Source organism: Panthera onca, chromosome D1 (assembly GCF_046562875.1).
Source record: "Panthera onca isolate mPanOnc1 chromosome D1, mPanOnc1 haplotype 2, whole genome shotgun sequence".
In the NCBI taxonomy this organism is placed as follows: domain Eukaryota; kingdom Metazoa; phylum Chordata; class Mammalia; order Carnivora; family Felidae; genus Panthera; species Panthera onca.
The window spans coordinates 49768012-50037331 of NC_138348.1; the positions used below are offsets into that span (position 1 = coordinate 49768012).

Sequence of the window (269320 nt, forward strand, 5' to 3'; positions counted from 1 at the left end):
AACCAGCCCTACAAGAGATCCTAAGGGGGATCCTGTGAGACAAAGTACCAGAGACATCACTACAAGCATAAAACATACAGACATCACAATGACTCTAAACCCATATCTTTCTATAATAACACTGAATGTAAATGGATTAAATGCGCCAACTAAAAGACATAGGGTATCAGAATGGATAAAAAAACAAGACCCATCTATTTGCTGTCTACAAGAGACTCATTTTAGATCTGAGGACACCTTTAGATTGAGAGTGAGGGGATGGAGAACTATTTATCATGCTCCTGGAAGCCAAAAGAAAGCTGGAGTAGCCATACTTATATCAGACAAACTAGACTTTAAATTAAAGGCTGTAACAAGAGATGAAGAAGGGCATTATATAATAATCACAGGGTCTATCCACCAGGAAGAGCTAACTATTACAAATGTCTATGCGCCAAATACCCGAGCCCCCAGATATATAAAACAATTACTCATAAACATAAGCAACCTTATTGATAAGAATGTGGTCATTGCAGGGGACTTTAACACCCCACTTACAGAAATGGATAGATCATCTAGACACACAGTCAATAAAGAAACAAGGGCCCTGAATGATACATTGGATCAGATGGACTTGACAGATATATTTAGAACTCTGCATCCCAAAGCAACAGAATATACTTTCTTCTCGAGTGCACATGGAACATTCTCCAAGATAGATCATATACTGGGTCACAAAACAGCCCTTCATAAGTTTACAAGAATTGAAATTATACCATGCATACTTTCAGACCACAATGCTATGAAGCTTGAAATCAACCACAGGAAAAAGTCTGGAAAACCTCCAAAAGCATGGAGGTTAAAGAACACCCTACTAACGAATGAGTGGGTCAACCAGGCAATTAGAGAAGAAATTAAAACATATATGGAAACAAACGAAAATGAAAATACAACAATCCAAACGCTCTGGGATGCAGCGAAGGCAGTCCTGAGAGGAAAATACATTGCAATCCAGGCCTATCTCAAGAAACAAGAAAAATCCCAAATACAAAATCTAACAGCACACCTAAAGGAAATAGAAGCAGAACAGCAAAGGCAGCCTAAACCCAGCAGAAGAAGAGAAATAATAAAGATCAGAGCAGAAATAAACAATATAGAATCTAAAAAAACTGTAGAGCAGATCAACGAAACCAAGAGTTGGTTTTTTGAAAAAATAAACAAAATTGACAAACCTCTAGCCAGGCTTCTCAAAAAGAAAAGGGAGATGACCCAAATAGATAAAATCATGAATGAAAATGGAATGATTACAACCAATCCCTCAGAGATACAAACAATTATCAGGGAATACTATGAAAAATTATATGCCAGCAAATTGGACAACCTGGAAGAAATGGACAAATTTCTAAACACCCACACTCTTCCAAAACTCAATCAGGAGGAAATAGAAAGCTTGAACAGACCCATAACCAGCGAAGAAATTGAATCGGTTATCAAAAATCTCCCAACAAAGAAGAGTCCAGGACCAGATGGCTTCCCAGGGGAGTTCTACCAGACATTTAAAGCAGAGATAATACCTATCCTTCTCAAGCTATTCCAAGAAATAGAAAGGGAAGGAAAACTTCCAGACTCATTCTATGAAGCCAGTATTACTTTGATTCCTAAACCAGACAGAGACCCAGTAAAAAAAGAGAACTACAGGCCAATATCCCTGATGAATATGGATGCAAAAATTCTTAATAAGATACTAGCAAATCGAATTCAACAGCATATAAAAAGAATTATTCACCATGATCAAGTGGGATTCATTCCTGGGATGCAGGGCTGGTTCAACATTCGCAAATCGATCAACGTGATACATCACATTAACAAAAAAAAAGAGAAGAACCATATGATCCTGTCAATCGATGCAGAAAAGGCCTTTGACAAAATCCAGCACCCTTTCTTAATAAAAACCCTTGAGAAAGTCGGGATAGAAGGAACATACTTAAAGATCATAAAGGCCATTTATGAAAAGCCCACAGCTAACATCATCCTCAACGGGGAAAAACTGAGAGCTTTTTCCCTGAGATCAGGAACACGACAGGGATGCCCACTGTCACCGCTGCTGTTTAATATAGTGCTGGAAGTTCTAGCATCAGCAATCAGACAACAAAAGGAAATCAAAGGCATCAAAATTGGCAAAGATGAAGTCAAGCTTTCGCTTTTTGCAGATGACATGATATTATACATGGAAAATCCGATAGACTCCACCAAAAGTCTGCTAGAACTGATACATGAATTCAGCAAAGTTGCAGGATACAAAATCAATGTGCAGAAATCAGTTGCATTCTTATACACTAACAATGAAGCAACAGAAAGACAAATGAAGAAACTGATCCCATTCACAATTGCACCAAGAAGCATAAAATACCTAGGAATAAATCTAACCAAAGATGTAAAAGATCTGTATGCTGAAAACCATAGAAAGCTTATGCAGGTAATTGAAGAAGATATAAAGAGATGGAAAGACATTCCCTGCTCATGGATTGGAAGAATAAATATTGTCAAAATGTCAATACTACCCAAAGCTATCTACACATTCAATGCAATCCCAATCAAAATGGCACCAGCATTCTTCTCGAAACTAGAACAAGCAATCCTAAAATTCATATGGAACCACAAAAGGCCCCGAATAGCCCAAGTAATTTTGAAGAAGAAGACCAAAGCAGGAGGCATCACAATCCCAGACTTTAGCCTCTACTACAAAGCTGTCATCATCAAGACAGCATGGTATTGGCATAAAAACAGACACATAGACCAATGGAATAGAATAGAAACCCCAGAACTAGACCCACAAACGTATGGCCAACTCATCTTTGACAAAGCAGGAAAGAACATCCAATGGAAAAAAGACAGTCTCTTTAACAAATGGTGCTGGGAGAACTGGACAGCAACATGCAGAAGGTTGAAACTAGACCACTTTCTCACACCATTCACAAAAATAAACTCAAAATGGATAAAGGACCTGAATGTGAGACAGGAAACCATCAAAACCTTAGAGGAGAAAGCAGGAAAAGACCTCTCTGACCTCAGCCGTAGCAATCTCTTACTCGGCACATCCCCAAAGGCAAGGGAATTAAAAGCAAAAGTGAATTACTGGGACCTTATGAAGATAAAAAGCTTCTGCACAGCAAAGGAAACAACCAACAAAACGAAAAGGCAACCAACGGAATGGGAAAAGATATTTGCAAATGACACATCGGACAAAGGGCTAGTATCCAAAATCTATAAAGAGCTCATCAAACTCCACACCCGAAAAACAAATAACCCAGTGAAGAAATGGGCAGAAAACATGAATAGACACTTCTCTAAAGAAGACATCCGGATGGCCAACAGGCACATGAAAAGATGTTCAACGTCGCTCCTTATCAGGGAAATACAAATCAAAACCACACTCAGATACCACCTCACGCCAGTCAGAGTGGCCAAAATGAAGAAATCAGGAGACTATAGATGCTGGAGAGGATGTGGAGAAACAGGAACCCTCTTGCACTGTTGGTGGGAATGCAAATTGGTGCAGCCGCTCTGGAAAGCAGTGTGGAGGTTCCTCAGAAAATTAAAAATAGACCTACCCTATGACCCAGCAATAGCACTGCTAGGAATTTATCCAAGGGATACAGGAGTACTGATGCATAGGGGCACCTGTACCCCAATGTTTATAGCGGCACTCTCAACAATAGCCAAATTATGGAAAGAGCCTAAATGTCCATCAACTGATGAATGGATAAAGAAATTGTGGTTTATATACACAATGGAATACTACGTGGCAATGAGAAAAAATGAAATATGGCCTTTTGTAGCAACATGGATGGAACTGGAGAGTGTGATGCTAAGTGAAATAAGCCATACAGAGAAAGACAGATACCATATGGTTTCACTCTTATGTGGATCCTGAGAAACATAACAGAAACCCATGGGGGAGGGGAAGGAAAAAAAAAAAAAAAAAAAAAAAAGAGGTTAGAGTGGGAGAGAGCCAAAGCATAAGAGACTGTTAAAAACTGAGAACAAACTGAGGGTTGATGGGGGGTGGGAGGGAGGGCAGGGTGGGTGATGGGTATTGAGGAGGGCACTTTTTGGGATGAGCACTGGGTGTTGTATGGAAACCAATTTGACAGTAAATTTCATATATTAAAAAATAAAAAAAAAAAAAAAAAAAAGTATTCCAGCTAATAATTGAAGGGTTGGTACTTTGGAATATCACCATTTTCCAACCCCTAATGAATTCATGAATCTGGGTGATGACCACGCATGGCTACCCATATCACCAAAAGAGAGACATCTAGACATTACATGCCTCCTGATTGAAGAACACAATATCACCTATGAAATGCTTCCAAACAGATAGGATCTGAAACTAATCAGGCCTCTAGATCTACCTACCAATTAACAGATGTGGCTCCCACATGACAGAAAATGCAAAGAATAGAGGAACACCTTGAATGACATCACAAGGATACAGTCAGCAAAATTCAGTCTGTGGAACCCATAGGACAAGTGATCTGGTTTTTCAACAAACATATTGCAAGGGGGATAAAAGTGGGATGGACAGGAAACATATGGACTAAAGAGACTTAAAAAGCATATAAATCAATTGTGAAGTATGGAACTTACGTCCTGATTTAAACTAAAAATATCATGAGGCAATTGGGAAAAGCTGAACATTAACAGGATATTTGATGATACCAAAAACTTATTATTTTTCATGTTATTTTTATTTTGTATTTTACATTTTTATTGTTTTAGAGGGTAAGGGTTTGTCTTAGTACAATATTAGAAACAATAAAAAGCCTATAGAAGATGGTTAAATAATTACTAGAACATAATTTTAAATGATATTTAAGGAACTTATAGGACATACTTTAAATGAGACAAAAATTCTCAAAATCTTTGTTTGGACTAAGAATCTGCCCAGAGTAATGAATGCATAAAGGGAGAAGAAAATTCCAAAGTTCTTCTGACTTGAGAAGCCTCTCGAGTATTTCTGGAAGCAGAGACATCAGTTTAAACAATTATCAAAAGAGGAATAAATTATTAATGCAAACAAACAGATTTGCAGATTAGATTACCTTTTATAGAACATCATAACACTCTATGAAGCACAGGATGCTTTTGTATGAATAACATTTCCAAGGCTCACTGAACAACCCTGCTCTGTTTTCTGTTACTATAAATTTTCACGCAGTCTTCACAGTGGATAGGGATGTCTAGAAGATTGTCTAGTCTTTAGTGTTAGTTGGACTAGGTTGATTCTCACTAGCAGCTAGAATGGCCTAAATTTTCAAGTCTGAGCACTAAAATGCTATCATTTTACTTTAAGACAAAATTTCCTGCCTAAGAAGCTTTAAATGTATAATAGAAAAGAGAATAACAACTACATAAAGTGCCTGGTCCTTAGATCAAATACTAGATACCAGATCCAAAAACAAACCAACCAACCCAGTTGTAAAGGACATTATTTGGACAAGTGGGAAAATGTTAATATGGGTTGGTAGCTTGTGTTGATATGAAATTTCCTGAGCATGATAATTTGAACTGTGGTTGTAGGGGAGAATGCTAAAGTATTTAGGGATGAAGTGTCATGGTGCATGCAACTCTTAAAGTTTCATAAAAATGATGTGTTATATTACTAAAGTAAATGTGGCAAAAACTTAACAATTGGCAATTGTAGATGAAGGGTGTTTGGGTGTTCATTACACTGTTCTTGGGAGGAGAAGGGCAAATTTAACAAATAGAATATGAGGCATGCATCTAGAATGGCAACAAGGAAAATACTTATGAGATGATGCCAATCAAAAAAAAAGCAGAACACAGAATTATATGTAAAATCAAAGGAAAAAAGATATAAATAGATTGAAATGTTTTCAGTGGTTATATATTAGGGTGGTAGCATTATGGTATATATTAGGGTGGTAGCGTTATGATTTTCCTGCTTTTTCTCCAAACTTTGCACTAAAAGGTTGTACTACTTTTACACTTATGCAAATATATAAACTTTTATCATGGTGTGTTTCAAATATCATCCTGTGTGTCTTAGCTCAGTCCCCCCTTCTCAGAGAGCTTGTCCTAACCACTCAATCTGAAGTGGACCCCAGGCACTTTCTCTCACAACCTTGTTTTATTGTCATCATAGCACTTACTACTATATCGTTTATCTTTTACTTGTTTTCTTGCTTATCGTCTGAGTCACCCCTCATACGATGTAAGCTTCCTGAGAGCGGAATCTTGCCCAGACCCTAGAACAGTGCCTGTAGCTGCTCAATGGATATATGTTGAATGAATAACTCAGGTCTTTGTCATCCAGACTCCCATTTTACTGGGGACTCTCAAGTCTTGAGAAGGGGAAGAACTTGTCCAACGTTCCTCACAAGTTAGTGGCGATGTCGAACTAGAACTCAAGCTTTGTGACTCAGGTCTCTATACTGTCTTCTTTCAAAATTTCTCAGGCTGAAATAGCTCATGAACACCAGACAAGTGGCAGGAGTAAAAGAGGATGCACAGAGCATTCCCCTTGTTGCAGTGTGCCAGAAGCCCCATAGGTGGCGCCAGCAGCACTTATGTAGCTCTAGGGAAAGTCTGGAAAAAGTGGTAAAGGCAAACTCCAGAGAGACATTTTGATGAGAAGCGGGATATCTGACAGTCTTAAATTGTCTCTCTACCTATTTCTCATTAGTTGTGAGGGAGAAAAAATATACAGTAATTATACAGAGGAGAAATCCACACCTTGACTGTGTGATCAAAATAACATCAGGGATGAGGGACAGATGGACGTATTGTGAGTCCAGAAGTGATACACTGATGACGGCACATCACTTATATAGTAACGAAGCCCGGAATGCACAACCTGAATCTAATGGGAAATACATCAGACAAGCTAAAAATGAGAAATGTTATGTTAGGGTCAGGGGATAGGGGACAAGATTTTTAAAAATTGTCCTTGTCACTAATGACAAAGAAAAATTGTAAAAATGTTCTAGATTAAAAGAGGCTAAAGAGACATGACAGCTAAATGCAATACCTGAGACTAGACTCAGCTATTGAGTCCTGGGTCCTGTACTGGATGGAGGGCAGGAAATGCTATCAAGGACATTATTGGGTCAACTGACAAAATTGGAATGTGGACAGTAGACTGCATTATTGTATCAATTTAAATATACTATAGCTGATAACTGTACTGGGTTATATAATAGAATATCCTTATTTTTAGGGAGTGTGCACTGGAGTGTTTAGGAGCAAAAGGCCAGAGTGTATGACACTTAATTTTAAAGGGTGCAGGAAAAAAAAACTGTGTGTGTGTATAAATATATAAATATATATTTATTTATTTATAATTTAAAGATATAAAGTATATTATATATTTATATATACTTTATATCTTTGAATTATAAAAATATGTATACATGTATATGTATATGTAGATATAAACAAAGCAAATGGGGTAAAATATTAAGAGGTGAATCTGGGTAAAGATTCCTTTTACTATTTTTTCTTTTTACTATTGGATTTTCTTTTTATTATTTTTATTTTTGCCATTTTTCTGTAAGTTTGAAATTATTTCCAAATATAAATTTACGAAGCAAAACCACATTGAAGGATGGTGGTTCCAGGTGCCTCCCCTGCCCACCCTTCTTTCTGTGGCACAATTCAGAGCTGGTGTCCTGCCTCACTTGTGCGTGACTTCTGCTGTCCCTTTGCTTCAGTCATTTCTCTCCTGAAAAGACTGAGTTTGGCTTCCAGCCTGTAAGGCTGAGGCCTAAGCTGGAAGGGGTGGAACTACTCTGTCCATGGCTGGGAAATGTTGCTGAAGCCTCTGTACGGTGAGTTGGAGAAGCAGTGGAGGGCTCTGAGTCCCGTCTTCACCCCCGACTCTGGTCTCTGGGGCCTGAGGCTATCCATGGGGTCAGCTCATTGCAAGCAATCAGGCTCAGGCTAGGTTTCCCCAGTCATTCTGAAGAGGCATCTGGTACCTGGGGGGCTCAGTTGGGCTGGGTGTGGCGTGAGCCTTGGCAGTATTGGGACAAGGAGGGCTTTGCTACCCTTTCCCTCTACCTACAGTTCCTTGGAAGAGACACAATTCATTTTCTCTCCTGAGTCTGGCATGCTGGACACCCCTGAATCATTAGGAATCCTTCCAATCTTCCAATGATTTACTTTGCATTAAATCAGCAAAATTGGAGGTCAGGTGGTAGGAAGAACATTTGCCCCAGGTCTGACCCTGCACTTCTTTCTGGGATGACTTCTGGTGGTGTTTCCCCCGGGTTCCATACCCAACAAGTAAGAGGGAATTCATCCCTCCAACCCCATGCTGGGCCTGCCTCTCACCCAGATCTTCTCATAGGAGAGGGAGGTCAATCTTTGCAGTCAACTGGAGAAAAATGCAGACAGTCTGGATTAAGGCTCCAGTTCCCTTTTACTCACGTTGTAAGCCAAGCAAAAAGAGATTACTCCTTCTTACCTGAGCTCAGTAAATAAAGTTCTAGACATGAAATCCCCTAGGCGTAGCCCAAAAATGTTTGAATGAGCTAATCAAACCACCAAATGACTGGTGTTTTCATCATTAAACCACCAGAAGACTCACTGTTAGCTTTAGTTACCCTTTTGGCCAACTTTGTATTGGAGAACGCTGAAGACTGAGGTAATGGCTGACTTGCACCATAGCATGCCACAGGTAAGAGAGGAAGTGATGCCTAATGGTTAGGAGCACAGAGTCAGGATCACCCAGATGGGACTCACCCTTACTAGCTACGTAGTCTTGGACAGGTCGCTCTAACACACAGTACTTCCGTTTCTTTGTCTATAAAATGGGGATGATGATAGGACCTACCTCGTGAGGTTGTTGTGAGGATTGAATACATTAGAATATATAAAGCATTTGGGACAGTGCCTGGCATAGAGCTGGTGACATTAGGTGAGTTAGTATAACCTGTATTTTATGAAAACCAAGACACAAATAGGCTGGCACTTTCTTGGTCCTTCAGGGAAGAGTCAACAGAATATTTTTCCATAATATATCAGGTTTGCTACCTGGCTGACAGCAATATATAATCAAGTTGTAAGGTACAACCCAACTTCAAAGTTTGAAAAATGAAAAAATGTGGATTTTAAAATCCATGAACTATAAAGCACTATTTAATTATTTTATTTTTAAATTGAGATATAATTCATATACCATAAAATTCACCCTTTTAAAGTGTACAATTCAGTGTTGTTTAGTGTATTCACAAGGTTGTGCAACCATCACCACTAATTTTAGAGCATTTTCATCACCCTAAAAAGAAACCCCACACCTGTTAGCATTCTCCGCCCATTCCCCACCTTTTCACAGTCTCTGGCAACCACTTAATCTACTCTCCCTATATATAGATTTGCCTATTCTGGACATTTCACATACATGGAATCATGCAATATATGGATGTTTGCATCTGTCTTCTTGCACTTAGCATAATATTTTCGAGGTTTATCTATGTTGTACCATGTATATGTTCTTCGTTCCTTTTTATGGCCAAGTAATATTCCATTGTATGGATACACCAGTGCATATGGCATGAAGTACACATGCAAATTCACTTCTTTTCGTGTGCCCATGGTTTGGCCATGCCATTGTTTGTTCAAAAGACCATTCTCACCCCCCCTTCCCCCCATTGAATTATCTTGGCACTCTTGTCAATTGGTCAGTGATGCATGGGTTTATTTCTGGACTCTCAATTCTATTCCATTGATCTATATGTTTATCCTTATGCCAGCCTGGAAGTCTTAATTAACATGGCTTTATAGTAAATTTTGAAATCAGGAACTGTGAGCCCCCTCCCAACTTTGTTTTTTTTTAGGTTGTTTTCCCTGCTCTGGATTTCTTGCATCTCCCTATGAATTTTAGGATCAGATTGTCAATTTCTGCAAAAAAAGCAGCTGAGATTTTGATAAGGATCACATTGAATTTGTAGGTGAATTTGGGGAGTATTGCTATCTTAACAATATCAAGTCTTCCAACCCATTGAAACATTAATTTAGTTTTGGTGTGTACTAACTTGACTTGAATTGGTTTTATTTGACAAGGAGGCTGGGTCAGACATCCACGGATTATCAGAATAACTGAGTTAATTGTCAAATGTTTCATTTTGAACTGTGGGGATAAGGTACATTTTTATTTTTGTCAAGGTAGGAGAAGAGAAAAAATAGAAAGACTTGCATAAATTTGTAGAGCCTACCAGAATCAAAGATAGAGCTCATTAGGAAAAAGTTACATTTTTCAAAGACATGTCCCCATTCAAAAAATTGTAATATAACACATAATTATAGATCAGAAAAATTACAGAGTGGTTTTTTGTGATGTTGAGTGTCTCAGAAATCTTTTGAATGACAGAGATACATTTTAATGAATGCATAAAGCAATTCTTCTTGACTTAAGAAAACTCAAGTCCATTCCTTCCCCCCAAATTTTGGTATTGTTACTGATAGGGTAAACAAACCCTGGAACAAACTGTACTAATTGCTTCTATGTTTTGTTATAGTGACAAACTTTAATTCCCATCTCTCTCCCTTAAATGTCAAGCAACTTGATATTGCACTGTAACAATGACATTACCACATGGGGTGTTTAAATAAACAGCATACAACACTTGTATGCCAGCAGTGACATTAATAATTATGGGAACAGAATGAGAGAAGATTGTTGTATAGTAATGGCCCCTGCAAAAGATTGAGTTTGTCATGTTGGTGGTCATGGTGTTGCAATCTATTACCTCACTGAGATTCAATGACTCCAGCTATGGTAACTACCCATAATATTTAATGTAGCTGCCTTGAGTCACTGGAAAACTTCAAAAAATTTTTTTCTAAGGCATTTACATCAAGTGTTCCCAGGAAAACCCTATGCCCCTAGGTGCATATTTTAGGGAGTTGTGTTTTACTTCTTTGTGTAGTTTCTGATTCCTCTTTACAAATGTTAGTGATATTTGTGTACTAGAAATGAATATTTGTCTATTTGTCAGCCTACCTATCTACCTATTTATTCATCTATATTTCACCATGTTCTACAAAGCCTGTCTTCCTTCCTTCCTTCCTTCCTTCCTTCCTTCCTTCCTTCCTTCCCTCCTTCTTGTTTCCTTTCATTCATTCATTTACTAATGCCATGATTTTTTATTAAATAGCTATTAAGTTCCAGGGACTGTTCCAGGCACTGGGAACAAGCAATGAACAGCGAGGCTGGAGCCTAACTTCTGCTGAGGAAAGAAAGAAAATAAACAGGTTTGTTTTAGGTGGTAAGTGCCCTAAGACAACAAAGCAGGCAAAGTGATAGACTGTGGAGTGGCACTACTTTAGATACAGGGATCAGGGGAGGCTTCTCTGAGGAGGTGGCAAGTGAGCAGAGACCTGAATGATGAAAAAGAACCAGCCTTGGGGAGGTATGGGGGCACAACATTGTAGATAAAGGAAACAGTAAGTGCAAGTTATTTGAAGCAATTTAAAATAATACAGTCCATACAATGAAAGGCTGCAAAAAGATAAAAGTAGAAATGAGGGAAAACGGAAGAGAGAGAACAGGAGAACGTTGTATTGCTGGTGTGCAAGCCATAGAGTTCGGCAAAGTTATGAAAGTTGAGTTGCAACTTTGGTTCCTATCTTCCTGGAAACCAAGGTGAAAAGGGAAACACGATCGGTTTCATGGTATGTCTTCTTCATAAGGAAAAGAAGTGTCAGTTTTTCAAGGGGAAAAAGATGATTTTTTTTTGGCACTTAGGATGGAAATACACTTCTTGTGTGGACCTTTCTATAGTAGGCCATTCTATACGGGGCACAGAATGATTGTATTTGTCATCAGCTTTAGGATAATTTGTTACAACAGCCATAAAACTAGTATAATTAGATCTATTAAGGATGCAGTAACAGAAACTTGGTCACTTAAACTAGCTTAAGCAAAGGAGAGCACTTTATTATAGAGATTTGAAATATTCCATGAAATTCTAGGAATGTAGCTCATTTCAGGAAATACTAGGATTAGGGATAGGAAGCTGTCAGAACTCTTTTGGTCTCTTCTCTTGTCTCTTTGTGGATCTTTTTCATCATTCCTATTCTCTTCACATTTTTCCTGCAGCCTGGTCTTCTGCATTTCTACAGGCCATGTGGTGGGAAGCATGTCTATGGACAGCAACTGATTTTCCATGTTTCTATGTTAGCTACCTAGAGAAAGACTGAAATCTCTCAGTCCTAATTCCAAATTCCTGGGAGAGAGATATGATTGGCTCAGCTTGAGTCAGCTAACTACTATAGGAGCAACTGACTGTAGTCTGGTGGCCTAGTTACCTTGTCTGAGGATCCAAGGCTAGTTTCCAGAAAAAGACATCTGTTCTGCTGTTTTTAAAATACACTCATGTAGGGGTCAAGAAACCGTTTAATGGGTTTAAACCAACATTAAAAAGAGATAAAAATATCGGTGCATAGCATGTGGTATGGGTAATATTTTATAAAATTTGTTTCAGTTATTAAAGGTATAGGTCCATGTGTATTGGGTGATAACACATATTTCTTTGGGTGGATTATGGTCTAAAAAGTTTGCAGAACCCTAAAATTGGCAATCTGGTAGGATTCTGTTACAGAGATGTAATAAACAGCATTCTAAAATAATGTATTTTTTTAATAGCATTTTTCAATATAATCAGATGGCATAAGGATAAAGCATGACTTGGTACAGACAATTTTGCAAGGGTGAAGACAGTGGTCTTTGTCTGTCTTCTTTCAGGCTAAAATATAGCTAGTGGTGTGTCCAACCTGGCTTTGTATCATGGTCACTTGAGGACCTCTTAAAAATGATTTTAATGGGATCTGTCAAATCGGGATTCCTATAAGTGTAACCTGTGAATCTGTATTTAAACACAAAATGAAGCAAAACAAACAGATGTCTCTGATAGGTAGTCAGGTTTGGGACTTGCTAACCCTGAAACTATATAAGCCAGAGACTATATAACCCAGAGGGGTCATCTCCATACCTTTTAAACAATTCTCCCTAACTGCAGTTTCTCTCAACTGGGCTTTTCATAGGCATTAGGAAGTGAACAATTTGAATTTATTTCTTGGTAAGGATCTGGAATGTAAGGCTTCATAGCTGACGATTAAAGGCAAATAAACCCGTACACTTCACAGTTCAGTGAAGCAGATGGCAAAGTTCATCTCCTTTTGTTGGACTTTGTGGCACTAACGCTCATGCTTGGATGGGGCAGTGTTGAGGGGGAGGGGCAAAGGGGAAATTCTTGCAGGCTATTCCACATCCTTTTTGTACAACAGTTCTGTATTTCTCCGGAACAAAGTCTGGCCAAGACCCCAAAATTCTACAGTTCAGGATATGGCAGGGATTGTTTGCGCTTGGAAAATTTGCAAAACTGACGTCATTTTGAGTTTTCTGATGAACCGGACAGCGTGAACCAGTTGCCCAGGGTACCCCCCCCCCCCCTCCAGGTTCTAAGCAATAAAATGAATGGACCTGCTGTACCAAGTTATTGGCTATTAATCAACTGAATTTTAGAGGATATCTGACTGAAATAATTAGGCCAGTATTAGCAGAGTTGCATTTCATCTCCACAGCTGCTCTAGAGCAGGACCCTTGTTCACAGAAGCCATTCCTAAAGCAGGTCAAGAAATACATTAGTACAGCTGGAACCCATTATTTCTAGCCACTATTGCAGGGGGCCTGCTTTCAGATGGTTCCACTGAGGTTTGTGGCTAAAACTTATTTCTGGGAATTATCATCTTGTCTGTGAGCGGCGTTCGCGGCCCCTCTGAGGGGACACACACCCTTCACCCAGGCCTCCGCGCAGCGCTGACAACGGGTTCATGTTTCCGGGTTTGGGGACCAGCTCCGCACACACCGCCGGGCGATGCGTGCGGTTCCGGCCGCCACTGGCTGGCCGCTGCCTCCCGCGCTCTGCCTGGGAATACCCGCTGGGCATCGCCTCGGTACCGCGCTGGCACTGTTAGCGGGCTTTCATTACGTGTGAGGTGCGGCTGCTTCTCTGTCCCCGAGCCAGGGTTCTCTGGCCCGCCTCTGGGAGGGCTGCTCGCGGGGCCCGCTGGCGCCTCCTCGCCCGCCCAGCCGCGGGGCGAAGGGGCTTCGCTGCAGCAGACGTGCCGTGTCCCCGCGCGGCCCCCGTCCACCTCCCCGCGGCCTCGCCGCCGGCCGAAAAGTTTCTCCAGGGGCGGAATTCCGGGCTCGGCGACCCCCAGAGCCGAGGGTGCGCGCCCCCGGGTGGCCGGCCGGCCCGCGAGGCCTGGTGAGTTCCCCACCCCCCAGACGCCGCGCCCCAGGGCCCCGGCCGTTGCTGTGGCAACGCGCAGGCAAACCGGCCGCAGGGCCTCCCGCTGCGGGCGGGCCCGCCTCCCCTCTCAGTGTCTCCGGGGGCCCAGCCGTTGGGACCTCCTATACCCCGGGTCTGGTGTTCGGGGTGATCCCGGTCTGCCCAGTTTCAGCTCCACCTTCTCACCTCCACCCATCCTGAGACCTGACCCCTTTTGGAAGTTTAAAGTGAACTTACTGTAGGGTAAGTGTGATTTGGAAAAAAGAACACATCCTTAAAATTTGAATTTGCGGGCTCCCTACCCCCACCCCCATTTCTCTCTTTTTTAATCTCCTAGCGCTTGGCTCCTAGTAGGGCCTCAATATGGGGGACTTCTTACAGCACTTGATGCAGTCCCTTGCACACAGTGGTTGCAATCCGAGGAGCTTGTATGGCCTTAGAGCAGCCCCTGACTGGCCACGTGGATAGGAAACTTAAGCACTCTTCTCTCTTTCCTCATCTGTCAATGCAGATTGTAATTTCTCACAAAGTTGTGGGCTCGAAGGAGCTTGTGTGTGAAACTGCTTCGTGAACCGTGAATGTAAAGCACTTGGGAATTAGTCGTAAGGGATATTTGCATGCTGCAAGTGGTTTGATACTCCTGGTTCCACAGCACCAGCTAAGACAGACCTTTTTGGTCCGCCCACCAAACAGCTCCAATGTCCAACCAGAAAATAGGGTTGTCATGCATTGGAGGAGGGCTCTGTGAATGGAAAAAGAAACACCAACACATTTTGAACCTAAACTTCCTGCTTGTATTATTATGCACTCCTCCTTCCCCTCCTCCCCCAGCCTTCCCATTACAACCCGTATGCAGATATTTCGTTTCACACATTTAAATCTCTAGCCCAACATTGAAATCTAGAGATTTAAATCTCTAGCGTTTCTATCTCAATGAATCACACCATCATCCCTCCTGTTTGCAAGCCAGAAATGTTGGACTCCTTCTTCACACCTGCCACTCCCTCCCCTTCCATCTCTAAATTATCATCAAACCAATGATTATCTGTTCATTTTATCCTCAAATCAGTGTCAACGCATCCACTTATTTCAGTCCCTACCACTGGTACCCTACACCAGGCTACCATTATCTCTTGCCTGGTCTCCTATAGTAGCCTCTTAACTAGTCCAAAGGTATTCATCCTGCCCTGTTCATGTTCCTATCTGTTCTTTGCACTGCAGCAGGAGTAATCTTTTAAAAGTTAAAATTTGATTATGATACCTCTTTTCTCCTCCATCATCCCCTGCTTAAAATCCATCATGACTTTTGTTCTTAGGATAAAGATCAATTTCTTACTATGGCCCACAAATTGGGTGGCTGTATACTTTAACATCCAGATCAAGATAGTTTTGAGAGTAAAAGACAGTGCTATTATTTACACTGGGACTGTTCCCTAGCATTCCGGGGCAAATGGTTACTCTACCTGTAAGGCCCTGTGGCACCTTCCTCTTCTCCAGCCGGATCTTACAGTAGGCTCTGCTGGTTCTCTGTGTTCCAATTACACTGGTTCTTTTTCAGTCCTTTGTCACCATTTTCCCTCCTACTAAGGGCCTTTTCACGTGATCTTCTCCCTGCCAGGTATGCTCTTCCCTCTTCTCTTTAGTCTGGTTAACTCTTGCTCATCCTTCGCATCTTAGACCAAATAGTTTCCCCTGGGAAAACTGCCTCTGACCACTCCATCTAGGACAGACCCCCTTCGGGTATAGGCTCTTCTGACACCGTCTCTCTCCTTGCATTTATCACAATTGCAATTTTATTTGTCTGTGTGACTGGCACATAGGATGTAGTTAATAAATACTTGAATGTCTGACTTACAAGCATTTTCCAATGTCATTAGTCTCTGAAAACGCCACATTGTGGTTAACAGCACAGACTGCAGAGGTACACAGATGGGATGCTTGGATTTGAATTTCAGCTCCCCCACAATTCCTTATTTGAAACCTGTGGGGCTAGTTGTGTTTTAAAGTTGAGAGTGTGTCTGACTATAGAAAGACAACATGGTGTGTATACTGTTTGACTTTTAAGTGGGGTCTAGGGCAGTACCGTGTAATCAAACACATTACTTTTTCTTTAGTGAGATGACGTCACTCTAAGTGGGATAAAGGCTGTACATAGTTTTGCATCAGTTCAGGTCAAGTTTTGCCAAAAAATCAGTTTGCTACAAATTTATGAGAATCCTTTTTGGATTTTAGGATTTCATGTGAGTCTGTCCCAGCATAACCTTTAGGTAATCACTTAACTTCTCTGTGCCTGAGATTCCTCAACGGTAAAATGAGGAGGCTTATAGCATCTACCTACCTCACAGGTTCTGTTTGTGTTTTTGTGAGGAATACATGTGTTAATACGAGTTGGCTTTTGGACAATGTGGGGTTTAGGGGCACCGATCCCCCAACACAGTTGGAAATCCATATACAGCTTTTGGCTCCCCCAAGTGTAACTACGAATAGCCTACAATTGATCAGAGGCCTTACCGATAACACAAACAGCACATACTTTGTATGTTAGATGTATTAGATACTGTATTCTTACAACAAAGCAAGCTGGAGAAAATGTTATTAATAAAATCATAAGGAGAGAAAATACATCTATAGCATTGTACCATATTGGAAAAGATCCACGTGTAAGTGGATCCGCACAGTTCAAACCTGTGTTGTTCAAAGGTCGGCTGTACATGTTGCTGGCTTAGAACAGTGAATGGTCTTTCATCATTGCTATAGTAGGGTCAGCTCTTATTATATCATTTTATTAGCTTCATTACAATCCACATTGTGTATTAACTGTAATTTATTTGCAATTTACTTATTGTTGGATATTTATATTGCAAGTACAAAAATGAAGAGATGAACGTCTTTATATTTAAATCTTTTGACTAGATTTTTGATAACTGATTAAGATCAGTTCCTAAAAATGCAATTACAATCAAAGCACAGGATCATTGGGACTACTCTTGAAACATATGGCCGCCTTCAGAAAGATTATACCAGTTCACCATCCTACCATCAGTTTTGTGATGCCTGTGTTAGCATTATTATTTTTAAAAAATCTTTGCTAATTTCACAGATAAAAATAGTACCTCCTCATTTTAACTCAGATCTTTCATTATTGAGGTTTTAAGCATTAAAAAATCTCATTGTTAGCTATTAGGTATTTCTTTTCTGTGAATTACCTGCACAGACTCTGATGGCTTTTATATCGGAGCCTCAGTTTTTAAAAATCAATGGTTTGTTTGATTTCTGCTTCCCGCAGTCCAGGCAGGAGCCAGTATGCTGGGCTTTGGCTGGAATTAGTTGGATAGGTATCCATGGAGCCTGGGGCGAGTTGTAACTTGCCCGCAAGCTACAGAGCAAAGTGGAAAGCAGTGTTTCAGAGGCTGCGTCTCGGGGAAAATCTGAAATCAAGACCAGGCTGACCGTGTGTTTATCTGAATCTTCAGTCTAACAGGACTTGGAAGAAAGAGGGCTTGCAGGAGGTAGGAGGCAAAGGACCGAGGCAGAAGGAGTTGGAATGATTCTAAAAGATGGGGGAGAGAGAAACTGTAACCTCTTTTTCATAGGGACAATGTAATTTATTGTATGGATGAAGAGGGGGTATGCTGGGGGTACTGTCTTGGCCAGACACTGATTTGTGGGGACTCTTGATAGAATAAGGACATTAACCCTTCTTTGTCATATGGGACCATCCCTCACAATTGCCATTTCGCTTAATTTATGATGGTTTTTTATTTCTAGAATTGAAATAATTCTATGTTTTCTACCTATTACTCTTTTCCTTTTTGATTCATTACCTTTATGCTTAGAAAGTACTTTCCATGCAGAGACCAAATAACTGTCTGCATTTTCTTTAAAAATGCTAGTTTGTGATGTCAGCCCATCAAGGAAGAGTTAATGGAAGTGAGTAAAAGAGAGTTGAGTAGTGTGATTTCCAACCAAAATCTAAAAGATGCTGATACAAAGGGATGTCCTCGTGTCATCTTCACGTCCCCTTGAAGATAGAGCTTACGTGCTCCAAGCGCGCTCTGAGGAAGACTTTTTCTGATGGCGTCTGTCACGCTTTGTGAACTTGTACAGTGGATCCTTAGACACTTTTGGAAGTGTCCTGAGAGGAGAAGATGTGATCTCTGAAGCTTCTTTCTACTTCTTTTGTCCTATATATGATCCTATTTAGTATTTCAAGCACTCACAGTTGTTAGATACTGCGAGATGATTTCCCTGTTTTTAAAAGAGGCTTAAGAAAAGGAAAATGTAATGTAATATTAATTGCTGACCTTCTGGCACTGGTAAATTAGTACGTTTCAAGATGTGCTTCAAAAAGAATTTTCCTTCCTGCTGAGGTCCAGTATGGATCAATGAGGCAAATTGTGTTTTGCTCGGATCTTAGTGTTCCAGAATGTAAAGAGTGGACAACTTACTGTTAAGCCTTATTGATATATTCTTTCTTAGTTTGTTAACTAAAATGAATTGTGGAGTATGAGAAACTAATCACCTCACAAACTCATGCAGTTTTGTCAACCTGAAGTTTTTGTTTGTTTGTTTGTTTGTTTGTTTGTTTGTTTTTGACCTGAAGTTCTTTTATTTCCAGAAAGGTTTATTTATTTTTAATTTTTTAACTGTTTATTTTTGAGAGAGAGAGAGAGAGACAGAGTGTGAGTGGGGGAGGGGAAGAGAGAGAGGGAGACAGAATTGAAGCAGGCTCCAGGCTCTGAGCTATCAGCACAGAGCCTGATATGGGACTTGAACTCATGAACTGGGAGATCATGACCTGAACCGAAGTGGGATGCTTAACTGACTGAGCCACCCAGGTGCCCCTATTTTAGAAAGATTTATTGAGTGAGGGGCAGTGACTTTTATAATTAATCAGAATATCTTTTCTACTTATAATGGACTAATTATCTTTCTTAATAGCCATTGATGTGTCAGTTTGAATGCCAGTGAGAATGTGCTATTACATTACAAAAAGAAAGAGCTTTCTATTGACTAAGATAAGTTAATTTAGAAATACTGTTACCATTTGCCTTAATTTTTGATCCAAAGTATTTAGTAAACATTATCAACTATTATAAACATTCATCCAACAAATATTTATTGGGTACATATGATGTTCCAGGCACAGTTCTAGAATACTGTGTTGTTTTTCACTTGTACAAAGTTTGCTTGTGATTCAATATTCTTTTTTTAATTAAAACAATTTTTTTAATGTTTATTTTTGAGAGAGAGAGAGAGACAGAGCACAAGCAGGGGAGGTCAGAGACAGAGGGAGACACAGAATCTGAAGGAGGCTCCAGCTCTGGGCTGTCAGCACAGAGCCCAATGCGGGCTTGAACTCAAGAACCGTGAGATCATAACCTGAGCTGAAGTCGGACACTTAAGCAACTGAGCCACCCAGGCGCCCCTGTGATTCAGTATTCTTCACATGAGCTGTACTTATTTGGAAAAAATTGGTCATTTGGACTCACACATATTCATTCAGGGAATCTAAGAAAAGCCTTATGGAAAATGTTCATCCAGTCTCTTAAGGTTGAGATGCTGGTAATTGAAAGTTCTACTCTGTTACTTTGTTGTTATCGTGGTGGAATGCTCACTCGCAGCGACAGAGCTTGCTGGGAGAGAAACCATTTACCATTTACCAAAGGCAGTGCGTCTGAGGCTCAGGTTCTTATACCCGAATTCTTTCAAGTCTGTTTGCGGTTAGCAGATCTAACATAGAGGCTCTTCTATCTGCTCTTGGGAGCTCAGCTTGCAATCAGCTGAGATACCAGGAAGAAAGCAAATATTTATCCTTGGGCGTTTTTTCACGGAAATCAAATTAATTTTTCCTCTCAACCTTCTTTATGTTGGTGTTCAGTTTATGACAATAAAATTCAATGCTTTTCATATTTGTTATTATGAAAGCAAACACCAATGTACAGCGGTGCTTTTCAAGTTAACTTAATTGCTTTTCTGTTATAGCTCTTTGATGGTACATATGTTATGTACACTTAGCTCATTTTTCATAGTTGTGCCTTTTTTATTGAGATATAATTAACATAGTATAAAATTCACCCTTTTAAAGTGTACAGTCAAGTTTTTAGGATATCACTAGGGTTTGCAGTCATCACCACTATCTAATTCCAGAATGTTTTATCACCTTAAAAGAGAAATCCCACATCCATTAGCAGTCAACCTCCAACTCCCCTCCCCCAGCACCTGACAAACACTAATCTACTTCAGTAATCTACCTTCTGTCTCTGTAGATTTGCCTATTATATAAATGGAGCCATACAATATGAGGCCTTTTGCATTTGGTTTCCCTCAGTTAGCACAATGTTTTTCAGAATCGCTTCTATTGTAGTATGTGTTAGTACTTCATTCCTTTTGATGACCAAGTAAAATTCCGTTAAATAGATATACCACCTTTTGTGTATACATCAGTAGGTGGCCATTTGTGGTGTTTCCAGTTTTGGCTATCAGGAATCTAGCTGCTATGAATATTTGCATATGAGTTTTTATGTGAACATATGTTTTCATTTCTCCTGAGTATATACCTGAAAGTGAAAATGCTGGTTGTACAGTAACTGTATGTTTAACTCTTTGAAGAGTGTCAAAGTGTTTTCTAGAGTGGCTGCACCATTTTACATTCCCACCAGAAATGTGTAAGTGCCCTCATGTCTCCATATAATCATCAATGCTTGTTTCTTGTCTTTTTGATTATTGCCATCCTAATAGGTGTGGAGAGGTATGTCATTATATTTCGATTTGCATTGTCCTGATGACTGATGATGTTGAAATCTTTTCATGTGTTTATTGCAATTTGTATATCTTCTTTGAAGAAATATGTATTTAAATCCTTTGCTTTTTTTTATTTGGATTATCTTTAAACATTTTTTTATTACATTTATTTATTTTTGAGATACAGGGTGAGACAGAGCACGAGTGGGGGAGGGGCGGAGAGAGAAGGAGACACAGAATCCAAAGCAAGCTCCAGGTTCCGAGCAAGCATTCAGCACAGAGCCCAATGCGGGGCCCGAACCCACAAACCATGAGATCATGACCTGAGCCTAAGTCGGACACTTAACCTAAGACTGAGCCACCAAGGCGCCCCAGATTATCTTTTTTTAAAATATTTATTTTTGAGAGAGAGAGAGAGAGAGAGGCAGAGAGAGAGGGAGACAAAGAATCTGAAGCAGGCTCCAGGCTCTGAGCTGTCCGCACAGAGCCTGATGCGGGGCTTGGACTCATGAACCATGAGATCAAGACCTGAGCCAAGTCAGTCCCTCAACTGACTGAGCCACCCAGGTGCCCCTGGATTGTCTTTTTATTGTTTAGTTGAAAGAGTTCTTTATATATTCTGATATTCTGAATACTAGACCCTTATCAGATAGATATTTTACAAATATTTTCTCTCATTATGTAGATTGTCTTTTTACTTTCTTGGTAGTGGCCTTTGAGGAACAAAAGCTTTTAATTTTATGAAGTCTAGTTTGTCTATTTTTTCTTTGGTTGTTTGGCTTTAGATGTCCTATCTGAAAAACTGTTGCCTAACTCAAGGTCACAAAGATTTACCTGTATGTTTTCTCTTAGGATTTTTGTAGTTTTAGCTCTTACATTGAAGTCTTTGATCCATTTTGAGTTCATTTTTGTATATGTGTGAGGTAGGTGTCCAGATCCATTTCTTTTGTGTGTGGATATCCACTTGTCCCAGCACCATTTGTTGTACACCTCACTTTGTCAACTGGTGAGTCATATTTTGGGGAAACAGAATTTGGCTGATTTCTTGTCATCTCAATTAGATGCCACCATTCTATACACTGAACATTCCAGGCAAAGGAGCATCTGTACTGCTAGCTAGGAGCTAGGACTTTGGCTCCAGTTTTCTGTGTAGGCTTATAGCTTGGTGAATTGGCATGTAGGTGATAGAAGCTTCAGGCCTGCTTCCCTCTCTAATCTACCTTAAGGCCTCTAAGTGGACCTATGTGGCTGCCTCCTGGCCGTCTTTACTCTGAATTATAGCCTGATTCTCATTTGACCTCTGGGGAAAGGAGAAGAGTCAAGGAGAAGTTGCTTCCTCCTTTCTTTAGAAAGGCCCTAAAATTACCCTTTTAGCCTCATGGGAGGAACAGAAGAGCCCTGTGAACCTTTCCCCAAAGAAAAGGGGGTGATACTCAAACAGAGCTTTTCACCTGTTTGTGCCTCCCCTTGAAAGCTCTTTTCTCTGCAGTTATGACCTAATTGAGACTTGGCTGATTTCAGAACTCCTTTTCCTTGGAATGGAATGATAAGGAAGGGAGCTTTGGGTTCCTCCAAGAGATTCAAGTGGTAATGTGGAAAAAGCTTAGGATTGGGGTCAGGCTCACCCGAGTTCAAATTTTGGTTCTCTACATCTCTGTCTTGGGTTTCTTTATCTATAAAATAGGCTTTGTAATCCAATTTCCAAGGATGGTTTTGAAAAACAAAGTGTCATATGTAAAGTACCTAACAGATTTGGAGCCCCCAAGGAAACACTGGTTTCCTTTCTCCTCTTCCAAATTTTCTGGGAAATTTGTATAAATCTGTAGAAATACATTAAAAAAAAAAACTCCATAGTATCTTAGAGTTAGTTGGAAGGGACCTTCATATTATGACTATAATACTTTGTTGAGGGGCGTCTGGGTGGTTCAGTCGGTTAAGCGTCTGACTTCGGCTCAGGTCATGATCTGATTTGAGTTCATGAGTTCAAGCCCTGCGTTGGGCTCTGTGCTGATAGCTCAGAGCCTGGATCCTGCTTCAGATTCTGTGTCTCCCTCTCTCTGCCCCTCCCCTGGTCATGCTTTATCTCTCTCTCTCTCTCAAAAATAAAGAAACGTTAAAAAAAATTAAAAAAATATTTTGTTGAATCTGTCAGAGAGCCCTTTTCATGTTTATCTACTGGATTTAGTTAGTATTGATCACTTACCATACTTCAGGCACTGTTCTCCACATGTGTGTCATTAGTCAGTGGAGGAGAGATGACAGACATCCATGACAGAAAGCCTGATGCGTGGCTGTCACTTCACGCATCCTCACTTCTCCCGTTTGATTCATTCACTTGGTAAGTTATGAGCCAAACGCTATTGTAGATTCTTGGGATACAGAGATACACTCTTTGAGCTCATGGTCTCTTGTGGAGGGAAGTAAACCAAGAAATTACAAACCAAGAAATTACAAAGCTACAAAGGTGCTCTGGGAGTTGGAAGAAAGCACTCCCCAGTCTGCCTGGGCAAGTCAAGGAAGGATGAGGCAAAGAGGAAAGGAGTCTGAGGCAGGAGGACAGAAGGCCCGCAGGCCTGGAGGTGGGAGACAGTATTCTTTAAGAAAGTTGATACCCAGGGGAATAATCAGGGACAGTAACTAGATAGCATAGTAGCACCAGCTTAAAAAGAGCCTGTTATGCTGGGCTGAATTTAAGGTCCGTTTTGATGGTGAAAACAAACACAATTTGTAGTTAAGAATTAACATCTATCTTGGCTTTATTCTCATTCTAAGCCTAGGTTTAAAAAAATCCTTTCTTTGTTTTTCGTCTTTAGCATTTTTTCCAAGTATCTGCTATTTTAGCCTTTTGCCTTGGTGACTCTCTTCACATAGCATCTGGCCATTTTGATATCATCTAGGTTACTAGCCTCTCTACTTTGGGGTTATAGCTCATGGAGAGCTCCCTCTGTGTCTGTATACTTTCTCTGGAAGAGTCTATTTCCTGTTTTCCCCAGGATTCAGTCAGTAATGGGAAAGACCCACCATGCTGGCTGAGAGCTGGGTAGGGAGAGGGCTGTTGGAGGGGGGCCGGGTACATGGGGAAGGCCCCTGAACTGGAGGTACTGTCAGCCGGCGCTTCTGATGTTGGCATAGCTCTAGCCTCTCTTCTGCTCTTCTCCCGCAGTCACTCACTCACTGACTCTGCTCCGGGGCTATATCTCCCGGCCTCTCTTGCTTTGCCTTATTCAGAGGAACTGAGGGATTGAGAAGTGGCCCTGAAGCTCAGGAATCTTAGCCTCGTTGGTGGCAGCCAGTCTCCACCCATCCAGTCACTTATCCCCTCAAGACACAGTCTAAGCTGGCTTCTCCGACATGAGAGGACACGACTGAATTTCCAGAGGTCAGTCGTGTAGGACTTTGTTCAGAGATCCTCCCTACCTTTTAAATCATTGAAGAAACTGGCCTTGGAAAGAAGATTGGTTAGGGGGTGGGAAGGGAGAAGGGAGGGTGTGACAGCTGTTTTCAAACATCCGAAGGGTTGTTTAAGTAGAGTGGACAAGGTACTAGATTTTGGTCTGGAATTCTGGCCCTACCTTTTACTAGCCTTGTTTTTTTTCTTTTTCTTTTTCTTTTTTTTTTTTTAAATCTGAATTCTTTTAAGCCTAAAATAATTCTGTGATTTAATAAATGTAGCAGGCAGTGCCTCTACTGATTAGATCTGGATTCTTGAGGCAGATTGAGTGGCAGCGTTTTAGCATTTTGAGCTCAGCCACTAGTGAATTGAAGTTGTAATAGCTGTATTTATTATACCCAGAATTGAATGAGTTATTAATAAACCATTCCTTAGTCCCATATTATCTCTGTTTTACAGACTAATTTTTTTCAATAGGATTTCCTTAATTGTATCAAATGTTTCATTCCTAGAATGCTGAACACGTCTGATTGGTATAATCTCCAGGGAAACTAGACAGTCTTAATTACATCTAGTGTTTTGATTTCATTTGATTCTTTAGATGAGATTAAAAGTAATTTATTTTAAAGACTAAGACTACTCTCTGTATACCTATGCTTATTGCAAATTTAGAAAGCTTTGGTCATATTACATTTGCATTACCAGTATATCAGATAATTTAGGTTGTGAACTAATATATAGGGTAGTTAACTTCTTTCAGAACAAAAAGCTTGATGACACTTTTTTTTTCACTACCCTCCCCCCACTTTTCTCATCATTGTCTTTGGATAGCATTGATTTATATTTTCTGTTCATTTAGCCATTTCCATACTATATGTCAAGACTTGCTCCCTAAGAAGTAGAGGGTTCTTGGATTTGACTCTTTCTGAAATATCTGTCTCCTAGTGAATGAATGTTGGTCATAATTTGTAGAGCATGTGACTTTTAGTTCTAGATGCCCTTTTTCATTAGAGATACTGGCAAGCTGAATTTCATCTAGAGGAGAGTGCAGCATCTTTACATGACATGGGGATAGCTCAGGGTACCAGAGATGTAGAAAACATGACTTGCCTACAGGAACAAGCAGACATACTCTTTTTCTTCATATCTAGAAGACTGAGAGCTATTTTTTTTAATTTTTAAAATGTTTATTTTTGAGAGAGAGAGAGAGAGAGAGAGAGAGAGAACAAGCAGGGGAGCAGCAGAGAGAGAGGGGGACAGAGGATCCAAAGTGGGCTCTGCTCTGATAGCAGCAAGCCCAGCACGGGGCTTGAACACATGAACCGTGAGATCACGACCTGACCAAAGTTGGGTGCTCAACTGACTGAGCCACCCTGGTGCCTCACAGAAGACTGAGACCTATTAAAGAGGAACTAGGCAGGAGCAACTGGGTGGCTCAGTCGGTTTAGCATCTGACTTCAGCTCAGGTCATGATCTCATGGTTCGTGGGTTCGAGCCCCGCATCAGGCTCTGTGCTGACAGCTCAGAGCCTGGAGCCTGCTTCAGATTCTGTGTCTCCCTCTGTCTCTGCCCCTCCCCGACTTTTTCCTCTCTCTCTCTCTTTCTTTCTCTCTAAAAAATAAGTAAACATGGGCACCTGGGTGGCTCAGTTGGTTAAGGGTCTGATTTTGGCTCAAGTCATGATCTTGTGGTCGGTGAGTTCAAGCCTTGCATCTGGCTCTGTGCTGACAGCTCAGAGCCTGGAGCTTGCTTTGGATTCTGGGTCTCCCTTTCTCTCTGCCTCTCCTTTGCTCATGTTCTGTCTCTGTCTCTGTCTCTCAAAAATAAACAAGCATTAAAAAAAATTAAAAAATAAGGGGCGCCTGGGTGGCTCAGTCAGTTGGGTGTCAGACTTCAGTTCAGGTCATGATCTCACAGCTCGTGAGTTCGAGTCCCACGTCAGGCTCTGTGCTGACAGCTCAGAGCCTGGAGCCTGCTTTGGATTCGATGTCTCCCTCTCTGTCTGTCCCTTCCCAACTCACACTCTGTCTCTCTCTTTCTCAAAAATAAATAAACATTAAATTTTTTTTAATGAATAAACATTAAAAAATTAAAAAAAAAAATAAAGAGGGACTAGGCATATCCATAGGAAGACAGGCCAAGCATGACCTGTAGGAATATTTATAGGGAAAATACTTTTGGCTCAGTCTGAAGAGAAACATTCTATCATGGTATCCAATGACATGAGCTTTTGGGGGAAAATAAAGAATGGGATCCCTGTTATTGGAAAACTTTTAGCAGTGTCCATGTCAGCATATATCAGATCTTCCATGAAAAAGTCCCAGGTACTAGATGTCCTTTGGTGTTCTTTCCATTTCCTGGATTCTGTGGTTGCCTCCCCACTCTTGGTACTATAATGTGGCTACTTCTCCATTCTAGGTTTTGCTTTAGTGATTCATGTGATTGACTTTATTTTCCTGAAGAACCATAGCACAGAATTCTGTGGCTTGGTAGATAAAAACTGCCTGACATTAAATCTTTGTAGATAATTCACAAAGTGGATATATACCATGTGCACATATATACTCATACACATACATCTGTTTTGTATAATGGAAAGTTGTTATACTTTCATAGTTTTGTCCTCTGTTCCTATTGTTATAAAATATCATATGCTTTAGAGACCTCTGAGTCTTGTAAAAAGAAATTTTAAAATTTTGGCATTTATTTATCAAATTGACTTTAAAGAATTCAGCTCTGTTAAGTTTTCAAAATAGAGCCAACAAAGAGCCTTTGTGGGAGTAGGAATTAAAAACTGGTGAGATTACTTGAGAAAGATCTATAAAATAGTATAGACTTTTAATTAGTATCTTAGATATTTAAGAATAGGAAGTGAGAACACTATAGTCATTTTGGAATATTGTGTTTTCAGACTCACTTTCCAATTGGATTGTTGAGTGCAGTATCAGTGGCTTCAAAGGGCATCACAATTCATTGCAGTTCTGACCTGGGGTAATAGATACAGAGGTAAAATGAAATCCATTTTCCTTAAGAACTACTGGTTTTATGAAATGATTAAATCTGATTTTAGAATAAAGCATTAAGTGCAAACCACTAAGAGTTCAAAAAGTACTTACAGGTCCCATGAAAGAAGATTTAGTGCATTTAGCTTTCAAACAGTTTTCTCATTGTAGATGAAATGCCTTTAAATTGATGCAAGTTATCATGCCGATAAATTAATAAACTATGAGAAGATACATATCTTCTCTTTGGAATGGACTCATTCTCCAGGGACAGACGGTTCTCTTCCAGAGCAGACTTCTGAAGTGGTAAGACGTTAGGGAAGTCTATTTCCTGCATGAACTTAAGCTCAATGTGGGTGCTGTTAAAGCTTTGATTTGGTATTACAAAAAAGAAAGTCATCATACTAGGGGAATTTGCCCATTGATAAAGATTTAAGTTTTATAGGAGTTTTGGAATTCTTTAATACGTTTCATTCTAAGGGCCCAAAGTCTATGATTATATACGAATACATCTCTCTTTCTATGCAGCCCAGGCCATTGGTATTAGAGAATATGGGGAATGTCCTTAAGTTCCTTAGGGAGCAAAAGCCTTGGCAGTCTTGGGGAAGGAACAGATCCTCTGACTGTGCTAAATTCAAATCTGCCAGAGGGTAAACTTTTCTTCTAACTTCAGCCCGAGTACTGTGCAGTGTAAATAGTGATATTTAATGTCAAAGTCATGATTTTTCAAATATTTGGGTATCTGATGCAAATAACGAACAAATGAATTTATCCCTTTGTGTCTGAACATTTTAGAGTTACATAACTAAATGAAAATATGATAATGAATTTCTGTTGAAAATCTCCAATGTTTTTTCTCCCCTTAATAGCAAAATATCCTCATGCATCTTTCTCAAAATATTATTAATAATATTGGCCACAGACAACCGTTTTTGAACTATTTGAATTGATGTGGTTTTTTTAGACACGAAGCTGGGGCACAGAACAGCTTTCTTCTTTCCCTCTTCCCTTTTCTGCCTGCTCCCTTTTTATTGCCTCTGTGCTTCTCCACAGGATATATAAAAAACTCTCTGCGGAGGTCCTTACTTCATAAGCTTATTTGTAGAGTGCCAGTGGGATGGGACTGAGAAGTCATTGTTGCTGTTATTAATTCCTATTAATAACTTTTAAGAAGTTTGCTGAGCTACCTGGATGTTAACGTTCAGCAATTTTCACTTCTTCTGTCCTCTTTCCTTCCATCTATGGGAGTTCTCTACCACTTTCACTGCCGCCTTTTGGCTTATTTGCATAAACAGACTTTTCTCTCTCTTTCTTTCCCTTCCTCCCTCTTTCTCTCCTTTTCACAAACCCTGGATACCTACTGTGTAACCTGAAGGATACGATTATGAGTTAATGATAGGACCAGTGTCCTCAAGAGCGGGCTGGTGGCACAGAGGTATGCACATAATATGATGGAGTGTGATCAAGATAGCACCCTGTGAGAACCAGGGACACAGTGCCAGCAAGAATGGAGGATAGAGAAGCTTATGTATGCTTTGGGGGTCGGGCTGGGGAGAATAAGAGAAATGAACATTGACTTTGAAGGTAGAGGTGTGATTGAGTATTAATTTTTTTGTTTAATCAGTGTCATTTAATCTGCATGGATTTTAGGCATCGATTTCAGGCATTTTCAGTTCAGCGTGGTGGAACTTATAGTTGGCTGGAAGATTGAACCATTATTTTATATCCTTAAAATATCTTCTATGATAGATTTTTTTTTTTTAGCTTCTAGAGGCTTAGCAGGATAACTCTTAGTGTTCATGATTTCTTGCCTCTGCATTACTGAAAACTTTTTCCGCCTATTTCTTCTGAGAAACCCATTTTTCAATTTCTTAAGGATTCTGACCTGGTCACTGGATAGTCATAATGATTCGATTCTGTGTCATACTGACTGTTTTCCTGAGACTTTCAACTTATGTGTTTATTAGTATTTTAGTTACTTGGTTTACTTTGGTTTTAAAAAATCCTTACACTTAGCGTTGTTCATAAAATATGCATAAATCTTATGGAGCCCTAACTGTGATGTTAAGTAATTTATTTAACAAGTATTTGATAGAGCACCTACTCTGTGGCAGATGTTGTGGTGAGCACTAGGATAAAGGAACGATGTGGTCTGTACCTTCACAGAGCTTATAGTGTGATGGGGTTACAGACAGGTAAGTGGGCAACTGCAAGGGTGCTATGATAGGGAAAGTACATGGGACTGCGTGATGCATACAAAAGGCACCTAATCCAGACTTAGGGGCCAGAAGATGTGTTTTTGAAAGGAGTGGCATCTACATTAAGACTGAAGGGTGGATAGAAACCATCCAGGTAAAAGGTAGAGTATAGGGCATGGTGTTTCCAGCAGAGGAAATAACATTTGAGAGTCAGGGTGGACCTGAGAGACACAGGGACTGCAAGAATGTTGACAGGAGCCTAGAGTACAAGGGGAGGGAGTGGACAAGAATGAGGCTGAAGACCATATCTTACATATCGTGCTAGGCTTGGTGAGCCTCATTAAGGAATCCAGACTTCAGTTCAAGCTAAGAGGAGGTAATGGATGGGCTTTGAGTAGGGGGATGGCATGACTCGATATGCGTTTTAGAAAAATCATTTTGGTTGCAGTTTGGTGACTATACTGGAGAGAGCTCTGGATGAAGAGATCAGTTGATTGGAGGCTGGTATAGTGATCCAAGCAGGAGACATTGAAGTTGTAGGTGTTACATGGCTAAAACTTGAGGTGAGATGGAGTTTCAGCTTAACTGAACTTTGGACTAGGTTTTGATTTCCTGTCTTGATGAAAAACTTCTGGATTTTTAAAATGTATTTTTTTATTTTAAGTTTTATTTAAAGTCCAGCTAGTTAACATATGTGTAATATTAGTTTCAGGTGTACAATATAGTGATTGAACAATTCCATGCAGCACCTGCCCTCCTTAATACCCATCACCTGTTCTACTCCCCACCTCTCACCTCTCTTCTGGAAACCATCAGTTTGTTGTTTTAAAAAAAATGTGTTTTTTTTTGCATTTATTTATTTTTGAGAGACAGAGAAAGAGCACAGTGGGGGAGGGGCAGAGAGAGAGGGAGACACAGAATCCAAAGCAGGCTCCAGGCTCTGAGCTGTCAGCACAGAGCCCGACGCGGGGCTTGAACCTACGAGAACTGCAAGATGATGACCTGAGCCAAAGTCAGACGCTTAACCGACTGAGCCACCCAGGCACCCCCAGTTTGTTCTTTTTAGTTAAGAGTCTATTTAGTGTATTTAGTCTGTTTAGTTAAGAGTCTGTTTCTTGGCTTGCCTTTTTCTAATTTTTTTCCTCCTTTGCTTGTTTGAAAAAAAGTCTGGATTTTAAGCTGTGTTAGAACAAATATCTTGTGACATTAAAAAAAAATCATATTTCTGTTGAAAATAGTAGCACATATTATAAAGTGTACAGGCATTATTCTAAGCACTTTACATTATAAATTGACTTATACTTTACAACAATCCAATGGAATGGCTACTAGTTTTATCCCAATCAGACAGATGATAAAACTGCAATGTAGGTTAAGTAATATGCCCAAGGTCAGATAGCTAGTAAGTGTCTAAGCTGGGATTTGAACTATGCCAGTTTGGGGCCAGGGTCAGTTCTCTTAATCATTGCTCCCCGTTCTTGGCAATATGGGGGACCAAGCATGAGCCCTCCTCTCCAACCATCTCCTATTCTATATCCATTCTGAAGAGAAGCAGATTCATTTCAAAAAAAGAAGTAGAAGCAGAATTTGTAGATTTAGAGAGAGGGCAAAGAGAAGAATGACTCTTAGATTTGTGGTTTGGTCTCTTGGGTGACTGTGGGACCATTCACAGAAACAGGGAGAAGAGTGAGTTTAGGCGGAGATTGAGAGTGGAAGAGGAGCAAGGTGAGATAATTATTGATGTTATAAACATGTTGCATTTGAAGTGCTTGGGGGTCATCCTTGTAGATATGCTCAGGGGGGAGTTGGATGGGTCTGGTTATTTGCCACCACAGTAGCTGGAATTCAGAGAGAAACGTGTGGCTACCAGATCCAGGATAGCTTCTGGGAAACAGGTCTTGTTTTAAATAGGTAGGAGCCTTCTAGGTGAGGGAAGCACAGTGCACTTGATGACTTCCTGGTAAGAATGTGGGTGAAAGGAGATGATCTGAAGTCTAGGCATTTTTTTTTTCCTCATGAAGCACGCGGCCTTTGGCAATTCACTCCTCTTCTTTGACTTTCATTTACTTATTATTTATTTTATTATTTTAAAATCATTTACATTCATATTTGATAGATTACCCTTCGATTAAGAATGTTCATCTATAAAAGAATAAAAATATCTTCTCTGCTTGCCTCGCCATTGTTGAAAATGAGAATGTCCTTTAATGGCCCTTCTGTTTCTGAAATTCTTATTTTAGGAATTGAACTCTGGTGTTCAAACATGCTTTGTAAATGGTAAAGTAAGAATACAAATATAAATTAGTGGCATTTGGTATTTGGTAAAGATGTGCATAAGTCTGTAGATAGAGGCAAACACGCAATGGCTCCTGATTGTCTTGCTTGTGAAATTAAAACTCTTTAGCTGATTCTTGGGGTTTAAGCCAATCCCTGGTAGTTATAAAATGAACAGAAATGGTTGGATGTCATTTTTTTTGAAAGAGGAACTAGCAAAATTTGCTCACTGAAAGTAAGAGAAAAAGAGATTGGTGATGACTGTATCTTTGTGATTTCCAAGTCCACAGTATCATTTGAAAGAAAACAAGACATAATAATTTCCAGGAACTGTGCTAAGTGATTTATATACTTGATTTGGTTTAATTCTCACAGTAACTATCATTACTCCCATTTTGTAGGTGAACAAACTGGGGCTTAGAGAACTTGCCTAAGGTCATACTGGTAAATGGCAGAGCTGGGACTCAAGCCCAGGTCTTCTTATCCACAGAGCCTCTGCATGTAACTATCATACTATATAGGCTTTCAGTTTAAAGGTTAATTATTTTTTTGAGTAGATTACATTTATACTTGGTATAATTTAAAAATATAAAGGTCTCTAGTGAAAAAGTCTTTCTTCTGTCCCTGCCCTCTTGATACTAATTTCCCTAAAGTAAGAATCCTTTCAGAGATGTTCTGTATGCATGTGTGTGTAACTGTAACTTAGGTATATAAGAATATACATATATAACATACACACAGTATATTCTATACAAATAAAATTTCACTCATTTTACGCAAACAGTAGGGTACTATAGGCCTGCACCTTGATTTTTTTTTTTTTTTTTTTTTGCCTAACAATATCAAGGAGATTGTTTCGGTTATAAAAAAAAAAGGCTATTTTTTAAATAGCTGCGTAATATTCCACTGTATGCATATACCCCTAGTCTTCTATTGCAGGGCATTTGGATATTTACCAATATTTTGCTATTACAAACAATATCTAATAAGTAACTTTTCATTTGAGTTATTTTGTACATGTGTGAGTCCACCATGTATGCTAAACAAGAACCCAGGGGGTTGCTCTGAGTATGGTGAAATTCACTATAGGAAGAGTTATATTTTATTACTAAGATGTAAGGTGTTTTTTATTCCAAGTATATAAGTGTGTAATAATCAACAGATATGTAACTGCTTTTCTATCAGCAGGGCTCCACATCAAGTACTGTAAACATATATATGCAAAGGCTTGTAGACTCCAAAAATGAGAAAAAAAAAAGGTTATGGCATAGTTGGCTGACTTGGAGTAAAAGATGTCTGCATATGAGCAGACATTTACTCAACAGAGTGAAAATTTCATTCCTAAAGAAAAATGACTCGGTTCTTCATGGAAGAGCTCCCTTGGAGATGCATGAATGCATTTGACCCTTACTAAGATGATGGTACGATTCTTGCTTCAGAAAGTTGCCATTTAAAAATGGCTACACAAAGCATAAGAGACTGTTAAAAACTGAGAACAAATTGAGGGTTGATGGGGGGTGGGAGGGAGGGGAGGGTGGGTGATGGGTATTGAGGAGGGCACCTTTTGGGATGAGCACTGGGTGTTGTATGGAAACCAATTTGACAATAAATTTCATATATTAAAAAAATAAAAAATAAAAATAAAAATGGCTACAATGGCTCTTTTGCCATTGAGTATATTCAGTAAATGGGCAAAAGGGAGTTTTTAAGATCTATATGTAAAGTGAAGAAAACCAAAGCAAGCTTGGATGTAAAGAACTGTAGAGCTGTGAGGTGGAGTGGAGTGCAAGTGGTATAGAGTAGCTTCTGCACTGGTAGAACATGCAGTGAATGTGGAGGTAAACGTGGATACAATTACATAGTACTTTGTATTTTTATGTGTAATCAGTGGGCAGTTACTATTTTCAGGAGTGTTTCTAGATATTCTAAAGTGAACCTGAAGAGTACAAAAAGAAATACATTTATATGTCTAGATAAACTAGCTTCAGGAGAGTGTCATGGCAGAATCAAGGAACAGATTTAAGATTTTTCTGCTTATAGCACATTACATAAGTAATAGATAATAAATGAAGTTTGTGAAAAGTCATGTAGACGTTTTAAATTTGAGTCAAGACTGAATTTGATTTGCTGTTCTAATATTCCAATTTATTAATTATGCATTCTTAGAATATCTTTGTTGGTTTTTATTTCTGGCTGTTTTCTCTTTCATAGTTATTAGCTCTAGAATCTATAGTTAATGAACTCTATAATACCGAAAAAACTCACTTTAATTAATAAAAATTTTAAATCTTTTACCCAGAAATAGAACTTCTTAGTTTGTTCGTGTTGTATTTAGAACATAATCATCACATGTAAAAAAGTGATACTACCATATTTTGGTAGTTGTGTCATATTAGCTATTAAGTACTGTTAGCTCCATACTGGATACATTTGGGGGCTCCTGTCCTCCTGCATTTTCTTCTAAATGAATCCTCCTGTCCCACAACCTATTCTGACACATCAAAGTTCCTGCCATTCCCAACTGCCCTTCCTCAAAGTCTGATTACAGCAAGGTTGACTAATTGCTATGTAGGCTTTTCAGCAGTTAAGACCCATGTTGCTTGCTTGGCTCGTTCTCATGTGTATAACACTTGACTGTCAGTGTTCAAGAGCTCCTGTTTCCGTTTCCCAGCAAACTCACAGTTTACTGCTATTGGTTCTGAGGTCACATGTGCAACTTTCTTTAGCATCTAATCTAGTTCAGCTGGACCCAGAGTGGCTATGTCCTTTTTTGGTCCTACCTTTTTTTTTTTTTTGTCTGCATCTTCACATCTCATTTTGTCTGTTCTGAGCATTCTCTCTGCTGGAGAAGGAAGAAACAAAATAGAAATTAACACATGTTTAAGATGTGGTCATACATATAGCTCATTACTATTTCATCCTTTTATGGGTTGTGATTTTTTTTGGAATGCTTATGTTTATATTAGTTTGATATCACAAATGAATCCATTTATAAAAACTCCATTAAACCAACTATTGTTACAAAGTTATCATGTCTGTGAATTAGGTATTCACTTTTAAATGTTATAGTGATAATATTCTAATGGTATTCCTTGGAACTTCTGGATAATGTTCATCCATGTATTTGGAGAGAAAATGGAAAGCAATAAGAACTTGGAGTTCACTTGGTTCTTTGGGAAGTTTTGCTTGAGTAAGATCCACTGGCATCCATTGGGTTGAGGTCACTTAGATGGAACATCTTACATTATTAAGCTTCAGTATCCCTGTGTACTAGTTAGCAGGTATCATGATTCTTATTTTACAACTCAGAAGATTGAGGTGCAAAGGTTAAATAGCTTGCATGGGAACACTGAATGTTCAACTGGATTGTAGGAGTGGGATCTGAGTATTATTTAACCCATGGGATCTCTGATTAAGGAGTTTCAGATAATACTATGGCAGTCTGTTCTTTGTTCATGGTCATTTATTCTTAATCAAGGAGTGGGAATGGATCACAGTGATGAATAAAAATAGTTGGGGGTGCTTGGGTGGCTCAGTTGGTTAAGCATTCAACTTCAGCTCAGGTCATGATCTCACAGCTCGTGAGTTCCAGACCTGCATTGGGCTTTGTGCTGACAGCTCAGAGCCTGGAACCTGCTTTGGATTCTGTGTCTCCGTCTCTCTCTGCCCCTCCCCTGCTCACATTCTGTCTGTCTGTCTCTCTATCAAAAAATAAATAAACATTAAGAAAATACTTGATTAAAGTTATACTGTATGATACATTCCACTTTGGTTATTTCTCATAAATTTGTCAAAATGGTGTGATAGAATTCTTTTAAAAATAGGAGATTCTATGGGGCGCCTGGGTGGCGCAGTCGGTTAAGCGTCCGACTTCAGCCAGGTCACGATCTCGCGGTCCGTGAGTTCGAGCCCCGCGTCAGGCTCTGGGCTGATGGCTCGGAGCCTGGAGCCTGTTTCCGATTCTGTGTCTCCCTCTCTCTCTCTGCCCCTCCCCCGTTCATGCTCTGTCTCTCTCTGTCCCAAAAATAAATAAAAAACGTTGAAAAAAAAAAATTAAAAAAAAAAAATAGGAGATTCTAGGCTTATTGAATTTCTGTTTTTTCCCTCCAATATTTTTTTTATACCTTAAAAGACTGTAGAGTAATAACTTTTACATTCTGAAACTCAGGAAACATTTCCATTTTAAAATTAAATTAGCATCTTTAAATTCTGGTTTCAAAAATGTATTTTCCCCCAAAAGAAAATGTTTATTAACATTGTTTAATTACAGAATACATACAGAAAAACTGAAATTCTTGTTGCTTATATTTACTTAGTATATTTGACTTGCTTCCTTTTAATACTATAAGTTTATTTCCTGAGTCCTGGCTTGAGAATAATGAATGTCAAAGTACATTTAAGTTATGTCACAGTTTGAGATTACAGGTGCCTCATATGAAAAATGCATATTTTCTAATTTTTCAGTCTATAAGCTTCAAAGTCTGTTTTACTCTTTGATGAGCACTAGTTCTTTTTTTTTTTTTTTTTTTTATTTTTTAATATATGAAATTTACTGTCAAATTGGTTTCCATACAACACCCAGTGCTCATCCCAAAAGGTGCCCTCCTCAATACCCATCACCCACCCTGCCCTCCCTCCCACCCCCCATCAACCCTCAGTTTGTTCTCAGTTTTTAACAGTCTCTTATGCTTTGGCTCTCTCCCACTCTAGCCTCTTTTTTTTTTTTTTTTTTTTTTTTTCCTTCCCCTCCCCCATGGGTTTCTGTTATGTTTCTCAGGATCCACATAAGAGTGAAACCATATGGTATCTGTCTTTCTCTGTATGGCTTATTTCACTTAGCATCACACTCTCCAGTTCCATCCATGTTGCTACAAAAGGCCATATTTCATTTTTTCTCATTACCACGTAGTATTCCATTGTGTATATAAACCACAATTTCTTTATCCATTCATCAGTTGATGGACATTTAGGCTCTTTCCATAATTTGGCTATTGTTGAGAGTGCTGCTATAAACATTGGGGTACAGGTGCCCCTATGCATCAGTACTCCTGTATCCCTTGGGTAAATTCCTAGCAGTGCTATTGCTGGGTCATAGGGTAGGTCTATTTTTAATTTTCTGAGGAACCTCCACACTGCTTTCCAGAGCGGCTGCACCAATTTGCATTCCCACCAACAGTGCAAGAGGGTTCCTGTTTCTCCACATCCTCTCCAGCATCTATAGTCTCCTGATTTCTTCATTTTGGCCACTCTGACTGGCGTGAGGTGATATCTGAGTGTGGTTTTGATTTGTATTTCCCTGATAAGGAGCGACGTTGAACATCTTTTCATGTGCCTGTTGGCCATCCGGATGTCTTCTTTAGAGAAGTGTCTATTCATGTTTTCTGCCCATTTCTTCACTGGGTTATTTGTTTTTCGGGTGTGGAGTTTGATGAGCTCTTTATAGATTTTGGATACTAGCCCTTTGTCCGATGTGTCATTTGCAAATATCTTTTCCCATTCCGTTGGTTGCCTTTTCGTTTTGTTGGTTGTTTCCTTTGCTGTGCAGAAGCTTTTTATCTTCATAAGGTCCCAGTAATTCACTTTTGCTTTTAATTCCCTTGCCTTTGGGGATGTGCCGAGTAAGAGATTGCTACGGCTGAGGTCAGAGAGGTCTTTTCCTGCTTTCTCCTCTAAGGTTTTGATGGTTTCCTGTCTCACATTCAGGTCCTTTATCCATTTTGAGTTTATTTTTGTGAATGGTGTGAGAAAGTGGTCTAGTTTCAACCTTCTGCATGTTGCTGTCCAGTTCTCCCAGCACCATTTGTTAAAGAGACTGTCTTTTTTCCATTGGATGTTCTTTCCTGCTTTGTCAAAGATGAGTTGGCCATACGTTTGTGGGTCTAGTTCTGGGGTTTCTATTCTATTCCATTGGTCTATGTGTCTGTTTTTATGCCAATACCATGCTGACTTGATGATGACAGCTTTGTAGTAGAGGCTAAAGTCTGGGATTGTGATGTGATGAGGACTAGTTCTTAAATTAAAGCAATGGATTAGTGCATGAAATTTGTTGAAAGCTGTTCCTTTGCAATATTCTGATGCTTCCTCAATAAGTATCTGATGTTCACTCTCTCTATCTATCTATCTATCTATATATATAATGTTTATTTATTTACTTTGAGAGGGGGGAGGGGCAGAGAGAGAAGGAGAGAAAGAATCCCTAACCAGGCCCTGCTGTACTGTCAACACAGAGCCTGATGTGGAGCTTGATCTCATGAACTGTGAGATCATGACCAGAACTGAAATCAAGAGTCAGAAGCTTAACCAACTGAACAAACCAGGTGCTCCTCACCTTATGTTTTTAAAATGATTTTTTATTACAAGATAATTATAGAGTCATATGCAGTTGTAAGAGATAATAGAGATCCTGTGGGACTCTTCATCCCGTTTCCCCCACTGGTGACATCTTACATGAAGTATGGTACAATATCACAACCAGGAAATTGACATAAATACAATTTTATTCAGATTTCACCAATTTTAATGTGTGTGTGTGTGTGTGTGTGTGTGCGCGTGTGTTTGTAGGATCCCTCATGCCACAACCACCTCCCTCTCCCCTCACCTAATCCCCGGGAACCACTGGTCTTGTCTCCATCTCTGTATAGTGTTATCATTTCAAGAATGTTATATACATGTACCTTATTTTTTCCCTTCATATGCATTGTATCTGAAAATAAGAACAACTACAGGGAAAAGGGCAAAGGATTTTAATATTTGTGTCTGCTCTGTCAGCAGACCTATGTTATTAGGTGTTCTAAGGTTTTCTTTGAAAGAAAGGCAAGTTATCACCTTAATATTCACTGGGTAAATTATTTTCCCTGGACATAAATAATAGTTTCCATATAGTAAAATGCTGAGTTACTAAATCTGTAGCGTTGACACGTTAAAAAATTCTTGTAATTCAACTTTCCACTTAAAAATCACCTTTTCAGAGAGACTATGTTGATTATTCAAACTAAAGCAGTTTCCAAGTTACCCTCAATCTCTCTGTCCTCTTGTTTTCATGATAGTACTTAGGCACTTTATTCTTTGTCTATCTCTCCCTCCTTACTCTCTTAAGATACAAGCTTGGTGAGAGGAGGGAATTTGTTTGTATTTTTCATTTTATATTTCCGGTGCCTGGGGTGGTGCCTCTACATAAAATGCTCTTATTGCATGAAATGCATGTCATAGGTCTGAAAACATATCTTCTAAACTCATGTTTGTTTGTTTACTTTGACGATAAATTTTAATTTTGAATGGTGCCCTGACTATGCTTGAGTGTTGGTGTATAGTGCTAAAATATTTGAATCATTTTAGTATAATTTAGTCAGCCAGTGAGTTGTTTGGGAACCTTAAATCCCAGGGAAGTAGAACAATTCTTTCGTTCCTTGTTCAGGTCTATTTGAAGTCATCCAGTAGTCTTTTGTGAAATGACAGAACTCTAGAACATCTATCACTTGCTTCCTTTCATAGTATTACTCTTAAGAGTCTGGTCTGATAGTAGATTTCCTGGGTTTGAAGCCTGTCTCTATCATTTATTAGCTGTGTGGCTTTGTGCATATTACCAACCTGTCTGTATCTTGGTTTCATAATCTGTTAGATAAAGATATTAATAGGACCTATTTTATAGAGTTGTTATAAGAATTAAGTGAGACAGTATCCTAAAAGTACTTAGACCACTTCCTGGCACATAAAAGATATTTAATAAATGTAAGCTATTATTATTTAGTGTGAGAAAGTTAGTATCTGCTTTATTCACACATCAAGCAGTTGAAGTAACACAATTTATGCTATACATCTAATCAGATAGTAATGTATCATAAGAGTTTTATCTACAATCAGAAAATGGATTTCAGGTTTATTTATTTCCTCTTATTACATTAGATGGTTTTGAGAACATGAAATAGTTTGGAAAGTGCTGAAAGGAAATGAAATCTGAAAGGCCCGGGAACATATTCTCTTGATTGTTGGTTGTAATTCTTGCTTTGAATGAGAGAGGTCACCTCAGAACATAGACTATTCTTTTATTGTCCATGCAATTTGTGGTCACTAATATGAGTTTCCCAGACATTGGTTAAATGCTGATAGTAAAAGGCAGTCATGAAGAGGATTAGGAAGCTACTGCTGTTTGTTTTTAGCTCCCCTTCACTCCTCCACTTAGAACTCTCTCTTCGTCCTTTCTTCTCGGATGCCTGGTTTCTGCTTGCTGCCCTTCGCACACCATCCCATAAACATTTTCTATACCATCTACAAATGTAAGTTTGTTACTGATTGGCTAACTCCTTATATTGAGTTAGTTGCTATAACATCTCCCTTGCCTGTAACTATAGGTTTACAAGAAGTTGCAAAGAAGTGTACAGGGAGGTTCCATGTACCTTTTACCCATTGTCCCCTAATATTAACATCTCAAGTAACTATAGTATACAGCCAATACTAGAAAACTGACATTGGTACAATCCAAAGAGTTTATTCTGTACATTTATTTGTGTGTGTGGGCGTGTGTGGTTTTTGGAGGTTTTTTTAAAAAAATCATGTGTAGTTTTGTGTAGCCATCACTACAATCAAGACACTGAACTGTACCATCACCATAAGGCTCCCTGTGCTACTCCTTTATAGCCATACCCACCCCTCCTCCTATCTGTAATCCCTGACGACCACTAATTTGTTCTCCTCTTTATATTTTTGTTACTCTAAAAATGGTATATAAATCGAATCATAAAGTATGCTACTTTTTGAGACCGGCTTTTTCCATTCAGCTTAGTTCCCGTGAGGTTCATCTATCAAAGTTTGTAGCATGTATTAATAGTTTGTTTCCTTTTTATTTCTGAGTAGTTTTCCTTGGTATGGATGCATCACAATTTGTTGAACTATTCACCTGTTGGAGGATATTTGGGGCATTTCCAGTTTTTGACTGGTACTAATTAAGCTGCTATGAACATTCATGTGTAGATTTCTATGTGAACACAAATGATCATTTCTTTGGAATAAATGCCCAAGAGTGCAACTGCTAGGTTATATAGTAAGTCTGTTTTTTAGTTTTATTTTATTTATTAAAAATTTTTTTTAATGTTTATTTATTTTTGAGAGAGTGAGAATGAGGGAGGGGCAGAGAGCAAGCGTGACACAGAATCTGAAGCAGGCTCCAGGTTCTGAGCTGTCAGCACAGGGCCTAATGCGGGCCTTGAACTCGTGAACCATGAGACCATGACCTGAGCCGAAGTCAGACGCTTAACTGACTAAGCCACCAGGTGCCCCTATCTTTTAGTTTTAAAAGAAACCGTCAAGCTATTTATCAGAGTGACTGTATCATTTTACACTTCCACCAACACTGTATGAGTGATCTAATTTTTCTTTCTGTTTTTCAAATTTTATTTATTTATTTAAGTAATTTTTATACCCAATGTGGGGCTTGAACTTAAACCCTGAGATCGAGAGTCTTCATCTCTTTGGACTGAGTCAGCCAGGCACCCCAATGAGTGATCTAACTTTTCACGTCCTCACATCATTTGGTAGTGTCATTATTTTTTATTTTAGCCAGTCTGATGGTGATATATCATTGTGATTTTAGTTCACATGTCCCTAATGGCCAGTGATATTGATCATCTTTTTATGTGCTTATTTGTCATTTGTGTAGCTTCTTTAGTGAAATGTCTGTTCATGTGTTTTGCCCATTTTCTAATTGTATTTTTGAATGTTGGATTTTGAGAGTTCTTTGCATATTCTAGATACAAGTCATTTGTCAGATGTATGATTTGCAAATATTTTCTCCAGGTCTATATGTTGCCTTTTTTAGACCCTTACCAAAGTCTTTCACCGAGCATAAATTTTTACTTTTGATGAGGTTAACTTATCAGTGTTTCCTTTTTATCTATATTGTTTTGAAAAACCTGGCATGCCAGTTTGGAGTTTGTTGAAATTCTTGGATCTGTGGATTTGTAGTTGTCATCATATTTATAAAATTTCCAGCCATTATTTCTTTATTTTTTCTGCTCTCCTTTTGATACCATTTATATGTATACTGGATGCTTGATATTGTCCTACAGGTCACTGAAGCCCTGTTTATTCCTATTTAGCCTTTTTATTTTCTCTCTGTGCTTCATTTTGGATAGTTCCTGTTGCTATGCCTTCACACTAACTGATCTTTCCTTTGGAAGTGTCTAATATGCTGTTACTCCTGCCTACTCTATTTTTTATTTCATGTATTATATTTTTCATCTGTGGAGATTCCATTGGGATCATTAAAAAAATCTTCCATTTATCTCTTAATCATGTTCATGTATTTCTCTATCCTTTTAAACATGTAGGGCATATTTATAATAGTTGTTTTAACATTTTTGACTGCTAGATCTATCACCTCTGTCATTTGGGGGCCATAAGCCTGCCAGCTTTTAACTGGATGTCAGACATTGTGACTTCCATGTTGTTGGTTGATAGATTAAATTGACTTCTTTACATAGTGCTGGATTTTGTTCTGGCATGCAGTTAAGTTGCTTGAAGTCATTTGAAGCCTTTTGAGACTTGCTTTTAAGTTTAGGGCAGTTGTTTCCACAGTATCTGTTGAAAAGACTTTTATAATTCATTGAATTACTTTGCCACCTTTGTTGAAAATCAGTTGACCTCAGCTCTATTCCATTGATTTCTTCCATGCCCCAATACCACAGTGTCTCGATTACTGTGCCTTTATATTGAGTCTTGAAACCAGGTAGTGTGAGTCCTCCAACTTTTTCTTTTTTAAGATTGTTTTATCTTTTCTGGGACCTCTGCCTTTATAAATATACTCTGGAATCAGTTTGCCAATTTCTATAAAATGTGCAGCGAAGTTGAGAATTACAGAATAGACCTTGGTAAAATCCATACCTTCTGATGTTTCATAGAAGTCATTTTGTGGGTCTTCTCTAGAAAATACTCCTTAGGAGGATTGGGCTTCATTCTACTTAAGCTTCCATATCTTTTAATTTCTAGAAAGGTGCTGTAATATATATACTGTCATATATCATTATTATATATACACTAATAAATACTTTTCTTTAGGTCTTTGCCTGGGTATATTTGTTGCCTTGTATACTGAATTGTTATTGTTTCAATATTAAAAATATAAGAGTTGATTTAGTACTAGAAAAACAAGAAAGTAACATAGCACATCATTGATTAAATCTGTCAACAAAGGATGTGTAAGAGAATTGAGCTATTTCCTCTGTAGTATCAGAATTGATCTTCCTTTTGCTGTATTATATTTTCTAGGCAGGTATTAGGGAAATATTCAGGGACACAGTTTTTATGGCACTGTACTTAATGAAATATCAGTACTGTAATGAAGAAGCATTATTGCTTTTATATTTATAAATAAGCTTGAGTTTCCCAAAAACTTCAAACAGGCTATATTTTGCTGTTATCTTAAAATATATGCTTAATAGTGTTACATTTCTCGGTTACTTTAAATGATTTTTTCTAGAAATCATTTACCTAACCATATTGCAGTATTCATTTTTGCAATTATTTTTGAGTTGTGGTTTTACGTATATAAAACATTATCCACAATTTATGATTCCAGTTACATAAATTGGTCCTTTTAGTCTCTTGTAGTAAATACATGTAGATGTTATGAATAAGATCTTAGAGGAACTTTTATGTCATTTTAATGGGCTCATGTTTGTATTGAATAACTGAATTGCAACTTTTAATTTCAGTCTGGAATGTTCACAGAATAAAATATTTGAATTAACTGAAATGAATTAGGGCACCTCAGGACAGTGATAGAAAGAACTAAGAACTATATTCATTTTATTAGAGTGATCATATTGTTTTATGAGAAAACAAGCCATTTTGCTCTGGATGGCAATTATTTGCAGTAAAGAAGTACCTTGGAATTATAGATCATTTTTCAGTTTTATGGGCATTTCTGTCAGCTGAAAATAATTGCTGATTTGGGCTTTCCTTGGAGCAAGAGGTGGAAATTATTTTATTAACTTTGTATGGAGGCATCTTTTAGTTATTAATTAGATATATTACTCTGGAAGCAGTGGAATATTGTTTTCTGAAGTTTAGAATTCTGTAATATAAGCCTAATAAAAGAGTAAGTCGGTTGTAGAAAAGTGCTACATATGTGATTCAGAGAATCTGAGGCTGATAATGATTTAGTGTGCAGCAAGGTGCTAATTGTATTTGCTACAGACATTGAGTAAAAAGGAGTTCAAAGCCTGAAAGATCCAGGTGGATTTGGCTGTTGTTTTAAAAGATAGTATGTGCTGTTCTTCATTATGTTCATATTGGGACTATAAAAAGGCTTTCCAGTATTTCCCACAAAATGATAATCAGGTATAGTTCCCTTCCTTCTGATCCCCGCCTTCCCCCCGCCCCCCGCTGTTATATTATATACAGGCATAACTCATGTATTTCTGGAAATGGAGGACTAACTGGATTGGTGCTATATTGGTTTGTTATAGCCTAATCCCTTAAGAAATGTGTACCTGTCAGGACTCTTGGTTTTCTTCATATCCTCTGAAATTATGCTATGACTCCAACCACCTTGTAAGAGCTACAAATCACAATAATGAATAATTTTATGTCACTGAGCTGTGTACCACACAGTGTTGTAGATACTTTCCATATATTGACTCATTTGACCCTCACGTCAATTCTGTGAGGTAGGGTAATATTATTTTTTTTTTCCATTTTACAGATGGAAACTGAGACAAACATTGTCAGCTAGAAAGTGACAGAAGTGAGCTATGAAATAAATTCTCTGCTCTTAATCCCATTCTTTCATGTTTAGCTCAAATTGATTAAGAAATGCCAAGTAACTTTTTATTAACAGCACTTTAAACATCATTAACAGTATCATAAGTTTGACAACTCCGACTTTGTATTAAAGACATCTCCAAAAAGCTTGTTTGGTAATTTCTTTAATTTCCACTAGAGGTCAGTCTGTCATTTGGCAATGTCAATATTGTCTGCTTCCTGTTCTTGGAAGTGCAAAATTTCAAGTATACTAAGTTAAAGAAGTGTGCTCTGAAAGAAACTTGGGTAGCAGGATACATTTTGAATTAGAAACATAATGAAAGAGTCATCTTTATAGTAATAAAGGCATATATGACCATTGTAAGACCCAATATTGGCTCAATACTGTATTTGCAGAATTTAATAAAGATATCCTAGGAGATGATAACTGGCAGAGAAAAGGCTAATGACCTTGACCTTTCTTTATTGCCTCTAAACTAACCACATATTAAATATTTGACCAATTTGGGGTTGCTGGTACTTCAAATCCCATTTAATTCTTTCAAGGATGTAGAATTTACCCTGAGAGTAATGAAATAGTGAAATTATTGAAATTGTTCACTAATAGATACTCTCTGGTGATTTTAATGCAATATGGGTCTAAGAATTTTTTAAAGTAGCCTAGAGACTTTTATTTCTCAGCTTTCAAGTTTTAGAAATAACAAGGTATTGAATTATGATGCAGAAACCAAGAGTCTTCATTTGGAAGCAACATTTTGAGGCAACTTCTGTGGTTGTAAAATAGGAATGCCATATTTTGGCAGATCCCAAATAGTTATTTGGAGACTCTGTCATGGTCCCAAGTACAGAGTAATTTAACCAGCAATGTTAGTTATATGTAAGAAATGGTTTTGGCTACTGCAGGTTAAATAGACTTTTAGGCAGCCTTGAAACTAATGGAAACAATCTGACTTGACTTCAGATTTGTCACACTGGAAATGAATGGCAACATGCAGAAGAGGCCAGGCCAAGGAGGGGATTTACACAGGAAGGTAGGTCAGCAGAGTTTGTAGGTCTGGAAGGGGAAGAAGTTAAATCCAGGGGATTGTTGGAAGAGAGAGGGAAGAGAGGCCTGCACATAGAGAGAGATAGGCAGAAGCAGACAGGATATTGGGCTTTCAAGTATACAAGTTACATCTAAGACCCTAGATTCTTCAGAGGTAGCAGAGAACCACTGAGCCGAAGGTAAGAAAGAGTTGGTGATTCCTAACAGTACCTTTCCCTTGCTGAGTACTTAATACATGTCAGGTACTGTGGGAAGATACTTTGTATATATTATCTTATTTTCTTCTTATCTTATAAGGCAGATTCTAATCCCCTTTTATAGAGAAGATGACTGAGGCCCAGAGAGTTTCAGTAACTTGCCTGAGGTCATACAGCTTGTAAATGGCTGGGCTGAGATTTGAACCCAGGGCTTTGTGATTCCAGCTATGAAGTTGTGCTTCCTGATGCAGAAGATATTTCTTTTCTGCCTCAGTTTTATGCTTCCTGCAGGGTAGGGACAGTCATAGGCTTACATCCAATGGGAAATTAACCCCATGGGTAAACCCCAATTATAGCAAAAGTCGAGGGTTATAGCTTCCAGGGAGGCGGGAGTGGGTATATTTTTGTTAAAAATGTGAAGCTTCTTCACCTCTGCCTATATTCACAGTAAAGACCTATATTCTCCACATAGCAGTGATTAGGTGGTGGTGAATCTATCCCTTGTACTTCTCACTACTTTGTTGTTTTTTTTTTCCTCTCCTAAAATCCACTAATTATCTTACTAGGTGTTCTCTCTGTTGGCTTGGTTTTTCATAAATGACACTACTGGAGGTGCCCTCTCAAGGACTTTCTAGAGTCTTAATAGGAAGAGTAGTGGGCCAGCCTAAAAGGAAGTTTAGGGATCACTAATTTGGTCTGTCAGTATACTTTTGTCACTTTATTTTTACACCTGCAGGCAGCAGTGCTTCTGAGATCTTTTGGTTCTTTAAAGATAGCTTTGATCCTAGATCTCTTTCTGCTTGGGATATGTTTTTGAAGGGCTGAGGACAGAATGTCAGCTTTCTTCTCCCAAAGGCACCCGTTGCTGAATTTCCCCTATAATCTGGGGCTTTCATCATTTCCTCCATGTTGATGGTGGCACTAGACCTGGGGAATAGCATTTATCTTTTGTTTTTTGACCTAAGTGACTGGTTAATGGTGAAAGGGCCATCAGCTAAGAATGCTTTTAATAAGGCCCTCTTTTTTGTGGTCTAGCCAGGGTCTATCTATGGTCAACTGCTAAAAGTATTCCCCAAGTTCTCTTGCTTTTTTCATCTGAAGTTGCTTGAAGGTGATACTTAGGAAGAGTACATCCACATGCTGCACAAGGGCAAGCAAAAGCTGTATTTCTTTATATAGCTTTTAATCTCTTGGTTAAAACTTTGATTTATTTTTGACAAAATAATATAGAATTCTTAACCTAGCAGTATAGCCTAACACTGGATCCACAAGTGCCAGAATTCCCTTCTAAGTCTTTAGCAGAATTCTATGAGGCCAAAGTGCCTACTTTCTTCCAAGAGGCTTTTGGGATTGAATTTACTAATCCCTGTTTTTAATCCATAAATGCCCACAGTAAGCTCTCTCTCCTAATTGCTGTTTCATAGAGAAAGAACACATTTGATGGGACTTTCCCCATCATCCAAATCCATGAACCTGCTTGCACCCATTCACTCTTCCTCAAATAGCTTCCCAACTCCCTTTCCTACTCATTTCCTATATCTTACAACTAAAGTCATATTACAAATTCAAATCAGATAATTCCACTCTTAAGACTTATGTGTTACTTTGCATTGCCCCCAGGATAAAGCCTGAAATCTTTAATGTAGACCTCAAGGCCCTATAGGAGATGGCCCTTGCCTCTCTCACCATCTTTGACAGCGGCATAGCCCTTCTTCACAGTCCAGCCATTCTGGTCCCCTTTGGTTTCCTCAAGTCTGTCACGTTCCTACCTGGATTCTCCTTTTGGAATGTATTCTTTGCTTCCCCTAGCTAACTGCTCATGGGCCTTCAGATCTCTGCTCAGGTATCAGTCTTTAGAAGAAATCCCAATGTAGTCAGATCTCTTAATTATCAATTTAATTGCATTTTCCTACATGTTTTTATTGCCAGAAATTTCACTATCTCTCTGTTGAGGACTCTCCCTTCACTTTATGTGTTGTCTAAGGACTTGGACATTCCGAAGGAGTGTACCAGGTAGAGAGTGAATTGGAAATCTGGTAAGTACAATAGAGCTGTTGCTGATAAAGACTTGTTGTTGAAGACTGGTCCTGCATAGCCCAAGGAATAAATTATCTGTTACGTTGGAATGACCTGTCCAAACCACAGAATGTGTCATTGGTTGATACTCATACACTCAGTCATTGCTCCTCAAAGCATAATCTTGTGTTTATGGTGGTTATAGGTGGGGCCAGAGGCACTTGTCACTCTTTCTTCATGAACACTTGGGTTGAGTTGAACAAGAGTCACCAACTCAGACAGCTCCTGCCTAGCAACTACTCTTTCAGTGACACTTGCATCCCTTCTTGCCAGAAGACTTTGGTCATGGCCATGTCAGGTTTACCCCAGCAGATTTTCCTAACTTGGAATTCCAAGGAATACTCTCAGAAGGCCTATGGGCTTTACATTCCAAGAATCAGGGTAGTTATTTTTAGGTTCTACAGCTAAAAAAAGTTCTATTACATCCAGGGTACTTACTTATCTTGCCGTCTGTCACCAAGGGAGGCAAATCTAAGGGATTCTTTACAAAATGAAGAAAATTAGTCTCAAGGAGACTTTTGCCTCTCCCCATACTGAGAAGCACCACAGAAATTTTTAGCTAAAATAATTTAATCCATACCTCTTGGACACTCTATTTAATCTCTGCTTTAACAACCACCCTTTTACTACTTATTGATCTATTATCCTTGTGATTATTTGTTTAAAACCTGTCTTCCTTGCTATAAGTTCCAAGAAGGTAGGAACTATTTCTGCCTTCTTCACTTCAGTGCCTTTCAAAGTGGTTTGCACATTGTTAACATTCCATGCATATTTGATGAGCGAATGGATTGTAAGTTTTTCAAAATAGATTTTAATAGTAACTATGACTTCTAAAGATTCAGGAGATATTTAGAAAAGTAAAGGCAGTTAAACATATTCCCCAGCATGGAACTAATTAAAACTCAACAAATATAATGAAAATACAAAGAAAAGTTCCGTGAAACTAGGAGATGTTTCAGTTCTAGGCTGTGGACTGATTTCTAAGAGGTAGAGTGAAATAGGGATCAAATCTAGGAAGGAAGCTAAAAGCTGATATACACTTCTCTAGATTGTAAACAGAGTGAAATTAAGTGAATTTCACTGAAAGAAAGTGGAGGGCCTTGAATGCCTATCCTATGAGGTTTAGGAGTTGGAGCAGACTGTATGAAAAATTGGCAAGTCTCTAAGAGAGCTAGTTCCATATTTCAGAATAGAGGGAGAGTTGAGGTTTAGCGAACAGTATTTTTTTTATACTCAGCTTCTAACCTATAGTGAAATGAGGGAGAAGAAAGAGGAAGAAATGAGCTTTGCAGAAGTTGAGCAGAATCAAATGAACAAGCAATAAATTAGCAAACCAAAGTTGGCTAAATTGCTTTACCCTAATTATACAGATGAAGTGCATTTCAGATTAAGAATTATTTCGGGGGAAAAAAAGAATTATTTCAGGAAATAGAAATTCCAGGAAAATACATCTATATTCACTCAAATAATATGAAGGGAACATAGGATTTTTAAAAATTGAAATTAAGGAAAAGAAGGCAATTCTTTTCCAGTGGTGACGGTCATGGGATGTGAGGCTTTGGAGCTGTTGGAAGCCACTCCCTGCCTCAAGGAGGAAGTTGGTCTGTCTGTGATAGTAAGGGCCAGTCAACACTATAGAAGCAGTTAAAATAAAAGATAAGAGAGAAACCACCTTGGTTGAGATAAAAAGGTGTGATGTTGGTGGCGTTGGAGTGTGTGGTTTTAGTTATCCCTGAGGCCCTGATGCTTTGTATGCATTTCCTAGAGACAGATGAGGTACTCCAGTATCCTTACAATACATTTCTTTTATCTGAGCCAGTTCAAGTTAGCCTTCTACCATTTGATAAATGCTTGCAACTAGAAGTTTTATATAATATAATATACATAATAAAGACAGGTAGAGAAGATCCAACATATGAATTATTGGTGTGCCTAACAAAGAGAGCAGAACAAATGAACAGAAAAAAATTAAATATATGATAGACAAAAAACTTTTAGAAATTAAGGAAATTCATAATATGTAGAATCAAAAAGGCCCGTGGTTCTAGGAAAAACTGAAACAGGATAATACCAAATAAGCACGTGATAAGAAAGCTAGCATGCTTCAAGGTTAAGAAGAGAATCTTCTGGGAATCTGGGAATAAAAAGCAAGTCACTCAAAAGGTGGAAAATCAGACTGACCTTAAATGTCATGGTGATAGTCAAAGCCAGGAGGCAGTGATTAAGTGTTGTTTCTAGAGCTTTGGTGGGGCATATGTGGGAAGACTTGATACCTAGTCAAGCTATTGCTTATATAGAAAGGTATTAAACAATATTCTCAAACATTCAAGGACCTAGAACCTGAAAAACTACCTAATGAATAAAATTAGTCATTTATTTGACAAATAAGGAAAATAAGGAATGGAGAAGCATATGATGGTCTTCGAAAGGATTGGCAGGGCAATTCACTTAAATGTTGAATTAAGTCAAATCTGAATAACTGCATTTTGTGAAAACAGAAGAAAATGTAAGGGGTATACAGTTAATAGTGAAAAAGAATTTATAACAAATGTAAGGTGGGGGAAGACAGAAGAGGCAAAGGTATATGTAAGTGTGTGAACTCATTTTTCTTAGTGGAGAGAGAGTGAGTAGATACAGCCTAAAGTTGATGAATTTACTGGTCTGAGGTGAAATCTTGGCTCTGACACATACCAGCTGTGTAACTTCAGATAAGTTTGAACTTCATCTGTAGTCACAGAATCTTCATCTGTATCATGGAGATAATGACACTACCAACCTGCTAAGGTTGTGAGGATTAAATGCAATAATGTATGTGAAGTGCTCAGAACAATGCCTAGCCCAGAGTAAGCATTCGCTAACAATTACTGTTATTTACTATTACTATTTTAAAAAGAAAATATGGGCAGATAGTTTTATAATCTTAGGACAGAGGTAGTCTTTCTAGGCATAACTTTAAGCCCAGAGACCATAAATGAAAAGGTGAATAATTTGATCTCATAAAAAGTAAAACCTTTTGCATGGTAAAATCACTGTGATAAGAGTCAGTGAACAAAGACTCAAGTAGGGAAGAATAATTGCAATATACTTTACAGAAGGATTGATATTGTTAATATTCAGGGATCACTGATAAGTCAACAAGAAAATATGAGCAACCAGGGCAAAAATGGGTGATCTGAATGAACAAACATTTTACAGAAAAATAAAAATTTTTGAAAAAATTCTTAGTCTCTCTTATCATTGAAGAGGTAGAAATTAAAACCAGATGCCATTTTTTTCATTTATGAAATTGACAATGATGAGTTTGAAAATATTTAATGTTAGGGTGTGGTGAAATGGGCATTCTCACATCCTTTCTTGAGGGCAATTTGGCATTTATCAAAATTAGAAATGTTCACACCTTTTATCTCAGCAATGCTACTTCTAAGAATATATTCTGCAAATATATTTTTCTTAGAGTACAAGGATATATGTGAAAGGATATTGTTTATAGCATTGCTTAAAAGAGAAACAACTTGGAAACAATTTACTTGACTACTGATGTGAGTTTGTTAAATAACTTAAGGTGCTTACATACCTTGGAATATCATATAGCCATTAAAACAGAAGCTGTATAAATATATATACTGATAATGGGAAAGTGGCCAGGCTATAATATTTACAGAAAAAAGTTATACGAGACTAGATACAGTGTTACCTTATTTACTAAAAATAATACATAATTTATTCATATAAATGCATAGAAAATTTCTAGAATGTCACACAAGAACCATTAAAAGTAGTTGTGTCTGAAGTAGAGAATGGAGATGTTGTAAACATTTGTTTTCATTTTACACCCTCTGGATTCTTCCAGTCTTCATTATAGCACTCATCTTTTAATTTTATGGTAATTAAAGAAAGATAATCTTCCATTGACTGGTGACTGTATTGGTTTTGAAAGTGGAATTCAATATTTTGGGAATAAAATTATTTGGGGGTAGATAGCAAAACAAATCAACTAAGTTCAACAAATGTTTGTTCAACAAAAATTAAGTAAGCCCCAACTTTGCATGAAGGACAGAACTGACTGTTCTTGATGCTTACAAACCTGGGGAATGTATAATGCTTGATAAATGCTATAAATAGAGATTCAGACATTTCTCCTAGAGGTTGCGGTTTCCTAATTAACACCAGATGAAATGAGATATGTTTGCAAACACTGTGTTCACTACATGACCATTGTTGTGATACCAACCTAGAAACTAGTACCAAGGACAAAAACAGTGCTATTGCTAAGCTTTGTGAATTAGGCTATGCCAGATTGTTGGCTTTGGGTTTGGGTTATCATCATAAAGGCTGCTGGTGGTATAGAGAAGATGTGAGCCGGTATGGTAATGATAATACTGATGCTAGGAAAAGAAGATCCAGCATTCCTGAACAAAAAACTAGATTTGATATCAAATGTTGTATTTACCAGTGATGTTTAGATTTTATGTCACTATATACTTATGACTGTAAAGGCAATGATTTTATGAAGAAGATTGTACTTTCATGGAGCCAAGCAGATCCCAGCATTTCTGAGTTTGGCCATATAATTTACACAAATCATTTAGAAATTGCGACTTTTTTCTACTAGAGAATCTGTGATTTTTCAAAATCTTGTGATTCCATTGAACTCAAGATATTTGAACAATGGGAAATGATTGCAGTATCCAGTTCGCATTGGCTGTTTGATTCTAAATACCCACATAGGTCTGCTATTAACGCTTGTTTTGAAAACCTGAATTTGCTGCAGTGTAATTGATATATTAAGAAACAATTTAAGCATAAATGAATTTTGTATTTGCTTATGCACAATTTTGTCAGTAAGAAATCCCAGGTGAGGGGCGCCTGGGTGGCTTAGTTGGTTAAACGTCCGACTCTTGATTTTGGCTCAGGTCATGATCTCACGGTTTGTGAGTTCGAGCGGTGTGATGGGCTGTGCACTGACAGTGCAGAGCCTGCTTGGGATTCTCTCTCTCTCCCTCTCTCTCTGCCTCTCCCTTGCTCACTCTCTTTCTCTCTCTCTCTCTCAAAATAAATAAATAAACTTAAAAAAAAAAAGAAGAAGCACCAGGTGAACATAAAATACTGCAACTAGTTGAACTGAGCAGTGTAGGAATACAAAAAATGGCATGTGCTCACACCTGGGATATCCACCAGCTACCTCAGTTAGAGTGTCATGAGCCACACCGACCCACAGCTGGTGTCACATCTTTCCCTCTGATTTCAGATAACCTTTCCACAACTTAGCAATTAACTCACAAACTACAGCCTTCCAAGCACTCACATCTGCAAGCAAACTTCAGGTCTTTTTTTTTTTTTTTTTAATTTTTTTTTTTAACGTTTATTTATTTTTGAGACAGAGAGAGACAGAGCATGAACGGGGGGGGGGGGGGGGGGAGGGTCAGAGAGAGGGAGACACAGAATCTGAAACAGGCTCCAGGCCCTGAGCTGTCAGCACAGAGCCTGACGCGGGGCTCGAACTCACGGACCGTGAGATCATGACCTGAGCCGAAGTCGGACGCTTAACTGACTGAGCCACCCAGGCGCCCCTTCAGGTCTTTTTCAAGGTAAGGTACCATATATATGTATTTCTTAACCGTTTAACATGTATAAAGATGTGCTACCTTTTTCCCTAGGTTCCTATCTTTTGTGTGTGTGTCACTGACAAAGTTTTTGAGTATTGTATCCCTAACTGCATTTCCCTCATAAGTCCTGTGTTTTCTGTTGTGTGATTTTTACATAGTGTAGTGATTTTTAGGAACATAGATGACTCTGTATAACAAAAATGACTTCCTCCTCAAACAAATCTATGCTGATCTCTTTTTTTCTTTTCATTTTAAGTTTATATGGTGCACCTGATTTGCAAAACTTACATGCACAAACACTCCCTAATGGGTTATGGAAATTATATTTTTCCTTCTGTTGCGGGTGCTCCATTGTACCAAGTTAGCCCAGCATTTCCAGGGTTAAGCCAACTTCTCTAGTTCCTTACTGACAGTTGGTCAGGGAGTTTACATATACTAATGAATTGGGTGATTTTTCTAAATTAAAATTTTGCAAAGGGCTTCATCTTTATCAGGATCCCAAGCGCACATGTTGAACTCCTTTGGACTTCTCTAGACCTCTGTTCATTACTCTGCTAATTTTCTATACATTTATTATTATATGAAGAAAATATCATAACAAGTTTGTAGCGTGAAACACAAAGGTGCAAGTAGCATGTGATTGAAAACCACATTTATTATTTGGAAATGAAGTACTTGTAGGGAAGCTTAGCCATCTTTCTTTGAGGGTTTTGTCGACTCCAGTGATGATTTAATTTAATATAAAATCTTTCATGTTGAATGTTGAAGTTCTTTTTGAGGTTCCAGCATGATAGCATGGATCAAGGAGTCACAACAAATATATAATCACCTTCTTGACATCTGACTTACAATGCTTACTTACCCTGTACTTAGATTCTGTTCCTTATTCCAGTTGACTCACTAGTTGCCTTATGAATTATTTCTGTAAAAGTATGAGAAGTAAGAGTGTCTGTTTTGGCTTGAATACCTGGTTTAAGATTTACTTTGCTGAAGTATAGACTTCTACTCAAATTTTAGAAGATAGGAATTTGGCCTTAAGTTGAAATTTACGAATTCTTTTAATTTTTTCTCTCTGAAAGAATCTTTGCCATTTTAGCAAAGGGGCATTACAGTCGTGACCTTAAAATATCTTCTCCTCTTTTTCATTCATTCATTCTTCAGAGAACAAATATTTGTTAAGTGCCTACTATGTGTGGTGCTGTTTTATATCTGGAGAATATGATGATGAGTGAAGATAGTCCTGTCCTTCCTCTCATAATCTGATGGGGGAGATAGACGTTAATCAATTACTGACCAAAATGTGTAATTACAGATTGTGATGAGTGCCATGAAGAAAAAAGTACAAGTTCCTTTGGAACAGAGAAAAACCAGCGAGACCTAATTCGGATAAGTGATTAAAAAAGGCCTTTCTGAGGAAGTGACATTTAAACTGAGACCTACAGGATAAGGAGTTTACCGGAAGGGAAGGGGGTGGAAGGATTTCCAGGCAGAGGCAAGAGGTTTTGTGATATCATTTTATAGTACTTATGACCTTTTTAGATGCTTATATAATTAGGTACTAGTCTATGAGCAAGACAGTTTATAGAGCTGTGTTACTGAAAAGATGCATATAAATTACATTTTTATAAATGAATTCCTGAATTCCTGCAGGCTTACATTATACTCACTGTGCTATATCATCTGCATTTGATTGATGTTCAGTTACTTCAATTACTGCTAGATTGATATTTCTAAAGCACAACTTTGATGATGCTTTCTCCTGCTCAGAAATCTTTACCAGCTCCCCAATTACCCAATAAAGTCCAGACTTCTCAGCCTTGTGGTCAAACTTTTCCAAATTGGTCCTAGTGTCAATATCCTCTTTCATCTTTAATCACTCCTCTTTTGGCAGTGCTCCATGTTAGCCAACAGAATTTCTGGATGAGCATGGATGCTTTCTTATATGTCCACCTTCACTTGTGTGGTTTCTCTTTCCTTGCAATCTGTTTACCACCTTCTAAGATGGTGCAAGACCCATGCATATTTCCAGACCCATCTCACATGTTACCATCTAATCTCAGTGTCTTTCTCTGATCACCCTGGCTGGAAGTCACTTCTTTTTCTTCTCACTTCTTATGACATTTTATTTTTACTGCTCTTGAGTCACTTCTTCTTACTTTGTTTTGAAGCTGTTTCTAGGCATGTCTTATCTTCCCCGCTAGACTTGTAAGCTTCTTGAGGCCAAAACCTGTGATGGACAAGTCTTTGCTTTTCTCCCTGTGCCTGATACAGTCCCTTGCAATTGTAGGCTCCAAATAAAACTTTTGGAAGGAATTTATAAGTTAATTGTTGGTTGCTACATTTCCCTTCAAAAGTAGTTAATGATTTCTAAACAGATGCATCAGGGAACTGATATATACAAGAATCCTTTGTAATGTTAGTAATCCTAAATTCAGATTTTCTTACAAAGGGATACTACTTGTTTGGGATGTTTATAGGTCTTTTTGCCCATTTCAGTGACATTGATTCACAGAGATTATTTTAGATTCATAAGTGGTGCTGTCATTTCCATTTTTGCCTCCCTTTTGAAGGTTTGCATGCTCATTTAGCCGTAAAAAAGAATGAAAAGAACAAATCAACACCCTCTCTGGTTGTTGATACCCAGCGGGGAGAAATAGATTTGAAAGCATGTCTAGGTAATGTATTTATTTTGATTGTTTTGGGTTTTCCAAGTGAATGTGGCTTTAAATGAGTTTGGAATAGTCCCATATAGAATTTCGTTATTCATTGGTTCATTTGGACCTATACCTCTGGTAAACAACTTCCTATTTCTAACTTTTTATTGAGAAGTTGTGCCCTTCATTTCTGTCTGAATAAACATTTGAACAGCTTTTAGATTGCTCTTCAATGTATAACTGTAAGACCATGTCATGGCTTTAGTTGATGTAATCCTTAGAGTTTTTTTCTACTGAAATAACATCATCTCAGGCGATATACAGGATGGTGATATATTTCTCATAGAAACATTTGTCTTCAAGAATAATCAAAACAAAGTATAGTTGCAGAATAATGTGGAAATGTTTATAATTGACACAGTATTTGTAATTAACATTACTTTGGCTGGAAGCATGTCTTTGTAAGTCTCAGTTATATTCATTTTTTTCCCTTTTGTAAATGGTAGCTTTTTAAAAGAGAAATTAGGGGCACCTGGGTGGCTCCATCAGTTAAGCGTCCGACTTCAGCTCAGGTCATGATCTCACGGTTCATGAATTTGAGCTCTGCATCAGGCTCTATGCTGACAGCTCAGAGCCTGGAGCCTGCTTTGGATTCTGTGTCTCCCTCTCTCTCTGCCCCTCCCTGCTCATGCTCTGTCTATCTGTCTCTCGAAAATAAATAAAACATTAAAAAAAAAACCCAAATTAAGAGAGAAATAATTTAGGAATTCTTCATCTTTATGATTAGCTCTGTTGTTCTTAAAATTTAACCCTGGAATAGTATATGATTCAGTATAAATTAATGAATATATGTGAATTATCAGAGGGTCTTTTTCCTTGAATATATGATTTACTTTTCATATAAAATTGTAAAAAATTTGAAAAATTTAAAAAAGTTATAAGGAAAAAATAAAATGTATTCATAATTCCTCTTCAGAAACAATCATCATCCTAGGTATTCGTTCATGAAAATCAGTCCCTAGCTATGTAACAGTAAAGACTACATATAAATCTGGGTTAAAAAATATAAAAATCTGGCTTCCTCCCTGGAGACAGTTTTCATATTAGATTAAATTGGGGACTCTAGAATTTTTCTTTTTTTCTTTTTTAAAATTTTTATTTAATTTTTGAGAGAGATAGAAACAGAGCATGAGCTGGGGAGGGGAAGGGAGAGAGGGAGACACAGAATCCAAAGCAGGCTCCAGGCTCTGAACGGTCAGCACAGAGCCCGACGCGGGGCCTCAAAGGCACCAACTGTGAGATCACGACCTGAGCCAAAGTTGGCTGAAGTCGGATGGACGGACACTTAACCGACTGAGACACCAGGTGCCCCTAGGGGGCTCTATAATTAAGAAAATTTCTTTATGATTGTTTTGACTTGGAAATTGTGAATGACTGTTTAGGAAGGTCATGTGACATGAGCCTTTTAAGCTTTTCTAGTTACATCGTTCACATGATGAGTATTTTCTAAAGACTATTTGTTTTAGTTATTTAATCCTGACTTGTGAATTTTAATGTTTTTTTAATGTTTATTTTTGACAGAGAGAAAGACAGAGCGTGAGTGGGGGAGGGGCAGAGAGAGAGAGAGGGAGACACAGGATCTGAAGCAGGCTCTAGGCTCCGAGCTATCAGCACAGAGCACCACGCGGGGCTTGAACTCACAAACTGTGAGATCATGACCTAAGCCGAAGTCAGACGCTTAACCAACTGAGCCACCCAGGTGCCCCCTGACTTGTGAATTTTAACTACTTTGGTTTATCAACAAATGTGGCCAAGTAAAATAATAGTGTTTCAATTCCCATAGTTAAAAACTATGTATTTTTGAGCTGTTAATCACCAAAGGCATTTGAAAATGTATTCATCTGCTAAATTGAGTAACAGTTAAATCGTCAATGTAGTGTCTCTCTTTTGGATTCCTTGGAATCATGGCATAGGTCAAGATCCTTGGTAAACATGTGACTTTCATTTAGTCATATTTGACACTAGGGGGAAATCATGAATGACTAGATAAAGATCTTGAGGCTAGGCATAGAGTCTGTATTAGGCAGCATCAAATTGAGGGAGGTAATAAGAAGCTATAAAAAGTGAAAACTAAATCATTTTGTTTATTAAGGTTCATTCATTCATTCATTCAGAAATTTGATTTCATTTGATTGTGTGCTTGGTATTATTTTATATCAGGGTTTCCCAGCCCTGGAACTATTGACATTTTGGACTGGATGACTTTTGTTGTGGGGTTGTCCTGTGCATTGTAAATGTTTTGCAGCATCCTTGGCTTCTACCCTCAGATGCCAGTAGGGCTCACCCAGTTGTGACGATTAAAAATGTCCCCAGGCATTGCCAAATGTCCCCCAGTGGGCAAAAATCACCTCTGGTTGAGAACCACTGTTTTAGATGAACATTTAAAAAAATTATTTTCAACATTTATTATTGAGAGACAGAGACAGAGCATGAGCATGGGAGAGGCAAAGAGAGGAGGAGACACAGAATCTGAAGGAGGTTCCAGGCTCTGAGCTGTTAGCACAGAGCCCGATGCAGGGCTCAAACTCACAAACCCAGCGAGATCATGACCTGAGCCGAAGTCAGACGCTTAACCGACTGAGCCACCCAGGGGCCCCTTAGATGAACATTTTAAAAGCAAATTTTTTGAAATATATTTTGCATTGTTTCCCAATTTCAAATATGTTCCACGTGATTTGGTCTTTCAGTATTTCCCAGGTAGTGTCCTATCTGAAAAAATGGCTTAGGTGTTATAATGGAATATGGAACTAGCCATTTAGGCTATAGAAATACTGAAAAACCTTACATCTGAAAATTAACAATCGATTTAATCATGATTCTATAGCGTTTGTGACATCTTGAATCAAATAATCTACTATTTCTTGATCTGTTGAAAAGGACTCTGGCACAAATTTTTACAAAGAAACCTAATGCCTGTTATTTTTCCTCCTTTAAGAATGATCCTATTCATCTTTTGTTTTAAAGGCTCTGTAACTTATTGGTACTGCATAGAAATTCCATTATTATAGAGACTGTTCTCTGTGCTTCTCTGCTGCATCCTTTTTTGAAGTTATGAGAGATGTGAAACATATTCTGAAAATTCATTCAAAGCTTTACAACTTATTATATCCAGGAGAGACAGCTTTAGGATGGCTGAGGTTTCTGGTTGAAGTACTTCAAGTTGAAATCCATACTACATTAGACTCTCCAACATTGTGACCTTAATTTTCCAGATATTTTGCCCTTTAAATTGAAAGCAGCATTTTAATACTATTGAAATCTTCTGGAGGGGCTTGTAATATCAAGGCTTAAGTTGTGAAACATTTTAAACAAATGAAAAGTAAAATAGCAAGTGACTTAGGCCTGTATAATTTTATATATTTTTTATTCCAAAATATACAGTAATAGAAAGATGCGCATGGAATGTGCTTAATGCACTGGAGTTGGTGAAAAAAAAAGCTATTTAGTAAGGAATTGCTCCTACTGTACTGGAGCAGAATTTCTTCCATGGTTTTTTTTTTTTTTTTTCTTGGCATTGCCTAAAGAGTTTCTCATTAGGAATAGTTGTTAGTTCTCTGAAGTTAGGAAATTTACTTTGTATAAAACTGAGGTCTGGGTGAAATGAAAATCTGCTTGGACAATAGCTAGTGAGTTATCTTGCTTCAGCAGATAAAGCAGGAAATGTAAAACTGTATTATACCACAGAGTCAAGAAACCGAGAACTATTTAAGAAAAAAAAAAAAAACCTCCATGGAAAAGGAGAGATGAAAAGGCTTTTGTTCTTTCATTAGTAAATTAGGTCAGTTTTTAAATAATACGCTTATTGAAAAATGTACACATTTTTCAAGTAATTGATATAATTTAATCCAACTCATATCTTAAGGTATAAAACTGAATTCTTTAGGGGCCCTTAATTGCTTTGTCTATTTTCCATTGTAAAATGTTGTTTAGAACCTAAATTGATCATATAATCTTTTCTTTAGTTTGTGGCTCACTGAAGGATGATACATCGAATATTCTTTTTTTTTTTAATTTTTTTTTTCAACGTTTTTTTTAAATTTATTTTTGGGACAGAGAGAGACAGAGCATGAACGGGGGAGGGGCAGAGAGAGAGGGAGACACAGAATCGAAAACAGGCTCCAGGCTCTGAGCCATCAGCCCAGAGGCTGACGCGGGGCTCGAACTCACGGACCACGAGATCGTGACCTGGCTGAAGTCGGACGCTTAACCGACTGCGCCACCCAGGCGCCCCTCGAATATTCTTTATTAATCTATAGAAGCTTAAAATTTATATTAGTCTATATTATAGAAGCTTAAAATTTAATATTTATATATTAAAATTTATATATAGTTACATTATATTTATATGTTTGTATAATACTTTAGTTATGAGTTAGCTATTAAGGGGATACTGTAACCTCCCTGAGTTCTTTTTACACATACTCATGTTAGCTAAATGCCAAATACATCACATGATTATGTTAATGTCAAGTCATTATTGCACGAGTTACTTGGGGTATTCTTTAATGTAAGGAAGCAATTGCAGGTAGATTCTCCAAATCTTTTAATGTCCTGTTGCAGTCCAAAATTAGAGTACTTTACTCTTACTGGTATTGATGTTTTTATGGACACTCCCTTGCTTTGGGCTAAAGGTGAAAAGATTCTTGTCTGTTTGTCGGAGGTTTTTTGGCTGAGAGTTTGGTTCACCGAGTCAGTAGGTCAATGTTTAGTCTCCATGTTGACCAGTTGTCCTACTTCTTTATCTTATTCAGATACACTCTCCCAAATGATTACTCATGACCTCATCAGACCAGGAAAAGAGAGATTTATGACCTCCACCGAGAGAACAACTTTTAGGCTGTAGCAGTGTCCCAAGATGGCTCTCAAGCCCCTCTGGAAGACTGGACTCAGTAACAGTATAAAAATGTCTCTTCTGTAAACTTTGCATATCATTCAGTAGTAAAATCCTTCTAGCTAGATCTGACATTTCTTGGATATGGCTGAACATCAAAGGGAGAACAAATTTTGGACAATTATTAAACTTATTCATCCCAGTTTATATCATCACTATATTTGGAAACATTCCTTTTAGCTTTTATGTACTGTCCTCCAGTCCGAATGGTTAATTGGCCAGACAGCAGTAGTTCATTGTTCCATAATTATCACTAGAAACAGTTCCTGACTCCTGACTTTCAGGGACTCTTCTGTTAGGAATTGTAGCTCTAGATTCTTCCCCTTTTTAATACTTTTGAAAGGAGTAGATGTTCTGCTCCTTGTTCAAAGTTTGTAGAGACATGCATATATGTGTGTTTGTTTGTTCATTTGTTCATTCATTCATTCATTCATTCATTCATTTGACATTTGTTGAACACCAGACACTAGTGCAGGACACATCTTGCCTATCCTCTTGAGCAATTCATTTTTCCAGAAAAATTCCTGCGATAGGCTTTTTCCCCTAGTAGCAACAAAGCAATCTATGAAATTATACTTATGATTACTAAAATGACAAGATTCACCCTTAATATTTCCCTTAATAGAACATCTCAGCATAGAAATAAAGGACATAAAGAAAACCAAATGAGATTTGATTTTAGTCCTGAAAAAATACAATGATTGAAAAAAAAATCACTAGTATTTAGATTTAGGCTTAATTAAATTCTAGTTCAATTGTTAAATAATAATACTTCACAGGCAGTGCTGTGTATTTCCTATTATAGCACACAATGAGCCTCACACCGACATCATCAGACACATAGTGTCTGGTTGTCCTGCTTTTGGTGAGGCTAGTACTGATCAGTGGGCTCAGGTGGTATCAGCTTGATTCCCATCCCATTGTGGAGTCCCCTCAACAACCTTTCTTTTCTTTATTCTTGATGTTCTGAAATTTTATGATTATTGATGTGGACCATTTTTCCTTAATTTTGCTGTGAAATCTGTGGATGCTTTCAATTTGGAAATTCATTTTGGAAATTCTTTACTCCTGAGAAGTTTATTTGTATTATTTCTTTGATAATTTCTTCTCTTTTGTTTTCTCTCTTCTTTTTTTGCTTGAACTCATTATTCAAGGGTTGGACCTCCTAAACATGTCATTTAATTTTCTCATCTATTCACTCTCATTTTCCATCTTTGTGTCATTTTGGTCTATTTTCTAAGACATTTCCCAAGTTTATCTTCTAACTCCTTTAACTTTTTTTTTAAGATTGTTTCTGAATGTTCTTTTGTCGTAGCTTCTTATTTCATGGATATGATTATCTTTTAACTCTTGAGGAACATTACAATTTGGCATAATTCTGCTTCTGGCCTTCCCTCTGCTTTACTTTGAGTTCCTTTCCTCCCATTTGTTTTTATTTTCTTTCACTTTTGTGTCTTTAATAAAATGTCTATTTATCTTTGCCTATGTTTTCCTATTTAAGAATGAGGTATCAAAATTGCATGACAAGCTCTGTGTCAGCTGGTCAAGACAACCTGGTAAGGATCTAAGCCTTTTTTTTCTGGGGGCTGCAGGCAAGGAATACTTGTATGTCAGTGTCTGTGCATTGTGTGTGTGTGTGTGTGTGTGTGTGAGAGAGAGAGAGAGAGAGAAAGAGAGAGAGAGAGAGAGAGAGAGACAGAGAGAGAGACAGAGACAGAGACAGCTTCTCCAGTGGGGCAGGCTTCATTCTCCTATGTGGTAGCTATAAGCCTGGCTCCTAGCCCTCTGGGCCATAAGCAAGGGAAGAGGCTGGGAAAACTCAGTATGGCGCTTCACTTTTGATCTAAGAAAAACTTGCCTTCCAAGCCAGAGAAGGCACCCACCTGGGAGGGTAACTTCCCAGTCTTTTGTAGGTTGGGGAGGAATAGTAGCCAGGCTGTGCAGAATCTAGGGGTACTTATGAAATTTTTGCATTGACTGGGACAACTCAAATCTGTAAAGTGTTTTAGTAACATTTTAGACAGTAAGCCAAATAATTCAATGCCTGGATCATTTAAGTTTCTTGTATTGAGGGCTAGGAGAGAATAGAGTACCAGACACTGGTGTCTGGGACTAAAGTGACACCTCCCTCACACCCAGGCAGTCAGGCAAATTTTCCATATTTTTCTGCCTCTTTGGTGTAAAAGAAATAATATTTTTTCTATAACTTATTGCTATACCAGGTTTAGGGGTGAGTTTCCATACTCTTTCTTTCCTGGATATCTTGCTAAGGTGCTTAGAGGATTCTATTCTTCCAGGGAAATATCTGTACTCTTCTCTTTCTCTCTTCCTAAACATTTTATTCAGTATTTTACATTTTTTTCCAAGAGACCCACTGTGCAGGGTCCTTTCAAAGGCAACCACTTCCTAGTCCTTGGTCTTAAGATCAATAGGACCTTACAGAGACATATTTTTATTTCTGAGTATCGCAGATTGCAGTTCTTTAATAATAGCAATTTCATTTTGGTGGATCAGGTGTCACTCAAAACAGTAGAATGCCCAGTGGAACCACAGATCACCTAATTGTTTTCAATGGATGATGATTTAATATGTTACAGAATTGTATATAGCCATTTCTCATGCCTTAGAGCAGTGGCTTTCAAGCATTTAAACCCCAATCTCAGTATGAAAAAATTTACGTTGCTACACACACAGACACACACACATTCATACATATACCTGAAAGCCAGTTTGAAGAAATAATACCTTTATGACAAGTGTTGGACTCTCATATTTTCTATCCTTTTTAATTTTAGAATGTTGTGCTCCACAAATGACTTACAATTTGTAAATCACTGCAGTTGTAGTTCTTAATATTTACGGGGGGATAACAGATTCTGAACCTTTTTGGCACTCTGATGAAAGCAATGGACTCTCTTTTCAGGAAAATGCACATACATACATTTTTGCATACATTTTCAGTCTTTAGGCATAAACATGGACTCCTTAGTTCTAAAAGTTTCTATGCTAGATAACATTTGGAATTATCTTGCTTTCCTGATAGATTTCATCCAACATGCCTGGACAAATATCAACTGCACAGCAGATTTTCTGCCCTTCCTCCCCTCCTCTTTTTAAATATTACTAATATAGTTTTGCAGACCAAAGAAAGTATGTGATAAATAAAACCTCATCTTGCATATCAAGGTTAAAAGTCTCAGATGAGCCTTATTCTTCCTGGGAATAGAGTTGTCTTTATAGTATTTTGAGTCAGGGCACAAGGACAAACACTTGTATCTGATATGTCAGGAGCCATTGTGTCCTTTACAGAGATATTCCTTTGCTAGTAACTTAGCACATCAGTCCCCTAGCAACTGCAGGCTGATTTCTGGCCATCTTCATTTCTGGTGGAGAAACTTATTTATTATCAGTCACCTTCCCCAACTGTTCTTTATAACCACCATCTGGTAATTAGAATGGGGCTACGGCTTTGTGGTGTGAACTTCTGCCTCCCCTCCCTTTCACCTTTCGTGCTTTCTATCCTTCCTTCCACAAATATTTATTGAGTTCTTTCTATGTGCCAGGTTTTGTTAATGTGAGGAATAACACAATGGTTGGAAAAACTCCATGTCTGGGTGTGCCTGGCTGACCCTTGCCTCATTCTTATGTGGTTCATTCTCCTGTGCCACCAATCTTGGACTCTGTGGCAGCCCTGCTCCTTCCTGCTTTACTGGGATTTGGCATTTAACTTTTTCCTACGCACGTTGGACATTTTCATCTGCAATTTTTCTTCTGCCTAGAACAACAAACATATACATATATTTTCTTATGCAATTTTTCTTTTGCCTAGTACAACAAATGCATTTTTGCCTTTTAAATAATAAAGTAAATATGCAAATCTTAAAATATATCTGTTGTTAATATGTTCTGGGTCACTATTTTGGAAATAACATTATGGGAATATGGTGTTAATGTGCACAAATCACTCCCTGAGAGTTGGGATCTGTGAAAGATGTCTTAATAATGGGGGCATTTTCAACTGATAAAATATGGGCTCATAGCGTTTGAAACATTATTAGTATTCTTTCAAGAGCAGACATCAATCTCAGAAATCTTGTGTACAAACATGACAAAATTGGTCTGTATTACACTCTGATAAAATCACAAAATGATTTTATTTTCTTCACTTTCTTATGAATGTGAAACATTTGCATAGTATTACAATAACTTCCACAGCAGTTGGAATGCGATCTGATACATTGTTAATGGTGTGGTTAAAAATGTGTGCAATACATCCATATTTTGTGGCAGTTTTCCAATAGTTTTTTGAAAAAATTCTTAAACCTTGTATGTTTTACAATCAGGCTTGGCAAATAGACACCATCTCCGCTGCAAGTTACTTCTTTCAGTGCTCGTGGTAGACATCTCTAATCGATCACAACATTTTTTCTCACTGAGCTTGGACAGTCTTACATCCCCTTTAACATAGTGATCCAGGTTGTTGCTAAGTTGGTGAAAAGGGCATGTGAGATGAAAGCTATTTGTCCTATCAGTTTTGCACCTGAACCATCACAATCAGCAGAGGATACCAAAATGTCTGCTGAAGGCAAAGGTTGGCAAATTAGGGCCTGGGGGCAAAGGGCCAAAATAGTTAAGTATTTTAGGCTTTGTGGGTCATATAGTCTCTGTTGCACCTACTCAGCTTTGCCACTGTAGTGCCAAAGCAGACGTAGACACTATGTAAATGAATGAGTATGGCTATATTCTAGTAGAACTTTATCGAAATAGGAGGTGGACTAGATTTGCCCAACAAATCATAGCTTGCTAGCCTCTGGTTTAAATCGCTGCTACTCAGGGTATACTTTGTGGCCAAGAGGTGTCAACATGATCTGTACCCTTGTTAGAAATGTGGATCCTTGGGGCGCCTGGGTGGCTCAGTCGGTTGAACGTCTGACTTCGGCCCAGGTCATGATCTCACAGTTTGTGAGTTTGAGCCCCACGTCGGGCTCTGTGCTGACAGCTCAGAGCCCGGAGCCTGCTTCAGATTCTGTGTCTCCCTCTCTCTCTGCCCCATCCCCACTCATGCTCTCTCTCTCTCTGTCTTAAAAATAAATAAAACATTTAAAAAATTAAAAAAAAAAGAAATGCGGATCCTTGTTCTGCACTCTAGACTTATGAAATCAGAATCTGTGGGGATGGGGCCCAGGAATCTGCATGTTTACTAGCTGGCAAGGTGATTCTGCTGCCCACTATAGTTCGAGAGCCCCTGGTTCAAATAACATGGCACTTCTCTTCTTTAAAAGCTTCATAGAATTCAGCTGTGAAAATAACCTTGTGCATTTATTTAGCAGCTCATCTTTAACCACTCTTCCTGTCTCTTCATGACATTTGATCTATTCAAGCTTTCCATTTATTTGGTTATTTTTGGGAGTTCACATTTTGTTAGAAAGTGATGTTTCCTCTAGGCTTCAAATTTTTGCTTTGGTGGTTTTAAAACATTTCTGTAAAACTTTTGACATTCCTATCAAGACCTGGATTTCTGTTCACTCCCCTTGGATCTAGGCAGGCTTATGAATGCTTCGACCAATAGAGTTATGGCAGAAATGATGCTATGTAACTTCCAAGGCTGGTTCAGAAAAGGCCGTGCAGCTTTTACTCAGTTCTCAGAGATGCTCACTGTGGGGGAAGTCTGCTGCATGTAAGAAGTCTGAGTACTCTGACTCCACCATGCTGGAGAGGGCATGTGTAAGCTCCCAGATGTCAGCGAGCACAGAGTGAGCCATCTTGGACACACAATCTAATTGAACCTCCAGGTGACTGCAACCCTGCTGGCATCACAGTGATGTCATGTGAGAAGTTGTTAGCCCAGATGAGCCCTTCCTGACTTCTCAACTGATAAAATCTGTGAGCATAATATTTGTTGTTTTAAGCCACTAAGTTTTGGGGTAGTTTGTTATGCAGCATTTGTAACTGGGGAAGTTACCCTTTTGTTTTATAATTATATTCATGTCTCTCTTATCTGAGCTTATGATTTCTTTCATACTCCTGATCTTAGATATATTTTGCTCTCAATTTTCTTTAATTAGAGTTGAAGAGGTTTTATCTATTTTATTAATCATGTCAAAGAACAAGTTTTTACATTTTGTATTTTATCATTTGAGATATTTCTGTTTCATTAACTGAAGCTTTACCTTTATTCACCTTTTTCTTCTTACTTTCTGTTTATTTAATTGTTCATTTCCTAGTTGCTAAAGGTGAGTACTAGGTTAACTTCCTTTTTCATTTTACTTCTTTTGTAAGAAGTATATTAGAAGCTAGAAGATTTTTTTTCCTGAGTATAATTTTCACTGTGTCCCATAAGTTTGGTAGGAAATACTTACCTCTTCATAGTTTTCTGGAGAGTTTGTAATTTCAATTTTGATTTTTTTTTTTTTGTAACCAACACATTTTGGAAAGTGTTTCCAAATTTCTAAGTAGTTAAGTTTTTCTTCTTTCTGGGGTAGAGGGATGTTCGTCCATTTTCCCCAGCATCTATAGTAAGTACATATTTCTCTACTACAAGAAAACAAAATTCCAACAATTTTCCCTAGCAAGACCTTTTCTTCTTCCCTTACCAGTAAGTTCGTTTTATGCTTTGGAGTGCTTTTACCTCCTGACTCCGCACATGAATGCTTTAAATGCTTTTGCTTCTGCTGTCTCCCTGTGCCTGACCTTCACAAATCTAAGCTGTTTTTTTCCCCAATAGTTTAGTAATATTTGTTTCAGACTGTGATTAGGTTTTTATTCATTAATTACCTCTGATAGTGTATGTTCTTATTTCATTTCAAGGTACTGTGTGATGCTCCCCCCAATTCTCTCCGTATACACAAAGGCTTTCTTCCAACCTAAGGCATAGGCAGTACTTAGCATACCTTTTTGACCCCCACTCCCACCAGCCACAAGACTACTGGAAAATGCCTATTAAGTAATATGCTTATTTGAATTTACCCCTAATTTATTTGGGTATACTTTCACAACCCAAATATTTTGTTTAGAGTGTTGATTTCATTGAAAATTTTGGAAAGAAATACTGCTCAACACATGCAAAGTTGCAGGATGGAAATTGACTATGGAAGATTTTCATTAAAAGTATCTCTTCCTGGATATTTCAAAAAGATAAACATTTAATAACTGAACCCATATCCTTTAAGTGAGAATTATACTTAATGTAGATCAGATTATACCATTTACTCTTTGAATATGTTGTAGTAAGTGGCATTTAGAATTGTTTGGGATTTTGACGGTTATTCATTTTAAGCTCCTATTTAGGGAGAAATCCATTCTCCACATTTCCCAACTCCTGTGTAATAACTTCTGCTCTTTTATGGAATTAAATGGATTTCTTTCCTGCTTCCTTGGGCTAACATGCCTTCCCCTGTCTTATAATATTTTTCCTTAAGTAACCTGTTGAGACATTTTGTTTTCCATTTTCAAAGGTATATCAACTAATTTTTAATTAAACATGATATAAATTTTGATAAACCAAAATTTGGGATTGATAATTTAGCGTTTTTTAATACCAAAGTTGGAAAAGCTTGCTCTTTTCATCTTATACTTTATAACTTTGTTTTTTCTGCCTTGAAGTAAAATTATTTGTATTTACACTATATTATTTCCTTTAAGGTTGAAAGAGTCAAGGACCTTACTACTTGTTTCCTTCATAGGGCCCATAATTCCTTGAACATAGTAGGAGCTTGACAAATATTATTAAATAAATAGCTGAATAAATACTTGTGACTGCTATTGTGATAATAGTAAAGCGATTTTAGTAATGGTCCTACACATTTGCCATGGTAACTTTAGAGCAAAATTATTTTCTGCATATAATCAAAATATAAATATAGTACATAGTATTTATACACAGAAGGATAAATTTTGAGAAACCTATTCATATATCGATCTCAAAGTCTTTAGATACTTTTTTAAACATTTATTTAGATCCAAGTTAGTTAACATATAGTGTAATAATAATTTTAGGAATAGAATTTACTGATTCATCACTTATATATAACACCCAGTACTCATCCCAACAAGTGCCCTTCTTAATGTCCATTGCCCTTTTAGCCCATCCCCCCACCCACCACCCCACCAGCAACCCTCAGTTTGTTCTCTGTATTTAAGAGTCTCTTATGGTTTGTCTCCCTTTCTGTTTTTATCTTATTTTTGCTTTCCTTCCCCTGTGTTCATTTGTTTTGTTTCTTAAATTCCATATATGAGTGAAATCATATATTTGTCGTTCTCTGATTGACTTATTTTGCTTAGCATAATACATTCTAGTTCCATGCATGTTGTTGCAAATGGCAAGATTTCATTCTTTTTGATCACTGAGTAATATTCCAGTGTTAATATGTACCACATCTTCTTTTTTTTTTTTTTTTCAATATATGAAATTTATTGTCAAATTGGTTTCCATACTCTTCTTTATACTTATATCAGTCAATGGACATTTGGGCTCTTTCCATACTTTGGCTATTGTGGATAGTGCTGCTATAAACATTGCATATGTCCCTTTGAAACAGCACACCTGTATCCCTCGGATAAATACCTAGTAGTGCAAGTGCTGGGTCGTAGGGTAGTTCTTTTTTTAATTTTTTGAGGAACCTACATACTGTTTTCCATAGTGGCTGTACCAGCTTGCATTCCCAGCAACAACGCAAAAGAGATCCTCTTTCTCCGCATCCTCGCCAACATCTGTTGTTGCCTGAGTATTTAATGTTAGCCATTCTGACAGGTGTGAGGTGATATCTCATTGTGGTTTTGATTTGTATTTCCCTGATGATGAGTGATGTGGAGCATTTTTTCATGTGTCGGTTGGCCATCTGTATGTCTTCTTTGGAGAAGTGTCTATTCATGTCTTTTGCCCATTTCTTCACTGGATTATTTGTTTTTTGGGTGTTGAGTTTGATAAGTTCTTTATAGATTTTGAATACCAACCCTTTATCTGATAGGTCCTTTGCAAATATCTTCTCCCATTCTGTCAGTTGCTTTTTAGTTTTGCTGATTGTTTCCTTTTCTGTGAAGAAGCTTTTTATTTTCATGATGTTCCAGTAGTTCATTTTTGCTTTTGTTTTCCTTGCCTTCAGAGACATATTGAGTAAGAAGTTGCTGTGGCCAAGATCAAAGAGGTTTTTGCCTGCTTTCTTCTTGAGAATTTTGATGGCTTCCTGTCTTACATTTAGGTCTTTCATCCATTTTGAGGTTATTTTTGGTGTGTGTATGGTGTAAGAAGGTGGTCTAGGTTGATTCTTCTCCCTGTCGCTGTCCAGTTTTCACAGCACCACTTGCTGAAGAGACTCTTAATTCCGTTGGATATTCTTTTTTTTTTTTGGATATTCTTTTCTGTGTTGTCAAAGATTAGTTGGCATACATTTGTGGGTCCATTTCTGGGTTCTCTATTCTGTTTCCTTGTTTCCTTGTTGATCTGAGTGTCTGTTCTTGTGCCAGTACCATACTATCTTGATGATTATAGCTTTGTAATACAGTTTGAAGTCTGAGACTGTGATGCCTCCAGCTTTGGTTTTCTTTTTCAAGATTGCTTTGGCTATTCTGGGTCTTTCTGGTTCCATATAATTTTAGAATTCTTTGTTCTACCTCTGTGAAGAATGCTGGTGTTATTTTGATAGAGATTGCATTGAATATGTAGATTGCTTTGGGTAGTATCAACATTTTAGTATTTGTTCCTCCTATCCAGTAGCATGGAATCTTTTTGTATTTTTTTGTGTCTTCTTCAGTTTCTTTCAGAAGCTTTCTATACTTCTCAGTGTATAGATTTTTCACCTCTTTGGTTAGATTTATTCTTAGGTATTTTATGGTTTGGGGGCAATTGTAAATGGGATCTATTCCTTGATTTCTCTTTCTGTTGCTTCATTGTTGGTGTATGGGAATGCAACTGATTTCTGTGCGTTGATTTTATATCCTGCAACTTGGCTGAATTCATGAATCAGTTCTAGCAATTTTTTGGTGGAATCTTTTGGGTTTTCCATATAGAGTATCATGTCATCAGCAAAGAGTGAAAGTTTGACCTCTGGCTGATTTGGATGCCTTTTATTTCTTTGTGTTGTCTGATTGCAGAGGCTAAGACTTCCAATACTATGTTGAATAACAGTGGCAAGAGTGGACATCCCTGTTTTGTTCCTGACCTTAGGGGGAAAGCTCTCAGTTTTTCCCGATTGAGAATGACATTAGCATTGGGTCTTTCATATATGGCTTCCATGATCTCAAGGTATGATCCTTCTATCCCTGCTTTCTTGAGGGTTTTTATCAAGAAAGGATGCTGTATTTTGTCAAATGCTTTCTCTGCATCTATTTAGAGGATAATATGGCTCTTGTCCTTTCTTTTATTGATGTGATGAATCACAGTGATTGTTTTATGGATATTGAACCAGCCCTGCATCCAAAGTATAAATCCCACTTGGTTGTGGTGAATAATTTTTTTAATGTATTGTTGGATCCAGTTGGCTAATATCTTGTTGAGGATTTTTGCATCCATGTTCATCAGGGAAATTGGTTTATAGTTCTCCTTTTTAGTGTGGTCTGTGTCTGGTTTTGGAATCAAGGTAATGCTGGCTTCATAGAAAGAGTTTGGAAGTTTTCTTTCCATTTCTATTTTTTGGAACATCTTCAAGAGAATAGGTGTTAACTCTTCCTTAAATGTTTGGTAGAATTCCCCTGGAAAGCCATCTGACCCTGGACTCTTGTTTTTTGGGAGACTTTTGTTTACTAATTTGATTTCTTTACTGGTTATGGGTCTGTTCAAATTTTCTATTTCTTCCTGTTTCAGTTTTGGTAGTGTATAGGTTTCTAGGAATTTGTCCATTTCTTCCAGATTGCCCATTTTATTGGCATATAATTGTTCATAATATTCTATTATTATTTTTATTTCTGCTGTGTTGGTTGTGATCTCTCCTCTTTCATTCTTGATTTTATTTACTTGGGTTATTTCTTTTTTGATCAAACTGACTAGTGGTTTATCAATTTTGTTAATTCTTTCAAAGAACCAGCTTCTGGTTTCATTGATGTGTTCTGTTTTTTGTTTTGTTTTGTTTTTGTTTTTTGTTTTTGGTTTCAATAGCATTAATTTTTGCTAATTTCCTGTCTTCTGCTGGTTTTGGGTTTCATTTGCTGTTCTTTTTCCAGTTCTTTAAGGCGTAAGGTTAGGTTGTGTATCTGAGATCTTTCTTCCTTCTTTAGGAAGGTCTGGATTGCTGTATACTTTCCTCTTATGACTGCCTTTCCTGCATCCCAGAGGTTTTGGGTTGTGGTGTTATCATTTTCATTGGCTTCCATGAACTTTTTAATTTCCTCTTTAACTTCTTGGTTAGCCCATTCATTCTTTAGTAGGATGTTCTTTAATATCCAAGTCTTTGTTACCTTACCAAATTTTTTCTTGTTGATTTCGAGTTTCATATCGTTGTGGTCTGAAAATATGCATGGTATGATCTCGATCTTTTTGTACTTATTGAGGGCTGATTTGTGTCCCAGTATGTAGCCTATTCTGGAGAACGTTCCATGTGCACTAGAAAAGAATGTATATTCCCCTGCTTTAGGATGAAATGTTCTGAATATATCTGTTAAGTCCATCTGGTCTGGTGTGTCATTCAAAGGTGTTGTTTCCTTGTTGATGTTTTGATTAGATGATCTGTCCATTGCTGTGAGTGGGGTGTTGAAGCCCCCTAGTATTATGGTATTACTATCAATGAGTTTCTTTATGTTTGTGATTAATTTATTTATATATTTGGTTGCTGTCCACATTTGGCCCATAAATGTTTATAATTGTTAGGTCTTCTTGGTGGATAGACCCTTTAATTATGATATAATGCCCTTATTCATCTCTTGATACAGTCTTTATTTTAAAGTCTAGATTGTCTGATATAAGTATGGCTACTTCGGCTTTCTTTTGTTGACCATTAGCATGATAGATGGTTCTCCATCCCCTTACATTCAATCTGAAGGTGTCTTTAGGTCTAAAGTGGGTCTCTTGTAAACAGTGTATAGATGCATCTTATTTTCTTATCCATTCTGTTACCCTATGTCTTTTGATTGGAGCATTTAGTCCATTGATTTTTAGAGTGAGTACTGAAAGATATGAATTTATTGCCATTATGTTGCTTGTAGAGTTGAAGCTTCTGGTGGTGTTCTCGGGTCCTTTCTAGTCTTTGTTGCTTTTGGTTTTTATTTATTTCTTTATTTTTTTCATCTTTTCTCCCCTCAGAGAGTCCCCCTTAAAATTTCTTGCAGGGCTGGTTTAGTGGTCACAAACTCCTTTAATTTTTGTTTGGGAAACTTTTTATCTCTCTTTCTATTTTGAGTGACAGCCTTGCTGGATAAAGAACTCTTGGCTGCATACTTTTCTGATTCAGCACATTGAATATATCCTGCCACTCTTTTCTGGCCTGCCAAGTTTCTGTGGGTAGGTCTGCTGCAAACCTGATCTGTCTTCCCTTGTAGGTTAAGGACTTTTCCCCCCTTGTTGCTTTCATGATTGTCTCCTTGCCTGAGTACTTTGTGAATTTCACTATGATATGCCTTGTTGATGGTCAGTTTTTGTTGAATCTAATGGGGGTCCTCTGTGCTTCCTGGATTTTGATGTCTGTGTCCTTTCCCAGGTTAGGAAAATTTTCCACTATGATTTGCTCACATAACCCTTCTACCCCTGTTTCTCTTCCTCTTCTGGGACCCCTATAATTCTTATGTTGTTCCTTTTCAAGGAGTCACTGATTTCTCTAATTCTTAAATCATGTTATTTTGCCTTAATCTCTCTTTTTTTTCTGCTTCATTATTCGCCATAAGTTTGTCCTCTATGTCACTGATTCTCTGTTCTGCCTCATCCATTCTTGTTGCCATGGCATCCATTCGAGTTTGCAGCTCAGTTATAGCATTTTTTATTTCATCTGACTAGCTTTTACTTCTTTTATCTCCACAGAAAGGGATTCTAATCTATTTTCTACTCCAGCTAGTATTATCGTGATTCTAAATTCTGGTTCAGACATCTTGCTTGTATCTGTGTTGGTTAAGTCCCTGGCTGTCATTTCTTCCTGCTCTTTCTTTTGGGGTGAATTCCTTCATTTTGCGATTTTGAAGGGAGAAAAGGAATTAATGAGGTAAAAAAAATTAAAATCGAATATTAAAATTAAACAAATATTAAATTAAAAAAATCAAAACAAATACACACACACACAAAATGAAATAAATTATGCTATTTCCTAGGTGTGTTTTGGTCTGGGTGTGGAAGGGGGCTTGATAGATTAAAGAAAAAAGGGGAAAGAGAAAAAAAAGAAAATTCTTTGAAAATTTGAAAAAATGAATACACTGAAGTAGACTAAAATGAAATGATGGAAGTAAAATAAAATTTGAAAAATGTACACAAAATTAAAAAATATAGTAGAAAAAATAAAAATATTTTAATAAAAATTGAAAACAAAAATGAACTTTTTCTGTATTCAAGAAGAAAAAAGAAATGAAAAAGAGAAAAAAAAATGAAGAAAAAAAGAAAGAAAACTAAATAGGTGGACCGGTGAAAAGACTGAAATATGACCGAAATTACTTTGTTTTTCCCTAGAAGTCAAACTATGAAGCACTTTATAGTCCATAAACTAAGTAGATGGAGAGAATTCTTTTCCTGAAGAGCGAGGTTGGCCCAGTTGGGCGGGCCTTAGTGAAACGGCTCCGTTCTCCACTAGATGGCGCTGCTTAGCTTACTGGGGTGGATTGTTGTGGCGCTTGTAGGTGTGTATGTGCATGTGCAGGAGAAATGAAAATGGTGTCACCCAGCTACTTAGTCTCTAGTATCAGAACTCTGTTCTTCCCGATCAGCAATTGCACACCTGTCCTTTGTGTTCAGCTTCCATCCACTCCCTGCTTTTACACAATCCATGACCAAGCCCCAGGCAGTACCTCCCTCCTGAGTTTTGTCTCAGATGCAGCTGTTTTTCCTGACCCCTTACTTCTGAGGGACTGCAGCTTTGACCCATTCTGCCCCTCTGCAGGAGGGTCTCACCAAGCAATGGCCGGGTGCCGGCTGCACTCAGGAATGTTTGCGGGACTGTGCTGCTGCCCGCCCCAGAAAAAGTTTGCGACATAGTGTAACAGCCGTGTTTCAGGGATTATGGAAAATCACAACACACATCTGGCACCAGGCTTCACCCTTAACGACCTTGTTCCAGCACCAGTGAATGTGGTTGTTCTCCAGGGTCCACTGGAGCCTTGCCTTTGGGCGACCCACACAGCCTCTACCAGGTGTCCTCCCAGCAGAAAATGTCTCTCCCCTGTGGCCTGAAGAACCCCAGACTCCACTCTGCTCCTGGAGATTCACCCTTCCCACCAGAGCACTGCCAGATATTGATCTTCGGAGTTTCAGACTCTGTACTCCCCCTGTTTATAGTCTTAATGGAATTTAAACCCTCTCCTTTCTCCTTTCTCCCTTTTTAGTTCAGTCCCTGCAGCTGTTTCCACTTTTCCACTTTCTCTCCAGCTGCTTTTGGTGGGGGGTGCTTTTCCTGTATTCTCCCTCCCCTGTTTCTATCCTCTCTCTGCATGCGAAAGCAACTCCCTGACCTCCGTGGCTTCTCTCTCTCCAAGTTCACCTCTCTGCGCCGGGTACCTGCTGAATTCTGTGGTTCAGGTTGTGCAGATTGTTGTGTTAATCCTCAGATCAGTTTTCTAGGTTTGCAGGATGGATTAGTGTTGGTCTGGCTGTATTTCATGGACACAAGACACACAAAAAACTTCCATGCTATTCCATCATTTTGGCTTCTCCTACAGTCTTTATTTTAAAATCTAGTTTATCTAAGTATGGCCACTCCAGCTTTCTTTTGATGACCATTAACATAATAGATGGTTCTCAATCCCCTTACTTTCAATCTGTAGATGTCTTATGGTCTAAAATGAGTCTCTTGTAGGCAGCATATAGATGGGTCTTCTTGGGGCACCTAGGTGACTCAGTTAGTTAAGCATCCAGTTTTGACTCAGGTCATGATCTTGCAGCTCATGAGTTCGAGCCCCATGTGGGGCTTGTGCTGACAGCTTAGAGCTTGGAGCCTGCTTGGGATTCTGTGTCTCCCTCTTTCTCTGGCCCTCTACAACTCATGCTCTGTTTCTGTCTCTCTCTCAAATATAAATAAAAACGTTAAAAAATATATGAGTCTTGTTTTCTTATCTATTCTGATACCCTGTATCTTTGATTGGACTATTTAGTCTATTTATATTTAGAGTACAGAAAGATATGAATTTAGTGCCATTGTGTTGCCTGTAGAGTTGGTGTTTCTGGTGATGTTCTCTGGTCCTTTCTAGTCTTTGTTGCTTTTCTTTTGTTGTTTTTTTTTTTTCTTTTCTCCACGCAAAGCACCCCCACCCCCCTTAACATTTCTCACAGGGCTGGTTTAGTGTCACGAACTCCTTTAGTTTTTTTGTTTTTTGTTTTTGTCTGGGAAACTCTTTATCTCTCCTTCTATTTTGAATGACAGCCTTGCTGGATAAAGAATTCTTGGCTGCATATTTTCTTTTGATTCAGCGCATTGAATATTTCCTACCACTCCTTTCTGGCCTGCAAAGGTTCAGTGGATAGGTCTCCTATGAATCTGATCTGTCTTCTATATTAGGGTGAGAACTTTTTTTCCCTTGCTGCTTTCATAATTCTTTCCTTGTCTGTGTATGTTGTGAATTTGACTATGATCTGCCTTGTTGATGGTCGGTTTTTGTTCAATCTAATAGGCGTTCTCTGTGCTTCTTGGATTTTGATGTCTGTGTTCTTCCCCAGATTAGGAAAGTTTTCTGTTGTAATTTGCTCACATAAACTTTTTGCCTCTTTTTCTCTCTTCATATTCTGGTACTCCTATTCAGATGTTACTCCCTTTTAATAAGTCATTACATTCTTTAAGTCTTATATCCCTATCTTTTGCCTTTGTTTCCTCTTTTTTTCTGTCTCATTATTCTCCATAATTTTATCTTCTATATCACTGATTCACTGCTTGCTTCATCCACCCTTGCTGTCATGGCAACCATTTGAGATTGCATCTCGCTTATAGCATTTTTAATTTCAGCCTGACTAGATTTTATTTATCTCCACAGAAGGGGATTCTAGGGATTCTCTTGTGCCTTCTATACTTTTTTCAACCCCAGCTAGTATTCCTATTATCATGGTTCTAAATTCTAGTTCAGACATCTTGCTTCTATCTGTGTTAAGTCCCGGGCTGTCATTTCTTCCTATTCTTTCTTTTGGGTGAATTCCTTCATCTTGTCATTTTGGAGGAAAAAAAATTAATAAAATGAAAAATAATTTTAAAAATTAAAAACAAAACAAAAAATCAAATAAAGGAAACTATATCCTAGGTGTGGTTTGGTCCTCTTGTTGAAAGAAGCTTGATAAAATGAGAAAAAAGGGAAAGGAAAGGGAAAAAAAGGAAAAAGGTAAGAAAAAAATTTTAAAATTAAAAAAATATATGTAACAAAGTAGAAAAAAATAAAATGAAATAGAATAAAAAATTTAAGAAAATAAAGTAAAAAAAATAAAAATAAAATTTTCTCTTTCTGTATCCAAGAAAGAGAAAGAAAAGAATGGGGGGAAAAAACCAACTTAAGTAAAAACAGCAGTGAAGAAAAGGAACTAATAAATGAACCAGCCAATAGAATGAAACCCAAATGAAGTTACATCCCGTTTCCCCTAGAACTGAAACTATGAAGCACTCTATAGTCTGTACACTAATCAGGTGGAGGGACTTATGCTGGTCTTCTGGGAGACGTGCTTGGAGGGTGCAGTTGGGCAGAACTTGGTGTAATAGCTCCATTCTCCACTAGGTGGCACTGTGTAGCTTACTGGGGTGGATCAGTGTGATGTGCATGCATGTGCATGCATACCTGCGTGTGCACAGGAGAGGTGAAAATGACTTTAGCCAGCCCCCTAGTCTCTGGTGAAGAAACTTCATGCTCTCACCAACCTGCGATCACCACCCCTCCTTTGTCTCAGCTCTCTGTCCACTCCCTGCCTATTTCCAAGCTGTTCACCTGCCAGGCAGCACCTCCCTCCAGAGTTTTATCTCAGATGGGGCTGTGTTTCAAAATCCCATACTTCAGAGACCCCTGTGGCTTGGGCCCCCACTGACTATCTGGGGGAGGGTCTTGCTGAGCATTGGCCAGGTGCCAACTGGCCCCAGGAAATGTTCGTGCAATCACGGAGTGTCAGAGGTTTAGACATTATGGCAAATCACAACACAGGTGGCACCAGGTTTTGTGGTGTTCTGGTTTGTCCCAACAGCAAACAAAGCTTTTTTCTGGGGTCTGCTGGGATCTTTGCCTGTGGGGAGGCTGTTTGTCATCTACCAAATGCACTCCGAGCAGGGGAACCACTTCTCCCTGTGTGGCACATGGACCTCTCAGACCACACTGCCTGCTCCTAAGGATTCACCCTTTTTCCTTACTGGAGCACTGCCAGGCACTGAGCTCTGAAACTTTAATCAAAGTCTTTAGATACTTGATAGTTCTTTCACTATCTGGATATGGCAAGACCAATGAGTTAAGCAGTAATTTAGCTATTCAGTGCAGATGAAACATGTATATGTGATATACTACTCCTTTTTCCTTTACCTCTCCAAAGCATTTAGAGCAGATTTTGTCCATGTTTTGATGATGGTTACCAATGCCATACAGTATTGGGGAAACTATAAGACAGACATAAGGCAAAATTGGGGACTGGGGAGCACTTGGGCACCTTGGAAATCTGAGCAGAGGCAGAGGCAGGCACGTTGGACAATAAGCAGATTTAGTGACAGGGCACTGGAAGATTCCCTGGGGTTGGTTGCTCATTCCAGAGGAGGAGAGCCAACAAGGGCAAGAGAAACAATAGTATCTAAGCAACAAACCAGATAACTTTCAAGTTTATGTCTAAGTGTTGCTGTTAGTTGGTGTATCAAATATTTTAGTAGTTTGTCTTCCACTCAGACTGGGTAAATAGGAGTAAGAAGGAAACCAACTATGACTAATTCTTTTCTTTTTTTGTGTGTAGTTTTATGGTTTTATTAATACAAATACCATGTGCACATAAGCCGTCTATTCATTTCCTTCATTGTGAAGCCTGGCATTAGGATTGGTGACTCTGATGGCCAGCTGGGTTGCTCTTTCCCACAACAGCTTTGCAATTCTTGGAGGAGACATTGTGAGTAACCTCTGCACAGTAAGATTAGTTGCACATCAGCAGGACTTCAGGCTCCTTGATGTTGTGGACTAGGAACTTCTGGAAGCCACTGGGAAGCATGTGCTTTGTTTTCTTATTGCTCCCATAACCAATGTTGGGCATCAAAATCTGGCCCTTGAATCTTCGGTACACCCTATTGTCTATACCTCTGGGTTTCTACCAGTTGCACTTAATTTTGACATATCATTCTGATTGGTTTTGGATGAACTTCTTGGTCCTCTTTTAACAATTTTGGGCTTCACCAGAGGTCTGAGGGCAGTCATGATGTTGAATAGGAGATGGCTATCACCTCTGCAGGAAGTTCTAAGGAAAAGAACTATGACCAGTTCTTAGTTCCTATAGTTTGAATTTTCATTTATGTCTATAGTTGTATGTAGTGGTACCTGGATACCTAGTCAAAATTATTAACTTTTTCCTGTGTTCCCATGGTATCAACCTCTATTGAGCACTTAATTATTCTTCCTTGTGTTAAAGTTACTTGATCACATATCTAGATTGGCATTTTTCAGTACCAATTTGGTCAAATTTGGGAACATGACCATTACTGGGTAGTGAAATCAATTTAGTGGAGTGGTGGTAGGGTGTTGTGACAAGAATATTTTTTAAATGGGAATAGAATAGATAAGAATAGCAAATACAGTATATTAGAAATACTAAGAATATTTTTATTAAATACATATTTCAGTATATATACATATATACACAAATATTTATATATATGCCCATATATATGTACAAATACATTTATATATAATAAATATAAATAAATATATATAATAAATGTATAAATGTATTTGTAATTGTGGATAAGGTAAAGCCCATTTGAGAAATACTTGATTACACTGAAAAATTCTTATAAAAAGAGTGTGATTGATCTTTGCATTCTTCAGTTAATTTTATATTATAAGTACTCTCTAAATGCTCCTGGAATGATTATGGTATTTGTCTCAGTAGTCACTGTGTTAACAAAAAAAGACTTGTTTACCCAATCAGTTTCTGATTTGGCTTATGTGGATGTAGAGATTTTTTATCAGCGGTGCCTTTAAGTCTATCTACCACCCATTATTTAGTCTTCTTTAGTTAGATGGATTTGACAAGGGTATACACTCTCTTTCCTCCTTTACCTTTACCTTTATCACAAGTTTCATGAAAGAATCTTTGCTGGGGCATAATGTGAGGAGTGTGGTCATGATTTAGATTCATTTCCCCTTCCATTATCCCACAACACATACTGAGTGCTTACAGTTTATTACTAATACTGGCCTCAGGCTAGTCACTTCATTTTTGAAGGATAGTTTTTACTGGATTTAGAAACATTGGTTGACAGTTTTTTTTTCTTTTAGAACTTTGAATGTGTCATCTCTCTTCCTTCTGATTTCATGATTTCTGATGAGAATTCAGCTGTTAATTGTACTGAACATTCCTTGAATGTAATAAATCACTCCTCTGTTACTGCTTTTAGATTCTCCTTGTCTTTTTCTTTTGATAGTTTGATTAATATGTGTTCAGGTGTGGATCTTTTTGAAGTTATCCTACTTAGAAATTTTTGAACTTGTTGGATATGGTGATTAATGTTTTTTATTAAATTTGAATCAAATTATCAAATTTGGAAGTTCTGGGCCATTATTTCTTCAAATATTCTTTTTGCCCCTTTTTATTTCTCCTCTTTTTCTGAGACTCCCATTATTCATATATTGGTACTTTTGATGGTGTCTTCACAGATATAAAGGCTATGTTAATTTTTCTTCATTCTTTTTGTTTATTTTGTTCCTCAAACTAGATAATCTCTGTTAATTTATCTTCATTTCACTCTTTCTTTCTTCTGTCTGCTCATATCTGCTATTGAGCATCTATAATGAAATATTCATTTTAATTATTATACTTTTCAACTTCAGAATTGTATTTAAACAAATAGGTTATGCATATTTATAGATAATTTCTGTTTGGTGTGATATCCTCAAACTTTAGTTCCTTAGGCATGGTTTCCTTCATTTCTTAGAACATATTTAAAATTGCTTATATAAAGTCTTTGTCCAACATTCTGACCTCAAGGTCAGCCAGAGATGAATGCTTAGGAGCTTCTCAAATCTTTCCTGTGGATGGATGGTGCAGCCCTATGTGTATGTGTGGCCTCCTAGGTGCCCAAGAATATGTTGGAGCTTTTCAAGACACCTATGGACATCTTAATTTTCAGCTTTGTCTCTTAAGCTTTTTAGTTAGATTTTTGGCTACTATTGCGCTAAGTATTAACCACTGCTTCAGGCAGCTATGAAGTTATAAACTTGATTGTAATTGTTTTCAGAAAATGCCCCCTGGAAGAAGATGCTATACAAGTTGAGCCCTGATTCAGGTCAAGTACAGACTAACTTCTAAGTGGGTCTCCCAGAGAACTATCACAAAGGTCAAGAAATGAGTATTCTTTGGGGATCAGAATTGAAAAAAACTCTAGCCACATCCTATCCACTCCCTTCCACTGCTCTCCCCAGCAACTACTAGGCTATTTTTTTTGGGGGGGGGGCTATTGCAAAAATAGTGTGGGAGATGGGACTAAGGGAAGTGAAAATGTGACAAAGCTTCCTGTTCTTGCTGATAGACAACTATTTATTCAAAAAAAAAAAAAAAGTGCTTCCTGGGCACCTGGGTGGCTCAGTCAGTTAAGCATCTGATTCTTGCTTCTGGCTCAGGTCATGCTCTCACAGTTAATCAAGCCCTATGTCAGGCTCACACTGGGTGTGGAGCCTGCTTCAGATTCTGTGTCTCCTTCTCCTTCTATACCTCCCCTGCTTATGCTTGCTCTCTCTGTCTCTCAAAAAAAAATCCTTCCTGTGTCACTGCAAGCCTTTGGTTAATTTCCATCTCTCTGAAAAGGTTTATTCTAATAATTTTTGTCAGCTTTTTCATTGCCTTTATGCAAGAACAATTTTGGAAGTCCCTAATCTGTCATTTTTGCCAACAATACCCCATAGCTTACTTTTTAAATATAATTTTTCAGTCCTCATCTCTCTTGAAATGTTGAGCCATTTGGCTTTTGACAAACCTTTCCATCATTAAATATCCTCCTTCCTGCCTCTATGGACAATCCTTTCCATTGATCAGTGGACTCTCTTCCTCAGATTATCCTTTAGGAGTTGGTATTCCTGAAAGTCCTGTCGTTGGCTCTCTCTTTTAAAAATTTTAATTCCAGCATAATTAACATACGGTGTTATATTAGCTTCAGGTGTACAACATAGTGATTCAGCAGCTCCGTATTACTCAGTGTTCATCCAAGATAAGCGTACTCTTAATCCTCTTCACTTATTTCACCTCCCACCTACATCCCCTCTGTTTGTTCTCTTTAGTTAGGAGTCTGTCTTCTTTCCCCTCTGTTTGTATGTTTTGTTTCTTAAATTCCACATATGAGTGAAATCATATGGTATTTGTCTTTCTCTGACTGGCTTATTTTGCTTAGCATCATACTCTTCAGATCTGTCTATGTTGTTGCAGATGGTAAGATTTCATACTTTTAATGGCTAAGTAATATTACATCATACACACACACACACACACACACACACACATATATATATATACCATATCTTTTCTTTTAAGTTTTTATTTAAATTCTAGTTAGTTAACATAGTGTAATACTCATTTTGGGTATACAGCATAGTGATTCAACACTTCCACACATCCCTTGATGCTCAGCACAAGTGCACTGCTTAATTCACATCACCTATTTAACCCATCCCACACCCACATCCCTTTTGGTAACCCATCAGTTTGTTCTCCATAGTTAAGAGTCTGTTTCTTGGTTTGCCTCTGTCTCTTTTTTCCCCCTTTGCTCATTTATTTTGTTTCTTAGATTTTATTTATTTATTTATTTATTTATTTATTTATTTATTTATTTTTTTAAAAATTTATTTGTAAGTAATCTCTGCACCCAACATGGGGCTTGAATTCACAACCTCAAGATCAACAGTTGCGTGCTCTACTGACTGAGCCAGCCAACCACCCTTGTTTTGTTTCTTAAGCCACATATGAGTGAAATCATATGGTATTTGTCTTTCTCTGATTTATTTTGCATAGCATGATGCTTTCTAGCTCCTTTCATGTTGTTGCAAGTGGAAAGATTTTATTCTTTTTTGTCACTGAGTTATATTCATATATATTTGAATATATAAGCTTTTTAAACTTTTGTCCAGTTTCTATAAGCCTTTTTAAATTAAAATTTTTTAATGTTTATTTTATTTTTGAGAGAAAAAGAGAGAGCGAGAGAGGGTGCTAGTGGGGGAGGGAAGAGAGAGGAAATACAGAGTCTAAAGCAGGCTCCAGGCTCCAAGCTGTCAGCACAGCGCCCGATGTGGGGCTTGAACCTGCGAACCGTGAAATCATGACTTGAGCCAAAGTCAGATGCTTAACTGACTAAACCACCTGGGCACCCCAATAAGCCTTTTATAAAAATGTTTATTTATTTTTGAGAGAGAGGGAAAGAGCAAGAGAGAGAGAGAGGCAGAGAGAGAGAGAAGAAGTGGGGGGAGGGGCAGAGAGAGAGGAGGACAGAGGATCCAAAGCAGGCTCTGTGCTGACAGCAGAGTACCTGATGTGGCTCAAACTCACAATCCATGAGATCATGACCTGAGCTGAAGTCAGGCATTTAACCATTGGAGCCACCCAGGTGCCCCTACTGCGTCTTCTTTTTCTAGTAGTGCATTGGATCATAGGGTAGTTCTATTTTTGACTTTTTAAGGAATCTCCATACTGTTTTCCAGAGTGGCTACACTAGTTTGCATTCCCACCAGCAGTGTAAGAGGGTCCCCTTTTCTCCATATCCTGGCCAACCCCTGTTGTTTCTTGTGTTGCTGATTTTAGCCATTCTGATTGGTGTGAGGTGATAGCTCATTGTAGTTTTGATTTGTATTTTCCTGATGATAAGTAATGTTGAGCATCTTTTCATGTGTCTTCTTCCATTTTTAATTGGATTATTTGGTATTTGGGTGTTGAGTATTATAAGTTCTTTATATATTTTGCATACTAACCCTTTATTGGATATGTCATTTGTAATATCAGTAGGTTGCCTTTAATTTTGTTGACTGTTTCCTTTGCTGTGCAGAAGCTTTTTGATGTAGTCCCAATAATTTATTTTTGCCTTTGTTTTCCTTACCTTAGGAGATGTATCTAGAAAGGTGTTGTTATGGCCAGTGTCAGAGAAATTACTGTCTCTGTTCTCTTCTAGGATTTTTATGGCTTAAAGTCTCACATTTAGGTCCTCAATCTATCTTGATTGTATTTTTGTGTATGGTGTAAAAAACTGGTCCATTTTCATTCTTTTGCATGTAGCTGTCCAGTTTTCCCAACACCATTAGTTGAAGATACTGCCTTTTTCTCATTGCATATTCTTGCCTACTTTGTGGAAGATTAATTTACCATATAATTGTGGGTTTATTTTTGGGCTTTCTATTCTGTTCCATTGATCTATGTGTCTATTTTGTGCCAGCACCATATTGTTTTTATTACTATAGTTTTGCAATATAACTTGAAGTCTGGAATTATGATACCTCCAGTTTTGTTTTTCTCAATTTCTCTTTCTTCTGCTTCATTATTGATGTACAGAAATGTGGGGCACCAGGGTGACTCAGTTGAGCGTCTGATTTTTGCTCAGGTCATGATCTCATGGTTCATGAGTTTGTGCCCCACATCAGGCTTGCTACTGTCAGTGGGGAGCCTGCCTCAGATCCTCTGTCCCCCTCTCTCTCTAACCCTCCCCCGCTGGTACTCTCTCTCAAAAATAAATAAACATCAGAAATTCAATGGATTTCTGTACATGGATTTTGTATTCTTTGATCTTACTGAGTTCATTTATCAGTTATAGTAGTTTTTTGGTCAACTCTTTAGGGTTTTTTATATATAGTATCATGTCATCTGCAAATAGTGAAAGTTTTATTGCTTCCTTACCATTTTGGATGCCTTTTATTTCTTTTTGTTGTCTGATTGCAGTGGCTAGAACTTCCAGTACTCTGTTGAATGGAAGTGGTGAGAATGGATATTCTTGTCTTGTTCCTGATGTTAGGGGGAAAACTCTCATTGAGTATGATGTTAGCTGTGGGTTTTTCATGTAAGGCCTTTATTATATTGAGGTATGACCCTGCAAACCTACTTTGTTGAGGGTTCTTATCATGAATGGATGTTGTACTTTGTCGGATGCTTTTTGTGCATCTGTTGAAATGATCATATGGTTTTTATCCTTTCTCTTATAGTTGTGATATATTATGTTGACTGATTTGTAAATATTGAACCACCCTTGCATCCTGGGAATAAATCCCACTTGATCATGGTGATTGATTTTTTTAATGTATTATTGGATTCAGTTTGCTAATACTTTATTGAGGATTTTTGCATCTATGTTCATCAGAGATTTAGTGGTGTCTTTATCTGCTTTTGTTATCAAGGTAATGCTGGCATTATAGAATGCATTTTCACGTTTTCCTTCCTGTTCTATTTTTCAGAAAAGTTGGAGAAGCCTAGGTATTAACTCTTCTTCAAATGTTTGATACAATAACCTGTGAAAACTGTCAGGTCCTGGACTTTTGTTTGTTGGAAGTTTTAAAATTACTGATTTAATTTCATTGCTGGTGATCAGTCTGTTCAAATTTTCTATTTCTTCCAGCTTAAGTTTTGATACGTTATGTATCGCTAGGAATTTACCCATTTCTTTTAAGTTGTCTTATATGTTGGCATATAATTTTAAAATTTTTTTTTAATGTTTTTTTTTTAATTTATTTTTGAGACAGAAAGAGACAGAACATGAGCAGGGGAGAGGCAGAGAGAAAAGGAGACACAGAATCTGAAGCAGGCTCCAGGCTCTGAGATTTCAGCACAGAGCCTGACGTGGGGCTCAAACTCATGAACCGTGAGATCATGACCTGAGCCAAAGTCGGTTGCTTAACTGACTGAGCCACCCAGCTGCCCCTGGTATATAATTTTTTATAATACGCCCTTACAGTCTTTTGTGTTTCTGTGATGTTGGTTGTTATTTCTCCTCTTTCATATCTGATTTTATTTGAGTTCTCTCTCTCTCTCTCTCTCTTTAAGCTTATTTATTTATTTTGAGAGGGAGAGCAAGAGAGAGTGGGGGAGGGGCAGAGAGACAGGGAGAGAGAATCCCAAGCAGGCTTTGTGCTGTCAACCCAGTCTGATGTGGGGCTTAAACTCACAAACTGTGAGATCATGACCTGAGCCAAAATCAAGAATCAGATGCTTAACTGACAGAGAGCCACCCAGGTGCCACCCCCCACCTTTTTTTTAAGTGTATTTATCTCTCTTTTTAAAGAATCTGGCTAGAGGTTGTTGATCTTTTGAAAGAACCAGCTCCTGGTTTCATTGTTCTGTTTATTGTTTTTTAGTTTCTATATCATTTATTTCTGCTCTAATATTTATTATTTTCTTCCTTATGCTGGTTTTGGGTTTTGTTTGTTTTTTTCTAGCTCCTTTAGGTGTAAGTTTAGGTTGTTTATGTGAAATTTTTCTTTCTTCTTGAGGTATGACTGTATTGTTGTAAACCTCCCTCTTAGAACTGATTTTGTTGCATCCCCAAATTTTGAACCATTGTGTTTTCATTTTCATTTGTCTCCATGTAATTTTTAATTTCTTTGTTTTCTTGGTTGACCCATTGATTATTTAGTAGCATGTTATTTAAACTCCATGTATTTGTGCTCTTTCCAGATTTTTTCTTGTGGTTGATTTCTAGTTTCATAGTGTTATGGTCAGAAAAGATACATGGTATGACTTAGATCTTTCTGAATTTGTTGAGACTTGTTTTGTGGCATAATAGGTGATCTGTTCCGAAGAATTTTCCACGTGTACTTGAAAAGAATGTGTATTCTGCTGATTTAGGATGGAATGTTCTGAATATGTTTGTTAAATTCATTAAAAGCCACTGTTTCCTTGTTGATTTTCTGTTTGGAAGATCTGTTCATTGATGTAAGTGGGATGTCAAAGTCCTCTACTATTATTATATTACTATTGATTAGTTCCTTTATATTTGTTATTAACTATTTTATGTATTTGGGTGCGCCTTCTTTGTTCCTTGTTACAGTCTTTGTTTTAAAGTCTGTTTTGTTTGATATAAGTATTTCTACCCTGGCTTTCTTTTGACAGCTATTTGCATGATAAATGTTTCTCCATCCCCTCACTTTCAATCTATAGGTGTCTTTAGGTCTGAAATGAATCTCTTGTAGATAGCAATATATAGGTCTTGTCTTTTAATCCATTTTGTCACCTTACGTTTTTTGATTGGAACATTTAGACCATTTACATTTAAAGTAATTATTGATAGATATGTATTTCTAGCCATTTTGTTACTTGTTTTGTGGTTGTTTTTGTAGTTCTCTTATCTTGTTCTCTTCTCTCACGGTTTGCAGGCTTTCTTTAATGATATACTTGGATTTCTTTCTCTATTTTTTACATACCTATTATTGTTTTTTGATTTGTGGTTACCATTGGTTTGTGATATAACACCTTCTGCATATAGGAGTCTATATTAAGTTGATGGTTGCTTAAGTTTGAATGCCTTCTTACTTCTCTCCCCCCATGTTTTAGGTACGTGGTGTCATACTTCACATCCTTTTATTTTGTGAGTTCCTTGATTGATTTCTACAGATATACTTATTTTTACTGCTTTTGCGCTTCCTGCTTTTCTTACTCTTATTTATGGTCTTTCCTTCCCACTCAGAGAATCCCCTTTAATATTTCTTGTAGTTCTTTTAGTTTTTGTTTGTCTGGGAAACTCTTTATATCTCCTTCTGTTCTGAAGGATAGCCTTGCTGGATAGAGTATCTTGCCTGCAGATTTTTTCCTTTCAGCACTTTGAATATATCATGCCACTCCCTTCTGGCTTGCAACATTTCTGCTGAAAAAAATCTGATAGCCTTATGGGGTTTCCCTTGTATATAACTGTCTTTTCTCTTGATGCTTGAAAAATTTTTTCTTTATCAGTACTTTTTTCCATTTTAATCGCTGTGTGTCTTGGTGTGGACCTCCTTGAGTTGATTTGGGCAAGGGGCTTATCTTTGTGCTTTCTGGTTCTATATATCTGTTTCTTTCCCCAGATGAGGGAAGTTTTCATCTATTAGGTCTTCACATGAATTTTCTGCCCCCTTTTGTCTCTCCTCTTCTGGGATCCCTATAATACAAATGTTATTAGGCTTGATCGAATCACTGAGTTTCCTAAGTCTATTCTCATTTTGCATGATTTTTTTCCTCCTATCTGCTCAGCTTGATTACTTTCTATTACTCTGTCCTTCAGGTCACTAATTCATTCTTCTGCTTTAACTTGCTGTTTATTCCATCTAATGTATTTTTTATTTCATTTGTTGTGTTCTTCATTTCTGATTACTTCATTTTTATCTCTTTGTTAAGGGTCTCACTGATGTCCTCCACTCTTTTCTCAAGTTCAGTGAGTGTCTTTATGATCATCACTTAAAATTCTCTATCAGGCATATTACTTACATCTGTTTTGCTTAGGTCTTTTACTGTGGCTATGTCCTGTTCTTTCATTTGGGACATATTCCTCTGTCTCCTCATTTTGTCTTACTCTGTGTCTGTTTCTCCATGTTAGGAAAGTCAGCTATGTTTTCTGTTCTTGAAAGCAGTGGCTATATGAAGAAGAGGTCCTATAGTGCCCTTCAGTACAGTGTCCCCTGTCCACCAGAATCTGGTACTTAAGGAATATTTTCTATGTGTGTTTTGTGCACCCTGCTGTTGTGTCCTGGCCACTTTCCTTCAGTCCAGTCATCTGTAGTGGCTCTGTTTGCCTGTTGTGGGCAGTATTTGGTCCTCAGCTGAGGTGGGGTGTGCAGTTTTAACAAAGTTTGCCTTGATCTTCTGTGGGACCACTGTCTTCACTGGGACTGAGGTCCCCTAAGTGCACAAGTCAGGAGATGTGGTGTTGGCAAGTTTTGTGGTAGTATTATCAGGGAGGGTGTGCACAGAACCTGGACTGAAGCAAGAGTGACTGGAAAGGGTGGATCTTGGTATAAGCAAATTAGGTCATGAATGTCATGCTGCACTGGTTCCTGCAAATGATCACGTGTTTGTACTGGTCGGGGGAGTGGGGGGGAGATGGCACCTTCTGCTTTGTTCCTAGAGGGGTCTCCCTGTGAACCTGCCCTTCCAAGACATGCTCTGAGATGAGTAAATAACTTTCCCTCATAAATGCCTCAGGCAGTTTTCAAACTGCAGCTTCAATGTTATGTCTCCATAGGCTATTTGTTGTGCTGTCTCTTTAAGGGTGGAGACTCAGCTTCCTATCACCCTTTGAGCTCTCTCAGAACCAAACCTGCTGATTTATTTTTAAAATTCCAGGCCATAAGTCCTGTTGGTTGTACAAATTCCTAAAATTTGGGCCCTGTTGCTTTCAAAGCCAAATGGTATGAGGATTCAAGGATTCCTCTTCCTTATCTGGGCTCCAGTTTGGGACAGTTTGTTTCTCTCCTTTCTTCACACCCATGGCTCCCTGCCTCCTGTAGGCAGCCATAGTCTTGTGTTAGCTCCCCACCATGTCTCCACCCTTCTTAACCTCTGTGATATGGCCTTTTCTGTACCTTTAGTTGTTGAGTTTGTTCTGACAGTCTTTGGGCCATTTTCTGGGTTATTTACACTGAGGTGTGTGTTATCTAGTTGTATCTGGGGAACAAGATGAGCTTAGAGTCCTCTTTTTCTGCCATTCTGCCATCTTCCCAGTGTTTTCTGTCCTCAGGTCTCTTATGTTTTCATTCCATACATCCTTCTTGGGTGATTTCACCTACATCAATGATTTCAGTTGCCTCTGCTATGATGTAAGTCTTAAATCCAACTTTCTAACCTAGATTTCCCTTTATCTCTGGACTTACATATCCACAACCCTCTTAGGCATCTCCCTTTTAGTGCCCTAAAGGCAAAACTAACTTAGTGTATCCCAAACTGAACTGATTATCTTACTTCAAACCTATTCTTCCTCCTCCCCTTACTCTCTCAGTAATTTGGCCCTCATCCACCTCAGTACTCAAGGTATTCTTGACTTTTCTCTTTCTCTCACCATGGTCATAGCCAATCATTTACCAAGTTTTATTACTCTATTTCCTATATATTTCCAGAATCTGACTATTTTCCCCATCCCTGATGCTGCTTTTCTGATTAAGGCCACATTTATGTCTTTGCTTGGACTATTCTAATACTCTCTTGTCTTTCCATCTCCAGTCTTGTCTCACTTTTTATACATTTTCTGTACTGAAAGAAGAATATGTGCTTCTACAAAGCACATTTCCTTTTGTCATTCTTTCACCCTGTAAACAATAGGTAGGAATATAGATACCATCCCTGCATCTAGGGAACTTGGGTATAGTGAGGGATACAGACAAATAAGTGCCAAGTACAATTCAGAGCATGATACGGCAAGTATAGTGCACTAAAGAGATTGGCAGACCCTCAACTGAATTCGATTCAAGATATCAAGAAAATTTGAGAAGAGATGATGTATAAGCTGAGATGGGCAGTAAGAGTAGGAATTATAATGATGAAGGGAAGAATGAAAAAGAGTGTTCCAGGCTGAGAGTGCATGAAGGAAGATGTAAAGAAGGCATGGGATTGTAGGAAATGAAAGAAGTTCTGTAGGTTGGAAAACTTCATGTTGAGGAAGTAGTATGAGGTAAGACTGAAGAGATAAACCAGGGCCACATCCCATAGTCTCCTGTATGTCATGTTAAGGACTCTGTGCTATTGGGGACCAGTGAAGTGATTTTTATTGGGAAGAAACATGATGCGGATTTGCATATTAGAAAGAACACCCTGACTATAATGAGGGGAATGTTTTCATTGAGAGGGCTGACTTGGAATCAGTGTAACTGGTTAGGAAGCTCTTGCATTAATCCAAGTAAGAGATGATATTGATGCGAACATTTGGAATGGAGAAAATCAGATGGATTTGAGAATTGTTTTGGAAGTAAAATGGACTTGTAATTGTTGGACATGGATATTGAGGGAGAAGAAAGAACTAAGGAAAATTCTGTATTATTCAGTTAATTAAGGTATCTATTTCAATAGTTATCTATTTAGAATATAAAACTGTTTTGTATTTATGTAAGTATGTATGCACATTAGTGACAAGAAAGTGTATGGTGTTTGTAGATTTTTTTCAAATGATCTACATCTGATGTTGGTCTAAAGATCTAAACTCCCCTGAATTGACTTTACTATATACTTGGTAAAAGCTAGCAAATGTAGGCCTAATGCCTGGGTCAATTTATTTCTTTCTGTGAACCTAGCTTCTCATTTCCTATTGGGATTCATGATTAAAATCATCTCATCTCTTCTTCTAGTCAACATTTTTTTCTATCCTAGGCATAAAACTATAATGGTCGATTCCATCAGCTATATGGAATGTTTCTGCTGTGGAATTTGCACTACAAAGCAATTAAAAACTTTTGTTTGTAGTGTAGGAGAAGATCTCACTAGGGTAAAAGGTTTTGCTGATTTTAGGTTCAGTTTTATTTAGTCACTTTTTATCAAGTGAATGTATGACTACAGGACTAAATTTGCTATCTGATTAAAAAGCATACTGTGAAATATAGTGTTCTTTGAATTTGAAGATCTCTTTAAAAGTTTGTCATTTCATCAGTAAGACATGAAAAGAGAATCATTACTTATTTGTGCAGAAGAGGTTTGGAAACTCATATATTTGGACTTTCATATTCTTTTGCAAGGACTGTGCAAAAATAATGGTCTTACAATCATTATTCCCTGAATTATTTCTAGTATTTGTTAAATTAATGTGTGGTTGTATATAGTATTGTTAAACAAAAGAGGCTTTATTTTTATTTTATGAAACAACAAAATTTTTCATATTATTTTTTAGATGTTATAGAGGGCATTTTAAATCTTTATCATAAAAAAATTCTTTTTAATTGAAAAGAAAAATTTTTTCTCCCCCAAAAAGCAATCCTCTCTGTTCTCAGTTGCTTTTAAAAATCTTGAAACTGTCAGTGAAATTGTGTAATCTAGTAATAACATGCCTAAGGCTTATTGCCTTTTCTTGGGTAACAGTATCAGCAAATGATGTGCTCTATCGATTTTAATCACATTGTTTTTACAGTTCCATTGCAAGATTTTGAAAACTCACCAAGTAAATAAATCTGTGGATGCAGACGCCTCCTTTCTCTGAAAATCTAACCATTTACATATTATTCCTTTTTGATCACTTGTTAAGATATTGTATAAACTAATGATATTTTGAAGGAATGTTTGGCCTTTGTTAGTCTAAAACATTTTGCTTGATACATCAGCATTATATACTTAAAAATATATAGAAAGGTGATATTTGAGTCCTTGTAGCATTCAGAATTTAACATATAATAAGTTGCTTATGGGCTACTCTAGCAAGCCATTCCCTCAACAGTTCAGCTGCATACATCTAGAGCAAGCTCTCATAATTGTATTCTAAGTTAGCTATGAGCTAATTAGATGGCAATTTGTATCTTGAAACCCATGTAGAACAATATTTGGAACATTAGATTGAGAGGTTATTCCTGACTGATAAAATAATTTTCTGATGTTACTATCCATTAGATTTTGACAGAGTTTCATAATAATAACAATAACTTCCATTTATTAAGAGCTTACATTGTATCAGTACTTTACATACATCTTATCCTATCCTTATAACAATTCTGTCATGTAGGTAGATAGACATCATCTATGTATATACTTTGCCTATGAGGAATCTGAGACCAGATAGGTTAAGTCACTGGTGAGTAGTTTGGACTTTGGTCTAACAGTAAAGCTTGGGTTCTTTCTGATTACCAAGGGCAAACACATTTCATCTGAAATTTTCTGTACATGTAAAATGGAATCATTCGGAGAAGACTTGTGAGGTTTTAATGCTCATAAATTGTTTAGGAATCTGGGGTCTTTAGACCCTAAATGGTAGAATACCGGTATTCAATTTCTTGGGACTGATAAAGCTTTGTTTGTAATAGTGCTACATTTGGAGTAGGGATGTGTGTGTGTGTGTGTGTGTGTGTGTGTGTGTGTGTGTGTATAAAATAAATAACTTAATATTTTATGTGGAATTATAGTGGGAAGTTTTCTTTGAAATTTTTTTTGTTATTTTGGAGCTAATTAGAACTATGCCATTTACATTGCAACATTTACTCTAGTGAATTTGTCACTAAATTGTAATTTGTTCATATGGTAGTAGATTTTGATTGATTATACTGGCTGGAGCCTATTCTTCATACTTTTGAGCTTTATAGTTTATGTTTTCAGCATCCACTGATGCTCTGTGTCCCCTCCACTGCCGAGCCTCCTATGCTTGCCGGAGGAGGTAGTGTTGGCATTTTGGTGGCCACTCTCTATTCACTCCAAATCTGTGGTTGGTTATTGTCAGGGTTGGAAGTGCTCACCTAACATGATTCCACTGCAGCAGTGGTATCTTTTCTCTTTCTTTTTGGTTTTCTCAGAATGAGAACCTTGTGTCCCACTCTACCCCATCTGTCTTTTGTGCCTGGTGGAGCCACTATTCTTCACTGAAAACACTCTTGTTTAACCTTGATCTTTTCTGGAAGTGCTTCTCTCTTCTTGTCTTAACCAAACCTGGTTTGCTCACTCCTATTGTTCTTGCCTTCAAATGGAAATCACCTTTTTCTACTCCTCACCTTTTCTATGTTTTCTACTCCTCTGGAACCATAGGCTCTGGGCCCTTGCCTGTACTGGTGTCTCTGCCTGGAGAGCCTTTCCTTGACTTGTTCACCAACTGAACTCCAATTCATTCTTTAAGACTTAATTTGACTATCACCTGTCCCATGAAACCCTTAGCAAGTCAGTAATAATGATTTTTAAGGCAGTAATATCTACCAGGCAAAGTACTAGACATTTTATAAGTGTTATCTAGTTAGTCCTCACAACAGTCATATAAAATAGTTAACTACCATTATTTCCACTTTACATATGGAGGAACTGAGCTAGTAAGTGTGGAAGTAGAGTTTGAATTCTGGTCTCTCTCATTCTAAAATTTTTTTGTTTCCTAGTAGATTATCTTATTTCCTTGATCGCTCCCCCTTTTGTATCACTTCTGTACTTTGTACGTACCTATTATTATCTTTATCATAATCATTATTAGGCCCATGTCTTGATAATGTCTCATCCCCAACACCCACGACTATCCTTGGTATATAACAAGTCTTAAAAAAATATTTGTTGGATATGTAAGTATACTGTTAGAGACTAGATTCTCAGTTGACCTGTTCTCCTATTTGGACCTCTGGTGCTCTTTGCTTATTGGACACTCTTTTTGGCCAGATTTACAGAACCCTGGCAATTAAGTGCATTTTAGGTCTTATTTCCCCCAAATTTTCCTTTCTTGCTGAAATTAACAGCCATGACACATTGATTCCTGAGATATGACATTCTAAATGCTTTTATCTGGCTATGAATCTGGGGTTTATGTGCTACAGATAAGTGGCTTATCACTAGGAGTGAAGAAAACAGATTTCCAGAAAATCAGGAACCTTAATTGAGGTCACTTGGCTAGGGATCCTGAGAAGGTTAAGTTTCTAGCAGAAACTCTTTGAGTTTGACAATATGATTCATTCCCCCAAATAAATGTGTATGTGTTTATCCTTTCAGACTCCTGGAAACCATAGTCTTGAGTAGAAAATAAATATGAGGGTACAATAATAACCTGTTGTCTGATAGGGAATCTTTCAGAAGTGGGTGGAAATTTAGAAGATTGGGGTCAAGCCTGGTGTCAGGGCCTGGCTCTAGAAAGAGAGCTTCAAGATAGAGTGAGGATTTGGTTGTAGTGCATTTTTTTTTTTTTTGGCCAGGAGACTTCCATAAGGATTTTCTGATTTTGTTTACATGACAGGCCACTGGCTCTCTTACACTACTTGACTACATTGGATTTTCTATTTGTAAGCTCTAAGACATTGTTTCCAGCAATTAGTAAATGACTTGCAATCAATAATCCTTATTTAAAGGAGACCTTCTACTGGACACAAGATGACAAGGTGAATAGAACATAGTTCCTGCCCTGGAGGGGGGCACACAGTTAAGAGAAGTAGTCTTTGTTGTTGTTTTCTGTCATTAAATTATTTCTGTAGATACTTAAAAATAAGGATCATGGAATCTGTTGTTGGTGTTTTGTTGTAGACTGTTTGGAGTTGCTGAGTTTGCAGAGATTTGGCCACAGGAGGAAAGGTGCCTGGATACATCTAAATTGTGCTTCCAATATTTGAACATGATCTTGAGAGTCAGAATGCCTTTTCTAATATGGTATGAAACATCAGGGTTGGAGCATTATATCACACATTTTCTTAGCTAACTAAATAGTTTCATGGAAAGTTGCTGACTTTGTAAAGTTCCTCTCTTTTAATACTTCTGGGAATGTTTGGCATACAGGAAAGGCACTCTGACCACACAATTTTATATTAATATATTTTATTAGTGCAAAATTATTAATCAGTACTTGATAAACAAAGCTAGCAAACCTTTCAACTTTACCATCAAATTCTTAATGTTATTGATCCATTGCTAATTGGATTAAGATTGCTGAATACATATTTACTTTTTTTTTGAAGCTCTACTGTCTTAGAAAATTTCAATTATATAATACAATGTTATCAACTATAGTCATCATATTATACATTAGATTCTCAGAACTTATTCATCTTCTCACTGAAAGTTTGTATCCAATATGTAAGGTGATGGATGTGTTTATTAACTTGATGGGAGAATCCTTTCACAATGTATAGGTATATCAAATTATCCCATTGTGTACTTTAATTATCTTATAATTTTATTTGTTATTTGTACCACAGTAAAGCTAGGAAAAAAAACATTCCTGAGTACAAAGAACACTATTTTTCTTTTAAGCATCCTTGATAGAGCACAACTGAGTGTTCATGCCACAATTCTCAGTGTTCTACTTCTCTTCTAGAATTTATTAGCAATGTTGTATATTTTGGCTGCCTTAGCTACATTTGGGCCCATTTGCTTACTCTTCACCTGTTATTCTCTGATTTTGTGAGTGGGAATGAAGTGTTATTTCCTTTCTCTTACAGTACCTTTTATTCTGTACTTAACTTAGCCTTTTCTTTTCTAGCCAGGGCCACTACTCCTTAGCACATCCAGCTTTCCAGCTCATCCCCTTCCTCTTCATTATCACCCTCCCCCCATGGTAAATTCTTACAATGCTATTCTATTACAGGTGAAATTCAGATTGGCTGAGGTGAATTTGAGGGCTGTAACTAGTTTGGCCCGGTCTGTGGTAGGAAAACAGAAACCCCATTATAATACTGAACCTCCATAATGGAGGTGAGGTTAGCTACCACTTTGGTTCCTTTAAATGTCTGCTTCACCAAAGATAAATGAGAAGTAGGGGGACCCTGGGCTTTCCTTGTCCCTCACACACAGCTGTATTGAAATCAGATCACTTGGAACACCCAGGAAATTGTTCTGTGGAGTGGCAGAAGGATCTCCAAGGTTGGAGGAAGAAAGTGTGGCAGGTGCAAGGTGCGTGGAAGTGAATTGGGGGAGAGAAAAATGGAGGTACTGTGGAGGGGAGGGAACTCTTTCAATGGAGAGACAAAAGGGAGAGAAAGAGAAAGGGGATACTGAGTTCAGTGTCAGGTTCACATAAGAGACAAATCTCCCTAGACCATGGACTGGGGAGCAAGAAGTACTGAGTGATGCAGGTTTTTGTTTTTTCTTTTTTGGGTTTTTTTTTGCGAACAATGTATGGAGCTAAAACTGGGAGGTTTGGAAGTGTGCAACTTTTCTCCAGAGCAGAGCAGTGGAGTGTACTCCTGGGGAGAAGGAGGGAGCTGCCCCTGGAGTGCATAGCGTGGTGTAGGAATCTCCAGGGTGCATTGGAAGAGAACATTCCCCTTGCCGGAATACATTTGGAAGAGGGTATATTGCCTCTCCAAGGACAAAAGCCCCTGTAGGTGCCAGCAAGAGGCTTTTCATCAGCAGGAGACAGAGGCACACCCAGAGGGAATATAACATTTGCTGCTTTTAGTGGTATTACACCATAGATTCTGAGTGCTGCACAGGTGTGGTACTTTTTTCTGGGACAAAGGACATCAGCACAGTGTGGAGAGGCTCTGCTCTGAAGGAGGGGGATGGCTCCACATGGTGCCTGGTTCTTTAAGACTTCCAGTTTTGAAGCCCAGCCTTGTGCCCAACCCCCCCCCCAAAAATGCAGGAGAGTTGTGGTGCAGGGCAAGCTGACTGCCCTCACTGTTCTGTGAGGGCTACCTGAACAGTGAGGGGGTGTGAGATCTCCTCGAGATGGGAGATTGGGGTGGCACCATTTTCCCCAATACCAATACTGTGGGACTTCAGAGAGCAGCACAGTGGCCCCCAGTGGAGGTGGGACCAGTTTATGCCAAATTCTGCACCCAACCCCCGGCTCTCCAGTGCCTGGCAACAGCTTATTTGCTGGGGCGAGACTGACTCGCTGTCATAGAAGGCCTCTCCTCCAAAAGACCAGCACAGCCAGCAGCCCCATGCACCAAGTTCACTGAAAATCAAGTGCTTCAAAACAATACCCGCAGTTCTGAGTGGAACCAGGACCAGACTTACTTTTTTTTCTTTCTTCATTTCTTTTGGAATTAGCCTCATAATTTCTTTTTGTTTGTTTGTTTGTTTCATTTCCTTCTCTCTCTCTCTCTCTCTCTCTCTCTCTCTCTCTCTCTCTCTTTCGGATCAGGCTTCAATTTTTCTTTCTTTTCTTTTTTTTCCTTTCTTTTTCTTTGGAATCAGCCTTATAGTTTTTTGATTCTCTATTTGTTTTTTTTTCATTCCCTTTCCTTTTTTCTTTTGGGATCAGGCTTTTCCCCTCTTTTTTTCCCCAGACTTATTCTAGCAAACAAATCAAAGCACACCTAGTTAAAGATCCAAACACTTCCCACTGCAAGCAAGGAAGAGCTCTGCAGAGGACTGACCAGGGGGAAAGAGTAACAAAAACACAACAGTGAGTGCACACAGCATGTACCAGAAGCACTTTCTGAAGTTTCAGGCCCTGGACAGTGTATGACCCCTTTTTAATATAGTAGTACTCTCAGGTGCAGGAAATATAACAAGCTTTTAAAAGACGCAAAAGACAGAAACTTAGCCAAAATGACAAGACAGAGGAATTCTCCCCAAAATAAAGGTAAAGAAGAAATCACAGCAAGGGACTTGCTCAAAATAGAAAAAAGCAATATATCTAAACAGGAATTTAGAACAACACTCATACTAGCTTGAAAAAGCACAGGAGACACCAGAGAAACCCTTGCTGCAGATACCAAAGACCTAAAACCTAGTCAGACTGAAATAAAAAATGATATAACTGAGATGCAAAACTGACTGGATAGAGTCACATTGAGGAATGAAGAAGCAGAGGAGAGAATAGGTGATATAGAAGATAAAATTATGGAAAATAATGAAGCTGAAAACAAGAGGGAAAGGAAACTATTAGATCACTAGGGGAGACTTAAGGAACTTAGTGATTCATAAAATGAAATAATATGCATATCATAGGAGTCTTAGAAGAAGAAGTGTGAGGAAAAAGGGGTAGAAGGTTTATTTGTACAAATTATAGCTGAGAACTTCCCTAATCTGGCAAAGGAAACAGATATTCAAGTTCAAGAGGCACAGAGAACTCCCCTCAAATCAATAAAAACAGGTCGACACCATGACATATCATAATGAAACTTGAAAAATACAAAGAGAATTCTGAAAGGAGTTAGGGACAAAAGGTCCTTAACCTACAAGGGTACACACATAAGGTTACCAGCAGACCTGTCCACTGAAACTTGGCAGGGCAAAAGGGAGTGACAGGAAATACTCAGTGTGCTGAATGGGAAAAATATGTAGCCAAGAATTCTTTATCCAGCGAAGTTGTCATTCAGAATAGGAGAGGTAATGAGTTTTCCAGACAACAAAAACTAAAGCAGTTCATGACGACTAAACCAGCCCTGCAAGAAATTTTAAGGGGGACTTTCTGAGTGGAGAGAAAAAAAAGAAGGCCAAAAGCAACAAAGACTCCAAAGGACCAGAAAATATCACCAGAAATACCAACTCTACAGGTAACACAATGGCCCTAAATTCATATCTTTTAATAATCACTCTGAATGTAAATGGACTAAGTGCTCCAATCAAAAGATAATAGGGTATCAGAATGGATGAAAAAAACAAGATCATCTGTATGCTGCCTACAAGAGACTCATTTTAGATCTAAAGACACCTGCAGATTGAAAGTGATAGAGAACCATCTATCATGCTAATGGATGTCAAAAGAAGACCAGAGTAGCCATACTTATATCAGACAAACTAGATTTTAAAACAAAATCTGTAACAAGAGATGAAAAGGAAATTATATCGTAATTAAGGGATCTATCCATCAAGAAGATCTAATAATTGTGAATATTTATGCTTCCAATGTGGAAGCACCCAAATATATAAATCAATTAATAACAAACATGACAAGACTCATTGATAATAATACAATAATAGTAGGGGGCCTTTAATACCCCACTTACAACAATGGACAGATGATCTAAGCAGAAAATCAATAAGGAAACAATGGCTTTGAATGACACACTGGACCAGATGGACTTAACAGATATATTCAGAATATTTTACCCTAAAACAGCAGAATATATATTATTCTCGAGTGCACATGGAACATTCTCCAGAATAGATCAAATACTTGGTCACAAATTAGCCCTCAACAGGTACAAAAAGACTGAGATCATATCATGCATATTTTCAGATCACAACACTATGAAACTTGAGGTCAACCACAAGAAAAACTTTGGAAAGCGCTCAAATACGTGGAGGTTAAAGTACATCCTACTAAAGAATGAATGGGTTAACCAGAAAATTAAATAAATAAAAAAATACATGAAAACCAATGAAAATGAAAACACAACAGTCCAAACCCTTCGGGATGCAGCAAAGGCAGTCCTAAGAGGAAAGTATATTGCAATTCAGGCCTATCTCAAGAAGCAAGAAAGGTCCCAAATATACACCCAAACCTTACACCTAAAGGAGCTAGAAAAGGAGCAGCAAATAAAACCTAAAGCAGCAGAAGAAGGGAAATAATAAAGATTAATGCAGAAATAAATGATGTAGGAACAAAAAGACCCAGTAGAACAGATAAATGAAACTAAGAATTTGAAAGAATTAATAAAATTTATAAACATAGCCAGACTTATCAAAAAGAAAAGAGATAAAGACCCAAATAGATAAAAATCACGAAAGAGATCACAACAAACACCACAGAAATACAATTATAAGAGAATACTGTGAAAATTTATATGCCAACAAACTGGGAAATCTGGAAGAAATGGACGAATTCCTAGAAACATATAACTACCAAAACTGGAAAAGGAAGAAATAGAAAATTTGAACAGACCTGTAAGCAGCAAAGAAATTGAATCAGTAATCAAAAATCTCCCAACAAACAAGAGTCCTGGGCCAGATTGTGTCCCAGGGGAATTCTATCAGACATGTAAAGCAGAGTTAATACCTATTCTCAAACTGTTCCAAAAAATAGAAATGGGAGGAAAGCATTGAAACTCATTCTATGAAGCCAGCATTACCTTGATTCCAAAACCAGACAAAGACCCCACTAAAAAGAATTACAGGCCAATGTCTCTGATGAGCCTAGATGCAGAAATTCTCAATAAGATACTAGCAAATCGAATTCAACAGTACCTGAAACGAACTATTCACCATGATCAAGTGGGATTCATTCCTGGGCTGCAGGGCTGGTTCAGGATTTGCAAATCAATCACCAGGATATATACCACATTAATAAAAGAAAGGATGAGAACCATATGATCCTCTCAATAGATGCAGAAAAAGCATTTGGCAAAATACAGCATCCTTTCTTGATAAAAACCCTCAAGAAAGTAGGGAGGGGTGCCTGAGTGGCTCAATTGGTTGAACTTCCAACTTCAGCTCAGGTCATGATCTCACAGTTCGTGGGTTCGAGCCTCGCATTGGGCTCTGTACTGACAGCTCAGAGCATGGAGCCTGCTTCAGATTCTGTCTCTCTCTCTGCCCCTCCCCACTCCTGCTCTGTGTCTGTCTCTCTCTTTTTCTCAAAAAGTAAATAAACATTAAAAGAATAAAAAATAAAAGCAAGTAGGGATAGAAGGAACATACCTCAAGATCATAAAGGCCATATATTAAATAAAGACCCACTGCTAATATCCTCAATGGGGAAAAACTGAGAGCTTTCCCCCTAAGGTCAGGAACATGACAGGGATGTCTATTCTCACCACTGTATTCAACATAGTACTGGAAGTCCTAGCCTCAGCAGTCAGACAACAAAAAGAAATTAAAAGCATCCAAATAGTCAAGGAAGAAGTCAAACTTTCACTCTTTGCAGATGTCATGATACTCTGTGGGGAAAACCTGAAAGACTCCACCAAATACTGTTAGAACAGATCCATGAATTCAGCAATGTTGCAGGATATAAAATCAATGTACAGAACCCAGTTACATTTCTATACACCGATAGTGAAGCAGAAGAAAGAGAAATCAAAGAATTGATCCCATGTACAATTTCACCAAAAGCTGTAAGATACCTAGGAATAAACCTAACCAAAGAGGTAAAAGAGCTGTATGCTGAAAACTAGAGAAAGCTAATGAAAGAAATTGTAGAAGACACAAAGAAATGGAAAAACATTCCATGTTCATGGATTGGAAGAACAAATATTGTTAAAATGTCTATACTACCAAAAGCAATCTACACATTCAATACAATCCTTATCCAAATAATACAAGAATTCTTCACAGAGCTACAACAAAGAATTCTAAAATTTGTATGGAACCAGAAAAGACCTCGAATATCTAAAGTAATTTTGGGGAAAAAAACCCACCAAAGCTGGAGGCATCATAATTCCAACTTCAAGCTGTATTACAAAGTTGTAATCATCAAAACAGTATGGTACTGGCACAAAAACAGACACATAGATCAATGGAACAGAATAGAGAACCCAGAAACAGACCCATAAATGTATGGCCAACTAATCTTTGACAAAGCAGGAAAGACTACCCAATGGAAAAAAGACAGTCTCTTCAGCAAATGGTGCTGGGAAAACTGGACAGCAACATGCAGAAGAATGAAACTAGACCACTTTCTTACACCGTACTGAAAAATAAAATTGGATGAAAAACTTAAGCGTAAGACAGGGAACCTAGAGGAGAAAACAGGCAACAATGTCTTTGGCCTCAGCCACAGCAACTTCTTACTTGACATGTCTCCTGGGGCAAGGGAAAGAAAAGCAAAAATGAACTGTTGGGACCTCATCAAGATAAAAAGCTGCACAGTGAAGAAAACAATCAACAAAACTAAAAGGCAAGTGATGGAATGGGAGAAGATATTTGCAGATGACGTATCACATAAAAGAGTTAGTATCCAAAGTCTATGAAGAACTTATCATACTTAACACCCAGCAAACAAATAATCCAGTGAAGAAATGGGCAGAAGATACGAATAGACACTTTTCTGAACAAGACATCCCAATTCCAAAGAAGTCATCCCGATGACTAACAGACACATGAAAAGATGCTCAACATCACTCATCATCAGGGAGATACAAATCCAAACCACGATGAGATACCACCTCACACCCATCAGAATGGCTAACATTAACAACTCAGGCAAAAACAGATGTTGGCAAGGATGCAGAGAAAGAAGAACACTTTTGTACTGCTGGTGGGATTGCAAACTGGTAGAGCCACTCTGGAAAACAGTGTGGAAGTTCCTCAAAAAATTAAAAATAGAACTACTCTATGACCCAGCAATTGCACTACTACATTTATCCAAAGGATACAAAAAAATGCTGATTTGAAGAGGTACATGCACCCCAATGCTTATAGCAGTGTATCAACAATAGGCAAATTATGGAAAGTGCCCAAATGTCCATTGACTGACGAATGGATAAAGAAGATGTGGTATATATATACAATGGAACATTACTCAGTGATCAAAAAGAATGAAATCTTGCCATTTGCAACAACATGGATGAACGTGGAGGGTATTATGCTAAGAAAAATAAGTCAGTCAGAGAAAGACAGATATATGATTTCACTCATGTGGAATTTGAAAAACGCAATGTTGTTGGCAGAGTGTTGGGCAGGGTATGGGCTAAATGGGCGATGGTATTAAGGAGGGCACTTGTTAGGATGAGCGCTGGGTGTTATATGTAAGTCAGGAATCACTAAATTCTACTCCTGAAACCATTATTACACTATATGTTACCTAACTTGGATTTAAATTTCAAAAAATAAATAAATGTCTGCTTCACCTCAGTTAATCATTAGGAGTGATTCATCTTTGTAGATTGTTAGGCCTAGAAGGAACCTCAAGACATCCTAGTCTGTACTTAGAGACCTATGGTTTCCTGCCAATTGACTTTCCATCCTCTGCTTGGACATTTCTAGTGACAGAGATAGTCTTTCCTTTTATCTTTGATAGTTGTAAATGTTTGGAAGCCCTTTATATTAGATTGGCTTGCACTCTTGTTTTGAATCACATAGAAGTCTAATTCCTTATGCCTAATCCTTTTCATATTTATGAAGAGATCCTTCACATTCTCTTTGAGATATCCCTCCTTCATATGACCTATCTCTTTACTTTGCTGACTCTTCCTATATACCTGCCTATTTTTCTGCCTAAGTGATTTGTGATTCTGGCTCTTTCCCAGAAAACGAACACTCAGAAATTTTCTTTTTGCATAAGGACAGGCCTGTGCTGGCAGAAAAGGTACCTGATTTCAGGTTGCTTATAACGTACAGGGAGAAGACACTGGACAGCAACAGGAAAGAAATCAGGGAGAGGTTTCTTAGTTTTCTCCAATCTCTTTAAGCCAAACTTTCTTAGCGAAATCTCTGTTTGAATCTTAAACTGCCTGTATGGGGACCACATTTAAGACTGTCCCTCCAGATTACAGCCCAATCAGTGGAGAATATTATGCAAATTAAAATAGGAAAAAAACATAATAGCACATATCAGCTATTGAACATTCTAAACATATCTGTAATGACATAAATTTTAAACACAGTGTAAATTGTCTTTAAGACAACACACACTCATTTCCCTAATCATGCCCTTAATGAAAATAGTGAACAACTGCTGGTCTCCTTGAAAATATAACACTGTGATCTAGGAAGCTCATCTGGCCCCTCTTTCGGCTCTGTGAGCATGTTGGGAAAACAAGTAGGTGAATAGTGAAGATACAGTCATTCAGCTTGGTCTGCATAATGTCAGACAATCCAGAAGGTTTTTTTCTTCCCTTGAATAGAACACATTTTTGACTGAATTGACTGACTGTTTAGGTTCCTTGTAGACACAGTCTTAGCAAAGAAAACTAAAAATTGCTTTTGGGGAAGAAAATTGTAGCTAGTTATATCTCATAAAACCATTCTTGTGTTCATTTTCTGGAGGAAATTGCTGCGAGTGTATCTTCTAGGGCCAATATGTAAGAGACCTTTTTATGCTTAAATAAAAGCTCAGAGATTTTCTGTCTCAGAGTTGTTCCATTGACTTGTCTTAGTTCTGAAAATAAAATGAAAACCTTTAGTCAAAATAAAGCTCACACTTTAGTTAAATACTGACATAATTTGAACTTACTTTATTTGTTTACATTATGTCTAACACCTATGTTGTCCAGTCTTTGGAGATACAAAGAAACGCTATTATTATAGCAGAAGCTTCTTTGGTTTTCTGATACATTTTTTGGTACCTAAAGTCCTATTTAAACATAATTCCATGATTCCATAGAAAAATAGCTATTCATCTTTGTGTTTACATAAAGATATGTTAGGTTTGCAATGCTTGATTAAGTTTATGCCTCTAAAATATGAATGACATCATTTGACCTGCTGGATAGTAGATTTATTTTAGTAAGAAATCTTTCAGATCAATTCATAAATGAGAAAGAAATAAATGTGAGTAAACATTTGTTCTATTTTGGTTTTTAAGCTATAATGATTAGAATTCAGTCAGCCAAAAAGAAATTAAATTTGAAATCTAGTTCTTGTTAAGAAACTTTGCATGCAGCTCTTCAACCCATTGTTTTAGAATCTCTGTGGTATGAAAGTAGAACATTACTTTGGTAGATGTAATGGTTGGTAGGTTGGAGAGCAGAAAGAAACTCAGTGCGTAACAGGAACTCCTGTGCCTTCTGAGTATAGCTCCTAAATGCAGCCAGGGCAGTGGATAAATCAGAAACTGGAGCTAGAAGTTACTCAGAAGTCGACATCAGTGTCAGTGATGTGATGAAAATGTGATTTATTTCGAGAAATTGATGGAAAAATTAAAGGAAGTGCTTTCTGAGCAGAGCAAAGAAAAAGATAATTGTTTTAAGATACACACACACACACACAAAACCCCATCTTGAACATGGGAAATTTATTATGTACAGATTCTGTTGAAAGTTTGTGGATAGATATACAGTAAATCTTGAAGGGTATGGAAAGCATGCTTTTAGGAGTACTGTTTATAATGAAATAAACCTTTACATTATGAACTCTTCTTTCAGTTTCTTATAAAAAGCACTATAAAGTCAGTATTCTTAATGCATGCATAAAACAATGCCTTACACATCTTACATGCAACTTTTCTACACCTGCAGAGAGAAAACAGTAGTTTCCCTACACAGAAAGTCTGTTATTTGCAGATCTACTCGGCTGCTCTGAGTCATTGATGGTTACAGGCTTTATATTTAACTTGAAATGCAAAACAGTTTCTTCCAAGGCCTGAAGTTAAATCATTTCGCAAAGTGTATACAGGTATATTCTGGGTTTTCTTTGTCTTGCTAAATACACTTGAAAAACAAGGTCTAACATTTTTAAGACTGTGTGTGTGTGTTTGTTTAGTGGCATCAGTTGCATTCTTTTTTCCCTCCACATGCCAGGAGGGTCCTTTTATGTATCTTTTCCAGTGCTTGCCATTATGAGTTTTAATCACAGCAGGAGAATGCTTTTCACACAACTTTGATGGGGTCATACTTATTGGGATGGCTTGCCCATTATTTCTAGCTAAAATCTTGGACTATGCTGTACACATTATCTGGGGTTAATGTAAGTATAGCATTCAGGATTTTTGCATCTATTTGCAAATGAGATTGGCTTATAAGAATGCCTTTTTCTTTTTTGAGAACTGCTGTGGTCAGGTTTTGGTTATTCTTACTAAGTGAAATGAACTGGATGGCTTTTCATTACCCTGAAATAGTTTATAGGGGAATCATCTGGTCCCTAAAAGTAGGCAAGAACTTTGTAGAGAACTTCTTGAATGAAATGATAAGTGCTGTGAATAAAAATAAAGCAAGGTAAGAGGACAGAGTGAATGGGTCTGCTGTTTCAGATGAGGTGGTTAGAAAAGTTCTCTCAAGTGAGCAGAAACCACCATGAAAAGAGGGATCAAGCCATGCAATTATCTGTGGAAGTGCATCTTAGGCAAAGGAAATAGAAGGGCCAAAGCCATAAGAACAGAATTTGGTTGACATATTCGAGGAACAGTGAGGATGCTAGCGTATCTAGAGCAAGGGAGGTAATGATAAGATATGAACTCTGAGTGATAGTGAGAAGTCTTTGTTTGGAGCCCTATAGGCAAAAATCAACAAAAGTATATTTCTTTGTCTTTTCTGTTCATCTGAAATTTTATTCTTTAATCATGTTTTTCTTTATTTTTGATTTGATTTGCTCATGTATAGTTTTATCTTTTTTCTGTTTTTTAATAAAGGTTTAAGAATACAAGTTTTCTTTTAAGTACAGCATTGCTTGCACTGTATAAGGTTCATGGTCATAAGTCACATGGACATCTCTAAGCTACAAAAAAGGCTGGGAAATGGAAGATTTTTATTTTGTTATTATTTAAAATTTTTTTTAATGTTTATTTTTGAGAGAGAGAGAAAGCGCACAAGCAGGGGAGGGGCACAGACAGAAGAGGACACAGAATCTGAGGCAGGCTTCAGGCTCTGAGCTGTCAGCACAGAGCCCAACGTGGGGCTCGAACTCACAAGCTGTGAGATCATGACCTGAGCCAAAGTCAGATGCTTAACCGACTGAGCCACCCAGGCACCCCAGAAATGGAAGATTTTTAAATGAATGTACATGGCAGCCCTGGTCAAAATCAGGATTCTGATAGTAAGGAATAATGGGAGAATCAATATTGGATAAACTACTAGCAATATCATTCATGGGGTGCCTGGGTAGCTCAGTCAGTTAAGTGTCTGACTCTTGATTTCAGCTCAGGTCATGATCTCATGGCGGTGAGATAGAGCCTTGCATTGGGCTCCTCTCTAGGTGTGCAATGTGCTTTATATTCTCTCTCTCTGTCTCTCTCTCTCTCTCTTCCTCTGCCCCTCCCCAGCTCATGCTCTTGTGCGCTCTTTCTCTCTTTCTCTCTCTCAACAAAAAAAAATCTTTCATAGAATCCTGTCATTTTCTGGGAGATTTTTCCTGTAGATTCTATGCTATACAAATTGTTACCAAACGTTGTGAAATGGAAGATACCCAACTTATTTTATGAAACTAGCCAGAAGCTTGTATCAAAACTAACAAAGATGGCTGAAAGGAAAATTATAGACCAGTTTAACTTATGAATGGAATTTTTAAAATTAATTAATTAATTAATTTATATCCAAGTTATTCATACAGTGTGGCAATGATTTCAGGAGTAGATTCCTTAATGCCCCTTATCCATTTAGCCCATCCCCCCCGACAACCCCTCCACAACCAACCCTCTGCTTATTCTCTATATTTAAGAGTCTCTTATATGTTGTCCCCCTCCTTGTTTATATATATATAAACATTGTATATATGTTTGTATATATATACATATAAATATATATATATATTTATATATATATTACATATATATTTATATATATTTATATATATTATATATTATATATTATAAATATATATATTATATATATTATATATATATTTTAAATATTTATATATTTTATATTTTTATATTTTTATATATATATTTATATATATTTATATATATATTTATATAATATATATATATATTTTATATATATATAAAATATATAGTGTATATATATATATATTTATATATATGTATATTTATATATATATATATATATATATATATATTTATTTATTTATTTTTTTTTTTTTTAGCTTCCCTTCCCTATGTTCATCTGTTTGGTCTCTTAAAGTCCTCATATGAGTGAAGTCATATGATATTCGTCTTTCTCTGACTAATATCACTTAGCATAATACCCTCTAGTTCCATCCACGTAGTTGCAAATGGCAAGATTTTATTCTGTTTGCTGAGTAATACTCCATTGTATATATATACCACATCTTCTTTATCCATTCATCTGTCAGTGGACATTTGGGCTCTTTCCATACTTTGGCTATCGTTGATAGTGCTGCTATAAACATTGCATGTGTACCTTCGAAACAGCACACCTATATCCCTTGGATAAATACCTAATAGTGCAAGTGCTGGGTTGTAGAGTAGTTCTTTTTTTAATTTTTTGAGGAACCTGCATACAGCTTTCCATAGTGGCTGCACCAGCTTGCATTCCCACCAACAACACAAAAGAGATCCTCTTTCTCTGCATCCTCGCCAACATCTGTTTTTGCCTGAGTTGTTAATGTTAGCCATTCTGACAGGTGTGAGGTGGTATCTCATTGTAGTTTTGATTTGTATTTCCCTGATGATGAGTGATGTGGAGCATTTTTTCATGTGTCGGTTAGCCATCTGGATGTCTTCTTTGGAAAATTGTCTATTCATGTCTTTTGCCCATTTCTTCACTGGATTATTTGTTTTTTGGGTGTTGAGTTTGGTAAGTTCTTTATAGATTTTGGATACTAACCCTTTATCTGATATGTCCTTTGCAAATATCTTCTCCCATTCTGTCAGTTGCTTTTTAGTTTTGCTGATTGTTTCCTTTTCTGTGCAGAAGCTTTTTATTTTCATGAGGTCCTAATAGTTCATTTTTGCTTTTGTTTTCCTTGCCTCCAGAGACATGTTGAGTAAGAAGTTGTTGCAGACAAGATCAAAGAGGTTTTTGCCTGCTTTCTCCTCGAGGATTTTGATGGCTTCCTGTCTTACATTTAGGTCTTTCATACATTTTGAGGGTTTTTTTTGTGTATGGTGTAAGAAAGTGGTCTAGTTTCATTCTTCTGCATGTTGCTGTCCAGTTTTCCCAGCACCATTTGCTGACAAGACTGTCTTTATTCCATTGGATATTCTTTCCTGCTTTGTCAAAGATTAGTTGTCCATACATTTGTGGGTCCATTTCTGGATTCTCTATTCTGTTCCATTGATCTGAGTGTCTGTTCTTGTGCCAATACCATACTGTCTTGATGATTATAGCTTTGTAATACAGCTTGAAGTCCGGGATTGTGATGACTCCAGCTTTGGTTTTCTTTTTCAAGATTGCTTTGGCTATTCGGGATCTTTTCTGGTTCCATACAAGTTTTAGGATTGTTTGTTGTAGCTCTGTGAAGAATGCTGTTGTTATTTTGATAGGGATTGCATGAATGTAATTGAAAGCCCCAAATACAAATGTATCAGTTTTTTAGCATCAGAAGAATCATCCATCATGATCATGTAGGGTTCATACTATTAAGTGTAAGAATGCCTTAATATTAGGAAATCTTTTTAAAGAACACAACATATCAAAAGATCCAATGAGAAAAAATATAATCACAATAGATAAGAATTGATAAAAGGTAGCACTTGTTTCTGATTAGAAAACTAGTCCTAGACAACTAAAACCAGAAAGATATTTCTTCACTGAAATAAAGGTATCTAACTTTTTCTCCTGGTCAAGCTTATTCCAGTTCAAAGGATAAAAGTATATTCCATATATCCCTAGCCTTATCAATCTGTGACTACAAAATATACTTTTATGTAATATAGGAAATAGTATGGTAAAAAACCATAATAATGTACTCCCAGTTACTTCTGGAAGTTTCTCAAGGTATTCTCTTATATGTACTGCAGAGCACATTTCTCCTTCCTCACATCTTTCCAACTCACATCTTTCCAACTTGCACCGTATAGCTGCCAATAACTCTAGTTAGGTAGAACTAACTCACACCTTTCCAACTTGCCACCATATAGCTGCCATCTTTCCAACTTGCTCACATCTTTCCAACTTGCCACCATATAGCTGCCAATAACTCTAGTTAGGTAGAACTAACTCACACCTTTCCAACTTGCCACCATATAGCTGCCATCTTTCCAACTTGCTCACATCTTTCCAACTTGCCACCATATAGCTGCCAATAACTCTAGTTAGGTAGAGTATGTCCAGTATGCTTGGCATACCTGTTTCTATGCTCAGGAAAAAATTGCACCCAGTAGTTCTTTTTTTCTTTCTTTTTTTTTTTTTTTTGCTATTTGAGTATAAAAATGAAAATACTTCTAATATTGCCTTAGAGCTTTAGTAATAAGTAGTTTTATAAAATCAAATTGTCTACTCCATTGTGAAGGTGTTAATATGAATTTGCCCTAATACTAAGCTGAGTAAGGTTTAAATTTTGAAACCACAGTAAATGAATGTTTTACATCACTATTTTTAAGCCTTTATTTATTTATTTTTTTTAATTTTTTTTTTTTCAACGTTTATTTTATTTTTGGGACAGAGAGAGACAGAGCATGAACGGGGGAGGGACAGAGAGAGAGGGAGACACAGAATCGGAAACAGGCTCCAGGCTCCGAGCCATCAGCCCAGAGCCCGACGCGGGGCTCGAACTCACGGACCGTGAGATCGTGACCTGGCTGAAGTCGGACGCTTAACCGACTGCGCCACCCAGGCGCCCCTTTTAAGCCTTTATTTTAAATTATTTTTTCTTTTTTTACCACAGCCCACATTAAGAAGAGGGAGTGGATGGGTGAGCTAGGTGAAGGGGATTAAAAGATACAAACTTCCAGTTATAAGTCACAGTGATGTAAAAAGTACAGCATAGGAAATAGAGTCAATAATATTATAATAACTTTTTATGGTGACAGATGGTAACTAGACTTATGGTGATAATTTTGTAATGTATATAAATGTTGAATCATTATGTTGTATACCTAAAACTAATATACTATTATATGTCAATTATACTTCAATAAAAAGTATCTCTTATATTGTGACTCAGTACATACTCATACACAAACATTCTCTATATGTGTATTTACATAATTAGAAGTTTCATAGAAGTTACCAAGGATCTATGCAAAATACTCATATCCTCTTAGAATTAAAAAAAATTGATGTCAACCCACCAAATTGATTTCCCTAGACGATGCTTTTCAGCAATTTATGGTTATTAAATTTTGAAAGATGAAAATCCATTGGTTTTTAGAAATATGTCCTAATTTTGTTGTAAATATTAACTTTTCATGTATAGGCAGGATGCTTTCGGTGCTAACTCCAAGTTTTTCTCTAACTTATAGGAGGGTGACAGAATCAGAAAGAACCTTCTAAATTATTGTTTATTTTCTTTCTGCAGCTCTCATGTGTGAATATAAGTATAGTGCATCAGTACTGTAAAGACCTCACCAACTAGAAGTTACAGTTTTCACCATCAGCTTACCTTATCCCTTTTGGTCTGGTTCTTTTCCTCAAGGAGTGGAAACTTCTTTCCTTCAAGTTGCTTTAGTTGCAGAGTTAAGCAAATGGCCAATAGTGGGTTTGGTAAACAATGCGCAAAATGCTCCAACTGTTCATCTACTTCTAAGCAAGATGTACTGTATGTATGTGCCTGTAGAAGAAGGCTTTCTCCAATCTCTGTGCTGGAAATGTCCCAAGAATCAAGCATGGGCAGCTCAGAATATGAAGTTTCAGCAGACAGAAAAAAAGAAAACCAACCCATCACAGATAGTGCCTCTGGGAAAGTTATGGTAAATATTGAAGTTTCTATATCCCAACACAAGTTGACATCCTATTTCCTAATCCCATCCTTAGCTTGATCCATATCCCTTGGTCCCTTGTCAGCTAAATCATTGCCTTCTTAACTATTAAAGGAACATTTATTGCTTATGTGAGAGGTGAGAAAAATTGGTTAGTAATTTCTTTTATGATAATTCCATCCACTGTTGAGTTATTTTCCATGATCACAAATAATTTGGAATGTTATTCCAGCTTCTTTAGTTTTTAATGGTTTATACAGAAATGAATTGGCTTTCAAATTGGATTAAATCTGAATTTGGCCCATTGTTATAGTGAAATATAGGGTGGTTATTATTTATGACAATTTCTGGTTATCTAGATGGAATATCAAATATACTTTGCAAAGCTGATGTATGTTAGTTACAATCTATGACTACCTGGTAGGATTGGTTTGCGGGGTATTTTACCTTTATGGAGAAGAGGCAGTATGGAAGATTGTAGTTGATACAGCACAACTTTGGAGACTGAGAGCAGTAAGTTTTATTTTTATGTATGTATGTATGTATGTATGTATGTATTTATTTATTTATTCATTTATTTATTTAAATATGAAATTTATTGTCCAGTGGTTTCCATACAACACACAGTGCTCATCCCAACAGGTGCCCTCCTACCCCCCATCAACCCTCAGTTTATTCTCAGTTTTTAAGAGTCTCTTACGGTTTGGCTCCCTCCCTCTCTAACTTTTTTTTTCTTCCCCTCCCCCATGGTTTTCTGTTAAGTTTCTCAGGATCCACATAAGAGTGAAAACATATGGTATCTGTCTTTCTTTGTATGACTTATTTCACTTAGCATAACACTCTCCAGTTCCATCCATGTTGCTACAAAAGGCCATATTTCATTCTTTCTCATTGCCAAGTAGTATTCCATTGTGTATATAAACCACAATTTCTTTATCCATAATCATCAGGTAGGTTCTAATGGATTTGTGATGCAGGTTATCATGTAGACTTGCCTGGATTCAGGTGACTAGATTGAATGGCTGGCTTCTTATAGTCTCTTCTAGCGTAATAAGCCAATGAATCATATAGGACTTAGAATTTTAAAAAAGACAATAAAAAACACAATATTTCTTTTATACAGTAAATATCATAGCACACATTTAAAAACAAAAAAAGACAATATTTCTTTTACACAATAAATATAGCACACATTAAAGATTTGTCATATTATTTAAATTAGGGTTCTTATTTTGTCAAGATACAAGTGTACTGTATTTGTACTACAAATATATCTTAATTTTTTTATTCCTTTTGGTGTAAGCCCTCAAAAACCTCCAATGTGGAGAGAAAAACGTCTCAACAACAATGGAGTCGGGGAAACATTACAGAAGGAAAAGTTCCTCACATAAGGATGGACAACGGAGCTGCTATTCAGGTATATAGAAAGCAAACTGAAACTTCTAGGAACTTGTAACTCAATAGTTAGTGGCAAAAATGATTTAAAAATTAGTTTCTAAGGAAAGGAAGGAAAGAAAAGAGAAAATTAATCAGTTTCAAGTATGCCAAAGTCTTTACCAAAGAAAATGCAGACTAATTATTTTTTCTGCTTATAGTGAACCAAATAGACTTTAATTAAAGCAGAGGACATTTTTAGTAGCAAAATGAGAACATTTTGGTCATTATGTCTTGCCTGTTGCTGAGAACAATCTTGGGGTCTTTGTGTAGACCTCTTGAAGACAGAGAAAGACCAGATGACTTGAAATGGTTTGGCTGTTCATTTCCTTGATGAATGGTACTGAGGCCAGAATTTTCCTCATGGACCCCTCCATTTTTTCTAGACTGTGATGGGATGGGTACCAATATTACTCTTCTAAGGATTCTAATTATTATGGTTTGAATATTATTACCATTTTAGAAATTAACATGTGTTCCTTTAACATCACATTAAAAGAACCACAATAAGAACAACTAGAAGAAGAAAATTGAATTAACATTAAATAACTTTTTTTTGACATTTATTTATTTTTGAGAGAGAGAGAGAGAGAGAGAGAGAGAGAGAGAGAGAGAGAGGTGGAAGGGCAGAGAAAGAGGGAGACACGGAATCTGAAGCAGGCTCCAGGCTCTGAACTGTCAGCACAGAACCGTATGCAGGGCTTGAAGTCATGAACTGTGAGATCATGACTTGAGCCAAAATTGGTTGCTTAACTGACTGAGGCACCCAGGCTCCCCAACATTAAATAACTTTAAAAAGTGTGTTAAGAGATGTTTGACAATTTACTTGAAGTGATCAGAAAAACTTCCTGAGAATTCTAACTTGAAAAATTTAATTCTCCCACTTTAAATAAAAGGCCTGTATTTTTTGGGGGGGATGCCTGAGTGGCTTAGTAGGTTAAGTGGCCGAGTCTTGGTTTTGGCTCAGGTCATGATCTTATGGTTCATGGGTTCTAGCCCTGCGCCCGGCTCTACAGTGATGGCACGGAGCCTGTTTGGGATTCTCTCTTCCTCTCTCTCTGCCTCTCCCCCACTCACTCTCTCTGTCTCTCTTTCAAAGTGGATAAATAATTTTAAAAAAATAGATAAATAACCTGTATTTTTCAAAAATCCACAACTTTACTGAATTTTAAATTTAGCCCTAAGAGCTTATAAAAGCAAAATATGTTCATTGTAAAATATTAGGAAAATATAGATAGAAAAGTGAAGAAAATAAAAATTATGAGCCAGATGTAACCGAATTTAAAATTTATTACTTTTATTTTTTCTATACATGTATGTCTTACTCTATTTTTTCTTTCCATTTTTTTTCCTGTTTTAAATTATGAAACATTTCAAATATATACATATTTTTAAGGAAATAGTCTTTACTAGCATAATTGAAGTTTTTCTTGTCCTATTAAATGGACAGGATCATTTTAAAGTTTTTAAACATTTTGGAAGAGTATAAAAAAGTAATTAAAGTCATCCAAAATTCTACTATCCAGTGATAGCTACTCTTAATGTTTAGATGACCATCTTTCCAGATATCAATGTCAGCACCTTCACATACCCACATTTTCATAATGGGATCATATCATACATGCATTCATACTCTACACTATATCATTCTATGTCAATAAAAATAGATCTACATTACCATTTTTATAGCATCCTCTTAAGATTATTACAAACAAGAAGTAATTTTCTCCTTATTTTCACCACTATGTAATTATGTCAAAGCAGTTAGTTGAAGAAAAAGATTAGTTTATAAAACTAGTTGGGCAATAGAGCTATTTCTATATCCATTCCTCATTTAAAATATCCTATTTAAACAGTGTTAAAATACTGTGTCCAAGTTGTGGTTCTATATGTTAAAAAAGCAAATGAGAGTTTTCTCATTTAAAGAACAAGAAAAATTGGAGAAATAGTTATATAGTTTATATCATTTTGTTCTGTGGAAAACAAAAGGGATAAATGACCATTTAAATTGAGATTTTACTCATTTTTCATAATACATAATTGGGAGTTACATATAAATATAATAAAAATAAAATATTTGTCTTTTTTTAGTCATAGTTTTTCTGATTTTGATTCTCACCATTAAGTGGTTGTAGGAAGAAGGAAGGGAAAAAGTAATTATAAATCACTGAAAGTCCCATCGTGGGAACCATCACCTGGGCAGGATGTACCCTATGTGAGTCCAGGAGTTGCCATTTGCATCATTCAAGACCATAAATCCAACATTCTTACCCCAGGGTTCAACTCCACATAACTGGTCTGTCACTTCTCACAGGTGTATATATGTAGAAGGTTCCTGGCTGGCTGGCTTGCTGACTGAATTTGTTGATTGATTCATTCATTTACTGATTCGTTCATTCATTCATTCCATATTTGCACTGCTGTTCCTGTGGAATGCCTTCCTTGCTTTGTTTGCTTGGATGATAGAAAAAAGATTCTCGATTATTTGCTTTTGTTCCCTCACATACTGATCTCAGAAGCCATCTCTTTTGTAATGTTTTCCCCTATTCTCCCAGTATTTTAGCTGTGGTCTCTGGCCCCAATGTTGTTTTGTATTTTTTTTTTTAACTTAAGACTTTATAACTTAAGTGATAATCTTGTCTCTTGAGTAGCTTACAAATTCTGAGAAAACAGAAATTGTGTTTTATCCATTTTTGTATAAAATATGTACACAAGGAACTATCTAAGGAAAGTCTAACATGTTGAAGCCAAACATTTCTTCTTTCTTCCTTCCTTCTTTCCTTCCTCCCTCCCTCCGTGTCTCCCTCCCTCCCTCCCTCCCTTCCTTCTTTTCCCCACTATGTGCTAAGCATGAATGTTTTACCTACAAAGTTTCAGGGTAGGCTTTTTAAAGGATACAGAAGAAACAGCTTCTTAAGCTTCTAGACCATCTTGGAAGAAAAACATGAACCAAAGTATTTGTAAGAAAGAGAGTAACAATAATACGTGAGGACCAATGCATACATTCTGAGGGAAGTCAAAATAATGGAACAATTACCAAGGTGCAAAGTTGGGGAACTCCTTCGTGAAGGAGATAAGTAATTAGTTGGGCATTAAATCTTTTTTTATGAAAGTAAGACAGGAACGTAAGCAGCAGAAGATATGAAGATTAGCAGCTAATTTATCTCTTGCACGGCAAAGGCGAAAGTGGTTGCAGAGAAATAGAGTAGCATCTCCAGGGAAGGCTTTGCTGACCCAGCAGAGGCTTCACCTAGTGGCATTACTTTAGATGTTTTGTCGTATTATAGTCCCCAGGCATCATGTGTCCAGAAAGTCTTATTAATACCCTGATAGTGATTTGGATCAAGGAGACTGACTTCCCCAACCAAACAGGAAAAGAAAGTGTAAATGAGTTACATGTTTGTTATTTTACAATGAGAACCAGGATGCTGGTGTTGGCAAAAATAGTGCATTATTATTTTTTAAATAATCTTAACTTCTATTGAGTGCTTACTATGTTCTAGGTGCTATGCTTTTTTAAAAAAGTTGAAGTGTAGTTCACATACACTGTTACATTAGTTTCAGTTTCAGGTGTACAACTTAGTGATTCAACAATTCTACTCATTATGCTATGCTCATCATGGGAAGTGCAGTTACCATCAGAAGTTAAATAATATGTGGAAGAATTCTTGGTCTGGATAGCGTTACTATGGATGGTTTTTATTTTCTTCTCAGTGCTGACTTACATTAAAATTTCTGTCAGATACTGCTTTTTCTAAAACAAAAGAAATGAAACCACTAAAGTGCTTTTTAATAGAAATAATGAAGTAAAGAAAAAGTGTTACTTGGTAAACAGCAAAGCAGGTATTCAGTGGTTAATAGGTGTTGATTTTATAATACAGCTCTAGGAATTTGGGGATAATTTCTTCGGTAAATGTATTTTATACACACAAACACACATTCATGTATGCATTAATATTCCATTCCTCCTCTTTCTTATGAAGACATTTCATTCATTGTAGTTTGTAAGAGATTCATCTTGATACTTTTGAGGTTTTCTGTATGTCTCCATTGGGATGTTCATGGTTTTTCCTCCAAAGGGCAATTAATGAGATTTGCCAAAACTCATTTTTGGTTAATTAATATCAAATAGTTGGCATCTTCTATTTGATTTTACCCTGGAGCAGAAACTCTCTTCCCTTGGTTGGGTATCTATCAGTATTCTGTGTTCATTTTTTTTTTTTTTTTTAATTTTTTTTTTTTCAACGTTTTTTATTTATTTTTGGGACAGAGAGAGACAGAGCATGAACAGGGGAGGGGCAGAGAGAGAGGGAGACACAGAATCGGAAACAGGCTCCAGGCTCCGAGCCATCAGCCCAGAGCCCGACGCAGGGCTCGAACTCACGGACCGCGAGATCGTGACCTGGCTGAAGTCGGACGCTTAACCGACTGCGCCACCCAGGCGCCCCTGTGTTCATTTTTAATACCTGATGAATACCTGATGAAAGAGACAAAGGAGCTCTTATTTTTTACCCAGGAAATCTATACCTTTGGAAGAATATTGGGACAAGGGAGCTTTGGAATGGTCTTTGAAGCTACAGACAAGGAAACAGAAACTAAGTGGGCAATTAAAAAAGTGAACAAAGACAAGGTAAGACTTATTAGCAGCATCACACTGAGGGCATGGTGCCAGGGCAGGGTGGGGTAGGCGGTATAGTTTTCACACTAACAACTGACTCTGAGGGCAGGACCTGGGCTGTTCCCCTGGATAAGTGTGGCCATTTCCCTAGCCTTCAAGAATAGGGACCTATTCTTGAACTCATGTATCTGGGAAAAGCAAATGAAGGATCAGCTAATGTAACCAGTATGACCAAATAAGGGTAAAGTTCTTCGGAATGAGTTGAAAGTAAGGGCTGATTCTATGTCTGTGTAGCTGTAGGGCTAAGGGCTAGATATGGCTTAGCTAGACTGAAGTCTCAGTGCTCTCTCCCAGTGTAGTTCCAACGGCTTTCCTCCTATCCTTTCCTCTCCTTTGATTCCCTATATCCTCATTGTTAGCTAAGTCTCTGATTATTCATCCCACCTGCTCTTCCCATTTGAACCACTTTTTCAGCAACTGTCAACTGTGCTGTTTACTTGTAGCCACTGTTTTTCTCACTGGATTTCTCCTGGAGTGGACAATGACTGGGCTTGTCTTTAAGAGATCATCTAGCTTCTCAGGCTTTACACCTGATCATTTCATCAGCTTTTAAAAAACCTCTGTGCCTGGGAAAAGACAAAAGACGGTGTTTTTTTTTTTTTCCTTGGGTTTGTGATGATTAATATTACATTTACAAAGTGAAATAGTAAGTTTTATGTATTCTTTAAAACAGACTATAGAAAATTACATACCATTTTTCTCTAAAGTTTAATAAAATAACATACAAATCCTAATAAAGGGAGATCTAGAGACTTTCTGGAAATCTTTAGAATTCTAGAACCATCGTGCTACATGGGATGTTGTTTCCTTTGCCCCTTTGGTGTCAGGGAGGGCTAGAGGTTAGATTTTAGGGTTATATAGTAGGGTACCTGCTTGCAACTTTAGGATTTCAAAATCTTGCATACACATACTGATGATGAGCATTTATAGGCACTAATATAGTAAAATAAATTTATATCCTCAATTTATGAATTGGACAATATATTTTACTGTATTATATGCAGGTTAGGCCATTTGGGGAGGGAGGTAGGAATGGAATTGAGACTTGTATTAGGAGAAATTGTGGTAACTTTCCATGTCTAGTCTAGATAAGAATTCACTCCTCACAATTACTGTTTCTCCTGACCCTCTAGGATAACCTTTAATTGTTGACTTTCACCCTAGGGCGTAGTGGTAGGCAGTTTCCTACTCATTCTGAGATGGTAATGGTTGAAGGGTAAAGGTAATTGGATGCAGGGATGACTCTAGGTAAAATTTTAACTAGGTAAAATTTGCCATGTGATCCATCTTTTTGCAGTCCTTGAAGAACTATTACGCATTTTCTAACCTTGGTGGTGGCATGGGGGTGGGGCAGAGGGATAAGACCTTTGTCGTCCCTTTCAGGGATGTTTTTATGTGAATAAGGGCAATGCTGGTAATTTAGATATCAATAAGGGGGGATGATTGGGGTGGTCGTAATGGTGGTGAGGGTAGAAAAGGCCCTTCTAGAATTTCTGAGATGACTGTAGAAAATCAATTGTACCCTGATTTGCACTCCCTGGGATGTGCCTGCCTTTGCCTTTTGCCATCAGGTATGGTTAAAGGTTACATGTAAGGAGATAAAGCTGGAGTTAGGTTGGTCTGAAGGTAAGATCTCTCTGGGCTCTGTGCTGAAAGCTCAGAGCCTGGATCCTGCTTCGGATTCTGTGTCTCCCTCTCTCTGCCCCTTCCCTGCTCGTGCTCTGTCTCTCTGTCTCTCAAAAATGAATAAACGTTAAAAAAATTTTTTTGAAGGTAAGATCTCTCTCTCTGTCTCTCTCTTAGAAGCTGGGGGTATCAGGAAGTGACATATTGCAGGGCTAGGTGTAGAATCTCACTGCCTATTTTGTATATAAATACAAATATATAAATATGTAAATAAAAGCATATATATATATATATATATATATGCACACATATATCTTCAAAACAAAACAACAAAAGAAAAACATTTTGTTTTTAGCTTCTCCAAATGATGTCACTGGAAAGTAGATTTTGGTTTTATTATGCTAACATCACAGGATTAACATGATTTTGAAGGAAATACCAAAAGGCATTTTAAAAACTGGAACAATTCTCTCAGGGGACAGAGACCATGTTGTGGTTAATTTATAGAAACAGTCCAAGAAACAGATGTGGCTCGAGGCCAAATTATATATAACTTAAAATTGGACAAAGGAAAGAAGGGCCATAATTTAATGTTATCGTGGAAATAAGTTGCATATTATCGTTTGAAAAGGGAACTTCTCCAGAAAATGTAGGAAAAGATATAAAAATGACTGTAACTTTTATATTGAGGTTTGTATTAGTGACATTCATATGTGAAATCTATGCGTCCTCATTGTGAAAGGCTGGAAGCTCTGCTGTGAAGCTACTTGAACGGGAGGTGAATATCCTGAAAAGTGTGAAACACGAACATATCATACATCTGGAACAAGTGTTTGAGACGCCTAAGGTAAGGCTTGTTCAGGTGCTGCACTTTGAAAGTTGTTACTATTACAGATGAACATCACTCCCTTCTGCAGTCACCCCTGTAGGGCACAGGTGTTCCTGTCCGTGGCATGTGTCTGTCACTGGAGATTGATGAGGGCATTCTGGAGGACTTTTATTATTGATTATATAATTAGGTGTCTGATGATTAGATTGATGTCTTTAGTGATATTTCTGGGTGGCTTGTTGAAAACAAATGTTTACAATTGAAGCAACTTCATACACAAACAGATAGTAATTAGAGCTTCCTTAGAGATGGCTTTCCTTTTGTTTTGGGCTTTGGTGTCTCCATTAGAATCTCTTAGAATATTGTTGTAATTTTGCAAGGTTAGCTTTATAAGAAAGTTGGCATAGGTATATTTGGCACTGTGTAGAAGATATTTTACCATCTGTGTTTTACCAATGTGTTTAATCTTCTTTCTTCCCTAGATGTTATCAATCTTCTCTTTAAATGCCTGTAATTTTTATTTACAGTTGTTCTGAAGCCTGAGTTATTTGCCATCCTGCCTCCAGATTGTTTAGTGCCTGTGGGTTTGGGCATTTCTCTGCTTGGAGGCGGTATAATGTAGTGGTTAGGCATGTGGACTCTGGGCTCAGATTGCCTGTGCATTCGAATCCTGGCTCCACCACTTATTAGCCGGGAGACCATGTTGTTATCCAACCTCTCTATACTTTAGTTTCCTCATTTGTAAAATGGGTTTAATAATAGTATCGACCTCATTTGGTTGTGTGAGAAGGGAGACGATTCATTCTCAGAAATACCAAATAAAAGCTGTGCTGTCTAGTAACAGTAGGTTTACAACCTATTGGAAATATGTACAAATCTTCCCCACCCCCGCCCCCACACACAATGGAGTCCCAAACCCTTAGACACTTCGCTTCCCGGTTCTTCTTCCCCTCTCTGTTTCTGGGGCTTATTTTCGCGGGCTTTGCAATGAGCATGAGCCAAAGAACAAAGGGAGGAGGGGCTGAAAGTCTCTGCGTCACCTCAGGGAATGTACATTTGTTCCAATCAGATTACTTTTTGCCTTACGTGAGGTAAGGCTGTAACCTCTGTAGTACTCAGCCAGTGAGGAACCAGGGGAGGGACTCTTGTGCTAGGAAATAAATTATCTGCTGTAAATGCCCTGAGGGTGCCTGTCTGTCAGACACCCACTTGCAAGAATGTTGTTTAATTAAAGCCTCACTTCACTGTGCTCTGAGTCTCTGCATCCTTTGATTGGGCCGGTGGGTTTATTCTTACAGTTGTTGAAGGATTAAATGGGAAAATGGATATAAGGCATCTGTCTCTTTAATTGTTAGCTATTGTTCTTTGTTGCCTTTGTCAGTTTCTGAGGCAGAATTAGTCAGTTTGGGTTATGTATTATGCTTGATTCATTAGGAGTGCTTGATAACTATGAAAGGCCACAGTCATCCTTTATGGGAGCAGTATACGGCAATGATGCCAAGAGTCTGTTCTTTTTAGTCTTCGAGTTGTTATTTTTTAATCCCCAAATCATGTGAAAATAGTTTTGCTCTTTGTCATCAGTTTTAATCAATTTGATTATATTATGCCTTGCTGTAGTTTTCTTTATGTTTCTTGTGCTTGGGGTTCATGGAGCCTCTTAGATCTGTGAGTTTATGGTTTTTATCAAATTTAAGCAAATCATTGGCCATTATTTGTTCAAATGCTTTTTCTGCCTTCTACTCCAAGTATCCATGTTAGAGTGTTAGGTTGCTTGATATTGTCCACAGCTTACTTTTTCCTTTGTTTTCTTTGGTATACTTTTCCTTGCGATGTCTTCAGATTCAGTAATCTCTTTTTCTGTAACATCATGTGTGCTACTTATCTTTTCCAATGGAAATTTGATTTGATTCTTTTCTGTATCTTCCATGTTTCTATTTAACATGCTCTATATTTACTCCTCCTTAAATATAGTTATAATAACTTATAGCATTCTTTTCTACTAATTTTATCATATATGTCATTTCTAGGTCAATTTCAATTGACTGATTTTTTTTTCCATTATGGGTTATATTTTCCTGCTTCTTTGTATGCCTGTTAGTTTTTGGTAGGTTGCTAGATATTTTTATATTCTTATAACTACTCTTGAGCTTTATTGCAAGACATAGTTAGTTGGAAACAGTTTGATACTTCTGAAGCTTGTTTAAGCTTTGTTAGATGATACCAGAGCAGTCTTTGATCTAGGGCTAATTTTTTCTTACTACAGAAGTAAGACCCTTTGAGAGTACTTTACCTGATGTCCTGTGAATTATGAGATTTTCCACTTTGGCTAATGGGAATACAGGCTCTTTCTGGCCATGTGTAAGCTCCAGTTATTGTTCCCTCTGCTTCTCTTGCATGGTTCTTTACCCAGCTTTGGGTAGTTCCCTCATACACATAAACTGAACAGGACTCTGCTGAAGACTTGACGGGGAGCCTCTGCAAATCTATGGAGCTTTCTCTGTGTACAGCTTTCTCCTCTTTTGGTACTCTGCCCTGTGAAATTTAGTTGTCTTGGCCTTCCTGGGCTCCCTATTCAATTTCCTCAATTCATGGAGACTGTTAGGCTCTCTTTGTATTCCTTCTCACTGCCTCATGGCCTACAGATCCTCTCTGGACAGTTAGGTAGGATGATCATGGGGCTTGGCTCATGTGTTTCCCCTCTTTCAGGAGTCATCACCCTATGCTACCTAATGTCTAATGTCTGAAAATTGCTGTTTTATATATTTTGTCCATTTCTTAAGTTGTTTCAGGAGAGAGGGTCAGTCTAGTCTCTGTTACTCCATCTTGGGCACAGGTGGGAGTCCAAATCTAGAATAGTTTGAAGGCAGAGGAAATTATCATCTGTGATTGGTTTGTTGTGGTGGGTTTTTTTGTTTGTTTGTTTTTTAATGTACTGCTGGCCCTTGATTCACATAGGTCAGATCTGCCCCCTCTCCTTCCCTCCCCAACTCAAATACTTAGACCTTCTAGGTCATCTTAAAGATGAATGGAAATTGTTACCTGATTGGGTAGACCATGGTATTAGAACTGTCATTAAGGCAGACTATGTTATGGTTTTTTTGTGAATCCAAATGTTCTCCAGATCTACACAATGATTTCTAATAATTATAAAAAGACTTATAAAAAACTTTTATTGATTGATATACCTTTTATCAACTTTCATATTTAAACTTGACATCAGTTTATGTTGTAAGCGTGGCTAAAGTAACTCTTCTTTCCAAATAGTTCACATACCACTTATGATCCCTACAGTGCTATCAGTGGAAATACGATGGCATAGTTCAAAAGCTTATTTATGTGTTAGACTTTGCACAATTCTTTAGTTACTTTTGAAATTCCAAAGCATCCTGAGGTTTAGTGGATTTGAATTTTGACTGTTGGAAGAAAGGGTGTTAATCTTCTATTCCTGTTTTCATGCTTGCTGATTGAATACAGATGCTGCATTAGTAGCGGCTATAGAATATAATCAGACCCCCAAATTAAAAAAGAAATTACAAAAATTTAGCTGTGGAGGGTGGAATGGGGGCCATGGAGGGTAGTCTACGACTGAATAGCAACAGATATGAAAAAGGCTTGCATTTTAGTTGACTGTGAATCTTTTTGACTGAAGAAATGACTTCTAGAAAACCCAAAGTGGTCTTAATATGCATCAACATAAACAGCAAATATGGAAGAGGCATTTTACCCCTGGCTTTTTCCTGTATATAACCAGTTAGTTACAAAGTCCCGCTATTTCTTCCTCCTAGGTAATTTTCATGTATTTTTCTTCTTCCCCTTCTTGTGTCCATTCTGTGCCTTGCATCTACCCCCCGTAAACAAAGGTCAGCACACTATAGCATGCAAGCCCAATCTGGCATGCTGCCGATTTTTTTTTATGGTCTGTAAGCTACGTTTTTTTACATTTTTAAATGGCTGAAAAAAATTTAAAGAGTAAATATTTGATGGCATATGAAAAGCATATGAAACTAAAATTTCAAAGTCCATAGATAAAGTTTTGTTGTGTTGTTTATGGCTGCTGTTATGCTATAACAGCAGAGCTGAGTAGTTGCAAAAGAGATTGTACAACCTACAAAGGCAAAAATATTTACTATCTGGATCAGGCCTCTAGAGAAAAAGTTTGCTGAGCCCTGCTCTACATTGCTGTTAGAGTGTTCTTTTAGAAAGGCAGACTTAACAATAGCACACACCTTTCCCCCCACTCCAGACACCAGCTTAAAAGACTTCAGTGACTCCTTACTGCATATGGGGGAAAAATTGCAAACTCCTCTGTGTGACATCCAAGAATCTTTACAACCTGGCACTAACCTGTTTTTCCTAGCCTCGCCCCTCTCCACTCCACTGTTCTCCACCCTACCAAACTCCCAGTACTAGTAACACTGAGGTATCTGTTCTTCTTTCAACAGTCAGTGCTGTTTCAATCTTTGGAGTTTTTGCAAATACCATGTGTTAATCCTGTTCTTACCCCCATTCTCTAAGCATAAGTCCCGATTCAGGTATAAAAACCTGCGTTTAGTGTTACCTCCTCAGTGAGCATTCTTTAAACAGAGGCTCCTTTCCTCTGTAACCTCATGGCATTTTGGCTATACTTCTTTGATTAACACGTACCATACGATATTGTATTTCTGACTATACTGTGAACTCCTTCAGGGTTAAGATCTATGCCTTATGCCTCGTTGTTCCTCTGGCATCCTGCAGAGTATCTTGTGCATGATAGGTAATAAATAATTTTGAATGAGTAGATTGATGATTTAGATTATGATAATATTTCTACTATGTATGTGCAATATATAACATTTTAAAAATTCTCAACTGTATAATTTGCCCTCTCTCTCTCTTTTCAAAAATACAATGTCAGAAAATGTACCTGGTGATGGAGCTTTGTGAGGATGGAGAACTCAAAGAAATTCTGGATAGGAAAGGGCATTTCTCAGAGAATGAGACAAGGTGGATCATTCAAAGTCTCGCATCAGCTATAGCATATCTTCACAATAAGGGTAAGAAGAGGGTCATTCAGCTCGTTGACTCCATGAATGCAGACAGCACTTTTGTTTAAGAGTGATTGTATTCAGGATTCATAGTCACAGAAATAATCCCCACTAAAACAGAAAATTTTATTTTAAAAAACTTTCTAAAGTTTTTTTCTTTTTAAAACTTTAATTAAATATAATAAATATATTTTAATTAGAAACAAGGCAAGTATACATTACATTGTACACGGACAAGGATGAATATTTCTATTCAACACTTTGAAAAGCTGCTCATCTTATCAAAACAAAAGTAGACAAGTCAATAATAAAAGTGAAATTTCAAAACACTTACATTGTATGGAAGTGTTGAATCACTAGACGCCTGGAACTTATATTACACTAAATGCTTATGTACACTACACGCTAACTGGAATTTAAATAAAAATCTATATATTCTGTGTGTGTATATATATATATATATATTCTATATATTAAAATCTATATATTCTAGGCTTTTTGGTTGTTGTTTTTTGTTTTTTAGATTTAATTTTTACAGCAGTTTTAGGTTTGTAGCAAAACTGAGCAGAAGGTATAGGGATATCCCGTCTACCCCTGTCCATACATGCACAGCCTCCTCCAGTTAGCAAGATCCCCACCAGAATGGTACACATGTTACAACTGATGAGCCTACACTGACACACTGTTATCACCCAAAGCCCATAGTTCACATCAGGGTTCACTCTCGGTGGTGTACATTCTGTCGGTTTTGAGAAACATACAATGACATGTATCTACCATTCTAGTATCATACAGAATAGGTTCACTACCTTAAAAGCCACATGTAAAAATTATTCTAATTGCTTTACTGTTCTTTGATGTTACTGCCACTGCTTTTCCTCAGGCACCTCCTTTTTCTCTTCAAGGTTAATTTGGCTCTCACGTGACTTTAACACCTTCTCATTATACAGATGAGAGAAAAGTTTGTTCCAGAGAGGTGAAGTGACATGGTGAGGTGTGGCAGAGCTAGTATTAGAATGGACCCAGGGGTCCATTCCGCAGATATTTCCTGAGGGAGTTCTACATGTGGTTGGATCCAGAGTTAGAAAGATTAAAAGACAAGGCCCCGCCCCTTAAGGCACTCAGCCTAGTGGGAGATTGAGTATAGAAAGCAAACTGTAATTCAATGTGATAATTTCTCTAATGGAGAGCCATATACAGCGCAAGGAGCATAGGAATGTAAGTGCCTCAGTTGACCTGAAAAGCCAGAGAAGGATTCACAGAGGAAACAAATTTGAGCTGAGGAATACAAATTCAGACAAAAAAGAGGGGAGGGCTTTCCAGGCAGGGGCAACAGTTTTGCAAGGGCAGGAAATCAAGGGCTTAATATTATATGAATGTCAATCCTCCCACATTGAGCTATAAATTCATTGAGCTAAAAACCAAAATTTCCACAGGATTTTTCATGGAACTTGATAAAATTATTCCGAAGTGGGCAAGAATAGCAAAGAAAACAATTAAAAAGAATGATGGAGGCAGTAGGGAGACTTATTGGGTGGTATTTATGTCAGAAGAGATAAGTAAGCAAAGTAACGGAAACATAAAAATTCCAAAAACACAGGTTGGGAACTGTGTAAGGGAACTATAAGTGATTAGGTAGAATTGCCATTCCAGGGCTCTTCAGCTACATTTTTCCAGCAATTGTACGTGTAACTTTTTTAAGTCTGGGGAAATGATTGCTATGGATATGAAGTGAATTAGTCACTTGCAGAGGAAATGTTTTGGCACATGATTATTTGCATGTACATAAAATCTTACCTGATGTCTGACATGTTCAACTGGAGATTTTGTGTCTCGGGGTTTTCGTTTGTTTGCTTTGTATTTTAACATATAAAGAGTTAGGAAAGTTTGTGCTTATGTTGTAGAAAAATATACTGAAATGAGTGCAGTTTGTATACATGTAGTTAAGTTGCAGTATGTTAAATGTTTATATTGGCAATAACATATGCATGGAAGTAAAGAAGTAATCCTCTATTTGAAGACCTAAGGATATGGGAAACCTTACTGGGTTTGTAACTACAATGGTCTCCCTCCTCTGGGAATGCCGGACTTTGGGCAGGATCCTCTGTCCCACTCATGAGGCCACCAGTCATGAAGAGCATCTGCTAGAGCAGTAGGGGGATGGGGGAGAAGACAGAGTTAAAGAAAAGGGCTGCTTAAAGTTAAACACGTGGAGAAAAGGGATTTGAATAGAAGGAAATAGAACAGGACAGAATTGTGCTTGGCCCTCCCCAAAGTTTTGTATGTATGTATGTTTTATTTATTTATTTATTTTTCCAAAGTTTTTAACAGTGGGCATTAACTTGTCAGCTATATATATTTGTTATATTTGTATCCCCTCTATTCTCCTGTCATTCACTATTCATTTGATTTGTTGTTTCTTTTCTTGGTAGATATAGTACACAGAGATCTAAAACTGGAAAACATAATGGTCAAAAGCAGCTTTACTGATGATAACAATGAAATGAACTTAAATATAAAGGTAAGATAAGGTATTAGAAATCATGGTAAATATTTGCCTGTAAACAGTTTGATAGCAAAGTGGCAAAGTACATCCTCTTTTTAAATATATTTTGGAAGCTTTTGAGCAGCCAGAAAATAAGTGTCTTGTGCTAAAAAAATAAAAATAAAACTTGGGGCACCTGGGTAGCTCAATTGAGCATCCGACTTCGGCTCAGGTCATGATCTCACGGCTCATGAGTTCAAGCCCCACATTGGGCTCTGTGCTGACAGCTTGGAGCCTGGAGCCTGCTTTGACTTCTGTGTCTCCCTCTCTCTGCCCCTCCCCAGCTCATGCTGTCTCTCTCTCTCTCTCTCAAAAGTAAATAAATGTTAAAAAGTTAAAACAAAATAAAATAAAGATAAAATTTTTACAAAAGAGGTTGTAACTGACAAGAATAATTTTACAAGTTAGGTAGTGCTATTGAATCTCTTTTAAAGTAGATATTCATTTGGATAGTTCTAAATCATTAGTTAAAGAAGCAAACAGATGCTCTGAATTCTAATTAATTTCAAATTTATGCCTGGTAATTTGATGTAAATGTGTTACAGATTTAGAGGAAAAAAAAAAAACACCTTGGCTGTGCCTTTGATACTAAATTAACACTAAAGTCTGTATTTCTCATTGAAAATTTTCCTGGGTATTAATATTTATGTCCTAAGCACAATTAATGTGCCAAGTGTTTATTCCTCAAGATTTTATTCAAATTAAGTGTTCCTTAATGTCAAATAAATGATAGGATACATTATTTATTACTTAGCACTTTAATAGTGGCTGCTTTCAAAATATATGAATGTGTTAATTTAGGAATAAAATGTTGTCTGTGAATAACTCACTTTGTTGCAGAAGCTAAATCTCTATGTAATATAAGTGAGTTTAACAGCATTGTTTTACCAAAGTAAATAAATATTCTTGAATATTTTCATTTTAAACTCTGTGAGGGCAGGAATCATACATGTTTTATTGATTGTTGGTACCTAGAGTAATGTCTGAAAACATAGTATGTGTTCACTTAATATTTGGTAAATGAGGGAATGATTGCTCTCTAAAGAACTGAATTGATCGTGAAACCTTTTGTATATTTGATATCTGTGTAGATTTTCTGTGGAGAAAAGATACATATTATAATCCTCCAAGTGAAATAATTGTGAAAACTCCTGGAGAAATCAATCATTCTGTTTAGAAAAATAGTGGTATCACGTACTGATAGGAACATTTTCTCACTCCAGAAGGCCCTGGAAACTTTGCATTCAGTGTCTGTGGACCACGAGCCTATCTTTGGTTGTATGATCAATAAATGTGCCTGTTTTTTTGCTTTCAGCCCAAGGCTGTTCCAACTTGGGAGACAAGACCAAGGGCACATACTGAATATTTAATAACCGACTGTGTCCTGACCACGATTTGGAACAGAGCAGGAAGAGCGCAGTCGCAGCAGGGCCTCCCGTGTATTTCTAGCTCTACGGTCGCCTTTTTTCCCTGTTAATTTGCTTCTTGTAGTTTTTAATAGCATCGTAATTGTTTTAGTTAGTATACTCTAGAAACACAAAGGAAGTCATAGCAAAGAGAAGATGGTATTTACCAGAGATAGTGTCTTATAAGTAATTTTAAAAAGGGGGCCGTTTCTGTGAGTGCTGCCAAGGATAATGACTGCATTTATAACGGTGCTTTAAACTGGAACAGAGCTTGAGTGTCAGAAAAATAGAGAGTAAACCTACTAAGGCCAGAATGCATTCTACAATGAAAGAGGTTTTTAAAAATAACTTTTTTTTTAATCTGAAAAAGCTAAATGCCTTCTTTCAAAATAGAACTTCCCATGTTGAGCCGGTAAGTTTAACTAGAAGGAACAATCAATCAATATCATGGGTGTTTGCTCCAGATAGGAGAAACCAGCCTTCTCTTTACCAGCAAGGTTTTTCTTCTTCACAAAGAGGGGTGGGAGGGAAGTGAAAGCAAAGTCCTTATTAGTAATACAAATAAAATCCCTCCATCCTCAAGAATCCCTGAATTAAATACAGTGCAATTACAATGCGGTAGAACTCCTACTTTCACACTTGATCTTAGCCAAAAGGCCGAGAAGCGATTAGAACTCCTACTTTCAGAATGAGTGAACTCTGGGACAGGAAACCAGGTGACTGGGTTTCTTCTTCTAGGTGACTGATTTTGGCTTAGCTGTGAAGAAGCAGGGTAGGAGTGAAGCCATGCTGCAGACCACATGTGGGACTCCTATCTATATGGGTAAGTTCATAGATTTAAAATGATCTTTCTATATAAAGGAGTAGAACAACTAATGTAGATTAAAACTTGAGCAATTTGAAGAACTCCTAAAACTCAACACTAAAAACAATCCAATTAAAAAGTGGGCAGAAGAGTGGAATAGACACTTCTCCAAAGAAGACATCTGTATGGCCAACAGACACATGAAAACATGCTCAACATCATTCATCATCAGGGAAAAAGGCACATCGAAACCACGATGAGATACCACCTCACACCTGTCAGAATGGCTACTGTCAAAAAGACAAGTAAGTGTTGGCGAGGATGTGGAGAAAAGGGAACCCTCGTATGCTGTTGGTGGGAATGTAGATTGATGCAGCCACTGTGGAAAATTTCTAAAAATAGAAATGCCATGTGATACAACAATTGCACTTCTGAGTATTTACCTGGAGAAAACGAAGACACGGACTTGGGAAGATACGTGCACCTCCATGTTCATTGCAGCATTATTTATAGTAGCGAAGCTATGTAAGTAGCCTAAGTGTCATCGATAGAGGAATGGATAAAGATGTGGTATGTTTGAGTATGTGTAATTACTCAGCCATGAAAAAGAATGAAATCTTGCCGTTTGCAACAACACAGATGGACCCAGAGGGCATTATGCTAAGTTAAAGAAGTCAGACAGAAAGAGGAAAATACCATATGATTTCACTTAAATGTGGAATCTAAAAAAATAAAACAAATGAACAAACAAAACAAAACGGAGACAGACTCGTAGATACAGAGAACACACTGGTAGTTTTGGGGGTGATGGGCAAAATAAGTGAAGGGGATTAAGAGGTACAGTCTTCCAGTTATAAAATAAATTAAATCATGGGTATGTAAAGTACAGCATAGGGAACAGAGTCAATAACATTGTAATAACTTTGTGTGGTGATAGATGGTGACTAGACTTATTGTGGTGATCATTTAGTAACATATATAAATATTAAATCACTATGTTCTACACCTGAAACTAATAGAATGTTGTATGTCAACTATACTTCAATTTTAAAAAAAGCAGAAAAAAAAACCTGAGCAGTCTGATTTTGCCATAATTTGACTTGATGGCCCTGTAATCAAGCTACTTTTTCTTTTTCCTAGGTCAAATAATTTCGTTGTTTTAGCATTTTTTTCGCAGTTCTTATCTTTAAAGATTATAGTTTTTATTGGTTTTCTGGACTCTTCTTAGAGTGTTTATATCTCTTAGGTAATCATACCCCAAACTTAATTATTGGTTTTGTGAATTCGTGCTGAAATCATGTGTGTGTTTTGCTTCTTTCCATTTCTTGTCCATTTTTATTGCCATCAAGTGGTACATCATAAAGAGTACCGATTAAATATATTTTGTAAAGCAACAGTTTACCATTTTTCCAAGTGTGATTTTTAACAGCTTTACTGAAGTACAATTTAAATGCCATAAAAAGTGTACCATTCAGTGATTTTTCCTGCATTCGCAGACTCGTGCAACCATCACCACAGTCCAGTTTCAGAGTAATTCTATCCCAGAAAATTGCCTCCTGCCCATTTGTACTCAATCTCATTCCCATCCCAGCCCCAGGTAACCACTAATCTTTTTGCCTCTCTGTATCTGCCTTTCCTGGACATTTCGTCTGACCGGAGTCATACCATATGTTGTCTTTTATGTCTGGCTTCTTTCACTGAAGCGTAATGTCTTTGCAGTACCTTCCTGTTGTAGCCGTAGTCTGTCCCTTTATGTTTCTGAACAGTTATCTGTTGCACGGACATGCCATCTTTTGTTCATCTGTTAGCTGATGGCCATGCAGTGTGTCCAGTTCGGGGCTATTATGAATAATGCTGCTATGAACTTTTGGGTCCACATTTTCATGTGGACACATTTTCTTTGGGCGCTACCTAGGAGTGAAGTTGCTGGGTCATGGATTATTTATGTTTAACTTTTCAAGAAACTGCCAAGTGGTTTTTCAGAGTGGCTATAGCATTTTACCTTTCCACTAGCATGTGGGTATGAGGGTTCCAGTTTCTTTTTGTCCTTGCTCACTCTTGATAATTACCTTTCCTTGTAATTATAGTCATTGTAGTGGGTGTGAAGTAGTATCTCATTGTGGTTTTTTAATTTGCTAATTTAATTTTCCTAGTGGCCAATGAGGGTGAGCATCTTTTCACGTAGCTGTGAGTCACTCATAATCTTTGATGAAATGTCTATTCAAATCTGTACCTAGGAGATGATTATGTATTTTTTCTCTTTAAATTTATTAGCAGACTAATTGCATTAATTGGTTTTTAAAATGCTGAACTATCCTTGCACCTTTGGATTAAACTCCACTTGGTTTAATATACTGCTCTATTCAACTCGTCACCACTTTATTTAGGAGCTTTGAATGTAGCTTGCTTTCTTTTGTGCTGCCCTTTTCTTTTTTGATGTTAGGGTTATGCTAGCCTCATTTAAAAAATAAAATGATCTGCTCATTAACCACAAAGTAACAGAAATTATCTATTCATTAATAGTTTGATGAAATTTCCCCTTAAAGTTTTTTTGGCCCTGATTCCGTTTGGTAGGTTAAGTTTCTATTATATTTTCAATTTATCCTGGGTTATTCATGTTTTCCACACCTTCTTGAATTGTTTTGATAGAAAATTGTTCATCATGTTGAGATTTTAAGATTTATTGGCATAAATGTGCATATTATATTCACTTATAATTTTGTTTTTAATTAAAAATCTTTTTAATTATTTATTTTGGAGAGAGACAGAGTACTAGTGGGCCAGGGGCAGAGAGAGAGGGAGACATAGAATCTGAAGCAGGCTCCAGGCTCTGAGCTGTCAGCACGGAGCCTGGTGCCGGGCTCGAACCCGCGAACCGTGAGATCATGATCTGAGCCAAAGTTGGATGCTTAGACGACTGAGCTACCCAGGCACCTCACACTTACAATTTTGTAATTCTCCAGTGTATCTGTGGTTCTGTACCCCTAATAATTCCTAATATTTTTTAAGAAGGTCATATGATGGCAGATTAGCAATATGTCCTGCATCACTGGGCTAACTTGGGATTCCAGCTCTGTCACTTACACCTGGGCAAAACAACCTGACTGCTTTTGTTGCAGTCTACATCTGTATAATGGGGAGTATGTCATCCATTTATCAAACAATTTTTGAGGGTCTACTTTGTGTCAGAACTGGTCTGGGTATTGGGACTACAGCAGTGAACAAAATAGAAAAAAATGTCATGTTGGTGCAAACATTAAACAAAATAAAAAAGTAAAATGTCTGGTATTATCTGGGATGTTAGAGAGAAGTGCTAAGAAAGAAAAATAAACCAGGGAAGGGGAGAGGATGTATTTAGGATGGTAATAATAATGTCTTTCTTATCAGGTTGACATGAGAATTGAAAGAGAAAATATATGTAAAGTGCTTAGCACATTACCTGACACTTAGTGCTCAATTTAAGCTCTTGTAATAATACTAATCATTTTTTTTCTTGATCAGATTTGTTAGTGGTTAGGACAATTTATTGGGCTTTCAAAGAACCAGCTCAAGTCTAATGTTATTTGATTGGCTTTTTCATTAATTTCTGTTTTTATCTTTCTGAATTCCTTCTTTATATTTTATTTTGGTTTATTTAACTTCCTAAGCTAAATGCTTATTTATGTTCAGCGTTCTTATTTTCTACATATTTTCCTCTGAGTATTTCTTTGACCATTTCTTTTCCTATCCAGTTTTCTTTCTAACTATTATTTATTTTTTAATAGTGTATAATTTTAGTTTTTGTCTTTAATCCAGGAATCATTGAGAAATGCTTTTAGAGTTTCCCAGGTGGTTGGGATACGTTTGATGTTCATGTGAATATGTGTTAGTTTTCCTAGCCGTTTGGTTTTTCTGCCTGGTTTTCTTCATTGTCCTGAGCAATTGTGACTTAAAGGTTTTTGGCTTCTAGGAATTGTTCTTTGTGATTGAACACATAGTTGGTTTTTGCAAATGTTGCATTGGGTATTTAGAAAGTATACATATTCCTGGTTTGTTGACCACAAAAATTTCTCTGTGTGTGTATTTATAAAGTCAAATGTGATACCTTTGTGATTCAGACTTTGCATATTATTAATTTAATTTTGTTTGCTTCTGTTGACTTCTAAGAGAGAGAGTTATTAAAGTCATCCACCAAGATAGGGCTTTGACAAATCTTTTTGTACCTTTTATAGATTTCTTTAAAAACATCTTTGTTGAAATAAAATTTATGTACAATAAAATGCACAGATTTTAAGTGTAAAGTTCAATGCATTTTGACAAATGCATGTGCTTATGTAATCACCGCCCCAGTGAAAGTATAGAACATCGCTTTTGCCCTGGAAAATTCCTTTGTCTTGCTCTCTGTCAGTCTCCCATCCAGACCCCAGCAACCACTGATGACTTTTATCACTAAATCTTAGGTTTTCTTGCCTAGAACTTTATTTAAATTGAATCAGTGTACATTCTTGTGTCTGTCTTCTGTTCCGTGTCATGATTTTGAGACTTACCCATGTTGTGTCAGTGGATTATTCATTTCTATTGCTGAGGAGTATACTTAGTTCTGTTTTTTTTTTTTTGTTTTTTTTTTTTTTTTTTTTTTTTTTTTTTTTTTTTCCTACTTGATATATAAAGTTTCGAAACTGTTCTCTCTTATTTGGGAAAAGGCTACTTTAGATTCTGTTCATATCCTCCTGTTGGCAAAAGACATCTGGTCTGTAGTTACATGGGGAAAATATATCCAAGCACCCTGAGTTTTATGCCTGCTTATTAGCTGTCTACACTGATAACAAGTGAGAGAACAAGAGAGAAGACAGATGGTTTGTAGAGCTTTGCTGACTTCCTAAATGGCTCCCTGGCACCGTCATTCTGGCCTCTGCCTCCCTGTGAGGGCTGTGATGGCAGTGCATGTGGAAACGCCCCCGGTAATTAAGATGGCTCTGAAAGATGAAGGCCCAGAATCCCGGCCCTTGCCTTGTGGGGCACACAGTGTGGAGGGCCTTCATGGAATCAAATCACAGACTTGCCCTTGTCATTGACTCAAAGCCACAGAACAACTTGAACTCTAATGATTCAGTATTTAAAGAGTTTAAGTAGAGTTGAGGAATATAAGTAGCTACTTAAAGGAAAATACTAATTAATTTTCAATGATTTGGAAATGAATTACTCAGTTTTGTTAATTATCTATAGTTGAACCTTTATTCATTCTTTCTTCTCTTTACTTTTTGGTTCCTTTTTGTTGCTTTTTAGTTCCTTTGACAACAGGCAGAAGAAGTGAAATTCCATTTGCTTTTAGTAGTTATAAAAGAAGGGTCTGGGGCAGGGCGGGAGAATGAAACTTTTCTAAAATAACACCTTTTATGTGGGAGGTACTCTGTAGCTGTGTAACCTTAGGCAAGTCACTTCATGTATCTGAACCTTAGTTTCCCCACTGGCAGAGTGAGCCAGATGCCCATCTCCCAAGATTCATAGTATGATTTAGACAAATAACATAATTTATATGAAAGTATTTTGTAAATATTAAAGTTCTATTGAAATATATACAGCTATATTTTATTTTTCTGTTTATAACAGTTTCATTCTTTCTTTTTCCTTAAGGAAAGATATTTGATTCCTAACCATAGAGGCACAATAGACTATTCCTGAAATATCATATGGGACATTTTTAAAGCCATTTTAAAAGCCAGCCATTATAAAGTAATCTAACGATTAAATTGTGCTCCCTTCAAGTAAAAAAAAGAAAAAAAGAAAAAGAAAAAAGAAAAGAAAACAAAAAATAAAAGAAAGAAAAACAACTATTTTGAGAAGCTTGTTTAAAGGAGCCCTATTGTGAACACATTGTAAAGTACGGAGCACAGAACTGGGGACTCAGAGTACCTGGATCCTTTTCCTAGTTGGCGTTTTGATCCAGTTAGGTTGTAGGAGCTCTTTCTTTGCCACCTTAGTTTTCTCATTTAGAAGGTGTGGAAAATAATTTGTGTCCTGTCATAGGAGTGCTGGGTTGTTGTTGTTGTTGTTGTTATTATTATTATTATTATTATTTTACTAAAGTGATTTATAACCATTTATCTTAGTTTCTCTGTGAATCCAGATTTCCACATATTGGGCTTGCTTTAAATTATATCCACTTCAGGCACGTATTCAATTCTATTTTTGGAAAGGAACTGAGATATTGTTGTCTTCTATAACTTACACAGTCTTTGCAAAATCATTTCTTAACAATTTCAAAGGAACGAAGAGTAGTACATTTAGTTACACAGTTTATGCCATCGTTCCATTAGAAGCTAAATGACAGGAGTGAGGGTACAGTGACATCAATTGTTAAGGCCTGTACATTATTCATTTAACATCTGCTGTTGGTTCTCTTTTTCCCTGTGGGGGAATAAATTACAACACATCAGCACATTTTTCATGCTTTGTGTCTAAGCATTTAAACTTCATTTATTGTATTATTAATATTATTTCATTTCTGCTTATTTGGCAGCCCCTGAAGTTATCAATGCCCACGACTATAGCCAGCAGTGTGACATTTGGAGCATAGGTGTCATAATGTACATTCTGTAAGTAGCCTGCTAAAGGTACAGTTTAAAATGAATGGGTAGTCCCTAACAGTAGAATTATATAGATTTTAAATGAAGATTCAACAATATAGGTTTTAAAAAATGACTGAAAAAAACAATTGGGAAGTACTTCTGAAAGCTCTCTTATTAGTTGTTAGCTACATCCATTAGATATTTTTTTAATACTATAAATTTATAACATACAGGTTTGCTTTTCGTTGACCCATAAATGCTAGAATACGTGACATGATCTGAGTGAACTCTTGCTTAACACCTCCCTGATCCTTTGCTACAAACCAGAAAGCTTCTTTGTATTTTCTGAAGAGATTCATCAGGTAGAGACAGGTACTGGTACCTGGCACTTAGCTGTCCTATGAACAGGGCATATGTGAGGAGTGGACACTAACTAGACAGAGGTTCATCCCGGGATCCAGAGAGTATTCCATAGTTCCTGATCTTCTCACTGCTACCGAAAACATCACTGTTTCTTTCTCACTCTCAGGAGTCAATCAAACCCCATGTCCTGTTCATTTTTCCTTTGAAAAGGAAATTCTTTGGTTTCTCTTCACTTGTATCACTTCTCCTTATGATCCGTCTTCTAGAATATTACATTGTCTTGCTGACTGTTCTTCCTGCCCCCGGTCTCCCTCCCTAGTTCATCCTTCACATTGCTGTCAGGACTTTCTAATTTTCAAATCTGATGGTACTACTTTTCTGATTCACAACCTCTGATAATTCTCCCTTGTTATAGAAAAACGTCAGAGCATCCCAGCACGGCATAAAGGCAAGTTTTTCATGATCTGGCTCCAGAATGTCTTTCCAGTCTTGGGCTAGATGTGCATTCCCATGCACCTACCCTATGCTATAGCCACTCAGGCCACTCTTTCTGATTCACATACCGTGTATCACATGTCTCTGGGTCTTTGCTCATGCAGTTTCTTCTACTTAGAATGTTCTTTTACTTCTCTACTAACCTTTCTCCTGGGTCCTCCAGCTCAAACATGAACACCTTCTGTTTCCCTAACTCCTACCATCTACCCCAGCAGAGCTACTGCATTCATTATGTATATACATTCCTACACTCCAAAGAGGGGTTAAGGCAACATACAAAAATGCACGCAAAACAACAACACTCAAAGAAAAACGATAACATTTCATCAGGAAAGTTTGCACATGTGTACATTTGATGGAAGTGTTCACTTTCCTGTGTTCTCATAGCACTTTTTAAAACTATTGGAATATAATTGTTAGAGTATGTTTTTGTTTTCTGTTTTTGTTTTCTTTACTCTAAATTCCATGAAGGAAGAGATCTTGTATTATTCATCTTTGCATCCCTAGTATCTGGTACAATGGTAGGTATGTAGTCAGTGCTCAATATCTGTTTGTTAAATTGAATTAAAGCGAATTATGTAAGAGGTGTTCTGAAAAGTTAGTGGCCATTGTTCTGCCTCTTGGTGAGTATGAACATTTTTATGCTGATGCAACGTTAGTTTTATGGTCATATTGAAGATTTCACTGTGTACTACCTCTTCCAGATCATTTCTAAATATTGACATCACAGTAGTTACATTTTCACAGTTCTGTGAAATGGAATACACAGGCAGCAGAAATTGGAAGATGTGATTGTAGCTGTAACTCAGATGGTCAACACACATCACTGCTCAGATTGCATGAAGTATAAACATATTCACAAAGTTTTTGATCATTGTTTTGTGCTGATTACAATCATACCATAAAAATTCTGAGCCATAATTTTTAATTAAAAATATAACTATTTTAAATTAGTGTTTTATACTTGTAAGAATTTCTAGACAAGTCAAACATAATATATGTAATCTATTATTACACAATTCATGTGGTATTTGCTGCCTTCTTAGTTTGAATTTGTTGTTAAAGAAAGTGATAGTGTATTACATATCTTAAATTTTTTCTCCTTCTTAAAGATATAATTTGAATTTTTCTGCTTCAGAGCGTGACTGCATATCATCATAATGACATATTTTTTTCTTTACACTAGACTCTTACTTAGCTAATCAGTGCCTATTCATTAATTTGCCTGAGCCAGTGTTCTTATAGATAATTTCTTTCACCAAGGGCACAAACATATTACCTTCTCCAGGGGGGTTATTTTCTTGTTTATCAGTTACCCCTGATTCATTTCTGCTTAATTGGACAATGATAACGTACTTCCTCAAGGTGAAATTAACATAAACACTCTTCATGGGTACTATCCTCTGCTGTTGTGATTCCTATGAAGGCAACAGAAAATAATAGAAAGGCTTCAAGAGGAATTTTTCATGTCTTGGATTCCCTTTTCTGGATGTGCAGAAAATTGCTGTCATAAAATTTCATATGCTGCTGATTGACCAACCATTAGATACATTTTGTGTAAGTAAAATTGCAAAGGACAGAAAAAAAGTGGAATTTTTTAAAAAGTAGCCCTTAAGCTATAGTGGCATGCGAGTCGGGCAATGCAGGGGCAGCTAAGAAATTGGTGAATGTGCATATCACTGGTTGTTAACAGACTCAATGAGCTGGACTCTTGCTGGCCTGTACTTGTTATAATAGATAGTAATTGTCCGTAAGACCATTTATCTAGCTTTTTTTTTTATTGCATTTTGAAACTAAACAATAGGCAAATAAGATCAGAGAGAGGAGGGTCAGAATGAGCTGGAGAAATAAAAAGTATTAAAATAAGAGACTGTAGAACAACTTGATAAGTACTGGTCTTTTAACAAGAAGCTATATAAATGAAGAGTTCTCTTTTCCAGCCTAGGTTGATCAACTTCAAGGATGAAAACAACTTTTTTCCCTACAAAATCATCATCACCATCCTCATTATCATGTGAATTATTTATCAAATTTAGATTTATTCAAAAATGATCATAGTGAAGATTTTAAAAGAACTCCACAGTATAACTTTAAAAGTCAAAGTAAAAATCTAATTGCTGGGAAACTTAGAGATCATTATACTTATGGACATAATAGACTGGCATTTGCGGAGTGTAATATAATTATGCCATTTTATTCTTTCAGTAACAAAGTGGAAAAATATAATCCTGAGAGTTGAAGAACAGGCATATGGTATTGCCTCTGTGATGAGCCCAGGTTCAGCTCCTGTCTGGTTGTCATTGGCAAAATCTGGTTGTTGTCTATAGGGTTGTACTCAGAGGTTGGGACTGACAGTGAAGATGATGGGTAACATTTGTTGAGAATATATTATGAAGAATTGGAACTCAGCTTTTACACGAGTTCTTATAGTTTTGGTCTGGATTACTTACTGAAGCATAGGCTTGCCGTGCTCTTTGTAAAATATAGTACAGTACTTCCTTTGAAAAGAGTCTGAAGACACATAGTCCCTGTATTACAGAATGTGCAACAAGCCATGCTGACTTTATATATATTGCCAATGGTTTTTACTGATGTTGATCATTATGTAACTCAGCTTTCATTCTAGACTGAAAGGTCAAATCATCGTCATCTGACTTTCCTCATCCAGGTTGTCTTCCTTTTGTATACCAGTTTTGAAGAGTTGTGGTGATTTTAATGTATTTTTGGCTTTGACTCAGAGCCTGTACAGCCCAGGGTTTTTCTTGGTTTATTCTTACTAACATTTGTGTAGTATTTTACCATGGATACAACTCTCATTGGACTCTGAAAACTCAGTATATTTTCCTCAAATTTCAGTTTGAATTATGTCCTTTAAAGCATTACATTATCCTCTCTCACGTTGAAGTTCACCTCCACTATTATTTGCGTACTTAAAATCTCACACCTTCCTGTATTTTGGCCCTATTTAAGCTTAGTTCTCCCCCATCTGGAACACCTTTGGGCCATTTGCTAATCTGGAGATTTCAAGGTCTATAAAGAGGGCCTAGCACTGATCTTGCAAAAACCCTTTTCTCCTGTTTGTACATCTAGAGAGATACCCACCTCTAGCTATCCTTTATTTAAATTTGAAGCACCACTATTTCCAACTCCTATGGAAAGTTAATTTTTAATAGCATCATTTTGATTATTTTTTAAAAATCTAAACAAAATCATTGCCTTTGTTGTAGATTATGTGGAGAACCACCCTTTTTGGCAAGCTCAGAAGAGAAGCTATTTGAGCTAATAAGAAAGGGAGAACTACATTTTGAAGATCCAATCTGGGATTCCATAAGTGATTGTGGTAAGTATAGATTTGTTATTATTTACTGAAGGAAATATATGTAATATAAGAAACTTGGCCAGTAATTCAAATACTCGAGATCTGTTTAATCATTGTATTTACTCGTAGAAATAAACACTATTTACTTGTAGAAATAGTGATCTCTTCACTGTGATTGTTGTTGTCAAAACTTCCAACAAAAACAGAAAATACATAGTAAAAATTGAAGAGGAAATTGCCAATCATCTAGCTCATTTTTACTATAGACCATAAACCAGCTAATCCAGGCCATAAAACCTCACTGTAGGCCTGTGAAACATTATTTATTAACCATTTATACTGATGATATTTATTTTATAATTGCAGTCATTCCCTCAGGTCACATAGACCTTATTCTAAATAAACTGGAAAATGTATTAATTGTAGCTAAAATAAGATTTTCAGGATTTTCCCTTATTTGCAGCTAAAAGTGTGTTGAAACAACTTATGAAAGTAGACCCTGCTCACAGAATCACAGCTAAGGAACTTCTAGATAACCAGTGGATAACAGTAAGTGATAGTATTACTTCTTTTTTTTTTCTTTTTGACATGCTATCATTGCTTTTTTTTTTTTAATTTGGCCTTGTCATTTATGTATAGTCTTAAAATAGTCAATTAGTTTCATCTTATGACAAGTTAAAAGAAATTATTGAACCTTAACACATTTCTCAAATGGATATTTTCAAATTATTAAAACTATTACCACAGTAGTTTCTATATGTTTACAGAGGTTTAAATGAACTCTGCTTTGCTCCATGCCATATCAAGTCCTGTAGAAGAGAGCTGAGAAATGCCCGTTATGAAAACTGGAATATTGAGGCAGTCTGTACAGTTCAGTGACGTAAAGCACTGGAACTGTCCACTTCTCTTTCAGCTCTTTGGATAGAAGGAATCTTTGGGGACTTAGAAAAACCAAGATCTCCTAACAGTGGCTGTTACCTGGCCTGAAATTTTGAGTAATTATTCATTTGCATATTGCTTTCCCCCATTAGACTAACTGCCTTCAGCATAGACCCTATATCTTACCATGCTTTGTATTTCTGTACTGAGAACATTACCTGGTCACAATAGGAACCTTGGAAGAAACAGCTACTTACCTCTTAATATTTATTCTCTTTTTATTCTCTGGTATGAGGATCCTCACTTGCAGCTGGAAACGTTGCTATCTGGTCTTCTTTGCTAGTTATCCCCAGTTTTTGTTAGTTATCATGTTGGGGGAAGTAGGAGCAATTGTTGGGAAATGTCCTTAAATGGAAAGAGTATGGCATTCCTCATACCCATCTTCTTTGTTTGACTAGCCACATTAGACCATAAAGTGGAATCCATAAACTGAGGATGGCAAAGCAATAAGATGCAAGGAATCAGGGCTCTTAGTTCACAGAGCTGCCATGCCAGCCTTTGACTGCCCATCTCCAGAGATTTTCATAAAAACTGGAAACAAACTTCTGCCATCTTGAAGACACTGCAAAATATGTTGTTGAGCCTAAGACCAACTAATAATTGCTGAATGAGTGAATGATTCAATAAATGAGTAAGCCTGTGGGTATTTCAGAAAATGTTTTAAGAACTGAGATTGGAGATTTCTAAATACACATAGGAAATATTGCTAAGCAGTATTCATCTATGAAGAAATTATTGTACATCTATTATTTTCTAGACACTGTGCTAGGTACTGGAGATACATGATATGTGTACCTTGCAGTGGTATTGTCGCAAGGTGATGGTGGCTTGGACAGGGTGGTAGCAATAGAGTTGGAGAGAAATACATGTGACATGTTTTTTAGGTATAATTGACAGGACTTGGTGGTGGATTAGATGAGGAAAGAGGTTAAGGGAGGAGTCAAGGATGACTTCCAGATTTTTTTTTCCTGCGGGGAGGATGGTGACTCAAGAGTTCCATATTAGATGTGCAAAGCTTGAGACACCTAGCATCCAGGTGGAAATATTAAATAGATCATTGGATATGTGAGTGTGGAGCTGGGGAAGTCCAAGCTGGAGATAGAAGTTTGGGAATCATGAGTATATAGATGCCATGTAAAGTCATCGGGCTGAAGAGATAAATTAGTAAGAAGATACAGATAGAAAAGAGAAGAGGCCCCAGCACCCTGCCATGAGACACTACAGCATTCAGAAGAGGATCAGCTAGCAGTGGGGGCTATGGAGGGATAGCAGGTAAGAAGAGGAGAAAATCGTGAGAGTGGTGCCAGAGAAGTTAAGTGAGAGGATTGACAAAGTGAGAGCTTAGCTCCCAGGTAAATGCTGCTGAGAGGTCAAGGCGAGATGAGTTTCCATTAGACTGGCCAACAGAGGGGTTGGTGGTGACCCAGGTCAGTTTAGATATGTATCAGAAATTTATAGTGATATCACTGTTCCTTTCAATTCTCTCATTTTCCTTTGGCAATTTGTAATCATTTTTTTGAATAATATTTTTTTTTCCTTCAAGGGCTCAGAAACTAGTCTTCACTGAAAGCTGATTTCTATCTGCCCTCTTCTATGAATGTGTTGATCTCTGAAATGCTTCTGTGCAATAAGTTTTTCTGGCCTGAAGTAATTGTGCAAATGAGCTAGCAGCTAGATCATGGCAAAACTGTTCTGAGTAGATTTGTAGTACAGCAAAATCAAAAACTGTAAAACAGATGGTGTGCCTTAGAAATCTATCTCTTTTCAGCATCACACAACATTCGGGTTTGGCCATTTAATTATTTGTTTTCTAATTAGTACAACTTTATTTCTGGCTTTGGTCATTTTTCCAGAAGTCTCCATTTTTGAGCCTCTGTAACATTTGTCTCTATGTAGTCTTTGCCAAATGGGTAGAGAAGTGACAGATAGCGTGTACTATATCAGACTACCCTAAGGAGTTCAGTGTATGAAGTTTGGAATATGGGGATTTCATAAACTTCTGAAAGGCAAAAAGACTCTTTTCTTCTTAGCTACTTGAAGTCTTCCTATAATTCATATCCTCTGTTTGAGATAATCTAAAAAGAACACGTTACTTCTCTCAGTACCTGGCTGCTTTATAAGCAGAGCTTATCTTTTGCAATATCTAACATGTAGAGACATTTTTTCAAAGAGCTTTATTGGATAAAAAGTTTTTATGGTTCAGCCTATGTATTGTGCATTTTGAAATATGGTATATATCTGAAAAGTATTCTGAGAAAAATAGTCATGGTTTCTCTATGTACATTTAAGTGAATGGAACTTAAAATAAATACATTTGTCATCCTGATTTCAAAAGTCAAAGATTAGATGTATGGAAAACCAGCCCAGAAATGCTTTTCCAACATAGGAAGAGTTTGATGATGTCTCCTACTGCCAGGAGTGTGCCTGGGATCCTCTCGTGTCTGTTTCTTCCTTTCTGTCCTCTTTACTCTCAACAGTGGTTCAGAAGTTTACTCCTTATTGGGTAATTACAGTTGCCACTTGGTATTCCTTCAAGCCCCCTTCTGATAACTAACACCAAGTATTTGCATGTTTAACACGTTTCCAAGGTATTTTTAATGCCTACTTATATTTAAGAACCCAGCTATAATTTAAGGAAACATTTTATTCTATGGCTTGTCATAAAGTAGTTTCCAGATCTGAGCCCTGTTGGTATTCTTCATACATTCAGTAATTCCTTTGACCGAGTGTGTGTGTGTGTGCCTACCATGTTAGGCTAGGTAATAAAATATAATTGAAGATATATAAAGATATATAAAAATATAATTAAGGATAGATAATCTGATATAGGGAACTTAGAATCTGGTAAGGGAGACAAGCTATGTGTAAGATACAATACAGGGAAGAAAATGATAAATGACATAAGAAATTGCCAAATGACCAGAGGTATAGAGGCAAGCAAGTGTAAAATAAGGAAGTTCAATTTGACTGGCAGATAAAATGCTTGAAGGAAAGAAGTGGGAAATGAACTTTTAAAAAAGGAAAGAAAATTGTGACAGGACGTGAATCCCAGTCTAAAAAAGTTTTAACTTGCTGTCATAGATAGTTGAGAACAACGTATCCTCTTTGAAATGAAGGAAATTATTGTCATAGTGCATCAGTCTTGCAAGGTGGCTTTTTAAAAATGGCACAGCAGTCATTTAAATGTCTTTATTGATTTTAACAAGTATCTTTGGATTTTAATCCGTCAGCCATTATAGGGGTACAAAGATAAGTAGAATGCAGCCTCTCGCCTTGAGTAATTTACCACAACGTACAATGTACTTTTGCTTTATGGTCAAACTTTGTGAAGGCACTTGTCATCAAAGTGTGGGGGCTAATTTTAAAATGTTTTTTCTAGTGTGTGAACAAGACCCTTGTTCATTAATTTACAAGCTGTTATCCAGGTTTTGATCATCAGCTTTTGACCTTTAGCCTTAACATACACACTCTAAGTAAGAGAGTGAAACTTTTCTGATGCCTAATTGTTGGGCATTTTTTCTCTACTGTATATTTTCATCCCAATATGTTAAGACTCTTACCTTTATTTTACTATATTTAGTTATTCTTAAATTGTGAATTACCTTATGTGTATGAATATGTTGAGGCCCTATTTAATGAAGGTTTTTATGAAAATTATGTTACAAAGGAACCCATTAAGCAGGAGCCTTGGGGATTTATTCAATATGCAATGATTGATATACACTTAATAATTCAATAAATATTTATTGAATACTACTATGTGCTGTGGAGGACACAGGGACGAGTCTGGCACAGTCCCTGCCCACAGGTTGCCCACAACCTAGTAAAGGGTTTAAAACAAAAATACAGGCAGTGAATGAATATATAATAATGTGTATGTGTGTGTATATATTACACATAGTATATAATAACATGTATTCTTTATGTACAATATAACAGTGCTATATAATATTATATAATATGGTAAGATAAAACATATGATGTAGTAATGTGGTGCTATATAATGTAGTGGTAGTACTAAATTTTTAAGAAGAGAGCTAATATTCCCTTTAGCGGATTATGGAAACTACTTAAAGTGAAGGTAATATGTGATCTGACTCTGAAAGAATAGGTGAAAGTAGAAATTAATGTTACAGTCATGGTAAGAAGGAAGGGGATTCTAGATAGGAAGAACTTTACAAAGACAGAACTTTACAAAGACAGAAAAAAAATGTGTACTATGTTCAGAGAATACGAAATATAGTAGTAATTCTGTTTTTCTAGAACCGTAGAAGACATGTAGGGAAGTAGGGGGAAATTAAGCCATGAAGGCAGGTGAGAACTGTTTTGCTCTAGAACTTGACTTACCTGGAGAAGACTTTATTTTCAGCTTATTTGACAATGGGTTGCTAATGGAAGGCAATGAAGTACCCTGATCACAGCTGAACTTATGTGAGTTTCTTCTTTGTCCCTCTGACCCTTGTAGGGTAGTTTGGGTGGACTTGGATGAGGTCTGTGGTCTAGATTCTGAGGGGAGAATGCCTATTCTAATGGAGTGTCCTGCCTGAGATAGTAAGAAGCTGGCAAAGCCCTAGGAATACATTTGAGTTGAAGGTCTTGAGGGAACTTGGCTAAAAGGCAGAAGCAGGATCTTGATGGGGAGATAAAATGAGGATCAGGGTCTGAATGGAAACAGGATGGGCACTGGAGCAGGTCAGGGACAAGTAGCCAAGTGTCTGAGACTCCTCACAGGCCAGCTCCATCAGTTAGTGGGCTGGTAGATGGATTCCTGGCGAGACAGAACTTCAGGAAGAATAATCTGGCAACAGCGCGTGGTATGGTTTGCTTGGGGCAAGCAGCAGTTGGAGCACTGAAATAGGATGTGGGTGTGATGATGAAGATCGGAACTTGGGCAAAAAGAATGGAACAGAGAGGAGGGGAAAAATCAGACATTGGGAAGAAAATCAGCACAATTTTTCAAATAAGTATGAATGTTAGGTAAAAGAGTACAAGGAATCAAACCTTTTTCGGGTGACTGGGAAAGTGGTGTAAGACAAAAAGAAAGTCTAGGAGAATTGCTGGTTTCGTAGATTGGAAAAAGAATGAGGCATTTTTTGGAATTGTATATTCAAACTTTTATTGTAATTCCAACAATATGTAAAAATTATGAATCTCTGAAGATCTTTGTAGGTCAAGCTTAAAAATTTTTCATCATAAATTTAATTTCAAAGGCTATAATGTTTTACAAATATTGACAATTAAAAATAAAACTAATATTGTTTTTTACATGTATAGGATATTCATCTTATCCATTTGTAAAAACTTATGAACTCTTTTATAACAGAAACTTTAGGTTATTCATTCTTTCGTTTGAATTTGTATTTCTGTTCCACTTCTTTCACAGAATTTTATCCTTATATATATTTTTACTTGAAAGGTTTTTATTAATCATCCTATCATTTGTCTCATTTTCCAAAAAAAAGATTCAAATACATATTTAATACTTTGTTTTTATTCCCTGTGATTTTAAGTTTTAAAAATTTTAAACCTTTAAATGTTTAAAAATTATTTAACAATGATTTATCATTATGTTTATTAATACATAATTGATCAAGAGAACGTAATTATAATTTGTTAAAATTATTAAGCATCACAAGTAAAATTATATTGGAAATGCATCTCTTTAGTGGATGGATGAAGCTGCATTTTTCCCCCAAACTGTTTATTCATCCATGATTGAATATTACTTACTGTTAGAGACAGCATTCAGCACCAATTGTATTGTTGTTTTAGTTTTTAAAGATACAGGCACCAAGGACCTTACATAAATAAGTAGATGGGAATGGAAGGAGTGTGTGTGTGTGTGTGTGTGTGTGTGTGTGTTTAATTTTTTAAAAATGTTTATTTACTTTTAAGAGAGAGAGACAGAGTACAAGTGGGAGAGGGGTAGGGGGAGAGGGAGACACAGAATCTGAAGCAGATTCCAGGCTCTGAGCTGTCCTCACAGAGCCCAATGCAGGGCTCAAACTCGTGAACCACAAGATCATGACCTGAGCCAAAGTCAGACACTTAACTGACTAAGCCACCCAGGTGCCCCGGAAGGAGTTTTGACATAGCAGTGTCACTCAGTTCTTTAAATCTGTTTGAGCTAATTGTCAAAAACCACCCAGGGAGAGGCCACTTCCAAAAGGCTCTGTTCCTTCCCAAGATGCTGAATTAGCACAGAACACTGCATCTTCTCTGAAGATTAAACCTAGAGTAACTTTAGAGAAAAACCTTATGATACAAGATTACAGAGAATACTATGAGAAATTCTTGGGAAAATAAAGGGTTCATTTGGAGCTGGTGTGTACTATTGGTGAGGTGGCAGCCAGGAGCCAGGATAGGAAGTTAAAACAGGAAGACAAAAAAAAATCCAAGTTCCCATTTTGCTTCTCTTCCTTTGCCTTGGGACAGTGATACCTGTCCCCTCACAGAGGTCTTAAGCAATAAAATCAAAGCAGCACTAAAGCCCTGTTTTGAGTGAGAAGCTAAAGAAAAGGGGTGGGAAGTGACTGGTGTTCAGCATTGACTCCTTACACATTGAACTCCAAGCTCCAGGACTGGTGGGTTATACTTTTATTTATTTTTTTAAGGCTTTAAGATTTTATTTTTTAACAAGTAGTTGCTAATATTTCAGTGTTTTAGCAGGCTTTCCTTTCTAGCCATTTAATTTTCTTTATGCCTCTCCACCAAGTTGTTTTCCTTCCCTTACATTTTGGTGCACAGAATTGAATATGCCTACCAAGGCTAGAAAACATTGACACTTTAACTTGTTAATCTTTCTCAGTTCTTTGGATACACTTATGCTGCCAGTAGCTTTCTGGAGTCCTCCATTTGGGCACAGTACAACTCACAGACACTATACCATTTTTGTGTGCCTCCATCTTTACCGGACCAGCCTTCATCCTAAGACTTTTCTCCAACAGTAGCAAGATGGCTGCCACAGTCCAAGCATCACCTTCTCACATGACAGTATCTCAAGAAGGAAAAAAGGGGACAAAGACATAGTATACATTTCTCCAGTTTTACCAAGGAAAAAACTTTATCAAGATGGCACCCAGATAAATTCTCATTATTTCTCACTGGCCCAAAGTGAATCACATGGGCCATTCCTAGGTCTAGGAGAGGATGTGGAAATGAGTATCTGGCAAAAATGAATGGGATGGCCAAGACTGAAGAAACCCATAACTTATCCTTTTGATCTAGACATATCCAAACAAACAAACAAACAAACAAAAAAACAAAAAAAGTCAAAGTACTCTTATCAAGAAAAAAGTCAGGAATAACTTTTAAATAGGTAACCAACATTTTCTGACCCATTTCCCCTTGAAGAATGACAGGTAGCATACAGAGGTGAACGATTTTCTTGATTTAGAAATTTGATGGAGATAATAGAGAATATGGGACAGTGAGAAAGTTGAGGTGGGGGAAGAGATGATTTTCACTTTGGAACATACAAACTTTGAAAAGCCTGTGGTGCCTTGAGGTGGATGTGTCCATGCAGGTGGGGTGAGAGGTGGAGCTAGATCTTAGCAGAACGCTGTGTGCTGGAGAGAGACCTGAGAGCCATCTAGAGAAAGTATATAGAGAGAGAAGACAAGAGGAATGAGTATGGAATGCCAATATCTGAAGGATGAGAAAAGAAATTTAGACCCTGGAAGGCAGTTCACAAACATAAGATACTCAGAGACAAGAGAAAAACCAGGCCAGGCTAATATAAAAATCCAGAAAAGTTTTCAAGAAAGGACTGCTAAAGAGAGTCAAATACTGTGGAAAAGTCAAGTAAAATGAAGGGGGAAAGTGTCAGCGATGCAAGGTTATACTTTTAGGAGTACCTAAGGTCATTTCTCCTGGGAGAAGATTGATAAGGATGAAGCCCTGGACTGAGGACTAGCTTGGAGGGGGCTTGTTTTTGGTGCTTAGGGTTCTTACCCCTACTTTTCCTTAAACTCCTGGGCTGAGGACCTGGATTTGGCCTTAGAACCATACACTGTCCTCCCAAGGACAAGTATTCCCTGGGGAAGATGAGATCACAGACCAAGTTTCAGACACCATTAGGAGAGTTTTGAATAGGCAGTCCAAAATTTGAAAATCAACAAAGTGAGCATACTAAAAGAGATAAGGGAAGATGTTAATAATATGAAGCAAGTATATGAAATAATAAAACAGAACCAAGTAGAACCATTTAAGTATAATAGTTGAAATACAGAATGCAATTATATAATTAATAGTGAAATGAGTGCAGCTGAAGAATGAATTTAAAAACTAGATGATCAGATTATAGAACTTTACAGAGGGAAGCAGGAAGATACACAAATTGAACATACAAAAAAAAAAAAAGAGAGAAAAAAAGTTATGTGGAGTTAAAAGTGCCCAAATTCATATAATAGGAATTTGACAGGAAAAGTGAAAAAGGAGGAGGAGAAAATCTTTAAAGAAATAATAGAGATAAAATAATCGGCATTAAAGAAAAAAGAAAGATTTCAGATTTCAACAAATGGAAGAATCCTAAATAGGAGAGATAAGGAAGAACTGACAAAAGAGGCATAGTGAAATTTAAGAACATCAAAAACAAAGAAAAAACTCTAAAAACTCCCAGAGAGAAATAGCAAATCATATGAAAAAGGGCAAGAATCACATTGACATCTTACTTTTGGGGAGCAACATTGGATATGAGCATAAATCGAGTAATATTCTAAATATATTAAAAGACAAAGAACTTTGGGGTACCTGGGTGGCTCAGTCCGTTAAGCATCAGACTTGATTTTGGTTCAGGTCATGATCTCATGATTTGGTGAGTTCGAGCCCCGCGTCAGGCTCTGGGCTGATGGTACAGAGCCTGCTTGGGATTCTCTTGTCTCCCTCTCCCTCTGCCCCTCCCCGACTTGTGCTGTCTCTATATCTCTCAAAATAAATAAATAAACTTAAAAAAAAAAGACAAAGAACTTTAACTTTGAATTTTGTATCCACCCGAATTATCATTCAAATGAAAGGAATTATACAAATATTTTCAAATATACATGGAACCGGACACCTGGGACTTTTATGACGGTGGTCATATGGCAGATTGGTGGGAAAAAGAGAAACTGTTCAATAAATGGAGCTGGAATAAATGGTTATCCATATGAAAAAAATGGATAACCTATCCATTTTTCCTATCTCACATCCTATCTCCTATCTCACATCATAGACAAAAATCAGCTCCAAATGAATCTAAGACTTAAATATTAAACACTAAAACTTTGAAACTTTTAGCAGAAAATATAGAAGAAAAATTTGGGCGCCTTGGAGGGTATAGGAAAGGATATTATTAGCAAGATAACAAAGGCACTAACATAAAAGAAATCATGGATAAACTTGACAAATATTAATCTTCAGAACTTTTCTGTTCATAAAATAATACTGTAGGTAAAGTTAACAGGTTATAAACTAGGAGAAAAACTAGATTTTTGTAACCCAAATAATCAACAAAGGGTTAATATGAAATTTAGATAACTTACAAATCAATACAGAGAGGGCAAACAACCTAGTAGAAAATGGGCAAAAGACAGGGCCAGGCATTTCATGACAGATGACCCACATTTGGCTAATGAACATGTGATAAGATATTCAATTGCATTAGTGATCGGGAAATACAAATTGAGACTTCAGCGAGGTAAACCAAAAATTAAGAAATCTGACAATATTAGGAGTTGGAAAAGATGTAGATAAAGTGTATCCCTTAATCATTGCTGGTGAGAGTATTTATTGGTACAAAGGAAGAAGGGTCTGACACCATCCTATAAAGCTAACCATTCATATACTCTACCACCAAGAAATTTCACTCTTAAGAATATACCCAAGAGGAACTCTTGCACTTATATACCAGGAGTATAGAAGTGTATATAGGAGCAAAATCCCAGAATCAGCCCAAATGCAGTTTGGTGAATGAATACATTGTGGTATGGTCTAACAATGGAATAATATATATTAGTAAAAATGATTAAACTACATGAAGGAATATCCGTGAAGCTATGAAATTGATCTTTAAATTCATCATAGCTTTGTTAAGACATAATCTACTTAACTACAAAATACACTGATTCTAAGTATATAGCCTGATGAATTTTTATATATGTATGTATCTGTGTAACTACCACCCAAAACAAAATATAGAACATTTCTATCCCCAACTAGAAAATTCCATTGTTCCCTTTTCCAGAGTGGGCTTACCACTCACCAGCAATGTGTGAGTTCTAGTTTTTCTCCTCATCTTCTCCAGTGCTTATTTTGTCAATATTTTTAACTTAGATACTTTGGAAGATATATAATAGCATCTCATTGTGGTTTTTTTTTTTAAAGTTCATTTAATTATTTTGAGAGAGACAGAGAGTGTGGTTTTTTTAATTTTATTTTTAATTTTTTTTTAAATTTACATCCAAATTAGTTAGCATATAGTGAAACAATGATTTCAGGAGTAGATTCCTTAATTATTCTGCACTTCCTGAATGACAAATGAAATTAACCACTTTAATTGTGCTTATTGGCCTTTTGGATATCTTCTTCTTTTTTAAATCTTCTTTTGTGAAACACCTGTTCAAGCTTTTTCCCTCCATCTTTCTATTTGGTTTTAGGTCTTTAACTTATTGATTTATAGGAGTTTGTTATATATTTTAGATAAATGAGCATTCTGTGACACACAAATAAATATATATACAATAATGAGAATTGGAAGAAGCTGACTTAAGAAAAAGAACATAGAAAAGATTACTGCCAATCTTTTGAAAAAGAATAGATCATTGGAAATTGGGGGTCTTGAAATAGATTCCCCGCAGACTATCCCTGCCTACACATCCCTTTGAAAGTCTTCATGTACAGCCAGGTGTACACAGTTTGAAGAATGTTGGTTTGGAATATATCGAGTTTGTTTTTATTTTTCCAGATTTACTGAGATATAAATGATGTATAATATTATATAAATTTCAGGTGTACAACATAATGATTTCACATATGTATATATTGCCAATGATTACCGCAATAAGTTTAGTTAAAACATCCATCAGCTCACATAGTTACATTTTTTTTCTTGTGATGGGAACTTTTAAGATCTACTGTCTTAGCAACTTTCAAATATACAATACACTATTGAAGGCTCCACAACACCTCTAGCTAGAAATTCTTGACAGGCAATTGGAAATACACTTCTGGCATAGGATAAATTACTAACTTTCTCAGGCTGCTTTCCCCTGAAGAATAGGAATATCAGCACTAAACCTTGTATATTCGTATAGTTGCTGCACGTGTAAAAGAAGATCACCGAGATGACTTTTAGGAAAAATTGTAAAGTGGCACACAGTTGCTTACTTCAGTGGTCATTATTACCTTGGGATGCTGCTGCCTTGGGCTCATCGAGACCCATGAGGATGAGTTTGGTGATTTTTCTGGGTGCTAGAGTTCATGTTGGTATCTGCAATTTACATTATTTCTTTTCTTGCTGTAATTTACATTAATTACTACTTCTATAAAGGTAATAGTTAGGATTATCCATGGTAAGTGATTTAAATGGTAAACAAAAAAGGAAAAGTAACTTTCTTCCTCCATCCCCCTCATTCCCTCTTACTAAAGATAGCCATTGTTAAGTCTCTATGCATTCTTTTAAAAAAATTCTATATAATTATATATATATATATATATATATATATATATATATATACACACATACGTTACACAAGCAAGTTCATATTATGCATGCTATTCTTTTCTATCTAATATATCTTGGAAAGATTTCCTTATTTTTTAAAAAGCAGCATTATATCCCAAACTATGGACACTCTATTATTTTCTAAATAGTCCACTATGAATATGAATATGGAACATTTAAGTTGTTTCAGACTGTTTCTGTTACAAACAATGGTGCAACAAATGTTCTTATAAGTATATATTTACTGTATTATCATGTACTGTATTATATCTATGCTGTAGATATGCATACTGTATTATCATATCTATAGGATAAATTCTTAACAGTGGAATTACTGGTTAGAGAGAATGTGAATTATCTATTTTGATAAGCTATTACTAATTTACCCTCCCATAAAAAGCTCAAGTAAATGAAGGTGGAGGGTGGGCTAGATGGATGATGGGTACTCAGGAGGGCATTTGTGGGGGTTTTTTGTTTTTTGTTTCATTTTGTCTTTTGTTTTTTAATTTTTTAATGTTTATTTTTTGAGAGAGAGAGAGACAGAGAGAGCATGAGTGGGGGAGGGGCAGAAAGAGAGGGAGACACAGAATCCGAAGAGGCTCCAGGCTCTGAGCTGTCAGCACAGAGCCTGACACAGTGCTGAAACTCACAAACCGTGAGATCATGACCTGAGCCGAAGTCAGATGCTCAGCTGAGTCACCGGTACCCCTACTCAGGAGGGCAGTTGTGATAAGCACTGGTGTTGTAGATAAGTGATGAATCAGTGAATTCTACTCATGAAACCAATATTGCACTGTATGTTAACTAAAATTTAAATTAAACAAATAAATTCCCTTTTGATTTCCTATGTGATCCAATAAAAAAAGCAAGTAGATGAGAAACCCTGTTTTCCCATGCCCCTACCAATACAGAGTATTGTCAAACTTAAACTTATGTCCATCTGTTAAGTGAAAATTGGCATCTCATTGTTTTGATTTGGGTTTTATTAATTTTGGGAAGTTGAACATTCTTCTATGTTTTTTAATAAAGTGACTATTCCACTTTCCTATTGAAAAAATTTATTCCTAGGTATCAACTATACTCAATTAAGAATACATATATATTGTTAGGAACATCACAAAATGACGAGTTCTGGCTATTTACAAGAAATAGAATGGTGACCAAAAGCTAAAGACCTCGAATGTTTTCTTTTAGCTTTGCCAATTTTATGTTTTGTATCACCTCACCCCAGCTCATGAATATTGTTCATTCATTCAGTTAAAAATACTCGTTGCATACTTATTGTTTACCAAATACTTAGAGTTGCCGTCCTTGAGAAGTACGTTAGATGAGGGCATATGTTTGGGTCTCCATTTGTGGTCTTCATTTAATACTAAGGTTTTAAATCCAAATCTCAGTTTTTGCCAACGCTTCTTCTCCATGGGTGTTCATTTTCCATTTTTCAAAGTAAAACAGCCTCAGCCATCTGTTAGTTAAACAAGTGGAAATTTAGTAACCAAAAGGTTGGTGTTCTACTTTTGAAAGCCTCAGATTATTGGTCTGTTACTGCCGCCTTCTTGCCTCTTACTATTTCATAGTTGATGAGTTCAGTGTCTGACCCTTGATTCCCCAAGCCAGTAAAGGAAATTCAGAGGGTAGTGTCCTGATGGTAAAATCTACACAATCTACAGTGTCTGCCCTAATAATTCCACCCATCTTTGTTTTGGGTGGTTGGTTCATTTGTAGTTTCTATTGACCCTAGAAGGCTCATGACACATAGCCCTGGGTCACTTAATCATCGGTCAGTCCAAGAATGCGATGCAATTCCTCCTCCAACTGCTAGCAAGCAAGAAGAAGGTCATCTAGTAAGTTATTGACTGGACTGTAGACAACAGGGAAAGTCTGGAGTCAGTATCACTATTTGTGCCCTGTTTGGTATCACACATGAATGTCAGAAACAAGGAGTTAGAGATTTCCAAGTAGCATGTTTCGGAGGGAATAATGTCCTATCCTGAATCCTTTCTTTTCTCCACAGCTTCTTTGGAATGAGAAATAGGGTCATTTCTTTGAGTGCAAAAGCGCTCTACTTTAGGCATTTAGGGTGTCAGTCATCAAGCTCTTATGCATATGTATATGTGAACCAAGCATTTAAAAGATTGCTGGAGATACAGATTCAAGATAATCCAGGGAATCCTTGGTTTGTATAGTAGCACAGGACCATAAAAACAACAATGCAGGTTGAAAGAGCAAAGTGATATTAATAATCATTGGGGAAAATTAGGATTGTTCCATGCACTTTAAAATTTTTTGTTAAACATTGAAAACTGTTGGTTATAATACTTAGAAAATGAAATGAAAGATAAACTGATTTTTTAGTGCATTGGAGTTTAAAACACTAGAAATATCAGAATTAAAGTATATATTTTTTTAATAAAAACATATCAAAATTAGCTTAAACAGTGCTTACCTTCTCCTGCTTGAATATAATACAATACAGAGGGAAGCATCTTTTTTACATTTTGGTGAGTTACAATACAATTTTCTAAGTTTGGGTCAACTTCCAACTTTTTATCATTTGTGCTTTCAATGTCATAAATTATCTCTGAAAATTCTTTAAATGTCACCTTCTTTGCACAGTCTCTGGGGCACCTGCATCGTTTCTGCACACCACTTTCCTCCCATTTATGTTTATAAGTTTGCCTTCACCAAGTTCCTTGGGTTGCATGGCTAGGTTCTCTCAAATGGTGCAGTGTCCATGCTTCCAAGGTCAGCTGCTTCTACTATTGCTCCACTGACATTTGATTCAGATTCCACTTCCAGCCTGATCCCCTTTCATTTATTTGCTACACCTTCTTCTTAGCTGGCAAGTTCACTGGGAGGCAAGGAGGCAACACAACTGCATGCTTTGCTGCCTGTGTGTGAACTGAATAGCAGATGCCCGGTGCCCCGTCACGACAGACTGGGAAAGAAGTGGCATGATCCGTCACTGATCACAATGCACATCTGTAATTTACATGGTGATTGTGGATTGAAGAGCTAGCAGTGAAGTTTGAACTTCATGTAATTAGTGTTAGTATACCATGGTGACTGCAGTTTGAACTGGGTTGTTGGGTGACTGATAGTATTTAACTAAGTCATGATGATTGAAATTCATACACATCAGGACTGTGCAAAGCAAGGACTGCTTGAATAAATGGGCTATCACATGGTGCTAATTGGATATGACTTCTGTAGTCATTACAGTTTTGTTGGGTATGCTGGTTGTACCATGGGCTCATTCTTTCTAAGGCTTTTTGGAAGTGACTTACAGAATGCAAATGTTTAATTTGCTATTTATATCAGGACAGACTAAATTATCCTGTGGTAACAAATGACCCCCAACTCTCAGTGTCCTTGATGTCTTCCATCGCACATTGGCTGGGAGGAGAGGAGGAGGTTTTGTTTTACTTTGCCCTCACTCAGGGATCCAGGCTGAGGGAGGCTCCATCTCTCTGCTTCTGTAGTTACTCACGAAGGAATTGGGGATATGATACGTTGCACACCATCTTTTACAGTTTCCACCCAGAGGTTATATATACTATTTCCAATAACATTTTACTGGCCCAAACAATTCACATGGTCATATCCCAGAAGAGGAAGAGAGGCAGAGGTCTACAACATGCCTAGAAGAAAGGAATGTTAGGTGAGCAGCCTTTGTGACTACCATAGTATCTAAAGAGTTACCTTATAGAAAGTTTATCAGGGAAGGGCAATTGAGGACTGGAAATACAGACATAGATAATATCAGATTGTCTGTCTGCTAGTGAAAGAATCAAGTTGAGGCAGAGTTTTGTCTACTAGCATTCGAGGAGCTGATATTGTAATTACATGAAAATTGGGGCTAAAGATCAGGATGAAACCAGGAAGTTGTAATAGAAGCTAGATGGATTATAGGGATCAAACAGGGCTGTTGGCAGAGCCCTGGAGGTCAGAACTCATTCAGATGAGAGATCAGAGACTCTACCATTGTAGACAATCCCAACTCTTTTACTGAGACTCCTTCCGTACTTCATCTGAATTTAAGATGACAACATCTTTTGAAGTTCTGGGATGCTTGACTAGAGATGACTCAAATTGAGCCTTGGAGGAAATGTAGGCTATGGGTTGGCAGAAGGCGTGGTGAAGGAATTCTGGGAGTGAACGGGTAGAGGATGCTATGGGTAGTGTTTTATCAAAAGCAGGATGCTAAGAAAGTGGTAAGAATATAGAACTTCTTAAAACAGGATGAAATAGAAGAACCATGGGGAATTAATTGCATAATGATCCTCATTTCGTTGTTACCATTCCATACTTAATGTGTGTTTGTGTTTTTAACCACAAGTCTGTTAAACTCTACAAATCCTCAACAGGGTGCTCAGATGGCTGCCCTTACACTGCCCTGTTTCATAGTATTTGGTGTCACTGATGCTTGCATCCACTCACATACCAAGTTAATGCAGAATCACTCCATAGCTGTGCCCACACCTGAATTTCCCATTTTAATCCAAATGTGATCCAAACTTGTCTAAACTTTCTCTACTAGTCTGAGTTAGGAGCAAAAATATTTAAGGCATTCCTACTCTAGTGGGAGCCATTTGAGACTACATTCATGTATTTCTTGGCACGAAGTGGAATATTATATTTGAGAAAAACATTGTTAATATAAAACAGTCAACTTTGGTATGGGATAGTCACATCTGGGATAAAAGCAGTGTGCTGAATTAGTTATACTCAAATGACCACATCATATTGAAATCTTCCAGTCAAATAAAAGCTTTTATTTATTTTATTTTATCTTTTATTTTATTTTAAAATTTTTTTAGGCGTTTATTTATTTTTGAGACAGAGAGAGACAGAGCATGAAGGGGGGAGGGTCAGAGAGAGGGAGACACAGAATCTGAAACAGGCTCCAGGCTCCAAGCTGTCAGCATAGAGCCCGATGCGGGGCTCGAACTCATGGACCGCGAGATCATGACCTGAGCCGAAGTCGGACGCTCAACTGACTGAGCCACCCAGGCGCCCCTCAAATAAAAGCTTTTAAATCAAAAATCAAATATCTATATTCTTGGACACAGTGATATTTTTTGTTTTTGTTTTTTGTTGTTGTTTATTGTATTGTATATTATTTGAAATGACAATAAAGAAACCCCAAAAGCAAAAATGTCCAATGCAAATACAGACAAAATCCATTTTAAAATAAGATCTGCTGAGGGGCTCCTAGGTGGCTCAGGCGGTTAAGTGGCTGACTTCGGCTCAGGTCATGATCTCGCGGTCTGTGAGTTTGAGCCCCACGTTGGGCTTTGTGCTGACAGCTCAGAGCCTGGAGCCTGCTTCGGATTCTGTGTCTCCCTCTCTCTCTGCCCCTCCCCTGCTCACACTCTGTCTCTCTCTCTCTCTCTCTCTCTCTCAAAAATAAATAAACATTAAAAAAAAAATTTTAAATAAGATCTGCTGATAACAAAGTGTCTCTCCATGAAATGGCATGAGATAATACAATTTTGAGGCTGTTTCACAGTGTTTACTCAATTGAATTTAGCATTTCTACCTAGACATTTTGATATTATATAAACTTGTCCTTAGTGTTGGACCCACTAGACTTGGGGCAAGTTTTTTTCATTCTTTGCATTTCCCTGTTAGTTTTCTACAAATAGCTCTAGAAGGGGGTCTTGCCCCACCTCCGAACCCTAACGGGTTGTACATGAGATCAGTCAAGAGGTACGAGCCATGTCAGTGCAGGAAGTATGCTCCAAAGGGCATCAGAAGTTTTGTTATTTATTCAGCATTATAGTTTTTCCATGCAATTTACTGGCTTTAGGGAAATATATTACTAAAAGATGTAAAAATCTCAATTTTCTAAACGGTTTATAACACCAAAAATTCATTGTTGATATTAGGGCAACACACTTTCTTCAGCAAGACCAACCAATGTGTTAGAAATGATGAAACAATGGAAAAATAACCCAGAAAGTGATGAGGAAGACACAACACATCCAGAGAAAAACTGGTCCATTCAAGAAAAGTTGAAAGGTTACCAACCGAGCAGAACCAGCGGAAATGTCCAGAACACCAGTAGCACTTCAGATGAAGAGGAGGAAAAACAGGTAGGAACCACACAGCAAGTAGGAAGAGCAATTACTTCATTTCTCCAAACTGTAAAATACCCTCACAACCCTTGGAACAGTTTTTGCAATTCTTTTTTGTTGTTGGTTTGTAAGGAAGGGCCTACATGATAAAGCAAGTGAACTTCTTTCCTCCCCTGAGACTGTCATGGTTTAGCAGTGTGACCTACGTGTTTATTTTAAGATCTGTAATTATGTAGGGCAGGGGTCTGCAAACTGTTCCCATGAAGGAACAGAGAGTAAATATTTTAGGCTTTGTGGGCCATAATAGTCTTAGTCTGTGTCACAACTTCTCAACTCCGATGTTTTAGCATGAAAATAGACAGACAGCAAATGAATGAGGGGGGCCATGTGGCAACAAAACTTTATTTACAAAAACAGATGGTGTGTGATATTTGGCCCATGGGTCAAAAGTAGTAATTTTTGTGCTTTACCAGGCTATACAATTTGGAATGGGTTTATGTGTTACCTAGAAAAAGATATATTACATTATCCAATGATCTGTTTCCAATTTTATGATTAACTGAAACTGTTTATGTAGCTTTATCATTTTGCCATATTAGATCTGAGTAGCGTTTTATTCTTTTTGGTGAGTAAAATTTAGTAACAATTTAATATCCTAACGATTTACCCAAACCCTTTCTTCTTTTGTTTCTATGTTTGTGTGAAACAAAATGTATGTTCTATGTATGTTCTCTGTGTTTATTCTCTTCCTTATCTTGAGATCTAGTGAACGTATTTGAATTCTCTTTTAATAATTGAGTGTCCTGTCAGTGGGGACTGTGTTCACCTCAGGGCAACCCAGACCCCTGTGAGGAACTGTTGCTGGCTGGCTCCCTGAAGCATAGCATAGGTAGAGTGCAGACAAGGCCTGTGAGGGTGGACCCCGAGCTGCACCCAGGAAGGTGTGGCTTTGCTGGCCCTTACCCTCCCATGATATCAGCTTTGTTAGCACTTGCAGAAAGAGACTTGACATACTGAGTGATCTACTGGTTGATTTTGATTTACTGGTTGAGAACTTCTTCATCTACTTAATAGCAAATATCTAGATAATAAGTTTCACGTTCCATGACTCAGATGTTTCAAAATAATATTTCTAAAACCGTAATATAAACATAAGTTTGTTGAATTCCCTTCATCCTCTCTGGTCTGTTAATAACTCCTTCCATGTTTAGTAGCTGTGTGAATTCTATGTTGTTAAAAATAATACCCTAAAAACCCACATTTGCATTTCCATTATTGAACATAGTTTGCAGATTTTTCTATTGGCTGACTTGGCATTTTATACATACATATTCATATGCACGCACACATGCACACACATACACATACATGCATATACCATATACATATATGCAGTTGATCCTTGGATAATGGGAGTGGGGGAGTGCTGACCCCCATGCAGTCAAAAATTTGCATGTAACTACTGACTCCCCCAAAACTTAACTTCTAATAGCCTGCTGTTGACTGAAACCTTGCCAATAACATTGTCGATTAACACATATTTTGTATGTTATATGTATTATATGCTGTAGTCTTACAATAAAGTAGTCTAGAAAAAAGAAAATGTTATTAAGAAAATCATAAGGAAAAGACATTTACAGTAGTGAGTGTACTGTACTTACCTAAAAAAAAATCCTTGTTTATAAGCAGACCCGCACAGTTCAAACCCCTGTTGTCAAGGGTCAACTATATATATACTCATGCACTCATGCACATGTATTAAACATATATACAACACACGCATCTACATATACTCATATATATACAAACACAAATACTTACACGTACACCACATACACCCATATCATCTTTTGTATTTTGTAGTCTTGGATTATATCCATGTTTGTCACTGAATCTGACATAAAATATCCTTGTGAACCAAATATCTCGTTGTCTTCTGTCTCCTTTTACATTGCTCTGTCACACCTCTACCCTCTTGTCCCCTTCCTTCTGCAAGTCCTAGAGTGATAGAACTTCTATGCTATTCTTAGCTACTTCCAACTAGGGAACAAAAGAATTGGAATTTGAGGTGCTTTATAGACACTAGAACTTTATATAACCAGTGGTATTCATTTTATACCAGGTAGGTTGAAATTTTAAGAACATAGATTCTACTCATCAGCAGGAAGAACTTTACTATAGTCACAGCTCCCCTGCACTAGAATAGGCTGGACCATGGATAGTAGACCCCACCTCCCAGTTATTGGAAAGATTCATACAGGCTCTGGAAAGCTACTTGTTAGAAATGCTGTAGCAGGAATCCTGGATGCCTGGATGTCCTCTAAGGAACTTTCCCATGCTTAGGTTTTGGCTGTGATGTCTTGAGGGGAACACATTACCTTGTGCAGGAGTTTTTCTGAAAAGTGCTATCCCTTAAAAGAAAGACTTCTGATACATTTAACATATTAAGTTTTTTCATGGATTTTTATGAATAAATATGTTACTTTGTTAATTATATTGAAGCTGAGTTTATGCTAAGAAATTACTTCTTTTCTTTCAAATCTTCATTAGCAGTAAATAGTATTCTAGTGTAAAGTTCTCAAGTGATAACTGAAAAATAGAGTTTGCCATTTACTCTTGAGTCCACACAGGATTCATATAGTAATTAATATTCTTAAGAGTGAAATTTTAATTTTATTAAAATTATTCTATGAATATTAAAATATTTCCCATGGGGAAAATTGTTTGTTAAAATTAGATTATATAAACAATTTGATGTGATAATATAAATAATTTATACCTAGAAAATTGAGGACATTCTTTTTCCATTAAAATTTTTGAAATTTGGCTTTAAGTGGAAATCTGCCAACAGTTCCTGCTTTCCACTGTATCATTGTTCTCTCTTCTGGAAAATCTCACAAATCCATTTAGAGCTCCGATTTTGTATTTTTTATAAACCAGGGTAATCATTCTTTTTAGCTAAGTGGCAGAGCTCTTGGAAAACTAACAGAGAAAGTGAGGATTTGTTATAAACAAAATAAAAAACACTCGAACTAAACACCTTCTTCTTTCACTGAATAACCATCCCTTAGTTCCAAATGCCCAGGTCATCATGGACAAATATAGTCCACATCTCTTCATTGTTCATGTCTGGACTAAGGTAGGTATTCCTCTGTGCTTTTTCAAACTTGTCTTCAAATAGTTGACATTTGGCCTCGTCCTTTTTGTTTTTCTTTCTACTTCCAATTTTTTTGTCTAATTTGGGTAATTGTGTCTTCGAGGATAAAAATGTTCTCTTGTGTGCATCTTGTGTTTTATAGGCTGAGTACATCTAGGTAATGTTTTATGTTTTTAGTAACCCTCTAAATTCCCTACAGTGGGGGCACCTGGGTGGCTCAGTAGGTTAAGCATCTGACTCCTGATTTCAGCTCAGGTCATGGTCTTGTGGTTCATGAGTTTGAGCCCCATGTCGGGCTCTGTGCTGGCAGTGAGGAGCCTGCTTGGAATTCCCCCTGTCTCTACCTCTCTCTCTGCCCCTCCCTCATGTTCTGTCTCTCTCTCTCTCTTTCTCAAAATAAATAAATAAACTTTAAAAAAAAGATCCACTGAAGAATTTTAAAAAATAAATAAGTTCCCTACAGTGGGTTCTCTTTTTTTTTAATGTTTATTTATTTATTTTGAGAGAGAGAACACAAGAGCATGAGCAGAGAGGGGCAGAGAGAGAGAGAGAGAGAGAGAGAGAGAGAGAGAATTCCAAGCAGGCTCCACGCTGTCAGCCCAGAACCCGCCACTGGGCTCAAACTCACGAACCACAAGATCATGACCTGAGCTGAATCAAGAGTCCAACGCTTAACCGACTGTACCCAGGTGCCCCTACAGTGGGTGCTTAAATCTATTTTATCAGAGATACCCAAGACTTTAGTTCCTACAATAACATTTACTCATCTTCAAATGAGATGGTTGGCAGACCATTGCTTATTGCAGGAGTATGCCTTTTAACATTATGTCCTTAGTGATTTCAGGTATGTACTACCATACTTTCATTATTTATTAATCTCAGAAAACAAGTGGGAAATGAATATCTGTAATTAAAATGCACTTCCCTCTAACTATGGAGGGAAAGACCAAAAATTCTGGATGTGATACAAGTATATCTGCATTACAGAATTCTTGCTTCATAAAAGAGAAACTTCTTAGTTGTTCAATTACTCATTGAACAGTCTTGAATGTACTTGTTTAATGAAAATGGAAGATTTTTCTAATTGTTTTCTCTTGTGATTAGTTTTGTTGACTGAAAACATGGCCTTTACAGTGTCACAGGAGATGGTACGTGTAGCAGATACTTTAGTCTAGAAAGTAGAAATTCAAGGTTGCTTAGAAACTTTGCAGTTATTTTGATCAATGAAATGTATTCATGTAGCAGTTCTTCAAAGACAAGAAATGTTTGAATTTAAATAACATGGAAGTGAAACAGTTGAACTATGGTATGTTGATATATTTCTACGGGAAAGAGTCAGGTTTTCTTGGTATTTTAGTTGAGGAGGATAAAGATTTTCTTTTCTTGACAAATTAAACCTTAGCTCTATGAACCCATGTGGCTCATGTGCAGATTTGGTGGTGCTTCCACAACTTTGGCACACTTTTGTAGTCCAATATTGAAACATCACAGTCTGGCACACACTTAAAATACAATGGATAAAAACACAATCTCTGGATGTAGGCTGCATGCATTCAAATCTGGCTTCACCACTTACAAGCTTTACGACCTTGGGAAAATCTCTAGGCCTCTGTTTCCTCATCTATAAAATGGAAATAATGGTGGTATCAACCAAGGATTAAATGGAATAATGCATGTAACACTCTTGACATAGTAAGCACTCATTAATGTTAGCTTTTATTATTTGATTATTATATCGCTAAAGAACTTGCGTAGAATATTACTAAAACTGCACATTTTTTCTTGTCAGCTTCAAGTCTCTTTTGGGTATAGGTATTTCAATAAACTAATGAACAAACCAAGAAATATCATTTTCAAAAATGATAAGGTGATGCTTCCAATCTCATTTGCCCTCTGAGTTTTGTGAGGTCCCTAGATCCCTACTGTGGTAGCTTAGATTATTTTTCCCAATTATTTAATCCCTCTCTGTAAGGGATTTGTACATTCACATCTTTTGCCATGTGACATTTCAGTTCTCCCCACTAGGGTAGATGAAGGATATTTTCTCATCCCTCTAATGTTGGTTTTAACTGTATGACTTACTTTGGCTGATGGAATGTTAAGAGGTATGCTGTAAGTAGAGACCTTAAAAGTGTTTGCCTGATTTAGCTTGCTCTCTTGTATTTCTGCTACCTGACATGAGAAGAACATGCCTGCAGGGAGCCACCATTCCTGGAACTATGATTTGTGAAGCAGATCTGAACCTAATACAAAGCCTGAAGTCTAGTTGAGTCTACCATGGCTACCCGCTACAGCTAACTGAGAGAAAGCAATGTTAGTTGTTATAAGATACTGACACTTTTATAGTCATTAGTTATGTAATTGTACCGAAAACAGTTAACATAGCAGACTTAAAATGCTATCCTTGAAAAGGATTGCTTGCAAGATTGGCCCTTGGCTGGCTTCTGGGAACTTGGATTTGGTTGCTACCATTAACTGATAAGAATGATTCATTCTGGGACACCTGGGTGGCTCAGTCAGTTAAGCATCTAACTTCAGCTCAGGTCATGATCTCATGGTTTGTGGGTTCGAGCCCCACATCTGGTGAGGAGCCTGCTTTGGATTCTCTGTCTCACTGTCTCTCTGCCCCTCCCCCACTCACACTCTTTCTCTCCCTCTGTCAAAAATAAATAATAAATAAATATTTAAAAAATGATTTATTCTATTTAAACTCTTTGTACAAATGATATGGTTTATGCTGGAACCTGCTTTCCTTCTGGGAGTCTGGCATTTTGGTAGGTGCTAGGCAGAGACTGCCTTCATGACCACTTCCCAATAAAAAGCGAGGGTGCCATTTTTAAGACCTTTCCTGGTTGGCAACATTTGATATGTGTTGTCACAGCTCATTGCTGGAGTAATTACGTGCATTCTGTGTAACTCCTGAGTGAGGGCTTTTAGAAGCTTGAGCCTGGTTTCTACTGAACTTCACCTCAAGTACCTTTTACCTTTGCTAATTGTGCTTTGTAATAAATTGTAGCATGAGTACACCTATATTCTGAGTCCTGTGAGTCCTCCTAGTGAATCATGGAAACTAGAGGTGATTTAGGGGACCTCCCAAATGCTACTGTCCTCCCAAAGACAGTAGCATAACTGCAGCAATAGATGATTAATACAGGTGCAAATAACTGTGCTAACATGAATCTTGACATGTTGTTCTTTGATCCAAAGCTGTTTACAATGCCAATTGCCAATTTGGATTCATAGGCTTCCATAAACAATAAGGCTTTTGTCCCTGCTACTCTGATTAGGTTTCACCGCAAGCTTAGCCAGATTTCCACGGCTGAAGGAATGTATTATTGAATCCTTTCAAATCATTTCTATCCTGTCCCAAGCCTGGCTTTTGCTCAGCTCCCCTTAGGGACTGTAGCTGTTAGGATACCCACTGGGTTGGATTTTAACAAATATTGCTCTAATTCAAAATATATTGTAGGGATGCCTGGGTGGCTCAGTTGGTTAAGCATCCGACTTCAGCTCAGGTCATGATCTCGTGGTTCGTGAGTTTGAGCCCCACGTCGGGCTCTGTGCTGACAGCTCAGAGCCTGGAGCCTACTCCGGATTCTGTGTCTCCCTCTCTCTCTATCCCTCCCCTGCTCGTGGTATGTCTCTCTCTGTCTCAAAAATAAATAAACATTTTTTTTTAAATTAAAAAAAAATTGGCTGAGAGGAGATCCGACATGTCAGAAAAATAGAGGACCTGAAGTTCCCTTGTCCCTCAAACACAGCAGTCTAGATGCCGGAGTACTTTGAATTCCAAGAGTCTGGGCTACAGAGTGACAGAGACGGCTCCTGGGGCCCACAAGGGCAACCTGGCAGTCCACAGGGCTACTTCAATGAACAAATCAAAGCACACCTGGTAGAGGGTCCAAAACATCACTACAAGTAGGGACATAAAGCAACCAGGGTCACAACAGCAGAGAGCAAGTAACACACTCCAAAAAAAAAAACCAAAACACCTCTTGAAGGTCCAGGCCCTAGACAGTGTATGACCCCTCTTTAATATAGTAGTGCTCACAGGTTCAGGACACATAACAAGCTTTTAAAACATGTGAGGGACAGAAGACTGGCCAAAATGACAGAACGGAAGAATTGTCCTCAAAAGAAATTCCTGGAAAAAATGACAGCTAAATAATTGATCAAAACAGATATAAACAATATATCTGATCAAGAATTTATAATAGTGGTCATAAGATTAATCGCTGGGCTTTAAAATTTTTTTAATTCAAAATATATTAATTTGGGTCCATTCATCTCTTATCCTGCCTTTAGGCTAATATTGTCACATGTATTATAGGTACATAATTATAAACCCCACAAAACAATGTTTTAATTTTGCTTTAAATAGTCATAAATATTTCCAGGAAATTTTGTCTTTTATATGTACCCAGGTATTTTACCATTTCTGTTATTCTTTCATTTCTGAAAATCCAGTTTTCCATCTGGTATCGTTTCCCTGCAGCTTGATTCAGTCTCTATTTCTCTGTTAAACCTACCTGGTGAATATTTAATTTTAGATGTTAAATTCTAAAATTTCCATTTGATTCTTTTTTGTTATTTCTATTTTTCTTCAGAGACCTTCTTTTTTCCTCAAAGAATATTTTCCTTTACATCATTGGTAATTGTTGTAATAATTGCTTTAAAATCCTTGTTTGCTAATATCAACATCTGGGTCACCTCAGGGTTTGTCTCTATTGATTATTATTTCTCTTGAGTAGTTCTGGACTGTATCCTAGAGATTAGAAGTGTTATGTTGTGCTGACTCTGGATTCAACTGCGTTCCTCCAAAAAGTGTTGATGTTTCTGTTTTAGCAGGCAATTAGTTGGTTGGGTACAAATTGCAAATTTTCTCTTAGCCAGCAGTTCAAACCTTAGGTCAGTTCATTTCTCTTTAGCTGGGAAGAATTTAAGATGCCCCTTCTCTGGCTCTCTCCTTTCAGGGATTCCCTCATTACTTTCTTATGTCTGTGGTTGCTTTGAATTCTGCCCTCTAATTCTTTAGACTAGGGAGAGAAGATTGTAAAAGCATCCAGGGTTAGGAGGGTGGGGCTGGGGAACATGTTGGCATCAAAGGAACAGCATCTGATGCATCAACAGAAATAATGGAAGCCAGAAGACAATGGAGTGATGTCATTAAAGTGTTAAGTGGAAACAGAAATAAACCTTAAAAAACTGCCAATTTGGAATTCTATAGTGATAATTTTCTTCAAAAATATGGGGGAGGGGAAGGAAAAGAAAAAGAAAAGAGATTAGAGAGGGAGGGAGCCAAAACATAAGAGACTCTTAAAAACTGAGAACAAACTGAGGGTTGATGGGGGGTGGGAGGGAGGAGAGGGTGGGTGATGGGTATTGAGGAGGACACCTGTTGGGATGAGCACTGGATGTTGTATGGAAACCACTTTGACAATAAATTTCATATTAAAAAAAAATAAAGATAAAAGGTGTTTTCAAGTATGAAAAAGATGAAAGAATTTGTTACCAGCATATCTTACCATAAGAAATGCTCAAAGAAAATTCTCAAGATAATAGAATCCCAGATAGAAATATTGATTGCAAAAAAGTATGAAGGGCATCAGCAAGAGTAAATATGTGAGTAAATATAAAATCATATTGATGGTTTAAAACAATAGCAATAATAATGAATCTAAACTTTCATCTCAATAAGCTAGAAAAAGAACAACAAATTAAGCACTCTCCCTACAAGAGGATATTGTGAATGACTTAGTGCCAACGAATTGGAAAATTTATATGAAATGTTCAGATTTATTTAAAAAACATCAAAGTAGATATACAAAACAGAAAATATGAATAGTTCTATATTTACTTTAAAAATTGAATCCATAATTAAGAAGTTGTCAGTAAAGAAAATTCCAATCTCAAATGATTTCACTGGTTAATTTCTTCTGAATATTTACAGAAGAGAAAGCTTGTTACACAAACTCTTAAAATATTTTCCAACTCATTTATAAAGCAAGTATAACTTAAATACCAAAACATGACAGGGATATTATAAGAAAAGATCATTGTTAGCCAATATCTCTCACAAATATAGACATAAAAATCCCAAACTAATATTAGCAAACAATCCTGAAATATATTAAAAAGATGACACATCATGGTCAAGTATACAGTATATTCCTGGGATTCCTTTGGATTAACATCCAAAATCAACAAATATAATTCGCCATATGGCCAACTAATCTGACAAAGCAGGAAAGAAGAGTATCCAGTGGAAAAAAAGTCTGTTTAGCAAATGGTGCTGTGAGAACTGGACAGCAACATGCAGAAGAATGAAACTGGACCACTTTCTTACACCATACACAAAAATAATATCAAAATGGATAAAAGACCTAAAAGTGAGACAGGAAACCATCAAAACCCTAGAGGAGAAAATAGGCAAAAACCTCTTTGACCTTGGCCACAGCAACTTCTTATTCGACATGTTTCCTAAGGCAAGGGAAACAAAAGTAAAATGAACTATTGGGACCTCATCAAGGTAAAAAGCTTCTGCACTGCAATGGAAACAATCCAGAAAACTAAAAGGCAACCAGCAGAATGGGAGAAGATATTTGCAAATGACATATTGGATAAAGGGTTAGTATCCAAATTCTATAAGTAATTTACTAAACACCTGAAAACCAAATAATCCAGTGAAGAAAAGGGCAGAAGACATGAATAGACACTTTTCCAAAGAAGACATCCAGATGGCCAATAGACACATGAAAGGATGCTCAGCATCACTCATCATCAGGGAAATACAAATTAAAACCACACTGAGATATCAGCTCACACTGGTCAGGGTGGCTAAAATTAACAGCCAACAGGAAACGACAGATGTTGGCGAGGATGTAGAGAAATGGGAAGCCTCTTGCACTGTTGGTGGGAATGAAAACTGGTGTAGCCACTCTGGAAAATAGTGTGGAGGTTCCTCAAAAAATTAAAAATAGAATTACCCTACGACCCAGCAATAGCACTACTAGGAAATTTATCCAAAGGATTCAGGAGTGCTGATTCATAGGGGCATATGTACCCCAATATTTATAGCAGCTCTATCAACAATAGCCAAATTATGGAAAGAGCCCAAATGTCCATCAACTGATGAATGGATGAAGAAGATGTGGTTTATATATATAATGGAATACTACTTGGCAATGAAAAAGAATGAAATCTTGCCATTTGCAACAACGCAGATGGAACTGGAGAGTATTATGTGAAATAAGTCAGTCAGAGAATTCCAATCATATGTGGAATTTAAGAAACTTGACAGAAGAGCATGGAGGAAGGGAAGGGGAAAAAATAGGTGTAAACAGAGGGGGAGGGAAACCATAAGAGACTCTTAAATACAGAGAACAAACTGAGGGTTGATGGAAGGGCAGGGGAGAGGGGAAAATGGGTGATGGGCATTGAGGAGGGCACTTGTTGGGATGAGCACTGGGTGTTGTATGTAAGCGATGAATTATGGGAATCTGCTCCTGAAGCCAAGAGCACACTGTATCCACTATATGTTAGCTGTGTATACACTGTGTGTTAGCTAACTTGACAATAATTTATATTAAAAAAATAGGTAAAGGAGAAAAGCCACATGATTATCTTAGTCATTTTGAAAAAAATAATTTTATGAAATTCAACACTTAAACATGAGAAAAACCCTCAGTAGACTAGGAACAGATGGGAATTTCTTTCACATATTAAGGGATTTTTATATTAAAAAAAACCCTCTGTATCTAATATCATTCTTCATGGTGACATATTGAACACTTTCCAACTGAAGGTAGGAGAAAGGCAAAGATGACCCTTTCTACTTCTATTTAATATTGTACTAGAGATCTTAGCCAATGCAACAAGGCACATAAAAGAAAATTATATAGGTTGGAAAAGAAGAATAAAACTGTCTTTATTTTGACTGTGGAAAAAAAAATCCCATGGGATCTACAAAAAGTGAGTTAAACAGTTTTCAAGATGCAAAATCTATATACAAAAACAAATTGTCTTTTTATATACTAGCAATGAATAATTAGAAAACAAAACTTAAAATACCATTTTAAATATCATAAAACATAAAATACTTAGTCTTAACTCTAACAGTATATGTGTACAATATTCTAAATCCCACAACACATTGAAATTGACGAAAATGGAAATATTTGGAGAGAAAGACTATGTTTATGGATTGGAAGTTTGATACTGTTAAGATGTCAATTCTCCCCAAAGTGATTTATGACTTGAAAGCAATCCCAGTTAAAATCTAAGACTTTGCTTTTCTGTTAGAAATTGACAAGATGATTCTAAAATTTGTTTGGAAATACGTAAGACCTAGAATAGCCAAAATAACACAAAAAAATGAAGTTGGAGAACTTATGTGATCTGATTTCAACACTTACTATATAGTTATAGTAATCAGTCCAATGTGGTATTGATGTAAGAATAGACAAATACATCATGGAAACAAAATAGAGTCTAAAAATAGGCCCACCGTTAGGTAGTCCATTGATTTTTGACAGATTTCTAAGCCATTCAGTAGGGGAAAAGATTTTTTTTTTTTTCAGTAAACAGTACTGAGCTAATATGATACTTATATGAGGGAAAATGAACTTTGACCTCCAGCTCACACTATACACAAAAATTAGTTTGAAATGGATAGTAGACCTAAATCTAAAAGCTAAACTATAAAGCTCCTAAGAGAAACATAGGAGAATATCTTCCAACCTGAGAGTAGTCAAAGATTTCGTAGAACACCAGGAAGCATCTTTAAAAGTCAGATCAAATGAACTTCTTCAAAGTAAGTGCATTTGCTCATCTAAAGCATATTAAGAAAAAGAATAGGCAAGCCACAGACAGGGAGAAAATATTTGCAATAAATATATCTAACAAAGGACTTGTATCCAAAATATTGAGATAGTTCTTACAACTCAATAAGGCAACTCAATTTTTAATATATGCACAAGATTTGAACAGACATTTCAGATAGGAAAATACACTAATAGTCAATAAGAATGTGAAAAAAAAATGTGGAACATCACTAGTTATCAGGAAAATGCAAATGATAACAGGAAAAGCCACAACATATATCACTATATCCTTTCTAGAATTGCCAAAATCTAAAAAATCCAGTCCATTTAGCAAATATTGGAGCAGTTGGAATTTTCCTACATTGCTTTGTGGAGTGCAAAATGATGGAGTTTCTTTGGAAACCAGTTGGGCAGTTACTTATAAAGTTAAGCATTTACTTACCATTTACCCAGAAATCCCAAGTATAAGTTCAGAAAAGGATTTGTAGAATATATTTATAGCAGCTTTATGTATAAAGAGCCTCAAACTGGAAACAGTCCAAATATCCAGTAATAGAAGAATGGATAAACAAATTGTGGTATATCCATAAAATACGGAATACTACTTGGTAATACAAAGGAGTGAACCACTAATACATGGATGAATCTCGAAAACATATGTTGCAATACCATGAGCATCTATAATTATCTCAATAAAAATTTGTTTTTCTTAAATCTCAGTAAAAATTTCAATTAAAAAAGCATGTTAAGGAAAAGGAGTCAGACACAAAAGAGTACATACTGTATGTTGTTTCATTTATATGAGGTTTTAGAAAAGTAATTATGTTGAACTATATCAGAACACCTGTAGCCTCAGGATGGGAGGGAGTTGAGTGGGATGTGGACCCAGGGCAATTTGTAGGGAATTGTTCTATTTCTTGATTGAGTGTTGGTTATACAGGTCTATGCATTGTCAAAAGTCATCAATCTGTACACTTGAGATTTGTACATTCTACTGTATGTAAATTATACTTCAACTAAAAAAGAAAAGAGAAATTTATATCTCCCTGATTTGCAAGTTAGATTTTATTTTCATTAACTCCATACAAGGCCCAGCTATTTATGTAGATAGCCTTATAGAAGAAATCTATATATTTGGAAGTTAATTACTCTTCTTCCCTTTGGTTTTTCTTTCCCTTCCTTCTTCTTTCTGAAAACCACAGGAATGTGAGAGAAAGTGGGTGACCATTGCAAGCAAACTGGAGCTGAAAACTTGTATCAGAATGTTCTGTCACTTGGACCTTGTGCAGGCCTATAATTTGAATGTGTGACTCTAGAAATGGTTGCTATGGCGATAAACCACTTTACTTAAATAGCATGTATTTTACTCAAAATTCAGAGAAATGGTAACAGTTTCTAGTAATCATGTACTGGTATTAACTTGCAGGGATATGCCTAGAGCTTACAGGTTTTGCATCCATTATCACCAGATGAGTTCATCAGGTTAAAGTTATGCCAGTGAATAATGAAATATGTATATTTAGCCCAATTTTCTTGTTACATATCTCCCCTTGCACACATGGAGCCCCTTTCCAAGATTAATAATATGAGCTGAAGAAATCAGGCCATGGGCGCTGAATTACTAAAAGATGAAACCGGAGGGAACCTTGTAAGGTCATCTTTTCCATCATTCCGCCTCCAGTAGGACTGACTATTCTTCAACTGTCCCAGGTGGAAAGAGCCTGTCAAAGATGAGGAACAATTGAAATGCTGCTTGGGGCCGCCCCTGGTATAACCATCTTGACTACAGCACAGAGCTGAGATCTTCCCCCTTGTGTGTTCTACAGATTGTGATTATATATGTCCTCTATTCTTTATATTTTTAGACTAAAGAGCTCTCTCTCGTAAAGAAACCTCCATCCATTAATCATATTAGTGACCTGTCTGTAAACCTTTCCTGGTTCCTTTATCTCTGTTCAAGCTGATTTGCAGTGTTTCAGGTATGAATTCTTCATGATTTTATGTAAGGATAAAGGATTTTTTTCTTTATTTCTAAAATGCTTTCTGATGATAGCTAGGTTTTCTTGATCACTGTGCAATTGTATGTTACCCTAGTATCTTCAGAGCACAATCTACAATGATTTGTAGATCCTTTTTGGACTGATAATGATGGCCAACAATCTCATAATGATCATTTAAACTCTTTTTCCCCTAGAACTGAATATTGAATTCCTCTCTCATCTTTCTCCCCCTCTGTACAACAGGATGGGAGCTCATCACCTTCTATTTGCCTTTTATGACCTAGAAGATCTTAGTAATTCCTATAGCCTTGGTAATTTCACTTTTCATTTTTCTGTCACGTTACTCACAAAACTGTAAAATTGCATCAGTGACAGCATAGATCCCTAAGGAATCCCCTCAACTGTGAGAGAAGAAAAAGAGAAACCTAAAATTTAGATAACCTATAACCTACAAAGGAAATCCCTGAAACATTAAGATTTGTTTATATTCCTAGAGAAAAGCCTGGAAGCTGGAATTTGCCTTGGCCATTTGTGTTCAAGGAAGTGAGTGGCTTGGCTCTTGGTGAAGAAAGCTACGGCTCAGTCTAAAGGACATCATGAGAGCCGGCCTGCATCCATGTCTTGTTAGCATCAGAGCACAGTTTCAAATATCGGAGGTGATATTTAAGAGGGGAGACTCAGAGGCTTCAGGAAAGCTCTTACAATTCTGATTCCTAAACAATGGCATTCTAAACTTAATGCAACTGCAAATTAGCAGGGAAATGGTAAAGTGTGCACATGCGCGCGCGCACACACACACACACACACACACACACCGTTTTACAAGGTGCACACATATACACAGAAGCTTCTAAGCATTTACAATAAACATCTGTATAAAGGTGAGTAAATTTGCATTGATATTACCAAGGAGTAAAGGAACAAGTATTGAGATTTGTTTCAGTGCAGCCAGTTTTGGGCCAACTTGGAGTTAAAGAAAACATGGTTGACTATATTAGTTTTAACATGTATTAAATACCAAATTGAAAAGGAAATAAGAAAACAGGCACTTATATGTTGCCGGTAAGAATATAAGTTGGTACAGAGGCACTGGAAAGCAATATGGCGATACCTTTCAAAATTACAAATCCATAGATGTTTTGACTCAGGAGTCCTGCTTCTAAAATGTATAGCCTGTAGATATACTTACACATGTACAAAATGGCACAAGTGCAATATTATTCACAGAAGCATTATTTGTACTAGGAAAAGTTTGGAAACGACCTGAATGTCCATTGTGAAGGGGCTGGCTAAATAAATATTCAAACAAGAGAATACTGCAGAGCCAAAAAGAAGAATGAGAACTCTTTACATATGGACGTGGAAGGATCCTCAAAATAATCATTAGTTGAAAAAAAATCAAGGTGTGAAAGAACACTTACAGTGGGCTACCATTTGGGTAAAAACAGGGAGAAGAAAGCATGTCAATATATGGATTAGATGGAACCATATGAAATTGCCATTATTAGGCTGTTTTGGCCTGCAGAAATGACTACCAATTCAATCTGGTTCCACGTAATATTTGCTTGAAGAGATGCATGAACTCTCTGGAAGCATACACTGTAAATTGATAATATTGGTGTCCCTGATGTGGGGCAGAGCAGAGTCAACTAGGGGGCAGGGAGAAGATTTTTAACACTGTGACTATTAAATCATGGGGTTGTACCACCTATTTTAAAAATACATCACTAAAATTAGATATAAATAAATAAAATAATGAATTAGATATAAATAAATAAAATAATGAAAGAAATGAAATAAATAAAATAATGAAATGTTGCTGAGGAATATTTTCTCATCTTGCTCTAGAATGAAACAGAAACACCATATTTCTGCACTAAAGCAAGCAAACATTCTGGTTTAGTTTTCTCTTTCTTTCCCCTTTGCCAGAAAATTCTGAGGATAATCTTAAGTTACCTTATCCAAGAAGAAAACACCAGAGCCTCTAATGCGTTTGGAAAAAAGAAAAAATCATCTACATCACTAAACCTGCCCACAGAGACTGTCTCTGAGTATTTCTTTCTGGTGACTGCAACTTCTGAGTCTACTTTAATGACTCAAGTCCATTAACAAATGGAACCATGAAGAAGAATGGAAGTGTTGAGCTGCAAATGAATATAAATACATTAAAAAGAAAAAGACTGAATCCGTGTTCCTATTCTGTAGAACAGTAGTTGTGGTGGATGTGTTCAAAGACATTTCCTCAACTACTTGGATGATCACTCAAAAGGTGGAAAATCAAAAGAGTGAAGGTTACACTTAGATTCACCTTTTAATAGGATTAAACTTTCATGAATTGAAATTTCCAAGATAGGTTTCCTGTCTTTGGGATCAGTGCTATTCTAAACAACGCAGCTTCTCTCCGGCCGGTTACTGGAGCATTAGGGGAGTTCACCCTCACCGTATTGCTGAACATGGGAATTTTCAGTGAGAGGGTACAATCTATGTTACGGAATGCTGATGCATTTTCAGTATTTTCTATTTTGTGAAAGAATACACAGAGAAGCAATGTAGACATTTTCGTGGGTGAAACAAATCTATAGAGAAAAGGACTTTTTTACATTTCTAAATTTATACAAATTAATTTTTTTCAATGTACAAAATTACCAGCTCAAGAATTAACAGACATGGTTAGGAAGTCCTACATGAGTGATGTTTTGAAGAGACACATATTTAAGGCCTGTCTGCAATAAGCAAATGTCAGGTAAATGTTCTCTTTCTTTAAATACAGGTACCAAAAATCATAAATGACCCGAAGTTCTGCTGCTGCCCTGGGAGGTCACTTATTCATTGAACAAATATATATTAAGTGCCTACTACCGGGCATAAAACATGGCCATTTGTATCACAAGGGCCTGAGTGATCAAAGAAACACCAGGTTTATTTGTACAGTGTTACATGTAGTCTTTTCAGATTCTCTGAAAATTGTTAACCTGATTATTGATCCAGATGTAGAGTAACTTTGCATTTGCCAGAGCGTTAAACTTACAAGCCCTTCCCAGACCATTTTGTGTCTGTGAGGCCTGCTGTATCTATTCTCCCCTGTCTCATCCCCCACCTTGCTTGTGTCCCCTTCTCCTAATACGTTCTCTGCTCTTTTAGAACTCTGTGCTCAGCTTCATTTCATGAGGAGTGCTCACTTCTTTTTTGTTGTCATTGTTAAGTTTATTTATTTATTTATTTATTTAGAGAATGCAAGTGGGGGAGGGGCAGAGAGGAAGAGAGTGAGAATCCCAAGCAGGCTGTGCACTGTCCGGGCAGAGACTGATGCGGGGCTCCACATGGAGTTCAAACTCAAGAACATTAAGATCATGACCTGGGCCAAAGTCAGAAGCTTAACCGACTGAGCCACCATGGCGCCCAGAGAAGTGATTACTTATAAAATGGCTCTAAGGTTAAAATGGACTCTGCTTCCCTCATGACAGCAGAATCAGAGACTGTTTCCTTGGCAGTGGGGTGAGGTGACCTGAGGAAACACAATTGCCTATTGAGACCCCTTTTGTTTTGTGCCTTGAAGAAGTACTTTCATGGCCTCTATCTCGGTGCATTCTCATAATAAACCCATGTAGTAAACGTGCAAATACGTTTTCCCCATTTACCCGTGAGGCATCGAGACTCCAAGAGGTCCGTGGACCTGCCCACGTGGTGTGACCGGGATTTGAAGCCAGGCTCCGGAGTGAGCACAGAGAATGGCGAGAGCGTGAGGAGTGGGCCATATGCAGCGACTGTCCCCAGGTCAGGAGGCGTAGCTGTGCTGTGCTGTGCCTGTCAGGTCAACCGTACACATGCCAGGGCCGGCCTGGAATTCTGTAAAGATGAAATGAGTGTGGTTATGTCCTGGCCAGCTTCCCTATGCAAATGTTGCCAGATGTTTACTTTTGTTTTGCATGGCAGAGGATCTGAAATTGTGCCTGTAGTTTGCACTACACCAAACCCTAAACAGTTCTGTTTTCCTGAAAGTGCTAAAGGAACTTACTTGGGCATTTAATAACAGCCCTACAACGGGATTAGTTTCTATCTCCCCTCTGGAGAGTGCTCCGCCTTGCAAATCCTGGGCAACTTTGTAGTCCCTTGCTTCTTTGAATTGATAGATATTGCCTCGTGTCTGAAAAGTAATCCAGGCCTTTCCCTTTATTTCCAGTCCACTGCTTATGCAAAGAAATTTCCTGTGGCCAGTAAGAAGGAAAACGCAGACAACTCGGACTCGAAGCATGCAAGTTCTGCAGGTAGCAGAAACTTCCCAGCCGGACTCAAGGGAGAACCAGAGAAATCCCCCATGACGTCAAGCCAAGGACCGGCAACCAAATACATTGCTAAATCCAATGCCGTGCCTAGAACCAAAAAGAAACTCTAAGGTTCCCTTCACAGGTGAATAGTACAAACACGGAGCTGCTCTTTCTAGCGCTAAAGTGAGGAGACGGGAGGGAGAAAGGACAGGACTATGTCGAGCTTTTAGTCTTTTAGCCCCGCTGAGCCCTGCCATGTGTTTGCACCAGTTTAACCTCGGAGCTGGGGATCTTCAAGGCAGCCTAGTGTTAAGAACAGCCACCAACAGGCTTGATGGCGAGCTGTGGCTGCAGTTAACTCGAGGTTTTTGAGAGTTGTTTAGAGGAGCACGCGTCCTCAAAGCAAGGTGGTGGGCATACTTGCTCAGTTTTACTTCACATTCTTGTATTTGGGCACAATTATTTGTAGGAGAAAATGAGAGCCAAATATGGTGATGGAGGTCCCAAATAATTATGTGCACTTTGCACTAGGAGATTTTGTTAGGAAATTACTAATAAACTTGCCATAGGCATAACAGCAGAAGTGCTTCAGCCATTCACATGTGTTCTTGTGATTTTAGGTTGGTGTAGATTATTTAAGACAACTTATTTTAAATGTAGAAGAATAGGAGATTTTTGTAACTGCTTGCCATTAAGTTGCTGCTAAATTCCCAATATATTGATTGAATCAATAAAAGACAGATGTCACCCATGAACGTTAATTTTTATGTTAATGAGAGGTGGATATAAAAGGTCCTCTAAGCCCTTATGCAAATTATGAGTTTGGCCTGCTTCTGCAAAGGTAGGCACATATCTTTGGGGAAAGTCACGAAGTGGATACAGGGGAAAATACATCATTACTCTTGGTGTTACAAGTATCTCCTTTCCACCCCAGGGAAATTGTTTTGTCTTTCGAGGTCAAACTGGGTGAGTAGATGCTTTGCTTGGCCTTCCAAACAAATTCTAAGGAAACAATCTGTGTTTGCTTTTACTTGTATAAAGTAATACTCTAGTTTCACTCCACCTCTCCCGATGGGATTGTCTTAGACCTCCAAAATGAGCCTGCTGAGCATGTACTTAGTTGCATATAAATCCACTCAGTGGCTAATGGTAATAGAAGTACTTCTTGTGATTAATTTGGAAGACACTGTTGTACTTCCGAGTGGGTCAAAGGTAGCACTAACATGCGTTGTCCCTGGCTAGCTCTGTCAGGACCTTCTTAGTACCTACAGTGTGCTTCCCCTGAGGGAATCTGCCAGCTAAAGTGGACCTGGTTTAAATTGTCTAGACTTTATTTTAGAACTGGAGTTGGCATAGCTTCTTCAAGGTCTTTCTCCCTTACTATTACTTCCAGTCCTATCAGGAGTCCAGAAACCATCTCCTGAGATGTAAGCCTCCTCTCAGGATGTAGTGAGCCAATCTTTGAGGAGTATGTCCTGTTTGCCTGCTGAGAAGCCCGGCCTCAGATTTCCCTTCCTCGGTGGTGCTCTTAAAGGCAGGGGTAATAGCAGCCTGCTGATCTCCTTGCAGAAAAGCCAGCTGAGACGGTGGCTTAGATTCTGTCCATCCCCTAAGGCTGAAAATGGAATATTCCCTGTATCTAAAATGCTTTTACTTCCATAGTGATACAGTCTTTTGTATCACATATTAGAGAATTCTGATGTTAAATTTAATATTATCCAAATTTCTGTCCACATTGCTCTTCAGCCTTAAATTAGTAATTCTACTCAGTAAGCTTGACCAAAGGTCCAGAACTAAGCATTCAGTGAAAGGTGAAGTCATTTAATAGCTTTTATTGTGTTTGCACCTTTGCCCTCCCCAGCCCCACGCCAGGTTGACTGTCCTTCCCACCGTAAAAATCATTCTATCAGCTTTCATCTGTCTAGGCCTTCGTTTTATTTATGTAGAATCATTTTGATAGAAGCCGAGCTCACTCTTTCTAAGGGGAATTTTCACATTATTTGTATTTGTTATTTATTTGTGTGTAACCCCTGGACCAGGCCAGGTCTGAGCTTTTTGCCCCAACGACTGTACCTCTTTACTATCTGAGACTTGCTCTCTTCATTTGCTTTCATGGCTGTGGAAAAAAAGTAGCTCTTCTGTTTTAGAATGGTTTTCGGTGACCGAGAGGCCAGCTCCAAGGCACTGGTAACCATCACTCTGACACCTCGTATGCACTGCATGGAGAGATGGGCTTGCAGGACCCAGAGGGACACCAGGACAGTACAGAGCAGGCGTAATTGCCAAGGCATGCACATGCTGATTACGCTCCAACTTGAATAACAGACAAGTCGAGGCAGGAGATAAAATTGATAAATGCAGGCTTGGGGCTGAGGAGAGGTTCAGCTGAGGAGAACAGAAGATGCTATCGAAAAGGGCTTAAATCAGAGGAGAAAGAGAGATGGGTTGGGGGGAAGGGAGCAGAAAGAAGACAAAGTATAATGACTAAAGAAGAGTGGATGACAACACGTGTTTCTGCCAAACTTGGAACAGGAGTCAGAGGAGGGAAGCGCTGCAGAGTCCTGGCTCCAGGCCTGTCTGAGGTAAGCGTCGCCCTCCCTGGCCTGTGCCCGGGCACACCCGGATGAAGACTCAGGCTGCAGAATCGAAGACCGGGGAAACAGAGGCTGAGGGAGGATGCGATGTAGGCCACAGAAAAGCCCTTACCCTCTGAGAGTAGGAATGTTCTGTGGTATTGGGAGGGGAAAGAAGAAGAAGAAAAAACCCCAAAACATTTTGTGCTTATCACTGAAATGCTTTGTTTAAATAATTCTATTTGACTCAAAATGTAAGTTCCAGGTTAGACACATCAAAAGCAGCCAGTCTTGAAAATGAAGCTTTTTAAATTCCAGCCCTGCTGTTGGAATAGAGAGAATAAAGGCTTTGTTCAAACATGCATTCCCAGCAGTAAGCAGAGCTTTGAAATTGGCCACGGAGGTTGTGTCCTATAATGGTTGCACTTGGCTGGAGACCAAGAAGCTGTGGCCTCTGGGAAACGACCCTGAGCTGGCTGTTTTCCATGTGCCCCTCCAGAGCCACTCTGCCCTGCTCTGCCCTCTCCACTCCGAGAGACTGATCTTTAGGGACTGCATGAACAGTCTCCCTGGGCCTCTGGATATATTGGGCTTCTGTCAGTGGGAGTCACCAATAGGACATTGGCTAGGAAAGCCGAGGGCCAGTCATCGATTCCCCCACGGCCTTCCATACTGGGCTGCTGGGAAGTCACCGTATTCTCATTCTGCAGGCCTCAGCACCTGCTGGCAGCCCCTCCAGGCCAAGACCAGGGGCTATTGCCCTGGGTACTGTGTCTTCCTTTGTGGGTTTCCCTAACTCTCTCAGTACCTTTATAAATAGTCTCTTTGTTGAACTCGCACCTACCCCATTTGAGTGCACCATCTGTCTCTTCCTGGGACCCAGAGTGATCTGGACCCTTTCTTGTCAGTTCTGCATTGTTCTTTGACCTGGGGCAGTTTTGTCTGTGGTTGCTGACCTCCTACTGAATAGCAGTAAAGTGAAGAGCAAAAAGCCTAAATGAGTTCTTCCTGAAGCAAACTGGTGCACCTGGGTGGTCACTAGCTAGGGTTGAGGGAGGCGATGGCAGAGGAAATTTCCCAGAGTTGGACCTAGCCAGAGCAAAATACATCGAGCATTACCCAACTGGATCTGAAATTGTCTGGACCCTGAAGGTTCACATTTAGGTCTTACATTCCAGTCGCGGCTTTTGGAGCCTAAAGAACCTGTGGGATGCCTGGGTGGCTCAGTCGGTTAAGCGTCCGACTCTTGGTTTTGGCTCAGGCCATGATCTCACTGTTTGCGAGTTCAAGCCCTGCCTTCGGCTCTGTGCTGGCACATGGAGGCTGCTTGGGATTCTCTCTCTCCCTCTCTCTCTTTCTGCCCCTCCCCAACTCATGTTCTCTCATTCTTTCAAAATAAAAAAAAGAAAAAGAAAAAGAAAAACATTCTTTGAAAAGCAAGCAAGCAAGCAAGCAATCAACACTTGTAACAGCCAAGAGTTCCCCTAGCCTGGGACACTGTCTCCCGGCTGGACTGGAGGGCCTGGCAGAGGCTTCCGCTGGGGAGCCTATGGTGGCCAGGAAGCACAGGCAGCCTGCAGACAAGCCTTCTCCCCGGGCCGTGTGTTTCATCTCTGCAAGTGCTAACATCGCTTTACAAAGCATTTTCAAGTAACATTTTCCCTCTTCAAAGACCTCACATAGTTCAGCTTTACTCTTCAGGACCCTGTATTTTTCTGAGGGAGCTGGCTTAGAATTGGTTTTGATTTCTGTGCACTGCATTGTTATCACTTAATTCCCATTGGTGAGCCAATCTTCTTTGCTTTTGTTCTTCAAAGGAAGGCCACGTTCAGTGTCTGTCTGACATTTTTGTGGCTTCCTTCCTCAGTTGCTGGTATAATCAGCTCCACTCGGTTCCCTGTGTGGCAGGTCTTCAGTTTCCCTAAGTTATCCGGAGCAGCCCTCAGCAGAGCGGTAGGGACTGCTACTACCGGCCCAGTGGCCTCACCTCAAGCAGCAGGGCACTCGTGACGGTGGGACAAGAGGAAGACATTGCGGTGTCACCGCCGGCTAGCTCAGGGGCAGCCCTGTTGCCTGGTGCCATCCCAGATGTCTTAGGTGGACCCGGTGAACCCAGGGTGAAGACCTCAGAGGGCTTCATCCCCGAAACGTGCAACTGTTCCTGGCCTGGCCCAGAGGACAGGGCCACCACGCAGGGCAGCCCCACCCCCCTCTCCTGAGGGATTCTGGAGCACCTTCAGATCATTCCTATCTTTGGCGCTGAGACAGAGATTACACACAGTTCGCCACACTTGGGGGACTGGGACACAAGTCTTTGACTCTCTCACCCGGGACAGCCTCTGCGGACAAGATCCTGACACCAAGCTGTCATTTCGAAGAGGTTTTCCTCATCAGCACAGGAAGTGATCTCCATCCCCGGGCGGTTGCAAGGTCCCAGAGTCAGCATTTCCAGTGCAACCCGAGGGCAGGGCAGGTGGAAGACGGCCAACGGGCACCTTCCCTGGATCCTGAGGAAGAAGCCCTCGTGTGGAGGTGGCAACCAGTATTTCCTGGTGCAGGCATTGGTTTACATGCAGTACTAGAAATCAAAGTCCTCTTGTAAGGTGGACTTTGAGCCATATTAGTGGAAGGGATCTTGTCTTTTGACAAAAGCCCATGTTCAGGGTAATGATGTAAAAATAACAGCAACATTCACAGAGCACTGATCATGTGCCCGACACTCTGCTAAGCACACATGTTCTTTTCATTCTTATAGCAACCTAGGACGCTGGTACTGTTATCTCTACAGAGGAGTAAATTAAGGCACAGAAAGGTTAAGAAACTTGTCCAAGGTCACACAGCTGAGGAGTAGCAGAACAGAGATTTGAACCCAGCCAGCGGGGTTAAGTATGTCACTGTTGCACTACTTGCCTCTCGAGGTATTTATAGTTTAGGCCGTGGCTGCTGTAAGGTTTGAGCTCATGGTTTGGAAAGATCAGGGGCTCATGAACACCGCCAGCTCCCAGCAACAGCCTGGCGCAGTCATTCTGGCAACTTTGGGTCTCAGAGTGGAGGAGGGTTATTTTGCATGTTGACGAGTTTGAGTGAGGTGCAACCACACCATAGCAGGGTAAGCTGCATTCTGAAGGACTCCACGTGACGAAAATGAATTCTAAAGGTCTAAGTGCTTTGGTCATTGTCAGGAGCAATCTTTGGAAACCTTTGAACGTGTTTTTGAGCAAAGAGAGGAAAGAGGCCCTGTGGCTGCCGCAGGTATTCCCCTGGATGGCCCTGTGTGCAGACACGACAGACATGCTCGCCGGGGCCGAGAGCTGTGACTCCTACGGCATTGTACATGTGTGGGGCGAGGAGTCCCCGTCACAGTTCCGTTCCCCGCACGGCTCTATCAGGTGGCGGGCGCGGCTGTGTGACTGCAAACACGGGCCCAGGTCAGCTTTTAGCTCGAATACTTTTCCTTACTGCTTTCAGCTTCTGTTTTCCTCGTCACACCGACCGACAGCGCCCGGATCAAGGAGCACAGACTGTCTCCAGAGGTTCGAAGCCCCTGTCCGGTGCAGGACGAGGGAGACCCCTGCTCTGGAAGGAAGCCCAGCAGCCAAGGATGGCGCTTCCTGACCCGGCTGCCATCTCTCAGTCTGCTGCCTGCCGCTCGGGCCCAGGAGAGAGGCGGTACTTATCCTGGGTGCTGCTCTGGAGCTTTGGAAGAAAGGCTACTAGTGGGAAAGCCCCCAAAGCCCACAGACGTGGGTGATTTTTCACAAGAGTGTCTTCCCTCCAGATGAGTTCCCTGGTTGTGGCCTGACCCCCTTCCCCCAGTCAGTGTGAACTTAGTCACGGGACCTTGGAGCCTCAGCCACTGGGGCGTCGTCCTGGCCCCATCCCCTGAAGTGGAATCTTGGCAGGACGTCTTGCGTCCGGTGCACTTTTCTTGCCTGCAGGGCAACAACAGTCCGGCCACGCTGATGTTTCCTTTTGCCTCCAGATGACCAGCACCACATTCTGCCACGAGTACCGGGAGCTGCACAAAGAATGTCCCCTAAGTAGAATCAGATTGAGAGACTCAGTTGTTCATTCAAAAAATATTTACTGACCATCTGCTATTGCCGGGCACAGTGATAGGCAATGGGCATAAGATGAGGTAAGAGAGAGTCAAGGTCATTGCCCTTGAGGAGGTTGCAGTCTTGGTGCGGGGCAGATGTTGGAGATCTCTACAAATATGTAAAATACCTATGTACTGTGATGAGCACAAGGTAGGAAGTAAAGAGTGCCATAATAGAGAACGACAGGATAGGAGCCTTTCTAAAGAAGCTTGAAGGCTAAAGGGAGGAATGCTCTAGGCAGAGGGGCCTGGGACAGAGCTGGGTGGACTCCAGGACCTCGACCAAAAGCCAGGATGGTGGTGGGGGGTGGGGGGGGTGGTGCGGAGGGGCTGGGGCCAGGCCCTGCAGGCCTTGGGGGCCACAGGAAGGAATCCATTTATTCTAAACACAACAGGGAACCACTAACAGGTTTCCAGCTGGGGAATGACCTCTGATTAAAGGTTCACTCTGTCTTCTATTGAACAAATGCAGGTGGAGCAGAAAGAGAAACAGGGAGATCGGTCAGGGGTCATTGGGCAAGAGGGCAACAGAGAAGATGGAGAGAAGTGGGTGGATAGGAAATATGGTTTGGAGATAGATTGATAGGATCCCGTGAGGGATTAGATGTGTAGAGTGAAGAAAAGAGTGGGTGGGGACCAAGAGGGACTTTTGGCTTCAACAGTAAGCGGCTTGATAGAGGTTTCACTCACCGAGTTGGGGGTTGGCAGTGAGATGAAGGGCTCCTCCAAGTCATCCTAAGTTGAAGCGCTATCAGACCTTGAAGTGGAGATGGCCGCTTGAGAGAGACTTAAAGGCCGGAGTGTGTCACCATGGCTGGAGGGGGAAGGATGTGGAGAGAGACCCAGAGTTAACAGGGAGTTGTTCATGAGGGCTTCTGGACACTAGGCAGGGTTCGGGGACCCAGGCATCAAGGCACCATCTTGGGCACACTCCCACCCAGGGACTGGGCATGGCTGTACTTGGTTGGGCAAGAACAAGTGTGAGGATGGCATGATGACATGAAGTGCCATTTGGAGAAGTGTCCCTAGGAGATGTGGCCAAACCTCCTTATGGCCGATTCATCGAATCTGAGTGGTGACAGGTACCAGGTCCTCTCTGGCTCAGAATTCCATCGATTCCCTTCAGCATAAATCAGAAAATGGCCGACCAGATACTTTCCCGAAGCCCAAGTTTGCAGAATCGTGGGCCATCTGCACTGCCCAAATCCCCCAGGGCAGGAACTCCCCCACTCCCAGCCTCTGATGAAATGCTCCCTGGGATGGGGGACTGCTAGAAAAGTCTTCGTATTAACTAACACCTGCTCCTCACTGGCCCCTCTGGAAACTATTTAAAGTCTACTCCTTGGGCCCCATAATGGCCCCTTGAGAGTTGGAGGTGACGCCCACAGCCCTCTGAACCTTCTCTAGTGTTCTCTTAGACCCCTGCTCAGGTGGCATGTTTCTTGGGCCTTTGTTCTAGTTCATCTGGGTCTTTTCCCAAAATGAACCTTTTTCCAAAATGAACATGTGGCCTGCCGCCCCTAGGCCTCTTGACACTGGTCCCTATCACTGGGGCCCATCGTGTTCCCCTTAGCAAGAATTGGTGGACAGTCTGGCTTGACTTTACTAGCACAGCCTTTACTGATGATGCGACCCTGAAGCACATTTATTTTCCTATCGCTGTCCTTGTGGCAGACTCTCAGTGACCACAAAAGAGCCCTTTCCCAGTGTGATGCTAGGGGGAGTGGCAGAACGTGCCTGGGCTGGATCTGAGGCACGGAGCCCTAAGATCACCCAGGAAGACAGACTCATTTTTGTTTGGTGTCTGTCTCTCTAACTACCACTGAGATACAGAGAGGAGGGAAGGCACAAACTGAGTCACAGGCCTGTCCTGGACCCTCCAAACAGGATGAGCATGAGGTACCCTCTGTGTCTCGTAGCCTCCCCTGCCGCAGGGGCACATTAACATCTCTGCATATATTAAATGGCTCCGAGCCCTCCTTCGACGTTACTAGCAGGAATCTGAGTCTTTGTCAGAGGATTCCCTCCCCAAACCTCTCTAGAATTTCCAGGAGTGGTGACACGTGTCCTTGTTTACATGCTGCTCTTTGCCAGCCAGCAGAGGCTCAGGACACTTGAAACCAAAGTGTCACTTCTGATGTCCTTGCCTCTCACTTTTATCTCTAGATCTCCTGCTTCCCCAGCTTCTGCACAGCTCCTGGGGTGCCATGTGTCCAAACTGATGAGGGCTGGGCCCAAATCCCAGGTTCCACCCTGACATGGCAGAGCAGCCCAGGCCCTGGGTCCTGGCATGTCCCTTGCAGCAGGGTGCCCCTTACCCAGCCCCCAATGTGGACTCAGCTTTGTGCTGTGGGTGGATGTAGGTGGTGAGAGGATGCTAAGGTACATGTGACGTAGGATGTCGGGTGGGGGTGGGTGGGCTCCTGGGAAAGAGTGTCCTGTGCACTGGAGGAAATGCAGAGGGATTCAGGTGGGAGGGCCCTGGGTGGGTCTCTCGAACTTTTCCTGGCCCTACCCCCAGGTCTTGGGCTGCCCCAGGTAATCCTGACACACAACAGGTCTCCTTCCTCCCAGGGCCCCCAAGCAAGTAATGGGATTTGCAGGCAATTTTCGAATGTCAAGGAGCACAACGAAAAGAGCATATGAGCCTGTGATGAATGGCTCTGGCCACACTCATACCTAAAGTTTTTGGTTGACAAAATCTTTCAAAACACAGAGTCTGTAGAAGAAATTTTAAAAGGCATCTTTAGGAGTGCAAAGGGTAGGATGTAGTCCAACCCCTCACTGCACAGCAAGTCTCGGCAAGTGGACTTTTCTGGCCTGCTCGGTGCCCTCGGGACCAGAAGCCAGGAGGTGGATGCTGAGTGGTCTCTTGGGATCCTGCGCCCAGGTTGTCCCCTGTGGGGTGAACCTTCTGGATCCCACGTGGGGGCCAGGCAAGCACCGCTCCGTGACCTAGTCACCCATGGCTCCAGCAGTCCCCCCACCCAGGCAGCTCCCACTGCCCTTCTCTCTGGGGTCGCAGCAAGCACCTAACTATAAGCCAGGGTGAGGGCAAAGGTCAGGCAGGAGATCCTCAGTTGCCTGGATGTCTCAGAATACCCTTCATCCATCATGTGGGGGTCCCCATCCCTGCCTCTTGGGGATAAGAGACACTGAGATGTATTTTAATTGGACGGTATTTTCGGGGATTTGTTTAGGGCCAAGGTGAAGATTGAGGAGTCTGCAGGGCTCCCACATAGGCAATGAGAAGAACCGTGTCAACCCAAGACCGTGGGCCTGTTTATTGGTCATTCTTGGTTAACAAGGGCACGATCTCTAGCTCCTCGTTTTTGCCTTGGCTGTGACATAGTTGAAGGAAATGGAGAATTTTACAAGGTATCCAGAGGCACAGTCAGGTTACTGGTTTTGATGAATGGTCAGGTATGCAGGATATAGGACACCCAGAAGGAGAGCTCAGGTGCTGTTGGAAACAGCTTCAGATTCTGCCACGGAGGGCACTTTGCTGGGAACTTCAGGGATGGCAGGAGCCAAGTGTGGCAGCTGGAAGATGTGATCTCACTTATTTAAAAGAAATGCAAAATGAAAGCGTGCTGGGACAAGGCGTTATTTCAGATGTGCTTCTGCACTTCCAGAGATCCCAGCTGATGAAGAAAGCACCCAGGACAGACAGGAGGAAGGGGAGTTCTGAGAGCCCAACTCTGCCTCCAGCATTGTGCCATCTCTTGGGTCGGACTGAAGGTTCTAAATAACACCCCTCCCCCCAACACACACACGTGGACACACTCGTGGGCAACTTCCAAGCCTCGCTGCCGCAGGGGACAGATTTGAGCTTGCCTGCCTGGCATGTTTAGACACATCAAACTCACAGTTACTTTCTGCCCCTCCTGCCCAGGATCCAGGTGCCCAAGAATCCTGCCTCTGCCGGGTATCACTCAAGAACCACAGCTCCAACTTCGCTCATCCCCGTGCGGCCTCTCTGGAACAGTCCATGGGTGGCTGACTTGAGAAGGAAAGAGTGCAGAAAGCAAGCAAGGGATTGCGCTGTTCTGTTGGGCATCTGGAAATCTCAGTGGCCTGAGTGCCCAGAGAGTGGACTGTGTTCTGCAGGCTCAGTTTCCCTCCAAGGCTCACCGATCCGCTTCCACAACTCACTGATGGCACCATACATGCACTGTGTGTTTACTATTGACAAATGTAAGCTTAAACACATTACAAGCCAGAGCTGTGTGTACTTGAAATCCTTCAGTGATTCTATCATCCTGTTCAAGTCACACAAATTCTAGGATTTTATCACCAGTAGTGAGTTCCTCTCTGTGAACAGCAATGTGGGGAAGAAGGAGTGGTGAGTATACCTCCAAAGTAACCATGGACAGAAACATTTCTCATTTAAACCAACACGAACGCCTACCTTCACTGGCCTGGTGGTGGGAAGTTCTCTGTTGGAAACCCCTTTGTGCAGCAAATATGTGTTACAACACTTTGTAGGGTTAACCGACATCGATGAAGCCGAACTGACAGAAGTCTGTAGTTAAAAGGCAAGACTAACAACTAATTAAAACTACAGCCGCTTTGGCTAGTGTGCTTCAAGCCCTGCGAGTGTGTGTTCATGTAGGAGCTCTGCTGCCTAAATGCTGGCCAGACTTCTCACCAGGGCTCAGCACCAGAATCCTCCATAGTCTCTGAAAGCACGCTGAGAAACTAAGTTTATACTGCATGGTGGGAAAATGTTATGGTTTAAAATTGCTCCTGGGGGTGGTAGCGCCTGGGTGGCTCAGTCGGTTAAGCGTCCCACTCTTGATTTCAGCTCAGGTCATGATCTCATGGTTGTGAGATGAAGCCCTACATCGGGTTCCACACTGGGCATCAAGCCTGCTTGAGATTCTCTCTCTCTGTCTCTCTTCCTCTATCCCTCTCCCCCTGCTCACGCTCTCTCTCTTTCTAAAATAAAAAAAAAAATTCTCCTAGGAAGGGAAACATTTGTAAAACATCCCTTGACGGGTCCTTGGTTTAGAAGATGAGCTGGCCAACACACCTGAATCAGGTGGAAGTGTCCAGGGACAGACGGGGTGGGGACAGTGTCCATCTGGGGGGAGGAGACAAGGGAGAAGCAGCCAGATGGTCAGAACCCTCTTTGCAATGTGACCTTGCTGTGACAACATCCCTCTTATAGACTGAATTTTATTCCCCCTCCCCAAATTCATATAGTTAAGTGCATAACTATCATATAGTTAATCCCTCATGTGACTGTATTTGGACCTTGAGGGAAGTAACTAGGTTATATGAGGTCCTAAGTGTGAGGCCCTGGTGTGATGGGATTAGTGTCCTTATGAGAAGAGACACCAGAGATTGAGGACACAGGATGTAGTAGGCTGCTGTCTGCAAGTCAGGAAGAGGGTCCTTACTAGACACCAGCCCCGTCGGACCTTGATCTTGGACTTCCCAGCCTCCAGAACTGTGAGAAAATCGTATCTGTTGTTTGAGCCATGCCATCTGTGGTATTTTGTTATGGCAGCTGGGGCCGACTGTTCAGTCCCTTGACTCTACCAGTCTTACCTCCCCCCAGCTTGCAAAGTGCCTGAGTGCCCCTGGGGTGGGCAAGGTGGACCCCAGGGCAGTGTGAGAGGTGGTGGGAGCCGACAGGCAGAGAAGCACCAGAAGCCCAGGGATCTCAGAGACACCTTGTGAGGGACCCCCACAGGTGGGTAACTGGATTTTGAAGCAGCAGGGGTCTCGGCTGAGAGCCGGGGCACGTAAGTATGGGTGTCAGTAACCGGGAGGCTTCCATCCGGGAGTGTTGGTGGGGAGGCCCAGGATGAAGGAGGACAGAAAGGCTGGGAGGCACGTGGCTTGTGGCTAAGACATGAGAAAGCACCTGGCCTGGGCCTGCTGGCAAGAGGAAGACCCTCCAGGCTCTGGGAGCCACAATTACAGCCCGTCTGGAGAAGCACTGCTGGAAGGCAGAGTCCGAGGACCGGGCTCCAGGCGGGAAGTGAGCTCGGCTTTCTCCAGCTTCTGACAGCAGCACTCCCCAGGGTCTCTGGGCCCCACTCCCCGCCCCTTGGTCCTGCTCGCTGGGTGAGTCCCCTGTGAAGAGGGCGTGGATTGGAGGGTGAAAGGGCACGGATACTTCATGTCTTGATCTGACTGCCTGACATCTTGGGGTGGCCAGGGCCTCCCTGGGACCAGGGTACGTCTGACCTTGAGATGAATGGGAAGCTGCTCTGCAGGAGGCAATCAGCACAAGCGGGGCTGGGCCCCTTGAGGGCAGGGGCCAGGCTCCCATGGGGGACACGGGGCTTCAGAACTGGAGGGGTTAATTAAAGAGGGCTTGAGAAAGCCATAAACACCCAGCGATGACTGGCAGGTGCTAATTTCTTCTTTGGTATTCACAATGACTTTCTGTTAATTAAGAAGAGAGAGAGCCCAGGGGAGGGGGGGGGCGGTGAGCCAGACATTCTGGCACAGGCAGGCCGGGCAGGCTGCCCATCCAGGGCCTTCTGAGGGTGAGGGGTGGCCGGGACATGGCTTGACTTTGAGGCCCTGAGAGCAAGGCAGGCCAGCCCCCAGCCCAGGACAGCCTGGATCTCAGGGAGCATCCTCAGGGGACAGGAGGCATTGTGCATGAGCAGGCTGTAGCTTTTAGGTTTCTTTTTGAACCCCTTAAGAGGACTGGAGACATACGAGACCTGGGTGAGTGCTTGGGGTCTCCCGATTCCCACAGAGGCCTTTTTACAGGCTCGGGCAGTGGCAAGGGGACGGCATTCTTCCCTCATGGAGGCGGAGAGAATAAGGCTGTGCTGAGGTCTGCAAAGAGGTTGTGCTGGCGTGGGTGTGGTGAATGGGGAGGACCCTGCCCTCTGGGGGCTGCAGAGGTATGGTTACAAGGTGGAGACCACCCCCAGGCACCTGCTTCCAGCTCCCCTTCATCTCAGGCTCACTGCCCCCCCCCCCCCCCGAATCCCCACCCACACAAAACCAGGGCTGAGCTGGAGCTCTGGTCTGGGTCACTCTGGACAGCTGGGTTTGTGTACACGTGTGGATGTGCATAAGCATGTGCTCGGCATACCTGTGTGATCAGGAGTGTGTGCCCATTGCCTTGTCTACACGTGCATTGTGTGTATCGTGGTGTGTGCAAACGCCTGTGTGAATGTGAATGTATGCCTGTTCAAATCCTGATTGTACCACTTGCAAGCCACTTTGGGCCAGCCACTAACATCTCTGACTCCTTCTCTTCATCCGTGAAATGAAGATAATGATAGTGCTCACGTCACGGGGTTCTCGTGAAGGTTATATGAATGTGTGTCACACACTTAGAACATTGAGCCTGGAACCCCCTTCTGTCCTCTACTTCTCCACCTGCTCGGTGAACTCTTAATCATTCAAAACATGGATGAAGGTCAGACAGCATCAGGCCCGTGTCAGGTGCGGGGTCTAGTCTTAGAACCGTGGGCTCAAGGGCAGAACCCCAGTCCTTAAAGAAGCAGAGAGGAGACTCCTGCCTACCTCACACCCATGCAGCAGAGAAAGGGCTCTGCTGATCGGGGCCCCTCACACTTGGCACACAAATGTAGAAGTAAGCACACTTCCACATATGGGTGTTTTGTACATACCTGTGCGGTGATGCAGGTAGACACAGAATGTGCGCCCACATATCCACACGTAATCCTCCTGGATACGGGAGGTACAAATACCTAGCGTCCTCAGTGTTCACAGACATAGGACTCACACACATAATCTTTGCACACACACACACACACACACACACACACACAATGTACATAGATGTAAGCTCTACATTGTGTGCAGACATAATATAGAAGCATAATTTATATGCACACACTTTGTACACGTATAAGGCACATAATTAGGACACACAGTACTTTGTTCACATGTACGCAAGATTTACACTTTTACATGAGCATTGTGCATACACACATACATACACAGAATGCATACCTGTGTACACACAAGGCATATACCGGTAAATGATGAATATACTCTTTATACACAGGGCAGTGCAAGGATTGCAAGTACACATGCTTGCACACACGAGCTACACGGGCCTGTGACTGTCATCCTCGGGAAAAACCACCCGGAGCCAGTGCCCCTCCCTTTAACCTTCAGCACTGAAGGCTGCATGGGACCCACAGATGGGGAATTAATTGGTGTCATTAACATGTGGCGATGATAATGACTTCCCATCGATCCCAGTGGCAGACGTATGGCCACCCCCAGGTGGAGCTGGGAGCCCAGGATTGGGGGCCAGGCCTCCCTTGCAGAGCTCTGACCTTTGGCGGCCTTGCCAGGAATCCCTGTTCCTCCACCCAGACCATGGTTCCCACAGAGTACAGAGAGAAGGGGAAATGGGAACCCGGGAGGAGATTAGCAACTTGCCCAAGGTCACCTGGCCTGCTGGAGGCTGGGGGCCTGGGGAGCAGGACTCCAGCCCCTCCCATCTGACTTTCCTCTCCTTTCCTGCCCCCTTCCGCCCCCATTTCCTGTTCTCTACTTCTCCATCCTCTCTGTAAGAGAGGTCACTCTGTCTCTCCTTGCTGGCTCCAGGCCCTAGCTCTCTCCTGTGGGGCCGACTCTGTTGCAAGTATCTGTTCTGTCCTGGAGCCTCTGGTGGGCCCGAGACCATGTGGTGAAGCGGCTCCGCTACAGGGAGGGGAGGGCTGGAATACCGCAAGAGTAGTCATGGGAAGAACAGACATACCAGCAAACTCCTTTTCCTCCTTTTAGATGCCGCCTCCTCCAGGAAGCCTCCCCAGTGTGCCCCATTTCTGAGGTCCTGAGGTCCCCTCTTCTGTTGCTTCCTCAGTTTTTACTCTCTCCCAGCCCTTATCTCATAGAAGTATTCCTGTCTACTCAATTCCTTCCCTGTTGTGTCATGAGCCATTAGCTTTTGGACTTTATCTGACCTAGCTTTGTAACTATTTCAGACTTAGTCCAGAATAGGCAAAGAGTAGATGCATAATGAATGTTGGATAATTGCAGATATACTGAGACAGGTAGACATAAAGGCTGAGACCAGAGCTAGAGAGACAAATAGAGATGGGTGTTGGAGAGCATGCCCTCCAGGACACGAGATAAACAGGCACTCAGACATCGGACATCGCCGGCTGGCCTGGTGGACAGGGTTGGGCACGGAGTCTGGGCTCTCTGCGGCTCCCTAGAGGTTTTGGAGACCCCGCTACTGTTGTGGAGCTAGGCTACCTCCTTCTACCTGGACCTTGGAGGAGAGGAGGGTAGCTGCAGGTCCTGGAGCTGGGGGTGGGGCTGGGAAGTGGCAGTGGGCAGATTGGGGAAGAGGACATTTTAATGGGATCAAAAGCCTGGGATTCAGACTCCAAGGACTCAGGCATGGGCAGAGAGGCTGAGCTTATTCCCAGTAACCCCCCGAAAGCCCAGCCTGGGTCAGGCCTCTGGGGACACCCAGACTGCCTGGTTGCACCGAATTTGTTACTGTCACTGCATTTCCAGGGTCTCTAATGAGCTGCTAATGAGCTGTCAGCTAATTATGAGAATTAAATGGGGCAGCCAGGCCAGGCCGAGCTTCTACTGAAAACTTCATGAGTAGTAGGAGGAGGGAAGGTTCCCATCATCCTACATGCCTGATTTGATCTCAGCCCCCATGTGGATAGGGTGGAGGTATTTGCCCATGGAGACAGAGGGATAATCCCAGCAGCCCCAGAATAAGGCCAGTTCCAGCCTCACAGCGTAGAGGGGCTATACCCTGGAGGGCAGGCCTCTGCAGTGTAGGCAGGCCCCAGAAGTCTGACGAGGTGTGACCTCAGGCCAGGCCCTCTGGACCTAGTGTCTATCTTCCTATCTGTGAAATGGGTCTGGAGGAGGGGACGGGGCCAATTTGATGATCCCTGAAAGCGCTTCTTCCCCATTTCAGTCCAGTTCTAAGCTTGTGAAGCCTCTCCTTTATAGGTGTGGCCCAGATGCTTCCAGCTCTCTGAGGGTGGGGGCTTCCTGGGTCACATGCAATCATTCGTGAAGCTGAGTAAAACAATCTTTAACCAGCTAAATGAGTAAATATGTTGACAAAGACAAGAATGTTCATGGCAGCCTTATTTGTAATTGAGGCAGACTGGAAACAACCTAAATGCCCCTCAACAAAAGAAGGGGTAAATACATTGTGACATATTCATACAGTGGAGTAGCACACAGCAATGAAAAAGAAAAATACTACTTATAAAGGCAGTCTTCATCTTACATGGTTCTGATATGCGTGGATTCCAGTTACCACAGTTTAGTTTTAAATAATCCTGGTTTCCCAACAACACAGTTCAAATTTTAGTCATCGTGGTATATTAGCTGTAATTGCATAAAATTCAGACTAACCCACTAGCTTTTCAGCCCACAAGTCACTACATAAACAGCCGATGTACATCACATGATCTGTGACCAGTCATGTCCGTCCCTTCTGGAAGGAAGTCTACTGGTGGCTGGCCACGGGGCATCTGCCATTCATTTCATACACAGACAGCAGAGGGCACTGTTGTGTTGCCTCCTTATCTCCAACTTCTAAACCCAGGCGACATTTGACAAAATCGATAAACAAAAAAAAGAAGGAACTCGGCAACAAAGATGTAAGTGCAAGGAAGAAATAAAGAATCAATGCTGATAAAATTGAAATTCGAATCAAACATAAATGGGGCTGAGTGGCACTTTGTGACCGTGAACTTATGGACGTAAATGAGGCGTGTGGTTGTGACCAAGAGGATGAAGACCTCCCGGAGAAAGTGATGCTCCCAAAATAACTTCCCATGAAAGGAACTTTCAGAGATATTTCACAACATTGAAAGCACAAAAGAGAAAATGTTGGAAGCTGATCCAAACTTAGAAAACAGTAGGACAATTCACCATGGCACAGAAAAGACCAGAAAAGATGCCTGCTCTGTATTGTAAGTTGCACGATGAGAGGAAGGAGGAGAGCACTGTTCTAATTGTTGTGATAAATTTCCTACAAAGAAATAAAACACTTGAATTCTTAATATTTTAAAGTATACTAAATGAATATTAGTATTACAATTTTTAAATCTCCATATACATTTTAAACAAACAGTGAGAGACTTCTTATTGTTTTGATTAAAAAACTTTAAAAGTCACGGAACAATCATAACTTTCCCCACTGATTATTATTTTTTTTAAGTTTTATTTATTTGTTTTGAGAGAGAGAACCAGTGGGGGAGGGGAAGAGAGGGAGACAGAGGATCAGAAGTGCACTCTGTGCTCACAGCAGAGAGCTTGATGTGTGGCTCGAACTCATGAACCGGGAGATCATGATCTGAGCCCAAGTCTGATGCTCAACCGACTGAGCCACCCAGGCACCCTCTCCCCACTGATTATTAAGATCACTTTGTGTAGTTTCAACCTATATAGTACTTCGCAGCCCCTCACTGCCATCCAAAGCAAGAGGACTACTGGTTCCTACAATGGCCTGGATGAATCTCGTAGACACGAAGTTGAGGGAAAGAAGTCAGACGCAGAAGAGTGTATACTTTATAATTCTGTTTATATGAAGCACAAAAGCAGGCAAAACTAATGCGTGAGGAGAGAAGCCAGAATAGTGGTTCTCTGGGGGCAGGTGGGGCTGTTAGCTTGTAGAGATCATGAAAAAAAGCTGCCGGGGGTGCTGGACCATCTTGATTTGAGTGCTGGTTACAGGCATGTATAAATTTGTAAAAATTTCATCAAGCTGTGCACTTAATATTTGTGTACTTTACCGTGTATAAGATAGTTTTAAATAAATAATTATTTTTTATTGGAGACATTCTGTGAGTGCGTTGGGGTTTTATGTGGCTCCATCTTCTAGAATTTGATAGTTTTTGACATGACTGGGCTTTTTCTCCTTCTTCAGATTCTTTCCTGTCTGACTTCTGTGACCCAGCCTTCCTGGTATTCCTCCTTTTCCCCTGGCCACTCCTTAGTCCCCACTACCTGGCTTCTAAGAGCTGCTCTTCACCAACTCCCACCTTGTCCATCACCTGCCGGCTTGTCCTAACTGAGGAGCACTTCCACTCTGGGGCTCAAGCACACCTGGAACCTCCCCTGCCCTCACTTCATCCAGTGTGGTCAGTGGTTTAACCCTGACACCCTGTCTCCTCGCCCTTTCCCAAGGAGGAAGTATGGAAGGAATGAGAGGAGGGAGGAAGGAAGGGGAGGAAGGAAGGAAGGAAGGAAGGAAAGAAGGAAGGGAGGAAGGAAGGGAGGGAGGAAGGGGAAGAAAGAAGGAAGGGGAAGGAGGAAGGAAGGAAGGAAGAAGAAAGAAGGAAGGGGAGGGAGGAAGGAAGGAAGGAAGAAGAAAGAAGGAAGGGGAGGAGGAAGGAAGGAAGGAAGGAAGAAGAAAGAAGGAAGGGGAGGGAGGAAGGAAGAAGAAAGAAGGAAGGGGAGGGAGGAAGGAAGCAAGGGAGGGAGGGAGGGAGGAAGGAAGCAGGGAAGGAAGATAGGACTGGCTGCTGGGGAAGAGAGGCAATGTGGGAAGAAGTCATAAGGAGCAGAAACTGCTCAGGACGGATTTGGGCCTGATCCCAGCTCTAAAGAAGTGGCGCCCCATTAATGCCTTCCTGGCCACTGACATGTCTCCCTGATTGAGCCTGGAACTCCACACTATTAGCCACAAATGGCATTTTGAAATGGCCTTTTTTTTTTTTGGGCGAACCCCAAAGACATTGCTAAGATTTACATTTTCAAATATATGCTGACCTTTTTTTCCTCTTTCTTTGAGTTCATTTGTCATCAGTGTATAATTGAATCAATATATTTCCCGATCAGCCCCAAGATTGAATAAGGTCACGGGGAGCCGTGTGTGGGCATTAGACATCATTATTTCACTCTGAATGAGCGGCCATGGCATGGAGCATTCCAGGCGCCAAATGAAATTCTATTAGATTCTATTACACTTTTACAATTATAGAGACGTTCCAATATTACAAGGGGAAATGAAGTCATAATAAAAAAGCCCAGAGGTGTATTACAGAGAAATGGGCACACTATTTTTCTAGTTAAAAATTTGATGGAAGGGGCTTCACTGGCTTTCGGTTGCCGAGATGTGACCTTGTTCTCAAAGCCCCTCACCCGCTTGCTCGGGCCCTCCCCCCCTGAGGCTCTGCTGGCCAGGGGATGGTTGGAACCAGAGCCCAGGGAGCCAGCAGACCCTCTCTGTTCAAACTGAATCCAGCTCCTGGGTCCTAGGGGGCAGAGACATGCTTTGAAAAGACATCCCACCTGGGGAAACAGGCAGCCCAGATCCTGAACCATTCTGGGAGGGGGAGTACCAGAGTGTGAGGGAGAGCCAAGTGCCCTGAGCAGGTGTGTAAGAGGGTGGCATGGGACTCCATGGGGGCTATGGGGCTGTGTGGGCTTGGGGTAAGCTGCCCCTGCTGGATTCTCTTCATGTAGGACTGGGTATCTTATAGTCGCAGGGTATGTTGGGGTGCTCACTCCCTCCTGTGGAATTTTCCCCACATACAACTGTGCTACAGCAAGCTAGGGTTCCCACCACATCATTCTGGCCCTTCTAGAGGGAGTTCTACCCAGCCCCAGAGTAGAGATAAGACAGAGCCCAGAGGGTAGTCTTATGGGGCTTCCAGAGGAGCAAGAGGACAAAGGAGGCCTTGAAGGGTAGTGAGGATGTGAATAAAGAGATCAGAGAGGAAGAGCCTGAAGCTCAGTGAAGAAGGCCAGTGAGATGGAATTCTAGAGTCTGGCAGGAGCAGGTGCCTGGGGAGTGAGGGGGAAGAGAGTGGAAAACAGCACAGAGAGCAAAGGCTGGACAGTGGGCACATGGCCTGGGGGCAAGGACGAAGGGGCTGGACATCAGCCTCTGTCCTGGAGTCAGGGAAGTGTTTGGGGAGCTCTGAGGGCAGGATGGAGCTGGTGGCTGGGCTGGTGGCTGCCCAGGAAGGGCCAGCTGTGCGGTAAAGTGATGGCTGGACAACCATCCATAGGGAGCCAAAGGAAGGGGTCCAGGAGGTTCCCTGGTGCCCGTGTGGGGCTCACACACCAGGCCCTGGCCCAGGACCATCCTGGGAAGAGAACAGTGTTAGAGTATCTTGGGAACAGGCCTGGGGTCCTCCCTTTCTATTTCTTTCCCAACCCATAGACGAATGGGTTTCAGGAAGAGTTTCCAGAAACACTGTAATGTTTGGTAAATTTTGCTTCCCTCTCTCTGGGGAGGTGCATATCTGCCCCCCGCCCCCCCCCCCCCCACTTACAGGTTAGCCTTGGCCATGTGTGGAAAGCAGAATTCTAAAGATGACCCCTCAAGATTCCTGACCCCTAGTTATTCAGTGAAACACTAATCTAGGTACTGCTGTGAAGGCGGGGCGGGGTTGAGGGGGGGGGAGTTGCCGATGTAATTAAAGTCCCAAGTCAGCTGGTCTTAAAATGCAGAAATTATCCAGGTGAGCCTTTTAAAAAGTGAGCCCTTTAAAAGCAGAGCGATTTCTCTGGTTAGCAGTAGAAAGGGACATCAGAAACATTCAAATGTCATTGCACCATTGAGAGCTTGAGGATGGGGGAGGCCTCGCTACTAGGAATGTGAGCAGCCTGTAGAAGCTGAGAGCAACTCTGGCTGACAGCCAGCCAGGAAGTGGGGGCTTCAGTTCTACAGGCACGAGGAACGGTCCTACCAGCGCAGCGGCAGGAGTGAGCTTGGAGGAGCATCCTGAGCTCTAGATGAGAACGTAGTCAGCTGACGCCTTGACTTCAGCATGAGCAGAGAATCTACCGCACCAGGCCTGACTCTGACCTATGGACGGCGAGCTAATAAGTGGGTTTTGTTTTAAGTGGCTAAGTTCATAATAATTTGTTACACAGCAGCGGACTAACACATCCTGTGACTCGCTTGGATGGTGGAAGTGGCGGCACGTGGCTTTGGGACAAGGTGTTGTGTTTCTGCTCAGCCTCTTGTCTTTGGTGGCCTGAGAAGCACATGCCCCCAGATGTAGTGCCCCTCCTGCTGGGGCTGAGGGGCAGGCCTGAACCCAACAAAAACCTGCAACCAACCCAGCCAGCCTGTATCCTCCAGTAGTCACCCTGCCTGCAGACCCGGGGCTGAGAAAAGAGTGTTGCCGTAAACCCCGGAGTTCTGGACAGGCTCGTTGTGCAGTAATGTCCCAGCAATAGCTCCCTATTACAGACCCCTTCATCTGAGCAGCAGCTGGGACCAGAGGCAGGGGCTGTCTTTGGGTCCTGAGCGGGTGCCCAGTACAGAGGTGAGCCCTGGAGGCCAAGAGCGGGTGCTGAGTGCATGCTTGCTTTGTCCAGTTCACTGCATCTTTACACGCACTCTGGGCCCTTCCTGTTAGAGTCACCGCCTGAAGTCACCATGCCCTGCCAGTCTCCTGGGGAAGGGTTCTTTCAAGAAAGCTAGAGCCCTGGATTCTTTTCCCTCACCTTTGCCCTCCCAAACTCTGCCAGCACAGGGCACCCAAGTGGTGGGTTCACAGGCAGCTCTGGGTGGCCTCTGGACTTCAGACTTTCTGGGGAGATGTCAGTCAGCTGCCCCCAGACTCTATAGGGACACAGGCCATGTTCCCTTAAGAAACTCTCTGCTGCCCTGGCAGCCCTTCCCCCCCCGGGGACGGGAGAGGAGAGGAGGGGAGCAGCCCTATGTGATCGCTCCAGAGGAATCCTGGCTTCTCTCTTTTATCAGCTGGAGGCAAATGACGAGGTCAGGGGCCTGGGCCAATCTGGGCTTCCTGTTGGCAAGCCTGGCCTGGAGCAGTCAGTGCACTCACGGAACGCAGGTGACCATGCTCTTGTTTTTCCCAGCTCTGGGCCCCAGGCCAGGCGAGGACCTCCCTCTGCCCTTCTAAAATTTACTTTTTATTTTGAAATAATATCAACTTACAAAAAAGCGGCACAGTACACATAACCATCTCTTTCGCTGAACCCTTTCAAAATAAATTGCCTACATAATCCCCCGTCACGCGTCTCCACGTGTCAGAGTATATTTCGTACAAAGAAGGCATTCTCCCACCTATCCTCCAGGCAGCTAAGCCGCACGGACGTGGAACCACCATGTGATCTTCAGGTCCCGCTCAGGTTCACCAGCTGTCCCAGTCAGGTGCTTTACCGCAAAAGGATCCAGGTTTTCGGATCATGTGTCTCATTTTGCTGTCATTTGTTTCATGTCCTTCAGTATGGGACAGTTCCCCAGCTTCCCCTCACCTGGTCACTTCTGAGACGACAGGCAGGCACTTGGCAGACTGTCCCTCAGTCGGGGGGGAACGTGCAGTGTTTCTGAAGGTTCGGTTCAGGCTGCGCGCTTCTGGCAGAAACATGACAGAAGTGATGTAGAGCTTCTCTCCTCGCATCCAATCAGGTGGTGCACAATTTTGATTTGTTCCATTACTGCTGTTCACTTCGATCAGTTGATGAAGATGGTGTCTGCCAGGCTTCTCCACTGTAAAATTACTCTTTTTTTTTCCTTTTATAATTAATAACTATGTGGGAAGGTACTCTGAGACTATGTAAATATCCCATTCCTCATTAAACTTCCAATTTATTCATTTATGTCAGTATGGATTCATGGTTTCCTATTTTATTCAATGGGTTATAAACTGCCACTATCATTATTTATTTTGATGTTCAGATTGCCCCAGATTTGGCCAGTGGGAGCCCCTTCAAGCTGGCTTCTGTTTCCTGTTGCTACTTCCCCCATCACGATTTGAGCACACACTTGCTTTTTGGCACAATCAGATGTCCTAGGTTCAGCTGGTACTTTCCCTGCCTCGGCCCTCTGGAATCAGCTGTTTCTCCAAGAAGTCCTAACCAGTGAACCACTTTAGTGGACAAATCCATCCCGATCTCTATTGCAAACTGTATGTTCACATGGATACTTACAATTCTAACCCAGGGTTCATTCTGGTTTACTCCTTTTCCTTATCTGCAACTCCCTTCCCCAATGGTGGGGGGGCATGGTTCTCATTAGCCTCAGCGTGTTTCTTTAAAAAAAATTTTTTTTAACGTTTATTCATTTTTTGAGAGACAGAGAGACAGCGTGAGTCGGGGAGGGGCAGAGAGAGAGGGAGACACAGAATCCGAAGCAGTCTCCAGGCTCCGAACTGACAGCACAGAGCTCGACACGGGGCTCGAACCCACGGACCGCGAGATCATGACCTGAGCCGAAGTTGGTCGCTTAACCGACAGAGCCACCCAGGCACCCCAGCCTTAGTGTCTTTCTGTGTTTGGTCAGCCCCCTGTATGCAGCCAGGCTCTCCTGCCACCCCACTCTCCTGCACGGTGCCTGCCTCACCCACCGTGGTGGACCACCTCCCTCCTGGGAGTCCTCATCCTACTCCAGCTCCGACACAACGCCCTGCTCTGGGCCACTGTGACGTCCCCTGGCCTCTGATGCAGACACTGACCTTGCTTGGCCTCACCTCGTGGCTTTTGGGCAAAGTTGTTCATAAAAGGAAGAGGAGGGGAGGAAGAAGAAGAGAAAGAGTGGAAACTCTCTTAGGATCCTTCTCACTTGCCTATGATGGGAGGCCACCCCCATTCCTGTAGGTTCCATGTGGCCATTTTGCAGACCCTGAGGTAGCAGATGGGAAAATGGCTTTGTCCATGCTCGGATTTCCTGTCTATTCCCTTAGCTTAACCTCTCTGGGCATCAGCCTTCCCATCTGTGAAATGGAGGTTGCCTCACACATCGTTAAGAGGATGCAATGACCTAGGCCCAGAACACACCAGGCCCTCGTCACAGCTCCTGCCTTCCCTGCCCTGTCCTGCCTGCTCCTGGCCATGGCTCGGGCAGAAGCATACCTGGACAAGCCTCCAATCTAGCCTTTCATCTTCCAGGCATTCAGCACCTCTCAGACCATTTCCCATCCCTACTGGAGCCATCTGAGTCCTGGCAGGTTTGGACCTTGGCTGGAGGGCACAGGCAGGCCCTCTGCCCAGTGGCAGACCTTGGCCCCTGCCCTGGCTGGGGCAGACCTAGAACTGAGCTGGCAACCTCCTGGTTCCCCTTTTGGCCCAAAGGGAGTCTACACAGCTGCCCCGGGTGTGCGCTCATTGCCAGGGCTCAGACATGCCCGCCGCTCTGGGCTGTGGCTCCTCCTGGTCTCTGAATCCTGAAGTCTTCCCTGTGCCTCTGAGATGAGGCTACACAGCAGAAGGCAGCCATGCTCAGCAGCCACCAGCAGGCAGTCCGTGAATTTTAGGGTATAGAGAAGGCCAGGTGGCAGCTGTGTCATAATGCAGGACATCTGGTCAGAGTCTGGGGGAAGCAAGACAGGGCTCAGAAGAGAAGTTAAGTGACACCAAGATCCTGGTTAAGGCAGAGGCTGGAGTCCCTCTCTGGCCACATGGGCGGGCCCCAGCAAGCCAGCCTTCAGAGTGGATAGCCACCACACTAGGCCTCGACCCTACAGTTTTCTGGCTTCACTCCCATGCATCTCTAGACATTTCGTGGCATGAAGTTGGTTTACAAGCTGGACGTGAGCTCTCTGAACTGACAGCCCCATAGAAGCACAGTGTGGGTGGCTCAGATGTGACTTTGGGGTCCACCTGAAGGATGTGGTTCCCGTAATCCCTGGGGGATTCTAGAGGGGACTGCGGGCCCCTCTTCTCTCCCTGGCCTTCTCCTGGTGGAGGGGTCTCAGGGCAGAAGCACCCCGAGATGGCAGGGCCATCCCCTACCCCTCTCGAGGTTTGGAGCCCAGGTTCTGGCTGTGCAGAGGCCTGGAGCTCAAGGCTAATTGTGAATTAGGAGCCCAATTATGCCCGGCAGAATTGGCTCTGTGCTGCCTCCTCTTCCCGACAGACATGTATATTAATAGTTGGCACTTATTGAACCAAATATGAATATTCATCTTCATTTATATTTCAAGGCCTTTCCTCCTGGAGGCCCGCGGGGCTGCGACCAGCTCCAGCCCCATCACGGAGCTGACAGCTCGCACTCCTGGGCCCTGACTCCTGGCTCGGCGGGGCCGCGGTGGCGGGCCTGGCTCCCAGCTGTCCACAAACACTCATTAGGGGGCCGGACCCAGCGAGCTGCAGAGAATGTGTAATCGCGCTGCGCGCTGCTAATTAGGGAGCTGATGGGGCATTGAGGGCCAGAGGACGAATTCTTTAAACAGAGGACGGGAAACTTGAAGAGCTGTAATTACTTAGAGCGGAGTTCATTTCAGAACTTGGGAGCCAATGAGTCTGATGACAGCCCTGCTCGCTGGAGGGCTGGGTGGTGGGGACGGCGGGAGAGGGAAGGGTGAGCCGCCGTGGGGCACCCCAAGTCCACACCTCCACGATGTATTTTGTTCAGTTGTGTCCTGCTGTATGGAGTCCTCCCCGTTCAGGGACAGCTTCCTCCACCTCGGGGTGCGGTGGGTGGGGGCACCTTCAGGGTCAGGCTCCTCTCTCTCCAGCGTGCTCCCCTGGGTGGCCAGCTCCACCAAGGCCCTCCGGTCTCCATTGACAGCCACCACTGCCCAGAATGGGGGGTCACAGTCCAGTCATCTGACAGCTGATGTTGCTCTTTTCTGGAACCAGCAGAGATGGGGGGGGGGCGCTCCTGAGTCACCTCAGACTTCAGACGTTGTAGGGGGTGGTGATTCCTGGGTACTCTCCACTCCTCATCGTCCTCCCCAGCTCCAAAGCCCACGGCCCTGCGATGGGTCTTCTGCAAACCTCTCTGTCTGAAGTCCCACCTGCTCTCAGGAATCCTTGCCATGACCAGCAGGAAAGGACGCCTGGCCCTGTGTCTGTCCTTCCGCCTTAGTGCAAACACCGTGCGCCAGTCATTCACTTTGGAGCAACTTGGGGGTCCCCACTCCTCCACCTTCCCACCAATGCCATCCAGGTTCACCAGGACAGCTGTGGGAAGGAAGAGTGCCAGGTCCGTGGCCAAGAGTGAGCATGGGAGTTTCATGTGGATGGTCCTGTCTCTGCTCCCGCTGGGGTAAGCTTCATGCCTGACTGTTCCCGTAACTACTGACAGATTCCAGCCACCCCTCACCCCCCACCCAGTTGGCAGCAATCGTTATGTGTGAATCCCTACTCTGAAAGGACACGCTCTCTCACTTAACAACAGGTATTGCCAACCCTCCCCCCCCCCCTCAACACACACAGCCGTTTGGGGGCAGGGCCGTGTTTGGTTTCTCTCTTGGCGGCCTTTGCTGCTACCTGAGAAGCTCCAGACTCAGACTGCATTTTAAGGTCTGCAGTCTCCCTCCAGAAGACAGTTGTCAGCAGCGGTGGTGGTGGTGGCCATGGTGATAGCGATTAAAGCCACCACTTACCCAGTGCCTCCTATGCGCCAAGGGCTGGTCGCGGTGCTTCACATTCAGTCCTCACAGAAACCCTCAGTGGATAGTGGTGTTATTTATTTCCCCCTGTTTTACAGATGAGAAAGCTTCAGAGCAGGGATGATTTGAACTTCAGTCTGTGTGGCCCCAAAGGCTACATTCCTAACCTCAGTCCCTGACTGTTCCTGGAAGCAGCCCTGCCTGTGGGGGCTTGGGGCTCACCGGCAGAGGCCCAGACCGGAACGGGGGGAGGAAGGAAAGCCCTCTTTTTGTGCGTGGAGAGAATGGGATCAGGGGACAGTCATGTCATTCCTCAGGTTCCTCTCAGAGACTTGGGGGGAATCGTGGTAACATTTTCCTCACTTCTGTCTAAATCTGTGCTGTCCGGTGTTAGCCACTAGTCCCGTGAGGCTATTTAAATGAACTACAATTAAATTACATTTGGGTTCTTGGAAGTCACATTTCCATGTTCAGTGGTCAGATGTGGAGTATTCGTGTCTGCCATTATCAGCCACCCCTAAGTGCCAGTCAGTGGCCTTCCGAGCCCCAGGCAGAACCTGGAGTTGGAAACCTTCAGGAATCTTTTCCCCAGCACTACCCTTCAGGGTCTCAGAGCACTGTACAAACGCCAGGTGGGGGCAGTGTGGGAAGGGGCTGTGTGGGAAAGTGTAAGAGCCCCACCTCCGCACCTGCCTCTATAGCCCCATTCAAGTATCAGAAGCTGCAATTAGCAGGTGGCGGCCAACTGCTTAAACCCGCTGTTCCCCTCCTCCCCAAGGCTGGGCAGCTCACAGCAGCTTTGGAAAAACCTGCAAGAAGAGATCAGAAACAGAAGCACTCAGGCTGCGCCTGGCTCTCTTCTCCCTCGGCGTGAAGTCCGTGCCCAGCCCTGCCAGGCACGGCTTCCAATTAGAGAAGCGAGGCTGTGACCACAGGGCGGCGCCCAGCCAGCACCCACCTGGCCCCCTCCCTGCTAATCAGTGCCTAATTGATGCAGGGTGGGGGGCTTGCTCGGCGGCGCTCCCCATGCTTCCGTGGGCCCAGCTGCCGCTCCTAGGAAGGGGCTCAGCCCTTTGTCCCGGCAAGTTTGAAACCATCTGGATGGAAGTTGGCAGCCCCGTGTTCGCAGCATTCTGGACTTTCGTCACGCCCCCAGGCAGATTGCTAGGAGGTAAAGTTCCCCCAACCTGTGCTGAGCTGGGTGGGATGAGCTGGATGTGGTGTACTCGAGGGTGTGCTCCGTGCCAGGGTTCAGACCCAAACTTGTAGGGACCCTTAGGCTGGTGCTTTAGAATCTTCTATCTGGGAAGTAAGGACTGGGGCAGGACTGAGAAGGGAGCTAGGGCTGAAGGTGGGAGTGGAGGTGGGGGAAAGGGGTAGGAAGATTGTGGGAGAGTATAGAGCTCAGGCTGGGCCTGGCAGAGGCTTTTCTGCCTTGGAGCTGATCCACACGGAGGAAGGGCAAGGAAGGGAGCGGACACAGTGACATAGCACTCTCATCCTGACATCTCAAGCTACAGATTATAAAGTGCCTCTTCTCCATTTATCCCCACAGCTTTGGGAAGCAAGCAGGGCAGGACTGTCATTCCCATTCTGCAGAAGGGAAAAACTGAGGCCCACAGTGCAGAAGGGATTTGCTCCCTAACCTGGGGCTCCAACATCTGCCTGTGGTCCATGGCTGCCGGCAGAAATGTCAGACCTTCACTTGGCTTGGGGAATGTTATTTATTGCTAAAGTGGCCACATTTGCTTCCAAATGGCCTGGATTTAGAGCTGTGGCTGTTCTATTTGGAGTTTTAAGGAAAAGGGCACAGATGAGAGAGTTCAAATTAGCTCTATGAAACTTTGCAAACCACTCCAGGGGAATTTGGTCCAGGCTGCAGGGGTAAAGAAGTACCCTAGGTGCCCCTCCCCCCGGCTTCCAAGGAAAGCCCCTTCTGTTGCTGAAAAGCAACAGGGAAGGGAGAGTTTTGGAGATGGATTAACATATGGAAAGGGATTTCATTTGGGACATTAATTTCTCTGTAAGAACTTAATGATGGGAGAAGGGTATGAGGTTCAGATTAGGGGAATTTTTCTACTGCTGCCCAGGCATATGCTGTCTGTGGTGGTCCGTGTGTAGCCCTCGGTTGAACTAGCTGGGACAAGAAGCCTGGTTATAACTTAAGGTGGCGAAATAGAAAGGAGGGTGAATTTTTGGCATAAGTGTGTAGGACAGCCTTGGGTTAATCATTTAACACCCTGTTCTAACCTATTCAGAGGCTTCTGGGGCTGCAGATTTCCAGTCGGTATTGATGGATGGGCCTGAGCTAGCTAGGAACAGGCTGTATCCATGAGCTGTGGATTGGCCCCAGCAGCAGGCAGCCATGCCCCTGCTAGGCAGGCCAGAAGGTTCAAGAACGAAAGCTGGGTGGCTGTGGGGAAGGAAGTGCTTCAAGCTCCCTTTCCTCTTCCTACGCAAGAACTTCCTCTGAACACTGTCCTCCCAGCTCCTTCCAAAGGAGGTCAGAATCTAAGGCATCGACTGGGCCTGAGTGGACCAGCCTTACTGGACCCCACTCAGGTTCATGGTGGCATCTTGCCCATCCAGGCAGGGCACGAGCCCTGAGTCCTGTGGCCACCTCTCCGCTCATCCCTTCTGGTTCCATGTCCTGGGAGGGAAGTGGACCAGGGGCTCTCCTGGGGCATCTCTCTCGCTCCACGGGCCCTCCCGGGGTGCTGATGCCACATTTCCATTTGGGGATGTGACAGGCCCCTGCTGAAGACCTTGCACGATGTTCCATGTGCTCCGGACCAGTCGCTCAGAGCGCTGCACGGGGGCGCCAGGCATCACAGAGCTAGTAGGGCTCTGATCTCCATTCCACTACTGCTCCCTCAGGAAGCCCTCCAGGAAGAGGGTGTGCCGGGTAGGAGGCAGGCACTCCTGAGTCCCTGGCAGAAACCGTTTCTGATGGTACCACAATCTCACCCTCAACCTAGAATGATTATTAACATATTAATTAATATTTAAAAACTCATTATGCCTTGATGATGGCTTCCTTAAGCTGCTTTTATATTCATTGCAGCCACCCAGGAGCAATAACCATACTTATGTGGCAAAATGGAGTCATTCTACTTAATTACCGGGGAGGTTTTACAGGCAGTCTTCACAGCCCACAAATAATCAGAGAGTTGATGTGATGTCCTCTTTTTAGATTTTCTTTTAAATTGGATGCTGTGATGGTTAGAAAGCTATACTGAGAGATAAAACCTTCCCAACAATACCCTACTTTCCTCTCTCCTTGTGCCAGGCCGGAGCATCTGGCCTCCCCGGGCGTGGGGGCCCTGGGAAAGCATGTCTTGAGGCTGTGGATGGGGGGAGGGGGACTCCAACACCCACCCTGCACCTCAGGGCTACACCGCCAAACAACCCCACCTGCTGAGGTCCCAGGTCTAGAAACCCTTCTCCATCTCCTGGCAGGGTTCTGCCTCTGAGTCCAGGGCTCAGACCCTAGGGCGCCAGTTAACATCAGTCTTCTGGGTGGGCTGTGCCTTCGATAGTTTCAGTCCCCTGGGGGTAATCCTGCCAGGCTCCAGCCACAGCATTCCTCCTCCCCGTTAACCTGCGGGCTTCTTTCTGAACCGCTCTTCCCCAGTGCCCAGCTCTAGAGCGGCCCACACAGCCACTGCCCACCAGCTTCGCCCCTGGCCACGGGGTAGACTGAGCACATGCTCAGTCGGTCGGGACAGTTGCAAATGGTGAAGGCGATGGATGAAGAGAGGCCACAGGCCCTGCTTACAGCCCTCCTGCCTGAGCAACTCTGGGGTTTTTAGGATTTCTGTCATCTTGCAGAGGGGTTGAAGGCACAGCTTGGCAGGGCCTCCTGGTGGCATTTGCTTCACCTGCCTCCTTCAGGCTCCAGAAAGGTGCTCCTGGGACCATCAGGCCTCAGATGAGCCAGGAGTGGTGCCGGGGCCAGGGCAGAGGGGCCTGGCAGAGCATGTCTACAAATAATCACACTCGTGGGCCATCTCTTCTGGGTCCTGGCCCCAAGGAAGCCTTCGGAGACCAAGATGGGGTCACATGGTGTTGTGAGATGGAATCAGCTTACCGTGCCTTTGAAATTATGGTAAAGTGACAGGCAGGGAAATCGGTGAATCCCTCCCATGATGCTGATAATACCAGAGCTCAGATGTCACTGCAGAGGGATGGCCAGAGCTGTTCAGAGCCCAGCCATTCTAAGGGGTCCCCTGTGTCCCTCAGAGCAAGGCAGACAGAGGCCAGCAGCCACCGGGTGGCCAGCACAGTCCTCCTGAATGAATGGAACTGTGGCCCTGGATACACACGAGCGTGCAGCCAAGTCACAGCCAAGGTTGCAGCGGATGTTAAAGGTAAGAGCAGGGTAAGAGGGGGATTGACAGTGAAGTCTGGGTTCAGTCAGGGTAGGTTTGAAGTAAGCCTGGATTCAGGTCAGGGGTCAAGTGACACTTCCATCTGAGTATAGGAGAGGGGTTCGGATCAGGGAATAGAACTGGAATTTGGTTTCAGGGGGAAGGCATTTTGTCCTGGACGGGGGTACAGCTGGGGGTCACATGGGCATCAGACTGTGGGGGTTCCTTGTCTGAGAGATACTGGTTTGCTCATCATCCTGTCTGGGGGCCCAGACAGAAGATAGGACCAGGCATGTCAACCTAGGATCTCCTGCAGCTTCCCTCAGGGAATATCCAGGGATTTCCTTCTCTTGTTTCCAACCTAGTGCTCTGTATCTCCTGCCATCATCTCAGAGCCAGCCGCCTTCTGTCCCAACTATTTCTGGAGACAAAGGGTGTGGGGGGCTAGTGGCCCAGTCGCTTACACTGATGCTGGTGTGAGCAGTATGGTGCCATCTCCGAAGGATAGTGATTCTTGGATTTCCTCTTCTTTCTCCCTCCCTGCACACAGCATGACCACCAGCCCACACCTGCCATTTAGCCGCAAACCCTGTCCCCAGATCAAGCAGAAGCTTGGCTCCAGATCTCAGGAAGCGGAACGTTGGATTCCTGATTGGCCGCACTTGACTTAAAGCCACCCCCGCAGGCTCCCAGGGCTTAGGCAAAAACTGCTGTGTGACAGGTCCCAGATGTGGGCCACTCCTGTCTTTGCCCTCCCCTGCTGACCCACCTGGTATAGGGGAGGTCCATGCCCTTCCCCCACCTCCCTCATCAGCAGCTAGATCAGGGTGATCCCTCCCTCCAGTTGAGATCAAAACTTGTCCCTGGGGCACCTGGGTGGCTCAGTTGGTTGGCTGACTTTGGCTCAGGTCATGATTCATGGTTCCTGAGTTTGAGCCCTACATAGGGTTCTCTACTGTCAGTGCAGAGACCACTTCGGGCCCTCTGTCCCCCTCTCTCTCTGCCCCTATCCTGCCCATTCTCTCTCTCTCTCTCAAAATAAATAAACTTAAAAAAAAAAACAAAACTTGTCCCGTAGGGGTTGTGTCTCCAAGCTCAACCCACAGCCTCTGTGAGCCAATCCTTCCTGCTCTGGGCGGATCCCTTCCTTCCTAAAGGCCAGAGCCATGCTAGAAGTCTTATGGTACAAGATAAGGTGTCTGTAGCCAGGAGAGCAGCATGGAGCCGACCAGAGTCCCCACAAGGGAACGGTGAGATGTGAGCTGTAACCCTCTAAGCTTCCCTGGTGTTTCTGTGTCACTATGGCAGGTGCACATGCCTGTGGGCCAGCTCAGACCAGCCCCTTTCCAATCCCATGTCTTAATCCAGGTATGGGGCTGGGGTGCCTGGGTGGCTCAGTCGGTTGAGCGTTCGACTTCGGCTCGGGTCATGATCTCACAGTCCGTGAGTTCGAGCCCCGCGTCAGGCTCTGTACTGCCAGCTCGGGACCTAGAGCCTGCTTTGGATTCTGTGTCTCCCTCTCTCTCTGCCCCTCCCCCACTCATGCTCTGTCTCTCTCTGTCAAAAATAAATAAACATGAAAAAAATTTTTTTAAAAATCCAGGTATGGGTCTGCTTCTCCACACCTATCCCCACTTTGAGCTCGTTCTGTGTTGCTCTACCACGATTTCTCCAAAAAGGATCTTGTTCTTCCCTCACACTAACTGCCTTACCTCCTGCCATGGGCGTCTGGGCCACATTCACTCACTGTACATCCTGGGGTAGGGTGGACATTGGGAGGGTAGCGCACAGGCCGTGGAGTCCCACAGTCCTGGATCTAAATCCTGCTCCACCACTCCCCAGCTGGGTGGCTTTCAGCAAGTCAAATGATGCTCTAAGCCTTGGTGTCCTCATCTGTACATTGGGAACAATAACATGTCCCATCTGGCAGTTGGGTTCTGAGGATTAAGTGAGATAAGGCACGTGAAGTACAATGCACACGACAGGTGCTCGATAAATAGCTGGTGTGCTTAGTTTGCATGCTTACAGCTCTGTGGGGCATATGTTGCTTCAAGGCTGGGCTCTTGGTAGCAGACCCCGAGATGAGGATGTATGTTTAAGTGGTTTTTAATGAGGTGTTCCCAGGAGAAGCCTGGAAGGAGTGGGCAGGGGGAAGAGAAGGGGAAAGCCAAGCTGGTGCATCAGGGGATGAGGCAGAGATTTAAAACAATTTCAGTTCCCCAGAGGGTAGTGTCAGTCCAGTTCAGTTCTGCATGAGGAACTCTGGAGTGAAATACTGCTTCCTAGTTGTCCTGAGCAGGAGCAAGGGAGCTGGGCTTTCATATTCCAGCCCCTGCTGGTCGTTGGCCAATGCCCGTGTGATGGTTAATTTTATGTATTCACTTGACTGAACCAATGGATGTACAGAATGCAGGTAAAAATATTACTTCTGGGTGTGTCTGTAAGGACACTTCCAGAAGAGATAAGTATCTCAGTTGGTAGACCAAGTAAAAATCGCCCTCTCCCCACCTATGTGGACAAGCATCTTCAGATGGGTCGAGAGCCTGAAGAGAACAAAAAGGCAGAGGAAAGGTGTATTTGCTTGCTTGTCTGAGCAGTGACATCCATCTTCTGTAGCACGTGGGCCTGTTGGCCTTCCCCTGCCACCATGAGGGGTGCCAGCTGCCCTCAGCAGCCAGCAGCCATCTTGGGAAGAAAGGAGTAGACTCAAGATATACTGACAGAGGAGAGAAACAGTTGTTATAGCTTGATTCTGAAAGACTGAGTATTTATGAAAAAGTCGTTGTGTTAACCTGAAAGAGACTTTCAAGCTGGAAAAGGCTGAGCTATCTTTAACTGGTTAGCCAAAGGATCTCCCACACTCCCCTCCCAGTCACCTGGGGGCATTCGAGCTCAACAGCAAAGTGAGGTAAATAATAGAAAATAAAGGTCTGTGATTTTGCACATCTGAATGTATAACGTTTTGCAGCTTTGTGCTTGCCCAACTCAATTCTTTCTGGCTTCCCAGCCTGTCCCTTACTGTCCCCAAATAGCTCATGTTCCCTAAAATGCCACCCCCCATGAAAGAAGGTTCTCCAAGGGGCCATGTGCTTGGCCTAGAATGCTGGAAGCAAGAAAGGTGAGAGCTGGGATGGGGGAACATGAGGTCATTTCATGTCGCTGGTAAGTCCTTTGTTTTAGAAACAAAGGATAAGAAGAGGCATGTTGTCTGGGGCACAGAGCCAGTGCTGACCATGTGGGAGCCTCAGGGTGGAAGCAGGGCCCTTCCCACACTCCCATCCAGCCCTCCCTGGTCTTGGACTCTGTCTCAGAGCATCTCACCACCAGAGACCTGTGTCACCCTTGACGACTCTTCCTCCATACTCAGTGTCCCAGCCCTCTGGCTGACCCTGTGTTGGACACTCCAGGCCTGCCTGCCCCACCCAGCCCTGTGCCTCAGGGGTGCCATTTGCTTTCTGCCCTGGATGTGGCCTAAAGGACCTCCCTGGGGGGTTCCTATAAGGATGGAGAAACTGGGTGTGAGGCACAAAGATCCAACACCTAGGCCACTGGTGTCACTCCATACCCGGAAGCTGTGGTTAACTGTGACCAACTAAGTACTGTTGAAATATCATTTATCTCCATCCCCACTGCCACTCTCCTAAGCCAGGTCAGCATCACCTTGCTCCTGACCATCTGAATTGTCCTTCTTGTCTCCCTGCCCCAGTCTCACACTCTACCTCTTCTGCCGGAGTGACCCTGCTGAAGCTCCCTCTCATGGTGAACCCCTCATGTAGAACCTTCAGCCTCTGAGTGGAGTCCAAGCTGCTCAGCTTGGCCCACAGGCCCCTTCTGATCACCCGAGCCTGTCACACATACGCGAGCTCTCTAGGTGGGGGCCATGCCCCTAACTCCCTGGGCTGCCCTCTGTCCATGCTCTCAAACCACAGGCTATGGATGGGTTTTCTGGACCATCTCTCTCACTAGACTGTTAACTCTATGAAGATCAGTATTCTGTCAACATTTCTCCAGCATCCAGCATAGGCCTTTCTCCAATAAGTGCTCAAAACATTTTTGGAAGGAAGGAAGGGAGAGAGGGAGATAAGAAGGAAGGGAGAAGAAAGTTTCGTGGTGTCTTCTCTGGGCTAGGCCCTGCACGCATTATCTTCTGTTTGCATAAGATTTGCCAGCCTTTAATAAGCACAGATATAGACACAGTGGTCTTATGACTAATATTAGCCAGAACTTTCTAAGTGATGTGAAGATTAGAAGGTTGGGATTGTCAACAGGACTATAGCGGGACTCTGCAAGTTGTCTTAGGGAAGCTCTGGAGATGCCTGGAATCTTGGGGCTCCAACCTCACCCTTCTCTGAAGCCCAATGTGGTGGAGGGTGGAGGTGGGGCAGAGAGAGGTTTGGAGGGGGGAATCTCTGGATGGGCCCTTTTCCTGTGGACCCTGAGCTGATTTGGGGATTGTCATGTTAACCTGGGTGTCTTTACCAGGCAGCCCAGAGGCACATGGGAGATGTGACAAGATGCTAGGTGAGAGGGATCAGAGGCCTCCGATCCCAGAGGCGTCAGCCAGCTGTGGGATCTGACTCCCAGCCAAAGGGGTGTGTAGTAAAGTGGACCTAGACCTGAGGACTCCTCTCCCCACCCTAGAGGGAAACAGAGCCTGTGGCTGACACCCAAACCGGTGAGAATAAAATAATGGTTAAGACTCTGGAACCAGATTATCTAGGTTTGAATTACCAGCTCCAGTCCTTCCTAGCTGTGTGACCCTGGACACGTTATTTAACTATCTGTGCTCAGTCTTCTAATCTGTGAACTGGGGCTGATCCAGTACAGTATTTACCTCACACGTTGGAAGGATGAAAGGTGTGAAAGTATAAAGCTGTTGCAATAGTGCAGACTGAGGGGGTTGCTGGTGTTTTTATGTCTTGCTTGGGTGCTCAGGACAGGAAGAAAGGGGACCGGAATGGGCTGCATGGAAGAAGAGGTCATGGGTTGCAGCTTTGAAGGTTGCACAACCTCCTGTGGGGGAGAAGAGCATGGAAGGGCATTCAAAGCTGAGGGTACAGCCTGTGTTTGTGATTCGGGTTGCCTTTGGAGGAATGGTAAGGATGCAAGGTGACTGGGGCCCAGGCAGGGAGAGGGTGTGTGGTGGGAGATGAAACCACATCTCCCAAGGTGGGGAGTGTTGGGCTCTGCCCTCTGGTGCCAAGAAGCCACCAGAAGGCTCTTACCAGGGGCAAGGCATAGGCACAACTGTGTTCTGGAATCTGGGGCAGCAGAGAGGACGGGGCCATTGGGTGAGGGGATTATCAGGTTAGAGGGGGCAGCAGAGAGGCCAGGAGTGAGCAACGAAAGCAGCCCCCTGAACTGTGATCAGGAGGGCACCTCAGGGCCTGGCCTGACCCCTTAGGGCCTGCCCCAGGGTGCGGCCACTCCTCTCTAGGGCCTCCCTCAGGGGCCTAAGCCTTCATCCCTTCCCCATGGAGGGACAGACTATCTGTTTCTACAACTTCTGCTTTCATCCCTGCCCCCAGCAAGACCACAGCTCAGTCCACTCTGAGGGCTTCCCTGCAGACAGCAGCAGAAACCACAGCACAGACAGAAACAGGTTCCCAGAGCCCCAACAGGGCAGGTGCCCAGCTACAGTCTGATGCCCTCTGAGGTGGTGGCTAAAACCTCTCTGTGCTTTGGTGTCTGCCTCCCTCCTTAAGGAAGATTGGGGACCCATCTTACTGAGACAGTCCCCCTGACCCACCTTACAGAGGGTCCACAGACGCTGTGTCCAACAAGAGGAGGCCACCCAGCCAGGACCACAGGGATCTTCTTGTCCCCAAGAAGAGGGTATTCCTGATGGCTCCTCCTCTGGGCTGGGCTTCACCCAGGTCTTTAGGCTTCAGCCCAGCCATGAAGGACCCATGGGTGTGCTGTGTGGTGGGAGGCAGCATAGAATGGGGGCTAAGCATGTGGACCAGGGGCTAGACCACCTGATACCACAGGTATCAGGCCTTGCTGGGCCTCAGTTTCCCCATCTGTAAAATGGGGATAACAATACTCAGTTCACCTGTCGTGAGGCTGTGAGTCAGTACCTGCAAAGTTGTGGCACCCAATACCCGTATGTAAGTGTTAGCTCATCTTTACTACCATTTTTTTTTTTTGTGTGTGCTCTGTGGGCATATGTGTGCCTGATAGTGTGAGCAATGAACCTTCAGGAAGAGCGTTAGGTTGAAATTGGGCATATCTGAGTGGGGGAGGGGAAAAGGATGAATCAGGAAGGCTCATCTCACCCCTCTCAGGACAGGAGAGGGAGGTTTTCTGCAGCATCCCTGGCAGATAGTGGTTTAGCCTCCACTCGCATACTCATAGGGATGGGGAGCTCATTCCCACTCTAGTCTGCTTAGTTTGTTGTCAGACCCTCTGAAATCAGCAAGTTCGTCCTTATGTGACCTGTATGGCTCAGGCCTTAGCGAAACATTTGAATCTCCATGGCCCCGGCCCCTGTTCAGGTCTCCGCAGACCTTCGTTTCCCAGGTGTTTTGGGTGACTGCCAGAAGTACCTTATATGATTTGTATTCACAGGGGCAGCCAACTGAGCCAGAATCCCGGCCAAGCTTCCACTGTTAACTGCTCCCACCACCACCACCACGTTGGAGCTCATTGTACCAGGCATTTACTTCCTCCTCTACTGCCAGTCACATGGCAGATGACACCTGTGTCTTCAGGGTCTCCCTTTCAAAGCCAGGGGGGTGCCTCTCCTCCATGTCACGCCCAGTTGGAGGTCCCACAGCTGGGTAGCTCGGCCTTCAGGGTACAGTCTGTGATGATTTCCTCCCTCAGGGCACAGCTTACATGTGCTCCCAGGATGGCCTGCCCCTCCAGCTGCAGGGCCATACCCCACTTTCCTGCTGGGGGGCTCTGACCTGGCTGGGTTTGTCCGCCACATCAGCCACTATCCCCCTTTGGATGAGCTCTCACCTGGGGCCTATTCTCTGTTCTCTGTCAGGGCCCCGGAGCCCATATCAAGGATGCATGTGGTCTGAATTCAAGTGTTTCCCGGTATATTTCTTGGCTCTTGTGTAAATCTTGGATGCAAATGCTTACATAGGGATGCGCCTTAATGTTTCCATCAGGAGTATCAGAGGCAGTTCTTGCCCCCACAGCCCTGCTCCGTTCACGCTCTCTGGCACACCACGCGCTCCCTTGATTCGCCTCAGTGGCCGTCATTCTGCTTTTTGGACTGGCAAAAGAGGGAAAATCAAGTCTTAATAATAGCAATTATAGGGGCGCCTGGGTGGCTCAGTCAGTTAAGCATCCAACTTTGGCTCAGGTCACGATCTCTCAGTGAGTTCGAGCCCCATGTCAGGCTCTGTGCTGACAGCTCAAGAGCCTGGAGCCTGCTTCGGATTCTGTGTCTCCCCCTCTCTCTGTCCCTCCCATGCCATGCTCTGTCTCTCTCTGTCCTTCAATAATAATAAATAAATATTAAAAAATTTTTTTAAATAATAGCAATTATAAATATAGAATTCTTATAATATGCCAGGTCTATTATATGCATTGGAGGAATGCCTGCTAGCTGTGTGTCCTTGGGCAAGAAACTTAACCTCTCTGTGTCTCAATTTCCTAATCTATAAAATGGGGAAATAATATCTCACAGGCTTGCAGTGCAGATCAAGTGAGTGTGTGAATGTAAAGTGTTTAGAATAGCCCCAGCAAGTGTTCCAAAAACGTTAGATCTCATAATGACACAACTTAACCATCTAGGCTCTACTTACCATTCCATTTTCCAGATAAGGAAACAACCTGTGAAGGTCATATGACCTTCATAACCCACATAGTTGGTTAAAAGAGGGGCATGGCTCACAGACCTCAGACTTTCGGGCTCATCCTCCTAACCCCAAATGTTCCAGTGCTTCTCCCACACTCCTCTCTGGATACATTCTCCCTGAATCTGGTCTTCCATAGGCTAGATGCCTCCGCTTTTCCGGCTATGGGCCTCAGGTTGTTCTTGCTCAACAATGTATTTATTATTTTAAGGCAGAAGGTGAGGCCACAGTCACAAAATCAAGAAGGAAGTTAGTGGGTGGGGGGTGTGACTGTGGGCATGTGGAGAGTTGCTCTGGGAGCACAGGGGCACGAGCAAGGCAGAAGGTTTCAGGGAGACAATGGGAGTGGTATGGGGTTTCTGGGCCGGGGTGCCCCAGAAACTCCCTGTGATGAGCCGGGGCAGTTGAATGAGGAATTAGAACCCAACAGAAGCAGCCTCCATGCCCTGTGGGGTTGCTGTCCTCTGGTGACGTGGCCTTGCTAGATACAGGGGCCCAAGCCCTGTGGCTCCCCAGAGGACCAAAGGTGCTGACAGGGCACCTGGCCCTAACTCATAGGCTGCATATTAGTGCCTAAGAGCTTGGGAAAAGCCCCCTCAAAGTATTACCTGGGGTCTCGCTCTGGAAGCCTCGGTTTCTTTGTAAGAAGCCGTGGGTAGCCAGAGGTGCTCTGGGAGGACCTGCTCACTGCTAGGGCTCTTTTGATTGTGTTACTACTCCGAGTGGAGCCAGGCTGATGTTGGGAGGTGGCCTGGATGCAGGAGAGACCCAGGTTCCACCTCTGCTTCAGCCTGGGATCTGTTCCGAAGTTGGGACACTGTTCAGCCTCTCAAAGTTTGTCTCTCTGACCAGAAAAAGAGGGAAGAGGATAATTGATCACACTTGAGGGTCTTTCCAACTGATGTCCTGTGAACTTTACTTTGCTCAAGGTCTGGAGAAAGGCTGCACGAAGGAACTGATGAGGCTTCTCCAGAGGACGGGTTCTCCAGGAGTCATAGCTATGAACAATATTTTATTGAACACTACCTCAGGGCAGGCACTTGTAGTAGGCACCCGGATGCATCCGCCGTAAGAACAAAAACCTGTGGTAGTTACCAAGTAGGCCAAAGACAGATTTGAGAGCACCGAGGTACACTATTCATGGAAGGGAGGGACCTTGTTCTTCAAGGAAACCAAGTTGGAATCCCTTGGCAAATCAAGGAAAGTCCCTTCGTTTCTCTCCTGAAAAAAGACCCCAGTTTTTATAAACTGTATTTGCTTAAAAGGAAGCGATCAGAGACTAGTCTGTTTCCAGGCTGTTGGAGGTGCTCATCTGCATATGGATATGCTATTTATAAACGTACTTCTATTCATTAAAGCAGGTTCCCCAAGGCCCTCAGCTGCTCAACAAGGTGCGGCCCGCGCGTGCGCGCCTTCGGCTGGGAAGGTCCGCCTGCCCTGCCGGCTCCTCCGCACAACCCCGCTGGCCGGTGGGGAGGGGGCGGTTTGGCTGGGGGCACCCGGGCCGGGCCGCAGAGCGGAAATAAGGGCTGTCCCCGCAGTGGGGTGGGGTGGCGGGGTCGGGGGAGGTGATGCGAGGGAGTGGCCTGGCTCCCGGGCTGCAATCAAGCCTAGTGGGGCGGTGCCCAGGGCTGCCCCCACCCCTTTGCCCCGGCGAGGCTGGAGACTTCTCTCCCGGACACAGGCGAGCGTGGCCGGGTAACACGTCCCGGCCCAGCCCTGCGGCTGCTCCTGTAGAGAAAGTATGGGCTCCTCCCGGTGGTTGTGCCCTGGACATCCCGGGAGCCTCCCATCCGCCAGACCGGGTGATGGTGCTGTGCGCAGAGCCAGCCCTCCCCGTGCGCCGCCCTCCACCGTCCACCCTCTAAGCGCACATCCTTCTAATGGGATTAGGCTTCACACGGGTCAGGGAACAATTTATTATTCTGCTGGCTAGAGCCAAGTTTCCCTTTGAAAAATGGTTACTCCTGGAGTCGGCAATTACTTCAAAATAAATTTACCAAAGACAAAATTGTGCCTCTTGGGTCAGTAAACGACTTGCCTGTTTGGGGCTGAGGAGACAAGGTGTTTATTAAGGACCGCCTTCGTTTTCTGTGCAGGTTTTTCAGTTTGAATAATTGTCCAATTAAATATAATTTGGAAGTCAGTGCTAACCTAGTGCCTGGATTGCAGAAGGAAGAATCACTCGGAGGCGTGCATTAATAAATCCCTCGGAGCCCCGTCGCTCCCCAAACCCCTCCTTTGGTTTAATTTTGAGAAATTTTTTTGTCTTCCCATAGCCTGTATGCCTACCGTTTGGAAATGAGCTTCCTCCCCAAAGAATTCCTAGGCCTCACTTGCTTCCATCTGTCTGTCTGCTTCTCCCCAGCAAGCAGACACATGGGGTTTCTCAGTGGGGCTCATGTGCTGGGGCAGGGGCTGACAGCCCATTCTTTGATGAGCCTGCGCACTTGTGGGTTAGTCTTTCATCCATCTGACACGTACTGGCTTACTCTGGGCCAGGCCCTGAGCTGGAAAAGGAGAGAAATCAGACATTGTTCTGGCCCTCAAAGATGAGTCAGCCCATTGGGAGTGAGGGACGCATAAATGGGCAAAGGTAGTGCAATGGGATTAGTGCCGTGTGCTCCTCCCATGGGTCCCTGGGAGCAGAGGAGACCCCTTGCCCACCCTGGCCAAAGAGGCTTACCTGGAAAAGGTGACAGCCAAGTGAAGCCTGGAAGACCAAGAGGAGACAGGCCCAGGAGGGGAGAGGGTACAGGAACCCAGAAGTGGGGGAGCCTCTAGGTGAATGATCCCAGGTCCTTTGTTGTGGTGAGGTACAGGGGCATTGGGGATTGGGTAGGAGAGGAGGCAGGAGAGGGTTGGAGCTGGGGTGTGGTGGTGCCTTGAGCCAAGTGAAGGAATGTGGAGTTTATCTGGATTTAAGGGTGATGCAGGGCTGAGACTAGGGCGAGTCCAGCAGGGCCCCTTTGGCACAAGATTTACAGAAGCACTGCTTTTTAAGAATGACTCTGCACTTGCACAGCCCTGAGAGTGAGTGCCTCCTTAAAGTTTGTGGCCTAGTAGGGGCCCTGGGGCAATGCAAGCTTTCCAAGAGGGAAATAAAGGACCAGATTTTTAAAGAAAGATCATTGGCAGCTGTGTGCTGGACCCCAGCCTCCTAGCCCAGTGACGCCAAAGTTTAGGGTCAGGATCAGGGAGGCCAGTTCGGAAGTGACTGCAGGCATCCTGGGGAGAGGAGGACCACACGTCAGTCAAGATGAGGGCAGGGAGGTTGGGGGAGGAGCTAGGCAGACCAGACAGGTAAGAATCACCGATTGGCCTAACGGAGAGGAACAGGCCTCTTGGAGACTGGAGGGACACTGTGGGTGGAGCTGCCACACGCGTGGCGTGGCCGGTGGCTGAAATCTGGTGGAGATGAATGTGGGGAGGCAGCCATGCTCCCTGCAGCTCAGCTCAGCAAGAAGGCTGGCAGCCCTGGGGGGTAGCATGTCCACTGGGGCAGGAGGTGTCTGGGCCGGGCCTGGCAGCAAGGTCAGTGTCAGCGACAGGGTCAGCCTTGGGGCTGAGCTCATGACCAGGATTCTGTTCAGCACATTTAAAATAGGAGAAGGGAAGATCACAGGGTTATGGGTCCCGAGTCAGAGACTCCTGGCCAATCCCCCCTCACCCCCACCCCAAACATGAAGAACTGATCAGTAAAGTCTCCTTGAGGACTGAGGTCAGGTTTGGTGGCCTTCTAATCCTCACAGCCTGAATGCCTGCCTGTGGTTCATTTGGGGTCTGAGAACGTTGGGGGTGGGGGGGATGAAATCATGACTTGGGGTGTCTCCCTCACTGCCACACTCTTACCTGAACCTTCTGGGCCTGGCCCCAATGTTCTACTCCATCCCAGCCTCTCAACCTACCCGCCTGGCCTGGAGCAGCCCAAAGATGAGAACTGACCCTAGATCAGTCTAAGTGCCTCCAGCTGCTGGTTCTGATTTTCCCCAGAATGGGCCAGGGGCTCTGATTATCAGGCCTACAGAGGGGTCTTCAGGTTCCATGTTGCATGTGGGAAAACTGAGGTCAGGAGATAAAAGGAGAGTCACGCTGGGACCCATGCCGGGAGAGCCAACCCTAGCTCCGGGGCTCCCGTCAGCCAGCCGGGGTGGTTTACACAGTGTTTTAGCCCACTTAGGCTGCTATACCAAGTACCAAAGACTGGGTGGCTTATAAACTACAGACATGTATTTCTCTTGGTTCTGGAGGCTGGAAGGCCAAGATCAGGGTGCCAGCACAGTCGGGTTCCAGTGAAGGCCCTTTTCCATGTTAGAGATGGCTGACTCATTGTGCCCTCACACAATACAAGGGGCAAGGAAGCTCTTGTATAACCACTTCCCAAAGGCCCCATTTCCTAATACCATCACCCTGGGAATTAGAAATTCCATATATGAATTGGGGGTGGGGGACACAAACATTCAGACCATAGTGCATAGTAATTAGTACACCAACTCGCCCAGTTTAGAGGTATAATGAGGGAGGTGGGTGGCAGCCCTGGGGTCCCCACAGGAGGATCCATCCTCTGGGAAGGGCTTGTAGAGGGCAGCTGAGGGCCTGGAGGACGTTGGCCAGCTGGGTCTGATGGGGTGAAACACCCTCACGCAGGGGCCTGTTCTACGAAAATTTCTGTTGACACGGAGTTTAGATTTTAATGGGGGAGATAAAATAAAGCAAGTAAAACACAGAATATGTCAGTTGTAATAAGTGCTGTGTGGAAAAATAAAACGTGGGAGGGATCTGGGCAGTATGGGTGGGGGGAGTGCCGTTTTGAGTGGGGTGGCCAAGAAAGCTTCACTGAAAAGTTGACATTTGAGCCGACACTTGAAGGAGGTGAGGAAAGGGGACTTGAGGATGTCTGGGGGAAGAAGTTTCTGAGCGTGGGAACAGCACTGCCAAGGCCCTGAGGTAGAAGCATGTGAGCCCTGTTCCACAAGGAGGTCAGGGCTGGAATGGTGGGACCAAAGTGGCAAGGGCTTGGGGGTGGAAGAATCACAGAGGTTGAGCAGTCAGAGACACAGAAAACGAGTTAACAGGCTAAGGGCAGAGGTGGGCAAGTTCAGGGGTCCCTGGAGTTGCCCTCCTACCCAGGAAGGGCTGGCTAGGCCCCATCTGCCAGCTCCCCAGGCCCACGGGGCCTCCCCTGGCGCCCCTGAGGAAAGAGCTGGCTCTCAGGAGCTCTGCTGAGGCCTGTGGAAAGGCACCCAGGGGCGGTGAGGAGGGGTGCGGCACCTCCCCAGCATGCTGGGCCCGCGTGGCTGCCACCCCCATTCTTCCTCAGCCCCACCGGCGAGGAAGAAGTGGGATTTGTCTGCCCATATTCACAGCTATGGAGGTGATCCAGGTTGAAAGAAAATCAATAAGATGTGTCCATTTATGTGGCACAAAGGAAGAAAGGTCTGCAGACAGAAATAGGCCGGGATTCACATGCAGGTGACTTAATAAGACTTTTCCCCAGTTTGAAGAGGACGGTAATTTAGATTTGCCTTTGAACGTCTCCTTTTTTGTGCCTCAATAACTCTCAGGATCAGCCTGCTTAGGAAGCAAGGGAAAGGAGATTGGCCGCCTTCTTAGAAGACAGGCCCGTTTGGGAAGGCCGCTTGCTCGGAGAAGTTCAAACACCGGCCTTGAGAAAAGATGAAAGTGCCTTGTCAGCACATCCTCGGCCCATTGATCATGATTGAGGCCTGGGCCTGGTGCATTTGGGCTGGAGCAGGACAATGAGAACAAGGCCAGGCTGCTAGGAGGCCTCCTCTGAGCCACGGTGGTGTAAGAGATGCTCATTACCAGCATCAGGCTTAGTGGCCAGGTGGGGGCAAGAGGCAGATAAGCCCTGACTGCAGATTGGAGGCCCCACAGGCCCTACAGGCTACCACCCAACCTTGGCCCAGGAGGCAGACCAGCTCCTACCTTGGGCTGTCGCTTCCCGGCTTCTGGCAGGCAGGACTCAGTCCTCCTCTCCTGCCCGAGCTTGGTCCATAGGCAGACTCAGTTTAGCCCAAAAGAAGTCTGGAATGCCTGCAGGAAATGGGGAAGAGCTGAGGCTAGGCCCCTTGGGGCTCTGCTGAGGAGGACACAGCAGCAGCCACCACCAAGACTGGGCTTTGCCTGCCCAGCAGGCCTGTGGGCAGGGCTGGGGTCATGCTTCCTTAGCCGGCTCTCCTCACCTGGGCTGTTCACATCAGGGATAGCTGGGGTCCCGGGATTTTGAGAAGCTGGGTGGGTCACAGCTGCAGAAGGGGGCCTCAGAGCAGGTTTTCTTCCCCTCTTCCCAGACCTAGTTCCCTTCTCCCCCTGAAACCCTGTCCTCAATGCCTCCACAGTGCCTTGTGCTTCCCCGGGGTAGACGTTGCCACACTGTGTGGATGTTTGTCCCATCCTGACTGCAAGCTCCTCTGGGTAAAGGCTGCACCCATGCACAACATGGTGCCTGGCATGGAGCAGGAAAAGGAGATATCTGCCCCTCTGCGTGACCAACAGGATAAAGGGCAGGGCCAGGAGGGGCCCCAAGTTCAGTGCAGTCTTGATCCACCTAAGGCCGTGCATAGGGAGGTCAGCAGCAGACCCAACTCATAATGCTGGTCTTTAGCCCCAGCCCGTGGTCTTCTATCTCAGTATTCTGGGCCCCCTCAGGATCCAGCAAGGCTGTGGGAGGGACAGAAGCTGGAGTCGGGGGACTTTATCCCAACGCCTGGTTTGCATTTGGCCCCAAGAAAGTCTGTCTTAGTTTGGGCTGCTGTCGTAGAATACCATAGACTGGGTGTCTTAGAAGCAATAAAAATGTATTTATCACAGTTCTGGAGGCTGGAAGTTCTAGGTCAGGGTGCCAGCATGTTTGGCATGCTGGCATGAAAGAGCCTTCTTTCAGATTGCAAACTGCCAACTTCTAGCTGTCTTCACAATGCAGAGAGCCGAGAGGAAGCTAGGTCTCTCTCTCTTCATCCAGAGCCTGGGGACCCGGGCTAGGGATAAGGAAGGGGCACTGGGCTTGTCTGAACTGAGAGTCGGGGTTCTGTCTCATTCCCAAGCTTCTCTGGCTTCCCTGCACTTGCACACTGCTGTCTCTACTGGAAGGCTCTGTTCTTTCCTCCACCTGGTGACTTTCTACTGAAGCTCATTGGCACCTAGCTGCTCGGGAAGCCCCCAGATGGACTTCTCTGATCCCCCTGTCAAATGCTCACACCTTTTACACCGTGATGGACTAGTCCTGCTGCTTGGATCTCCCATTGGGCTGGAAGCATCCCAAGAGCAGACAGAATCTGGTTCTGGGTCAGCCTTGGAGCAGAGCAGAGGTGCTAGTGAGGACTCGGCAGATGAGAGAGAGCTTCGTAGGGGCAGGTTGGGGTGGGGGTGTGATGCAGAAAAGCAGTGTGTACCAGGGGAGTAGAGGAACACTGAGTCCCTGGAACTTCCATGACCCCTGCACTAACAGTCTTCATGTGCTAGTTCCTCCCTGCAGGGGGCAACACCAAACAGATTTTGGGCAACCCGGCCAAGGGGAACAGGAAGGGATAGGTGCTGCCCCCTGGCTTCCTGGGAAGCCCAAGCAGGAGCCAATAGAGCAAGTGGTGTATTTGGCCCAGAAGCCCAGGGAGGCCCAGGAAGGCCCTGCAGGAGACTTCAGACAGGAAGAGGCTACAGAGATTGGGAGAGAAGAGTGCCCTGTCTGGAGACGGGGTTCCTCATGGCCTGGGAATTTGGAATCTGGAACAAGAGGGTCCCTTGAGAGACGGAAATGCCCACATGACAGGTAAAAGAGGACTAGAGAGGATTCCTGGACTGGTGGGACAGGCCACGGTGAGGCTGAGCTGGGGGAACTGGTCCAGCAAAGGGAGGGGTCATGCCTGGGAGTGGCAGGAGGCTCACTAGGTTCTGGAAGGGAGGCTGCTGGGAGTGCTGGGATCCTGCAGTGGCTGCGGCCAAGATGTGGGCAGGCGCCTGGCCTGCCGCCCACTGAGCTGCCCCAGGACACTTGTCAGCCTCTCTGTACTCCTGCAGGTCCCGGATCAGAGTGGGGAACATCACTGTGACCCTCAGGCAGGCAGCCCTGGGGCGTCCCTGGGTCCACTTGGCTGGCTTCAGCTGCAGCTCAGGAACCATCTTCCTCCCTAAACCTTGGGCTTCTCTGTGCAATCCTTGGGGGCAGCTGTCACTTCCTGCCCACCCTGGACGGCCCAGGCCAGGGCCCAGGCTTTGCCTCTTTGTGGAGGGGCTTCAGCGTCTCAGCCAGCAGGGGCAGATCCCCAGAGCCCCTCGGGGTGGGCAGATGAAAGGCGCTGCCCCTCCTTCCCCAGCCTCCTGGCCAGTCACTTCCCCTCTCCTCTCCTCAGCAGAACTGTAAGAATTATTATTTTTTAAATCCTCATTGGAATGCTAATTTTGATTTTGAGTGTCTGTCATGGGCTCTTTGAAGTTTTTCAGACAAAATAAGTATCTCCTTAACAGAGGGGATTAGCGCCTACTTGTTTAGAATCCTCTGACTGAGAGTGACAACCAATTTCAGAACCTGTGGGCTTTAGGAAGGCTGCAGGAAGAGGGGCCGCCTCCCTCCCTGGTGGTCAGCTTCCCATAAATGGCTTAATGGGGTTAGAGTTTAACCCCTCAAACAGGGATCAGAGCCCCCAGCTTGAAAGCCAATGAACAGTGAGGTAGATCTTGCTATTTAAATCCAGCAGGACTTGGTTAGAACTCTTTTATTCTCTGGAGTTTAAAGAAAACAAACCCACTTCCCTTGCAGGATGTAGGGCCTGCTCCAGCCAGCGGGCCCCCAGCTTCCTCCCCCAAATGCAGGCCTTCCAGCCACAGGTAATTCACCGCCCAGGCTCAGCTCAGGCTGGGGTGCTCCTGGCTTTATGATTCTGTTCAATTCGAGAGCACTAATGGGGCAATTTGTAAAGAAAGAAATATAATGAGTTATCACAAAGCTCAGCAAGGACTCGACAAACTGGGCACTTCCCATCCATCAAGCATCCCAGCGTGGTTGCAGACCAGCCGGGCCAGAAATCTTGGGCCCCCGGGAATCTAGCCTCACTTAGTACTGCTGCAGTTACCTTCCCCTTCGCTGGGCCCCGGATCATGGCCCTGAAAGGCCAGCTGGCTGGAGACGATGGTGTGGGGTCCGTGGAAGTAAAAGGGGGAATACTTAAGGATTTATTTGCTGAAGCAAATTATCATGCAGGCCAGCCTTAGAAAGAGCACCAAACCATGTGACAGCCTGTGGGGCCCTGTGTGGGCTGCAACGTTGTTCCAGGACCCCCACCGCCAGCCCGCGCCTAGGAGCTGAGGCTATGCCTTGGTCTGTCATTAAGCCTGAGGTCATGGATGGTGTCGGACGGTCATAGAAAGCCAAACTGCCCCCAGCCTGCACCTGTGGGTGGACCGTGGGACCTCTTCTGCAGAGAACAGGGGAGTGACATGCTGTGTCTATTTGCTGAGATGATGAGGCATGAACTTGAATTACAGACCCCTAGACCCTCCTGCTCTTCTTTCAGATGTGCAAAATGAGGTCCACAGAGGGGAACTGAAGGGCCAGAGTACTCACAGTAGGCAATTTGTCACCTGTATACATGATGGTCTAGGAGAGTGTCACGGAGTGTGGCTCGGGGCCATGGGAAGGGTGGGCCCAGAGCCATAGTCCTGGAGGCATGGAGTGAGGCCTCTGGGCTCCACTCAGCCCGGCCTGCTCACCCTGCACGCTGGGATGCCTGAAGTGGCCCTCACCCCTCCCCGGCCACCCACTACCCCACTACTTCAGGCCTGGGGACCCTGGAGGACAGAGATCTTGGCCAGCTTGGGAAGGAGGGCTGGTCTGTGCAGAGGGGTTTTCTGGGCTAACGTGCCCCTTTGCCCTCTCTCTTGTCCCCCATGTATCTGCTGCCTGTGCAGCTAGCCTGGACCCTGGGGATCTGCCCCTGCAGGTGCCTCAGAAGGCCCTTTCAGAGCTGCAAGTCACAGGAAGGCCCCATCACCCACAGATGGGACAGGTAGAGGTCTGACCACTGTAAGGCCTGCTTGCTCCCGAACAGAGTGATATGGTCCAGACTGGTCCTCAGCAAGGTTCTGGGTAGCCTTCTTCTACCCACTCAGATCCTGCCCCCTTTCCTTCTACTCTTGTGAGCAACCTGGAGGTGCCCCAAGCCCAGGAGAAGTCAACCTGCAGCCTCACAACAGGCAGGTTCCACAGAGAGGGCAATAGTCCTCTTCCTCATAAGGATGATAAATAAAAATAACTACCACGGTTAGTGCTTACTGTGTGTGTTAGGCGTGATTCTGAACACAGTAATTAAGTCACTAAACCTTATTAACGGCGCTATGATAAAATACTATTGCTACTATTCCCGTTTTGCAAATTGGAAAACTGAGGCATGGAGAGGCTAAATAACTTGTTCAAGTTCACCCGGCTAGTGAATGACAGAATAAGAGTTCAAGTACAGCCAACCTGGCTCCAGAGTCAGAGCTTTAGTGACCATCAGTCCCGGAGCCAACAGAAGCCTAGGACCCACCCTTGGCACCCGCCATAAGGCCAGGTTGAATGGCCAGGGGCTGAGATTTCTCTGTGCTATGAGGGAGGAAGCACAAGGAGAGGGCAGTGGAGGCAGGGCATGGACTCAGGTTTGAGGAGACCCTAAAGAGCATGGAGCTGCTCCAATATACACCTGCCATGTGCCAACCACTGTGCCTGGCACTCCACCCACGGTATCTGATGACTGTCTCCCAGCCACCTGCAAGGTAGGAATTACTGTTTTCATTTAGCTGAGCTATTCAGAAAGGTTAAGTAACTTATCCATGGTCACACAGCTCACAAAGAGCATACCTGGGTTTCAAACCCAGGTCCATCTGGTTTCCAAGCTGGGTCCCCTGGCCCTTGCATGCGAGACGGGACTGGGGTGGGGATGGAGGCAGAGTGGGCTGGAAGGCAAGAACTGAGAGTGACGAACCTGGGGGAGTGTCGCTGGCCATTCTGCAGCTCACCAGCGCTGGGCACACTGGGAAGTCTCACCTAGAGCCAGAGAGCTTTGGGTCAGACTGGCTCAGGGCCAGAGGGGGGTTCTTGAGAATGCTCACATTCTAGGCTGCCGGCACACGGAGGGCTGCAGGCGCTGACCCCAACTCCTGAGTCTGTGCTCCAAGCTGCCTTTGGGGCAATGGGAGTTGAACTCTTGCTCCCCCCATTCCCCACAGACTGGACAGGAAAGGGGAGGAGGCCAAAGCCCCTTGCCCTGCTCCCTCCCAGGCTCTCTCACCCCCAGGGGCTCCATCGCTGTTTCAGCTTCCCCTGCCCCCCTGTCCTTTGTGTGTCCACACCTCCTGGGTCACCAATCCCCGTCCTGGGTTCCCACGTCCTGGGAGCGGAAGGGTTACGGCTTCTGCCGCTGAGTGGAGGCTGCTGTTCCCCAGCGTTAAGCAGCTTTAGTGTCTCCTACCCCAGCCCTGATTTAAAATTCATAAATGCTAATCCTTCATAATTTACGGTTTAAAAGCAGCCCCACTCCCAGGCCCCGTGGCTACAGCTCTGTCAGAGTAATTATGCCGCCAAGCTGAAATTGGACTACTAACTGAGATATTAAACAGGGGGGGAAATCCTCGCGCTGGCAGCCGACCCAATTATTCCAAATAAGCAAACAGATTAGTGAGTAATTTTCCAGTTAAATTTGGTGATTGGTGCCAGAATTGTATGTTAAATATTCAGAAGTAAATAGATTAAAGATGAAATGTGCCCCCCCTCCCTTTTTCTGGGCTTAATTTACTGTGTATATTAAAACTTTTTCATGAGGAGAAAAAAAGTAAAAATGATAATTAAAAAAAACAAATAAACCCCTCTGGGCCTCCCCAGTGCAGTTTGGCAGAGGCCAGAGCAGGGCCCAGGCCTCTCCAGCCTCCTTGACTTCCCAGCCCTCCTGGGCAGGGCCAACCACGTCCCCTAAGCCCAAACGCCAGCCCTCCCCAGGGAAGGGGAATGTAGGACCCTGGGCATCTGGGTGGGCTAGGAACCTCCCAGCTCCATATGCTGGGCTTGTATTTCTTACAAAGAGAAATCCCAAATCTATTAGTCCTAAAGTCAGACCATGCTGAGAAAACCCAGATAGAAGTGGCAGAGAGAGAGGTGGTCATGGGCATGTGGGCCCCAGGGGTGCCCGGCTCCTGCAGGCACACAGCACTCTCTGCTCTTAGGTCCCAGTGCCCGGAACTGGGACCCTGACGAGCGTGATCCACCAACAGTATGCTTCCCTGGCCTGTGTGTAGAAGCTGGTCTGCCATCCTGGAGATGGGGGGTGCGGGGGGAGGTTCTCAGCCATGGTACCCTCTTGCCCATAGCACACAGATGGTGCCCACCCCCCACTGCCCCTTAGCCTCCTACACTCCTCCCTGGCAGCTTGGACTCTCACTTCTCCACCTCCTCTTTTGATTCTCTGCAGCAGCCCAGCCACAGATGTATGTCCAACAGGGAGTCATCTCCCCAAAAAAGCAAATGTAGAAATGGAGGCCCAGAGAGGGCAATGGATTGTCCCAAGGCACCCAGCAATTCAGGGATAGAAATGCATCTAGAAGAGGGCTCTTGGGGCGCCAGGGTGGCCCAGTCAGTTAAGCGTCCGACTTCGGCTCAGGTCATGATCTTGCGGTTCTTGATTTTGAGCCCTGCATTGGGCTCTGTGCTGACAGCTTGGAGCCTGGAGCCTGCTTTGGATTCTGTGTCTCCCTCTCTCTCTGCCCCTCTCCCATTCACATGCTGTCTTTCTCTCTCTCTTTCAAAATAAAAATAAATAAACATTAAAAAAATTTTAGAAGAGGGTTCTTTGGCCGCTTAGTCTGGACTCTCTCTGCCGCCCCCTAGAGGACCCAGCTTAAGGCACAGGCTCACCTGGGCAGGTACATAGGAGCTGCACAGGGATAGGTGGAGAACAGAGAAGGAAACTTTGTACCAGGCCAGGAGTGAGCTGGCTGGGTCTGTGGAAAGGGCGTAGGGTAGAGGGGGAGAAGATCATGGGCCCATCCTGGGACAGTCAAGCAGGGGGAGCTGGAAGAATGTGCCTGGGAGAAGAGTCTGCATGTGGGAGGGGCAGGTAAAGCGTGTAGGCCCTGGGAGGGGAGGGCAGTCTTGGGATTAGGGCCTTCCTGTCTAGTTCCCCTCACCCCTGCCCCTCAGCATACCAGTTCCAGGTGTGGGACCAACCTGAGGCACAGCCTCCTCCAGGGCAGGCCTCTTTTCCTCCCTTTCACTCAGGGATCCCCTTCCATTAGGTTCCAACTCCTGAACCAAGAGGATAGCTGGGGGAAGCTGGGGATTCCCAGAGGCCATGTCACCTTCTCCAGAGTCCCCCTTCCCTTGTTCTGTCAGAGGAATCTGGCCCAAGGGATGCTGAGAAGATGCCCTGTCCCCTTGGGTTGAAGGGAGCCCCCCGCCCCTTTCTCTCCTTCAGCCTCTTAGAGGCACACACCAGAGGGCAATGGGGCTGAGGTGTGGTGGGCATGCAAACACCTCTCCCCAACACAACATACGGAGGCTGTAATCATAGGAGGGCCTGGCCCAGGCCACCGAGATAACACCCCAGATAAACACAGGACAGGCAGGCAGGTCTCTGGGCTCATGTCCAGGCAGAGGAAGATGGTGCAGGGACCCAGGACATGATTCGTCCCATCCATGGGATCTGCCTGGCTCAGGCTTCTCTGACCCCACTAGGCTCTCAGGGCAAATTAGAACCCCCAAGAATCTTGCACAAAATACATGCAACTCCCCACCCTGCCTCCACCATATGGAATCCCCTAAGGGTTATTAACCAACCTACCTAATGAAATTTCTGCTCCTAAACCAATGATTTGCAACTCTTAAAAAGTAACTGAACGCTTTCTTCAAACAAAGTCTTTGTACAAACAAGCCTATTATGCAAAGCAGATAACAACAGAGCTTGGGTTAAATATCTCCATTTGCCACTCCCTACCCCCCACATTCTGAGTTCTCTCCGGGGAACCCCTAGAATTCCACCAGAGGGCAGCCAACCAGGCACAGGAAGCTGAGCCTCTAGTTTGTGGTTCCTGGGTACTCCTTCTGAGGGGGCCCCCATCAGGGGGTACAGCGGCTGTTTCCCCCCGGATGGTCAGAGACTGACAACAGAGCCAAGTTCCTCCAGATGCTGCTGAGGACAGCTGCTGTGGCCAGGAGGGCTGGTCCAGCCCGTGGTCAGCAGGGGTCCCACGCAGAAAGTCCACCACCCACTCTTCTGAGAGTTCCCGGATGGAGGGGCCAGTTAGAACTAGAGAGTGAGTGGGTGGGTCCTGGCCCGAGGTCCTTACCCTTGTGCAGGTCACTTCTTGTGCAGGTAGACTCCCCCCTTTGGGGACATTGTAACAAAGTCCTTCCCTCTCAGACCTTCAGGGAAGATGGGAGGAAGGACCTGGATCATTATCTTCCCATTCTGGGCTCTAACCAGCATCCCAGGGATCCAGGGTGTACAGACATCTCTAGTCCTTATCTAGGAAAGAAAGGGTGGGGGAAGGAAGAAAGGCCCCTAAAAAGAAAAAAAAGCACACAGCACTTACGGAGCATTTCCTGTGCGTGGCCAGCATGGGGAAGTGACCGTGTTATTTAATTGTCAGCCCTCTCATTTCGGGTGCACCCAGGTCAGCCCGATGGCCTCTGTTGACTGAGAAGAAAAAGCCCTGACTTCCTTCCACAAGTGCCTGGCCCAACAGAGTCAGGGCTGTCCCAGCCCTCATAGGACACTGAGCCACAGCTTGTTTTACAGACTGTCTTTTCCCTCACTGGGTTGGAGTTGCCGTAGTAACCAGCCCCCCGCCCCCCCAGTCGTGCCTTCTCACTGGTCTGCTCTGGATTTGGTATGAACATTATTTTACATGAAAAGCTAAAGATTATCTCTTTACTAACCTCAGGTAATTTGTTACCGTCGTTGCTGTTTTAACTGTTTCAGACTTAAGACTTTGCAAAGTCACCCAACCCTGTTTTCTGTATTAAAACAAAAAAGAACAACCAACTGAATCAGAACACAGTTTATGAATAGAGCTAACAAGTGGCTGCTGGACCAGCTGCAGGGATTCTGGGGCTGCTGATGGGTTTATGTGCTCAGAAGTCCCAGCCCTTTACTATATGATTAAGGTGAGCCTGAGTCCCCCTGCCCCCGCCCCGGGTTTGGGTGGAAGACCCTGCGTGGTCACAGGTCTGAGCCACTTGCAAGACCTCTGGGGGACATTTTTCCTACATTGGGACACTCTTGCTACCTGGGTAGTTTTAGTTGTCAGTGAACCCACTGCCAGCCCCTGAAACACACAGAGAGGGATGCACAAACACGCGTCTCATACACACACATGTATGTTCCTACGGATACATATGGACACTCCCACAAGCACACACACACACACACACACACACACACACACACCGGGCATCCTCCTTGGCCCATGAGAGTCAGGGCTCCACGGTGTGGCGTGCCAGCACACTGGCTCTCCAGGGGAAAGCGGGCCCTAATGTGTAGTGTTTGCCAATTTCCTTGATGTAAATACTTCCACTGTGGCAGATTTTAAGCTCCCAGTAGTTTAAGAACTGACTTGCAAAATTCCTGAATATTGAACAAATTGGCTCTTGCTGACAAAACCAAACCATCGTCTCAGGACCATGTGTCTTCCATCCCAGGCGTGGTGGCTGCAGGTGTGACCTGATGAGGTGGTCTGAGCCTGAGGAACAAGAGAGGGTCTTGGCTTGGAGCAGGTGAGTCATTGAGCTCCGAGTGTGTGACAGAAGGACCCCAGGTAGGCTCAGAGGGTGGGAGCTACAGGCAGGCGGGTTGTGGTGCTATGCTGACGAATGACATCACAGCTACCTCAGAGGGCAGTGAGGTCTCTGTTCCTGGAGGTATAGAAGGAGGGCCAGAGGACCATGCAGCTGGGACACAGAGAGACACCAGGTCACTTCCTTTTCCTGCCTCAGCAGAGGCCCACACTCAGTCCTTTTGTCCTGTGTCACACCACAAAGTAATGAGGGCTTGTGTTGTTCTTGCTCCGCCTTCTGGAACTAGGAAACCCAATTCTCATGGATGGGAGACAGGACTGCCTGAGCCTGGCCTCATGTGACACGAGGGACCACTCAATATGTTCAGTGGGCTTGGCTGAGAGCCAGGCCCCGTCCTCTGTTTTCTGGCTTCTGTTCACATAACTTGCTGGCCTGGTGGGAGGGGAGTGGGCATCCTTGGGCTGGAGCAACCTGGCTCTGTCTGCCCTGAGTTCTCTACAGGGCCCACGCTCCCCTGAAGTCACCTTCTGGGATGATCTTCCATTGCCCCAGGAGGCAAGTTCTCATGTGTGGGTGTGTGTGTGTTGATAAGTATAGGAGCTCGTGCATGGGTGTGAGGAAAAAAAATTTAAAAAAATAGAAAAATAACACCTGCCATCTTATTTTGCATTTATTTTAACAAACAAGGCAGAATAGAACAGTGATTATGAAGACAGACCCTGGAGCCAGATGACCAGGGGTTAGAAGCCTGCTTCTTCCATTTACTGGCTGTGTGGTCTGGCACAAGTTCTTAATCTCTCTGTGCCTCAGTTTCTTGCAAGATGGACCCATCTTATGAGGTGTGCTGAAAACTGGATGAGTTGATGCCCGTAAGCCCTAGGGTGGCGTCTGGCACACAGCAAGTACAATACAAGTGGTCGTTATTATTACAGTTCTTCTTATTGTCCAATAGCCCATTCAATGTCAAACACTCTACTAAGCAACTTTTTCTTAATTTCACTTAATCCTCATAACCGTACCATGAAGTTGGTGTATTACTATCCTTTTATAGATGAAGGGTCCGAAGTTCAGGGAGATTAAGTAACTTGCCCAACTTCCCAAAAGGAATAAGCAGCAGAGCCAGACCTCCAACTCTTAACTCCTAGGGGCACCTTGGTGAAGGTCCTCATGGTAATGGAAGCCACAGGCAGGCACGATCGTCTTTGTCAACAAACAAATCCACAGAAACTGAGCCATAAAGAACTCTCCAGAAATCTGCAGTAAGTAACACTGATATATCTGCCTTTTGATCACCCCCCACGGTGACCACACCAGGAAGATGAAGCCAGAACAGAAGGTGGGATGGTCAGGAGAGGGTCTGCCTTGTTTCATACCCCATGTGCCTCATCTGTCATCCCTGTGCAAACTTAAAAAGCCCTTTGCCACCTGACAACGCAGGCAGGGTGTATTTGGGATGTGACCTATCCCTGTGTGAGGGATGGACAAGAGACCCCCCACCCTGACCACCACCATAGAGTTAAATGCGAGACTCTTCTTGACCCTGGCTGACGAGGGCGGGCAGGGATGACTGCCACTTTGCCTTGCCCAAGAAGCCATGGGATGCATACCTGGCCTTCCCCGGTTCTGTGTCCAGAACACGGCCAGGGTGAGGGCCAATTCGGAATAGGGCCCTCTTTTGCCCCTGGAGTGGAGGGAGGCAACAAGGGGGCCCTACCCAGGGCACTAGGGGTAGAAGAAGGCTGAGAATTCACCCAAGGAGGTTTGGAAGCTGGACTGTGCTCCAGGCCCTTGGCACATGCTCCATTGTCCCCTCGGGCTTCACATACAAAACACAAACTCAAAATTCTGAGAATTTCAAGATGGCAACGATAGAGCATTAAACCCTAAGCACAGGGCCTTTCTGAATATGGGCCACCACCTCTAGGCCACAGCCCTTTGTTCAACAGCTGGGTCCCACAGATCTGCACCCAAATGCTTCCTCTTCACCAGGCCCCTGCTTGGTCATTGCCCCCCTGACTGGTTGGAAGAGCCCCCATCCACCTTCGGGAGAAAGCATTGCTCACTGCCCTCTGTGACAAGTGCCAGCTTCCTCCCCAGTTTGTCTGCCACCTCCTGTCTCCATGCCCCGGGCCCTAGTTGTGCCAATTAACACACACACTCGGCTGCTCCTTTTTGCCTATCCTCTGGCCGTGCTGACATTTGCTCAGTGCTCTTTCTCAGTGCCACCTATAAGCTCCTAGTCAAATCTTACAAGTTCATCTGGTTGTCACCAGATGTCATGAAGCCTTCCCTGATCTCTAGGAAGAGGAAAGGTTTCTTTTCTTTCCTATCACTGTCCCTTATTTTGTTATAATCTATTATTACACTTACTATGTTCCCTCATTCGTTCAATATGTATTTATTGAGCACCTATTATATTTAGTCACTGCCTGGTTGATACTCTGTTAATCCAACTCTCTCCCTTGAGGGATAACCAGCCCCCGGAGGTCACTGTCTGAGTTCTATTCATCTTTGTATCTTCAGATACTGGAAGCAAGTCATAAATATTTGTTGAGTTAAAGAAGGAAGGAAGGAAGGAAGGAAGGAAGGAAGGAAGGAAGGAAGGGGATAGATTAGAGGGGTGTGGAGGAGAGGTGCTGAGGCAGTAGCATTCACTCCAATGCTGAATTAGGTGGGAGAATAGTTTGGACTCAGTAAGGTGAGATGCAGGGTGGGAAGATTCCAGACTTGGGGGTGAGGTCCATTTTTTACCAACTACCCCCTGCCCTATTCCCATCAATGTATCCTTCTAAGCCGACAAAGAACCAGAGGTTCTCCCTCTCCACATCGCTTCCAAAGTTCTTTGGCCTTGGGAAATTATCAGGAAATGGGATGGGATATTTGGTTGTATCTTTGAAGGGTGTGTACTGAGTTTCTGATTATAATACTCAGTCCATTCTGTGGTTTTAGAAAACATACCATTATACAAAATACACACATATGTTCCACACCTACACATACTCACAAAAGGACATGTCACACACATGTGCACACACACATGCCACGAGCACTTGGCAGACCCACCACTCAAATATGCATTCAGGCACACACATAGCGGTGGGGCGAGGGATACGGCAGCTCCCATCACAGTCACCACCCAGAGTGACCACTCCCTCCTGCTTTTGCTGGGGCCCTACCTGTCCTGACCCCACTTGACCACACTCTGTTCCCATTGGGATTCCATGCAATTGACACCTCCATACCCTGACCCTCCAATCTCGCCCCTTGTCTTCATCTGACTCCTGCCGCACTTTGCACGCCCAGCAACCCCACCCTGACTTCACAGTCTTGACCCCACCTTGGCCTCATCCAATTCTGATTTTGTCCTGAGACCATGGCGGAGACCCTTGCACAGTACTTGCTGAGGGGACATCTTCAGTGCAGACCTTTCTCTGAAATGAATTGCGCTATAGGGGATCATGCGGGAAGCAGGCCTGGCCCCACTTTGATGCTCTTCCCCAACTCTAAATATGATCACGTTTTTCTCAGCTGCCTTACATTGTTTGCAAAAGGAGGCAGGATAAAAATTTAAATCTGTAAGTAACTATAGACACTTAAGTCTCCTCAATGGTTACCAAAAAAGAATCTTGTTTAAGTCTGCCTTCCCCCTGGCACCCTGCCCAAGACATCTTGAACCCCTCCCCTTCCTGCTAAGTCTCTGTGGGCCACATGACTGACCATGCTTCTGTGAAGGCTTTTTCTCCCATTTTCTCCGATCCTACAGTCCCCTACTTTCTTCCTGCCTCTTGTTGCTCCTCCTCACTCCCTTCTCTCTCCCCTTCCTCCACTGGCCTCCTAAATGCTGGTGTTCCCAGGGTCTCGACCCAGTCCTCTTTCTCTCACTGAACAGACCTCCTTACAGTCCAGCTGGTGCTCGGCTTCCTCCCACTGTTGAATTTTACAGAGGCTGCCGCATCTCTGTCTCCAGCCCTGAGCTGCATCCTGACCCCTACAGCCAACAGATTCCGGACATCTAACCTTGGGTGTCACATGGTCAAAATGGAGCCCACCCCTTCTGGCCCAGGCTGCCCCTCCTCCTGTACTTAGCATCCCGGTGAATGGCACTATCGTTGCACAATTGTCTGGGAATTCTCCAGAAACCTGGCAACCTGCTAGATCCTCCACTTCTCTCTTTCTCTCTTCCCTCAAACTCAACAGTCACCAAAGCCTATTAATTTTACCTCTTGAATCTGATCCCCCTTCTCCACCACCATCTCTCAATTCTTACGTGAAGGAATGGAAGTGTTTCCTGTCTGTTTTTCCGGTCTCTATTCCACATCCCTTCATCCTGGAGCAATATTTCTAAGAAATCGGATCGTGTCTTCTAATTGCCTGAAACCTTCAATGGCTCCCCCACTACCTACAAAGTAAAGTGCACAGTCCTTACCAGACATCCCAGGCTCCTCGCAGTCTTGCCCCTGCCCACTGTTTCTTCTTCCTCTGCCTCCCCCGCCTCTGTAGCTCTGCCCCCAGCACCCCACTCCTCAGTGCCCACCCACCTGCAATGGGCCATCACTTCATGCCTCTAATGTATTGTGGTCAGATGCAGGCCCAAGGTGTTGGCTCTAAGTAGCAGTAGATGTGGGACAGGGGAGGGAGGAAGGGCCCCCTGTATACATCGTGCATTCACTCAGAAGTCATCCACTGAGCCTGTTCTGTTCCAGAGTGGTGCAAGTCCAAGGGCTGTGTACTGGAGGAGCTCACTGTTCCCTGGGGGACACGCAGAGTGACACGCAAGCACAGAATAAAGAGGAGCAATTGAAGATGTTGAATCAGAGTGTGATGAACTCCCGATATGCTTCAGGTGTGGGGTGTCGAACGCAGTGGGGAGGGCAAGAGTGGATTTGGGGAAGCCGGTGTGCAGCAACTATAATAGTCCAGGAGAGAAGTCGTGGCGCCTGCATGGGTAGGGGAGGCAGTGGGAATAGAGGGGTGCTCAGAAAGTGGAATGGGAAGAACTTTACAACTAATTGGCTGTGGGGTGCAAGAGAGGACTCTAGAATGACCTCAAGGTTTCTGCCTCAGGCAATGAGGGGATGATGGTACCATTCATAAAGTGAAAAATGTCATAGGGAGCAGATGTGGGCCCCAGCCCTCCCCTAGATCCTTAGATTTTATCATTGTTGTTGTTGTTATTGTTGTTTTAGTTAACAATCATGAGCACTCCTATAGCCAAGCAGATGCTAAGTGACTTACCTGCTTTATGTGATGATATTCTCACAATAAATCCCTCGAGGAGACAACTATTCTCCCCGTTCTGCAGATGGTGCTACTGAGGCTCAAGAAAGTTCAATGATTTGCTTACACTTACATAGTGCCAAATGAAGGAGCCAGGATGCCAGGCCAGGATTGTAACAATGGTATTCTATCAGCTGCCCAGATGGTAACACCTTCCTAGGGGTGCGAGGCTCTGTGGGGCTGCCTCCGTTCTCTGCTTCATGTTCAAGGGTGGAGATTGCTCCCTCCCCATGGCTCTGGAGTCCTGTAGCGTGGGGGGGGGGGGGGGCTGGGGGGGGCAAGTAGCAGTGATGGGTGGGGGTAAGGATCCAGAGCTGGGGCAACAACTTGGCCTGTGGGCAGTGGTCTCACTTCTGCTCACACACATCAGAGCCAAGTGCTGTGCCCTCCCAGACCCCTTCTGCCCCTCCATTACCTGCCCTTCCACTTTGAGCTGGACCCCTAGGACCCCGGGGGGAGGTACTCCATGGGGCTTGCAGAGGCTAGATGGGTGAGCTGGCTTCTGCGAAGTAGCAAAGCGAGGCAGGCAGGGGGCGCCACAGACCCCTCCAGGGTGGTGGACAGGCTTGTGAGGTTGTACCTGATGAGCTCCCCTGAGCAACCAAGCACTGGAAAATCAATATCGTTTTCCACTTTCTGTGCTGGGCGACTCATTTTCATTATGTCTCAGGCTTCCTCTGTGCTGCTGGGGACTGAGACGGTTCTCTGGCCATGGTCCCAGCCCTAATCTCTGTACAGGCTGACAAGCTTAGTGAACACATGCTCTAGGACCCATGGTCCGTTTCACACTGCCTCAGAACCCCGGGGGGCCATCCCCAGGCCTGCCACCCCTAGCTACACCCCTGCCCTTCTTAAACACGCACACACATTCCACCCTCGCTCATCACCCACATTTTTCAGATAGTGGAATGTATGATCACTGAAGCACCAACACTTAATCATTTTAATCCTTACGGATGAAAATCTTTCCCAAATGTTTTCAAATCTCCCCTGATGTTGAAAAAAAACCTGTATATTTATCTCTTTTTATTAAAATAATAAATATCTGTTATATACAAAGTTTGGCAACTATAGGCCATTATGAGGAAAAATTATTTCATTCGAGAGTCATTAATGAAGAAGAAAATGCATACAGGTGTGCACACATATGGGGTCTGGAAGGATTTGCAGGTATGCACCAAGAGGGGCAATGTGTTTATCACCCTCAAGTATCATCTCCTCAGAGAAGGAAGGGACTCTGATCTACGGTGCTCAGAAGCGTCTTGTCTACAGCAGGTGTAGACTTACAGAATGAACTGGCTAACGCACTTTCGCTAAAGGATACAGCCCCTCCTAGCCTGTCTCCAGGTTCTTCCCTTGCTCCAACTCAACAGAGAATCAGGAAGGAAACAAAGAGCTCTGAGTAAAATACACATCCTGACTCTTACTTTGAAGAGGGTTCCCACTCTCGTAGCCAGTCTATTCTTTCTTCTTTCACAAAGAATTCATAAAGTTTGGCTATCTGGTCCTCATGCTCCAAAGTTGATTTCCTGGCCGCCAAGATCACCAACAATTTGGAGCAGTAGGAGGAAGTGAGGATGCTCTGGACAGACACCCCGAGGGCGATAGCTACCGTGCACATCCAGCTGCAGGGCTCAGAAACCACAGGGCTGGGGCGTTCGGAGCAGGGGCTAACAGCCAGCCTCGGAGTGCGTCAATATATCACACTCCCAAACATAACGGAGACGTGGGCCATCTCAAGATGGAATCCCGACTAGAGCGCTGTCTTTAAGTAGACATCGGAGGCCTATGGTATTCGTGTGTTACTCCGTCCTCCCACGCAGCCCCCGCCCTAACTCTCCCTCACACTCTGCTCTACAGGCCCACACTGAACTGTTTTGAAGACGAGAGAGGAACACACTTGTGCTCCAGTGGTTTAGGATGATCTGGAAGCACAGAGAGGCCCCTGGTCCCTCCGCCAGAGTTATTTGGCTCTTTCCCACCCAACCTCGCCCCCCCCACCCCCACCCCCACCCCCCGAAGAGTGGATTCTGCTGCACCAGAAGCAGATCAGCCTCTGCAACAATGATTAATTGACCCTAGCAGTTTAAGAATGCTTATTTGCACACAGTTATGAAGTGTCACAATATGTCTCAAATGCAAGCGGCTTCCATTAGAAGCGGAACGGCAGAGCGGGAAGCGCGAGCAATATTTCCTTAAAAGTTCATCGTAGGCAATGGGGTAGTGCGCGAAGCTAAACAAATCCAGGCAATAATGGAAATGTAGCATGAAATTACTTCTGTAAACAACAACCATTCATTATTTGAACATTTTTCATAAGCGAGCAGGCAGGGAGAGGGGCAGGGGCTGTGGGTGGGAGGGGAGGGGGCTGCAGCAGGCAGGGCCCGTACACCCACTGGAGTTTCCGGGCGGAGCTTTCTCGGGGCTCCCAGTGCCCATCTGTCTTCAGAAAAATGCCGAGGCGAGGCTCCATTCTGCCCAGCGCCTGCCGTCAGGTTCCCTTTCTTCATTAAGCGGGATTGGCGCAGGCAGAGGGAATGTATGATTTAAGGAGGAAAGAGAGGCCCACTACTTAATGTTGATTTGGCGGAGTGTATAACCCCGGAGAGAAATGTAAATAGCAGCCTGCAATAACATGACAGCCCACTAATCATATTTACAAACGATATTAAATCTGTCCGCACGCAGGCCTGCCTGCGGATTGGCCCGGCCGTAATTGTCATTGTAACCAGCGCCGGCTTATGGGAGGATTTAACTGCAGTGATATAAGGTGAGTTGCGGGCTTATTATGACTTTATTATTACCCGGTTTATGTTTATTAAAACAATTTGTCATGCAGAGCAGGAATGGAGGAATGGGAGCATTAAATCGTGCCATACTCAACCTGGAGAGATGACTCCAGGGATGAATGGCAGCATGCCCCGGAGGCTCCACTCTGTCGCCTCTGGAGCTGGGACCCACAGGCACCAGCCACCTGGAGCCCTGGCGGGGCCAAGGAAGACCACGCGGCCAAAACCTCAGAGCCGGGCAACACATAGCCAGAGTCTTTGCTGTGGTTGTAACTGCCTTTCAAATAGGAGTCAACTCAAGACGGCCACAGGAAGAATGATGGCCAGAGTCATGGCTGGGCTTTTGCAGGAGTGACCATGAGGGCCACACTGAGGGCTCCCCTTGCCGGCAGAGACAGAGGCGAGCCTGCCAAGGCCGCACTGAGAGAGCCTGCAGAGAGGCTCAGCACAAAAGGTCTTGGAAGAAGTTTAATAAAAGCTGCTTTATTTTCTCTGGGGGTCCTTATTGGTTATTATCAAATTTATTTCATCCCCAATCTTTGTTCTTTGGCAAGACAGAGAAAAGGGAGGGTAGATGGGTCTGAGAGGAACAGGTCCACACGACTAGTAAATAACACTCCCTTTCCCCAATCCAATTACCCAAGGAAGAGAGGCGTTGGGAGGTGGGAGGAAAGAGGTAGCAGCTCCCAGATGTAACTGGGGCTGAAGCCTGGTGTACAGACATAAAACTCACAGGCACCAGTTCTTGCTGCCAATCCCAGGAAAGACACCGCATGCTGGGGGTGGACCCAGTATACACTAGAGCTGGGCCTGTGACTGTCACAAAGGCTTCAGAAATGACCGTTGGTCAGAGTGACTTGAAGGGGAAAGAGCCAAACAGTGGCAAGGACAGTCCTCACGGACCAGGTGGCTACATCTTCAAGGTCTCCATTAGCCCCTTATAGTGACTCTGTGTGTATTAAAATTAGGAAAAGGGTCCCCTTCCTCCAGGCAGGGATGGGCCACGCAGGGCCTATGGTTTGGTAAGTAGAGAAAAATCAAGATTCCAACCCTCATTTGCTCTCTAAGCCCTTGTGCAGTATACAGCCTATGCAACTGTACATGACGGCCCTACCACTCTCCCTACCAGCAGTCTTGTGGCCTGAAAATGCCATATTTAAGCAACTTACTGTCTGCCTAATGTCTCCAAAGCCTTTAATGTCCTGGGCAATGAAGTAAGGAGAGTCTCCAGAGGGGGTGATGGACAGTGAGAAAGGATGTTCCCATTATCACTATCTGCCAGGATGCCAACAGGTGTTTGGCCTCATGGTAAGTGAGTGCAGGCAGAATGGACGAACTGTGCAGGTTCTCTTCTGGACTCCTGAGCAGTGCTGCCATGGGATGTGATACAAGGTGCTTCCAGCAAGAGGTGCTCTGGGACATGGTGCCTCCTTTCAGTCTCTATTCCCCAGGGCCATGGGATACATGGCTCCCAGGCGTGCAGCACCAGGTGGCTGCCTTAAGTGCAGCGTGTCTCTGAAAGGGTCACCACATTCCTCTGCTCTCCCCTGTTCCTGTCTGGCCAAAAGAGCCTGCTTGGAGATCCTGAGTCTGGGCATTAGGACACTGGAAATGACCTCCTCAACCAGAATTCGGCCTTCATTCTGGGCACCCTCCTGGCAGGTGGGCTTCTGGCCTCTGCTCACACTCCTGTGGCTGGGAGTTCACTCCCTCCTGAGGTGGCCTCTCTGGCTGTTGGAAACCTTTCCTGGGACACTCCCCCCACCTTCCACAGAGGACTCTGAAAATGAGGCTCATCCCCTGTGTCCCCCACACCTGCTCTTCTTCTGGCTGTGTAGCAACCCTGCAGTGGGACTTCTGGGCCCCTCCCTGAGTCCTGCTCCCTGGTGCCCTGGGGTCCTCCAGAATCCCTGTTGGAATGCGGGTCCCAGTGGACTGTGCCCCCTCCCCCACTTGTTCTCTCTTGTGGGCACAGCCCAGAGGGAGGCAGAGTTGGGCCCTCCCCACAAGGCCTGGCTCTGGGGTGGCTGTGGGGGATGCCTGCTAATTGTGGGCCCAGCTCCTCGGCCTGGGGACGCCTGTGGGCCTTGAGTTCCCTTTGTCTCACTTAAGAAAGGCGTCACCAAGCAGTGGCTCAGAGGAGGAACAATAAGCCTTTATTGCTGCTGCCCTTCTCCATAAATGCTCAACCTGCTGGCCAGTGGGAGAGGCCGAGCTGGCAAATTAAAAGTCTCTAAACTTTCTTTATGTCTCCTTGGACACTCCAGCGACTTTAACACTGAATAGGCTGGCCTGGCTCAGAGACAAAGAGGCAGGCTGGGGTTAAAGAGGATCTGCCCGTGTGGTCTCTTCCAGGCCAATGGATGATGGTTGGGTGGGATGGGGTGGGTGGGGGTGGGTCCGCGGGCCTCAGAGGCCCCAGAAGGCCTCTTGGGGCAGGACCCTGCTTCCTGACAGTCTTCATTGCTGTGGACACTGAATCCCCACCAGCTGTCTCTGAGGTCCACCCTCAAGGAAAGTACAGCATGGGCCCCAGAGAGTCTTAGCTTCCCACCTACCCCCCCCCCATCCTCACTGTGTCCCGAGGCTGGTGTACCCCCAGAAGGGGTTGGTGGGTCAGGTCTGGTTCTGCTGCAGGCGAGACCCCCCCACCCCCACCCCAGCACAGCTCTCACCAAAAACTTTGGCTCAGAGCCTCTGAACTCTGACACAGGCAGAGAGACAGCAGGCCCAAGTAAAGAGAGAAATGAGGATAGTCCCTGTTAACACCTGTAGTCCCCACATTATTAACTTTCTTTACTTTCCAAATTGCTAGTGTTTCCTTCTATATGCCAGCATGGTGCTGGGTCATGCCACTTTTTCAGCAATAGCTCAGTCATGGGCACAATGGGGGAGCCCCACTGGGCCAGCCAATCCATTCTCCTGCAAAGAAGTGCCAAGATTTGCAGAATAAAGATTACCTTTGTGGGAGTGTACTGACTTGGAGGAGGCACAAAGGAACCTTCTAGAATACTGGAAATCTAGACCTTAAGCTGGGTGATGGCTACATGGGTGTACACATGGATGTACACATGAGTCACACATTTTGCTGTATGTAAATTTAAAATTATAATAACAAATAGATATAGGCTCACCCTTTAAGGGCCCTAGTTTTTGTGGGGGTTTTTGAAACTTTTTTTTCAATGTAATGGCCTCAGTTGGATCTCAGCTCTACCACTCCCCAGCTGGATGACCAATGGGACACCTCACACTAGGTCTGAGGCTCAGTCTCCTCATCTGTAAACCAAGAGACTATCACCCGCCTCTTTCCCACTGGTCCTCAAGCTTCATGAGAATAGGGGCCATAAAGAATGTTCTCCATTCTGTGTCCTCCCTGGGCTCTACTCAAGGTCTGGCTTAAGAAACTGCCAATATAGGGACGCCTGGGTGGCTCAGCCGGTGGAATGTCCAACTTCAGGTCAGGTCATGATCTCTTGGTTCATGAGCTCGAGCCCCATCTCGGGCTCACTGCTGTTAGCGCAGAGCCCGCTTTGGATCCTCTGTCCCCTTCTCTCCCTGCACCTCCCCCACTCACTCTCTCTCTAAAATGAATAAACATTTATAGAAAGAAAGAAAGAAAGAAAGAAAGAGAAACTGTCAATATAGTAAAACCCTCTCCCAACAAGGGCTCTTGGACTGAGGGAAGCCATAACTCCCTAGGAAACATCTTACCTTGTTTTACAACATCCCAGTGGCTTTTGGTGAGTCCCCATGTGCCTCTGGTTGATCTTCCATAAGGGACTTGGGGTAGCCTCTCTCTCTCTGGAAAAAGAGGACCAGAACTAGGGTGCTGAGGCTAAGATGGGGTCTGGATTCTGAAAATTAGGAGTGGGAGTCCTTGGAGGTGTTACAGTAGCTGGGTTTGGCTTGGAGAGGGGCCAGAGTGGGGTTTGCTCTCCTGGGCAGGAAGAGGAGGGTTGGCAAGCTCTGCTGATAGAAGGCCCAGCGATGAGGTCCTGGCTGGCACTGGCTCTCTGGGAGAGAAGGAGGCCTGGAGTCTCCGTCAGGGATGGCGGGTAAGTGGCCTAGACCCTGCCTACTGGATTACGCCATCTCTCTTGGGCCGCCATCAGACTGGATGTTCCAAGTTGTTTTTGGAGGAAGGGTCCCATCTCTCCATCACTCTATCTGATCGTCTGCTAGGCTAGTTCTTGGCAATTTCTTGCTCTGTTTCTTTAATCCCTGATTCTCCTCAAGCGCAGAGCTAATAGGAAAAAGCTGAAGGCCTGTTGGTGAGGGAAGTGGGGGAGGGGTGAAAAGAGATGAAGGAAGTGGCTCCAGCCCTAGGCTTTCAGCCTCCATACAGAGTGGGGGTAGCAAGGAGCCCTGAGGGTCCTGAACCAGAGCTGTGAGACCCAGAGCTGAGGCTGCCTCTTCCTTGAGCTCCTCCAGCACTGGCAGGGTCAGTGTGAGTAGGCTGGGCTGAGACCGCTGGGCTACAGTCATTTTTATAGGCCAAGACTAGCTGCCTGGGGTGCACAGCACCAAAGGCAAAAACCAGGCCACTGAGGAGAAGATACAGTCAACTCACTGCAGCCCAGCAAACTCCCAGCCCCTGAGCTGGGACTCAGGTAAGACTCGGGTCAGGGCTCAGACACAGTCTAGGCCAGCGTTGAGGGTCCTCGGGTCCCAGAATGGTGGCTGCCCCACTGGAGGCTGCCAGATGGGAGCAGAAGAGGACTGTGTGGGTTCCAGTGAACCCTGGGCTCCCCTCCTTGGCTTGCCCCGTCACCTCCCTCAGGCCTTAGAAGCCCTCCTGCTTCCAGGGATGGCTGGGAGGGGCTCAGGTGCAGGGCAAGCTCTGGAGAACAGAGTCCGTGTGGGGTCTTCAACTTCTTAGAGGTAAAACCTATTGAGAAGCTCAAATCATGGCAGTAATTAGGCCACTTATTTTGCAAAAGTCCAAATTAAATGGAAAATTTGGTGCTAATGAAAATGTTTCATTTTCCCCTTTTATTAAATCTAGCCCTATGCCTTCCAAGAGTTTGGGAATAGCCAGCCCCTGATGGCTTTCTCACAGCCAGTTCATATCCTCCGATTGTAGAGTTGCTGAGACAGAACGCACTCCCAGGGCCTCCAGTTACTGGCTCAATTGAAAAATGTCCTTCATAAGGTAGCAGCATTAACCCACCCCTGGCCACCCACTCCTCCAGCCCCCCCAACCCCCACCACTACTGGCCTTCTGCTTGCCATGGGCTGGGCTGGGCGGCTATGAGGGCCCCTAGGGACCCAGTCCCGTGTGGGGAGGGGCTGGTGTGCTCCCTTAAAGCTGGGCTTCAGATCTACTTCCTCTGGGGCCCAGGAAAATCTGAGCTCCTCATCCTCCCCCAGGAGCCCTGTGGCTCTACCACTCCAGGCTGCCTGCCTCCAGACAACCTTTCTGGAAAGGGCTGAGGCACCCAAGCTTGATGGGACCTGCGCTTCCATCCCCCACTTACCAATGAGGGGCCTCGGCAACTCCATTTGCCTCTCTGGGCTACAGTTTCCTCATCTGTAAATTGGGGGCATTGCTAATATCTGCCTTGTAGAACATGGTAAGAGTGAACGGAGAGAAGGCATTGCAGAGCACAACGCTGTGGCCTGGTCCCTCCCTGACACACTCTGTCTGACTAAGGTTAGGACATGGGTTCCATCACTCCCCTCCCCAGGATTTCCTCTGGAAGGTTTGGTGAGGTGACAAGGGACACCCCCACACCAGGCTAGGTAGCAGATATGGAGAAGCCCACCCTGGTCCTGGCCAGCAGGATGCCTGGGCTTGGGAGCCTGGCTGTCAGGGATGGGGAGGCCTGAGGGTGAGTGCAGTGGGCGGGAAAGTCATCTCACACAGACAGACAAAACAATAGGAACAGACACACTCTGGCTCAGCCCCAGCCATCCTCAATGGGACTGTCAAGTACTTGGCAATGGGCCCCATGGAGACCTACAGCTTGGAGCCCTGGCCACACTGAAATCTACATTTCAGTGCCACCCCCAATCAGCCTACCCCTAAAGGTTTGTCAGAAGCCTAGAGTGTACCCAGCACCAGGTCGTTCCTGAGGACAGGGGCAGAGTTAAAACCATCATATAATAAAGGGCTCCTCCCTCTCAGGCTCTCCATCTTGGTGATGAGCACCCCAATACACACCTGATACGCAGATGACACTGTGGCTGTCATCTTGACTCCTCTTACTTCTTTGTCTTCTCATCCTTTCCTACCCCATTCTATAGTCTCCACTTGTTTATCAGCTTCCTACCTGACTGTTCCTTGCCCCCTGCCCCACATGCCTTCCGTTCCCTCTACCATTTCATGCCCCTCCCTGGAATTGTCGTGACAGTCCTTCCCCAGTCCCTCTTTCCTACAGGTCCCAGAGGGATCCTTCTAAAATGAACATTTGAACCCCTCACCCTCTGCTTCAATCCCCTCAATCACTGTAAAGCTCTCATTAGGTTCAGAATAAAATAAAACTTGGTAGTTTATGTATTCTGCCCCTCCCTCACCTCCCCCGCTTCTTTCTGGGCACGTTCCCCTGTATCATACCCTCTGCTCCTACCAAACAGCTAGCAGTTTCTCACCTGCAAAGCAGTCTTCATATTTGGGGTGGATTCTACTTGTTTTTGCTCTCTTAGGATTTCTTCTCACTCTGAGAACAGAGTCCTTCTCTCATGCGAGAAACCAGTTCTATGTGGTTTAAGTGAAGATGGTTGGTGATCTAGGTCTGTGATCTAGGATATTAACACACCATCCTTTTAGACTCAGTGGTTAACGCAGGAATGTGAACATCACCTAAGCAGGGTCTATTAAAAGTCTTCTCTGGGAATCTTGGCTGGAACTTAGGTAAGAGACCACCTCCTAATGATATTGCTAAGCTGAAAGGCAGTGACTCTGGGGCTCTTGAGGACCATCTAATTCACTACAGAGAGAAAGCCTATCTGAGAGACATGGAGATTAAGCTCCTGGATCCAGCCATGCCTGAACTCACTCATCTGTTTTTCAATTATGTAAATTTAAATTCTGTGTGCGTGCCTAGTTTGAATCTTAACTAAGACGATGGCTGAATTGCTTTACACCTTTGTTTAAACTGTCAGCAATTCTCACCTCCCTTGTCATCCTGGAAAATAAAACAACTGATTACAAGACTCATCTCAAATGTCAACTTCTCTAAGAAGTCTCTCTTCTCCCCAGTCTGATTGTGGTGGTCCCCCTTCTGTGTGCTCCCATAGCTTACTGCACACTATGGCATAATTACGCATTGCACAACCAACCCTGTGATCATTTAGATGACAGGATCCACGTGTAATTCACGTCTATATTCCCTTTGCCCAGCACATGATTAGATACAAGGCAAGACATGCAGATACCAGGCAGAATATAGATTTCATTAATCTAAAAATCAAGAACAGGCCAAGAGTGGATATTGTTTAGGGATGTACATATAGGTAACAAAACTGTAAGAAAAACGAATAAAATTATTTTCCTAAAAGGGTGGTGGTTACCTGTGGGGAGCAGAAAGAATGCAGATGGAGGGGGCACACAGATTTCTGAGATTCTGGAAATACACTGTTTTTAAATCTGAGTGATGGTACACAAATGTTTATTGTATTTCTTAACATTGTGTGTATCGTAAGTATACTTTTTTATGCATATAGCATAGTCCACAACTATACCAAAAACAAGAATGAGATATTTTTTGACCTAATTTTTTTAATTTTTTTCTAATTTTATTGAACTGGAGTCATAGGACATGTGTCATTAATTACATCAGATTTTTAGTATCTGTTAAGACGTCCTTTGTGGCCTATTATATAGTCAATTTTGTTAATGTTCCATGTGTACTTAAAAATAAAGTGTACTCTTTGTTGGAGAGAAGGTTTTATATATGTACATTAAACAAGAGCTAATTTTGTAGTTTGATCATAGATATTCAACTGTATATGTTCTTACTAATCTTTTGTCTGTTCCATTAGTTTCTGAAAGAGCAGGTTAAAATTTCCCATTACGATTTTAGGTTTATCAGTTTCTCTCCCATATTGCTACATAATTTTGCTTAATGTACTCTGTTAATTTTTTCCTCATAATTCTGTCATTTTAAGAGTTATATTATTAAAAACAATCAGGTTCAGCATCATTATAGGTTCTTATTGAATTATTTCTCTTGTCAGTAAATGTTCATCTTTTTAAAATCTCAAAAAATTTTCTGCCTTAAAATCTCTTTCACTTGCTGTTATATTATTATGTTATATTATAATTATATTACATATATACTATAGAATGATAATATTATAACATTATACTAATACTATACCTCCTTTATTTTTGTTAGTATTTAGATGTTCTCCTTTTACCATCAAGCTTTCTGCAGTTATGTTTCAGTTATTCTATCTCTTATAAACAACTTACAACTGGAATTTTAAAATCTCAGAATATCTCAGAATAAGTGGGTTTAATCCATTTAAGTGAATTGTGATTACTGATAAACTTGGACTTCTTTGTACCATCTGGTAAAAATTTTACCATGTTGTTTCTTTTCCTTTCCTGCTTTCAACTGGATTTATTGAGTTCTTTTTATTACCTTTTTTTCTCCTCTCTAGTGGTTTGGATGTTACACTTTTTTTTTTTTAAGTCTAAATGTAATTTGGGGCACCTGGGTGGTTAAGTGTCCAACTTCAGCTCAGGTCATGATCTCGCAGTTCTTGAGTTCAAGCCCTGCATCGGGCGGGCTCTGTGCTGACAGCTCGGAGTCTGGAGCCTGCTTTGGGTTCTGTGTCTCTTCTCTCTCTCTGCCCCTCCCCTGCTCATTCTCTGTCTCTCTCTGTCTCAAAAATAAATAAAAACATTAAAAAAAATGTAAGGGGCGCCTGGGCGGCTCAGTCGGTTGAGCGTCCGACTTTGGCTCAGGTCATGATCTCGCAGTCTGTGAGTTCCAGCCCCACGTCGGGCTCTGTGCTGACAGCTCAGAGCCTGGAGCTTGCTTTGGATTCTGTGTCTCCCTCTCTCTCTGTCCCTCCTCTGCTCATGCTCTGTCTCCCTCTGTCTCAAAAATAAACATTAAATTAATAAAATAAATAGAAGTCTAAATGTAATTAATATCTTTATTTGCCTCCTACAATACAAAGACCTTTAAATATTTTAACTCCGATTCCTGCCCCTGTCTTCTTGTTATTGTTATAAAGTACTTTAATTTTACCCTGTTTTTAACTCTTCCCAAAGGTTAGCCTTTATTTTTTGTGGGCAATGCTTAGCTTAACCAAACATGTTTTCTACTGTATTTGCTCATCAACTCTACCTTTTGGTCTTGATTTCCTTTAAAGGTGCAATCTTTACTTGTTAGTTCAGAGAAGATTGTGAGTCATAAACTCTCTCTGGCTTTTCCTGACATAGTTTATTTTGTCTTTATTCAGAATGAGTTATATACATCGTCAGCCATTTTTCTTTTAGTACTTTGAAGATATTCTTCCGTTGTCTTATGGAATCAATCTGGCAGCTGAGAAATCTGCTGTGACCCCAGTCGTCGTTCTTTTTCAGAGATTCTGCTGTCTCGAGTTCTCTACTTTTCTCTTTTATTTCCTGTTTTAAAGTTTCCCAATAATGCATCCAGGTGTGGATATGTTTTATTTGTCCTTCTCGGGATTTAAGGGGGTTAATCAATTTGAGGACTCACCTCTTTCGTCAACTATGGAAAATTCTTAGACATGTTCCCTTCTAGCATGCCCTCCACCATTCTGTCTGCTGTCTTCTTTTGGAACTACCAGGAATCTTCAGATGATCTTATATGTCCTGATTCTCCCTCATGGTGCCTCATTTCCTCATGTAGTTGGTAACTTTTCTGAGCTTTTCTTTAGCAGGGGTTTTGTTTCTGTTGGAATCTCTTGCGCCATAGTTGTCGAAATAATCCTTCCAAGCCACTTCATAGTTCCTGTTGCTGGTCCCCCAGACCCATTTTATTCTCTTAGCTTGTGGATCCTATGCCCTATGTACGGGTAGTATAGTATGCACTGGGGACTTCACACATGCTTCTGTTTCATTCCCAAGTCTTTACCTTCTCATGGGCTCTTTCCCTCTTTCATCCAGTGCCCCAGGTGCACAATAAGCTTTCTTGTTGCTTCCTCAGCTTGTGAGTTCAGTTTTTCTACTTCCATTTTCATATAGATGGCAGCGTTTCAGTGCTCCCGGCCATTTACAGGGGACTTAGTTCCAGCTCTGTGCTTTTCATGCGCAGGAGGCTAAATCTCCTGTCCTTGCTTGGGTGTTAAAACCCTACGACCACCACCGTGGGACATTACAGCATCACTATCTGCTTACCATCCTAGAAATAAATACATTCTTTCTCATCCTGAAGATCTTTCTTTTTCTTTCTTTCTTTTTCTTTCTTTCTTTCTTTCTTTCTTTCTTTCTTTCTTTCTTTCTTTCTTTCTTTCTCATGTGATGCCATATTGAGCATCCCTATCCATTTAGTAATTTTTGTTTAGAAATTGAGTTTAACCTCTTAAATATACATACTATGGGTATCATTACTAGTTTTTATAGTCAACACTTAATTGAATTTACCAACATGCTTTTATTATTTCCTGTGGTCATCCATGGTTTCCCGCATCACATTTCATTGTGTCCACTTCCCTTCTTACTAAGGGGAAATCTTTATTTCAGGGAGGGGCTATAGGGAATATTAGCTTAGTCTTTGCATGTCGGCAAGAATTTTCATTTTGCCAGAGCAAAAAGTGCCAGAGCACTTTTGGATAATACATTAGCAGGGCACACATTTCTAGATTTATTGTCATTTTTTCTTAGCACCTTAAAGATATTATTTCATTTTGCTGAAGAGAATCCTGCTTTGGATCTATTTGGATTTTTGTCATAATCTGTTTCCACTTTCTAGTAGCTTTTAAATGATTTCCTTACCCTCAATGTTCTGAAGTTGCACTGTGATGTGCCTGGATATGGATCTATTTTTATTTTTCCGATTCAGTATAATTGGAGGATTTTTAAATCTGAAAACTCACATCCTTCTTCAATTTTGGAAAAGTTTTGACAATTATCTTTAAATATTGCTTCTCTACTATTACTTTCATTTCCTTCTTAGGTAAATTAAACAATTTTTTTAAACGTTTATTTATTTTTGAGAGAGAGAGACACACAGAGCACAAGTGGTGGAGGGTAACAGAGAGAGAGAGAGAGAGACACAGAATCCGAAGCAGGCTCCAGGCTCCAAACTGTCAGCCCAGAGCCCGATGTGGGGCTCAAACTCATGAACCGTGAGATCATATCCTGAGCTGAAGTCAGATGCTTACTGGCTGAGCCACCCGGGCGCTCCTCTTCTTGGGTAATTGTTATTAGACCCATGTTGGAGCTCTTCAATCTAACTTCCATGTGTCTCCATTGCTTTTTTAAATAAATATTCTAACTACCACTTTGTGGTGCATTTTTGTTTAATTTCTCCAGGTCTAACTTTCAACTCAAATATCTGGTCCTCTCTTTATGCCCAGTCTGGGGTTTATTTCATCCATTGAACATTTAATTTCAATGACTCCATTTTTCCTTAACCAGGTTTCTAATTGGTTCCTTTTCATATCTACTTGTCCTTTATGCCTGTTTTTATTTTATAATTCTTTTGTTTTCTTTTAATAAGACTGTATATCTTTGAACTTCTAAACATATTTATTTTTAAGTCTTGGACAGATTCTTCTGTCAAGTGAATTCTATCTAGACTGAATTTCTATTCAGATTGCTGATCTTTTTTTTCTGGCAAGAAGTCTCTCCATATATCTTGGAATATTGAGTCATAGGCTCATTTTAAGCGGGGATTCCTTTTCTCCCTTACTTTCCCCTTCCCCTCCTCCTCCTTTTCTCCCTCTCTCTCCCCTGTCTGTTTTTACCCATTGTTATCCCAAACCAACTCTTATAATAGCAGTTTGTGCTTCCTTTCCCCTGGGTGTAGTGGCATGTCCCAAACATAGTCACAGACTTGGCCAGTCAGCTTGCCTTCATTCTGGACCACAAAGCTGCCTCCTACCCCTCCTGTCCTTGGAGATCACTTTCCTCCCCTTTAAACCTACAAGGGTTGAACTGTTGACTGCCTCTCTTGATGCCAGACCCAGAATCCAAGCAAAATTATGGCTTTGGTCCCACTGTACCATTTTAGACTTCTATTCCATGTCTGGTTTGTGGAGATGTTAATCTTATTTTTGAAACTGCTGATGAACTTTTGGGTTTCTTTTTATAAAATTTATAGTCATTGATCCTTGTCTAGGCCAAATTAGGCAACCAGAGTGTGAAGCAACTTCATTCTGAAGTTGACAATCCCTCCGTCTCAATTCGGAAAATCGGGACAAAGAGAGCGATGGGCCTAGTTTGTGTCACTGGGTCTGGGATGTGCAATGCAATGCTATGGTGGTTCTCTTTGCATCACATGCTTATCTTATAGAGGACATGGTACCGGATACCTGGACTGAGAGCCTCATCATGGCCACATGGGGCAGAAAGAGGTGTTCTCTCCAAGGCAAAAAAAAAAAAAAAAAAAAAAAAAAAAAAATCTCCAAAGCTGGGAGATGTTCTGAGATAATGTTCTGAGCACAACATAATCATGCTACTACAGTCCACACCAGGAGCCCTTCTCAGGATATGGAGAACCTGAAAAGCTTAGACTTACCCTTATACTTCTGTTTCAACACTTGGAGTGCCCAGTGGAGGGCTGAGTGCAAGGCAGGACCTCAGCTGGATGGACAGGAGAATATGTTAGTGCAGCATAGAGGAGAGCCCACCCAGGAAAGTCCCCTTCCCCCAAGCCCCTTTCCAAGGACAGGAGAGGCTGAGAGCAGGGCAGCGGGCTTGGTCAGTGTTGGTAGTTCCTTCAGTTAAGATGTTTGCTTTACTTTTACTCAAGCCCCAGAAGTATGTAATTGAACACAGAGGCCCATGGCTCCAAAATTAAGAGAAGGGGAGCCTGGCACTTAGATACCATCTTGCCATCATGGGGGGAACAATCAGTTTAAGCCCTCATCTGAGTAACCAGCCGAGAGTCGTGGGATGTTGGGCAGGTGGTCATCCCAGCAGGGGTCTGGTGGGAGGACGAGTGGGCCATGGGCCAAGGCACAGACCCCTTGCCTCCCACAGCAGAGCTCCTGGGTGGAGGTGGGGGGGGGCAAGGTTAGGTGGAGGTGGGTGGGTTCCTAGGCAGGGTCACGGGATCAGGTTCGACCCTATACCCCCAGGCCCCCATTTTGAGGCTTAGCATTGCCACTGCTGCAGTCACAGTTAATGGCATCTTTCATTTCATTTAGAGCTTGATTTGTTTACAAACTAATAAATATGATTTATAAAATGTGCCCGTGGTTTGCTAATTACTGCACATATGGCGTTTTCATTTTGTAAAACTGGCATTTGCATTCTTTGTAGATTATGACTTTGTGTCCCCAGTGCTAATTAGTCTGATTAGGCAGATAACTTCCCCGTTACTAGGCTGAGAGGCCGAAGGCTGCGGCACTGGGGGCGATGGGGCTGGGGCTACGGCCAGCTTTGCAGGGAGGAAACAGGGAGGTCCCAAGACTTTGCTGAGGACCCTGGAATGTCAAGCAGCCCATGTTGTGTCCTTCTCCAAATCCAATTAAGCACAGTGCGTTAGCACAAATTTCTTAATCAGGCCTCATCTTCCCACTGAATGTACAATTTCTGAACTGTCACAGAGATGGGTCAGCCTGCAGGGAATGGAGAGGCCGGCAGCGCCCTTAGCAGGACAGTGAAGGGATGGCTGCCAGACTCTTCCCAGTGGCCAAGGAGAAGGACACAAAGTGCTGGGCTTACTGACATCCTTGGGTGACCAAAGGAGATCCTAAGCCACTAAACCAACTTATGAACCTTAGGTGGGTCCTCCAAGTGATTTAGTCCATGAGATACATCCTTAGACTCTAGGAAGACCTTGAAGACAAATCTGGGTCCACCTAGAGGAGGAGGTGGAAGGCTGACCAGCAGGCTCCAGCGCCTTGGGAGAAGGTCCCAGCCGAGGGGATGGGCCCAGGTCATGAGCAAAGACAGCCATATCTGAGGATAAGGTCCCTGAATTTCTTATAAGATAAAAAAAGAGGGGAAGAAAGAGCCCACTACAAATAAGATTGGATCTATCACCAACCTTGGGGAGCTTGGCTGGCACCATATTTAATCTGTTAGAAAACTCAAAAGATGTGCCACTGTTCGCATCCTCAGTGTCATAGAGGTATTTGTACCAGCTTCATTACCCCCAAGGGAAATGACATCCCTAAAGCATTTAGCAGAAGGTGTGGCACACATCTTTGGAGTGGTTGTGCCAGAGCTAGTCATATTGTGAACAGTGCTTAGAGAAGGGGCCCCCACTGGTGAATGTGTAGTGGGCAAGTTGCAACAGATGTGCAGTGGAATCAGGGTCTGTGGGCTGCAGGTGAGGCCAGAGGCTTTATGGAGACTCTGTGGGCACTCCACAGAGGCAGTCCTGGACCCCAGCTCCCAGCCTCTCTCCCATTGTCCTCCCACCAAACATTTGGAAAGAACATGGTCACCCATTGTCCAACCTCCTTCTTCCCCTGGAATCCTTGCCTGGCTCTTCCATCTGTCGTGGCTCAGGAGTCCTTCCTCCCCAGCTAAGTAAGTGACATCACTGTGCTACCGCAGCTCCCTACACTTTTCCTGTCACAACACTTAACGCTGGTTTGACATGACTTTTCCTGTCTTCTCTCAGACCCATGAGCAACTGGAGGGCAGAAGTGGAGCAGCCTTACTCATTGCTATAGCCACAGTGTAGCTGAACCGGGTGGACGGAAGGATGAATGCATGCATGTGGGGATTCCTATGAGTTCTGGAAACCATTTCCTCCTATATAGGCCTTCCTCCCTGCTTGATCCTGGGGCCTGAAGGGGCCAGCACAGGAGAGGACTGGAGTGGGGTAAGGGCAGTGGCATTAACTTGGCCTACTTCTTTGTCTCTTTGGGCAGGATAGGGCAGCAAGCCCCACAGACCCAGCAAGGGAAGAGCTGGAGTCCCAGGATCACCTTCCTCATAGGCCTTCCTCCTGGATTCAGGAACCTGGTAAGAGCCCCAGACTTATGCCTGGAAGTCTGGGAAATTCTAAGGGGAGGGTCCTGACCTTGGAAGATCTGGTCCTAGTTGACCTTCAAAGGGTCACTTCCCTCCTCCCTGAGCCTCCATTTTCTCTTTCAACGATAGGGATCAAATAGTCATCTCCTTCCTTCCTGAACAATGTGATGATTCAAAGAAGTAACTATAGACAGGGAGGGACTGTTGTGTGCATGTGTGTGTGTGTTCACGTGAATGTATGTATGTGCACGTGGGGGAGGAAAGCGAGTGCAGATGAGTCCAGGCAAGGCCAGTGTGGTAGCTTTCAGGAGAGTGGTGCTTTGCTCAGTGGTCAGGTTTCCTTAGGACTCCAGACTCTGAGGGGTGAGCCCAAGCCCCCTCCTCATCTCCCAGTTTGACGTGAGGGGGGTACTATAAGAGGATTGCTTTGTCCCATCCATTTGAATTTCATAACCAGCATCCTGGTGTAGGGATATGATTCTTTCTCTTTCTTCAAAAATCTTAATGCATTCTGCTTTAAATTTTTTTTGAAGTAATAAAGGGATTTTCACAGGCAACAAATGAGTCTCTGGACAGACTTAATCTGAGGACAAAAGCCAGAGACGGGGATTTACCTCCCATAACGGCTCTTTTCAAGTGAGACAAAGCGGAAGCCTGACTTCCACTCCTGAAGGGGATCCACAGAGAGGCAGGAAGGAGCGCCCCAGAACTCCCTGCTCTGGGCCTAGAAGCCTTGCTTCTGAGCAAACCCAGGCCAACAGCTCCACCAACCCCACTTCAACCAACTGCTGGGTGCCACCTCGTCACAGACTGACTGCTTCAGCCCACCTCAGGTGTCTGTACCATGTGCCCAAATCTGTTCTGATCCTGGCTGCATGGCCACAGCCAAAGCTGGAGAGGGACACCGGGGCTGAAAGCCTTGGGGTGGGCATTGAGGGCAGAGGCCAGAGGGCCAGAAACCATAAGCACAGCTCAGATCTTCTCCCCAGGCTCCAGACCTGCGCATGTAACCACCTGGACCCCACCCCTTGGATGTCCCATAGTGCCTCCAGCTCACTGCATCCACAACTAGATTCATCACCAATGCCCAGGCTTGCCTCACCTCCTGTGTTCACCATCATCAAGATGGTATCACCTTCCTGACCAGGGCACAGAGCTGACTGGCATTCTGGAAGAGAGTGGGATAGGGGATGCTCATTTCCCCAGAGACTCTTCAGGCTCAGAGAGGGGCCAGTGGGTACACTTAACCTCACCAGAAATCAACCCCTAGCCCCCCAGATGGGAACTAGGCTGATGGGAACCTTTGCCATAGGAAGTTCCAGGGAATGGGATGATGAAGGGTCCACAGACAACCGCCAGGAGACCCAACTTTTCTCAGTCCCTCCCATTCTCTTCAAGGGCCTTCCCAGGGGGACTGAAACCGAGTCTTTCCTGATTTGGGTGCACATTGCATTGTGCATTCACTTCGGCCTCTGCTCTTTAGATTCTGTCCAATGGGCTGGGGTAACAATGCACACTTTTGTGCAAGCATCTAACACCTACCGTACTCAGCACGTGTACACACCACTTTGCACACTGGTGCCCACACATACCCCTAAACATGTAGCTGAGAAATTGTATCTCCATGTGTGCATATGAAGGTAAACCCTCCTATACTGGGCTTGAAAGTCCCACTTTGCAGCCCAAGGGTAAAGGGACATGATGCCGGCCAATAAGTGAATGATACTCCCAAATTTCTAGGTAAAACCTCGAGCTGGAAGGAAAAAGAGAAAAGGGAATGATGACACCTCTTTCATGTACTGGGGCCACGGAGGCCTATGTTGACGGCCTACATGCGGGTAATGGGCACATGTTCCCCTGGGGTTAGTTCAGAGCTCCTGCCATGGGAGGTACCCTGAGGGCATCGTCTGTGTCTCAGGTCACCTCTCGGCCTTTGGGAGAGCTATTATATTGTGGGGAAAGGACTCACTAGGTTGCACCTGGGTGTTGTTTCTAAGACCCTTCCTATAGGCTGTGTGACTTTGAGCAAGTCACTTAACCTCTCTGGCCATCAATTTCCCCATCTATAAGATAGGGATAAGGGTATCTATCTATTGCTAACAATGATAGGAACCAATGACAGTGAAAGTTCTTCAAAGCTGCAGCCTTGTATATATTTGAGGTGTTATTAATGTGCTTTTCTGCCTCCCAAGCTGGCCTTCCCCGAGGAGATGATGCAATGTTTGTGAACATGGAGCAAATTCCTAAACTGTGCCCTCCCCCCTCCAGTATTTCTGCCTTAGATTGTCAAAAATGGTAATCTTCTCTCAGGCCTGAAATTATGAGCCTGCTTTATTGGTCAAAGGCCATAATAATTTGAGCTCTTATTTTATAAACTCATTTCTGCACAGTGATATCCTGATAGGAGCAGGAATAATAAATCACAAACATGTCCCCCAAGATTGCATTGTAAATGTCAAACTAGACAGGAAATTGTAATTAAAGAAAGGAAATTGCTACAAAGAAGCACTTGATTTTAAAATGAGCCAAGCATAGAATTTTCTAAGCATTTAATTATAGTCCAATTTCAACTGACTTGGCTTTTGCAGTCATATTTCTTATTATAACTCTTCTACATAATAACCCAATCTCCCTGCTCACATAGGTCCGGCCCGTCAGAGGGTAAGGACACTGCATAAGTACAGGGATTAGGAACTTTATAGGGATGGTAATCACGGTGGAGGCTGGCGTGATGGACACAGGTGTCAGATTTTAAATCAACCACAGTTGAATTTCCAGCCAACAGGGGAGCAACCTAACACCTGTGAGGAAGCAGATTTGGCCTGACTTCAGCTCAGCGAGAAATCCATTCCAGGCCCTTGCTTCTGTCAGGAGAAGAGAGGCCCAGGTTTCCACGTTCTGTTCCTCACCCCCTCAGACATGCCTAAGAACAGCTCCCACACAATCCACCCACCTATGGGTCACGCTTTACCCAGGCCGCACCTCTGACCGGTCACAGTGTGACATGTACATCTTGCACCTGGGCACTGGGGCCTTGGTATGCGTATTCAACCAGATGTTCAATGTCCAGAGGCTCTAGAGGTGGGAGAGCAGAGTGGTTGAGAATGTAGGACGGGCTTCCAGACAAGCCTGGGTTCAAATCCCAGTTCCATCAACTTACTGTGAGTTGGACTAAGTCGCAGAACCTCTCCAGCCTCAATTTGCTCATCTGTAGAATGGGCATGAGGATAGTCTCCATCTTGTTGGGCACGTGGTTCACCGTCATATATGGGAGTGATTGTAACGGTCGTTACGGCCCTGAGTCTGTGCTGTGCCAGAGAGGAAGATGGGGACATTGATGGGCTGTTTGGGTTAACGTGGGCAGCCCAACTAGACGGGGCTGAGTCACTGCAATTAGCAGTAGATGTGGGCAGCGGGAGTGGTGAGCAATGACCAGGGGCACTTTGTTGCCACCCTACGCTGTAGGGAGGAGTGAGCACACTACATCAGGAAGTCTTTGCTGGCCCAAAAATGATCCCCAAAGTAACGTGCCCACAGGATCTTCTTGTCTCTCCATAAGTAATTGGTAAGCTACAGGTTCAAGTCTGGGTCCATGCAGGCTGCTACCCCAGCTGGGATTCCCCATGCCCTCCTTTGGGCTTAGCTTCTCCCACAGAAGGGAGCGGGAAGACTCAGAACCAGGAGATCCTACTTTCTGAAGTCTTTCTCTGTCTTCAGACAATGCAGCTAGGTTGTGGGCAGCAGGGTGAGTGAAGTCTGACACTAGGAGAACAGAGCAAAACCCCAAGAAATGCCCAAAGACTATACGGTCCTAGAGAAATGTTGCCCAAGGCGGTACTGTGAACGGGGGTCCAGCAGGTCTGCTAGTCTGGTTGTGCTGATTTTGCATTGCACAAGCTTCCAGGAGTGCTATCTATGTAGACCACAAGACAAATGCCCCCTCTTCAAATTGTGCAGTGTACAACCTCTGTAACTGAACATGAGGAACCTAGTTTCTGGGCTCTAAGATGGAAATAGATTGGTAGGGAGATGAAGGTCAGATTAAAGAGAGGTGCAGAGCAGTTTGAAGACGAGGGCCTGAAAGGGAGTGAAGTGTCAAAGGTCCTGGGATGGGAGCAGAAACCAAGGAGCAAAGTCCCAGAGAATTGCGGAGGCCTGTCTGCAGAGAAGGCCAGGCTGATGAATCCTCTCCCCTGGGGACCTCCACTCCATGGGGTGTACCTCATCCCAATCTCCCAGGCATCAGCAGAACATAGCATCTGACAGAAAGCGCTGAGTCGGACACCAGTCTGCCCTCATCCCTTCCCGTAATGACTCAAATTCAGGATCACACGCACATGGGACAGTGTGTGGTTGGTGACATAGGAGCAACTTTCTGGGCTGTGACCAACCAGGAGGACTGGCTCCAGCTGTAAGGACTGGAGAAGGCTTCCCAGCAGAAGTGCTGCTGGAGACACCATAGGGAGAGCACATCAGAGTCTCATAGACACCCATGAGGAAACCCATTCCAAGGGGATGGGACAACCTGGGCAAGGGGCAGAGATGTGAAGATCTTTTTATTCGTTCAAAAAATATGTGTTTCATCTACCTTGTGCCAGGCACTATTCTGGGCACGAGATGTACTGCCATGAACAAACCAGATGAAAATCCTTGCCCTTATGAAGTTTCCATTCCAGTGGAAGAGAAGGACAATAAATAACTATAATAAACAGTGTATAATATGCCAGCAGGCCATATGTGCTACATAGACAAGTAAAGCAAAGAAGGGAAATAGAGTGTTGGGAAAGAGTTGCAGTTTTCAGTAGGATGCTCAGGGCCCTTCCTGGGGAGGTGATTTTTGAGCCAAGGCATGAAAGAGGTAAATGAGCAAGGCAAGCAGACATACTGGAGAACATTCTCAGGCAGAAGGAAGAGGCAGTGCAAAGGCCCTGAGGTCTGGCATGTTCAAGGAACAGCCATGAAGGCACTGTGGAGTGAGGAGAGGGAAGCAGAGGGGGAAGAGAAGTAAGGAGGACCAGGCTACATAGGGCCTTGGAGGGAATTGTAAGGGCTTGAACATGATCAAGGTCTTTCTGACTACATCTTTGACAGCAGACTGTAAGGGGTCAAGGGCAGGAGTAGCCACTGTCTGGCTTCGAATCTTGGCTCGGCCACCCACTAGTTGTGTAACCTCAGGCAGATCACTTCACTTCTCTGGACCTCAGTTTCTCAAATGTAACCCGGGGACTGATAATAGCGTCAGCCTCACAGGACTGTTACAAGGCCCCAAACGGCTTGTCACAAGTGCTGTGTGACTGTTAGCCACCACAGCTTCAACGAGGGGATGGACAGGTCGGATCTCCATGTCATGAAGCTCACCCGGGCTGCTGTGAGGAGGTGGGACGTGGGGACAGACCCAGAGGGCTGGGAGAGTGGCTTTTGCAGCAGTGCAGGGGAGACATGTTGATGGCCTCCGCGGAGGGGTCTGGGCAAGGAGTAGGGAGGGGATAGATAGAAGTGGGAGAGTTCGAGAGAAATGTATGAGGGAAACTTGGTGATGGTCAGAGGGGGGATGTTGAGGGAGAGTCAGGCCCTCCTCATCGCCGCTGGGGTTCCTGCAGCAGCCTTCTAATCACCCCGCTCCTAAAGTCCCATCGCTCACTCCCCATTGCCCCCAGGGGGTTCTTCTCAGGGAGGCTCCTTCCTCCCCTGCCTGAGCTCCCTGTCCCGCTGTCTGTCTGTCCTGACAGGATCCAGTCCAGGCTTCTTGGGCTGGTTGTCAAGGCCCTTCCCACTCTGACCCATGCTGGCCCCATCACTCACTACCCCAGCTCCAGGCCCCCTTGTGCTCTATGCCTTCAGTCCTACATCCTTCTGCTGGGTCCTCCAGTCCAGCAGGCCCCCTGCACCACCAGATCTCTCCCTGCCCTGCTCGCTCCTGTACTCCACCTTCCTAGCCAGCACTGCACCCTTTCCAGGGAGCAAGCTCCCCTGAATACTTTCACCCATCTCTGCCTCCCTTACCTCTTTGCTCTAGGAGGTGCCACATTTGACTAGCTCCATCACTGAGGACCCCTCAGGGCCAAGACAGCCTTGGGCTCCAAACCTCAGCCCTGCCTGCCTGAAGCCTTCCCCAGGTTCCTGTCAGGATTCCTCTAGTGTGTGAGACCTCCAAGGACAGGGACCACCTGCCTTTGGCTTCTCTGTGTCCCCTCACAGGGACTAACACAGTTGGGAGCATTAAGTAGGTACCTGAACCACATCCACAGTAGTCCTCCTGAGGCCCCAAGCCCAGACCCAGGGCCTGACAGGGAGGAACCAACCTGGTGGGGGCTTCAGGCAGGAGAAGCTGATGACAGGAGATTCAGAGGGTCGGTGGAAGCCCCTCGTGGTGCTTCAGCAAGAAGCTCCAAGCCACGTCTGAGGGAAAAGCAACGTCCATTAAGTCCATTAACTTTAACACTGAAATCAATGTTGCAGCCACCAGAAGTAATTAGCGTAATTCACATTTCAGATCAGGAGATTTTTGAAAACCAAGTTTAATTATGTTGAAAAATGACAACTTCATTTTCCTTCCCTGGATAGGTTCTCCTGACGGTCCCCACATTTTCATTAAAAAGAGGACTGGTCGCAGGTTTTTTCGTTTTTGTTGTTGTTGTTTCTTAATGTCATTAAGCAAAAGCAGTACTTTGGCTATTTCAGAGCTAATAAATCAGTTTGGATGCCCACACAGAGTTCAAACAGCTTTGAAATGTTCCCTTCCTTTTCTCAGGACAGAACATTCGGTTTTTGGCCTGAGAGAACCCAGTTGGGGCTCTCAAGTAGCCAGTATGTCTCTAAGAGATCATCAAACCCATTTTACAGATGAGTAAACAGGGAACCAGGTGGTGACCCACTCGAGGTCATCTTGTCATGCCCCAGGCTAGCTGCCAGGCATACAGAAATAGCTCCTACCAACAAGGAGTGGGGGAGATAAAGATATGGCTGTTGACAGACCAGCTGGGGGGTCAGGAAAGGTGGAGGTGACATCAGATCTGAGTCTTGAAGGCTCTAGGACTTAGCTGGGGGAAGAAGAGAAGGCTGCCATTCCAGATGGGGCAGAAGATGACAGCCAAGGCCAGGCAATGGACAGGAGACTCAGGACTACATCTGGGCCTAGATAGAAGATGCCCACTCAGGCTCTCATCGGAAATGAGATCTGGGGACACTACATCCCAATTCACTGAGGTTTCCCAGCAGAAAGAAAGTCCTCACGTCCATGTGAGGATATCAGGTTCCCAATCAATTAAAGATGGCAGCCTAGAAGTCCCTCTGTATCCCCCATCCCTTTCCATTGATACGCCCTGCCCTGCCCTGCTCCCACCTCCCCCATTTATTGTTCCTGCAACGCTCAGCCCCTGCCCCAAGCACTTACCCCATCTCTTTGTCCCCACCCTCAGATCCGTCTCACCCCAACATTTTGGTCTGCTCATCCTTATTTGCAGCTTCCCTCAACCTGAGCCTATGTTTGTAGCCTCTGGCCTCTCTGACAGATGCATCTGAACCTCCCCCACCCATGACTTGGTCCCATGTGTTTGTTTAAGAGGCTGCCATGGTGCTAATTGCTGTGTTTATTCCTGCTCGCCAAATGCGCTCTGTTTTGCAGGCATTTGCTTGAGTGGCTCTGGATGCCTGGTCTTGCTTGTTTTTCTTTTTGCGGGGAGGGAAAGAGAAGCATCCATCTCAGCACTGCCTTTCTGGAACCAGAGGCCAGAACCAGTACTAGGGCCTGTCCCCTTGTCTGCCTCCAGCCCTCCCCTCCAGGAAGGGGCCCTGGTCTCCCACTTGGCCTCCTCGTTCAAGAGAGTTTAAGTTTGCTGTTGGGGGACCGGGGCAGCATCTCCTTCCCTGGAATCATGTCTCTGTTTTCCCAGCAACCCCCACGGCCAGAAAAAGCAAGTGTTAGCTCATTGGTTGTGCAGTCTGGCCTGGCCTGTTCTCTAAGTAAAGGAACAACCTAGATGAGAATGTTGTGCTTCGCTGGATCTCAGAAGATGAGGCAATAAATGTGAGCCATCCCAGCCTCCAGGGATACCCACGAGGGCTGCTCAGCCAGGCAGGCCCCCGCTCCCAGCACCCCCCTTCCTTTGCCAAGCCGCTCCATTGTGTGGGCTTGCAGCCGGGGTTGGGGGGGAAGGGTCGTGCCTGCCAGGGTCTTCTCATCACAGCTCTGTGCTGAAAGACCCCTCCCTCCCCTGGGCCCCACCAGCCAGGCCAGGGTCAATGGGATTAAAGGCTCAATTCACGCCAGTCAGTTCTCTGGTAACACGATTTCATTAGAGGCAGGCAGGGAGGAGAATGGACGGAAACAGCTGGTGTATAAATTATAAAGTCTACTTTGTACTGAGTGAGCACACCTTTCCCCAGCCACATGACTAATTAATGTGGCGGGGAGTGGACTTGAAGTCAAATTGCCTTTCCCCCTCTCTCCTGGGGCTTGGTTAACAACAGGTCCCCGCAAAGCTGGGGAGAAGGGAAGATTATGCAAAGCTATCATCATATGAAAATAGCGTATTAACATACTGCCTGTGAGCTGTGTCCAATCAGTTCCCTCCCAGTGGCGTGTGTACGAAACAATTAGAATGGCATTTCTACCACGCTTCTTTAATACATTTTGGCATTAATATAATCAAGGAGTGGGGGCCTAGACATCTTGCAGGCACGGTTTTCTGTAACACCCCTGGGATGTTGGAGGTGGGGGGGGAGGGGGGAGGGGAGGCGGAGGGGCGGGGGGTGTACTGATGGGATCCTAGGGGGCGGGGTGGGGACGCGGCTGCGCTCCCCTGGACCAGAACCTCAGGCGTAGTTCTCCAGAGACGCCCTGAACTGTGCTAGCCACCCACAACCTCTGCCTGCCTGGGAGCAAAGCTGCCTTCCCCTTGGGCAAGGGACCACAGACCACCACGATTCCTCTACTAGCAACAGCAAGAAGTTTTGGAGTCAGAGGGATCCTTTAGAAACACCAATCACATCTTCCAGTCATCTGCTGAAACCCAGTGACTTCCCATCCTGCTTCCAATAAAGTGCAAACTCCTTACCATGGCCAAGACCTAGCTCCTGCCTACCTCTCCAGCTCGTCTCTCTGGGTTCACCCCCTATAATCTTCCTTCTGTTACACACACACACACACACACACACACACACACACCCTGCCTGGAGGCCTTTGTACTTGCCATTCCCTGTGCCTACTGTGGTTTTCCCTCTTGTCCAGCAGGTCTCAACTCTTCAAAGAGGCCCACCCCAACCCACTCAAAATCAGCTCCACCCCAGTTACTGTCTGCCTCTTTGTTTGATTTCTGTCACAGGGTCTTGTGCTGATTAAAAATTGTCTTGTGTATGGATTTGTTCCCTGCTATTTGCCACTTCCCACTGAAACGTAAGCACCCGAGGGCAAAACCTTGTCTGGCTTGGTCACTGCTATACTCTATTCCCCATACTGTAGTGGTAATTGACACAGGGTAGCTGCTTAGCAAATATTGTTTGGGTGGATGGATGGATCGATCAATCGATGAATGAATGAATGAATGAATGACTCAAATTCTAGCATCTGGAGGCTCCAAGGGAACCAGTGGACCTGGTGGGAATCCTGGCTTTGCTGCCATCTCCCCATGTGACCTTGGGCAACCTGACTCCCTGCCTCATTCACCAAGCCTTCATTCATCACCTGCTTGTTGCCCAATTGTGAAGAACTGGGAGAAGCAGGAACCAGATGTGGTTCCTGCCCTGAGGGGCTTGAAGCCTAATTGGGGAAACAAGTCTAGATATGAGGAAAGACCAGCTTTCTCAGTCAGGACTTGAGCATAGGGGCACAGGGGGATGAAAATGTGGGTGTGAAGGGCCTGGGGCCAGTTCTATTACTAATGCTGTTTTGGGACCCCAGGCCAGTCTTCAAACCTCTCTGCATGTCATTTTCCTCATCTGTAAGGCAGATAATAACCAAAGTCAATTAAAGCCCTATTTCAGAGATAGGCAAACTGAGGCCCAGAGTGGGAAAAAGTCTTACTTGGGGCCACAGGATGAGTTAGTCACAAAGCCAGGACCAGTGCTCTATCCAGAGTCTGTGTATCAGTGGGATACCAGACCTTCTGCTCCTCTCTGTCACCGGCCACCTGAATAGTCCCAGCTTCTCCGGGGGTATAACTGGCACCTGGCTTATCTCACAGCTCAGAGAAAGAGTTGAGAACCTGAGTACACTCCTCCTTCCCCCACAACAGGTGGCCACCATATCTGAGTGAATGCATCTCCAGGCCAGGAGCTCCTTGGGTTCTGCCATGAGACATCTGGCAAGTGGCTTGCTGCCACTCCCTAGATTTTGTACGAACACGGTCTTGTTTTATGAGAAAGAGCCAGAGCAAATAAGCCCAGCTCAGGCCCTTTTTCCCTTAACCTGCTCTGACACTCCTAGGAGTTGGCCTCAATGAACTCTGATGTCCTTATTCAGTGTAACCAACAAGTGTTTATGGAGCACCTGTCCTATTGGCTGGAGATGCATGGGTGAAGAAAACATAGTTCTTCCCATGGATCTTACACAGGATGGGAGAAACACACACACTACTACTGCTATATAACATTTGAAAAATAAGTACTATAAATACATATAGTAGGGGAGGAAGATGGTAACCAGGAGGGAGGGCTCATGGATAAGGTGCCATAAGGGTAGAGACCCAGATGTGGTGATAGATGGAGGAATGAATGCAATCATCTGAGAAGGGCATTCTAGGCAAAGGGAACAGAAAGCCCAATGGCCCTGAGATGTGAGGATTTTTGGCATATCTGGGGAACAGCAATGTGTTGGAATTGAATTATCTAGTAAGAGAGTGGGAGGAAGACAAGGTTGGAAGGGTAGGTAGAGAAGAGAGGAAGCATGGAGCAGATCGTGTAACATCAGAAGACATTAAGGAATGGCATGATCTGTTGTGTATTTTTCTTCATTTTTTTAATTTATTTTTTGAGAGAGCGCAAGTGGGGAAGGGCAGAGAGAGGGAGGTACAGAGGATGCGAAGTGGGCTGACAGCAGTGAGCTTGAAGAGGGGCTCAAACTCACAAACCGTGAGATCACTTACCTGAGCCAAAGTTGGACGCTCAACCAACTAAACCACCTAGGTGCCCCTGGCATGTATTTTTCAAGGCTACCATGGGGTAAATGACCTATAAGAGGGACAAGCACAAAGATGGCCAGGAGGCTACTGACTACTGCAATAGTCCAGGCAAGGGATGACAACACTTTAGATTAGAGCACCCGTGGTAAGAAGCAACTGAATTCTGCACATATTTTGAAGGTATGACTGACAGGGGTTGCTTTTGAATCAGATATGGAGTTCAGGAGGGTGAGAGAAACTCTCATGGTCCTGAAGGTGAAGGTGAGGCTCCTTCTGGCCTAATGCCTATGAAACTGGTGAAGCACTTCCTTGGACATTGTCCCTTCCAGCCTTTACTCAAGGATGGCAGGGCCATGCTGTTGACTCACCCTTGGTAGACAGAGACTAAAAGCCCTCTTCAGGATGCAAACCCAAATCTCCTGAGTCCACACTCTCTAGAGTCAGCCTATCTTCCCAAGGCCCTAGACAGTTCTCCTTCTGTGAGCCTTTGCCCTTGTTCCCTCTATGGTCCTGTCCTGACCTCCCTTTTAGGGGTATAGGGGCTGAAGGGCTGCTTCCAGGCAGGGCTAGTGGTCTCCCAGAGCTGAGGAGCATGTCTGGCCTCTTTCCCCCTGAGTGGGGACATGCTCAAAAGGCAGAAGGGACAGGTGGAGCCAGATATCCATTTCCTGGGCCTCAGACATTGCCCTCAACTGGATGTCCAACTCTGAGGCTTGATAACCCCAACAAGTCCCTTTGGCAGCGACTGCCTAGACTACACACAGCCTAACACACCAGGAAGAAAAACAGCTGTCCCCCAGCACAGTCCATGCCCTATGGCAAACTCAAGTTGGAAACCCATCATGGCAGTAGTAGACTGTGTTATGTGGAGAGCTTTTCCTGACACCATTAACTCGTAGGCTCCTTATAATTCTAACTGCCCTTATTTTTCAGAGAAGGAGACTGGGGCTCAGAGGAGTCAATAACTTGCCCAAGAATTTTTTGCCAGAATTCTGCCAAATTCTTGCCAGAATTTGAAGCTGTCTGCTTCAGGGCCCATGATGACTGCTGGTGGGGTACAGGGTGCAGGGACCATCCAGGGCTGAGGGCATTCCCATTCCCCTGACCTGACAGAGCTCCTGACTGCCTTCCAGTCACTCAGCCTCAGACTAGGAGCTCTCCAAGTACCATCACTGAGTTTCTTCTTGGGACTCATTGCCCAGCACAGGGCCTGGCCCAATAATGACATGGACATGAACATAAGGCCCTATTCTAAGCATGTTGTCTATATCAACTCACTTCATTCTCAAGACAGCACTATGGGGCAATACCATTATGGTCCCCATTCTACACATGAGGAAGCTGAAGCCCAGAGAGTTTTCATAATTTGTTCAAAGACACACAGGTCACAGAGTTGGGATTTGAACCCAAGTGGCCAAGCTCTTAACCATGTCTCTATTTTGCCTCTCTGAGGTTGTCGGTGTTGGTGAGGGCTTAAGAAATGAGTAAATGAATGAAACCCCACTGAGGGTCTGCTCTGTGCCTGGCTCTATGACAGGATGGGAGGAGGGAGACATCAGAAAAGTAGATGATTTCAGGGCCAAGTGATAAGACCAATGATGGAAGGAAGACAGAGAAAGTAGGAAGATATCACACAGTTTGGCCTTGGAGGCCAAGTAAGACTTAGCCAGACTGGGGACAGCAGGAGGAGAGATGGGGCTGTCTGGGCAGTGGGAACAGACTTCACAAAGGCATGAAAGAGGCAACAGTCCTTTCCAGGCTCAGAAGACAGCAAGATGCTGGAAAGACCAGTATAGAGGGTTGTGGGGGAGCCCCTGGGA

At 42.0% G+C, this 269320-nt stretch overlaps 1 protein-coding gene and 1 long non-coding RNA gene across 7 annotated transcripts; both read left to right on the forward strand.

Annotated features, from left to right (window-relative positions):
- Positions 1 to 14176: 14176 nt before the first annotated feature.
- On the forward strand, positions 14177 to 189599 carry STK33 (serine/threonine kinase 33). 6 transcript variants are annotated; one of them, XM_078433183.2, is made up of 15 exons: positions 14323 to 14543; positions 45627 to 45696; positions 47837 to 47943; positions 111902 to 112292; positions 113605 to 113718; positions 118252 to 118365; positions 120782 to 120886; positions 125763 to 125901; positions 128325 to 128413; positions 130582 to 130666; positions 137148 to 137223; positions 141282 to 141394; positions 141837 to 141922; positions 159905 to 160111; positions 178253 to 179088. In XM_078433183.2, exons 4-15 carry the CDS (start codon positions 112068 to 112070, stop codon positions 178463 to 178465), a joined length of 1566 nt encoding a protein of 521 aa, XP_078289309.1. In that variant the 5' UTR covers positions 14323 to 14543; positions 45627 to 45696; positions 47837 to 47943; positions 111902 to 112067; the 3' UTR covers positions 178466 to 179088. The 6 variants fall into 6 exon arrangements, with proteins under 6 accessions (XP_078289311.1, XP_078289309.1, XP_078289312.1 ...); XM_078433186.2 differs by lacking the exons at positions 45627 to 45696; positions 47837 to 47943 and adding an exon at positions 188905 to 189599 and having other exon boundaries at positions 178253 to 178479; XM_078433187.2 differs by lacking the exons at positions 45627 to 45696; positions 47837 to 47943 and adding an exon at positions 184379 to 185296 and having other exon boundaries at positions 178253 to 178479.
- A 16394-nt stretch (positions 189600 to 205993) lies between these two features.
- LOC132661415 (uncharacterized) lies at positions 205994 to 238762 on the forward strand. The gene is made up of 4 exons (XR_009602210.3): positions 205994 to 206450; positions 209522 to 209649; positions 234387 to 234500; positions 237945 to 238762. It is a non-coding gene; the product is annotated as an uncharacterized LOC132661415 (long non-coding RNA).
- The last annotated feature ends 30558 nt before the right edge of the window (positions 238763 to 269320 follow it).

Coding starts and splice junctions, on each gene's coding strand:
- STK33 (XM_078433185.2), top strand. CDS start 112,068: ATGGCCAATAGTGGGTTTGGTAAACAATGCGCAAAATGCTCCAACTGT. Junction 113,719..118,251: donor ACAACGGAGCTGCTATTCAG/GTATATAGAAAG, acceptor TTTTTTACCCAG/GAAATCTATACCTTTGGAAG. Junction 120,887..125,762: donor AAGTGTTTGAGACGCCTAAG/GTAAGGCTTGTT, acceptor ATACAATGTCAG/AAAATGTACCTGGTGATGGA.